General features: G+C 51.9%; 8 protein-coding genes and 3 long non-coding RNA genes across 13 annotated transcripts; 6 read left to right on the top strand and 5 right to left on the bottom strand.

Moving 5' to 3' along the window:
* Positions 1 to 12,351: 12,351 nt before the first annotated feature.
* NUDT9 (nudix hydrolase 9) lies at positions 12,352 to 26,463 on the top strand. Its single transcript, XM_078873856.1, has 8 exons — positions 12,352 to 12,462; positions 16,452 to 16,766; positions 17,441 to 17,542; positions 20,382 to 20,468; positions 21,553 to 21,655; positions 22,114 to 22,257; positions 23,888 to 23,972; positions 25,082 to 26,463. The coding sequence occupies exons 1-8, from the start codon at positions 12,383 to 12,385 to the stop codon at positions 25,225 to 25,227; spliced, it is 1,062 nt and encodes a 353-aa protein (XP_078729982.1). The 5' UTR covers positions 12,352 to 12,382; the 3' UTR covers positions 25,228 to 26,463.
* A 2,984-nt stretch (positions 26,464 to 29,447) lies between these two features.
* SMG8 (SMG8 nonsense mediated mRNA decay factor) lies at positions 29,448 to 41,578 on the bottom strand. Of its 2 annotated transcripts, none has more exons than XM_078873858.1 (11): positions 41,416 to 41,578; positions 38,610 to 39,110; positions 37,794 to 38,197; positions 36,598 to 37,006; positions 36,064 to 36,239; positions 35,206 to 35,357; positions 34,621 to 34,766; positions 32,886 to 33,615; positions 32,304 to 32,421; positions 31,459 to 31,708; positions 29,448 to 30,981 (listed from the first exon to the last, which is right to left on the bottom strand). In XM_078873858.1, exons 2-11 carry the CDS (start codon positions 39,102 to 39,104, stop codon positions 30,787 to 30,789), a joined length of 3,075 nt encoding a protein of 1,024 aa, XP_078729984.1. In that variant the 5' UTR covers positions 39,105 to 39,110; positions 41,416 to 41,578; the 3' UTR covers positions 29,448 to 30,786. The 2 variants fall into 2 exon arrangements, with proteins under 2 accessions (XP_078729984.1, XP_078729983.1); XM_078873857.1 differs by having other exon boundaries at positions 38,610 to 39,177.
* A 906-nt stretch (positions 41,579 to 42,484) lies between these two features.
* Positions 42,485 to 52,790, bottom strand: PRR11 (proline rich 11). The gene is made up of 10 exons (XM_078873881.1): positions 52,764 to 52,790; positions 52,121 to 52,231; positions 50,526 to 50,667; positions 49,089 to 49,211; positions 47,774 to 48,004; positions 47,301 to 47,399; positions 45,841 to 45,956; positions 45,194 to 45,256; positions 44,926 to 45,022; positions 42,485 to 44,137 (listed from the first exon to the last, which is right to left on the bottom strand). The coding sequence occupies exons 2-10, from the start codon at positions 52,219 to 52,221 to the stop codon at positions 44,060 to 44,062; spliced, it is 1,050 nt and encodes a 349-aa protein (XP_078730007.1). The 5' UTR covers positions 52,222 to 52,231; positions 52,764 to 52,790; the 3' UTR covers positions 42,485 to 44,059.
* An 8,354-nt stretch (positions 52,791 to 61,144) lies between these two features.
* Positions 61,145 to 62,538, top strand: LOC144945441 (uncharacterized). The gene is made up of 3 exons (XR_013639661.1): positions 61,145 to 61,161; positions 61,987 to 62,047; positions 62,420 to 62,538. It is a non-coding gene; the product is annotated as an uncharacterized LOC144945441 (long non-coding RNA).
* A 1,549-nt stretch (positions 62,539 to 64,087) lies between these two features.
* LOC144945440 (uncharacterized) lies at positions 64,088 to 66,158 on the top strand. The gene is made up of 3 exons (XR_013639660.1): positions 64,088 to 64,165; positions 64,968 to 65,102; positions 66,075 to 66,158. It is a non-coding gene; the product is annotated as an uncharacterized LOC144945440 (long non-coding RNA).
* On the top strand, positions 66,159 to 72,433 carry LOC144945439 (uncharacterized). The gene is made up of 6 exons (XR_013639659.1): positions 66,159 to 66,210; positions 67,241 to 67,322; positions 68,737 to 68,906; positions 69,872 to 69,932; positions 71,068 to 71,185; positions 72,182 to 72,433. It is a non-coding gene; the product is annotated as an uncharacterized LOC144945439 (long non-coding RNA).
* Positions 72,434 to 77,064: 4,631 nt separating this feature from the next.
* LOC144945442 (large neutral amino acids transporter small subunit 4-like) lies at positions 77,065 to 94,732 on the bottom strand. The gene is made up of 13 exons (XM_078873959.1): positions 94,567 to 94,732; positions 93,465 to 93,681; positions 90,627 to 90,682; positions 89,919 to 89,995; positions 89,164 to 89,256; positions 88,316 to 88,449; positions 87,709 to 87,860; positions 87,024 to 87,155; positions 85,888 to 86,014; positions 81,276 to 81,402; positions 80,954 to 81,027; positions 78,501 to 78,627; positions 77,065 to 78,079 (listed from the first exon to the last, which is right to left on the bottom strand). Exons 1-13 carry the CDS (start codon positions 94,730 to 94,732, stop codon positions 77,927 to 77,929), a joined length of 1,635 nt encoding a protein of 544 aa, XP_078730085.1. The 3' UTR covers positions 77,065 to 77,926.
* Positions 94,733 to 104,794: 10,062 nt separating this feature from the next.
* On the bottom strand, positions 104,795 to 115,630 carry METTL27 (methyltransferase like 27). 2 transcript variants are annotated; one of them, XM_078873860.1, is made up of 7 exons: positions 115,528 to 115,630; positions 115,153 to 115,256; positions 113,084 to 113,231; positions 110,344 to 110,475; positions 109,173 to 109,308; positions 108,257 to 108,349; positions 104,795 to 105,006 (listed from the first exon to the last, which is right to left on the bottom strand). In XM_078873860.1, the coding sequence occupies exons 2-7, from the start codon at positions 115,242 to 115,244 to the stop codon at positions 104,795 to 104,797; spliced, it is 813 nt and encodes a 270-aa protein (XP_078729986.1). In that variant the 5' UTR covers positions 115,245 to 115,256; positions 115,528 to 115,630. The 2 variants fall into 2 exon arrangements, with proteins under 2 accessions (XP_078729986.1, XP_078729987.1); XM_078873861.1 differs by lacking the exons at positions 115,153 to 115,256; positions 115,528 to 115,630 and adding an exon at positions 113,725 to 113,749.
* A 389-nt stretch (positions 115,631 to 116,019) lies between these two features.
* RNFT1 (ring finger protein, transmembrane 1) lies at positions 116,020 to 125,933 on the top strand. The gene is made up of 9 exons (XM_078873859.1): positions 116,020 to 116,338; positions 118,677 to 119,041; positions 119,320 to 119,396; positions 120,166 to 120,266; positions 121,211 to 121,364; positions 122,147 to 122,299; positions 123,873 to 123,938; positions 124,601 to 124,702; positions 125,576 to 125,933. Exons 1-9 carry the CDS (start codon positions 116,283 to 116,285, stop codon positions 125,708 to 125,710), a joined length of 1,209 nt encoding a protein of 402 aa, XP_078729985.1. The 5' UTR covers positions 116,020 to 116,282; the 3' UTR covers positions 125,711 to 125,933.
* Positions 125,934 to 128,673: 2,740 nt separating this feature from the next.
* TUBD1 (tubulin delta 1) lies at positions 128,674 to 137,147 on the bottom strand. The gene is given in 11 exon segments (XM_078873960.1): positions 128,674 to 128,826; positions 129,371 to 129,554; positions 131,119 to 131,193; positions 131,527 to 131,670; positions 132,429 to 132,681; positions 133,395 to 133,611; positions 134,293 to 134,443; positions 135,020 to 135,200; positions 135,202 to 135,260; positions 136,879 to 136,970; positions 136,972 to 137,147. Coding segments are annotated over 11 exon segments (1,635 nt in total). The 3' UTR covers positions 128,674 to 128,723.
* Positions 137,148 to 146,325: 9,178 nt separating this feature from the next.
* On the top strand, positions 146,326 to 226,973 carry LOC144945373 (mediator of RNA polymerase II transcription subunit 13-like). Its single transcript, XM_078873862.1, is given in 35 exon segments — positions 146,326 to 146,831; positions 149,136 to 149,370; positions 193,136 to 193,220; positions 193,988 to 194,071; positions 195,623 to 195,768; positions 196,765 to 197,028; positions 198,679 to 198,834; positions 201,712 to 201,940; positions 202,721 to 202,825; positions 203,382 to 204,638; positions 205,731 to 205,959; positions 207,358 to 207,445; positions 208,744 to 208,871; positions 210,193 to 210,307; positions 211,290 to 211,510; positions 212,528 to 212,724; positions 213,020 to 213,482; positions 214,325 to 214,913; positions 215,689 to 215,868; positions 216,251 to 216,474; positions 216,741 to 216,942; positions 217,809 to 218,212; positions 218,569 to 218,706; positions 219,738 to 219,835; positions 220,241 to 220,499; positions 221,672 to 221,863; positions 222,141 to 222,364; positions 223,247 to 223,389; positions 223,511 to 223,669; positions 224,194 to 224,370; positions 225,055 to 225,095; positions 225,097 to 225,228; positions 225,755 to 225,928; positions 226,127 to 226,227; positions 226,701 to 226,973. Coding segments are annotated over 35 exon segments (7,641 nt in total). The 5' UTR covers positions 146,326 to 146,762; the 3' UTR covers positions 226,834 to 226,973.
* The last annotated feature ends 24,713 nt before the right edge of the window (positions 226,974 to 251,686 follow it).

Raw genomic sequence — 251,686 nt, forward strand, 5'->3', positions numbered from 1 at the left:
AGGGGAGTGGAGTGAGATGAGAGGGGACAGGTTGGAGAGTCCATTGCAGGATCTTCCGACGTTTGGAGATGTGGGGACTTGTGGAGGCTGTAGAGGAGAGAGTTGAGCCAGGGTGTGTTCAAGTCGGAGGTGTCTCGCGGAATTCTGTTGCAAGGTTTGAGCCAAGGTCAGCCAATACAAATGATAAACTAAATTCCATTAATGAGCCGCACTACGTACGAATGAATTAAACGCAAATTGGTTGTTTCATATGACCGCGGGCCACCTGAGTGCAATACCCAGCCACGGCTACCATCAGTGGCGAATTACAGGCAGTCATCGACCTACGAACGCCCGACTTACGAACCAGCTTCCGGACAACAAAAATATCGACTTAAAACGCGAACTCGCACTTACAAACTGAACCGCTGAACATTTCACGACACTGATCGTATGGCCATTTAAATACAGTGCGTTGTGTTCCCACCTACGAACCGTTCGACTTACGAACGGGTCTCGGGAACGAATTCGGTTCGTAACGTGAGGACTGCCCGTAAAATTGGAAACAAGTCCCGGCAGGCGAAACCCATTTCCCCACACCCCCTTCACCAACCTGCACTGACCCATGGGAGAGAGGTCAAACCCACCCTCCCCCATCCCGTGCCTGCGATGGCATGCGGAGGTCTTCTTCTAGCAGCGGCTGACTAAGGGCTGTAAAGAATAATGATTATCGTCGTTATTTAACACCGGAGACCCGAGGGTGGCAGTGACGTGTCGCATCTGTGCATGTGTACGTGTGTGGCTGATCAATGCCCGGGTGCGGTCAAGGGATGGCTCCCTATTGCTCAACCATGTTATGTATGCCCGATGACCTGGTAATTGTGGCTCACTCAGAGGAGGAGTTGGAGGCGCTGCTGCTGAGACTGGAGCGTGCCACTAAGAGGTGGGGCCTTACCATCAGCCCCACCAAAATGAAGCACCTGAATGGGTATTTTGTACCATCGGGCACTCCACCCCCACAACTCCCAATCGGTGATGGGGCAGTTGTGGAGAGAGTGGAGAGTTTCCCATACCTGTGCAGTGTGCTCATGACCGGAACCGGTTTAACAGCAGAGGTCTTACTCCGAATCATTCGAGCGGCATTATCTTTTCATCGGTTGCGTAATGCTGTGTGGAAGCTACCTTGTCTGTCGCTCCACACGAAGCTTCAGGTCTTCTCGGCCACGGTCATTCCCTCCCTTCTCTACGCTTGCGAAACGTGGACCCCCCTAATGAAGCATCTTCGCCGGTTGGAAACATTTAGGCTGGCCTGCCTACGATCCATCCTGGGTTTAACCAGGCTGGATTGTGTGAGGAGCTCACAAATCCTTGAAAGATCTGGGAAAAGTCCCATCGGTGAGCTCCTCCGGCAGGCAAGGCTGCGTTGGCTGGGTCATGTAGCCCGCATGCCCAGCCACCGCATGCCTAAACAGCTTTTGTTCAGCCGGATCGAGGGGGCTAAACGGGCGCGGCATGGGCTAGAGAAGAGATGGAGTGATGTGGTACAGGAGGACGTGGAGCTGAGTGACTTGCCGATGACTGGTACCAGCGGTGTCAAGATCGGCCTCTGTGGAGGAGGCTCGTGAAGGACGCTACTGGGTAGTTGGAGGCAGTCGCCCTCCAACAACAACGGAGGGCGGAGGAGCGACGCTCACAATGCCAGTGAGTGGAACGCGGTTTGAAAGTCGCCGTAAACGTGAACACAATAAGTTAAGATCCGAAATGGTTTATTACGTCCTTCCAATGATTGCTGAGCCAGAATCCATCTTCTCGGTCAAGAGGAATTTAGCATATTTGTGGGAAATGCAGATATGCGATTAGTACTACTTGTGAAATGCGTAGGAGGTTTGGCAGGGGTTTAAAGTAATTTCCTGCCGCGTGAGTCAGTGTGCATTAGCAGAAGCTGTGTGCAAAACAGCATTATAAAGCTCAATCGTATTGCTTAACACATATCCGTTAAATTATCTTGTCTCTAGCCAAATCGCGGTGGCTAGGAGATGTTGACTACCTCGCCTGGTGTACAGGAGGTCGTGAGTTCCATCCCGACCCTGACACCTGCTGCTGTATATTTGGAGTTTGCGTCTCTCTCTCATCATCATCACGGTGGCTAGGAGATGTTAACTACCTCGCCTGATGTGCAGGAGGTCGTGGGTTCCATCCCGACCCTGACGCCTGCTGCTGTACATTTGGAGTTTGCGTCTCTCTCATCATCATCACGGTGGCTAGGAGATGTTGACTACCTCGCCTGGTATACAGGAGGTCGTGGGTTCCATCCCGACCCTGACGCCTGCTACTGTATATTTGGAGTTTGCGTGTCTCTCTCTCTCCCCGTGGTCGCGTGGATTTTTCTCCGGGTCCTTTGGTTTTGCCCATCCACATTTTGAAACATGCGTTTATATTATTTGGCTGCTAATTATTTCCACGTGATAAGCCACTTCGTTGAGCTATCATTTGTGATAGCCAGGTCACTTCTGGAAAAAAACATCTACATAGCTCAGTGGGCCTTGCCTGGTAAAATAAAATAAATTGTCTTGAATCGTAAATAGTGTACATGCCCACATGCACTATTTGCCCACATACTTCCACTCCTGTGATCTACCCACGCTTGGGTAAATCATCGACGTTGTTTGGCCATACACGCTGGTCAGTGCTGGTTGGTGAAGGTGGGGGAGCATACTACAGAAGAACAATTTTATATTCTTAGGTTTTTTCGGTAAAGTTACGTAGGTAAAAAATTTAAATTAATAAAAGTAAAATAAAAATAAAATAAAAATCACGACGTTTCGGAGGCAACACAAGCTTCCGTCTTCAGGTGGAACTGTCACAGCACGATAGCTGTATCAAGTGACTCACTTGATACGCCAAGCAGTTGGGTTGACCACACAAGGTACTGTGGGGACAAGTGACTCACTTGATACAGACTCACTTGATACAGCTGTCGTGCTGTGACAGTTCCACCTGAAGACGGAAGCTTGCGTTGCCTCCGAAACGTCGTGATTTTTTATTTATTTTTATTTTACTTTTATTCATTTTAATTTTTTACCTACGTGACTTTCCCGAAAAAACCTAAGAATATGAATCCTTGCAGTCACGAAAGCTTCAAATCTAGAACAATTATATATGTTTGCCGCACTGTTCCCCCTTTGCTGTCTATCGCACAGTCCCGCAGTTGTATAGTACAGCCTGCCGTGTGCATGGTGGTCACCCATCCAAGCACTATCCAGGCTCAAACGAGGTAGTTAACATCTCATAGCCACCGTGATGATGATGATGATGAGAGAGACAAGCAAACTCCAAATATACAGCAGCAGCAGGTGTCAGGGTCGGGATCGAACCCACGACCTCCTGTATACCAGGCGAGGTAGTTAACATCTCCTAGCCACCGTGATGATGATGAGAGAGAGAGACACGCAAACTCCAAATATACAGCAGCAGGCGTCAGGGTCGGGATCGAACCGATGCCCTCCGTGTATACCGGGCGAGGTAGTCAACATCTCCTAGCCACATGCACACACAAAAACTCAACAACTGATCCAACTCAAGCCCACTTCGGCTTTGCACGCAGCGAGCCATCTGAAATCCCTCGGCTAACCGCACACTGCAGTGTAAACAAGCTGGGCAGCTCCACAATTTGTTGATCGGTGGCTTGTGGGGCGAAGCGGTTTTACCGACCCCTGCCACGTACCCTCAACAAATACGCCCAGCAGTTGGGTTGACCACACAAGGTGCTGTGGGGACAAAGCCACTTACATCCGTGCAGATAGGTCGTTTTACTGGTAGGAACCTCCTGGTTACACCAGCCCACAGGGGATTATTGTGTCCGTCTGTCGTGCAGGGAGGGGCTGGGTGGGGAGAGAGGGGCTGGGTGGGGTGGGGAGGGGCTGGGTGGGGAGGGTGAGGCTGGGTGGGGAGGGGAGGGTGGAGAGGGGCTGGGTGGGGAGTGGCTGGGTGCGGAGGGTGGGGCTGGGTGGGGAGGGGCTGGGTGGGAAGGGTGGGGAGGGGCTGGGTGGGGAGGGGCTGGGTGGGGAGGGTGGGGCTGGGTGGGGGGTGGGAGGGGTGGGGCTGGGTGGGGAGGGGCTGGTCACCCCATGGTGCCCTTATAAAACTCAACGTTTAACCTACTCACGCCGGCTTGTGCCCGCCCTCACAGTCGGGCATATTTGCGGAATACACCACGCCGCCGTTGACCCTGGCCATTGACCGAGCAACCCAACGTTCCTACCAGCTCCCTCCGCAGGAATAGGGACCGGTTTCGTAGAAGACAATTTTTTCACGGACCCGGGGGGGGGGGGGGCAGTTCATCATTGGGTCTTTCCCCCTTTTCATCGAAGCTCTCCAGCGACGTTTTTTAAAAACTAATTCTGGCCAGGGTTAGCAGCTTGTGGGCTTACCAAAACCGGGAGTGCTAAATAAAATCATGGGGGTGGGCCACGTGCGCACTCACCGCTCACCTCCTGCTGCTGTGTGGCCCGGTTCCTAACAGGCCACGGACCGGTACCCTGCTCCAGAGAACGCGGACAACAATCCCAGACCCTCAAAGCCCCGTGCCGAGTGTCGTGGAAACGGGTTGGGGAGCGGTGGTGCAGCGGTTAGCGCTGCGCTACGAACCCGGCGACCCGAGTTCGTTTCCCGCTCGCGGGCCAACACCGGCGACGATTATCTGAACAGGTTCCCAGGCCTCCTCTAGGTCGACTCAGCCTCAAATGAGTGCCTGGTGCGGTGTGTAAACATCGCGACTGGGGGGGGGAGACAAAGGTAGCCGGGCGTGGTGCTCGCTGACAGCACTTGCCCACCCAACAGTCCGTCAAGGCTATACGGAGGGGGGGGAGGGGGCTGTCTTTTGTGGCGCATTGCGCTGTGAACACACAGGGCACCTGAGTTCAACTCCACGCCCACGCCAAACAAAAGTGACGAATGATATAACTCATCCGGTGTTGGGGAAACTGCCACCCCACTCCCTCCTGCCCCACGCCACTAACCCTCGCGGTGAAGTATGGTCAAACAGCCCCCATCGGACGCCAACTGCGTGGGCAGGCATTCGTGCAGCAGTGGATTTGGACAAAGGTCCGGGTGGAGTGAATCGTGAGTGGTTTGCCGGTGCACGCCAGCGTGGGTGTTAAGCGGGTCTGGGCACATGCCAGTGTTATCTGCAGTGCGTGCAGGTGTTGTATGCGGACATGCGGGTGTGTGTGTGTTACTGGGCCTCTCCTAGGTCGACTCAGCCTCAAATGAGAACCCGGTGCGGTGTGTAGTAAACATCGCCAGTCGGGGAGACAAAGGCGGCCGGGCGTGGTGCTGGCCACCCACCTCCTCGTGTGCCGTGCCGGCCCTCATGGGTGCTCGCTAACAGCACTTGTCCCAACAGTCAGTTAAGGCTATACGGGGGATCTTTGTCTTGTTTTATGTTATCCTACATAGGGGTTACGACCGTGTCCACTGTACACAATACCTGTACGTATTTCCTAGTTAGCTTAGGTCGATGACAAACAAAAGAAAACCTGTGCAGTGAACTATTATTATAATTAACACAATAATACCACCAGACCGCTGTTTAAAACCAATTACTGAACATATACCAATTTTGCAAACTGCTCCGGTCAAAACCGCACGGTCACTCTGCCTCCATTCTCCACCTCCCCGTGTGGCATGGGGAGCAGGGTGCGTGGGACATTGGAGAGAGAGAGAGAAAGAGAGAGGTAGGGACCGGAATTTCGTTTTTAACAAAAGAGTATTATATATAGTAGATGTTTTGAATGGATGTAAACATATTGGCAACCCCTAAAAGCCTGAGTGCTTATTTGGCCCGGCGGGGTCAATCAATGCTCGTCCTGAGTCTGCTCTGTTTAAATAAATATGCTGCTTGATATTGTTGGGTTTGGAAAGGCAATAGGCTGATGAACTTAAAAACAATATTGTTTTTATGTGGAGACGAAGGGAGTTCTTATACACTCTATATATGATAGCGCCCACAATGTCCTACAGCAATGGAATTGGTGCTACTTTCCCCACAGATACGATGGAAAGAAATCAAATCTCTGGCACAGTTACCGTTCCCACAACAACAACAACAAATCAACACGTTTGTCAACAACACTGCCATAGATAAGAAATGACAGGCGACGTTTCGGGCAAGGGCCCTTCTTCATAGCACCCATTTATGATGTTTTGTGTAAGGATCCTTTTTTAAACGTTCCTCTACACCCACCAGTGGTTGGATGGCATCGGGCCCTAGTGTACGGCATTAAATGCCCCCCCCACCTCATGGCGTGGCGTGTGGGCCCCTTCTGGTCCACAGGCCCTGGGCGCAGTTGCACCGCCTGCACACTCCGTAGCCAGGACACTGTTGTGGCCTAAAACAAAAACATTCATAGCATTGCAGGGGTGGCAGCGGGTCGTGCTGGTGCTGGTGGGCCCACCCCACCGTACCCCACCCTGCACATGCTACCCGCGTCTTTTGTTGAACTGTGACCTCCCCCGCAGCCGCGTGTTTGACCTCCCACCGTGAAAACTGGACGGACCGGTGGGGCTTGGCAACAACTGGATCCAGGAACATCACCCACCGGTCGGCCACAAACGCACGCGGCTTCGCTGTGCACGCCGCTCGGTGCTGTGATCCCGGCTCCTGTGTGAAAACAATTGGGAGTCGATAAACAAGGCAACAAACACAAATTCTAGATTTGAAGCTTTCGTGACTGCAAGGATTCATATTCTTAGGTTTTTTCGGTAAAGTCACGTAGGTAAAACATTAAAATTAATGAAAGTAAAATAAAATAAAAATCACGACGTTTCGGAGGCAACACAAGTCTCCGTCATCAGGTGGGACCGTCACAGCCAGATTTGCTGCATCAAGTGATGCAGCTAATCCACTTGATGCAGCTAATCTGGCTGTGACGGTCCCACCTGATGACGGAGACTTGTGTTGCCTCCGAAACGTCGTGATTTGTATTTTATTTTACTTTCATTAATTTTAATGTTTTACCTACGTGACTTTACCGAAAAAACATAAGGCAACAAACACAAAGTTATCCAGTCGCTTCATCGCCAACGATGCCCCGAAAGAGAACACTATGCAGACGAGTACAACTTCTGGACAGTGGCGCGTCAAAGCAATGCTCATTCTTCCTGTTGTAGACAAATTGGCCGCATCAGAACTGGTAATGACTGTACTTGAAACGTGATCCTCCTGCTGTATATGCTTTAAAAAGTCCGTATATTTTCAACCCACTGCTGAATGGAGGTTTCCCCCCAAGTCGTAGTATCTTGGTCACGGAGGGGGTCGAGGATTCTTTAGCATGCTGGTGATTAGTCTGGGGCCAGACGGAACTGGTGCAGGTATCACTCGCCACCCATGTTATTCGTGAACAGGAATTTAATTCAGGCCGCTAGATTCAGAGTACAATGCGCTAGACCACCGTACCACCATATCAGTCCGGACTTACTGTATTGTGTACAATCCAATGACACTGCCTTAAAAGACAAAAATATATCATAGGCGACGTTTCGGGAAATGTGCCTTCTTCATAGCACACGTTGGGGTATTGCCCGAAATGTCACCATAGGATGTGACGAAGGGTATTTGAATCACAGACAGTGCCTTCGACTGCGCAGACTACCAAGGCAGACGCGTTCCGCATTGAACCGCATCTGAACACCGCACTGGACGAGAATGCGGCCACGTGTTATACCGGTGGGCGATGAAAGCAGCCCTCGCATTGCGACTGTGGCCTTGCCCTTGTTGAAAACAGGGCAGGAATTTGTGTACTCATACAATTATTCTTATTATTCTTTCGTATGGCATGTCAACAACAGTTTATATCGATGATGATCAATGTTCAGGTCCTTTAACCAATCCAAGGCGGCAGTAGTCGATGCTGTATGGATTGTATAGATGATGTCATTGTTGAATGTTAAGGTTTTTTAATCAATCCATACTGCATGGATTGCAACGATATTGCCAGGGTGTGTGGCATGGCGTGTTCGTAACCGCTCCTCCCTTCAGACCATCGATTGCCGGTGGCTTCATGAAATTTATACTCTTAGGTTTTTTCGGTAAAGTCACGTAGGTAAAAAATAATATAATTAAAATTAATAAAAAAAAATCGTGATTTCTTATTTTATTTGTATTATTACTTTTATTAATTTTAATTTTAACATTTTTTACCTACGTGACTTTACCGACAAAACCTAGGAGTATGAATCCTTGCAGTCACGAAAGCTTCAAATCTAGAATTTATGAAATTTCTACTTATTATATTTTTAGTAAGTTAACTTTCCTATACTTTGCACTCCTATCGGTGTTTGTGTTGTTTGGCCATCTGTGAGAGAGAAAAAATAGCTTCATGGCTCATCAGATTCCTCCTGCAGTCTCAATAAAGATTCCGATTAAGAAATTCCCCCATCGCTCATTGGCGGGCAGTCGCTCCTCTCGCCTGGCTCACCACACCTCCTCCACATCAACGTCCAACATTACTCATCACCCAGCCATACGAAATCAGAACTTGCCAACCAACGAAAACCAAATAGGTACCATGCAGGAACGCCCCCTTCCCCGAATCTGCTCAATTGAATCGCATCATAATAGGTGCTGGGGCCATCCGCTATCAGCAGCAGCCCAGCAAACGGTGAACACTTTTGGCCCACGTTGATCCAACACGTGTATCCACATTCCGAAATTGACTCAACGATAGCATGTTAACTGGGAGTTAATCTTTGGCAATTGCTCCATGCTTGTTTACCGAGGGCGGGGTAACCACTACACAGTAGGTTGGTACCAGTTAAGACCAGCCGCCTTTGCGAAATTATTCTCTCTCATGCGAAGCGTTATACGGGTAGGAACCTCCTGGTTACACCAGCCCACAGGGGATTATTGTGTCCGTCCGTCCGTCGTGCAGGGAGGGGCTGGGTGGGGAGGGTGGGGAGGGGCTGGGTGGGGAGGGTGGGGAGGGGCTGGGTGGGGAGGGTGGGCTGGGTGGGGGGTGGGAGGGGTGGGGCTGGGTGGGGAGGGGCTGCTCACCCCGTGGTGCCCTTATAAAACTCAACGTTTAACCTACTCACGCCGGGTTGTGCCCGCCCTTACAGTCGGCCATATTTGCGGAATACACCACGCCGCCGTTGACCCTGGCCATTGACCGAGCAACCCAACGTTCCTACCAGCTCCCTCCGCAGGAATGTGTTAGCTCATCGGATGGTGAGATGTTGGCTACCTCGCCTGGTGTGCAGGAGGTCGAGGGTTCGATCCCGAACCTGACGCCTGCTGCTGCTGTATATTTGGAGTTTGTGTTGTCTCTTTCATCATCATCACGGTGGCTAGGAGATGTTGACGACCTCGCCTGGTGTTCAGGAGGTCGTGGGTTCGATCCCGACCCTGACACCTGCTGCTGTATATTTGGAGTCTGCGTGTCTCTCTCCCCGTGTTATTTTTTTCTCCGGGTCTTCCGGTTTTTCCTTCCACATTTAGAATCACGCGTTTAGACTATTTAGATAATTTTGCTGCTTTTAATGTCCAAATGATGGGCCACTTTGTCGAGCTATCATTTGTGGCCAGGTCGCTTTTGTAAACTAAGTGAACACCCCAGTGAGCTTTGCCTGCGAGGATGGGGATGGTTTGGTTGTATTTGTTTGTGTAATTTGTTTATCTTGCTTGTACTTTTCACTGCTATAATTTTTTTTGTCCTCTCTGTTGTTGTAATATTCTTGAAAAAGAGCTTAATAGCTCATCGGATTCCTCCGGTATAAATAGATAGTATGATTTATGCTGTAGGCTAAATAAATATTATGATTCTGAATGTACAGGGCTTTGAGATCCCTGATGAAAAGCGCTATTTCAGTGGACCTATTATTAATTGGTATTATGTGTGTTGTGAGATGTGAAGGCTTTTCCCACGCCATGCTCATTGCGAGCTGAGTTATAAATGTCATGTTTATTTAAGTTAAATGTGCTTACACCGCCCCCTGCTGAAAGCTCTCCGAACAGACACAACGACATTGCATTAGAGGCAACATGGGACCTATCTTTGCCAGTGTCAAATTATGGAAAAAAAACAAGAACAGGTTTTACCCTTTCTGGCAATAAAACTGGTGCCAAGATGTTCAAACACACATTGTCCCTTGTGAAAAGGTTTCAATTTGGCGTTTTAACGTCTTAACACATGTTTTTATTGCCGGAAAGGGTATAACCTATTCTTATTTTTTCAAGCTAAGGGCCACTTTTACACGACACATTACTGTACTTTAACTCAATGTTGCAGCGAATTTTGTCAATCCGCTGGTGGGTGAAAGCCTGCCAACACCGTGTCACTCACTGGGGCTGTCTGACCATACTTCACCAGGCTCGTCAGCGAGTGAGTGATGGTGTTGACGGGCAGAATTAAAAGTCGAATGTCTTCATCGGTTCGGGCAGTGGTCTTTATCTGGTGGTGGCCTTTGATGCGGCCCCCGACGCCAAGAGGCTAACCCCCCTTTTTCCTGATGACGACCGCTTGTGTTGCGATCGAAACGTCGTGGTTTTTGTTTTTATTTTATTCAGGTTAGAACCAGGCGACATTCTACATTATAGACTTCCAGTAGACTCACTCAGCATAAAAAAAACAGGCTACAGTCTACATTATAGACTGCCAGTACACTCACCCAGATTAATATCCATTGCTACAGTCTACATTATAGACTGCCAGTAGACTCACCCAGCTTAATAACCATTGCTACAGTCTACATTATAGACTGCCAGTACACTCACCAAACTTAATAACCAGGCTACAATCTACATCATAGACTGCCAGTACACTCACCCAGCTTAATAACCAGGCTACAGTCTACATTATAAAGTCGGTGAGTGGGGTGGTGAGTGTGGTGGTGAGTGGGGTGGTGAGTGAGTTGGTGAGTGGGGTGGTGAGTGGGGTGGTGAGTGGGGTGGTGAGTGTGGTGGTGAGTGGGGTGGTGAGTGAGTTGGTGAGTGGGGTGGTGAGTGGGGTGGTGAGTGAGTTGGTGAGTGGGGTGGTGAGTGAGTTGGTGAGTGGGGTGGTGAGTGGGGTGGTGAGTGAGTTGGTGAGTGTGGTGGTGAGTGTGGTGGTGAGTGGGGTGGTGAGTGTGGTGGTGAGTGGGGTGGTGAGTGGGGTGGAAATTGACGGGTTTGGCAGGAACGATGTAAGTTGTGGCACAAGCACAAGACTCATGAAGGTCGTTGTGGAGACGAGTACACAGTGAATAACAAATAAAGTTTGAGTAAAACAAACTTAGCACTTCGTCAATAACACCACGGCGTTTAAAGGGGGGAGGGGGAGAGAACAACACGTGTATAATAGGCGACGTTTCGCGCAATGGCCCTTCTTCAAAGCACAATATCTCAAACTGCATATTAGAATATTTATTTAGACTGCAGGAGGAATCCGATGAGCTATGAAGCTATTTTTAAACAGATGTCCAAAAATATCCCCCAACTTTAATTGGATAATATTGGTCGCGAAAGTCTACTACGACTACTAACTACTGCAGTAATAGGTTTTTACCCTCATAGTGTAAATACTAACTACAGTACTGTGTTTTAAACTTAACGTTACCGGCAAAAAAGTAGTCCCATTAATACCCCACCCCGCAGCCCCCCCCCCCCCCTTGTTGACATCCCCCAACCAATCAGCGAGGCGGAAACACTCCGCGCCGAAGATAGGTCGATTCACCGCCGCGGTGGCAAGTGGGGGGAGTGGGGGTGGGGCAGCGAGAAGTTCCCGTCGACCAATGGGAGGTCGCGTCGTGGGTGTGGCGCGAGGCGTTGCCCGTGGCGACAGGAAGCCTGGGGGCTTTGACCGGGGGAAACCGAGGGGAGGGGGAAGACCGAAGGAGGGGGAGAACCGAGGGGGGGGGTAAGACCGAGGAGGGGAGGAGGAATACGGGGGGGGGGGAGACCGAGGGGGGGAGGGGAGATACCGGGGGGGAGACCGAGGGGGGGAGACTGAGGGGTAAGACCGAAAGGGGCGGAACTGAGTGGGGGAGAAGACCGAGGAAGGGAGGGGGGATTCCGAGGGGGGGGGGGAGACCGAGGTGGGGGAGACCGAGGGGGGGTGAGGGGGAGACCGAGGAGGGGAGGAGGGGAGACCGAGGGGGGGGGGGTGAAGGGGGATACCGAGGGGGGAGGAGACCGAGGGGGGTGGGCCGAGGGGGGTGAGGGGGGGATACCGAGGGGTGGGGGATATTCAGAGGGGGGGAGAGGGGATACCGAGAGGAGGGGCGACCGTGGGGGGGGGGAGGGGCGACCGTGGGGGGGGGGAGGGGCGACCGAGGGGGAAGACCGAAGGGGGGAGGAGTTCGAGGGGGGAGGGTCCGAGGGGCGGGGCGAGTCCGAGGGGGGAGGGGTCCGAGGGGCGCTGTGGGCGCCATGCGGAAGCGGCTGCTCGTTGTGGTGGCGGCGCGCCCTCTCCTGCAGCTCCACGCGCTCTCCGCTCTCTCCGCCTGCAGGTAGTGGAGGCGCTCACTCCGCTCTCGTGTGTCGCTGTGTGGGTGTTGGGTGATGGTGTGGGGGGAGCGGTGGCACAGCTGTGTGGGTTATAGCCGACGCGTCTGTCAGTCGTCGCAGTCAGTCAACCCATGGCACCTGGGTCTGTCCCGTGACTTGCCAGCAGCGAGCCACCGACATTGAACGTGCACCTAGCCTGGCACAGACGCGCTGTGGTTGATGTCACCGTAGCTTCGTGGCGGGTATCGGTGCGTGTGTGTGGGGAGCGGTGGCGCAGCGGTTAGCGCAGCGCGCTACCAACCCCGGCCACCCGAGTTCGATTCCCGTTCACGGCCAACACCGGTGACGATTATCTGAACCGGTCCTGGGTCTCCCCTAGGTCGACTCGGTCTCAAACGAGTACCTGGTGCTGTGTAAATATTCCCATTGTGGGGAGACAAAGGCGGTCGTGTGTGGTGCTGGCCACCCACCCCCTCGTGTGCCGCGCCGGCCTTAAGAGGTGCTCGCTAACAGCACTTGCCCCCACAGTCTGTTAAGGCTATATGGGGGTGGGGGGGATCTTTGTCTTTGTGCAATATTTAAAGTGCACCTAGCCTGGCACCAGTGCCGTGGTGACGTCAGACAATGGTTCTGATACAGATGAAGTGGATTTAGCTGGGGACCCGAGGCTGATTGTAATCTTCGTAATCGATTTCAGTCTTCGCTGTCATCTCTCGGGACCTGATGAAGGGAGAGGAGCTGTTTGCAAACTCATCGCGTTTGAGTTCCACTCCTTATTTTCGCAGTCTCTTATTCAAGTCAACTCTTGTCAATTGTGTGCCACCGATGCAAAGCCGTAGCCATGGAGTCAACATTGGGGGGGGGTCAAATTTTCCAGGGGGTCCAGGGCCCCCCCCCCCGAAAAAAATCTAAATTTTAAAGATAATTTCCTGCCTAAAATATTTTAAAAATGCACTAACACATAGGATGGACTATAATTTATTTTTTACAATAATATCTAATAGTGTATTGTATTACATTGCTCTGTTTTATCTCTTTTTACCTTTTCTTGTTTCATTGTATGTAATTCACAGAGATTAGGGATTAATAAAGTACACCCATAACCACAATCATATTAAAAGAAATCTATTTTATAACGATATATTGGGAGGGGGGGTCATTTTGAGCATTTATTTATATTGGGGGGGATGTGCCCCCCCCCCCCCCCAATTTATTTTATTATTATTATTACGGCCTTGCACTGATGTGTACAACGTGGCTTTTCTGACGACCGTGCATCATTCACCGTAAGATTGTACCCCTTGAGATTTCAGAAGAGCAATGTCACTTTCAGTTCCCCTTTCGAGGAGAGAAAGGATAACAAAGGATAAAGAGTTCGGATGAATAACATCGTCTGAATGGGTCCGCATTCTCGCCACAAAGTGCGACGGTAATTTCAGCGAAGAGAGGTCAACAAACATGTTGAAAACTTCGTTAGCACCGTACGTTGGGGATGTGTTTGGTGCTTGCAGTGGCAATGAAAACACTTCCAGCTTGTAACGCGTCTAGCAGTGTGTTCTGTCACTCGATGAGAGAGATAGCGAAGGGAAAGCACAGACGAGGGGGATGGCAGCAGCCAAATTAAACTAAAAAATATAATTTTACCAGGTAAGGCCCCACTGAGCGATGTAGCTAATTATTTTTTACACTTTTATTCAACTCACTCCGTCTGTTGTCTTATCCTCAAAAAAAATATTGTAATTCAATTTTTACCCACTTCCCAATGTGCTATCGACTGCAAACTTGGTATATTTATGTCATACTGATGACAAGACTATATTCTATAATTAACATTTAAACATATATCTATTTTTAAACATTTTACACGCTTTTATTTAACTCACTCTGTAGTATCCTCAAATCTTGTAACCCAATCTCAACCGTCTTCCCAATGTCGTATCGACTGCAAACTTGGTATAGGTGTGTCATACTGATGACAATACTATATTCTATCATTGAAAATAATAAATATATATATTTAAATAATCTTGTTTACGGCTCTAATTGTCCACGCTCAACTCACGTTGCCTGTAAATCACCACGTGGTCCCTGACGTCACGGCAAGCCTCGGGGAGCCACGCCCAGGGGCGGGGGATGTGGAAGGAGGGGAGGGGCGATGGGGGAAGGGGGCAGGGGGAGGGGCAGCTCGGACAGTACATTTCATTAAAGCGTGTTTTTAAAAAAAAGTATTAAAAAATATTTTTTAGGAGAGACCTGGCAAGTGGTAACTTCAACAAAGTGGCCTGTCGTGTGGGAATTTATAGCAGCAAAATACTCTTAAACGCGTGGTGTTGAGTCAAGATGTTGAGGGAAAAACCAGAGGATCCGGAGAAAAATCCACGCACCCACGGAGCGAGAGATACACGCAAACTCCAAATATACAGGGGTCAGGGTCGGGATGGAATCCACAACCTCCTGTATATCAGGCGAGGTAGTTAACATTTCGCCACCGTAACTTTGTCCCTTACCCGCCCAAACCATGTGATCCTCTAGATATGAAAGTGTAACGGAATAATCAATGGGGGTTTACATGTGGGAGGAAACCCTCACGCGTGTGTGAGCGGGGACACGGCTCTTAAACAGATAGTGTGGTGGACACCTTACGTATAAGAGGAACCAGCCGCTCGTTCATTGATGGGGAGTAGCGCTGGGCCAGGTGTTTAGGAAAGTTATCTTTGAACCCGGTGGTCACCTGAGTTCAAGTTTCCAGCTACGGCTATCATCAGTGGTGAGTGATGTCTCAATGGATTTATAGATGCCTCGCCTCCCCCCCCCCCGTACGTCCTTCAAACCGAACTGAACAGCGGGGTAGAGTGTGGTCACCTCCGATCAGCAACTATTGGCTACGTAGGGTGCGAATGAAGTTCAATGTACGTACGTACACGCGAACCCCACGACGAACACGGCGTGGGGAGGCATTCATCCAGCAGTGAATCGGCAGTTGGGTGTAAAATATTGCTGATTAGTCGCTTTACAAGCAGAGGAAAAGTCAAAAGAGGCGAGCGTCTGCTTCTTCTAAACAATTGAGAGGGAGTCAGCAGTGGAGATTACCATGGGCAATGGAGTTGCAGGCAGTGGGGCAACAGAAGAGAAGGTGCGACCACCCATTGGGCAGAACTTGTAAGTTCGTAGACAAGTTGTCCCCCCCCTCCCGCCCCCTCTTCTAGTGTTAATTTAGTCAACATTTTAAAGTTTTACCGTTGTCGACTAAATACTTTGACAGGTCTTACTTAAATTTTGATTCAAAGCTTTCGTGACTGCAGGGATTCATATTCTTGGTTCTTTCGGTAAAGTGACGTAGAAGGGAAACAATAAAATAATAAAAAATATTGTTTTATATTTGTATTATTTTATTGTTTCCCTTCTACGTGACTTTACCGAAAGAACCAAGAATATAGGTCTTACTTAGTTTGTGAATTAAGTCTAGTCATTCTCTTCGTCTCGTCAGATAATTCGATCAGCCAATTGGCTAATTCGGCAAATAGTTTTGTATACGCTTATAGCCAATTACACTTTTTGGTCTTTCTTAAAACGTTGCTGAATTGTCTCAGTCTGCTTCTTCATTCATACGAGTCTCAATTTGTCTAGTCATAGGAAGTGATGCTTCGACATTTGGTGTGCAGTCATTGAAATGCTTAATGATATTTATTCACCCGTAGTAGTCTTTGTTGACCAAAATTAAAATGCAATTCGTTGACGAATATTTTCGTCACTAGCGCAGTCAACAAATGAACCGTTGTTAGGCCACGGTTTTTGCCCTCCGACTGGTACGAGGGATGGCCAGGATGGCCCTAGCGTAGCTTCAATCGGGGAAGCGCTTTGGACTTCACTTCTAGACGGCAAATGGCACGATTACCATTGAGCGACCATTGGATCGGTCCACCCCTGGCATGCCTCGCATGTCGCTAACAGGAGGATCGCGTTGCCTTTGTGTTCCCCCTCTCACGTGCAGGGTTGACGCGAGCGTGGGATCCTTCCTCTCGGGCCAGTGGTGCAGCTCGTCAACCGCCCGCGGAGCGATGGCTGCGGCACCGCCGCCGCCGCCGCGATCGTGCAGTGCCGCGGGCCGCGACGCCTTGGCGGCCGGAGGCTGCGCCCCCCTCAACGTGAAGTGCCGCGGGGGGCTCTACTCTGGCTCGACGGTGAAGCGCTTCCCCGTGCCTGACGACCACGTGGCCTGGGGGGCGGCCCTCCCCGAGTACGCGCCCAAGGAGTACACGGCGCCTGCCGTGCTCGCGGGACCCGTGTGGGCCGACCCGCAGCACACGTGAGCGATGCCAACCCGTGTTGCTGCTGCTGATGCTCTTGCTGGTACTACTGTTGTTGGTCCTGCTATTGCTTCTGCTGTTGCCTTTCCTGTCGCTGCTGCTACTGTACTGCTGCCGCTGCTGCTGCTGATTTTGACGTTGCTTCTGTTGTTGGTATTGCGATTGTTCGTGCTGCTGCTGATGCTACTGTTTCTACCGTCAGCACAGTTTATTGCTTTTGCTCCGTTTTGTTCGATTGTGCTACTCGTGATCATTTGAAGGCAGTAGAGAGAGAGACTGCCCTACCTTAGCTTTTAGATTGGGGTGGGGGTCCAGACTAATGACGTTCCTCTCTGGGCCCTCTCAGCAACCTGACGTAGGCTGCTCATCACCCCCAACTCAACATCGATCCCAGACGCCTGTTAACGACGGCGAAATGTATCCACGTCACTTTCTGTGTGCTGCCAAAAGCAGCGGCATAGCGGGGTTGGCATGGGCTGTTGGGGTGACTCCCTGTCCCAATGTCTTGCCTCTTCGTAGCCCGGGGGACCTGAGACCCTCTGGTCAGTGGCCCCGAGTGCAGTTGCACCACCTGCACGCTCGACGGCCCAAAGCTTAATGGAACAAGACTTGCCAGCCTAAATACTGTGCGGTATTCTTCATTAATTATTTTTTTCCGACTTTAATCGGGCAGGGAAGACTGGGGTGGGCGACCTCCTAAGTTCAATGAATTGGACGGGAAGATTGACCGCAGGAGCCACATGGGACGCTACGAGGTGATCGATGGACTCTCCAGGTGAGTTATTTACACTCGGTCTCACTCGGACTCTCTCCAGGTGAGTTCTTTACACTTGGTCTCACACTCGGACTCTCTCCAGGTGAGTTCTTTACACTCGGTCTCACTCGGAGCGGTCGCTTGCTCGCCTTCATCTCGCGCGACACAGCACGTCTCAGGCGCAGTATTCTTTGGTGGTGTTCGTAAACAAAGAGTGGAGTAGCACGGTGAGCGATTCGTACTTTGCGGTCCAGAGTTCGCTCGTTGTTCACGAACTCGCTAGCTGCGATTTTGGCTATCCGCGAATCGCATCTGGAACTCTACACGACTGCATAGAGAGAGAGAGAGAAAGAAAGTGATGAGATAAAATGTGATGAAAGAGAAAGTGATGAAAGATAAAGTTGTGAGATCATGTTCACGTATTGAATAGCTTATTTACGTATTTACTTGCATTCCCGAGCATTTCTGGCACGTATCCCTCGAGAATAACGAGAGCGAATACTGTATACACCCGGTGGCCATGAGTGTTCTACCCACCTTCGCCAGCCCCCCACTGACCCAGCTGATCGTGTACGGTCAGACAACCCCCACGACTGATGGGGAGGTCTTCATCTAGCAGTGGATTGACAAGGAGATGTAAATGGTTCTAAACAAACTTCCTGGGTGGCGGTGCGTTTAGAGCAGCACATTGTTCGACACTGGGAGGCGGCGATTTGAAATCCCAATCGTGAGGATCGACTAAGCCAATCATCATCATCCCTCCAGGGTCAATAAAATGTGTAATTCTTTGTTGAGAAGCCAACAGTGGTTGTCTTGAGGAGTGACTGCCTACCGTCATAGGAATGTGAAGTTTTCCACACCGCAGTGGTTGTTCATTCTGAAACTGTTGATTTAACTTCTGTTTTTGCCAAGTACGATTTGTATACACCAGCTTTTATTTGGCTCATTGTGTGTTAGCCAGCCAGCCCTTTATAGGTGATTTGTTGCCTACAATCATCATCTCTCCACTCGGTGAGTCATTATTATCAACGTCACAATTGCACGTGTGCTCTGTGCTTTGCCCGTTGTTGGGGATTTATTTTTCCGTTCTTCTTTGTGCGGCTTTAGCAGGCCTGCTCAAACAAGCCGCTTTGTTTGCGGTTGTTGCTCAAAAGCGGCAGCGGTTGTGATTGAGCAAAGCAGTACGTGTGTGGGTGGGCTTTAGATAATGGCAAATGCCTTGCACACTGTGCCCAGCTCACAAATAGACCTCACCTGGTAAACCTGAATGGTGAATGGGGACACAGGACGTGTGCATGGCAAACCTTTGCCGATTGTTGAACGCATATTTGGCTTGTCTTTCGTCGATTTCGTTTTTTGTTTCATCTTGTTTGATGAAAAAAAGTAGCTGACAAAACTAAAATAGATTGCTTTATTACCATTTTAAGCATTTGGGTCACTGTTTGTGGAACACATCTTCAAGCTACAATTTATATATTTTTTAAAAATTACATTCAAAATGCAGCATGCGGAGGGAGGAGGGTGCAGTGGCGATGCAATGGTGAGTGCACTGCACTTTGAACCTGTGTGGCGAATGATATCCCCCCTTTACCAACCCACAGTGGCCAGCGTAGTGAAGTATGGTCAAACATATCCCCCATGACCGACATGGTGTGTGGTAAGGCCTTCATCTCGCCCTGGATTTACAAAGGGCTGTGATTTTTATCATCATTATTATTATTACGATTTGCGTAGCGCAGTTTGGATTACAAAAAGCATCTAAACACAAACCTGCTCTCTCTCAAGACACTTCAAATACGTGTGAAGGCTGAGGTTTACCGGACGCAGAAGGCTGCAGAGATGTCCAGATGGGCTTCTTGAAGCATTCTTTAACATCTCAATTTATGTGCAATGAATGTGTGAGAAAAAACCCGAGATGGAAAGCACTAACAGAGCACGTGGCTTCCATGGCAACACGTTGCTGAATTCCGTACAACGCATAAGAACAGTACATGCGTATAGCTTTAGAATTGCTAGCACACATTTGCGCGCAGTCACCTACTGTGTACAGCTTGGTTAGCACATTTGACACGTTGGTTTTTTTGACCAATATGATTTGTAAGAGATTTTTGGTACAGATTGCGTGAGTAAAATGTGCGTCCTAAAACCCTCCTTCATCCAACGCAGCCAGTTAATAAATAAACTTTCCAAATGATACTGCTTCCGCATTAGCACACAAACAGTATTTGGGGTACATAAAAAAAAATCCTTATTTATTTCGGTAAGCGCACCCTGAATTCAGGCTTACTCGAGTCTTATTGTGAGTCTACTCTCATGCTATCTGTCAGCGAGACTGCCGGTCACAATTGCAATTGTATCATTCATAATTTATTTGGAACTGCATTGTAATTTCAACCCACAATGCTCCTGTCACACAGTTACAATTGTGTTCTTCATAATGCATTGCAGTCACAATGTAATTGCACTTTTAGCCAACAATGCTGCTGTATATGTAATGATAATTGGCCAAAGGTCTGCTTGTATGTTGAACTTCTTTCGCACCGTACGTAGCCAACCGTGCTAATCGGAGGTGCAGGGGAAAGACAACAAACTAAACACAAAAACTGTTCTAAAGAAATTATTTTTCAATCTAGATGATTTAAAAGTGCATAGTTACGGTGGCTTCCTAATATCGGAAGGAAGAGTGGTACGGACGGCCGCAGAAGCACATCTGAAAGCGCCGCGCGATGCAGTGACCCTCTTTGTTCGATGCCTAGCCAAAAGCTGTTGCTGCCGCGAGGATGACCAAAGTTCGTGTGTGGTTGACGAGATCCGCCATGATGGTTATGATGGTCATAACGATGACGATTGTTCCTTGCAGAAACCCGATTGGCAGGACTGGGATTAAGGGCAGAGGGCTCCTGGGCAGGTGGGGCCCTAACCACGCTGCAGACCCCATCGTGACGAGGTGAGGAGAGCCCCCCCCCCCCCCCCCCACATCTGCTCTGTGCCCTCCTCACTCGGACGCTGCATTTTTTTTTTATAAACAGAAGACCCAACACCCCACCAAAAAAAAAAAAATTGGTGCTGTTATAATTATCACAACAGGGGGTCCCTCCATGGTGATGCGGCAGTTGCATTCTGCTTCTAGAAATAAGATGGAGCCTATTCGGTGATGTAGTGCGAGCTTCACGGCACCAGGGTTTTGTGCCGTAATTCGCACATTTTAAAATTGCCCTCCTCGTGCTGCAGTGGCCGCTGTCGCGAGCCTCGCTGCGTTCCCGACGTAGCCGAGATCCCCGGGGGCTCCACCACGTGGGCGGAGGTGAAGGGACTCCCAACTCAGCTGGTGCACCACTACGGGGTGGCTTAATGGTGAAGGCGATGGGAGCGTAATACAGAACAACAATGATTGATTTACCGCACTGTTTCCCCTCCGCTGCCTATCAGTCCCGCAGTTCTATAGCAGCCTGCTGTTGTGCATGGTGCTCATCCATCCAAGCACTATCCTGGCTGAAACGTGGTTAGCTTTGAAGCTTTATTGCGATCAAGTGCATTTCTAGGTGAAGTAAAACTATAAACTAAACGAGTTTTATTTGACCAGATAAGGTCCACCCAAGCTGTGTAGCTCTTCTTCAAAAGCGATCTGGCTGCCAAAAATGATAGCCCAGCAAAGTGTCATGTGGAAATTCATAGCAGCCAAATAATCTAAATGCATGTTGATGCTCAATGTGGAGGGGAAAACCGGAGCACCCGGAGAAAAATCCACGTGACCACGGGGAGAACATGCAAACTCCAAATATACGGGCGTCAGGGTCGGGATCGAACCCACGACCTCCTGTATACCATGCAAGGTAATTAACATCTCATAGCCACCGTAGCACCCTGGGCTATGGAAGAAGAGCGGTGTTATTATTGCACCTGACGGCGATGACCATTGATATCGCTTCAAACTCGTGTTGCACAGCCCAGGATGCAGAGCCAAACATGCAACTGCTACAAGATAAGAGATTCATTTTAGTTTTTTTCCATCGATTGGTCTTGTTTCCTAGGTGGAAGCGCGTCGGGGGCGTGGTGGAGAAGAAGGATGGGAAACCCATCCTGCAGTTCGTGGCCATCAAGCGCAAGGACAACAATGAGTGGGCAATTCCTGGGGTGAGCAGCCTGTGCGTGTCCTCCCGACACCGGATCGACCTCACGGCACCTCATTGAGAGCTCCTCGTCAAACCAGCCGAGACGGAAGCGAAGGTTGCAATGAGAAACTTCGAACTATTAAGTTGAACTCAACGCAGGAGAAAATTAACGTTTTCGTTCTATCGATTGTAGTCGACTACCTATGTGGTGGTCGATTGCTCGGTTTTCGCTTAGAATTGGTGGCCGCCGAGACATCCTGCCTCCCGAAGGTGGGAGACCCTCAACAAGCCACGGCCAGCGTGACGCGGCTGATGATGTCTTGACAGCAAGGCCCGGGTTAGCCGCCCAAATGCTAAGCGGGCTGATCGCCCTGCTTAGCGTCTGAGATCTGACAAAATTGGGGCGTGTTTGTGGCAGTTTTTGCCACGTGCTCACGTGTGTTTCTGTGTGTTTGTGCGTGCGCCACATGCTTTCCCAAGGGCATGGTGGATGCTGGGGAGAAGGTCTCTCTCACGTTGCGTCGAGAGTTTGGGGAGGAGGCCCTCAACTCCATGCAGCTCGGTGGTGCCGACAGGAAGCACCTCCAGGAGCAAATCAACAAGCTCTTCTCTGCCGGGGAGATGGTGAAGGGATAAGCACACTTTTAATTTTGTGAACGTTTCACTAAACGGTTGAGTGCGTGTGTGTGTGTGTGAGACACGTCCAAATGATGTGGCCATCGGTTCAAAGGTCAGAACGTTAAGCTGGCACTGATGAGATGCCAGGTTTTAATCCAGGCAGCTGCCTGTGTTAATGGTCTTAGCCCGATCACTGCACAAATAAGCATCACTTTTTTGTTTTTAGCATAAACAAGGCAAAATTCCAGCTCTTGAGAATGAAAAAAACATCAGTTTGAATGTCATGCGCCTCTTGGTGACAGGGCAGGTGGGAAAGTGTATACCCTCTGTTGTGTGCACCAGAGGTCACGTGAAGGTAACTCGAGAGGGTCGCTATGTGATATCAGCAGGCCATTCTCTAAGCTTAACGGGAATTTGCACTGCTCCGGGAGATTTCTGAATGGGCTCTTGAAACTTGACGCCATGTCCTGCGGACCGCGACCACATGGGGCCCCACCATTTTAAAACGATGATAAAATCATATTTTAGCCGCACTCATCATGCACCGGAGGTGGGGGGGGAGATATCTTTTTAATTTCAGTGGGCTAAGTCACTTGTGTCACTGCAAGAGCGTCTTGTAGTGACAGTAATGACTATGGTATGTGTTCATGTGTGGCCTGCGTGGCCTGCCAAAGATACTTTAAAGTCCTACGAGCAGCCCATATCAGTCTCTCCCAGCCAGCCAGCAGTACTTTTATTCTCATATAGAGCCATCTCTCTCCACCATTCTCTTGCCTGCTCTGTACTCTATATCACAATTCATCTCAATTTCTCGCAATGTCTCTGTTCCTTAATTCCTTTCCCCCCTCCTCCTCTGCGTCTCCCCCACTTCCCCCCCCCCATCTCCCCATTTCCCTTTCCCACCTCTCACCCTCACTCGCCTCATTCCCACCTCTCCATTTTCCATCTCAACCTCTCCCACCTCTCCCTGATCCTCTCACCCACTGCTTGTCACGTCCCCTCGCTGTTACATTCCATTTTGTTCTCGCTCTTTTTCTCTCCGCTTCATCCCCTTTCATTCTCTCCCCGCCCCTTCTCCTCTCCATCTTTTACTCCCTTCTCTAACTGCCTCCCTCACCACCCTCCTCTGTCTCCCTCCCCTATCACATTTGTGTGGAGCGTGGGGGCGGCGGCATGGGAGGCGGTGACGTCAGAGCCACGCACGAACCCCCGCTCAACTATGTGGGATTTGGGTGACGTCATCGCGCGCATTTGCACGCGATGACGAGCGTGCTTAGGGGCGTGGCATCCAGTCTGGATTCCACCCAGGTTAATCATCATCGACGCACTTTTAAATCTAGATTGCAAACTCATTTCTGTCCGAACTGCTTTTTTTTGTGTTTGTTGTCTGTCCCCCGATTAGCATGGTTGGCTACGTGTACGGTGCCAAAGAAGTTAAACATACATTCGTACAGAACACTTGTTCCTAGTATAGTATGACTCAACCCTCGCTAAGGTAAAAGGTTCCCCTCCCATGTATTAAAACAACAGACCTGACAGGTGCGCAAACCTTTGCTTTCTGCGTTACCCTGCTACCCTTTGCATTCAAGTGCGGGATAAGTCGTGCGTCTCACGTAAGGCTGGCTTTGTCTGACAGGTCTACAAGGGCTACGTGGATGACCCACGCAATACCGACAACGCCTGGATGGAGACCGTGGCTGTTACCTTCCACGATGATAACGGTATGACGGGCAAACGCGAAGCATCTCCACGAGAGTGGAGACGCAGCGAAGAGATGCCAAGGGTAGTAAACCGGTCTCACCGAGGGTCGTGTAACGTAAAGAAAGGCGGTTTTAGATCGAGATTTAAAAGTGCCGTAGCTCCCAGTGCCTTCCGAACTAAGGAGGCGCTCCTGCAATGACCGCACATTGGGATGTTGGGACGATCCCTTTCCCTCGAGCCTTTTAAGATGCGGGAGAGAGGCAGAGTGCCCGGGGAAAACCAACTCGTGCTGAGGGAAAAACACTCGAAGGTGCAGGCAAGTGGGCTCACTCACCCCAGCACGCTTTGCTTCCGTCCCTCCTCACCATCTCGCAGCCCAGCAGGTCGGGGAGTTTCACATCTCCCTGTGAGAACTTTGTGATACGGCGTCGCAGTTTTATTTAAGACTGTAATTTTACACTATGAGATCTCCTTTACCAGTGGCAAAATATAGTAATAGGTTTTTACCCTTTTAACTGGTACAAAATCTGACACCTTTATACAAGGCATCATGTTTGCAATAACCTCAACACAAGAAGTCAAAATGCAAACAAAAAGAAACAACTCTGATGATGATAATGATATGCAGTCTCGCTTGTATTGACGAATGTTGCGTCTTTTATGCAGTTTAGTTTGTTCCATTAACCTAAACACAACAGTAGAGTAGCGTCCTGTACATATGCAGCCCTTTGTCGATGAACGTCAGTATCTATGAACAATTGAACTGTTTTTAATTTGGCCAGGTAAGGCCCACCAAAGGCCTCCCCATGTATGAAGGCCCCCCCCACGCTGTGTGGGTTACGGGGTGCATGTGACCATACTGCAGCGCGCTGGTCAGCGCAGATTGGTGAAATCCTGCGCATCCATGCGGGGGGACATCAGTGTATTTTGCCGCATTGCGATATGCTGCCCGCAGCGTGGGCTCACCACATCGGCATATCGCGCGCGCATAAATGCCGTGAATAGTAGCGAATCGTTCGCCCCGCGCACGATTAATTACCCGTTGATCGCGGACTTGAGACTCGATCTCGGGTCTACGAATCGACGCTTCGTTGCCTGAAAACCTGGCCACCTCGTGCCGTTTTCCCAGGGGAGAACGTGGGCAGGCTGCCCTTCCAGGCCGGGGACGACGCCGTGGGCGTGAAGTGGGTGGACGCGCACTCGGCGATCAAGCTCTACGCCAGCCACACGCTCTTCCTGCAGAAGACGGCCAAGCTGAGGCACGCACACTGGTAGTGCGGCAGCGTGGTAGTGCGGCAGCGTGGTAGTGCGGCAGCGTGGTAGTGCGGCAGCGCGGTAGTGCGGCAGCGCGGTAGTGCGGCAGCGCGGTAGTGCGGCAGCGCGGTAGTGCGGCAGCGTGGTAGTGCGGCAGCGTGGTAGTGTGGCAGGGGTGCCGTACCATCTCCCACCCACCCACCACCCTCACCGCCTGTGCGTCACCGCCCGCTGGGGCTTGTGGTGGGGGAGGTGGGGGGCTTTCCTCGTAGAGGCTGTGCACAACACTGCAGATTATTTCCTTCCAACGAGCCCCCCCCGCCCACCTGCCAGTCACAAAAAAACATCACTTGGGACTACACCTAAAATAGGCAAGGCTATTTAGGGTGCCGTTGTGTATGTCGGGATGTGCATAGCTTCAAAGCAGTAAGAACCATTTGAGGTATTTAATTGTAAGAATTAAATGGTCACCATCTCCCTGCTCAAACAAGCGTGGTGGTGGTGGTGGTGAGGGATACTCATGTTCAATGGGATCTCTGAGTCAGCAGTTCGAATTCGGCATTGTTGTGGTGAGAAGGAGGCGGGCAGCTTCTCCATAGAACAAGGCTTGTGTTATTCTCGTCAGTGAGGAGTGGTGGGCGTAGTGGTTAGCTCACCGTGCTAACTTGGGTTCGATTCCCCGTCAGGCACGCCAAGCTTGTCTCGAATATCCCCGCCGGATTGTGCGTGGGCACCGCGGTTGTGCCAGTCCACTGCTGGATGAGGGCCTCGTGGTATGGCTACTGGCCGTGGGGTTGTTATGTTAGTTTCACCGTACTTCACCATAATGCAGGGAGCATAGACGTGCGGGGACAACACAATTCCAACAATGCAACTTTGCTGCCCACATACCACAACCCCCCTAAGTTGACTTGGCCTTAAATGATTATTACCTGGTGCAGTGTGTAAGCATCAGCACTGGGTGGGGGGGGTTGGTTGTACGTGGTGCTCCACACACCACCTATCCGCTGTCGTCCTTTACGCTCAACGCAACCGCTACGCCATCGGACCTCCACGAGTGAAACGCTGCAGTGCCAAAACCACACGTGCAGCTTGCGCATATCTCCTGTACAACGGTGTGCTCGACTTTATTAGAATTGTATCACTATGGGAACCTCATTTGCCAGTAAAAATATGATAATTGGTTTTTTACCCTTCTATCTGGCAAAAAAACTGACACCTTTTTACAAGGAGTCATGTTTGCATAGACCGCAATACCTGCAGTCATAATAACAAACAAAAGACATAACTCTGATAATGTGCACTGTCCTTGAAGTTGATTGGTCCACACCCAAGACAGCTTTCCTTAGAGCCTAGTCTCACATGGGTTGAACCAACGTCATCTGGTTCAACCCATGTGAGACTAGGCTCTAAGGAAAGCTGTCTTGGGTGTGGACCAATCAACTTCAAGGACAGTGCACATTATCAGAGTTATGTCTTTTGTTTGCATTATGGCTGCAGGTATTGCGGTCTATGCAAACATGACTCCTTGTAAAAAGGTGTCAGTTTTGTTGCCAGATAGAAGGGTAAAAAAACAATTATTATAGAATTGTATCGGCTGTGCATGTTGTGGGGCGAGCAGTCTTGGTTGATTTTCGCCGTAAAGGCATCAGAATAAACATAGCCTTTGCCCAGTCATGCGTCAATACATTTTTTTTTGCGACTAATATACGTGCTCAAATACTATTATCCGAATGCAAGAGGCCCAGGCTGCATGACAACCGAGGCAACATTTAATAGGTATCGTCCATGAGCACAAGCCAGATATTTGCCTCGTCAAAACCACTGGCATCATTTGAGCAGTTTCCATACTCTTCGTGGCCGAGTAAGAGTGAATGTGCTGACGACTGCAAGCGAGTGGCGCTGTTAACTAATTCACTCATATTCGCGATTGTAAATAATTTGTCACTGCTCGGGTTTTGCTTTGCTACATCTTAGGTGGGATACATTTCTGCTCTGGCCCGTGGAAAAGTAGGTGGTTGGTTGTGACAAGTTGGGAATGCAGCAACATTACCGAATACAATCACCCAGAAATGTCTGTCCGTCACGTGTGTGACGTCACTCCACGAGGCCCACCCCCCCACGTGACGTCACTCCACATGAGGCCCACCCCCCTAATTAATATTTATGAGTGGGTGGATTTTTACACTAACGCAGAAGGTCGAGCTGAATTAAATATTTTATTACGCAAAGTCGCTTCAAATACGACGCTTCTTTACAGAAAGTGACGGCAAAAAATAAATCTACGCATCACAGTGCTGAATCCGTGCGTGACGTCACTGCAAAAGAGCCCCCTCCCCTTCATTAATATTCATGCCCGCGTGGAAATTTACACTAATGCACAACAAGGTTGTGCACTCCACATGCCGCACCCCTCCCCCTCATTAATAATCATGAGCGGGTGACGTCACTCCACATGCCGCACCCCTCCACAATAACCAGTAGCGGGTGACGTCACTCCACATGGGGCAACCCCCCCCCCCCCCTCATTAATAATCATAAGCTGAACAATTTTTCTATTGAATAGTTCAAATTTTCTGCAATATGCACTGTCCTTGGACGGGCAAAAAAGCTAGTGTCTACTATCGTTTTTTGTGGGTACCCCTTCCCCCTATACTTATTAGGTGATAATTGTTTTTATTTAATTGTAGCTGCCATACAGCTGTTTTTATATGTTGGTGACCGCAGAGGAAAAAAAAAAGACTGGTACAAAAGGGAGCTGAAATACAGTACAGGCGATGAGATCCATGTATGTAAACCCCACTGATTTCTCACCGCCCTGACCTCGTGCGTTTGCGTTTTTGGTTGCAAGATACGATTGCGAGTTGGCCCGTGTCAAGGTGGAACAATGACGTGGCCCCCTTCGCCCGACATAACCCCCCGGTGGATGTTGTTTCGTGGGGGGCGGTCGCATCAAGGATCGTTGGCGCGTGAACGCGACAAAACCACGCCGGCTATCAACGTCGGACGTTGCAAAGGAAATCACACCGGCCACGTCAGACTGTATAGCAGTAGAGTCCCTTAATATTTAACAGAGTGTATTGATCTTGATTTGAATCTTTCGTGACTGCAGGAATCTATAGTCTTTGGTTCTTTCGGTAAAGTCACGTGGGTAGAAATAAAACCAAATAAATCATGTTTTGGACGCAACACAAGCGCCCGTTTACAGGTGAAAATCGCGATAGCTGCTGCCTTGTGTATTGAGGCGACCGGAGTCTTTGAACTAAAATACTTTGTTATTTTAGTGGCATATCTACAAATGGATGATCCCGTAGACGGTTTGCAGGACGGGACAAAATGACCGAGGCTAGCCTCGACGGCTACAGTTGACCTTCCACCTCCAGCTAAGCACATGACCCAATAGCCCACGAGGCTTATTACGCTCACTTCTTTATGACCCTTGGGCTACACCCATTTAAAACCTTTAAAAACAGTCTGCCTCAGCAGCAGACCATGCTTTCCCACCTGATGATGGACGCTTGTGTTGCGCCCGAAACGTCGTGAGAATTGTATTTAATTGTTTTATTTTTATTATTTTATTATTTACCTTCTACGTGACTTTACCGAAAGAACCAAGAAGATGAATCCCTGCAGTCACGAAAGCTTTAAATCGAAATTTAACCGTGTCTTGTTTATTGCCATTTGACAATCCTTATACTTAATAGTAATTTATGCAGTCCATGTATTTCACCTTGTCTGTTTACATGGCAGTATGCTTCTGATAATTAGATGTTAATAATTTACAAATGCCTATCAATAAAAATGCCTTAAATTCATTGTTCACAATTGAGCCAAGTTTTATTTGTTTGTCAAATAACCCGTCTCCTCAAAGGCTGCATATAAACTGAGAAATGTTACGGTACCTACTGCAAGCCTTGGTTAACCTCGATGTTGTGTGAACCTGTATCTGTAATTATGTCATGGCGACTTTCCTGAGCAGAGTACCGTACAGCTTTGCTAGGTTCACCTATTTTTTCCAGATGAACTGTTCTTGTTTTGCACGATTGAGAAAAACTGTAAGAGTCAAGTGTTCATGGGTTAGATCTATGCGTGTTGAACTCCAATTCGCACCAGACGTAGCCAATGACGTGCATCGGAGGTGCGGACCAGCTAAACACAAAAAGCAGTTACATTGCACGGCTTGGATTTGCATCCGTCTCGAAAGACACACTGACCACTTGTAACGTGTGCAATGGGTCTGTGAAGGAAATGTGATAATCCAAGAAATAACCGAGATAGGACATGAAATTTATTGTTCCAAAACCACAATGCATTTTATAGCCACTTGTACCCAATGCAATCAACGCTTGTATACACTCGCACTCACATGCCGAGCACATTTGCCACAAACACCATTGTACACCACACAATTCACATTAAATTACAGTGGCTAATGCAAGGGGGGTGTTTATTTACATGAGCAGGTCCTTTCTCATAATGAAAGATTAAACACCGACGAAGAAATTATTGATACAGTGAAGCTATTTGGAGCTTGCGTCGCCTTTCACCGAATCGCCCGCAATGTGGCCACGCAAGTGAAATCCTGAGCTTTAAAAAACCACGTACACACACGCACGTGTGTCGTTTTTATGACATGCGCTGTTTTTTTTTATTCTGTTACGACGGCTTTTTGTTGTCATTTCTCAGATTTGAACACCAAGTAGGCTTTTGCAACCAATATCATCCATAATGTAGTTTTGTTTGGTTAAATCGCGTAAATATAAGTGTGTAGGTACAAGAACAATCGGCATGCATAATGTGCATGCAATAATGTACATTGATAACCATATGAATAACCCAACCGGCAATGGATAACCCATTGTAATTTATATGCATTAATCCCCCCCTTCTGACTAAGGGTTCACAAGTGACGTCATCACATCCGTCTGATGAAGCTCGTCATAATTACAGGCGAAACGTCGTACCCAGATTGTAAATTTTCTCTCCAACACACCGGTGTGCAGTACTAGTAAGGAATTGGCACGTTTACGTGACAACCCTTACTAGTTGGCTGTGTCGAGTGCTGGCGGATTTAACGACACATTTATATTTACGCGATCTAACCCAAAAAAAACTATTTAAAATAGGCTTTAAATAGGCTGCTGTGGAGGAGGGGGGGGTGCAGAGGGGGTAATGTTGTTGGCAGCGGAGGGCTTTGCATCACAATCTATTTCATGCCTATGCTCCCAGCCTTCACGCTTCCTGCACAAACCATCCTGGTGAAAAATTATCGAATAGCCACCACGCCAGGAGCCCCCGCCAAAATGTTTCATCTTGGGCACTGCTCCACGCAAGCGCTTCATCATCATCATCATCGTCATCGGTGCGACGAGTGCGGCTGCAGTGCAAAGCCAGTGGATGCTGGTCACGTGACCTGCAGCGTGCGGCCAGAATGTTGACTAAGAAGTCACGTGACCCGCAGAGCGAGACGCTGCCGTCGAGATGGTGCAGTTGGCGCGGCACCGCCGTGCCATCGGCGCCCGCTGCCCGCCCCGTTCTCTTGCTGTGCATGGCACTCCCCTCGAACGATTTTGTTCCACCCTAAGTCTCCACCCGGAGCACGCCACGTAGGAGGCGGTAGGCGGACAGGCCCTGCGTGTCACGCGGCGGCAGGCAGGGGCCGCGCTCGCTGCCGTACGCCATGGGCAGGCGAAGCACCCACAGGCCGTCCGTGGGCAGCGTCACCTCGCGCTGCTCCGGAACGAAGATCGGGCACGGCGCCGAGCCGGGCTGCACCTGACGGGCGCGGGGGGAGGACACGCGGTGGAATAAGTTGCACAGTGCAGCAGCACTGGCCATTTTGGCTTTTCTCCCGATGTAAAAATTTAAATTGCGATGGTGGCGACACAAATGAATGAGTGCCCGCGTTATGGTGTGTGCATGTGTGCGTGAACGTGTACGTAGCCAACCTTGGTACTCGAAGGTGCAGGGAAGGACAAACCAAACACAAAAAGCAGCTCTAAAGAAATTAGTTATGGATGTAGAACTTTTTTCACACCGTAAATGCGTGCATGAGTACATGTGCGAGCATGAATGGGCACACGAGTGCGTGCGCGAGTGTTGTAGAGCCGTACTTTATCCAACTCGCACGACGTGGGAGTCGATGCGTGCGCAAAGCTGCACCACGTGTCGGTGTGAGCGGACGCACTCGCACGCTGGGCACGATGCCTGCAAGAGTGCGTGTAAGCACACACGCGGGCGGGCGCACAGTACCTGCGGTGCGAGCAGCAGGCGCACGGACGCGTCGGGCACCACGACGTAGAGGCGCATGAGCTGAGCGAGCGCCGGCTTTGGCCCGCGGCTCTGCCCCGAGGCGGCCACGTAGAGCGGCATGTCGGCCGCGAGCGCGCGGCTCGCAAAGTCGCGGTAGCCGCTGCCCGGCGCCACCTTCATCACTTTCTCCGGCGCAGAGCACATGAAGCGCCGGCCCCGCGAGTCCTCGTACTCGTAGCCGACGTACGCCCTGGCGGAAAGCGGCGACGGGCAAGCGAGTGGCGATTCTGCCGCAACTTGGGGTACACGTGTGAATGTCGAACTGCTTTTTGCACCGCACGTAGCCAACCGTGCCAACTGAGAGGCGCGGGAATTAATATCAATAATGATGATTAATAATAATATTAATAATTATAATTGCACTGCGTGATTCGTACGGCCTCGCACTGTCCCGGCTCAACTCCACTTTGCGTCCGACATCTGACAAGCTGGGGTGCTTTCTGGGTGATTTGGTGGAGTGGGTTAGAAGGGGGAAGGGATCACTTTGATTGAGCGGGAGTGTAGCGGCTAGCGCACTGCGCTACAAACCCGGCGACCCGAGTTCGATTCCCGTTCACGGCCATCACCAGTGACAATTATCTGAACTGGTCCTGCGCCTCCCCTAGGTGGACTCAGCCTCAAATGAGTACCTGGTGCAGTGTGTAAACATCACCACTGGGGAGACAAATGCGGCTGGGCGTGGTGTTGGCCACCCACCCCCTCGTGCGCCGTGCCGGCCTTCATAGGTGCTCGCTAACAGCACTTGCCCCGCATTCCCGTGCTGAGACCAAAGGGAGGTTCCACACCTGGCAGTGTTGTCCCCGCGTCTCCAGGTACGCGTTGGGGCAAACCCCCTCCAGGACTCCCCCTCCGCACGCTCCGCTCCCTCCGTGCGGATCGCTGGCCACGCCTCCTCCTCCTCTCCTGCAGCACGAATAACGAGGGGATGCACAAAACTATGAACTATTTTGTATTTCACCAGGTAAGGGCCCGCTGCTGAACAGCGTAGCTCTTTTTCAGAAGCGACCTGGCCACAAATGATAGCTGAACTAAGTGGCTTTTTACGTGGTAATTTACAGCAGCCAAAAACTCTAAACACGTGATTTTTATTCTACATTTGGAGGGGACACAACCGGAGGACCTGGGAGAAAAATATATGCAACCACGGGGAGAGAACATGCAGACTCCAAATATACAGGTGTCAGGGTCGTGATCGAATCCATGACCTCCTGCGTACCAGGCGAGGTAGTTAACATCTTGGCGCAGAAGCAAAGATGCCGATCGGAAAGTTACAGCGTCTTTTCCCCTCCTCCAACGAGCGTTGCGCAGGGCTCAACGGGGGCCTTACCTGGTGATATAAAACACCATTCACAACTCAGTTGACTTGCCTTCGTTGGAGCGCCGCGTGCTGGACAGCGGCACGTCCCACGGCATCAGGAAGTGGGTCCCCGGCACGAACCCCGGCATGTCGGCGAGCCCCTGCGAGGGTACGTAGGCCTTGGCGGGTCCCAGCCGCACCAGCGACCACGACGAGAAGGAGGGCAGCCGCCCCGCCACCACCCCTCCCAGGTGCACCATTCCCCCCAGCGGCTGCTGCTGCTGCTGTCGGTCCTGGTCATCCTGAAGCGGGGACTTCTCCTCCAGGTTGGCTGCCGGCCTCTCTCCGGGCTCGAGCTCCCCACCCTCGTCGTGGGGCGTCGGTCCGGACTGGGAGCGGGCGCGGCAGGGGCGAGCGTCGTTCTGGTCCCCGTGCGTGGCCGGCGCCGGCTGGGAGTGCGCGTGCGCCGGTTGGGAGGTGGCGGCGGGTGGCTGGGAGTGGACGTGGCCCAGCCCGGGCTGCGACCGCGCCGGGCCGGCCGCGGCGGCGGTGCCGGCCTGCGGCTCGGCGAGCAGCCCCGCGGGCGTGCCGGCCGCCTGGCCCAGGCCGTGCGGGAGGTCCGGGCTGCACTCGGTGCCACCCGTGGCTTCGGGGGCGTCTTTGTAGAGGGCGTCCTCTGTGGGCACGGGAGCTGGGGCCGCGTTGGCATCGAGCGAGTTCTTGCGGCTGACTCCCGCGTCGCGCTCGAACGTGGGGAAGGCAAAGTGTTCCAGCTTGCCGCAGTATTTGTCCTCCATCATCTGCACGGGGTGATTCGCGGGGGAAGAGCAGATGAGCACAGTGACCCGAACCAAACTGGCGCCACGCCTTTTAAACACTCTGAAACGTTTGTCGATTAAAGCAACATTTTTTTTTTATCTCACACCTAGAACGTTTCCAAAATGGGAAACATTGCTTTTAACGTGATCGTGTTTTGTGAGCAAGTTTCAACCATCAAACTCACCACACTTGAGAATCTGGCTGCATAAAAAGTTGCTAAAGTTCATCACACGGGATTCTCAACACCTCTGGAATGCTCCACGCCCTACGTACCAGCGATGTAGCTAGCAAGTGGATTTTCCTCCGGATCCTCCTGTTTTTCCCCTCCACATTTCAAAACATGGCATTTGCAGTGTTTGGCTGCTATAAATGTCCACATGATGAGCCACTTCGTTGAGCTATTATTTGTGGCCACGTCGATTCTGAAAACGAGTTGTGGGCCTTACCTGGTCAAATAAAAAATAGTTTAATTGTACACTGGGACAGAGGGGTCCAGGTGCCAGAAAGGGGGCCCCCATTTCACTCCTTGCAATACTGCTCACGTGAACCACACCACACCACTGACACTACGCCGCCGCTGCTGCCATTCGAACGTATTTGCGCTATACCTGCGGGGTGGTGGTGGTGCGTCAAAATCAGTTCTCGTGATGTCGAAGCGGTCGGAAGACCAAACACGAAGCTTCACAGTCTGTTGCCGAATAGCAGCACCCAGCCCTGTTGACGATTGGCTGGCTCCGTGTTTTGACTTGTGCCCGAGACAGCTTTGATTTTTGCAAGTCTCCGTAGACTGAAGAAACCTTCGAATCGCGTCGAACTTGGCGACAGGGTCAATTAAAGACTGAAAAAACAGACTTGCCGATTAAAGTTTTGCTCTCAGACTGTTTTGTGAGGACCGGTGTGTTATGCTGCACCGGTGTACCGCCAATACAGCCAACATATCGAAAGCGAAGAACCTTCAGCCGGCCCACTCCACACCCAACACGTGCCTCGAAGAAGGTGAAGTTGGCAGCGCGCAGGGTGAAGGGGTCCTCGCGAGTGCCCTGGTGAGAGCCGCAGTTGCAGGTGCTGGTGGCGCGGGAACGGCTGCAATGGGGGACAACTGGTGGCACTTGGTCTGGGTCTGCAAGCTCTCCTGAACGCACACACATACATACACACACACATGCATATACACACACACATGCATATACCTACACACGCATATACACACACATATATATACATACATACACATAAATACACACACATGCATATACATATACACAAGCAAATGCATATACATACATACATATACATACGTAGAGTAATAGCGCTGGCTGCTGACTGAAAGTGGTAACTACAGTGTGCGGCAGTAAGCGCGTCAGCAGGCGACAGGACACACGGGGGGAAGACAACGAGGGCAGAAACAAAAGCGGCCGGGTTTGGTGCTGGCTACCCACGCCTTCGTGTGCCGTGCCAAGCCTTTGTAGGTGCTCGCTAACAGCACTTGCCCCTACAGTCAGTTACAGGCTATACGGGGGATCTTTGTCTTTGTGTGTGCGCGTGTCACCGCGTGTGCGCGAGTCCATTACCCGCTTTGGGCAGCAGGTGGTACTTGTGGATGCAGTGCTGGTCCGTGAGGCTTCTCTCCTCACACAGCTGGTGGCCGGCCTGCCAGAAGCTGTGGCAGTCCTCCTGCAGCTTGAGGAGGTATGCCTGGTAGGCCGGCCCACGAGCATGCTGCCTGCAGAGAACAGACACACAGATGACAACACGCACCTCATGTTTGAACCCTCATCTTCAATATCTATTTCTGTAAAACAATGTTTATTTTTTATTTTACCAGGTAAGACCCACTCAGCTATGTAATTATTTTTCCGAAGGGAACTGGCATTCATAAATAATAGCTCAACCAAGTGGGTTATCGCGTCGGAATTTACAGCAGCCAAATAACCCTCTAAAACGCGTGATGTTCCTTCTAAATGTGGAGAGAAAAATCGGAGGACCTGGAGAAAAATTCACAAGATCACGGCGAGAACACGCAAACCCCAAATATACAGCAGGCGGCAGGGTCGGGATCGAACCCATGGCCACCTGCATACCAGGCGAGGTAGTTAACATCTCCTAGCCATCATGATGATGATGACAGAGAGACACGCAAACCCCAAATATACAGCAGGCGGCAGGGTCGGGATCGAACCCATGCCCACCTGCATACCAGGTGAGGTAGTTAACATCTCCTAGCCACCGTGATGATGATGATGACAGAGAGACACGCAGACTCTAAATATACAGCAGGCGTCGGGTAGGGATCGAACCCATGACCACCTGCATACCAGGTGAGGTAGTTAACACCTCGCCTCCGTGGCATTGCCAGGCTCTTTGTAGCATTCCACAGTGGCGGAGGTGCACTACGTCGGATCCGCTGTGCAACTTCCTGGCGCGCGCACCTGTAGATGGAGAGTGCGTGCGCGAGCTGACTCCGGTGGTAGGCGCTCGTGTAGTGGTGCGGCAGGCCCGCCTGGTACGCGCTGTGCGCCAGCGGCAGCGCCTTCTGGCAGCGGCTCTCGGAGAAGCGAGTGTCGGCGTCCAGGAAGCCCTCCAAGCACTTCAGCTGACTCTGAACCTGTGCCGGTGTTGCCACGGGGGGGGTGCTGTTAACACGTGGGACCGCGGGCGGCAGTGGAAGAGAGCGGCTATTCCGTGTGTGGGGAAACCTTTTTCCCTTCCCAGGGGTTGAATATGACTTTAAAATACCTTTGAGCAGGGAGACATTTAACTTCTGTCGTTACTGTTGCGTGTGGTGCATACGAGATGGGAGTGCTTAATAACGTCACGAAGCGGTCCTGAAGCATGCGGCTCCGTAGCCGTGCGTTGCCGACCCCTTGACATGGCCAACACAAGAGGAAGATTCACGCCATCCATAGCATGGGCCGCCCTCGAACTACAATACGCCCGTGAGTCTAGCGGAACGAGGGGCAGACCTTGGCATGGACGCTGACTGGATCAGCCGGCGTCTTCCCATCCACACCGTCGTCGCCGCCGCCACCGTCCTCCTCCTCGTCGTCCTCATCCTCGTCGTCGTCCTCTCCGTCCGAGACCTCGGCGACGTCCCCCCACCCGCCGCTCGCCGTGCCGAGCAGCGCGCCGCTCAGCCGCCCGGCCACCACGGCCCAGTTGGCGAGCGTGGGCAGCTCGAAGTGCGCGGGCTGCGGGTTGCGGCCGACGCTGTCCTCAAATCCGCGGCGCGCGAACACCAGCTCGGCGTGCTGCCACACAAACTCGCGCAGCGTGGGGTCGGCCGGGAGGGAGCCGCTCGACTGGGACTCCAGCGCCGGGGGCGGGGCAGGGGGCAGCGCCGACGGCCGCGCAGAACGCCGCATCAGCTGGTACCTGTGAAGGGCGCGGGGCCGTGCGCCGGGGTGTCGGTGTTACACTTGGTGAAGCAGGGATTCCGGCACCGACATTTTACCGAGTGCCAAGGCCACCCTCGCCACCGATGCCATCTTCATCACGACCGCCATTACCATCGCCGCCATTATCATCACACCACCACCACATCGTAAGGACACCGCCGCTACTTCTATCCCTACCACCGGGATTATCATCACCACTCTTACCAATAAACCACCACCAATGTCATCACGAATGTCATTAGCTGCTTGGGCATGCGGTGGCTGGGCATGCGGGATACATGACCCAACCAACGCAGTCATACCTGCCGGAGAAGCTCACTGATGGAACTATGTTCAACTCTTTCAAGGATCTGTGAGCTCCTCACACAATCCATTCTGGTTAAACCCAGGATGGATCATAGGCAGGCCAGCCTGAATGTTTCAAAACGGCACAGATGTTCCTTTAAAGGGGTCCACGTTTAGCAAGCGTAGAGAAGAGTGGGCATAACTGTGGCTGCAAAGACCTGGAGCATTTTATGGAGCGTTAAGCCAAGTAGTTTCCGCGCAACGTTACGCAGCTGATGAAAAGACAATGCCACTCGACTGATTCGGAGCGAGACCTCCGCTGCCAAACCGGAGCCGGCCATAAGCACACTGCCCAGGTATGGACATTTCTCCACTCTCTTCGCAACTGCCCCATCACCAATGGGGGAGTGGAGGGGGTTGGAGTGTGATATGATATACCCAAATACCACACCACCACCACGACCGTCGCAGCACCACACCTTCGTGGTCCGGCGGTTTGGCCATCGCCCTCCTTGAGGCTGCAGTTGCTGCGGAGGCAACGGATGAGCGAGCCAACGGGGTCGTCGGGCGGCTCGGCCATCACGTACACGAAGGCCTGGTTGGCCGGCACGGTGAAGAGGCAGTTCACGCTCTGGTTGGTGAGCAAGCGGCTCTTGCGGAACACGTGGTAGATCTGATCCTCGAGCGCGTGCTGCAGGCGCCGCTTGGGCGAGTGGCGCTTGAGTTTGGTCGCAGCGCCGGCGGCGGCGGCGGCGGGGGAGTCGCCCTCGCGCCACAGCCCGGCATCCGAGGCTCGCAGCGCCCCGTTGAGCTGGAAGATGAAGAGGAGGCGCGGAGGGCAGGGCCGGCAGTTCAGCTGCCACTCCTTGCCCACCGGGCAGTCCTGAGTGTGGGAGAGCGGGAGGCGACATTGTGACCACGCGTGCGGTCTTTGTTGCACTGCAGTAGGAATTCTTGTTTCTTAAGAGTTAAGAAAAAAATGATTTGCCACGTAGCGCTCGGTTGTTTATGGACCTAAACCGTGGACGTCACTCTGTAGGCCTATCAGCGACTCCTGCAATGTTCATAGATCATATCATAAGATTTGTCATTTAGATCTTACATTTTTTAAATAGCTGTACGTTGTTGTTTTTTGTTGATCAACATCTCGTTTCTTTATCGTTAAAACGCAAAAAATTGACAACGAGACGTCAGAGTGTAAGAACCAGGCCAGACAATGAAGTGAGGGACCCACGATTGCATGCCGTGGTGGGTGACCCCGTGCCCCCCGTGACACGGCGTTGCCGTCCCCGTACCTGCAGCAGCGCCCTGAGTTGCGGCTGCAGCTTCTGCCGGAGCTGGTCGAGGCCACGGAAGAGGCGGTCGTAGGTGATGTCGAAGGTGCAGGTCGGGTGCTGCAGCAGCACCACGTGGCTCACCGACAGCACGAACAGCATGGCCAGGCAATGCTGCTTCTCGGCGCGGCGCCAAGCCGCGTGCGTCTCGGCGTGCCGGTCCCCGGCGGTGACGCTGGCGCGCAGGAGCCCGGCGGGGCTGGCGGACGACACCACGAGGTAGACGGTGCGGTTCTCCCGGTCGTAGTGCGCCTCCACCGGCGCGGCGACGCCGGCGGCGGCGGAGTCGTGCCACGCGGGGAAGACGAGGCGGTCGGTGAGGATGTTGACGATTGTGTGGCCGTAGTTGGTGCGCGAGGGGGAGGCGAGGCCGCACACCCCGATGACGCAAACCTCGTCGCCGGCGTCGTCGGCGCCCGCCGCGGCGAGCAGAGACTCGAGCGACGGGGGATGCATCGTGAGCTGTGGCGACATGAATTCGCTCACGTGACCCTCACTGTTTACAATGCTGCAGCCAGCCCCACGTTGCCTGTAATAAGACCATAGAACCGGAAGCACAATGTAATAAGCATCATGGTAATAACACTGAGGTTCTCCATCCAGGGAAGCCCCATTTGTCTAGTTTTTTCCACGTACAAAATAGAAACGTATACATGCACGTCGTTTCTCATATAAAATATTTTACATCTACAGCCCTGTGGAAATCCGCCACTGTATGGGGGCCACCCCAAGCGGTGTGGGTCGTGTGGATTGTTTGACCTTAAATTCGACCACGATGGTCAATGCAGGATGATGAATGGGAACATAGACGTGGCAGCACAGTACTGTACAACGCGATGTCTTCTTCCACATTCCCGTGTGGAATTTCCACCGGCCACTTTGGGCTCAGGGGCCTCCAAGAGACGAGGCACCGCCCCCCAAATACTTGCAGGGAGACATTTGACTTTTGGGGCCGTCCATAAATGACGCCACGCGTTTTTGGACGATTTTTGACCCCCCCCCCTCGTCACACGGCGTCACAAAAAGTCAGACCCCCCCTCAAATATGACGTCACAAAGCTCTGCCCCCCCAAAAAAACATATTTCCATTTTGAAAATAAAACATGCTTAAATGAAACTATTGTCATTGTAGTGCGTATTTAATGTGGCGCTGCACTCTGATGTTGTAGGAGAAAACATTTATTAAAAAGTCTATTTAATTAATTAGAACGTGTTGTCTATATTTATTTAAAGTTGCGCATTTTGATGTGACGTCATATTTCTCAACCCCCCCCCCCATCGTCACAAATGTCTGACCCCCCCCCCTAGGTGCGTGACGTCATTTATGGACGGCTACTTTGTAATAACAATGACGAGTTACTGAACATGAATGAATGGTACAAAAAATAAATTAAGACTCAGTAAGGTTATCGTGGACAAAGCACAGTATTGCTATTATTACCCTATTACACTTCCATCGATGACATTATGCTTATGACAAAGTACCAATAACACAAAAAAAATCCCGTTTTCGATCCACTGCTGGATGAACACCGAACCACGCCGTGTCGGTGGTGGCGGGTTTTCTGACGCGATTTCACGGGTTGGTGCCAGGTATAATAAAGGGGGCCCAGGACCGGTTCAGATATCATTCGCCACTGATGTTAGCCGTGAGAACAGGAGTGATTGAAGAACTCCGGAGAGCCAGGTTCGTAACCAACCAGCTGACACATTCAGGAGCCAGGATTTAATCTCAATCTTTCCTGGCTAAAGCACAACGTGTGGATGACTAATCTAGATTTGAAGTTTTCGTGATTGCAGTGATCCATACTCTTTGGTTCTTTCGGTAAAGTCAATAAATAAATTACATTAAATCACGACGTTTCGATTGCAACACAAGCAATCGTCATCAGGTGGTGTTGATGATGATTGCTTGTGTTGCGATCGAAACGTCGTGATTTATTTTGACTTTACCGAAATAACCAAGCAGCCGTCCTCAGGTGAAGACCAGGTCTGTCTCCCCGACAGACCTGGTCTTCACCTGAGGACGGCTGCTTGCGTTGTGGCCGAAACGTCGTGAGAATTATTTTATAATGTTTTATTTTATTATTTCCATTCTACGTGACTTTACCGAAAGAACCAAGAAGATGAATCCCTGCAGTCACGAAAGCTTTAAATCGAGAAATAACCAAAGTTTGTGCGAGTATGACTCTCCATCACCACCACCATCATCATCCACTGCTGGATGAATTCCTCCCAATCCACCTCAGCGCTGCTCCATCTCCTGGTTATCGTGCCCCCTATAAAGCTGCTGCTGCTGTTGTTGCTAACGTTGGTGGTGTGAATGTCCACGTTCGCATGGCGGGACCGAGTACATCCTTAGGCGTGGGGGGGTGCTGGCAACGACGCCGGGTTAAGGCCGCTGCACTTCGCACGCCGCGGCTTCAACTGCGCAGAGTTCACATTCACACTGTACGAGGCGCACTGTACCACCACCCCCCGTAGTGCGATCATTGCACTGTACAGGCGATACAGTGCAACTATCGCACTGTACCCCCACCCACAGCGCGATAGTTGCACTGTACGCGTAGTACAGTGCACTGCACGCGTAGTAGTGCGGCGCGGAACTGTACGCGAATACAGTACAGCGGCGCACTGTACCCATGCGCACTGTATGCGAGTACAGTGCAACTATCGCGCTGCGCAGTGCGATAGTCGCACTGTACCGGAGTACAGTGCGACGCTGCACTGTACATAGTGTTCGGCTGCGGTGCTTTGCGCCAACTCACCGCCTTTAACGAGGAGGCTGATGATGATATTTTTGATGATATCGATGATGATGTTATCGATGATGCTGATATCGACGCAGGCGATTACAGAGGGAGGCTTCGCGATGGGAATTACCACGTTCCAGGCCGCCGACCCGCCGTGGGTGACGTCACGGGGTCTCGGTGACATGACGTCACGCGGTCTCGGTGACATGACGTCACGGGATCTCGGTTGGATAATCGTGTCAACCCATGGTTTAACCTCGGTGGTATTCTTGTACGCAGAACATGAGTTTTCAGGTCCATACGGCGTACAGCCCGTTTCCATGTGGGCAAAACTAAATGTCGATTTAAAGCTTTCGTGACTGCAGGGATTGATCTTCTTGGTTTTTTCGGTAAAGTCACGTAGAAGGGAAATAAAAAAATAAAACATAATAACATAATAAAAATTAAACATAATAAAATAAAAACATAATAAAAATAAAACCAAAAAATTATAAAACATAAAATTATTAAAATAAAACACAAGATAAATTCTCACTACGTTTCGGCCACAACGCAAGCAGCCGTCCTCAGGTGAAGAAACAGAGCTGTCGGAAACGTGAGAATCTTTATTTTATTGGTTTATTTTTTAATTATTCCCCTTCTACGTGACTTTACCGAAAGAACCAAGAAGATGAAAACTAAATGTGTTTCTCTCCTTGTGATGGGACTTTGTAGGATAAACGTTGAGATGTATAAGGGGGCACGTGGTGACCGATAAGGTCTGAGTTGGTCTCTAACAAGGTAGGGCACTGATAAGGCTTTGACAGCTATGAAGTTGCATGTTCAGGAATAAAAAATGTCACTACAGGGTGGCGCGGATGTCTTGTGACCCCACAATTTTGAGACCCGTAACATGTTTTTTTTCGCCATTTGCATATTCATTTATGTTTTAAATAAACCTAAGTGTGGAAGCTACACACAATCTGCACATCATGGTAATGCAATTGTCAATAAATAACAATGGAACAACACTACACGTACAGCACTGTGTTTACAAGTGAAAATTAATTAAACTCACAAGGTGTAAGCAAAAAAAAACGTTTATTTGTTACAAGCATTAAAGACCGTTTTGGTAATGAGCTGCAGCGGATACCCGATTGTTAAATGACCACGAAAGCGTCTGCTAACCAGCAACAGAGCACTTTTTCTTCGTGCAAAAACAAAAAAAAAACCCCAACCACAGTAACCAGGTGTCCACAAACCGCTGACAGCCGTCATGATATTTAGGACAAAGGTAAAAATTCAAAGTTTTGCCCACCAGTCGCTCGACCTAATAAGACTTAATCGAGGGGATCGATATCTTGGGATGCACGATGGGCGTTGGGGGAAGACCATAAGAACTAAAATAATGGTCATCACAAGACATTACATTAGTTTACCCGTAAATCTTCCGACAAACTGCAGTAAAAACACCGTTCACGCAGTTGGCGACGAAGCTTTTATCAGCGACTCCCCAAGCGTGGGGGGGGGAGGGGGGTGCATTGTTTAAATGATCGATTGAAACCCTCTCCCATTCATTTACATTTTCGAATATTCTAAAATAATTAAGAGCCCCACGCCATGTCTGCCATGCAGATTGCTTGATGGTAACATCACCACGCTGTCCAATGCGGGTTGATCGTGTGGGTGGGTGGGGGGGGGTCCCAGGACCCATGCTCGATGATAACACCTGGAGAGAAATTGACCTAAATGCCCAGTTCACCGAGCAGCGTGACCACGAGTGACATAAACCCGATGGGTTTAGGTCGCCGAGAGGAAAGGGACCCAGACTTCAAGGTGGATAAACAAAAGTTATCATTTTACAGACCTGGGCACATGATACACGATTATAATTAGTAGAAAAAAAGTAGTATGGCTTGACCGGTGTTAGTACAAATGCATTCAACACAATACCAATACAACCATATAGAATTGTGCATAACATAGACAACATCAGAAATGGAAAGTAAACATTCGCTGTATTAGTAGACAAAAATGCAACCATTTATGTAGCTATATCCCACTGGAATTGTTCCCATTCCAGCGCCGAGCATGAACACTCCATTCAGTGGAGTGGTAAAATGTTACTTAATTAAAACACTCTCACTTTGTGCTGCAGCACCTTGGCGAATAGGCCACGGCCAAGACGTTGCCGCCGGGAGAGGTTTTGCCCGCATCTATGGCAGCGATCCTCCACAGAACCCACATGCCTAAAGCTCTGCTCGTTTTCACTGCGCTCGGACGCTGGCGTGCAGCAAGTGGCCGATGCAGTCGTGGTCCACGTGTCTTACACTGGAGGGGGCTGTAGATTGACACAATGTGCAAAGCGGAGCGTACGCAGCGTATGGGACGAAGAAAATGGACAGCAGCATTCCAGAACAACCAAAAGCAATGTATTGCTGTCCATCAACACGAATAGCTCAACCATGAAAAATAAAATTATCTGCCGCTGCTGGAAATTCCACATTCCCATGACGAGGGCCAGTGTCCACGTTTAGCAAAGACACTGAACACAAGAGAGAACTCGTCCGCTGTGGATGTCGAAAGCGTTTCAAAACTTGGCGTCTTCCGTCCGTGCGCGTGCGCGCGTGGCGGCACCGATGTCCTGCCGGCGCCGTGAGCCGCGGCGCAAGGTGGTCCCCTACTGCATGAGGTCTTCAAAGCTGTTGTTGGGGGAATACTTCCCGGCAGGCGAGGGGCTGCGATCCGGGTGCAGCGACTGTGAAGTGGCCAAGACTCCGTTAAAGCAAGGCGACCATCTGCCTGGCAACGGTGATCTTGTACAACATGGATTGGCTCATTATCCCCAGGTGGCTAAGCTACAAACCCATTTTTTCTCCCCTCAAGTAAACCATGTTAAAAAAGAGAGAAGAGGTAGAGATGCTGAAAAGTCTAAAGGGTGCAATTCACAAGTTGGTGGATGATCATTTAAGCTTGATGGATCACACCGTCTGCACCAAAATATCATGGCCTCCCTCGCATTAAACACTCAACAGAAAGTGTTTCGTAAACATCCCCAGGCAGATGTATTCTATGAATAACATAAAATTCCCACGAAATAATACATTTCAAATTAATGTGCATTTCAAATGAACACGTTCTTTTCACAACGATGGGCTATAACCAAGCCGTGAAACCCACCATTTGAATTCACAAATAACACAAAGATGTGCAGAGTAAATTTATCGTGCAATTTGTGCGAGCGAGAACTCTTTGTGACGCTCTATTACCCCCCCCCACCCTCCCAGTCCCTGATTGACACATTTAGACAAGCCCCTCCCCCCTCCCCTTAACTAGTATTTAAGATCTCGTCTTTTGGATTTCTTTCCACTTGATACAGTAAATTTAGCTGTGACGGTCCCACCTGAAGACGGAGACTTGTGTTGCCTCCGAAACGTCGCGATTTATTTTTATTTCATTATTATTATTTTTTACCTACGTGACTTTACCGAAAAAACCTAAGAGTATGAATCCTTGCAGTCACGAAAGCTTCAAATCTAGAATTACCTTAAACTTCTTGCGTAAAGCTTGCGTCATGACCGGGGTGAGGCCCGTTCCGGTCTCCCGGTTCTCCTTGTCATACATGGGGGTGCCTCCAGGGCTCCTGCACGTCAAACACAACAAATAGTACGTCTCGTACACAAAGATCTATGGACGTATGTATGTAGAGAACTTCTTTCGCACCGTACATATCCAACCGTGCTAATCGGAGGTGTGGGGAAGGACCACACAAACTGCAACTTTGTATGCAGCAAATGTGAAGGAAAGATCTCACCTGATTATGTCCACACGTTTGAGAAGTCCCCGTAAGTTGTACGGCGTTTTGTTTGGCGTTTGCCTACAACGTGAAGAAATAGTACATGGCGTTAAAAATACATAACACGATAAACAAAGACTTGTCTATTATCGACTAACAACAGAGCAGACGCAAGCCCAGTTGAAGGCAATTTTGTTGAACCAGTTGAGAACTCGAGGACAGACGGTCTCATTCGCAAGTAACTTGGGTCACCACAATGATAATAACATAAACACACGCGTACAACGATGACGTATAAATCAGATTGAAAAAAATAACCAAATAGAAGTTAGGGCAAGACTGGTCATAAAGAAAACAAAAAACACTGAACGTAAAAAACATTTTAAATATATTTGTTGCTAAAGGTTATCATGAGCAAAAGCTTTAAAAACACAGATCCCTCCCCAATCAGCACAACTGTGGTGGTCTATGACAGATCGCTGCGGCTTAAATACACGCGCAATTAGGACTGAACACGAAAGTTGAATTGCACAAGAGCGGGGCATTATTTTTGTCCATCCTGATCGGGGGACGAGCGCGGAAACATTTCACTACAAAGAGCAGCCTGCCGGTGCGAGCACGAGGACAGAGCGTGAAGGAGGCGCGCACGCGAGGACCCGGCTCACCGGCAACTCCTTGGAGAGAGCATCGATTGCGCGCACGACTCGGACACGGTGCGCCGCAGGCTCACAGCCTGCAGGTCCCTCACGGTGACGAGCGCCTTCTTCCACTCGCTCGCATCCTACCCCGGGGAGGTGGGGGAGGGGGCAACAGAGCACGCGCAGAACCTCGGTGTGCGCCGGTGCCACGATTCGCGCCCTCGCACGAGCCCGCGAGCCCACGCCGTTTCATCGAGGGATGACTACTGTGTGCGTTATCAGAATCGGAATATTTATTTGTACTGGGAGGGAATCCGATGAGCATTAAAGCTCTTTGTTTTCCACAGATGTCCAGTATCTTGGTGTGGTCTGGGACTGTTTTTTGTTGTTGTTTTTTTGCTACCTTGCCCAATCTTGATAAAAACAAGTTAAAATATGTATTTATATTAAGTGACTCGCTCAACATTTTCTCTATTTTGTACTCCTATCGTGTTTTTGTTTCGTTTGCTGTTGTAACTTTGCTGACCCCACCCATACTGGACATCTGTGAAAAAGAGCTTTATAGTGCATCGGATTACCTCCCCCTGCTGCAGCCTAAATAAAGATTCCGATTCTGGAGTTGTCACAATGACCGGGGTTCACCAATCAGGGTCTCAATTCCTTCCCCTTTTCTTCCACTGGTGCATGCTCATTCAACAGCGGTGGGTAACATATCTAGGATCTGCAGTGGCGCCAATCGGTATAATCTACGGTGGCATGAATGTGTCAAGGAGAGCCGACACAAGGTTACAGGGTGTTCGTCTTTTATTGCTTCCCCCAGTTCACACTCATCCCCAGCCTTCTCGATACGTTTCCTGCCAATTCTCCCCCTTTTTCCCACCCGTTCTCTCTTATATCTCCTCACCTGCTCCTCCCCCTTCCCCTGTCACCGTCCCACTCCCCCTTCCTTTTGGTGGGGATCCTTCCCCGGACATCCCTGACAAATGTATACAAATGAGTGAAATACAGCCCTTTGTTAATCCACGGCTGGACGAGGGACTCCCCCACGTGGTGTCAGCCGTGGGGGTTATTTAAGGACACGTCATCACGCTGGTCGGTATGGGTTGGATGAAGACAGGCAGCATAGATGTGAGAGCATAGAAACACAGTACTGTACAATGGACTGATGCAACGACCTCTAATCATGCACAACGCCTATTGGACTATTTAAAAAAATGACAATTCATAGGAATTGAAAAGGATTCGTTGTTATGCACACAGTGCGACACGTACATCGTGAGCATCAGAATACATTTAAATGGTTTGTATCAGAGCATTGCCACACGACCGATGTGCTTACACTTCTGTTCCACGCTGTGAAAGCGAATAACAATTTAAGTGGCAATCACATCGTGGCTTAAAAATGGAATGATACATGGAAGTGACAATTCGGACGCGGTTCAATTACAATGTTGAACAACACCCGAGTCGTGAACGCCGCCTCTTACCCGCTTCTCATCCTCAACCTCGGTGGAGGTTTTGCGCAGCTTCACCCGCAGAAGATCTTTCACGGTTACCACCGGCGTGCAGTCCCTCTGGGTTGGCTGCTACGCAGACAAACGCGCACGCAAGGGGATTTAAATTTTAAAAAATCGCGGTACACGCTCCACGAACACAACGATGGACTCCTGTTAAGAGTGCAGCGGTGGTGGTGCGGTGGTTTGTGCACACCAAGCTATGAATTCAGTGACCACCCCCCCCCCCCCAGCTAAATTCCTAGCGATATCCAGCTATGATTAGCATCAGTGACGAGCGATATCCTAACCAGCCCTGGCACCCCCTCTTTACCAACCCAGGTTAGCATCCCCCATTAGCACGGTTGCTTAGAAGAAGTTCAACATACAGCACGTAAGCTGACTAAGCAATGGCTAGACAGCGAGGCTCGCAAGGTCCTCTTCCCCCCCCCCCCCATGGAACGTGCCTGCACGGCCGCCTTCCTCTTCAGCACGAGCTTGGGCTTAGCTGTAGGGGGTGGAGGCAGCGGAGGTGGAGGAGGAGGCGGAGGAGGTGGAGGCGGAGGAGGCGGAGGAGGGACTTGCGGAGGTGGAGAGGACGAGACGAGGGGTGGAACAGCGCAGACAGGCGGCGGGCACGGCACGCACACGCCTGCGCACTTGGGGCACAGGCCCTCGCAGGCCTGGTGCGTACCATCCTGCGGGTCAGGGCCAGTTAGCTCTCGACAGACTTGATGAACATTGAATGTCATTGAAGGCACCACAATGTAAATACTGTCACAAACTGCGAGTCAAATTAAATATTCGACACCACATTCTCCCATCGTTGCAAGTTCTCGTCTTCAAAAATTATTCCTCTTGACTGCTTACGTTTCTGTTACAAGTCAATGTTAGCGACAAGTGCCGAGATTGTTTTTGTTCTGTGCAAATAGAAAATGGGAAATTGCACACTTTATATGAACGTGCAATACAATTCGAGACGTCATGCACATCATACGACATATATACCAATGGCTGCACAATTCACCCAACTTTATGCATAATTCATTTTGTCTTCAAACTAAACGCGTAGCGTTGCTTAAACGGCAGAGAGGGGGGGGGGGCGCCTGCAGTAAACTCAAGAATCTACTGGGCCACTACAATTATGAATGCAAAACAAGCATATACATGCAATTTATCCTGGAAAGCCTCACTAAGCCAAGACTTTTATTGAGATGTTCGGTTAAGGAGTGTTATATCTACGGAAACCTTTTTTTCATTATTATGGAGTATCTGTTTTTACGTGGGTAGAGAAGGAATATCTCACAAAGTGCCTGCTGTACTTCACACCTCTTGGCCACCTTCACAGCCTCACCTCTAACGTGCTGGGTTAAAGAAGTGCGCCCCACTCCACACCCAGCGTTGTTGAAAATAATAACGGACAGCACTCTGCTAGTCCACTTCTTGCTTATACACCGGCATGCGTGCGTGTCTTATCGGGAGCAGGAGTGTCGTGCTTAGCAGACTGCGCTACGAACCTGGCTAACCAAGTTCGATTCCCGCTCATGGCCAACACCAGTGACGATTATCTCAACCAGTCATGGTCGACTCAAATGAGTACCTGGTGCGGTGTGTAAACATCGCCACTGAAGAGACAAAGGCGGCCGGGCGTGGTGTTGGTCACCCACCCCCTCGTGTGCCGTGCCTGCCTTCATAGGTGCTACTCGCTAACAGCACTTGCGCCAACAGTCTAGTTAAGGCGACACGGGGGAATCTTTGTTTGTTGTATGCAGTTGGGCTCACTCGAGTGATGCGCTTCAGAGCCTGCAGTTCGGCCTCCAGGCTCGTCAGGCGCCGCAGCGTCTGCTGAAAATCCCTCCGGTAGGCGAGCTCTGGCGTGAGCCAGTCTTTGGCCAGCACCACTCCCTGTCATGCACGGAGGGCACAACGCAGGTGTTCAGCTCCCCGATTGACGTCGACATGACATCACTCGCACGCAAAGACACGACAAACAGTCTCCCTGCACCGACCACTGTAAAAAACACCCCTACACCTGTCAAACATGTAAAATAACAAATGTGAAACGCGTTGTTTGCCATTACAGCAACAGGGATATGGATGGGCCAACAGTTCTTATTCTTTCGTACAGCAACAGGATGGATGGGGAGTGGGTATTTGATCATACTTTGGTAAAGGCTAGCCAGTGCGGGTTGGTAAAAGGCAGAACGTGTAGATGCAAGAGCATAGAACAATTGATTTTTGAATTTTGTTTTACTGCCCTCAACGTACCCCTGAAGCTTATGTAAACTAAAACTATTTTGTATTTCACGGGTAAGGCCCACTGAGCTACATAGCTATTTTCAGAAACGACCTGGCCACAGAGGATCACTCAACAAAGTGGCTTATCACGTGGAAATTGATCGCAGCCAAATACCCTAAAAACACACGTTGCTAAAATGTAGAGGGAAAAACCAGGAGGACACTGAGAAAAATCCACACGAACACGAGAAGAGCATGTAAACTCCAAATACACAGGCGTCAGGGTTGGGATCGAACCCACGACCGCCCCGTATACCAAGCGAGGTAGTTTACATCTCATCACCATGGCATCTGTCCTATGCAAGGTGGTCATCCAGCTCCGCATTACCCATTCTCACCCCTGCTCATGCCTTTGAGATCCAACAATATATGGGGCACATGCCACGTTATGTGCTCCGGGTCTTCCGCTTTATCCCTCCGCCAATTTAGAATCGACATCACGAGTTCGGAGTTATTTGGCCGCGATACATTTTCACGTGATAAGCCACTTCGTCAAGCAATCATTTTTGGCAAGGTCGCTTCTGAAAAAGAGCTACATAGCGCAGGTGGCCCTTAGCTGGTAAAAGAAAGATACACATCAAATACTGCTTATTCACCTGCAAGATGCCACAAACGAACATCCTTGATAGAGCAAAAGCCTGAAATTAACGCACCTCATATAAACAGTTCTGATATAAGCAACACATGCTTACATTGCACTGGCGGTGGGGGAAGGGAAACTTCTGATAAAAGCACACGACTTCGGATTTAAATCCCAGTCTTTTCACGACGGCGATGTATCCTTAACCACACGTACATCCGCTCCCTTCTCCAGCACAGCGAAGCGTTCCTTTCACACATTCTGAGAGCAGTTTGCGGCTTCACGTCTGCCCAGCGCTCTATTCGTTGTGCAAATAAATAGCAGACGCCCCGCTCAATCACCTGCAAGATGCCGCTGCTGCACCAGTGGTAGACGTGAGACACGGTGCCCACCAGCGAGCGGACGGCACGAGACAGCCCTGACACAGCGCCTCCCTGGCACGGCTCTCCCTCCACATGGGCCCTGCCGTCACACTCTAGGGACCTGGGGCCAGTGCCACGCGCAAGGCAAACACAATCGGAAATATTATTTACACCCCTGTCAATCATCGTGTTTCTCAGTGTGGATTTGTGAACACACTTTGTAAACAGTACATAAAATAGTACGCCTTTTCAATGCGCTGTTCATATTGTAACAAGCGTTTATACCAATGTTACTCTACAGAGTCGTGGGTCGCCGCTCCTCTTATCCGCATTGATACGAGCAGTATGTGGGGACGATGGCTTAACTGCATAAAAAAAGCGATCTGCACAGATGCATACGAACAAGAGAAGTATTATAATCAAACAGGAGGAATTAATGGTGCAACGCATCTCATCTGTTAAATATCTGCAGGTAATAGGATCGTCACCGATTGATCCTGGCTGCAGACATTGTTAAGTCACAAATAATAATGGAGATAAGAGAGCAGTTTCACCGTATTATGCATACCGTGGTGACAAATAAAGGACTTAAGTCGTTGTAGGCAGTTTGAGCAGCTTTGGATAAGAATTATGAGCCTACCCATACCCGAGCATGGAGTGCATTCGCTTGTTCAGCTCTTGTGCGCATTCGTCCTCGCTGCTGCTGCTGCGCTTGGACACGACACGACAACAGAATGATCCGTGCCAGGCGGGTCGCGGCGTTTATGTGCGCGGTGGGACGGAGTTGTCAAAAATAAATTAATTAATTACGATTTATCTGGCTGTCGCCTGATGATGCTCGTTGTAACTGCTGGCAAAACGTCGTACTCGCATGGTAAACGTTGTGGTTGTTGTTTACTCTCCAACACACCGGTGTGCTGTACTAGCAACGAATTGCCACGTTCTGTTTCCGTGACAAACTTTACTAATTGGCCGTTTCGGCTGGTGACGGGTTTCACGACACATTTACATTCCGCGCGATCCAACCCCCAAAGAAAACCTCTCTCCATGACGGGAAAAAACGATGAATGAGAAACAAAACAAAAACGTGCACTAATAGGGTTTTCCCCTTTTTTTTGGCAACAAAACTGACACCTTTTGCAAGGAATCATGTTAACATTAACCACAATACTTTCAGTCAAATGCAAACAAAAAACAATACTCTGATAATGTATGCATTGTGCTTGAAACTGATTGGTCCACACCAGAGACAGATTTCTTTAGAGCCTAGTCTCGTATGGTGTTCGCCCAGATGACGCCAAAAGGCGCACAGTTCAAAGACAACGCACTGCCAGAGTAATGAGAGCTCGGGGTGAGCAGATACATCATGGGACCTCCTTTGCCAGTAGCAAAATATACTAATAGGGGTTTTCGCCTTCTTTCTGGCAACAAAACTGACACCTTTTGCAAGGAATCATGTTTACATTAACCACAATACTTGCAGTCAAATGCAAACAAAAACACGTGCACCTTAGCACCGGAGAAGTTCAAGGTACCCGAAATGTGTCCCAGTATGAAGGAGGCTGCCCCGTTACCTGAGGGCCGGGGTCTCACGTAGCCGCCTGGTCGTGGCTCGTCCCAGCGGCCTTCCGCGGGCGTGCTCGGCCTTCCACCTCCGCCTTCTGCTTTTAGACATATTCTTTCGCCTAGGACGAGGAGAGGAAGAGTGGAGGAGGAGGGGGGGGGGCATTTGTAGCAGTGCAGTTGTCACGGGAGGAAGGGGGGGGGGAGAGCATTCTTAATACAGTACTGCGTTACCATTGAATGCAAACAAGAACACAGTTTTCTTTGAATTGCCAGGTTGTGATTGGTTTCATTGGGACGATGCAGTTGCAAGTATGCACCCTCCCCCGTTGTGTCTTTCCACGGATGGCTTACGTACGGTGCGAAAGAAGTTCAACATACAAAGGCATAAAGCACGCAGTGACACAAAACACAGTGCTACACAAAACACAGTGACACAACACACAGTGCTACATAACACAGTGGCACACAACACAGTAACACACAAAACAGTGACACACAAAACACAGTGCTACACAAGAGTGACACACAATGCCACACAACACAAAACACACTGACACAACACACAGTGGACACACAACACAGTGCTACACAACACAAAACAGTGCTACACAACACAATGCTACATAAAACAGTGACACACAACGCTCTCACCACTGTACACACCACGCCTCTGGCTGCCTCGATTCAAACTGCGCCTTTAAAAGTCGCCCCCAACCAACCAACCAAGCACCCCCCCCCACGCCGCTGTAGCCAATGAGCGGTCGCCTTTCATTCGCTGCCCCTCCCCCCGCCCTGCGATCGCTCTCTTCTCCGCCAATCGACGTCGTCCTTACGTGCGACGACCAACCGTCCGGGTAACACCCCCCCCCCCCCCAGTAAGAGCTTCTAGCCAATCAACGAGCCGCTTACATCGCGCGTGGCTGGGCCGGTCCTAAGAGAGAGAGGGGGGTGAGTGGTGGGCGGATCCCCCCCTTCCCTCCCCCCCCAAAAAACCCATTTCGCGCTTTCCCATTGGCGCAGCGCTGACGGGGCGTGGCCCAGCTTCCGGGGCTCGTCCAATGGGCGGGCGGCTTTCGTCGCGCGCGGCCAGATGCCGATTAGCCCCGCTCGGCCAATGGGAGTCGCGCTTACATCGCAAGAAGCCTCGCGCTGATTACACGCAGGAATGTAAACTATTCAACATGGCCGCCGCGATGGCCAGCCGAGGCAGTGGTAAGGCGCAAATAAATTTATTGTTTGGTTAAGTGCAGTTAAATTTTAGAGATTTGTGCGCGAAAGTGGGTGGGGAAGCCTTGGACACAAGTAAAAAATATCGGAAAAATAGTTGTCATTCTCGTGTACGCGTTACTTCGGTGCAAAACCGAGGCAGGGCTGAGCGATAAATGGCGACTAGGCCGAGAGGCAGCGTCGCCTCAGACGCCGTTGACAGCTGGCGCGGGGTGGGCGTGACATAGACGCGCATTAACATAATGTATGCGGCGCGGTGGTTGTTGCGTTTATTATGTTAATTATAAAGAAGGCGTGGTCTGATCCGCGCATAAATCTAACCCTTAAATTAACAATCTATGCACCACTGGTTGCATAAATGATGATGAACTTGCCTTGCTGCACGTGAATGCGCGGAGCGTGTGGTATCGGGTGGTCGGCGATTCGGTGTATCTCTGTCATTTTTTTTTCAGTTAATTTTATTGTCTGAATAAGCGATGGGGGGATTTTTTTTAAATAAAAAAATATTGCAAACGTGTTCAGGATTGTAGTAGAATTGTACGTGCAAAAAAACCGTATGATACGACCAATATTACAATTATACTTGAAATTGCAATCATTTACTCGAGTTAAAATAAATGTACCCTCTCTCGAGCTCGCTCTGGTGGAAACCCTGAAGGCCTGCAGTGGCGTGGCAAGAGACATTTCAGGGCTACAGATTTCGCTTGCAATCTGTTTCCAATGAGTGCATTGATGCCCCAGCGAACAGACCATAATTCAGTCACAGCTCCAGTCGTAAAGAAGCTACGGTGAACACACGCGTGCATGGCGGGGTGCTAACGCCAGTGGCTCTCCACGGATTTTGCGACGTCCACAATCCGTCCGCGTGTCGCTCCGTTCGCGATACTTTTGTCCCCATTGTGTTCTGATTGGGCTCCCACTCCTTCGTTGTTGGTCTTACCTTCAACCTAACATGTGCAGAGGTCGCTGGTCAATCGGAGAGGGCAACGGGACCAGTAGCCACATCCTTTGATGTTTGTTGTGTGTCAGGTGTGTGGATAATTTTCGCGTTGTCGACCTGGTAAAAATAAACCTTGCTGATTTTGATAACGAATATCAGAATATCCCAAAGAGTGTGTGGGCAAGGTCGGAGATTACAAAAAAATGTGAGGCCCTTGAAATAATGCAGAATACTTGTGTTTCATAAGTATGTGCTGATGTGATTAGTAGAAAAATAATATTGCAATTTTTCAGACTTGGATATCCAGTAATATATATTTTTTAATAAAAAAATAATTCAACATAGAACATGCAGCATATCCATGCTATTTGGGTCTGCGTATTTATCACGGAGTAATGTATCCAGTCGTCACGTGCCTGTACTTTTTTTTGCAAACGTGAAGGAATTATTCCCTTGAACTCCGTGCTGTATTAACCGCTGCAGGGGTCACTGAATTATAATTTGCTTAAAATATACAAGAAGGTGACAAACGCAAGAGCTGTGCTCATGCCCTTTCTCGCGTATGCACTAACAACACAGACAAGCATGTGTGACGTTGACAACGGTGGAAGAAATAATGAAAACAAATTAACCGGTTTATTTTGTTGTTCTCGTTGCAGATCTGGATCATTGGTCATCATCGCGACTTCACGACGCCTTCCTGCCATTCCTCCCTGACAAAGCACCTCCCATTAATTTACAATTATGCCATAATCACATAAAATAAACGTTACAATTGTACTTATATATCATGAGGAGGTTTAAATACAATGTTATAGCAGCTTCTCATGTTTCGAGAAAATATTGCAATCGTCCGTTAATTTTACCATAATTTCCTTATTTAAGTGCGGCTGTTACGAATGACTAACATTTCCAATGGGAATGGCATTTTAATGGCTTACAATAAGCATTCTGTTATTTCATGACAAATGTGTGTCACATAAAGAGGAGAGATCTTTGGTGGGGTCACATAGGAACCACATTCAAGGGTACAATTCATTTTAATAAAACAAACATTGTAGTAAGTATCCGTTAGGATTGACGTTTTCCTTATCTCTGATGGGTTCTCAGAGGTTGCCCTGGATGTTGTTTGCCGTGACGTCCAAAGTTGTTGCTGCACGTGCCGCGAGATTCTGCAGGCAACCGAGTTTGAGTTCGTGAAGAATTTCCCAGCACGAAGAGAGCAAAAATGCCAACAATGCTGAACAACACGCGGCACAACCCTGAAACGCTTCAGAGAGGGCAACTGTGACACCTATAATGTTACTTGTCTTGGGCCGAAAGTCAGATTCTTCAACAGGAGATTTCACAGTGTATTTCGTATTATCATTACAACACTGTCACTTCTTCGACGGAAGCTCAGCGTCTCCTCGCTGTCCTTTTTATATTGTGCTACTGTGTGCTCTGCGAAGTAGTGCAATGTGAAAAGGGCATTGGGGAGTCGCGCCTTTCGCCTGGACTCATCCACTGCTGCCTTGGTCGTGTGGCAACTTGCAAGCCCCTGCTGGAAGCTCTGACACCATTGCACTACTGTACGCAATGGTGAGCAGTGCAATTGTATTGTCAAAGCTTCCGTCGGTGAGCCCATGTGAGATTCCATTGGAAGCTATCATCGCTCGCCTTGGTCGATCCACTGCTGGATGAAGGCCTTCTGCAGCTATCACCATCCTTCACGATCCTGCCATGCAACAATCTCCTTGAAATGTGCGCACGAGCTGATGTCATTACCCCAATCTCGAATGATGTTTTCTTGGACACACTCCTCTCCTTGGCGGTCACTCGCGTTATTTTTGACCATCTGCCATCATGCCTTCATGGTCAACGCGCTTTTACCATGCCCCCCCTGAAAGCTAAACTTTTACATAATGTTTTGCGCAGCTTTGCTGTGTTTGTGGCCACCTCTTGCTTTTACAATTTCTGATTAGTAGGCCATAATCCTGCTGATTAGACTCAATAGTCAAAATGAAGCAAATTTTGTGTAAACGAAAGCTTTTGGATAACTGGCCTAGAAGGCACGATGGTTGATTGATGAAGACCCTACCCTACTGATTGTTAATATAACAGAGTAGTTGTTTCACATTTTCCATGGTGATAATGTTATGGTACAAAGATGAGCATATATCATGATGACGTGCATAATTATTGCCACCGGTAAGGCAAATTTGATCTGTTATAATGCAGAAAAAACCTGATGAGGTGGAGAGAATGAAACCACAGTAAAAGTAGTCTATAATACTCCCATACAATGCGAACATCTTGTCGAGCATGTGAGTATATTTCATCCCGTATTAAAACTTGTAAAAGGCATCGTATTTGCAGTTCTGAGTGATTATTTTCCCATCCCTTGCACGAAGGCAGACAACTCGCACACGTGGGCGATGTTACAATATCAGCTGCCATGTCACCAAGTGTGACATCAACACTGCCAGGCGAGGTGTAATAGCGAAAGTTTACTGGATGGTGATGGGACAGGCCTTTAAGTGGTACAAAAGATGTATTACCGAAGCTATCAACAGAAGGGGTGTACAGGATTAACTGCACCTGTGGAAAAAGTTATGTTGAGCGATTTCGAAAGGTTTTTTGGTTTGGCCATGTTTGTTGTAGTACGGAGTTAGACTGATGGCCTTAATCTAAGTTGTCTTGTGCTTGTTGTTGTTTGACTTGCATCCCACTGGGATTTTTGCACAGCGTTGGTGTACGGTGCTTTTTTCTGGAATTTTTGCAGTTTTTTTCCCCTGGATTTTCTGATAGTACTTAGTCACATAGTAACTTTAAGATGTTTTCTTGTTCATGTTTTTGGTTTTTGTTTGTTGCGGTTGCACCCGATTCAAGAGCCGAATGGCTCACAGGGCTATACCTAATAAATTAACTTGAACTTGAACCTGAGTTCGATTCCCACTCAAAACCATCACCAATGTGCCGTGCCGGCCTTTATAGGTGCCCGCTAACACTTTTCCCACCAAATTGTTTTGGTTATACGGGGGACATTTGTTTGTATTATAGTTGGTAGTTGCAGTGCTGGTGGTAAACCAGATGAGGGTAATTACAATTGTTGGGATGCTCGTGATAGCTTTCGTGTGCTTACAATGATTGGGGTGGAGATCGCTATTGTGATGATAGTGAGGTTAGTGACGATGGCGATAGTTGAGGTGATGATCGCGATGGTGATGATGATGGTCCTGGTGGCAAAGGTGACGGTGGTGACGGTGGAAATGACCCTAGACATAACGATAAATGGGCCGTCCATAAATGACGTTAGGCACCTAGGGGGGGGGGGGGGTCAGACATTTGTGACGATGTGTGACGAGGTGGGGGGTTGAGAAATGTGACGTCACATCATAAGGCGCAAGTTTAAATAAATATAGACAACACGTTCTATTTAATCAAATAGACTTTTTGATAAATGTTTTCTCCCACAACATCAGAGTGCAGCGCCATATTAAATACGCACGTCAATGACAATAGTTTAAAGCTATTTGAAGCATATTTTTACAAAAAATTGGGGGGGGGGGGGCAGAGCTTTGTGACGTCATATTTGAGGGGGGGGGGGGGTCTGACTTTTTGTGACGCCGTGTGACGAGGGGGGGGGGTCAAAAATCGTCAAAAATCGCGTGACGTCATTTATGGACGGCCCCAAAGGGAGTATGACATCTATGCTGAAGGTGGTGGTACTCGTGACGTTGATACTAGAGGAAAGAGTGATGGTGATCTTTGCAATGGTAGTGATTGTGGTGATAGTGGAGGTGATGGTAGTTGATGGTCATGGTAACGGTGATGATATAGGACACCAATGCTCTCATGCACTGCAACCCTGGGTACTTCCCGCTAGTCCCTAATGAACTTGAAAGGGGACAGCGATCATGTTTGGGATGCGGTGCTGCACGACACTGGTGACCTCTTGTGGAGGTTTAAGGGCATAACAGTGATTGACATCACGACCCAACAACTGGGGCATCTCCATTCACATTCACTTATACCGGAGTTTTCTGAGCTCCACAGAATGATTGGTCAATGTCCCTAAGCTATCAAAGTTGACGAGCGTAATGTGATTTTTGATGCTACAATGTTTTCGTGGAAGATTAGCGGAAGTAGAGACTCTCAACTTTGTACAATAATCATTATGAGTGATATGAATAATATTGGCCGCGAAAGCCGAGGTGTTAAACTGACCATCAACTCTGTTGTCATGACAAACCCCTAGGCCTACTTGGGGGCCGTCCATAAATGACGTCACGCACCTAGGTGGGGGGGGGGGTCAGACATTTGTGACGATGTGTGACGAGGGGGGGGGGGTTTGAGAAATGTGACGTCACATCAAAATGCGCAACTTTAAATAAATATAGATAACACGTTCTACTTAATTAAATAGACTTTTTAATAAATGTTTTATCTTACATCAGAGTGCAGCGCCACATTTAATACGCACTACAATGACAATAGTTTAAAGCGATTTGAAGCATGTTTTATATTTTTTGGGGGGGGGGGGGGCGCAGAGCTTTGTGACGTCATATTTGAGGGGGGGGTCTCACTTTTTGTGACGCCGTGTGACGATGAGGGGGGGGGGGCAAATATCGTCCAAAATCGCGTGACGTCATTTATGGACGGCCCCCAAGCCACTGCGTTGAACTATCATTTGTGGCCAGGTCGCTTCTGAAAAAGTGCTACATAGCTCAGTGAGCCTTACCTGGTAAAATATTTGTTTAAAAAAATCTATAGTTTAGTTTATAAAGAGTTTTAGTTTGAATGCAATCCAATGCAGTGTCCATTTTCTTGGTTCTTTCGGTAAAGTCACATAGAAGGGAAATAATACAATAATAAAAATTAAACATAATAAAATAAAATTCTCACGACGTTTCGGCCACAACGCAAGCAGCCGTCCTCAGGTGAAGAACAGCGTCCGAATGTCTTTCCGAAAGCCCTGTTCTTCACCTGAGGACGGCTGCTTGCGTTGTGGCCGAAACGTCGTGAGAATTGTATTTTATTATATTTTATTATTTTATGATTTCCCTTCTACGTGACTTTACCGAAAGAACCAAGAAGATGAATCCCTGCAGTCACGAAAGCTTTAAATCGCAGTGTCCATTGTCTGTTACGTCACAATGTTAACCGGGCTTAGAGCACGTGGTCACTTTCTCGCTGTGCGTCACCATGACGTCACACGGCGTAATCACTCCGGGCCCCACCTAGTGGCGAGCAGGCGCGCGCTCCGAAGCTCGTCACACATTTACTTTTTATTTAACATTTTCACGTAATATTTGACGAATTTTTTTTATTTTCGTATTCTCGTCAAGCAAGTGTGGGTTTTACTCACAATTTCGGAAGGAAAGCAGGACGATTTTGTGAAAAGTATCCGAGTTTCTGAGGTGAGTGATAATTTGCGTTCTGAGGCAGGCAGAAGGATATAAAATATAACTACAAAATAATGTATATTTGATTTAAAACGTATTTTAAAACAAAGTACACATTTTCATGGTCTCTATAGGAGCCTTGGGGTACAATGCTCACTTACAAACCCGACGACCCGAGTTCGATTTCCTTTGGGGTCGTCCATAAATGACGTCACGCGATTTTGGACGATTTTTGACCCCCCCCCCTCGTCACACGGCGTCACAAAAAGTCAGCCCCCCCCCCCTAAAATATGACGTCACAAAACTGTCCCCCCTCAAATATGACGTCACAAAGCTCTGCCCCCCCCCCTCCCCAAAAAAATGCTTCAAATCGCTTTAAACTATTGTCATTGTAGTGCGTATTTAATGTGGCGCTGCACTCTGATGTTGTAGGAGAAAACATTTATGAATTTAATTAAGTAGAACGTGTTGTCTATATTTATTTAAAGTTGCGCATTTTGATGTGACGTCACATTTCTCAAACCCCCCCCCTCGTCACACATCGTCACAAATGTCTGACCCCCTCCCCCATAGGTGCGTGACGTCATTTATGGACGGCCCCTTTGACGGCCACCAACAGCAGTGACGATTTTCTGAACCTGTCCCGGGCCTCCCCTAGGTCGACTCAGCCTCAATTGAGTACCTGGTGCAGTGTGTAGTAAACATCGCCACTGGGGAGACAAAGGCGGCCGGGCGTGGTGCTGGCCACCCACCCCCTCGGGTGCCGTGCCAGCCTTCAAAGGTGCGACTCGCTAACAGCACTTGCCCCAACAGTCTGTTAAGGCTACACGGGGGATCTTTGTCTTTTGGTATAATTGGTCGGGGTAGTGTTGGTGGTAAAGGAGATGATGAGGGTGATTACAATCATGGGGGCGCTAGTAATAGGTAGCCTATAATGATGGTCATGCTAATAGGTCACTGGTGCTATACTGCACTGATGCTCTTGTTGTTGTACTGTGTTGACACAATTAGTACACTTTTTTGTTGCCTGTGAAGTTAATAGTGGTCACCCTATTACATTCTGAACCCGCCAAAGGAATGTGGAATTTATATTCAAAGGACATCCACTCCTAAGCTTTTCTATGACGTGGTTTTTTATCAGCCCTGAAAGATAATGGGCTTAGATGACTGTCAATTGAGATTTGATCAAACTAAATGTTAATTGTGACTTAAACTTCATGCGATAGCAAAACCTGTCCGAGATCTCTCCTTTGCTGACGAGTCTCAGTCGGCTCTCAGCTGGGTAAATAGTGGATATTGCACCTCCGATTATCACGGTTGGCGACTTGCGGTGCGAAAGAAGTTCAACATACATACAGTACATATTGAAATGGGTTGGGATTTGGGATACTGTGCTTATTTGGATGAGGGAACGCTCTGACATAATGTGTGTGCTGTTTTGACAGACCAATCCGTGGTTATGTCTGAAAACAAAGATACGAGTGTGCCTGTGCAGGTAAGTGTTCATACCTGACACCTGCTCAGCTGATAGTGCAATGCTACAAACTCACATCTCAATACAATGACACAAACCCAATTGATAGCATGGACACCAATAGATCACATCACAGTATACACACACAGATACCCGGTCACTTCAAAGTAATGTACAATGACACAAGCTCTCTGCACAGTACAGACACGATTACAATCTCCACAATAGAAACATTTGTTCCAAGGCCAATGGATGGCCACATAAAACACCTTAAGTGATCACCTGCCCTCTTAGCTCATACCAATTTAGATTACGAACGAAGGGAAATGCAACCTAAGTGTTTAAGCTGTCCACTTATAAAAGTTAAATCTTGATTTGATAAAAAGTTATTTCTTACGTTTGTTTGCCCAGGTAAGGATCACCTTAGTCTCACGACTCTTCGACAAGAGAGCCTTGTCATCATTTTCCCAGGAGGATGGTGGGGGGAAGATTGCTTCCTATATTGCAGTTGTGTAATTTCATCGATTTGGAGCACAACGCCAGCGTCCAGTGGCCTACTCCTGCGAATGGCAGCGCGGGATCTAGACGTCCACTCTGAAGCAGACGCATATTTGTCCCATAAATTATATCAGGGCGGCCGCTGGAATTGAATCGTCAACCTCTTCTGCAACAAGCGACGAACGCACGGCCACCAGGCTACGTTGCCGCGCCGGAGGTTGATCCTCCAGGCTTGATGGCCCACAGGCCACAACGCACGCTCGTGTGCGTCGCGTTGTGCGTGACGAAGGTGTTATTCATATATCTGTGCGTTTGTGTTTCCACGTGTAATTCGTGTGCGACGAACAGGCATCGCCAATGGATGAAACTATCGTCTTCGCAGAGGCAGGGATATGCTGCACGCCTGCCGGTACTACTCCACTCACTACATTATAATCTTAGCGCCCGATTCACTGCTAAATATGTGCATTTAACACACCTTCCAAAACCATCACCATGACCTCACGAACCTGTGATGTGACAAACCGAGTATCTGCACACGGGCTGATTTCATTGCTCCATTTTACATGAGGAATACTGTACGTTCCCAGATGTGTTGCTTCCACTCCATCGATATTCTCAACCGTCCGGCATAAGACTTAATCACCTCAATGATTCTATACCTTTATAAAGAACACAGTATAAGAGGTTAGGCTGAGCTCTTGTAGGTGATGCTTCCGTCCTTGATGCGTGCTCCCCTTTACAAGTGTGCACGTGTGCCTGTACGTGCGTGCGCGCGCAGATGTCCTCGTGAAATTCCAAGAGAAGATGACGGAATTTGAGTGTGACGAGATCCTTACATACAAATGGATATATTATTTCAAGATGCGTAGTGCGACAGAAGGTGCCTCCAATATCGGCTACGATGATGAAAATAACCACTACATACCGGTACTGCCCTTCAACATGCCCCACGTGCTTTCTAACCAGTTCTCATCTCAATGCAAATGCGACAACCCTTACACACAACGCGCTTAATGCCGTTGCTAATGCTTGTCAGAGTGTTGAATCCTGGAACGGTATAATGCCAATTGAGTCATTTATGGGTATTTTTGTAAATTTGGCAACTTTGGACCCTGACACCTTCCCTATGCGAATGACATCGTTCACTGTGAACCTGACACAGCACGTGTAAAAAAAATGGTTACTGTACCAGCAGTAACAATCGCGACAACCTCAGTAATATTCAGGAAAAACAGATGATGAAGGTGACGTCAATCGTGATCCTCTGTGACATGTGGCGAATGCGCTTCCACCAGGCCATGCCACCACCCTGAATGTGTCCATTGAGGTGCGAGGTGGCTTTGATAAATCATGTCTGTCAATGCACTTAGCCAGAATCTGTAAGGTCTTCGGTTTGAAACCAGGGAAGTCGTCTGTGATAAAACTAGATTCTTGTATATAGCAGGCTTGATGGCCTCAGCTGGTCAGCAATGAATGCTGAATATGTGCTGTTTTTTTCACTTTAGCCTTGCTCAGCTTGCAGGGCAAACAATGATAATCATACGATTCATAATTGATTGATTTGGGTGTATAAATGTGTGTCGTAAACCCTCCAGCCCACACAACGAATTCATAAAAGTGTCACGTGATTAAACTGCGCCAAATACAGTTTCGTGATTAAATATTTTTATTACGTTTCGTGATTTTAAACTATCATTTGTATTATAACATTTTAATTATTTATATTTGCACGATATTCTCTCTGTTATCCCCTTTACACTTTCGCATTAATATAATGGATGGCTGCTGCAATTCTACAGACCAATTGTGTTTTTTTAACCTCAACCTTAAATCACAATGCGTATTTTGGGGTGTTCAAAATAAAAACAAACTAAAATCGTAGTTTTTGGATTGTTATCATCATACGGAATTACTGGGGGCTTTATGCCAAGGTCATTCACATTTCCCCCATTTCAGGTGGCCCTAATGGCCGCAGTTTCTTTCAAGGTGACAAATCTTTCTGCGCAACACTCGGGATCTTTTATGTAGCCTGAAAAATGTTTATATATATGTCCCATCAAGTTTGGTTAAGGATTAAAGCTGCTACAGTGCTGATAGACAGATGGGCAAACAGAAATAGTGGTTCCAAAACCATTCATGGATTTAATTGGCAATATAAACGTGAGCAGTGATTGAGCTCTGGTTAAATGAGTGCTAATTTTGATTTGAAGCTTTCGTGACTGCAGGAATCCATACTCTGGTTCTTTCGGTAAAGTCACGTAGGTCACATAGGTGACTTTACCGTGACTTTACCGAAAGAACCAAAGAGTATGAGTGCTAATTTGTTATTAAACTGACCGAACGATTGAACCGTGTGTCAACCAAACTCTTCTGTAATCTTGTTGCAGGTCATGGATGAGCATCTGGCATATAGGTACCAAGTACTGAAGGTACTTGGAATGGGAGGTTATGGCCAGGTGCTCCAGTGCCTGGATCATAAAACGAAACAGCAAGTGGCTCTGAAAATGTTCAAGCATGAATCAAGGTGAGTTTGGACAACAGCTACACCTATATCTGGATTTGTGAAAAGAAAAGTAACTTCTGAGAATACTAACTTGCGTTGTGTAGACTGTATGTAGCATAGGCAATGCTGTATCATATCAATCGGTGGTTCTTAACCTTTACTGCAGCCTTGCACTCATTTGAGTCTCAATCGTGAAAAAATATATAATGCTAATAGATACATAGGCTTGATGAAACAAAGTAGTTGTACTTACATGCCTGTGCTTAATTTGTGTATCGACGATTTACCTTCTAAAAACATCTGGCATGTCCTGCACCCCCAGAAAGGGCATCTCGCAACCCTAGAGGGTGCGTTTACCCCCAGCTTAAGAGCCACTGATCTAAATAGTGATCAGAAGCTGATGTTCCCTCTCCGAATAGAATTATAGCTCAAACATCATTAGAAACTGTTTGTATTATGCGACCACCTTTTATATCTGTGGTACCTGTAATTTTTTGGGAATTTCGATCTGAGGGCCCCCCCCCGATGGGTATGAGTGCTGCCCAATTGGTAGTTTGAGCGGATACAGCGTTTTGACTTGGAGTCGCTGATCCGATAGCGTAACTGCCACCTTGCCGTGATGATGGGGCACTCGGTCACTCTCTCGTGTAACAACAAACTGACAACGTCTCTGCCAAACGACGTTAACCGGGATTGAGCGCTCACAGCCTTGACCGATGCTCGATTGACTGAGCCATATCGGGCCTTCACGTGTCACTCTGCCTTTTTTTAATGTGCGAGCGCTAAGAATGTGGTGAGACTCATTCGTGCTTTCTCTCCACAGCATCGTGCATAATACGTACAACTCGGAAAGGGAAATCCTAAATGTCTTGAAGTCGGTGGACGGCAATAACATCATCAGACTCCTTCAAACCTTCAGATTCAGGGGCCACTATAATATGGTTCTTGAACTTGTCTTGTGAGTAGAATTGCATCCGTTTAGGCAGTTGCATTCGTGTGATTGTGTGCACTGGTCGCTTCATCTCAATGCTTTATTGTTACTTTTGGTATCTCATGTAATATAAAACAATACACATGCAGCTCCTTCTTTGCACGTAACTATTTTTGGCACTTTTTTGCTTGACTAGATGCCTTTGAGCTGCGTGGGCTTTTTAAAATATAGCAAAATAAAAAAAAAACCTCTAAAGTTTCCCCCGCCCCATATTTCCCCACACCAGTGAGCGTGGTTTGAACGGATTGTTGTTGTGGTTGTTGTGTTTAGTTTGTTGTCCTTCCCCCGCACCTCTGATTAGCACGGTTGGCTACGTACGATGCGAGAGAAGTTCAACATACAATATTGAGTTGGTTACAGCACATTAATACAAGGAATCTGCCTTTATTATCATTTATACTTACGGTCAATGGTAGCACTTGTTCGCTGTAAATGAAGTTGCTGCCCACCACTGGGCCATCTGTGTGTGGAATATTTGTTAAGAGCCTCATTTTAAGGGGCACCACGGTGGCGAGATGTTTACTACCTCGCGTGATATACACGAGCTCGTGGGTTCGATCCCGACCTTGACGCCTGCTGCTGTATATTTGGAGTTTGGATGTTGTACCCGCGGTCGTGTGAATTTTTCCCCAGGTCCTCCGGTTTTTCTCTCCACATTTAGAAACACGATGATAAGTCACTTGTTTGCACTATCGTTTGTGGCCAGGTCGCGTCTGAAAAAGAGCTATATAGCTCAGTGGGCCTTACCTGGTAAAATAAAAAATTAGTTTTTTTGGTTAGCCAAGATCATATTCCCCTGGGAGAGATTACAATTAGATTTGGTATCGGGAAAATCCCGAGCCGCAGTCAAACCGCGAGTCCTGTACATGGAGCCAACCCTACGCAGTGGCCATGAAGAAGAAGAAGGGATGTAACCGTTGATATTGTGCTGTCTTGCAGAGGAGGAAACCTGAAAGAGGAACTCTCAATCACCTGCAAGGTTGATTTACCCAAAATCAGGCTCTACATGAGGTCCATTCTGAGGGCCCTGGTGAAACTCAAGCGTGAGGCGATCATTCACGGAGATCTGAAGCCAGTAAGTAGAATATCAACATCCTCCTGCTTCGTTCATGCGTTCATTGATTTGTCTGTTTGTATTGCCTATGAGGCAGTTGATGCCAAATACGACTCCCTCGTGATTGAATGATAAAGTAACACATTCCTGCGGTGGGAGCTGGTAGGAACGTTGGGTTGCTCGGTCAATGGCCAGGGTCAACGGCGGCGTGGTGTATTCCGCAAATATGCCCGACTGTGATGGCGGGCACAAGCCGGCGTGAGTAGGTTAAACGTTGCGTTTTATAAGGGCACCACGGGGTGACCAGCCCCTCCCCACCCAGCCCCTCCCCTCCCCACCCTCCCCACCCAGCCCCTCCCCACCCTCCCCTCCCCACCAAGCCCCTCCCTCCCCACCCAGCCCCTCCCTGCACGACGGACACAATAATCCCCTGTGGGCTGGTGTAACCAGGAGGTTCCTACCAGTATTAAAACGCTTTATCTATGAGCCATGTCATTAAGTCAAGAGGCAGCAACTGAAAGTGCCATTGCAGAATGCTAACACTTGTTTACAACAATCATGAACGTACACAAACATAAATATATATATATATTTAAACATATGCTTTTGAAATCCAAGAGTTGCTTTAATCTAGGATTTTATGTACATCTACTTGCTATAAACATTGGGATTATTGGAAGTTGCATTACAATGACAATGCTCAAAGCAATAACTCATAAAGGTTTTTGGGTTATATCACATGAATATAAATGTCGTTAACCCACCTCCTCCAGACAGCCAATTAGTGATGTTTGTCACATGAACAAAACGTGCCAATTAGTTACTACTTCAGCACACCGGTGAATATTAGTTTGCGAAAGCCTACGTGTTAAATTGAAGCAAAACTGTGACTTGCAATGTTAAACAAAGTGTTGAATTGAGCAAAACAAATTCACGATAAAAAAAAGTAAAAGCTCGTTATTAAACGCATTACCGATTGGTGTGAGCACTGAAGTAGAGTGGCACACCCAGGACTGATTTTTAATGAGCACTCCTCCTTTGTCTTCTCCAGGAAAACATCCTCGTCAAAGACCATGACACCGGCGATGTCAGACTCGCCGATTTTGGCCTCAGCGTTCGAGAGCGTCCCCGTTGTAAGTGAGCTCGCCTGTGGGTGTGCACTTGTTTTACGTGTGTGTGTGTGGCACAGGTGGTGCATTGCCAGTCATCTCAGTCAGTCAACCCATGGCACCTGCAGGGTCTGTCCCGTGACCTGCTGCCAACGGGCGTTTGACACTTGACGTGGCCTTAAAGTGTACATAGCCTGGCACAAGCGCCGTGGTGATGTCACCGCCACTAAGTAGCTAATGGCGGTTGTTGTTGTGCTTATTTGAGTGTGGGGGGGGATAGTGGTGGAACAGTGATTTGAACTAGACCTAACTTCCAGTCGTCCAGGTCATTTCTTTGCTATGCACAACACTCGCAGTTGGTATTGAATAGGTCTGACCTAAGTAAACTTGGAACAGTAGCTGCTACAGTTCTGTGTGCTACACAATAGGTGCTCACATACAACATTTGTTCTAACAGTCAAAGTAAGTTTTAAATATATATTTTTCTATGTTCTGTTGTTTTGTTCGAGTTTATGTATTATTGTTTAATTTATCTACGCACATTTCTCTGCACGGAAAATTTCTGCCATTGCTGATCAGCTTTGGGCTGGACACGTGTGTTGAAGGGCTTCATCGCTCATCAGATTCCTTAGGCTTAAATCATTCGTCTATGTCTCAACATGAGGTGGCACTCAAGTTCAAGTTTCAAGTTTCAAGTTCATTTATTAGGTGTAGCCCTGTGAGCCATTCGGCTCTTGAATTGGGTGCAACCGCAACAAACAAAAAACAAAAACATGAACAAAAAACATCTTAAAGTGAATATGTGACTGAGTGCAAACAGAAAATCCAAGAAGAGACAGCAAAATATTGCAGAAAAAACACTGTACACCAACGCTGTGCAAAAATCCCAGTGGGATGCAAGTCAAACAACAACAACCACAAAACAACTTAGATTAAGGCCATCAGTCTAACTCTGTACTACAACAAAAACAAACAAGGCTAAACCAATACAATTTTCGAAATCACAATAAATGGCATAAACAACATGTACTATCAAAACCCTGCAGCCATAGCTGGCTGCATGAGTCACTCCACAACAGCAGGAGCATCATGCCCGTTGTTGGTTCTGAGCCAATGGTGGAAATTCTACGTGCACGTTGATGTGGGTGTCTATTGCAATTGTAGCGGCGCAATGTACGACTCCGAGGCAGGTTCCGTCAGGGGCTCACGCCAAGTTTATTGAGGGCTTACGCCGAACCAAACTCCCCTAGCCTATAACTCCCCAGGGGACTGTGATGCCTACACCCCGGCTAACTCGGCTCTCATCCCTGCCCCGGGCCTCTAAAACCCACCTCAGACGCCGTGCTGACCGTAATAGGTGCTCGCTAACAGCGGCTAACCCACCAGTCTGTTAAAGCTATCCGGAAGATGAACCTTTTTGTTTGTGTGTGGCGAGCAGTCTTTATGCACCGCGGCACCAAGGGTTACATGGCCCCGGAGATGTACCTCCATCTCCCGGTCACGTGCTCAGTGGACATGTGGTCTCTGGGTTGCATCGCAGCAGAGCTGGCCACGGGGAAACGACTATTCAGGAAAAAGCAAATATTTCACGTTGGGCGCATCATACAGGTACGTGAAGAACAGGATAACAAAAAACCTCAGCATGGACAAATAGATATCATTTAGAGATCTAACCAACCATAAACCCTGCAATCAACGAGAGCATTGTTTTAGTTGATGGTGGGCGATGGCACGTTTAACAGTAGGAATGGCAAACACATTTCTGCGCAATTAAGTGTACGGTTGTAATCTTGCAGAGTCCCAACGTCGTTCTGCGCGATGGTCCAAATTTTCCAAAGTTGAAAAATTACCCACAAATCACTACATTTTTTAAGTTGTACATAACAACCATCGTCTCCTGCCGAAAACTTGCAGGGACCTCCCGTGAACTAGTCAAGAGACTGAGGCTTTTTTGGGTAAACAAATGTCATATCATTAATTATAATATTCCTTTTAATTATAATAATTATTGTTCTCTGGGTTAGGGTTACCTTTGGGCTCGTGGGTTTTGTGAGTTGCAAAATCATGCATTTATGTAGTACGCATCTCATCCATCGGGTTTCATGATATATATTTTTATTATACGTCCCAATTTTTTGCACCTCCAGAGGTGACAACCTTACACCGGGCTAATTCCCCTGGTAAATACGTCCTGCTTCTGCTCGTACACAGGTGCAGAATTGACATCGTTATCGCGTGGCCAGATGTCAGTAGAATTGGGATTAGGGCTCATTATTTCCAGACTCACACACACACCCTGAGCAGTCATAGGGTTCAGGTTATATTGATGCACTACGCTGTAATATACACCACGTAGACCCGCAACCACCTGCAACAATCTTGTCTGTGTAGTGGTCACCCTATCCAAGCACTATCCAGGCTAAACCCGGCTGCATTTCTGAGATCTGATGATAGTGAACGTTTCAGGGGTGATTTGGTCGTAGGCAACCGGATGTATGTAATCACGTGTTTATTTACATCTGATCCCACCCACGTCAACTCATCGCCACTGTGGTGTGTGTGTGTATATACAGGTCCTGGGGCTTCCGCCAATGAACATCATAACAGCCTTGAAAGTCAAGATTATTCACATTGGTGAGTGGAGGTGTCAGTTTTGTTGCCAGATAAAAGGGTAAAAAAACAATTATCATATTTTGCTACTGGCAAATGAGGTTCCAATGGTGAGTGGAGGGGAGTTGCTACTTCTGCTGTCACTTTTCATCGAGCTATGGCCATGCAGCCAGCGATATTATGCTCTGTGTTAATCTGGGTTTTTTTTGGCCCATGAGTCTCCAAATGCAAGTGCATCTTGATTTTGAGATTTTAAAAAATTAGCACGTTTAGATAGCACAGTGTATGGGAAAAAGCCATAGTTAGGTGCCATCTAACAGCGCTAAATATGCGCATTACATCGATTTACAGACATTAGTCTTTCAAACATATAAACGTGGCCTCGTTGAATATTATTGCCAATAAAGTAAATGCCAAATGTGTGTCAGGTGTATGCTTATCAGCGGTTATCAGTAGAGCCGGCCATGCTATCTTACATGACAACTGTGTTATGGAAATACTCCTTGTCACACCTTTGATTAAGCGAGGTTATCTGCAAATATCAATGCAAAGCTTCTTGGTTTTTTCGGTAAAGTCACGTAGAAGAACAGGGCTGTCGGAAAGACAGCGTCCGAATGACGTCTTTCCGACAGCCCTGTTCTTCACCTGAGGACAGCTGCTTGCGTTGTGGCCGAAACGTCGTGAGAATTGTATTTTATTATGTTTTATTTTTATTATTTTATTATTTCCCTTCTACGTGACTTTACCGAAAGAACCAAGAAGATGAATCCCTGCAGTCACGAAAACTTTAAATCGAAATTCAATGCAAAGCGTCTGCTGCTGTTCGAATGAGGATCGGGGAGTGCTCCTCTCCGTTGGTAGTCCCCAAGCCAATCGTGGGACGTCCAACATGAAACTATCGCGGGCGCCAAGCTTTCCACAGGACAACCCACTGATGACCTGCCACGGTAGGATGCTCCTCTCTGTTCAGCCTCGAGGGATGTTGAGCTGAGTCAACTGGAGCCCGGGATTTGGATTTGCGCCATTCAGTTTGTGCGTGAAGTACGACTCTTTCGCACCGTACGTAGCTGACCGTGATAATCAGAGGTATTGTAGTCTGCTTCACCAGTACTAATTCCCCTGTTGCTTCTCTTTCTCTCTCTCTTCTCTCTGAAAACAGATGATGAAGGTGGCGTTTATTCCAACGGCAAGAAAACCACCCCTGGCAGTGACCCCCTCGACAAACTGCTTGGGATCGAAAATATTCATTTCCTCCACTTTGTCAAAAGATGCCTTGAGTAAGAGACAAATCACTGACTGCGCATCATCTCTTTTGGGTAGCCATCAAACGAAGATGGTCACCGCATCACTCTTACCTTCCGCTATTAGGAAGCCAATGGAGCCTTTGAATCTAGATTTAAAACGAATCTCCTCCGACTAGCACGGTTGGCTACGTACGGTGCGAAATAAATTCAACATACATATGTCCAGGGGCGGTTTCTTCATTAGGGCGATTGGGCGACGCACCACCAATGTCATTCAATCACAGAGTCACGCTAGCCGTCACTGTGCCTCTGGATATAGTCCAATCAGCGTCATGCTACGTTCTGTGGAGTACCGCCTCTTTTTGGGCGATTTCCCTCCAGCTGAGAATCGCCCCGTGTGGTCCCATAGACTTACATTCAAAGATGTTTTTTTTCGAACGGGGGCGCTGCAATGCATTCTCTATGGCTTCCGGGAGGGCTCGCCCTAACGTGTTTACGTCATCATACGTAAGCACGTTTCATCCAACAATATAATTTGTCGCCACCTAGTGGAATCTTTAATAAAAGAAACTTGAGTGGTTTGTTTTAATAGTGAGTATAGAAACAAACAAGATGTATTGTAAGAGTCACTTTATTTTTCATTAATATTAAAGAAGTGAAGTTGCCTTTACATGCTTAAGCTGTTAATTTATCCATTGCATGGGTGGACCTTATCCTTATCAATCATCCAGACATTTGCCCCCCCTGAGAGATTTTGCAGGAAGCCGCCACTGCATATATCTGAGTAAATCATTAAAATTCAGATTTCTTATTGACACTCGCTGGAAAAAAGTGCGCTCACCTGGTTGAGCTTGGCCAGCTTTATACCTTTTCAGGGAAAAATGTATCTTCCTTGCACCTCCTTAAATTGAATACAAGATTTGCTTTGGCAGAGGGTAAAGATAGCTCACACCCACTCCAGATTTGAAAAAGAATTTAGAAATGTTGCCGGCCTTATATTTTTTCCCTTGGTTTTTATTCGCTTGCCAGATGGGATCCTATTCGGCGGCTCACACCCCAACAGGCCCTGGATCATCAGTGGATACGTGACACCTCACCCGACCCGGCTGTGGAGCCTCAGTCGGTGTTGACGAGCCCATCCCTAGACCCAACAGCACCAGCGCCTTCTGACGCACACGAGACAACTTATCTCACTCCTGGCAATTGCGGAACGATTTCTGGACCATCCGATCCGGTACCCGTCCAGTCTCTACTGGCGTCCACCAACACATGGAAGTCGTACATGACTGCTCTAGAGTCAAATTGTGAGCAAACGAACGTGATCTCCTTATCACTACCAACATCAATCCACGCCCAGGGGCAACGTGACGAGAGGTCGAGCGGCACTCAGGAGGGCCTCCTTGAAAACGTCGGCGGTGAAGAAATTGAGTCGACCACGAGCCGACAGTGAGTCTCTGTGTGCAAGTGCACCTTTGGTGAAAGTGTTGGGCTGGCTGGGTTATTCAGTGAAAGTCTCCCTTCAACTGGCGTAGGGAAATTTACATCTCCAATGCGGGGACACTGAGAAATTATAGTTGATTGTAGACGGCGCCTGTCTGTACTACAACTGTTGTAGACTCCCACAGAGCGGTACTGATTTATGATCGATAGGAAATAAATGGAAACTGTTGAGCCATATTAAGATAACCTCAAAGAGATAATGGTTCTGTATTCGATGAGATTACTATTTTGTATTTGAAGAGATTAGGTTTCTGTTTTGAATGAGACATCTACGTTGACTTAAATTGAACTGTTCCATTGACATGACTTAAACACACATAAATGTCCCCAAGCCACTGATGGATATAATCCCTCATCTCCTAACATCCTCTGAGCCAACCTCCAGCCAATTGCAGTTATGCCCATGATAAATACAAACTTATTCAACTGTATCCCACTGAGAGCTTATGAGTTAAATAACCGTTCACGTGTCAACAGTCCCCATCATCCCTTTGGGGTATCGTAAAATGAACAAAGCTTGGCCCTGCCATAGCACTGTAGAATCTCCGCCGCTTTCCTCAGGTTGCCAATGGAGATGAGTACCGGACTCAAGAGCGTAACGATGGGACGCCTTGTTTCTGTGCCAGGTGGGAGCCCGTTCCTTGCCCCAGCGAGGATCATCGCGATGAGGGGAAGGAAGATGCCGTCACCTTCCCCAGGGCGACGCAAGCGAAGGGGTCCCGGCGGAGATTTCCACTTGTGAAGAAGGGCTTCCGGGCACTTCTTTGCTTCATCCGGACGTACTGCTGCTGCGGTGTGGGCCGAGGAGACTGAAGGCCCAGGCAGTGAAGTACAGGGTAGTGAGTGTGGGGGCCGGGGTGGGGGGGGGGGAATTAACCCCATGCCTTGCGAATTTGTTGTTCCCCTAGCAGCTGCTACGTGACATGGATCCCAGCGGCAGGAGAGGCGATGGCACGGCAGGAGAGGCGATGGCGGAGACGCTGAGGACTCGTCACGCACTCGGGGAATCGTCCGGTGCCGGCAGTGCGCGGAGAAGACCGTGCGAGCCAAGAGGAGTGGAAGATTGCTGCCCATCATCACACACCGCACACGCAGGGGACTAGCCCTGATCAATGGCCCCTCACAATCGGACCTCTCCCCTGAGGTTTTCTTCCCAGGCGGCCAAATGTGCGAACTCAGCCAAGGGTTTCCCAGAGGGGAGGAGATTTGGCCAAAGTCTGATGTGAGTTGGGAGCCCCGGCCCCTGTGACGAGAGTGAGTTTGCCACGAGACCACCTCCAGGAGAGTCCGGATGACAGCAAATGGACGCATGATAACCGTGTTGTATGCTAAGAAACACACGGCACCTAGTGTTTTTCGTGGTTAGTTGCCACCGGAGCCTTTAGTAGGTTAGCTAATATTGCATTCTCTCACCCGTCCGTGTCTATGTCGAGACCCGGTCGTGACTCGTGTGCATTTGAGATGCAATCTTAGTGGTATCCTGAAACAAGTTAGAGGCTCGTGTTGACCGTGCGTTCCATTGGCATATTGTGTAACCCGAAAGTTTCTGATTTAATACAAATCATGAACAGTGTATCCACGACCAGTGTCTTCTGAGCGGGTGTTGTAAGAAGAGTGTTGGGTAGGATGGCGTAGCGTGGCCAAGGCGCGACAGGCACAGGCGACAGCGCGCCAGTTTAATTCTCCCCAACAGCGAGTGGCGAGTGGCCTGTGCGGCGTCGGGGAACCTCTTGCCGACTTGCATTGTGGGTCGCACGGTGTTCAGCGAGCGGAGGAGGAGGTGGGAGTGAGTGTGTTTGCGAATTTGGGTGCCGCTGCGCCCGCCGTCTTTGGGACTCGCGGTCATGGGTGGAGCGTGAAGATTTCGAGCTGCCTGAGCGGGTCGAGCCGCATGGTTGAAGCAGTCGTGAAACACTGGGAGTAAAACGTGCCTACTGAGGATATGCGAGAGAGGGGGCAGAGACTTCCATTGTGCACCACCGTGATATGTGCACCACCATGCGCCACCGCACACCAGCGTCAATGTGTACCACCGCCACCGTGTACCACCGCCACCGTGCACCACCGCCAATGTACACCACCGTCAATGTGCACCGTCACCACCGTGCGCCACCGCCACCGTGCACCACCATCAATGTGCACCACCACCAACGCAGCAGCATCACCAAAAAAATCAATTCCACATCGGTTTTGACAATTTTACTACGATAAAATGATGGTTTAACACATCTTAACATAGCAATGAGCCATAGTTCAACACCTGACGACAAAACACAGACTGTACAGCAAAAGGATAATAACTTCTAAGACGACGCGCGCATAAGCGGCTACAACAATTGTGCATGCGGAATGAGGAGCGACAAGTTTAAATCACAGCGGCCCGGGTGGCGAGCTCACTCTCCCATCCTGCTTTAAACCCAGGGGCACAGAGTTCGGAACTGAGGTCCGCCGAGTTTCTTGCAGAGGTGTGGACTCGAGTCATGTGACTTGGACTCGAGTCAGACTCGAGTCATGAATTTGATGACTTGCGACTCGACTTGGACTTGCATAACAATGACTTTGTCCCACCTCTGGTTTCTTGTACACCCACCCCCCCCCACTCGCGTCGCAGTTTGTGCTCAGTACCGGGCTCCTGTTGAACTCTAATAAGAAACTAAAATATTAACAAAAACTAAACATATCACAGCAGCCCGTGTGAGAGTTCCATTGCTACAAAAGCAAGAGGCAGAATGGGTTTAACACGCAGGAGGATTTCGCTACCAATATTATCCATAAGAGGTTTTGGGTTAGATCGTGTGCTGCATTAGTAACAAATTGGCATGTTTTGTTTCCGTGACAAACCTCACTAATTAGCTGTTTCGGGTGGTGTTGGGTTTAACGACACATTTATATTTTCGTGATCTAACCCAAAACCCTAGGTTATCGGCAGAATGGTGTTTGACAGATTTCAGATCTGCCTGTAAAACACACCGGATGCAATAGAACTCGTCTTGCATGAAAACCCGAGTCCTATCATGGAAAAGAAGAAGAGTAATAATCTAAACTATTAAACTATGTTTTTTTTTTACCAGGTAAGACCCCACTGAGTTATGTAGCTATTTTTCAGAAGCGACCTGGCAATCACAACTGACAGCTCAACGAAGTGGGTTTATCATCTACGTCACTGTCGCGTGGAAATTTATAGCAGCAGCCGAATACACTAAACGCGTGACGTTGATTATAAACGTCGAGGGAAAAACCGGAGGACCCGGAGAAAATTACACACGACCACGGGGAGAAAACGCAAACTCCAAATATACAGCAGCTGGTATCATGGTCGGAATCGAACCCACGACCTCCTGTATACCAGGCGAGGGAGATAACATCGCCTAGCCACCGTGGCGCCCCAAGAATATCTCACGAAACCAGACGAGGGGAGAACTGCGCATAAACGCATCATCTCCAGTGGTTTATTGTTACGCAACTGACACAAAACCCGGACATTTCAGGGGAAAAATAATATCTCTATAAATGCCCACGGAAGACTTACAGATTTCCCAGGAACGCTACCCCAATAAGAGAGCATCCTGGAAAAAATACTAGGGCAGGTAGCGACGCTGGCGTACAGCCCTTGAGCTAATCCACTCAATGGATGAGGCCCCCGCCCCACCATTCGGTGTGGGCCATGACCAAACTTGAGAGGGGTTCCACAATCGTGGATTATAATCCACTCTCCAGGTCTCGCCAGGACGTGTAGGCCACCCCGATTGCGGAAACACTGCGCTGTTGCTAAGGTGGGGGGCTGTGGGTTTTACTGGCGAGGCTGAGATATTACAGACCGGGTCTCGATTCGCGTTCTCGCAGATTGTTTGGCAGGCAACAGCCGAGTTTGTCGTTTGTTTTCAGCCACGGTCGGCGGACTACCTTTTCACCACGAAATAAAATCGGCCTTAGATTTTGTCTCCATCGATGTTTGGACATTTCAAAGTGTCGGTGAGAGTGCAGAGAAAACATCGAGATGGAAAATCTCGTGGGAGCCACCCATCAATATACGCAGAGTTTAGAGCTCACCCTTCGATCAGTCCAGGGCTGAGCACTGAAAAATACTTGTCCATTCCTCCATCGCTGTTCGGGGAGGTGGGGGGTGGAAGTGGATCTGGGGATTTGGGGGACCACGGGAAATATACCATGAGGAATCAAACCCTGATTCCTTGGAGGAATCAAACCCTGATTCCTTAGAAAACAGTTATTCGCCGTTCTTACCGCACTTCTTTTAAAACCAAAAGGTTCCAAAATAAATTTCAAAAAGCGGCAAGTAATAAAAATGTGTTAGTTTGACCCACACATTCCTGAGTGTTCAACACCTTGAGGAAGCCCTGCGTTTGTAGGTTTGAAAAACTCTTTAAGAATTTTTTTTTCATTTCTGGGACAAATCCTATGCATGCAAGTTTGCTCCGTGTGAACCGCAGCATGTCCCCAACATACTGTGGGCAGATACTCCGCGTGAAGCATATAGGCAGGAAACAGCCAAGCCCAGCATGGCGCGGGTTCACGCGACACTCCGCTCATTTTCACAGCAGCAGCGGCGGCGGCTGTTGGCTCGGCCATCAAACAAAGACGGAGTTCACCGCATCGCGCCGCTTTCAGATGCGCTTCTGCGGCCGTCTGGAGCGCTCTTCCTTCCGATATTAGGAAGAAGCCACTAGAGCTATACAATTTTAAATATACATTGAAAACCCATTTCTTTAGAACCGCTTTTTGTGTTTTGTTGTATGTCCTTCCGCAGCACCTCCGATTAGCACGGTTGGCTACGTATGGTGCGAAAGAAGTTCAACACACGTGCATATAATGCCAATAGCATCACCGATCTCCGCCCATCATCTCCCATCCAGCGGCATATGTGGCGTGCAGAGTTTTAATTATTTAAACTTTTTTCCCCACGACTACCTTGATGTCAATCGATTCGTTTAAAAGTCGAACCGATAATCAGTGTAATAATACTCGGAAACGCAGCACTAATTTTAACCCGATCGCAATATCAAGGACTCAATATATTATGGGGATCACTCACCATCTGTTTGCCGGAGCCGCGCAGACCATTGCGTATCCCGGCGGACATTAACTTCAGAATTCAGGTTCATCATCACACGCAGCTCTCGCGGCTAAGAGAAATAAAAAATATTGCTCCAAAATTCGGGCCATGCCTCCCTCCCAATTCATTTCAGGACGTGTCAACCTGTCGCCTTGTCCATCCCTCACCGCCACCCCCTGGGGCTTTCTCTCCCCCCCAAACCTCTACTTGGTTGAATGGGCCTCTTCCGGCAAGGTCGGCTGACTGCAAACGGCCGAATTTTCTCCGAGCTCCTTCGCCAGCCGCCGCTGGTAAAAGAAGAGGTGGAAGGGCAGGCCGAGGCTCAGCACCGAGACCGCCAGCAGAAGGCCGTTCACCTGTTGCAAAGACAAAGATCCCCCCTGTAGCCTTGACCGACTGTTGGGGCAAGTGCCGTTAGCGAGCAGCACCTGCGAAGGCCGGCACTGCGCATGAGGGGGTGGGTGGCCAGCACCACGCCGGGCCGCCTTTGTCTCCCCAGTGGCGATGTTTACACACTGCACGAGGCACAAATTTTAGGTTGAGTCGACCCAGGGGAGGTCCATGACCGGTTCAGGTAATCGTCACTGGTGTTGGCCGTGAGCGCGTATTGAACTCGGACCGCTTGGTTCGTAGCGCAGCGCTCTAACCGCTACACTACCGCTCCGCATAGATACCACGCACACACAGACACACACACACAGATACACACACACACAGATACACACACACACAGATACACACACACACAGATACACACACACAGACACGCGCACGTACCCAGAGGGCGCTGTCCTCCAGAGTGTTGTCCACCAGGACGAGGTGCAGTGGGTGTTGCAGCAGCGTCATCAGCGCACTGGTAAGGAACTGCACTCCGTTCAGGTACCCAAAGTGCGACTCGGGGAACCTGCACACAGAGAGAGAGAAGGCATGTACACACACACACACAGAAGGCATGTACCCACACACACACACAGAAGGCATGTACCCACACACACGCACAGAAGACATGTACCCACACACACACACACAGAAGGCATGTACACACACACACACAGAAGGCATGTACACACACACAGAAGGCATGTACCCACACACACACACACAGAAGGCATGTACACACACACACAGAGAAGGCATGTACCCACACACACACACACAGAAGGCCTGTACCCACACACACACACAGAAGGCATGTACACACACACACACAGAGAAGGCCTGTACCCACACACACACACACAGAAGGCCTGTACCCACACACACACACAGAAGGCATGTACCCACACACACACACACAGAAGGCCTGTACCCACACACACACAGAGAAGGCATGTACCCACACACACACACACAGAAGGCCTGTACCCACACACACACACAGAAGGCATGTACCCACACACACACACACAGAAGGCCTGTACCCACACACACACACAGAAGGCATGTACCCACACACACACAGAAGGCCTGTACCCACACACACACACAGAAGGCATGTACCCACACACACACACACAGAAGGCCTGTACCCACACACACACACAGAAGGCATGTACCCACACACACACAGAAGGCCTGTACCCACACACACACACACAGAAGGCCTGTACCCACACACACACACAGAAGGCATGTACCCACACACACACACACAGAAGGCCTGTACCCACACACACACACACAGAAGGCATGTACCCACACACACACACAGAAGGCATGTACACACACACACACACAGAAGACATGTACCCACACACACACACAGAAGACATGTACCCACACACACGCACAGAAGACATGTACCCACACACACACGCAGAAGGCATGTACCCACACACACACACAGAAGGCATGTACCCACACACACACACACAGAAGACATGTACCCACACACACACACAGAAGGCATGTACCCACACACACACACACAGAAGACATGTACCCACACACACACACAGAAGGCCTGTACCCACACACACACACAGAAGGCATGTACCCACACACACACACACAGAAGGCATGTACCCACACACACACACAGAAGGCATGTACCCACACACACACACACAGAAGGCATGTACCCACACACACACACACAGAAGGCATGTACCCACACACACGCACAGAAGACATGTACCCACACACACACACAGAAGACATGTACCCACACACACACACAGAAGGCATGTACCCACACACACACACACAGAAGGCATGTACCCACACACACACACACAGAAGGCATGTACCCCCACACACACACGCACAGAAGACATGTATCCACACTTCCAGCCAACGCAAATCGTCTCCTGTTGAGTATCAATGCGTTCTGTCGTCACAAACGCCCCCCCCCCACACCTCCGATGAGCACGGTTGGCTAACGTACGGTGCGAAAAAAGTTCGACATCCTGTACGTACAAACGTACAGACGTCCTTCCACCCCCCGCCCCCTGACGCACTTTCTCAAATGTTCCTGCACGGTATCCATGCCACAGCCTGTATCCTTCCCCCCACCCTCAAAGGCTTTCGCGCGACCTCCCGCCCCCCCCAGCGTGGGCTCGTTATTTACTTATCTATCTACAACATTCACATAAACACCTATAGAAAAGAAAATATATAAACATCTATATTTTTACAGCATTGGAACCTCATTTGCCAGTCGAAAAATATGATAATTGGTTTTTTACCCTTTTATCTGGCAACAAAACTGACACCTTTTTTATACAAGGAGTCATGTTTGCATAGACCACAATACCTGCAGTCGTAATGCAAACAAAAACACAACTCTGATAATGTATGCACTGTCTTTGAAGTTGATTGGTCCACACCCGAGACAGCTTTCCTTAGAGCGCCTTTTGGCGTCATCTGGTCCAACACCATGTGAGACTAGGCTCTAAAGAAAGCTGTCTCGGGTGTGGACCGATCAACTTCAAGGACAGTGCATACATGATCAGAGTTGTGTTTTTTGTTTGCATTACGACCGCAGGTATTGTGGTCTATGCAAACATGACTCCTCGTAAAAAAAAGGTGTCAGTTTTGTTGCCAGATAAAAGGGTAAAAAAACAATTATCATCTATATTTTTACGCCCGTCACGTTCCATAACCGCGGGGTTCCCCTGAGCGGGCGAGCGGCGGTGGCGTCTTGGCGCCAAAGACTCCGGCGGCGAGAAGGGGGCCCCCCCCGACCCCACCCCAAACACCCCCACCCCCCCATCCGGCGTGCGACTTACACCGCCGTGTAGAGCTCGTTGCACGCCATGGCCACGGCCGCGCGGTCCACGGTGTGCAGGATGAACGTGGCGATCTGAAACCCACGGGAGAGGACGCGGTCACGGTGGCGGGCGAGGCCTCGCGAATCCACGAGGACACTTGAGAACGACACAATCGTGATGCCAAGTCTCATCGAAAACCCGTCCGGATTCGTGTCGGAAAGATGCGTCGTAAATCGATCCACGGTGGCATTGTACGAACGTCGTGAATATCTTTGCTATCATTCGCGTTGTGCCCATGCTGCCGGGCAGGCGTTGCCGTGAGGCAAGGTGTGGGTGAGACCTGCAGGTGAAGGTTGGGCACCAGGCTCGTGATGCCGAACGCCAGCAGCAGCACGCTGGTCGTGAAGAAGACGCACATCGCTCTGCGCACCTTGGTGATCTTCCTCGACAGATCCCGCTCCTCCTCACTGCAACGACACCGTTACCGCCTCCGTTAGCGGTCTCTCCGCGTGGCCGGGGTGGTGGCACGGGGCAGTGACATGGGGCGGTGGCACTGGGGGGGTGACACTGGGGGGTGACACTGGGGGGTGACGCTGGGGGGTGACACTGGGGGGGTGACACTGGGGGGTGACACTGGGGGGGTGACACTGGGGGGGGTGACACTGGGGCGGTGGCACTGGGGGTGACACTGGGGGGGTGGCACTGGGGGGTGACGCTGGGGGGTGACACTGGGGGGGTGACACTGGGGGGTGACACTGGGGGGGTGACACTGGGGGGTGACACTGGGGGTGACACTGGGGGGGTGGCACTGGGGGGTGACACTGGGGGGGTGACACTGGGGGTGACACTGGGGGGGTGACACTGGGGGGTGACACTGGGGGGGGTGACACTGGGGGGTGACACTGGGGGGTGACACTGGGGGGGGTGACACTGGGGCGGTGGCACTGGGGGGGTGACACTGGGGGGGTGACACTGGGGGGGTGACACTGGGGGGTGACACTGGGGGGGTGACACTGGGGGGTGACACTGGGGGGGGTGACACTGGGGGGTGACACTGGGGGGGTGACACTGGGGGGTGACACTGGGGGGGGTGACACTGGGGGGTGACACTGGGGGGTGACACTGGGGGGGGTGACACTGGGGGGGTGACACTGGGGGGTGACACTGGGGGGGTGACACTGGGGGGTGACACTGGGGGGGTGACACTGGGGGGTGACACTGGGGGGGGGTGACACTGGGGGGGTGACACTGGGGGGGTGACACTGGGGGGTGACACTGGGGGGGGTGACACTGGGGGGTGACACTGGGGGGTGACACTGGGGGGGTGACACTGGGGGGTGACACTGGGGGGGTGACACTGGGGGGTGACACTGGGGGGGGTGACACTGGGGGGGTGACACTGGGGGGGTGACACTGGGGGGTGACACTGGGGGGGGTGACACTGGGGGGTGACACTGGGGGGTGACACTGGGGGGGGGTGACACTGGGGGGTGACACTGGGGGGGTGACGCTGGGGGGTGACACTGGGGGGGTGACACTGGGGGGTGACACTGGGGGGGTGACACTGGGGGGTGACACTGGGGGTGACACTGGGGGGGTGGCACTGGGGGGTGACACTGGGGGGGTGACACTGGGGGTGACACTGGGGGGGTGACACTGGGGGGTGACACTGGGGGGGGTGACACTGGGGGGTGACACTGGGGGGTGACACTGGGGGGGGTGACACTGGGGCGGTGGCACTGGGGGGGTGACACTGGGGGGGTGACACTGGGGGGGTGACACTGGGGGGTGACACTGGGAGGGTGACACTGGGGGGTGACACTGGGGGGGTGACACTGGGGGGTGACACTGGGGGGGGTGACACTGGGGGGTGACACTGGGGGGGTGACACTGGGGGGTGACATTGGGGGGGGTGACACTGGGGGGTGACACTGGGGGGGTGACACTGGGGGGGGTGACACTGGGGGGGTGACACTGGGGGGTGACACTGGGGGGGTGACACTGGGGGGTGACACTGGGGGGGTGACACTGGGGGGTGACACTGGGGGGGGTGACACTGGGGGGGTGACACTGGGGGGGTGACACTGGGGGGTGACACTGGGGGGGGTGACACTGGGGGGTGACACTGGGGGGTGACACTGGGGGGGTGACACTGGGGGGTGACACTGGGGGGGTGACACTGGGGGGTGACACTGGGGGGGTGACACTGGGGAGGTGACACTGGGGGGTGACACTGGGGGGGGTGACACTGGGGGGTGACACTGGGGGGTGACACTGGGGGGGGTGACACTGGGGGGGGTGACACTGGGGGGGTGACACTGGGGGGGTGACACTGGGAGGTGACACTGGGGGGGTGACACTGGGGGGTGACACTGGGGGGGTGACACTGGGGTGTGACACTGGGGGGGTGACACTGGGGGGGGTGACACTGGGGGGGTGACACTGGGGGAGTGACACTGGGGGGTGACACTGGGGGGGTGACACTGGGGGGTGACACTGGGGGGGTGACACTGGGGGGTGACACTGGGGGGGGTGACACTGGGGGGGTGACACTGGGGGGTGACACTGGGGGGTGACACTGGGGGGTGACACTGGGGGGGTGACACTGGAGGGTGACACTGGGGGGGTGACACTGGGGGGGTGACACTGGGGGGGTGACACTGGGGGGTGACACTGGGGGGTGACACTGGGGGGGTGACACTGGGGGGGTGACACTGGGGGTTGACACTGGGGGGGTGACACTGGGGGGTGACACTGGGGGGGTGACACTGGGGGGTGACACTGGGGGGGGTGACACTGGGGGGTGACACTGGGGGGGTGACACTGGGGGGTGACACTGGGGGGGGTGACACTGGGGGGTGACACTGGGGGGTGACACTGGGGGGGGTGACACTGGGGGGGTGACACTGGGGGGTGACACTGGGGGGGTGACACTGGGGGGTGACACTGGGGGGGTGACACTGGGGGGTGACACTGGGGGGGGTGACACTGGGGGGGTGACACTGGGGGGGTGACACTGGGGGGTGACACTGGGGGGGGTGACACTGGGGGGTGACACTGGGGGGTGACACTGGGGGGGTGACACTGGGGGGTGACACTGGGGGGGTGACACTGGGGGGTGACACTGGGGGGGGTGACACTGGGGGGGTGACACTGGGGGGGTGACACTGGGGGGTGACACTGGGGGGGGTGACACTGGGGGGTGACACTGGGGGGTGACACTGGGGGGGGTGACACTGGGGGGTGACACTGGGGGGGTGACACTGGGGGGGTGACACTGGGGGGGTGACACTGGGGGGTGACACTGGGGGGGTGACACTGGGGGGTGACACTGGGGGGGTGACACTGGGGGGGGTGACACTGGGGGGGTGACACTGGGGGAGTGACACTGGGGGGTGACACTGGGGGGGTGACACTGGGGGGTGACACTGGGGGGGTGACACTGGGGGGTGACACTGGGGGGGGTGACACTGGGGGAGTGACACTGGGGGGTGACACTGGGGGGTGACACTGGGGGGTGACACTGGGGGGGTGACACTGGGGGGTGACACTGGGGGGGTGACACTGGGGGGGTGACACTGGGGGGGTGACACTGGGGGGTGACACTGGGGGTGACACTGGGGGGGTGACACTGGGGGGGTGACACTGGGGGGGGTGACACTGGGGGGGGGGTGACACTGGGGGGGTGACACTGGGGGGTGACACTGGGGGGGTGACACTGGGGGGTGACACTGGGGGGGTGACACTGGGGGGGGTGACACTGGGGGGGGGTGACACTGGGGGGTGACACTGGGGGGGTGACACTGGGGGGGTGACACTGGGGGGGGATGACACTGGGGGGGTGACACTGGGGGGTGACACTGGGGGGGGGTGACACTGGGGGGTGACACTGGGGGGGTGACACTGGAGGGGGTGACACTGGGGGGGTGACACTGGGGGGTGACACTGGGGGGGTGACACTGGGGGGGGTGACACTGGGGGGGTGACACTGGGGGGTGACACTGGGGGGGTGACACTGGGGGGTGGCACTGGGGGGTGACACTGGGGGGTGACACTGGGGGGTGACACTGGGGGGTGGCACTGGGGGGGTGACACTGGGGGGTGACACTGGTGGGTGACACTGGGGGGTGACACTGGGGGGTGACACTGGTGGGTGACACTGGGGGGTGACACTGGGGGGTGACACTGGGGGGTGACACTGGGGGGTGGCACTGGGGGGTGACACTGGGGGGTGACACTGGGGGGTGACACTGGGGGGTGGCACTGGGGGGGTGACACTGGGGGGTGACACTGGGGGGTGGCACTGGGGGGGTGACACTGGGGGGTGACACTGGTGGGTGACACTGGGGGGTGACACTGGGGCGGTGGCACTGGGGGGGTGACACTGGGGGGGTGACACTGGGGGGTGACACTGGGGGATGACACTGGGGGGGGGAGGTGACACTGGGGGGGGTGACACTAGGGGGTGACACTGGGGGGTGACACTGGGGGGGGGTGACACTGGGGGGTGACACTCGGGGGGTTGACACTGGGGGGTGACACTGAGGCGGTGGCATGGGGCGGTGACACTGGGGGGTGACACTGGGGGGGGGGGGTGACACTGGGGCGGTGGCACTGGGGGGTGATACTGGGGGGTGACACTGGGGGGGTGACACTGGGGGGTGACACTGGGGGGGTGACACTGGGGGGTGACACTGGGGGGGGGAGGTGACACTGGGGGGGGTGACACTAGGGGGTGACACTGGGGGGTGACACTGGGGGGGGGTGACACTGGGGGGTGACACTCCGGGGGTTGACACTGGGGGGTGACACTGGGGCGGTGGCACGGGGCGGTGACACTGGGGGGTGACACGGGGGGGGGGGTGACACTGGGGCGGTGGCACTGGGGGGGTGACACTTGGGGGGGGGGGGTGACACTGGGGGGGGTGGCACTGGGGGCGAACCGACCCTACCTTTGAGCGACGGCCGGGTCGGCCCTGGCGGCGGCCGTCTCCCGCATGAGCATGTGGCCCAGCAGGGGGCACACGAGCAGGCACAGCGGCTGCAGCAGCCCAAACACCGTCACGTACAACTCCGTGTCTGCGCGCGGCCACGACGCACCACAAAGACAAAATCCCACCGCCACCAGGATAGCCTTCAACGGACTGCCAGGGCAAGTGCCGTTAGCGAGCACCGATTACCTTACTACTACTATTTTTATTTTACCAAGTAAGGCCCACTGATTTATGTAGCTCTCTTTCAGAAGCGACCTGGCCATCACTAATGACAGCTCAACGAAGTGGGCTTATCATCATCATCGTCACGTGCACATTTATAGCAGCTAAATGCTCCAAATGGGTGACGTTGATTCTAAATGTGGAGGGGAAAACCCAGAAGACCATCACGGGGGGAGAGACACGCAAACTCCAAATATACAGCAGTAGGCATTGTTAGGTTTGGGCTCGAACCCACGACCTCCTGCACACCAGGCGAGGTGGTAAACATCTCCTATCCACCGTGATGACGATGAGAGAGAGACACACAAACTCCAAATATACATCAGCAGGCGTCAGGGTAGAACCCACGACCTCCTGCACACCAGGCGAGGTAGTCAACATCTCCTAGCCACCTCGGCTCGAAATTCTCAGACTTCGCTACCTCAAGAAAACACTCCTGCTGGTTTTGTTTTTGTATTGCTTCTTGTAACTTGCTGACCCGCCCCTACAGGACATCTGTGAAAAAGAGCTTCATAGCTCATCGGATTTCTCCTGCGATCTAGATAAAGATTCTGCTTCTGGGAGGGGGAGGGGGGGGGGGGAGTTAAAATTCCTAATATATAAAAAGTGTATTGGGTCCCACGAATACATTGCTTGTGGATTTTCCCCGAAATGCAACGTTCCAGCAACGTATTGTCATTTTTATTTCAGTAAAAATGAGTTTATTCGGAAGTAATAAACTCATTCATCTCAACCGCGGTTGAGACATATTTGTCACCGATGTTGGCCGTGAGCGCTAATCGAACTCGGAGGGCCGCCGACTTTGTAGGGCGGCAGCGCTAACCGCTGCGCCACCGCTCCCCGGCACGCTCGGCGTCACGCGGCTCTCTCACCCGCGGGTCCCCCGGGCAGGAGGCTGCCCAGCGAGCCCAGGTAGAAGGTCAGGTGGAGCTGGGTCACGGCCATCGTGACCATGCTCCACAGCATCACGGGGGTGAAGATGCTCCTCATGAACGCCAGGCTGCCTGCGGACGCACGACAAAGACAAAGATCCCCCGTGGAGCCTTACAACAGACTGTTGGGGCAAGTGCTGTTAGCGAGTAGCAGTGCCCATGAAGGCCGCCACGGCACACGAGGGGGTGGGTGGCCAGCACCACGCCCGGCCGCCTTTGTCTCTCCAGTGGTGATGTTTACCACACACCGCACCGGGTACTCATTTGAGGCTGAGTCGACGTAGGGGAGGCCCAGGAGCGGTTTAGACAATCGTCACCGGTGTTGGGGGCCGTGAGCGGGAATCAAACTCGGGTGGCCGGGTTCGTAGCTACATGTACACAACGCCTGGGCACGTGAACATGTAGCTTCTGAAAGAGAGCCACGTAGCCCAGTGGAAGTTGGTAAAAGAAAAAGAAAATACTTTAGAGAGAATCACCCCTGCCAGAGGAATGAGGAATTTCCACCAGCGGCTCCGGGGGGGGGGGGGGTGTTGGCTGTTAAACCGGAGATCACTTTGACTGAATAAAAAAAAAAGGTTTTGATATCTTCGTGAACGCGACAATCATTCGCGAGCGAGCAACGTACGCTCGGTGGAGGCGCGGTCAGCGGGCTGCAGCAGGGAGTGCTGCTCGCGCAGGTCGGGCCGCAGGCGGTAGCCCATGGCGGCCATCTGAGCGTAGAACTCCTTGCCCTGCGTGCCGCGCTGCGAGCCGCGGAAACTCAGCTTCAGCCGGATGCTGCACGCGGGGGCAGCACGCGCACACACGGGTACAAAACAAAGACAAAGATCCCCCGTGTAACCTGTAACAGACTGTAGGGGCAAGTGCTGTTGGCGAGTAGCACCTATGAAGGCCGGCACGGCACACGAGGGGGTGGGTGGCCAGCACCACGCCTTTGTCAGCAGCGTCCTGCTACATTTAAAACTCACACGAGCGAGGGGGAAACACTCTATCCCCGTACCAATGGAAACAGGTGGCAATTAGTCCGCTCGCTGGACGGGGAAGCCAGGGGTTCGGCTCCACCTCGATGAACCACGGGGACATTCACGCGGTGATCCACCAACCCTCGCTGCCTCCGCAGCGCTGGATTACAGGCCATTTGCGTGGCGTAGCGCAACCGCCGGCCACTGGCTGGCCGCCGTTTGTTATTGTTGTTGTTGTTTGTTGTTGACGATGGACGCGGGTCTACTCACGAGTGGTTCATGTGCGCGGGGCCCGTCATGGCTTCCTCGGGCCAGCCGAACATGGCGTTGAGGAAGATGACCACGGCCAGCAAGGCCCAGCCCAGGCAGATGTAGATGAAGGGGACTCCGGCCTCGTACATCACCTGCGGCGGGAGCAACGCGGCCGACTCTCGTCACCCTCTCTGCCTCTCCTCTCCCCGGACGTGCCGAGAGGCTCAACGGAACTGGCCCAACGTTCCGGAGCGCGACCCTCCTGGAATGAATGCGTCTTCGGCCGGGCCATCGGACAAAGACGGCGGTCGCCGCATCGCGCGGCGCTTTCCGATGCGCTTTTGTGGCCGTCTGGAACGAGCTCTTCCTTCCGATATTAGGAAGGCACCTGAGCTATGCACTTTTAAATCATCATCGTCCAGATTGACAAAGTCATTTCTTTGCAACTGCTTTTTGTGTGTTAGTTTGTTGTCCTTCCCCCACACGTCCGATTATCACGGTTGGCTAGGTAGGGTGCGAAAGAAGTTCAACATACAGTAGATGCTTCCATGCGCAGTGACCGGGACATCCGTGGGATCGGAACCGCGAACCTCTGCGACAAGCGCGCGGACGTGCCGCCGACATGGCCGGCGTGCCACCCACCACGTGACGAGATCTCACGATGTGCCACCCACCACGTGACGAGATCTCAGGGCGTGCCACCCACCACGTGACGAGATCTCACGATGTGCCACCCACCACGTGACGAGATCTCAGGGCGTGCCACCGACCACGTGACGAGATCTCAGGGCGTGCCACCCACCACGTGACGAGATCTCAGGGCGTGCCACCGACCACGTGACGAGATCTCAGGGCGTGCCACCCACCTTGAGGATGGTCATGGTGAAGGCTGCCGAGCAGAAGGAACCCAGCAGCAGGGCGGAGAACACGTTGGATATCGTCTGGAACATTTCAGCAAGCTGGGGAGGGGGCACACAGTCACACACACACGGTCACACACACACAGTCACACACACACACAATCACACGAACACACACACACGGTTACACACACACACGGTCACACACACACACAGTCACACACACAGTCACACACACACACGGTTACGCACACACACGGTCACACAAACACACACGGTTATACAAAAATACAAATATCCCCCGTATAGCCTTAACAGACTGTTGGGGCAAGCAGGGAATCGACCTCGGGTCGCCGGGTTCGTAGCGCAGCACGCTACCCGCTACACTCCCGTACACACACGGGTACACGCACACACATATGGATACACACACACAGGTACACACGCTATCATTTGTGATAGCCAGGTCGCTTCTGTAAAAAGAACTCGATAGCTACTCGGTAAAATACCAAATAGCGTGTTGAGTTTTTAGTTTTATAGTTTAGAGGCGGCGGATACGAGAAAGGACGGAGGACTCCGTCGGGGACGTGAGAGCGGCTCGAGGCGACGGTAATCGCGTCGCGGAGTTCACAAAGCGACGGCGCGCCGTGACCCCCAGGTCAGCCGATTCTCGCGTTCCCAAATCCCCCCCCGCCCCATCGACGTGACGGGTTGCGGACGCGCGCGACGCAGCGACGCAGCGACAACGATCGCCCGCTCACCATCTGGCCCGAGACGTTGATGCACATCCCTCCGAATCCGTTGAGCGACACGGCGACGAACACGAGCGTGGAGAGACCTGCACGCACGCACGCACACACGCACACACGCACGCACGCACGCACACACGCACACACGCACGCACGTGACCGCGCGCCCCGCTGGTCCGTGCCCGTCGCGCGCCGCGTGCAGTCAACGCCGTCGCGTGACATCGTCGTCCGTCGTGAGTTGGCCGAATCGCCTCTGGAAGCGAGCCGCGTGGCTCAGAGCGCGTAGGCTCGGCGGGGCGGCGAGCCCGCTCTCCGCCCCGCTTCCAAGCCGGATCTCCGGGACTGAGGTCCCGCGGATGTTCTGTTTGTTGTTGTTGTTGTTTGTTGTGTTTGAGCACCACTGCCAACGCAGAAGCGGCAGCAGCGGCGGCGGCGGCGACGCCACCAAGGAATTTGTTCGTGAAAAAATAATCGAGCGGGGACTTGGCCGACTGGAGAAGAATTATCGATCAGACGGTTTCCCAAATCCGGGCCCCCCCAGCATGAAAAGCGATTATTTTGAACAACACAGCAACGCATATAGGCAGCTTCAGCTAATTCAATACCTCTGGACAAAAACAAATTTGAATTTAAAACGGGATATTTTTTTTATCCCAAACTTGTTGCGTTTCGGGAGGTATGGAGGAGTTTGCGTGAATCGGGGCGGTGAGCGTCACTCACTGCCCGGGTTGGCCGCCGTGTAGGAGAAGAAGATGCAGGAGAGGCAGAACGCAGCGCTGAGGAGAAACAGACAAACAAACTACTTGTTATTTGTCCAGGCAAGGCCCACTTACATGCATGTTGAACTTCTTTCGTGGGAACGACAACAGACTAAACACAAAAAGCAGTTCTAAAGAAATTAGTTTATCAATCTAGATTAGATTTTTTAAAAGTGCATCGCTGCAGTGGCTTCCTAATATCTGGAGGAAGAACGTTCCAGACGGACGCAGAAGCAAGCGATGCGGTGACCACCGCCTTCATCCAATGGCGAGCAAAAAGCCGCTGCGAGGATGACGGGAGTCTGCGTGATGGTTTATGCTGTGCAGCTCTTTTTCAGAAGCGACCTGGCCACAACGAAGTGGCTTGTCACGTGGGAATGTGTAGTAGCAGCCAAATACTCTAAACGCGTGGTGACGTTGATTCTAAATGTGGGCGGGAAAAACCGGGAGGGCTCTGAGAAAAATCCACGCGACCACGGGGAGAGAGAGAAAGAGAGATGCAAACTCCACATATACAGCAGGCGTCAGGGTCGGGTTTGAACCCACGACCTCCTGCACACCAGGCGAGATAGTCAACATCTTCTAGCCACCGTGATGATGATGAGAGAGAGAGAGACGCAAACTCAAAATATACAGCAGCAGCAGGCGTCAGGGTCGGGTTTCAACCCACGACCTCCTGCACACCAGGCGAGGTAGTCAACATCTCCTAGCCACCCCTCCGTGAGCCTACACAACTCTCGGCACAGTCGCTAGCAGAACGAACCGATCGATACCCAATCGCGGCTGTTATCGCCACCACCTACTCCCCTGACCTCTCTGCGTGCCACCGCTACGCACCGGGCTGAACACCACCACCGCCAATCCACTGGAAATCAGATTCCCAATTAAATTTCTGCTCTACACCCTCCCTGCCTTCTCCCTACCCAACCCTCCCCCTCCGCTCTACCGACAACCAATATCTTGACAACCAATATCTTGACAACGGAATGTTTCGTCAACAGAGCATGCCTCCTATTTTTTGTTTTTGCAGCAACATGCACATACGTGCGCACACAAACACAGCTGCACAGTCCACGGGAGGAGAGCCTTTCGTGATTCACAACCCGACTCAGATGCACTCGAGGTGTCCCCAGAGTGAGCGCCTTTCCATCATATATCGACGTACGCGTGTGTACGTCGATCTTCTGTAGCGCTGCACGTAGCTAGCCAACGGGAAATATTTAGGCGTTAGCAATTTGCACGGGCTATGTTACGCGACGACTAAGTACTGGGACCGCCTGCTTTGTTAATCCACTGCCGCTGTCGTGGGCACCGCAGAGACGGTGGCGAGGAGATGTTGACTACCTCGCCTGGTGTGCAGGAGGTCGTGGGTTCGATCCCGACCCTGACGCCTGCTGCTGTATATTTTGAGTTTGCGTCTCTCTCTCTCTCATCATCACGGTGGCTAGGAGATGTTGACTACCTCGCCTGGTGTGCAGGAGGTCGTGGGTTCGATCCCGACCCTGACGCCTGCTGCTGTATATTTGGAGTTTGCGTGTCTCTCTCTCATCATCATCACGGTGGATAGGAGATGTTGACTACCTCGCCTGGTGTGCAGGAGGTCGTGAGTTCAAACCCGACCCTGACGCCTGCTGCTGTATATTTTGAGTTTGCGTCTCTCTCTCTCTCATCATCACGGTGGCTAGGAGATGTTGACTACCTCGCCTGGTGTACAGGAGGTCGTGGGTTCGATCCCGAACCTGACGTCTGCTGCTGTATATTTGGAGTTTGCGTCTCTCTCTCTCATCATCATCACGGTGGCTAGGAGATGTTGACTACCTCGCCTGGTGTGCAGGAGGTCGTGGATTCGAACGTGACCCTGACGCCTGCTGCTGTATATTTGGAGTCTGCGTGCCTCTCTCTCCCTGTCGTCGCGTGGATTTTTATCCGGGTCCTCTATTTTCTCCCTCCACGTGTAAAAACAACGCGTTTCGAGTATTTGGCCAATAAAAAAATGTCCACGTGACAAGCCACTTCGTCGAGCTATCATTTGTGGCCAGGTCGCTTCTGAAAAGGAAGCTCATAGCTCAGTGGGCTTCAGCTGGTAAAATAAAAATAGAAACTCATATTTGTTGTGCTACGTTTACCAACCCTACACTCTACACTCCGATCGTGTGTTTTGCACTGTTAGTTGTTGTCGCCCCGTGCCCCTACTGGACATCTGCGGAAAAAAGAGCTTTTACAGCTCATCGGATTTCTCCTGCGGTCTAAATACATATTCTGATTCAGTCACTGCCCTTTTCTTGTTGTTGTGTTAGTTTGTTGTCCTTCCCCCGCACCTCCCGTTATCGCGCTTGGCTACGTACGGTGCGAAAGAAGTTCAACGTACAGCACACACACGCCCCGACCTCGCTTCTATAACTCCCACGGGGTGTCCGACGTTTCGCCCCACGCGCCCGAGAGTTCCTACACGGTGGGCAGCCGGGGGAGGGGAAGTGGTTTTGTTGAACTTGCTCGCTCCGACGGCTGCACTGCACGCGGAAACCAAACTTGGACGGTGACGGCAGGAAACGAGTGGCCTCGACTCTGTTTCAAATATCGCCACGGTGACGCCAACAACCGCCGTGATCCGGTGGAGGCCTTTCCTGGCTACCTGGCTACCTGGCTACCCAGCGGGTGCCGTACCTGGCCATCTGGCTACCCGGTGGAGGCCTTACCTGCCTACCTGGCTGCCAAGTGGATGCGCTACCTGTCTATCCAGCGAAGGCCGTACCTCACCACCCACTGAATGCCGAGCGTGGCTACCCGGTGGAGGCCGTACCTGCCGATCTGGCGGAGGCGGCGAGCCCCGTAGCGGTCCATGAGCACCCCCAGGGGCAGCACGGTGGCTGCCTGCACGAAGGCGCCCACGGTGAAGGCGACGTGCAGCCGCGTCTCCTGCCTGGGGCACGACGCGTAGCCGCCGGCCTCACGCAACGCCACGACGCCGGAGACGTTGTCCGGCAGATCGGAGGGTGCGGCCGTTGCGTTCAGCCCCTCTGCGTGCAGAGAGGGCAAGGGAGGGGGGGGTGTGAGGGCGAACGCGATATCAATTGTCAAGACACCGGGTGCCGTGTGATTTGTTTTTTTATGGTGCGACGGTTTATTGCGATTTTTTTTTTTACGTTTCACTAGGACATAAACCATTCCCAATTGAAACAAACGACGCTAATCACGCATGCGACGGTAGCTTTAAAACAACGGACGGGGGCTATGTATTATTGTTAGTTAGTATCGTGAACCTCTTCCACAAGTAGATGAACTCGACTCCTCTTGCATACCAACGCGGGGTGGTCATTCACATCTCGCCACCTCGGCGCCCACCTCGATGTTGTCCAGATTCCAATGCCCAATACACATTCGCACCTCCGATGAGCACGCTTGGCTACGTACGGTGCGAAAGAAGTCTATGCATTCAACGCACATACCACTAGGGCCATGTCACCCATCCCGTGGAAGTTGACACCAAAAGTAAGGTTCAGGCTCAGGATGAGGTGACATATGTATCACCGTGTGAGCTTCCACCGATTAAAAACGAATTTCTGTAGATCTGCTTCTTGTTGCTGTGCTGAGCTCGTTGCGCTAAGCCACGATCAGCGCGGTTGGCTTACGCACGGCCTCGAAAGAAGAAGTTGAATGTGCGTACAGATGTGCACTGCTCTCGCTCTCTCTCTCTTTTTTACGATCAGTGGAAACAAGAAGATGCTCGGTGTATTCGGCACTTTGCTTCGTTCATCATTTCATAATTTTTTTTAAAAATTAAATTAACATTTTTAAACTCTGCTTTATGTAAAGCCCCACCTCTCGCTCACTCTCTCGCTCGCTCTCTCTCGCTCGCTCTCTCTCGCTCGCTCTCTCTCGCTCGCTCTCTCTCGCTCTCTCACCGTCCGGCTGGGCGCAGAGTCCCGAGAAGACGCCCTCGGCCATGAGGACGGGCAGCAGGGAGCTCCATCCCAGCAGCGCCCCCGAGGTGACGAGGCTCTCCAGCAGTGCCGTGCTGGCCAGCCACCAGCGACGCGCCAGCGACCAGCCCTTGCCAGCGCCGCGCATGTCTGCAAACTCGCCTGCCACAGCCGCAGGCAAGCCACCACCATCGGGTTCCAGTTCAAACCGAACTGCTAAAAACACGTTTTTGTTTTCTTGGTTCTTTCGGTAAAGTCACGTAGAATGGAAATAATAAAATAATACAAATAAAACATAATGAAATAATTCTCATGACGTTTCGGCCACAACGCAAGCAGCCGTCCTCAGGTGGAGAGCAGGTCTGTCGAGTAGACCGAGTGGAGAGCAGGTCTGTCTACTCGACAGACCTGCTCTCCACCTGAGGACGGCTGCTTACGTTGTGGCCGAAACGTCGTGAGAATTATTTTATTGTTTTATTTTCATTATTTTATTATTTCCTTTCTACGTGACTTTACCAAAAGAACCAAGAAGATGAATCCCTGCAGTCACGAAAGCTTTAAATCGAAATGTTTTTATTTTTTTACCAGGTTAGGTCCCACCGAGCTATGTAGCTTATTTTGTTTTTGCAGAAGTGATCTGGCTATCACAATAATAGCTCAACGGGAGTGGCTTCTCATCATCATCATCACGTGGACAGTGGTAGCAGCAGCCAAAACATGTTCCTTCGGAGTGGGCAGATAGGAACTTGGTTGGACAGCGAATTCGTGCACGACAGACAAATAATCCCCGGTGGGCAGTGTGGAACCTGTTATTCCTACCTGTATAAAGCTAAACGCGTGATGTTGATTCTAAAATGTGGAGGGAGAAAAAAAAACAGAAGGTCGTGGGTTCGAAACCGACCCTGACGCCTGCTGCTGTGTATTTTGAGTCTGCGTCTTTCTATCTCTCATCATCATCACGGTGGCTAGGAGATGTTAAATACCTCGCCTGGTATGTAGGAGGCCGTGGGTTCAAACCCGACCATGACGCCTGCTGCTGTATATTTTGAGTTTGCGTCTCTCTCTCGCCGTGGTCGCGTGGATTTTTCTCAGAGCCCTCCCGGTTTTCCCCCTCCACGTTTAGAAACCGACACCACGCGTTTCGGCTATGTGGCTCAAATATGCAATCGAAACATCGTGAGAATTTAATTGTTTTATTTTTATTATTTTATTATTTCCCTTCTACGTGACTTTACCGAAAGAACCAAGAAGATGAATCCCTGCAGTCACGAAAGCTTTAAATCGAAATTTAACGTCTGCGTTGTCTTTGAAACTGATTGGCTTACACCAGCAATAATAACAACAACAACCATCGCCAGCAACAACAACCAACAACCAAAACGACAACCAACAGAATATTTTGATTTGAAGCTTTGGTTCTTTCGGAGTGGCGGCCAAAGAATGCCACGCGTCCGTGGGCCTCCGTCCCCCGGGAGAGACGGAGCGAAGTTCTAAGGCGGATCAGAACGTCGCAGGAACGTTTGAGGAGGTCGCGACGGGTTCCAATGGACGGCGGGGTAGGAGAGGAACTTCGCGATGACGACCTGAAGGATCTCCTCGTTTTAATCGATTGCTGCGAAGGGATAATCGATGATGACACGTGGATGTCCGCTGATGTTGTTGTCCATCATTCGCTTCTGTCACGTTGTCGTCTCAAAGCCCTTTGATCGCACCGGGGGGGGTGATTATTATTGGTTAACGCGGCAGGATTAGGCTCCTTCAATACGCGTGATCACTGTCTGTCGATATAAATAGCCCGCGCGTGTAATTGTGCTATTGTTCTTGGCTAACACAGAGGCCTCGGCTCCGTTAGGATGCATTGCGTCTGTGGCTATAAATAGACCGCGCGTGTAATTGTGCTATTGTTCTTGGCTAACACAGATGTCGAGGCTCCGTTAGGATGCATTGCGTCTGTGGCTATAAATAGACCGCGTGTGTAATTGTCCCATTGATCTTGGCTAACACAGAGGCCTCCAATCCGTTAAGATGCATTGCGTCTGTGGCTATAAATAGACCGCGTGTGTAGTCGTGGTAGCGATAGGGAAATGCATTTTGGAAGTCATTAAGGGCGAAATCCGCTCTCCCCCCCCCCTGCAAGCGAAACGCCGTTGCGTTGCGGTCAATCTACAATGGGTCGTAGGAGCGGTGGTGCAGTGGTTGGGGCACTACGAACCGCAACTCGCCCGATTCGACGTCCAGGCCACGGCTAACATCAGTGGCGAGAGATACCAGAGCCGCTCCCTGCCGAGCCAACCGCGCTTATCGGAGGTGCCGGGGGGGGGGGAACAACAAACTAAACACACGAGAAGCACTTCTACACAAATGAGTTTGTCCATCCAGACGATCATTTAGAAGCCAGTCGCTCCAGTTGGCTTTCTGATGTCGGAAAGAAGAGCGTTCCAGACGGCCGTAGAAACTCATCATCGACGACGACGATGATGACGACGATGATGACGATGATGATGATGACGACGATGATGATGAGGATGATGATGACGACGATGATGATGACGACGATGATGATGACGACGACGATGATGAAGATGATGACGACAATGATGATGACGACGACGATGATGATGACGATGATGACGACGACGACGATGATGATGACGACGATGATGACGCTGATGATGACGATGATGATGACGACGATGATGACGACGATAATGATGACGATGCGATGACCGCCACCGTCTTTGTTCGACGGCTTAGCAGCCAGAAGCCCCCGTCGCTGCTGCCGCTGCTGCTGCTACGAGGGTGACGTGCGGAGCGTCGCGTGACGCTGCCGGTTCACGACGCTCCTGGACGAGATTGGCAGCGCTGTGTCCAGTGCCGGACTAAGCTAGTGCGAGGCCTGTAGCATATGTTATAAAGGGGCCCTAATTATTTTTAACACAAATATTAAAACACAATTTTTTACTTGCATAGTAATTTTATTTTTCATTTGCTATACGGCCAGATAATATGACAAATCGCTAACCTTAAACACCCAGTCGTTCATAAAAGTCGAAGGCGGTATAGTACTATAGTAATAGAGCAAGTGCGGAATCACTGAACCGGAATTGATAGCTTGAAAGCGTTTAGCGCGGGGCCCTTGAAAGTGCGGGGCCCGGGGCATTTGTAGCTACTGCTGCTACTGTGATCATCCGGCACTGGTGGTGTTGTGGTTCATTCTGTGGCGAGCACTTTGCGTGTGCCGAGTGCGACCTTGACGCTTGCCGGCTTGCTGGCTTGCTGGCTGGCGGGCGGCCGTGTTAATATTGCAAGTTCATGCTGAAGCGTCGCGATTTTATCGCTGTGCTTCGACTGCCATGGTCAGCCCTTCCCTGAACTTTGATGAGCACGGTCAGGCGACGTACGGGGCGAAAGAAGTTCAACACACGCACGAACTTCACCCCATCTGCCGCCCGTGTTGAGTACTCGGGTCCACACCGGACGCTGTTTCATCTCATCCACGCCGTGCTCAACAAAGACAAAGATCCCCCGTGTAGCCTTTAGCAGACTATAGGGGCAAGTGCTGCTAGCGAGCACATATGAAGGCCGGAACGGTACACGAGGGGGATGGGTGGGCAACACCATGCCCGACCGCCTTTGTCTCCCCAGTAGCGATGATTACCGCAACCAGGTACTCATTTAAGGCTGAGTCGACCCAAGGGAGGCCCAATACCGGTTCAGATCATTTTCACTGGTGTTGGCCGTGAGCGCGAATCGAACTAAGGTCGCCAGGTCTGAGTTGTTGTGTTCAACAACCACCACCACACTCACAACAACAACAACCAATTCACCGACTGATTTACTCACTCACCCACTAATTCACCCACTCACCCAATCATTCACTCGCCCACTCATTCACCCACTCACCCATTCACTCACCCACTCACTTTTACCCAATCATTCACTCACCCACTCACTTTTACCCACTCATTCACTCGCCCACTCATTCACCCACTCACCCACTAATTCACCCACTCACTTACCCAATCATTCACTCACCCACTCACTTTTACCCAATCATTCACTCACCCACTCACTTTTACCCAATCATTCACTCACCCATTCACTCACCCACTCACTTTTACCCAATCATTCACTCGCCCACTCATTCACCCACTCACCCATTCACTCACCCACTCACTTTTACCCAATCATTCACTCACCCATTCACTCACCCACTCACATACCCAATCATTAACTCACCCACTCATTCACTCACCCACTCACCTACTCGCACACCACATCACCCACTCACCCACTCATTCACTCACTCACTTACCCAATCATTCACTCGCCCACTCATTCACCCACTCACCCACTAATTCACCCACTCACTTACCCAATCATTCACTCGCCCACTCATTCACCCACTCACCCATTCACTCACCCACTCACTTTTACCCAATCATTCACTCACCCATTCACTCACCCACTCACATACCCAATCATTAACTCACCCACTCATTCACTTACCCACTCACCTACTCGCACACCACATCACCCACTCACCCACTCATTCACTCACTCACTCACCCACTCTGCATGTACCACTTCTATCACTCAAATCAGTTCTGTAACTGTCGAGAAACCCCATCATGGTGACAAGGTCACATTGCCCCATCAATACACTCATCACATTACCCCATGTTTAACATGCATGTTAGTTTATGTTTTATACAATGTATGATTTATGCTTAATATGCATGCTGCCAACAGTTACATATCCCGCAGCAGCGCAGTAAACCCCATAGCAGCGTCAAGGCGATGCCGGCGAGGATGTTAATAATTAGTTTAGAACGTGACACAATTTAAAACATCGGGGCTACGGTCAAACAATGTGCGCGACCGACGTTTTTGTGTGCGCCCATAGAGTACGAGAGCACAGACCAATCCACTTAGAGAAGACCCCCTCCGATGGAGAACGCACCAACTTCTCAACAGCCCAGCGAACACTGTGATAGCGAGTGCGGGGCCTGTAGCGTGTGATGTTATAAGCGGGGCCCTAAATAAAAAAAAACACAAATATTAAAACACTAATTTTTAACCTTCTTGGTTCTTTCGGTAAAGTCGCGTATAATGGCAATAATAAAATAATAAAAATAAAACATAATAAAATAATTCTCACGATGTTTCGGCCACAACGCAAGCAGCTGTCCTCAGGTGAGAACAGGTCTGTCGATAAGACAGAGTCGTGAGAATTATTTTATTATGTTTTATTTTTATTATTTTATTGTTTCCCTTCTACGTGACTTTACCGAAAGAACCAAGAAGATGAATCCCTGCTGCAGTCACGAAAGCAGCTTTAACTCGAGATGATCATTGTTGGAGTATTGCGTACGGGATGCGCTACGTCGATTTGAGATGTTTTTTTTCTCTTTCTGGGAGACTTGCGGAGCCTTTGGAAGGCGACGTCAATGTCGGCAAGGAGGTTCAGGCGCAGCCCTGAAACGACTTGCTCACTCCACTGCTGGTGGCGGAAAGCACTCCACCAACGGGTTCCTCTCGGGAGTGCTTGGCCTACTCTTCCCTAAACGCTGCTGTGCCCGCGTGGAGTATGGATAATCCGCGTAAGGCACTACAACTAAGAGTACACGGTGTGGCTATCCGTAACGATCCTATATTATTGTAACCAAATACTATGAACAGGTATTGGAAGAGGTGGGGGTTACTGTACCCCCCCAAGTTTTAATGCGGATATCTATAAAGTAACTATTTTTATTTTATTTTACCAGGTAAGGCCCACTGAGCTATGTAGCTTTTTTAAATAAGCGATCTTGGCTTATCATCATGTGGACATTTATAGCAGCAGCACAAATGCCCTAAACGCGTGGTGATTCTAAATATGGAGGGAAAACTCGGTGGACCCGGAGAAAAATCCACGCGACCACAGGGAGACGGAAAGAGAGACACGCAAACTCCAAATATACAGCAGCAGGCGTTGTCAGGGTCAGGATCGAACCCACGACCTCCTTTATACCAGGCGAAGTAGTTAACATCTCCGAGCCAATGTGATGATGATGATGAGAGAGACGCAGACTCCACATAGACAACAGCAGCAGGCATCGTCAGGGTTCGGGATCGAACCCACGACGTCTTGCACATCAGGCAAGGTAGTTAACATCTCATAGCCACCGTGATGATGATGAAAGAGACGCAGACTCCACATACACAACAGCAGCAGGCATCGTCAGGGGTCGGGATCGAACCCACGATCATCTTGCACACCAGGCGAGGTAGTTAACGTCTCATAGCCACCGCGGTGGCCCAAGCGCATCGCCCCGTGTTCGAAGAAGCATCAGGTGCGATGACTTCTTACCTTTTTGCGTGACGCAGGGAGCAGGTTAAATGACACCGCGATTTTAGATTCTCTCTCGAGGGTCCTCTTGCAATGTTCTTCAAGGCGTCTTGCACGCAATCACAGGAGGCGGGGTCTAGGTGGGTATGTAAGTGTGTAAGTGCGTTCTCTTGCGTGAGTAGGTGTGTTCTTCACGAAACAGCTTCTGGCTTAAAGTGGCGTGCTTGTGGCTTAAAGTGGTTGAAAGTGGTCGGCAGCGGCAGTGAGCAGGAGATGTCTCCCGTGTCAGCAATGGTGTTAATTTCTGTTTACGCAGAAACACCCACAGACCTCGGCCGTCTCCGGCAGAGACTGACTGCGCCTTACGTAGCTGCCCCTTATCAGCTCGGCCGTGAGCGCGTGCGTGCGCGCGCGTGCGCTCCCCGTGTGTGTGGGTGGGTGTGTGGCCTCAAGGTGCACATAGCCTGGCACAAGGGTCGTGGTGACGTCACCGCCACTTAGTGACGAATGTCGGTTGCTGTTGTTATTGTGGATGTGTGTGGGTGTGTGGGTGAGTGTGTGGGTGTGTGTGTGTGAGTGTGTGCGTGTGTAGGTGTGTGCGTGAGTGTGTGTGTGTGCGTGAGTGTGTGTGTGAGTGTGTGTGTAGGTGTGTGTGTGTGGGTGAGTGTGTGTGAGTGTGTGTGTATGTGTGGGTGTGTGTGAGTGTTTGTGGGTGAGTGTGTGAGTGTGTGTGTAGGTGTGTGAGTGTAGGTGTGTGTGAGTGTGCGTGAGTGTGTAGGTGTGTGAGTGTAGGTGTGTGTGAGTGTGCGTGAGTGTGTAGGTGTGTGAGTGTAGGTGTGTGTGAGTGTGCGTGAGTGTGTAGGTGTGTGAGTGTAGGTGTGTGTGTGAGTGTGCGTGAGTGTGTAGGTGTGTGAGTGTAGGTGTGTGTGTGAGTGTGCGTGAGTGTGTAGGTGTGTGAGTGTAGGTGTGTGTGTGAGTGTGCGTGAGTGTGTAGGTGTGTGAGTGTAGGTGTGTGTGTGAGTGTGCGTGAGTGTGTAGGTGTGTGAGTGTAGGTGTGTGTGTGAGTGTGCGTGAGTGTGTAGGTGTGTGTGGGTGCGTCGGAGTTGTGTGGGCGACACGTTCACGCCGCGTGGACCCTACAGGTGGATGAGCCGCGCTCGCCTCCGATGTGGATCTTCCCCCGAGGCGGCTCCGCGCGGCGTGGCCTCGTCTCGGAGGGGATTGAACCGCGCGGGTCTCCAATCTACCGTCCCCGTAGACACAACAGCTCGGCCCGAGCCATTCGTACTTTGATACTCGCATTGTCGTTCTCTGGTCTGGAACTGGCGGTGAGACGAGGCCACAAAGACAATCCGTGCATGATCATCGCCCTCCTGCACACCAGGCGAGGTAGTCAACATCTCCTAGCCACCGTGATGATGATGAGAGAGACACACAAACTCCAAATGTACAGCAGCAGCAGGCGTCAGGGTCGGGATCGAACCCACCACCTCCTGCACACCAGGCGAGGTAGTCAACATCTCCTAGCCACCGTGATGATGATGAGAGAGACACACAAACTCCAAATGTACAGCAGCAGCAGGCGTCAGGGTCGGGATCGAACCCACGACCTCCTGCACACCAGGCGAGGTAGTCAACATCTCTTAGCCACCGTGATCATGAGAGAGAGACACGCAAACTCCAAATGTACAGCAGCAGCAGGCGTCAGGGTCGGGATCGAACCCACGACCTCCTGCACACCAGGCGAGGTAGTCAACATCTCCTAGCCACCGTGATGATGATGAGAGAGACACACAAACTCCAAATGTACAGCAGCAGCAGGCGTCAGGGTCGGGATCGAACCCACGACCTCCTGCACACCAGGCGAGGTAGTCAACATCTCCGAGCCGCCCCAAAAAACTGCCTCAATAGGAAAAACTAAAAATCACCGCCGGCGACGTTTCGGTGCAAGGGCCCTCGCTATCTGTGCACCGCCGCCGCAGCACCGGCAAGGCGACGGGGCGACTTTGCCCGCGGCGAGGTGCGAGCCCTGGGCTGGTCCCAAGGGCAACGAGGCAGACGGAGGTCGCTGGTCGACCCCGCGGCAGTCGGCGCCGGTGGCGGCAGAGGGGGTCGGGGCGGGCGCGGTGCGGAGCCCTCGAGCCCCGGGCGGGTTTGGTGCGGCAGAGAGCGGGGAGGTCGCGGTTGGAGGCAGAGGGAGGTGTGTGTGTCGTGTGTGTGTGTCGTGTGTGTGTATCTGTGTGTTGTGTGTCGTGTGTGTCTGTGTGTGTGTCGTGTGTGTGTGTCTGTGTGTGTGTCATGTGTGTGTTGTGTGTGTTGTGTGTGTCTGTGTGTTGTGTGTCGTGTGTGTGTCTGTGTGTGTGTGTCGTGTGTGTTGTGTGTGTTGTGTCTGTGTGTGTTGTGTGTGTGTCGTGTATGTGTCGTGTGTGTTGTGTGTCTGTGTGTGTTGTGTGTCTGTGTGTGTCGTGTATGTGTCGTGTGTGTCTGTGTGCGTGTTGTGTGTGTCGTGTGTGTGTCGTGTGTGTTGTGTGTGTGTTGTGTGTCTGTGTGTGTATATATGTTGTGGGGAGCGGTGGTGTAGCGGTTAGCGCTACGCTGCGCTGACGAACCCGGCGACCCGAGTTCGGTTCCCGCTCACGGCCAACGCCGGTGACGATTATCTGAACCGGTACTGGGCCTCCCCTAGTTCGACTCGGCCTTAAATGAGTACCTGGTGCGGTGTGTAGTAAACATCGCCACTGGGGAGACAAAGGCGACCGGGCGTGGTGTTGGCCACCCACTCCCTCGTTTGCCGTGCCGGCCTTCATAGGTGCTGCTCGCTAACGACACGTGCCCCTACAGTCTGTTGAAGGCCATATTGGGGGGGGGGGGGGGTGAGACCCTTGGCTTGTACCTATGGGCACTTGCACACGAATCGATGTGCGTGCTGTCGTATCGATGATGCGCTCGCTACCCCGTGTCCGCCGTGCCCTCCTCTCGGTGCAGGATGAGTTCAGTCCGGCTTGCACCACCTGCGCTTGAGGTGGGTCCCCCGCCCCTCCACCGCCTTACCTGGATGGGCCACCCTAGCCCCCACCGGGACAACACGCTCAGCACACCTGTGTTTGCCGAGCACCCCGACTAACAAACGCCGAGCGCTCAGTGTCCTACTGGAGCCGGAACAGTCCGGAAGACCCTCTTCCAGTGATTACTTTTGGGCACCCTGGCACATTCATTTCGTCCCATTCATTGATTTAGTTTAGTCCCAGTGGTTTTGTTTACCACGTTCATGTGGTTATATTACGTAGTGTGAGGTTGTCACGGTGGCTAGGAGATGTTAACTACTTCGCCTGGTGTACAGGAGGTCGTGAGTTCGATCCCGACCCCGACGCCTGCTGCTGTATATTTGGAATTTGTGTGTGTCTCTCTCTCTCATCATCATCACGGTGGCTAGGAGATGTCAACTACCTCTCCTAGTGTGCAGGAGGTCGTGGCTTCGATTCCAACACTGACGCCTGCTGCTGCTGCTGCTGTATATTTGGAGTCTGCGTCTCTCTCTGTCATCATCATCACGGTGGCTAGGAGATGTTGATTACCTCGCCTGGTACACAGGAGGTCGTGGCTTCGATCTCGACCCTGACGCCTGCTGCTGCTGCTGCTGTACATTTGGAGTCTGCATCTCTCTCTCTCCCCGTGGTCGCGTCGATTTTTTTTCTCCTGCTCCTCCGCTTTTCCCCTCCCACATTTAGAATCGACGCCGTGCGTTTCGGAGTATTTGCCCGCGATACATTTTCTCCGCGTGACAAAGCCGCTCCGTTGGGCTACCCACGTGTCAGCCGGGGTCGCTTCTAAAAAAAAAAAAGAACCCCCCACACAACAAAAGCAAAATATTGATGTTTATTAGTCGAGCTTGCGGTAGAGGTACACGACTCCCGGGACGTACGACGGCGTGGCCGTGCCCGCGACGACGTCTCGCTCCCAGCGCGCCTCCTCCTGCCGCGCCTCGAGCCGCCAGGCGCCCGCGCCGCTCAGCTCCCACATGCGGCCCTCCAGCTGGAGCAGGAAGTCCGCGTTCTGCGCACTCGAGCGCGTCGTCAGGCACAGCGGCGCCCCTGTGACGACACAGCGGCACCCGTGACGACACAGCGGCGCCCCTGTGACGACACAGCGGCGCCCCTGTGACGACACAGCGGCGCCCCTGTGACGACACAGCGGCACCCCTGTGACGACACAGCGGCGCCCCTGTGACGACACAGCGGCGGTAGCGGAGTCGGTGACAAGAGGGGTGGAGGCGCTACGTGTGGTTAGGAGATGTTGACTACCTCGTCTGGTGTGCAGGAGGTCGTGGGTCCGGTCCCAACCCTGAGGCCTGCTGCTGTATATTTGGAGTCTGCGTGTCTCTCTCTCATCATCACCACGGTGGCTAGGAGATGTTAACTACCTCGCCTGGTATACAGGAGGTCGTGGGTTCGATCCCGACCCTGACGCCTTCTTGCTGCTGCTGTATATTTGGAGTTTGTGTGTCTCTCTCTCGTCATCACCACGGTGGCTAGGAGATGTTAACTACCTCGCCTGGTATACAGGAGGTCGTGGGTTCGATCCCGACCCTGACGCCTTCTTGCTGCTGCTGTATATTTGGAGTTTGTGTGTCTCTCTCTCATCATCACCACGGTGGCTAGGAGATGTTAACTACCTCGCCTTGTATATAGGAGGTCGTGGGTTCGATTCCGACCCTGACGCCTGCTGCTGTATATTTGGAGTCTGCGCGTCTCTCTCTCTCATCATCATCACGGTGGCTAGGAGATGTTGACTACCTCACTTGGTGTACAGGAGGTCGTGGGTTCGATGGTGGGATGGTCATGTGGGATGATCAGGGCGCTGGGCTCCTAACGCGGGACGTTGCCAGTTCGCCAATTGAGGACCGTTTCTCAAAACCCACCGCACCTGCCCACCCAGCCGTGCGCCGCAGTTAGTCGCGTGTGGTCGGGTGACAATGTGGGTGACAATGTGGGTGACAATGTGGGTGACAATGTGGTGACAATGTGGGTGACAATGTGGGTAACAATGTTGGACATCTGTGAAAAAAGAGCTCGATCGCTCATCGGATTCCTCCAGCGTAAACAAACATTTTGATTCTGATTGTGGCTTACGCCCACCTCTTCTAGACACGTCTGGTCACACGTGGAAGAGTAGGCCAATTACTGCCCTCCCCCTCCCGGCCGGACGGAGTTTGCTCGAGCCAGCAGTGGCGTGAGCAACAACTTCGCGCTCTCCGCTTGCCCCCTGGACGTTAAAGATACCCGTGGCGTCGTTCGCAAGACGAGGCCACCGCGTGCCTGCGTCGTGGTACACATTGCTCAACATTTGATAAAGTCACGTAGAAGGGAAATAATAAAATAAATTAAACATAATAAAATAATATAAAAAAATAAAACATAATAAAATAATATTATAAAATATTTTATTATGTTTATTTTTATTATTTTATTATTTCCCTTCTACGTGACTTTACCGAAAGAACCAAGAAGATGCATCCCTGCAGTCACGAAAGCTTTAAATCGAAATTTAACATTTGATAAATCACCTTCGTGTTCAATTCCCAGGAGAGGTTTTTGTTGGGTGAGATCTCAACGTGTCGTTAACCCCGCCAACCAAACGACACTGCCAATTAGGAAGCTTTGTCGCGTAAGCAAAATCGTGCCACTTCGTCGCTGTGTCAGCAGCACACCGGCGGTGTTGCAGAGCAAACCCCACAGCGTCGAACAATTAGAGTACCACGCGACGTTTTCGCCCGGTGACTACAAGCAGCCCCACCATCGTGCGATGTTGCCGGAATTTGGTGCACACTCAGTGGTAACAGCGGTCACCCAAAATGTCACCGTGGTTGTTTGTGTAAGGACGGGCTGCTGCAGCCACAGCAGCCGCAGCAGCAGCAGCACAAGAAAGAAAAAAACACATTCTGGTCGGTGCCGGAAAGTCCTGGGTTTTAACGAGCAAAGTCAGTGGAGCGGAGAGCCACACTCTGCAGCAGCCGGCTCGGGGGGGAGGTGGGGGTCCCGCGCATTTGCGCACGTGAATGATTAATTATAGTCGAGCGTTCACGTGGGGGGTGGGGGGAGGATGGTGCAGTGACATGTGGAACGCTCTTCATTCCGATATCAGGAAGCCACTGCGGATGTGCACTTTTTCATCTTGGCTGGGAACTCATTCATTGTAGAACTGCTTTTTGTGTTCAGTTTCCATTGTTTTGGGTTAGATTGCGTAAATATAAATGCGTCGTTAAACCCGGCACCACACGACACAGCCAATTAGTGAGGTTTAGTGTCACGTCAACAGAACGTGGCCAATTCGTTACTGATGATGCCGCTTGTAATTACTGGCGAAACGTCGAACTCGGATTGTAAATGTTGTGGCTTGGCTCTCCAACACACCGGCGTGCTGTACTAGTGACGAATTGGCCACGTTCTGTTTACATGGCAAACCTGACTCGTTGGCTGTGTCGGGCGGTGGCGGGTTTAACGACACATTTATATATTTACGCGATCTAACACCAAAAAAACCCCTCTGTTTATGGATGACATTCGTCGCCAAAGCTTACGTGTTCAACTGTTTAGTTTGTTGTCCTCCCCCCGCACCTCCGGTTCGCACGGTCGTCTACGTGCCGTGCACCATCTCCAGCGGAGTCCAGGACCTTGTTTAGATGATGCAACCTCGGCGCGAGTGCGTGGGGTGGTGGCAGTGCGATGAGGAAGGGAAGGGTGGGGAGGGGGATACATGGGTGGCTAAGCTGCAAACTAAAATATTGTTTTTATTTCACCAGGTAAGGCCCACTGAGCTGTACAGCGCTTTGTCAGAAGCGACCTGGCCACGAATGACACCTAAACGAAGTGGCTTACTGTGTGGACATTTATAGCAGCCAAATACTCGCAACGCATGTTTTGAAATGTGGAGGGAATAGCTGGAGGACGTGGAGAAAAAAAGAATCCACGTGACCATGCGGAGAACACGCAAACTCCAAATATATAACAGGCGTCAGGGTCGGGATGGAACCCACGACCTCCTGCACACCAGGCGAGGTAGTTCACATCTCCTAGCCACCGTGATGATGATGAGAGAGAGACACGCAAACTCCAAATATACAGCAGCAGCAGGCGTCAGGGTCGGGATTGAACCCACGACCTCCTGCACACCAGGCGAGGTAGTTAACATCTCCTAGCCACCACGGCGCCCTGAGCGTGTGCTGTGCCAGCTTCATAGGCGCTCGTCCGTCGTGACATTCCATCCGTGGCTGTAAGAACGAGGAACCTTCGTGTGCACTGCGAGTTTGACGGACAACGAGTGAAGGGTGCAACGTTACCCCACCTGGTTTGGCGACTCGGACCAACTCGGGAAGGATGGCATGGGGGACCTGCCCGTCGCTGAGCGCTCCGACAATTATCACCGCGTCAAACGCATCTGGGGAGAGAGAGGGCAGCTGTCGGGCTCTGCAATGTGTAACGACGCTTACCTTCACCATTGGAACCTCCTTTGCCAGTAGCAAAATATGATAATTGTTTTTTTACCCTTTTATTTGGAAACAAAACTGACACCTTTTTTTACGAGGAGTCATGTTTGCATTGACCACAATACCTGCGGTCGGAATGCAAACAAAAACCACAACTCTGATAATGTATGCACTGTCCTTGAAATTGATTGGTCCACACAAGAGACAGCTTTTCTTAGAGCCTAGTCTCACATGGTGTTGGACCAGATGACGCCAAAAGGCGCACAACTCAAAGACAATGCACCATCAGAGTATGAGAGCTCGGGGTAAGCATTTACACCATTGGAACCTCCTTTGCCAGTAGCAAAATATGATCATTAGTGTTTTACCCTTTTATCTGGCAACAAAACCAACACCATGTGAGACTAGGCTCTAAGAAAAGCTGTCTCGGGTGTGGACCAATCAATTTCAGGGACAGCGCATACATGATCAGAGTTGTGTATTTTGTTTGAATTCCGACCGCAGGCATTGTGGTCAATGCAAACATGACTCCTTGTAAAAAAAGGTGTCAGTTTTGTTGCCAGATAAAAGGGTAAAAAACCGACGCTTACCTATTTGTTATTATTATTATTATTTTCTTTTTAAATTAAAATGACAGCGGAGTGGGCCGTTCCCGTCTCTCGGCCGCCACGAGCCAACGACCCCGCCGTTGAAATCGTTCGAGGCACCCAAGACCTCGCATTGACAGCGGTAAACATCATCCGTCTTTCATCACGAAATAAAAAAAAAACTCACCGGACTCGAGAGGTAAGGGATCGTCCCCCAAGACGCAGCGCCGCGTGCTCTCGTAAACGCCTTTCGTCGCGGCCACGTCCAACATCTCCGCGCTTCCGTCAATTCCGCGGATCCGTCGAAAGCCCAGCCGCTGCAGCTGACGGGAGCGAAGCGCCGGCAAATGAGAACAGCGCGTCGCGCCGGTGGGGTTTGTTGAAATCGTCGAGTTTGAAGTCCGGCCGGCCGAAAGGATTTGTTATTTATTTTTGCAGCGCTGTTTTTGAAATTTGCATTTGCCATGACGACGCCGGTGAGGCATCCATGCCGTGCATTTGAACTCTTCTTCACCTTAATCTCACTCACTATACGTCAAGCTGGGTGTCGGGCGGCCGCAGGACAATACGCTGCCTTCATACACATCCAGAATATCAGCGGTCCCCAACCCCCGGGACGCGGACCGCTACCGGTCCGTGGCCTGTTAGGAACCGGGCCGCACAGCAGCAGCAGCAGGAGGTGAGAGCGGTGAGTCCGTGCGTGGGCCGCCCCCATTATTTAATTATTTACCACTTCCATCCGTGCCTCTTTCCCGCACTTGTCACGGTGTTGGCGAGCCCACAAGCTCTAACCCCTAGTAGCCAAAATGAGTAAAAAACTAACGTGGCTGGAGAGCTTCTTTGAAAAGGGGGAAAGACCCAATGATGACCCCCCCCCTCCACCCCGGTCCGTGAAAAAAATTGTCTTCCACGAACCCGTCCCTGGTGCCAAAACAAGGTTGGGGAGCGCTGCAGAATATGAACAGCTGCAGCCAACTCGTAAGCAATTGCTGCTGCTGCTGCTGCTGTGGTGGTGGTGGTGATGGTGGTGGTGATGGTGATAGTGATGGTGGTGGTGATGGTGGTGGTGGTGATGGTGGTGGTGGTGATGGTGGTGGTGGTGATGGTGGTGGTGGTGGAGTACTTGGGGAACTCTTGATTGTTGTTTTCACGGTGCACGGTGCAAGGGCGGAGGGGAGTGCTTCTTTGCGCGTCGCTGTGTGCTAGTTTGAAGCTTGGGGAGGGGGGGGGGTCACGTCAGCTCCTCGCTCAACGCGGGGGCGGTGGGGTAGGGGAAGACGTGGGAGTGGGATTTGGGTGGGTAGAGTTGTAACTGTATGTGTTGAACTTCTTTCGCACCGTACGTAGTCAACCCTGACCTGCTGAGCCACGAGTCCGGTCCCGCACGCCACGTCCAGCACGGAGGCGCTCGCCCGCTCGCCCGCCGGCACGCGGGACGCCAGCATCTCGGCCGCGAGGAACGGCGCACGGTACTCTAGCACGTGCACGTCCTGCGGGGACGCACGCACCAACACGCGCCAACACGCACCAACACGCACCAACACGCACCAACACGCACCAACACGCACCAACACCACGCGCCAACACGCACCAACACACACCAACACGCACCAACACGCACCAACACGCACCAACACGCACCAACACGCACCAACACGCACCAACACGCGCCAACACGCGCCAACACGCGCCAACACGCGCCAACACGCACCAACACGCGCCAACACGCACCAACACGCACCAACATGCACCAACACACACCAACACGCACCAACACGCACCAACACACACCAACATGCACCAACACGCACCAACACGCACCAACACGCACCAACATGCACCAACACACACCAACACGCACCAACACGCACCAACACACACCATCACACACCAACACGCACCAACACACACCAACACGCACCAACATGCACCAACACACACCAACACGCACCAACACGCACCAACACACACCAACACACACCAACACGCACCAACACACACCATCACACACCAACACGCACCAACACGCACCAACACGCACCAACACGCACCAACACGCACCAACACACACCAACATGCACCAACACGCACCAACACGCACCAACACGCACCAACACGCACCAACATGCACCAACACTCACCAACACACACCAACACGCACCAACACACACCATCACACACCAACACGCACCAACACGCACAAACACGCACCAACACGCACCAACACGCACCAACACACACCAACACGCACCAACACGCACCAACACACACCAACATGCACCAACACGCACCAACACGCACCAACACGCACCAACACGCACCAACATGCACCAACACACACCAACACGCACCAACACGCACCAACACACACCATCACACACCAACACGCACCAACACACACCAACACGCACCAACATGCACCAACACGCACCAACACGCACCAACACACACCATCACACACCAACACGCACCAACACACACCAACACGCACCATCACACACCAACACGCACCATCACACACCAACACGCACCAACACGCACCAACACACACCAACACGCACCAACACACACCAACACGCACCAACACACACCAACACGCACCAACATGCACCAACACGCACCAACACGCACCAACACACACCAACACACACCAACACACACCAACACGTGCCATCACGCAGTTGTTTTAGACTAATTTCAGGGTGCTGATTCCAAATATGATCTCAGATTTGCTCTATTACATCTCATTTAGGATAGTGTGTCTATAATATAATTTTATGTAGATATCCACATTTATTTAATATTTTTCTTCCGCAGTTTTTATTTAAAATGCAATATTTGATATCTCAAAAACCTGATGTGATAGACAAAAACTGAGGCCAGATTTGGAATCAGCACCCCAAAATTACCTTAAAGCCGTTGGAATACCTGATGCCAGAAAGAGTGTGTTGACCTGTGTAATGTAATCACAGTAAACCGAGTCGCGGCGGTTATTTGACCGCGTATTGGCAGCGCCGGGCAGTGCTGCTTGGCAAGGTGGAGACAGCGAGACAGCGTTGGAGGCGTGGAATCGGAGTCAAGTACTCAGACAGGAGACGCTCTTTGAAACGGACAATGGGATGAGAATGCAATTTCGCAGGTCGTAGATGGGAATGAATGAATGAAATCTCACAGAAGACAAGAGAATGAATGCCAGATCAGATCATAGAGATGAATTGTTGAAATACAGAATCAGAAAGTGTATTTATATTGGAGGAATTCGATGAGCTATAAAGCGTGGGGTAAGAATGTTACTACAACAGACTGTACAATAACACGGTAGGGAGAGCAAAGTACAAGAAAGATAAAAAAAAAATCACCCAAATACAAACAAATAAAACGAAACCATCCCCATCCTTCCAGGCTAAGCCCACTGAGGTATCAACTTATTTTTCAGGAGCGACCTGGCCACCACAAACGATAGCTCAACAAAGTGGCCCAGCATTTGGAAATTTAGAGCAGGAAAATAATCTAAACAATCTCAATGCATGTTTCTAAATGTGGAGGGAAAAACAGGAGGATCCGGACCAAACAATCCACGCAACCACGGGGAGAGAGAGACACACGCAAACTCCAAATATACAGCAGGCATCGGGGCCAAGATCGAACCCACGACTTCCTGTATACCAGGCGAGGTCGTTAACATATAGCCACCGTGATGATGAGAGAAAGAGACACGCAAACCCCAAATATTCAACAGGCATCGGGGCCGAGATCGAACCCACGACCTCCTGTATACCAGGCGAGGTAGTCAACATCTCCTAGCCACCGTGATGATGAGAGAAAGAGACACGCAAACCCCAAATATTCAACAGGCATCGGGGCCGAGATCGAACCCACGACCTCCTGTATACCAGGCGAGGTAGTCAACATCTCCTAGCCACCGTGATGATGATGAGAGAGAGACACGCAAACTCCAAATATACAGCAGCAGGCGTCAGGGTCGGGATCGAACCCACGACCTCCTGCGTACCAGGCGAGGTAGTTAACTACATCACACCGCAGACAAGAGAGGTGAGGGCAATCTCACAGGGAACGACTGACTGAATGAAACCTCACCGCATCGTAATCCTTTGCCCACTGCTCGTAAAAGCGAAGCTTCTCCGTGGCCGAGGAGGCTCTGTGTGCAGCCGCAACCATCTCCTTGACTTGCGGAAAGGTTCGAGGGGGCCCCTCCGCCATGGTCTGCGGACCTTGACTCATCAATCTGCGTAGACATTCACCAAACGACAGTCGCCACCATCATCAGCATCATCATCATCAGCAGCAGCAGCCAGGGTCAATCCACCGCTGGATGAAAAGCGTCCCGCAAGCTGCCGAGGGTTGTGCGATTCGCAGATGTCGCCTGCGCTGATTGCATCGCTCCATCTCCCCGTTTTTTTTTATTCCATAATCGAAACCATCTCTCTCCCTGTTTCATTCACCAACCCGCACTGACCGGCGTGGTGAAGTGTGGAAGAACCCCCCCTCCCCCCCCCCCCCAGACATACGAAGAAGACAACTTTAGTGGGTATATTGTACTACAGCAGCATATCCATCAATAAACACCACTTTAAAAACACGCAAATCCTGTAATTCCCACGACACAATATATTTCGTTCAGCCACAGCGAATTTTTTTTTCACGAACTTGCACCGCAAATCTACGAACAAATACAAACATATACATTTTATACTTTAAATATGTATTTTAAACGTTACTTTACACGTTACTTTACAGGACCGGGGTCACGATGATGGGCTCGTTCGCCTGGCGGGGTTACAGTGTCCGTGCTCTCTGTGACATAATTGCTCGGTGTTTAGTTAAAAGCTGAAAGGCCAAAGAGTAGAGTGCTGTCCAGTCGTCACTTTCACGTCACGCCCCTTGGGGGGGGGGGGGTCAGACATTTGTGACGATGTGTGACGAGGGGGGTGGGGTTTGAGAAATGTGACGTCACGTCAAAATGCGCAACTTTCAATAAATATAGACGACACGTTCTACTTAGTTAAATAGACTTTTTAATAAATGTTTTCTCCTACAACATCAGAGTGCAGCGCCACATTAAATACGCACTACAATGACAATAGTTTAAAGCGATTTGAAGCATGTTGTATTTTCAAAATGGAAATATGGTTTTGGGGGGTGGGGGCAGAGCTTTGTGACGTCATATTTGTGGGGGGGGGGGGGTCTGACTTTTTGTGACGCCGTGCGACGAGGGGGGAGGCGGTCAAAAATCGTCCAAAATCACGTGACGTCATTTATGGGCGGCCCCTTTGGCCCCTTGCATGCAGAGTGTTGGGGGGGGCGTTATTGGTCGCGTTCCAGTACACCCTGCCAAGATATATTATTAGTACACTGCGCGTGTGAGTCTGTGGCGGAGGAGGCTCGTGAAGGACGCTGCTACTGGGCAGTTGGAGGCAGTCGCCCTCCAGCAACAACAACGGAGGGCAGAGGAGCGACGCTCACAACAACGAGCGGAGCGCCGGGCGGATAAAATACAGCAAGTTGGTACAGCTGAGGGGTAGAGCTGGTGGTGCATCTGCCGGTCATCTCAGTCAGCCAATCCATGGCACCTGCAGGGTCTGTCCCGAGACCTCCTGCACCTAGCCTGGCACAGTAGGGGGGTACAGCTGGTGGTGCATCTGCCAGTCATCTCGGTCAGTCAACCCATGGCACCTGCTGGTTCTGTCCCGAGACCTCCTGCACCTAGCCTGGCACAGTAGGGGGTACAGCAGGTGGTGCATCTGCCGGTCATCTCAGTCAGTCAACCCATGGCACCTGCAGGGTCTGTCCCGAGACCTCCTGCACCTAGCCTGGCACAGTAGGGGGTACAGCTGGTGGTGCATCTGCCAGTCATCTCGGTCAGCCAACCCATGGCACCTGCAGGGTCTGTCCCGACACCTCCTGTCAGCAGCGAGCCTTCGACACTCCACGTGGCCTCGAAGTGGACCTAGCCTGGCACAGGAGCCGTGGTGACGTCACCGTCACTTAGTAGCCAATGGCCGAGTGTCGGTATTGGGTGTGTGTGTGTCCTGTGGGTGTTGGTAGGAGGAGCGGTGGCGCAGTGGTTAGCGCGCTACACTACGAGCCCCGCGACCCGAGTGACGGTCCTGGGCCTCCCTGAGATCGATTGAGCAGTAAACGAGTACCTGGTGCGGGGTGTAGTCAACGTCACTAGGGGAGACAAAGGCGGCCGGACGTGGTGCCGGCCACTAATCTCATAGCCACCGTGGCGCCCCATGGAAGGCCGGCCCTGCACGGCACAACACGCGTACACACACCAACACACCCACACCAACACCAACACACACACCCACACACACCAACACACACACCAACACACACACACACACCCACACACACACACCCACACCAACACCCACACCAACACACCCACACCAACACACCCACGCGCACACACACGCGCACACGCACACACACGCACACACGCGTTGTTCAATCGCTGCGCATGAAACAGAACCGACGTCTGCGCTTTCACACCCCAAGATGTTTAAAGACGTCACCTGCTGCTCTTCTTCAACGAGTAGCGCACTGACGTGGGTGGATGGGTGGGTGGGTGTGTCCTGGGTGGGTGGGTGTGTTCCTAGTGGGTGTGTCCTGTGTGAGTGGGTGTGTCCTGTATGAGTGGGTGTGTCCTGGGTGGGTGGGTGTGTTCCTAGTGGGCGTGTCCTGGGTGGGTGTGTCCTGGGTGGGTGGGTGTGTCCTGGGTGGGTGGGTGTGTCCTGGGTGGGTGTGTCCTGTGTGAGTGGGCGTGTCCTTAGTGGGTGTGTAGGTGTGTCCTTAGTGGGTGTGTCCTTAGTGGGTGTGTGGGCGTGTCCTTAGTGGGTGTGTCCTGTGTGAGTGGGCGTGTCCTTAGTGGGTGTGTCCTGTGTGAGTGGGCGTGTCCTGTGTGAGTGGGCGTGTCCGTAGTGGGTGTGTCCTGTGTGAGTGGGCGTGTCCTGTGTGAGTGGGCGTGTCCGTAGTGGGTGTGTCCTGTGTGAGTGGGCGTGTCCTGTGTGAGTGGGCGTGTCCGTAGTGGGTGTGTGGGTGTGTCCTGGCTGTTTGCCTGTCACGTCACGACCTGCGATTCGCTCGTGGAGCCTGGGAGTGAGGAAGTGATGACGGTGGTGGTGGTGCGGTGTGACAGTTAGTGGTTGTTGTTGGTGATGCTGTGTGATTAGTTGTTGTTGTTGGTGGTGGTGATGCTGTGTGACTGTTAGTTGTTGTTGGGCGGGGGGGGGGTGACAAAGAGGGCGCCATGCGGACGCGGTGAGCCGCGATGCAGAGGCGGCGTGGCTCCGAGAGCCTCCAGCAGGACGGTGACCTCGACTCGAGGTGAGCCACCGCCACCACCAACATCACTAACACCACCACCATCACCACCACCACCACCACCTTCACCACCACCATCACCACCTCCACCACCACCATCACCACCTCCACCACCACCTTCACCACCTCCACCATCACCACCATCACCACCACCGCCACCATCACCATCATCGCCACCACCACCAACACCGTCACCACCATCACCACCACCACCACCGCCACCACCATCGCCACCACCACTAACACCGCCACCACCATCGCCACCACCACTAACACCGCCACCACCATCGCCACCACCACCATCACCACCATCGCCACCACCACCAACACCGCCACCACCATCGCCACCACCACCAACACCGCCACCACCATCGCCACCACCACTAACACCGCCACCACCATCGCCACCACCACCAACACCGCCACCACCAACACCGCCACCACCATCGCCACCACCACCATCGCCACCATCACCACCAACACCGCCACCACCATCGCCACCACCACCATCACCACCATCGCCACCACCATCACCGCCACCACCATCACCACCACCACCACCACCATCGCCACCACCACCATCACCACCATCGCCACCACCACCATCACCACCACCACCAACACCGCCACCACCATCGCCACCACCACCATCACCACCATCGCCACCACCATCACCACCGCCACCACCATCGCCACCGCCATCACCACCGCCACCACCATCACCACCGCCACCACCACCATCACCACCACCATCGCCACCACCACCACCAACACCGCCGCCACCACCATCGCCACCACCACCATCACCACCATCGCCACCACCACCACCGCCACCACCATCGCCACCGCCACCACCATCGCCACCACCACCATCACCACCATCGCCACCACCATCACCACCACCACCAACACCGCCACCACCACCACCATCGCCACCACCACCATCACCACCACCATCACCACCACCACCATCACCACCAACACCGCCACCACCATCGCCACCACCACCATCACCACCATCGCCACCGCCATCACCACCGCCACCACCATCGCCACCACCATCGCCACCACCATCACCACCGCCACCACCATCACCACCGCCACCACCATCGCCACCACCATCGCCACCACCACCACCACCAACACCGCCACCGCCACCATCGCCACCACCACCATCACCACCATCGCCACCACCATCGCCACCACCATCACCACCGCCACCACCATCGCCACCACCACCATCACCACCATCGCCACCACCACCATCACCACCACCACCAACACCGCCACCACCATCACCACCATCGCCACCGCCATCACCACCGCCACCACCATCGCCACCACCACCACCACCATCGCCACCACCACCATCACCACCACCACCATCACCACCACCACCATCACCACCAACACCGCCACCACCATCGCCACCGCCATCACCACCGCCACCACCATCACCACCGCCACCACCATCGCCACCACCATCGCCACCACCATCACCACCACCACCACCGCTTCACCGCGGCCTCCAGCGAGGGCCCTGGGAGGGGGGGGGGGCAGGAGGGGGGGGGGCAGGTGGAGGGGGGGCAGGAAAAAATAAAAAAATCAGTTTGGAACTGCTTTTTAAATACTTGTGATATTGCTTAATAATACTGTGTCATTTTAAAGTAAACAAATTAGTTTTGAAGATAAATTTCACGGGTCACGGGGCCTCAACGCCTGCATGAAGCTCAACCTCACCACGTATGAACCAGACTACAAGGCCATCAGCAAAACCATGCAGCGCCAGAAGTCGCATTAAAAGTAAGACATTTAATTTATTATACGTTACAAATACTATATGGCTCTCAATGAAATATATTTAGAAATATTTGGCTTTTATGGCTCTCCCAGTCAAAAAGGTTCCCGACCCCTGATTTAGAATCAACATCACGCGTTTATAGGCATGTGGCTGTCATAGATAATTCCAGACGGTGATGACAAGCCACTCCATTGAGCGATCATTTGCGATAGGCCAGGTCGCTTCTGAAAAAAAATGTTTCTATTTTGTTGCTCATTGGGGCCTTACCTGGAAAAGCAAACAAAAATCCACGCATTCCTCCTCCTGCTGCCTCGCAGCGTGACCCCAGAGCGTGCATCTCTCCAATGCTTTCTCTTGCACACTTTTTAACTTTATACTTACGCGATCTAACCCAACAACCTTGGTGGAGCCTCACCCGGCAAACTCAAACCTCAGTTTTAGTTTCAATTCCTGAACTCGCTTCCCTCCTCCAAAAGGCCCCGACCTCAAACTCCGTTGCCTTCCCACCCCCTTCTCCCCCTCCGCCGTGCCCCCCGGCAGCATGGCGGGCCTCGCGGTGGGCACGGCCGGCTTCTCCACGTCCTCCGCGGGCGACGTGGTGCTGCAGATGGTGGCACGCCACGACGGAGCCGGCGGCGGCTCCTCGGGGGTCCCGCCGGGCGACGCGTCCGGGCCCGCCCACCGGCACCTGCTGTCGGCCTACGCGCCCGCGCAGCCGTCGGCGCCAGCCAGGGGTGACGGCGGAGGTGGAGGTGGAGGAGGTGGAGACGCTGGGGACCCCGGCGGCGAGGCCGGGAATCCCACGGCGGCGTTCGCGGAGATGAGGCCGCTGCTCGGCTGGCTGCAGCGGGGGCTGCCCTTCCTGCTGCTGCTGCTCACTCGGCTCGGCTACCAGCACCGGCTCGGTGAGCGGTGAGGCCAGCGGCCGTGCGGCAACGTGGCCGCACACTCACGCGGCCACACACTTACGCGGCCACACACTCGCACGGCCACAAACTCACACGGCCACACACTCACACACTCACACGGCCACACACTCACACACTCACGCGGCCACACACTCACATGGCCACACGGCTGCACTGACAACGACCTGAGCTCACGTGCACACTACACGAGCAACTCACCTCCGGGGATCGCTGATTGACGGGCGCCCGTCCGTGTGTCCCGATGGTTTCGTCAGGGCTGGCCGTGCTGGCCGGACTGTTCCTCACCTTCTTTTACGCCAACCGCACTCTCAAGACGCAGGTGACGCTCCGGGTGAGTTTGTTCGTCCGGACCGCCGGACCGCCAGACGGGCGGCCATCTCGGGTTTCGAGGTTCATAATTCACGCGCGACATTTTTTACGTGAATAAAAATGCCATACTTGATGATAAAGCCCCTTCCGTTGAGCTACCATTTGTGATAGCCAGGTCGCTGCTGAAAGAAAGTTACTTAGCTCAGTGGCGCCTTATCTATAGTTTAGCTTACTTCCACCAGGGCCCATGCCAGCCACGCTATGCCACTGCTTGACGACGGCCTTCCCCCCTGCACACCTGCTCTCCACCCGCTGCAACGTCTTCCCGATTGTCAGCGATGACTTCTCGCCGCCGTCTTCTTCCGAGTCTCCCAGCTCCTCGCCCCGTTCTGCTGTGAAGTCACGTGCGCCTTCCGCACGCACAGACTCACTCGGAAAATCCTTTTCTGTCGATTCGGAAACGGCGCGGTTAACTTGTGAAGGCTGCAAATTCCAAATATACAGCAGCAGGCGTGAAAGTCGGAGTCGAGCCCACGACCGCCTGTATGCCGCCGTTATCCTTGACCCAGCGGCCGTCACCGCTTGGGGCGAGGCGCCCTGCAACCAAGGACCGCCCTTGCCGTCGTCCGGCACGGTCGGACCGGCGTCCCTAGAACTGCGCTTCGGTCTCGCTCGTGTGCCTTCCGTTGGCCGCGTGGTCCGTGTGTGTGCGTGCGTTGCGTGCGCGCGTTGCGTGCGCGCGTTGCGTGTGCGTGCGTTGAACACCTTTGCCCGTGCACGTGCGGCTGCAGGAGCGGAGGTCGTGCGTGAAGACGCTGTGGCTCGTCGCGTTCCTGGCGGGGAACGTCGCCTTCCTCTACTACACCTTCCGCACGCAGAGGCTGCATTACAGGTAGCAAAACTAAATTTGTAATACATTTTAAAATTTATATTGTTAACTTTTTACCAGGTAAGGCTCACTGAGCAATGTAGCAAATGCGTAGTGGCAGCCTAATACTCGGAAGGCGTGTGGCGTTGATTCGAAATGTGGAGGGGAAAAAAGCGGAGGACCAGGAGAAAAATCCACGCGACCACGGAGAGAGAGAGAGAGCAAGAGACACGCAAACTGCAAACCTACAGCAGGCGTCAGGGTTGGGATCGAATCCACGACCTCCTGTACACCAGGCGAGGTAGTCAACATCTCCTAGCCACCGTGGTGCCCCATTGGGGCAGGGCAGCTTTACTGCCCCTTCACTGTTCCATTGCTACCTCATGCTGCCATTTACCCTCCCGCTCTGCCCTTCCACTGACCGTGGGCACTGAGCTCTGCTGGTACGCGGTGATTGGAGTTGCCACCTTTGTATGTGTGTATGATGTATGATGCATGTATGTTGTATGTTGAACTTCTTTCGCAACCGTACGTAGCCAATCGTGCTAATCGGAGGTGCAGGGGAAGGACAACAAACTACCGCACCAAAAGCAGCTCTCAATGTAGATTTAAAAGTGGCGTAGCTCCAGTGGCTTCTTATTATCGGAAAGAAGAGCGTTCCAGACGGCCGCAGAAGCGCAACTGAAAGCGGGGCGCGATCCGGCCACCGTCTTTGTTCGATGGCTTAGCCAAAAGACGCTGCTGCTGCTGCGAGGATGACCGGAGTTCACACGATGATGATTTACGCTCCTTGACGAGATCAGGGAGAGCGTTGCGGTTCATTTGTGGCGAGGCGCGCAATGCCGCAGGGCGGTCGTTCGTCCCCCGTCGTCGCCGTTGAGCTCACGAGAGGGGAGAGAATGACGAATCCCGACCCCTGACTGGGTTCGCTCGCTCACCTCGCTCTGCACTTTTCACGACCTGCGCAGCCTCATGCTGGCTTCTCCCTCGCTGCTGCCCGTGGAGCTGTGGGATCTGCTGTGGATCGTCGGCATCGGAGACTTTGTGGGGAAGTTCATCTCTATCGGCCTCAAGTGCCTCCTGGTGGCTCTGCCTTCCGCGGTGCTGCCGTTCGGTTCACGGGTAGGTCACGCAACATCACGCAACGTCACGCAACGTCACGCAACGTCACGCAACGTCACACGCGCTGCAGCCACTTTTTTTTTTTTACACACACCAGGTTAAGTCCCCAATGATCTATGTAGTTTTTCAGAAGCGACCCGGCTGTCAAGGACGGTAGCTCAACAAAGTGGCTCATCACCATCGTCGTCGTCACGTGGAAATTTATAGCGGCAGCCAAATGCTCTCGAAGCGTGACATTCATTTTTAAACGTGGAGGGAAAAACCGGAGGGCCCGGAGAAAAGTCCACGTGACTACGGGGAGAGAGAGAGACGCAGACTCCAAATACACAGCAGCAGGCGTCAGAGTCTGGATGGAGCCCACGACTTCCTGCATACCAGGCGAGAGAGTTAATATCTCGCCACTGCAGCGCCCCTTGCGACCGATGAGAGGACCTACGCAGGTTACAGACTGTTACTGGACGTAAGTGGGCTTGGGTGGCATGCGTTTCTTGAAGAGATGATGGCCGTTGCGGATGAGAGTTATCGCCGGGTGGCAGTCACGTCCTCCACGGAGATGGAGCGGCGAGATCGGCTCGCGTGCAGGTGCTGGGTGGCTCGTTGCATTGCGGAGCCGTGAGAGGTGGCGGCGACGGCTTTGTGGGGGGGGGGGTGGGGGTGGGGTGAGGCCCTTCAGCCCTTCAGCCCTTCAGCCATCAGCGGATTGATCACGGCTACCGGTGACGATGCCTCGAAACTTTCCTACTTAGATTCTGTGTGCGGGGTGGGGGGGATTTCTCCTGCAGGGGCGATGGTACGTGTTGGTGGAGGAGGGCAGTCAGCTGTACCGCTACTTGCTCCCCGCGCTGCCGTGGTTCCACTTCCTCATGGGCACCAGGAGGCTCGGCGAGGCGAGGCTCTTCCACATGCTGCTTGCCCTCCTGTACTTCTGCGCGAAGGTGAGCGGGCCGGCGGTGAGCGCATGACCTCACGGCAGGTCCTCAAGGCCAGTGAAGCAGAGGTCGCAACCGGGTACCCGATACCCGTACCCTACCCGATACCCGGCTACCCGTACCCGGCCGGGTACAGGTACGGGTACCCGTTTGCGACTCTGGTGCGGCCGGGTACGGGTACGGGTAGGCCGTGAGTCATTGGTGAGTAACTGTTTGTCACTCATTTCCCAACGTCTTGTCTCTTCTCACAATTCAAGTTCCTAGAATCAACCCACCCATGCCTGCAACATGGCTTCATCCCAGAGGTCGCAATCAGGTACCCGATGCCCGATACCCTACCTGTACCCGGCCGGGTACGGGTAGGGTACGGGTACAGCCGGGTACGGGTACGGGTACCCGTTTGCGACCCTGGTGCGGCCAGGTACGGGTACGGGTAAGGAATCAAAACCCGTTTGCGACCTCTGCAGTGAAGCACTCTGTCCAGACCTCCGTTTGACCAGCCTGGGTGGGAGCTAGGCACGTGACCAGCGCTGGAGGGGGGCGGGGGGTTGGTGGTTCGCCCCGTGAATGTCGTGGGCGTCGAGGATGTGCCGTGCCGTGGCTCGCCCGGAGGTGGTACAGCGAGCGGACTAATCGCCATCTGTTTCCTGTCTGTACTAACTAGAATTAACTCACTGTTTTTTTTTATCAGTTAAGGCCCACTGGGCTTTGTAGCTGACCTGGACACAAATGATAGGTCAACGAAGTGGCTTATCGCGTGGAAATTTATTGCAGCCAAATAACCCTAAACGTGTGTTTTTGATTCTAAATATGGAGGAAAAAACCGGAGGACCCGGAAAACAATCGTCACGACCACGGAGAGAGAGAGACGCAAACTCCAAATATACAACAGGCGTCAGGGTCGGGATCGATCCCTCGACCGTCAGTATAGCAAGCGAGGTAGTTAACATCTCGCCACCGTGTATGGGGATCGAGTGTGGCCCCCTTGCACTCGTGGCTTTCTCCAGGTGCTCAGCCTTAAGTGTCCGTGGTTTCAGGGTGGCTTTCCTGGATAAATAGGTCACCATTATTTTTTACCTCTTACAGTATTAAATGAGTCGGCATTTTTTATTTGAGTCGTAGCCTCGGCAAGTCGACGACAACCTGTGGAATTTCATCGAAACACCACGCCCGGCCGCCTTTGTCTCCCCAGTGGTGATGTTTCCACATCACACCAGGTACCCATTTGAGGCCGAGTCGACCCAGGGAAGGCCCAGGAACGGTTAAAATACGCGCCACTGTTATTGGCGCATATAACTGGGGTCATCGGGGTCGTGGCACAGTGCGCTCACCGCGACCCCACCGCTTCCAATACCAGCCATCCGTCGCGCACGCGCGCACACTCGCACACTCGCGTACACACACGCACACCTATCAATACCACGCACCCAGCGCTCCAGATGAGCTCCAGCAACCCGCACGCTGCCCGGCGTGGCGAAGCGTAGTCCAAGTAAGGAGAGCGAGAGAGCGAGAGAGAGAGAGGCCTCCGCAGGCTGCCCGCTGCTGCGACCGTCAAGAGCTGTCGCCCTTTCTCCCGCAGTGCCTGGGCCTGTACAGCAACGTCACCGCGCTGAGGAAGTCGTGCGCCATGGCGTGCGCCCAGCAGGTGCGTCGGAAGCGTCGCACGCTTACACGAAACCCCGGCGACCCGAGTTCGATTCCCGCTCACCGCCGCCAACGCCTGCGGCGATTATCTGAACCAGTCCTGAGCCATTCCCTAGGTCGATTCGGCTTCAAATGAGTACCCGGTGCGGTGTGTAAACATCGCCACTGGGGAGACAAAGGCGGACGGGCGTGGTGCTGGCCGCCCACCCCGTCGTGTGCTGTTCCGGCCTTCAAAGGTACTCGCTTAACAGCACTTGCCCCAACAGTCTCTTAGGGCTACACGGGAGGTCTTTGTCTTTGTTCCCAAGTGGGGAGCGGCGGCGCATTGGTTAGCGCCGCCGCACTACGACCCCAGCGACCCACCTGAGTTTGATTCCCGCTCACGACCACAAGACTGCGGTGAATGTTTGAACCGGGCCTGGGCCTCGCCTAGACCGACCCGTCCTTGTACGAGTTCCTGGTGCGGCGGCGTGCAAGCATCAGCACTGGGGAGACAAAGGCGGACGGGCGTGGTTGGCTTGGCCACCCCACCCCCCTCCTGTGCCACGGTGCCGGCCTTCATAGGCGCTGCTGCCGCTCGCTAAGAGCACTTGCCTCCAACGGTCTGTGAAGGCTACGCGTGGTGGTGGCGTGGTGTGGCGGGATCTCTGTGTTTGTTCCCAGGTGTACGGCGTGCCGGCCAGCAAGCAGCAGTGCGTGGAGGCCGGCGACATCTGCCCCATCTGCCAGGCCGCCTTCGCCCAGCCGCTGATGCTCGTGTGCAGAGTAAGCGTCCCCCCCGCCCCGATGGTTCCATACAGACCCCTGGCTCCATCCGCGAGCCGCAGTCTCCATGTGTTTATTTATGCAGTAGAACCCCTTCCTCTGAACGACGGTGATTGGTTCCACGAGTGATTTTGGTGGTTAGTGTGCTGCTGCTACCAACCTGGCGACCCGAGTTCGATTCCCGCTCACTGCCAACGACGATTATCTAAACCAGTTCTGGGCCTCCCCTAGGTCGACTCAGCCTCAAATGAGTAGCTGTTGCAGTGTCTAAACATCGCCACTAGGGAGACAAAGGCGACCGGGCGTGGTGTTGGCCACCCACCCCCTCGTGTGCCGTTCCGGCCTTCATAGGTGCTCCTCGCTAACAGCACTTGCACCAACAGTCTGGCAAGGCTATACGGGGGATCTTTGTCTTTGTGTGATTGTGTGTATGCGTGTTGCATGCTGTGTGTTTGTTGACCGCGTGTGTGTTAAAAAAGGGGAGCAAAATCTTCTAGGGGAGTGTCATTGTATCAATATGCGTGGAATGCCAGGCTGCCGCCGTGCGTGCTATGCCAGGCTGCGTGCCGTGTCTGTGCCGTCCTCGCGTCCCGTGCTAACTCCGCGTGTGGCGTGCTGCGTGTGTTGTGCTGCGTGTGGCGTGCTGCGTGTGTTGTGCTGCGTGTGTTGTGCTGCGTGTGGCGTGCTGCGTGTGGCGTGCTGCGTGTGTTGTGCTGCGTGTGGCGTGCTGCGTGTGGCGTGCTGCGTGTGGCGTGCTGCGTGTGGCGTGCTGCGTGTGGCGTGCTGCGTGTGGCGTGCTGCGTGTGGCGTGCTGCGTGTGGCGTGCTGCGTGTGGCGTGCTGCGTGTGGCGTGCTGCGTGTGGCGTGCTGCAGCACGTGCTGTGCGCGGAGTGCATGGCGCTGTGGTGCGACCGCGAGCGCGCCTGCCCCCTGTGCCGCGTCCTCATCAGCCCCTGCGCCCCTCGCTGGCGCGACGGGTCCACGTCCGCCCACCTGCAGCTCTACTAGGCGCCCGCCGGCTGCAGCTCCACCGCGGCCCGTGCCACCACCGGATTGGAGCCACGGTGGCCGACGTGCGGTGCGAAAGTAGTCCCGGCACGCACACGGACGAGGCGGCCGCCGGCGACGCTGCCGCAGCGACGGCTCCTCCGTTTACCGGACGTCTCCGATCGCAGTTTTTAGCCTGGGTGGGGATCCCACCCAGGACCCCACCCGGGGTGGGGACCCCACCCGGGGGTGGGGTCCCCACCCGGGGTGGGGACCCCACCCCCGGGTGGGGTCCCCACCCCGGGTGATGCTCCTGGAGCCACCGGTATATATAAAAAAAAAACACACAAAGGCGGCAATCAGCCGCCGGCCGTGCAGGTTAAAGGCGCAGCCCTGCAACCGCCTGTTCAGGCAACTGCCGGCGGAATAAATGGCTTCCGCTCGAGGAAGCTCGAGAGAGCGCCCTTCCGCGCGGTATTTGGCCTACTCTTCCATGCTGGCCCAGACGTCTTGTAAGAGGCGGTTTTCAGATGTTTCTGCTGCTAGGCGGACGGAGGTGTGGGGGGATTGAACCGGAGATGTCCGGATTCTCTGCTGTTCATTGGATGTTTAAAACCCGGTCACATTCTTCACATGGTGGTGTCAGTCCAAACCCTACTTTGAAAAATATAACAAGATGACCGCACGTTGTTAGGAAGCATACAATAGCCATCTCCGTATAGCTCGAGGTTTTGAATGTCGCGTCCCATGTGAGAGAGGTCGTGAGTTTCCAGTTGTGCCGTCACGTGGACAAATCTAAGTGAGCGCGTTTCTGTTTTGTAAAGTTTCGATTCAGTCCCCTCCGACTGCGACTCCTCATCGTAACTGCCGTTCGAGTGATAAAAGAAATACACTTTTAAGAAGAGTCATTGGTGCTCCGATGCACTTGCCATTCACATGAGGTGGATTCTTCAATAGGGGGGGAGGTCGGATATTGAACTTCTTTCGCACCGTACGTAGCCGACCGTGGCTCAACGGAGGTGCGGGGGAAGGACAAACTAAACAACAAAGCAGTTCTAATTAGTTTTCAATCTACATTTAAAAGTGAATAGTTCCAGTGGCTTCCTCACATTGGGAAGGAAAAACGTTGCAGGCGGCCGCAGAAGCGCATCTCTGTTCGACGGCCACCGTCCGCTGCTGCGACGGTGCTTCACGCTCCTCGACGAATTCAGCGAGGTTATTGTGGGCTCGTTTGTGGCCAGCACTTTGTGTGTGTGTGTCTAATGAGTGTGATCTTGTAACGGGGGGCTGTGCCAGGCGGTCGGCCCCCACCGATGCCCACTTGGATGACGTCTTCATTCGCCACGCGTAACAGCATTCGCTAAATAAAGTTTTACGAAGTGACGGTCAATGCCAAGAGTGTCGGTCTCTTTATACGCCCGTTGCCAGAAGCCGCACCCTTTTCGGGCACGAAGAAAACGTGCCGCTAAAAATCGGGCAGTCCGCGAGCATTGGTTCAAGGAAGCTCGACTGCCGATGAGACGCTGCACGTCGAAACCCGTCCACGGTTTGCATCGAAGCAACGCTGCTGACAAAATGCACTCCCAGAAGGCCTTGCAGCCAAGGCCTTCTGAGATAAGGAGGCGTACGGTGTGAAGGATTATTTTGCACATTACTACGTACTCCGATACAACAAAGCCGCAATGTGTGTTGCCTTTGACGCAGACTGCGGGGAGACGTCCCGAAACACGAATTGGCATCAATATCTGCCGCTCTGCTCCCCGCCACGCGCTTTATCACAGCCTCCGCTCAACCTTTGCTCGGTGGAAGGTCCGCTCATCATCAACGGAGAGTGTTTTTTCTAATTAATGTATACACTTGCACAGGCATTTAACACAATTTATTTTATTGTGATGTCACCGATTACGTCTCTAGCGGTTCATAATTCGTTGCTTTTGGGTTAGATCGTGGAGGTCTGATGTCAATTTTGTAGCTATAACCTTTCACTACCCGACAGCCAATCAAATGAGGTTGTCATGTGGGGAAATGTGCCACTCGACTTGGCTTTGCAGCCAACTGGACTGTTGACAACCAAGCAAAACGATGACAATTTTGTTACTTGAATTTGAGAGATCACTGAATACCCACACGGTGCAACCCAAAAGAAACAGATGTAATCACATCGGTCGCATAAGCTTTAAGTGTTCAATAAATAATTACATCTCTTCAAATATGTAAAAAACATTTTTACAAATTCACTTCACAGGATTCTATTAACTTTTTATGTTTATCAGGTAAGGCCCCACTGAGCTATGGAGCTCTTTTTCAGAAATGATAGCTCAACGAAGTGGCTTATCATCGTGTGGAAATGCATAGCGGATAATTACTCTCTAAACGCGTGGTGATGTTGATTCTAAATGTGGTGGGAAAAAGCGGAGGACCTGGAGAAAAATCCACGTGACCACGGGGAGAGAGAATTCAAACTCCAAATATACAGGTGTCAGGGTCATGATCGAACCAACGAACTCCTATAAAGCGGGCGAGGTAGTTAACATCTCGCCAACGTGGCCAGGTTCGGCAAATGTGTTCAATGGAATGCTCGAGTTTCAGAGCTACACAAACGAATGCATGGTGTTTGGATGTATGTTCAACTTCTTTCGCACCTTACGTAGCCAACTGTGCTAATCGGAGGTGTGGGGGAAGGGCAACATTAAACTCCAAACAGAGTTCAACGGAAATTCCGACGACTGCCGCATTTGCACGGCCCAGTGGGAGTCGAACCGCCCTTGGTTCATGAATTGAGCAACGAGGTTCGGTTCGAAGAGCATCGCGCCGAGCCGGTACAACACCGGGAGGGAGCCAGGGTGGGCAGGCGACAGCGCTCTGGCGGATTTCCCCGCTTGCGTGCGACGCCTGTGGCCGGAACACGTGGATCGCAGATCCGAAGCGCCGTCGACGAGATCCGCCGTGTCGACGGCTCAGCCCCTCTGCTCCCCCCCCCCTCCATAACGGCCACGTCTCAGCTGCAGCTGCCGGTAACTCAGCCGCGTCCCAGCTACAGCTGCCGGTAGCTGGCTATGACCTGCTCCAGCAGGGTGAAGCTGTCGAGGAAGTCCTCCTCCGACACGCCGTGGTGCGTGTACTGGTGGACGTACGCCCTGCAAAGATGGTTCACATTGTTAAACGCACTTCACGACAATTACCACACAAACACGGGTATTTATGTTTGTTTGTTTGTACGTATGTTGAACGGTGCTGATCAGGGGTGCGGGGGAAGGACAACAAACTAAACAAAAAGGTGTTCTAAAGAAATTAGTTCTCAAGGGAGTATGGGACGCCTCGTCAAGACGCGTGCGGGTGACGCGTGCGGGTGACGCGTGCGGTTGACGCGTGCGGGTGACGCGTGCGGGTGACGCGTGCGGGTGACGCGTGCGGGTGACGCGTGCGGGTGACGCGTGCGGGTGACGCGTGCGGGTGACGCGTGTGGGTGACGCGTGTGGGAGACGCGCGCCGCCGTGCCTTACACGCGTACGGCACGCGTGTCCCCGAGAGCCAGACACAGATGCCGTCTTGTGAGGCCAGGGCAGACCGGCCTCGATTCTGGCTCCGCAAAACGGCAACAGAAAACGCCGCTAGGATGTGCGAGCGGAAATTCGGTACGGTTGCTTTTGCCGTTGCGGCCAGGAAGCCGATGCGGTTTACCTGGACACGAACATGCGCCAGGCCTTGGAGACGGCGTGCTCGACGGGGGAGATCACGGCCGTGTCGTTGGCGAGCAGCGTGGCCGACTTGCCGTAGCCGGTGGGCGCGCGCCGCTCGCTCCACACCGTCAACGCCGCCTCAGGTGGCACCCAGCGGCACAGCGAGCCGCCTGCCGCCAGCTCGCCTAGCGCCACGCAGCGCCGGCAGAATCGCAAATGTGTGTTTGTACTGCAGGAGGAATCCGATGAGCTGTAAAGCTCTTTTTCACAGGTGTCCAGTAGGCGCAGGTCAGAACGTTACAACAACAATCAGTACAGAACACGATAGGGGTGCGAAGTATAAGACAGATAAACGAGTTGTGTGTGTGTGTATACTTCATTACAAAGAACTAGCGTATAGCCTTAAAAGATTGTTGGGGCAAGTGCTGTTCGCGAGTAGAACCTATGAAGGCCGACACGGCACACGAGGGGGTGGGTGGCCAACATCACGCCTGGCCACGATGTTTACATAACCGCACAAGGTACTCATTTGAGGCTGAGTCGACCTAGGGGAGGCCCAGGACCAGTTGAGATAATCGTCACTGGTGTTGGCCGTGAGTGGGAATCGAACTCGGGTCGCCCGGTTCGTAGCACAGCGTGATAATCGCTACCACTACCGCTCCCTAATGTACACACACACAAACACACTTGTATATGACACCTATATACAGATAGTTCCCGAGTTACGATGCTCCGACTTACGATATTTCGATCTTACGATACGACAAAATTGTTAAATATTTAAAATTTCGCGCGGCAGGCAAACGCAGCAGCGTATGAGGTACGATACTGTACGTTGGGACGCTGCCGGGATGTTACGCATCTCCCGCCTTGTGTGAAGTTGCAGTTCATATAGGTAGGCTAAGAATTTACCTTGTTTTTTTTACTTTATATTTTACTGTGCAATACAGTATTGTAATTAATAAACACATACAGTATGAAGTTTATACAGTACGGTACTGTAAATTGCTCTGTTTTGCTAAATTATCACCATTCTTTAAGACTCCTGGGTAGGCTAGGCCATCTTCGACTATTTTTGACTTACGATGAGGTCGTCGTAACGCATCTCCATCGTAAGTAGAGGACTACCTGTACACGTTGCTTTGTGGAGACAGGGCTCAGCACGGCTCGGGACAGGCCCAGCATGGCTGGGGCCACAGTACGGCACTGGGCCCAAGTACAGATCCTCGTGGAAACGCAGTGGACGTTGGGAGAGGTTTTGTTAAATGCCTGTACGTACGGGACCGTGTACGTACGGGACCGTGTACGTACGGGACCGTGTACGTACGGGACCGTGTACGAGCTCTCCAGGGAAGACGCTGCAGTGGTGGTTAACAAGCGAAGTTCGTGGGGTGGTTTGCGGCCGTGTGTTGCACGGCTCGCCAGCATGTGCCAGAACAACAACAAACTCCACACACTTGTCATCAACACTGTGGCCTTAGAGGTACAAACGCAATAGAAATCGCCGGCGGCGTGACGTTTTAGGAATCGGCCCTATTTCATGTAAGCACGTCAACAGAGAGGCCAGAGACAAAGCGTTAACGGGGGTTGGAGACAGCGTGTAACAACACCACGGGGCATGATGTTAATTAAATGTAATGAACTTTTTCTGATGAGCAGTGGCTCAATGGGCACACGAATAGTTGAGTATCACAGTAGCTCTTGAGCAACAGACAAACCCTTCTGTAACCGAGCACCAAAAGAACTCACCAAGCGGCGCAGAGTGAGCATCTGGCCCTCTCAGCACCAGCAGACGGGCAAGAGAGGTCGGCGGTGGGGCAGGGCCTGCAACGCAGCAGAGGACTCGGTGAGTCAACTACAAAGATCACCCATATAACCTTTAATAGGCTTGTAGGGACAAGTGCTGTTAGCGAGCACCTATGAAGGCTGGCACGGCACATGAAGGGGCGGGTGGCCAGCACCACGCCCGGCACACGTAGCACCAGGTACTCATTTGAGGCTGTGTCGATCTAGGGGAGGCCCATGACCTGTCCAGATAATCGTCACTGGTGGTGTTGGCCGTGAGCGGAAATCGAACTCGGGTCGTCCGGGTTCGTGCGCGTTACGTACACGCGCCTACACGCACGCGCCTACACGCAGGCGGAGTTGAGACTTTACTCTGGGTCTCTCTGTGCAGCTCCGAGAGAAGGCCCTTCCAATCGTAGCGCGTGAAGTCGCGCGAGGACTCGGGCAGCTGGGGAACCGCGTGCAGGGACAGCAGCTTCAGCTCCGGGTGCGGCACCAACGCCTGCAGCAGCTCGCCTGAGAGACACGAAAGACAAAGATGCGCCGTGTAGCCTCTGACAGGCTGTTGGGGCATGTCCCGGCCACCTCTGTCTCCCCAGTGCTGATCGCACCAGGTACTCCGTTTGAGGCAGAGTTGACCCAGGAAAGGCTCAGGACCGGTTCAGATAATCGTCACTGTTATTGGTCACGAGCGGGAATCGAACTCGCGTCGCCAGGTCCGTAGCTCAACACACTGACCGCTAACGCTGCAGCTCCACCAATGGTACAAATGATAACCGCAGAGGGCGACACAAAAGAGGGAAGACATGACAGGCACCCGAACACGCAACCTCCGTGCGTCCGCAAATGTATGTATGTTGAACTTCTTTGGCAGCGTACCAAGGTGCGGGAAAATCGGAGATGCGGGTGCCTGTAACCTGGCTGAAGTAAAGCCCTGGGCTCCACCACGCCGCTCGCAACAAATCGCACGCACACAAGCACTCACGTACGCACTCACACACTCGCGCAATCACTCACTCAATCACACATTCACTCACGCACGCATTCACTCACGCACGCATTCACTCACGCACTCATGCACGCATTCACTCACACACTCGCGCAATCACTCACTCAATCACGCATTCACTCACTTGCGCAATCACTCACTCAATCACGCATTCACTCACTCATTCACTCACTCACTCACGCATTCACTCACTCATGCACTCACTCACTCACGCACGCTTCGCCTGATTCGCCTGCGTCGCCCTCCTCCCTGCGTCCTGCCTCACCGAGCTGGTCGTGGAGGTAGGCGCCGGCCGCGGGCCCACCGGCGGGAGGGCCCCGGCGGACGCGTGCGGGCAGCAGGGCACCCGCCAGCTGAGCGGCCACCACCGCGTTGAGGTGCGAGAAGGAGACGGCCGGCCGGTGCAGGAGCTGTGCGCAGACGCGGTGCGTGCGGTCGTTCTGCTGCACGAGCAGCGCGTCCGAGCAGCCGTGCAGGTGGGCCAGAGTCAGCACCGCGTTGTAGTTCTGCACAATCACCTGTCGGGGGCGGGGGGAGGGGGGGAGAGGGAGGAGGTGAAGAGGTCAAGAAGCAGTCTGACGAACGCTTGCTCAGGCCACTCCTGGCACAAGTTTTAAGTTTCAAGTTCATGTATTAGGTATAGCCCTGTGAGCCATTCGGCTCTTGAATCGGGTGCAACCGCAACAAACAAAAAACAAAAACATGAACAAAAAAACATCTTAAAGTGAATATGTGACTGAGTGCAAACAGAAAATCCAAGAAAAGACGGCAACATATTGCAGAAAAAACACCGTACACCAACGCTGTGTGCAAAAATCCCAGTGGGATGCAAGTGAAACAACAATAACAAGACAACTTAGATTAAGGCCATCAGTCTAACTCTGTACTACATTTATATTTCACCGTAGTGAAATATAAATGTAAAGAGTACACTTTTTTAATTCTAGATTTGAAGCTTTCGTGACTGCAAGTATTCATATTCTTAGGTTTTTTCGGTAAAGTCACGTAGGTAAAAAATTAAAATTAATAAAAGTTAAATAAAAATAAAATAAAAATCACGACGTTTCGGAGGCAACACAAGCTTCCGTATTGGCTAAACCAATACACTTTTCGAAATCACCAAAATAAAGCCATGAAAGCAATGAAACAGTGATCACAAGGAGGTGCGGTGGGGGGGGGGGGGGCAACAATAAACAGGCAGCTGTGGCCACGCTGTGCGCCGCGGCCCGACCTCCCCGGTGCTGTACGGCCAGGTGAGGTGGTTGAGGAGGCCGGCCTTGGGGTAGGCGTCGCGCAGCCGAATGCACAGCCTCGTGCCCAGGCCCGAGCCCGTGCCGCCCGCGACGCTCATCATCGCCAGGAAGCCCGAGAGGCGGTCACAGCGCTCCACCTGCGCCCGCACGCTCTCCATTGCCTCCGACAGGCAGTGCTCGCCCGGCCCTGCAAAGCTGCACACAATGCAGACAACAGTGTGTGTGTTTGTTTACACAGCAAACCCTTGTGCATCGGTGGGGAGGAAGGGGGGGGGATTGTGTTCTTGAGAATACCCCCCATCGGCAAATACGCAATACGCAATCTGAAATGGGTTCAGTTCACGGTTTGTAATATGACATCCCCCTCCTTTTGTTACACGTTACCCTACGTCAAGCCAAACGCCAAACAGGAAGTGATTTGAATATAAAATGTTATTAATACTTTCTCGTGTTAAATATAACTTGTACGGTAAATGTATCGAATGAAAATAATAATAATGTAACATATCCGTGTACAGTACATAAATTCCTGCTATCCCAATAGAAGTCCCATGATGAGTGAGAAGCAGCGAATCATTAAACCGGTGTGGTGTAGATAGACTTAATTATTTTTGTCACAAGCACGGTCAATCCGCATTTAGGACGCTCTGCTGATGGACAATCGAGTGGTCAACTGTGTAGGTGATTGAGCATTAGACGCACAACGGGAAGGACACACACAATGCGACAACATTCACCTAAGACACCGGCTTGGAACTCGACGCGACCTACAGCGCTGCCACCATCCGAGTAGATGCAACGGCCTCCGTCGACATTCTGATAATGACGATAATGATGATGATGAAGCGTGTAAAACAGGGCCACCATCTCACTCACCCGTACGCCCAGTTGTTGGCGGAGCCGCTGGTCCGGCAAACGGCTGCCCCGTCGGCGTAGCGCCACTCTCCCGAACGTGCCGCCATGGCCACGCTGCGTGCCACCACCTTCCTCTCCATGTCCACCAGCACGGCCCGTGCCTCGGGGAGTCCTGCGAGTGGCAGGACGCCCCACTTCGCTTCAAAAACATCAACTGTTAACGCAGTCAATTGCTAAACTAAAAACTATTTTTTATATTTTAACAGGTAAGTGACCTGGCCACAGATGATAGTTCAACAAAGTGGCGTCTCATCATGTGGACATTTATAGCAGCCAAATAATCTAAACGTGTGATGTTGATTCTAAATGTGGAGGGAAAAACAACGGAGGACCTGGAGAAAAGTTGATGCGACCACAGGGAGACGGAGAGAGAGAGACACGCAAGCTCCAAATATACAACAGGCATCGTCAGGGTCGGCATGGAACCCACGACCTCCTTCATACCAGGCGAGGTAGTTAACATCTCCTAGCCACCGTGATGATGATGAGAGAGAGACACGCAAACTCCAAATATACAACAGGCATCGTCAGGGTCGGGATGGAACCCACGACCTCCTTCATACCAGGCGAAGTAGTTAACATCTCCTAGCCACCGTGGCGAGATGTATCCAGACCAACTCTTTAAAAAACTGGGGCCCACGACCCAGGGGGGGGAGGGAAGGTGTCAAGCTCCCAAGGGACTGGGTACCGGATCCGGCTGGGCTGTGGAAGTATCGCTCCAACGCCGCCTCCCGGTAGCACGCATCGTCGTTTCTCGGCGGCCCCGGAGCGGGGCGCACGTCATGAATCAGTGCATCGAACCACGTGCTGCCCAGCTGGTTCCCGCACTGGCCCAGCTGTAGGGCGACCACCGACATTGGCCCTCTTGAGGTTGCGGGGCCAGAGGCAGCCCTGAGAAATTTGCAGGCTGATATGTGGATCCGCCGCACCTAGGGGCAGGGGGATGAGGAAAAGGGAAGCGAGAGTGACGTGGAAATGCAAGAGGACGCACAGATTGATAGAATGGTGGCGGGGAGATGTTAACTACCTCGCCTGATATACAGGAGGTCGTGGGTTCGATACCGACCCTGACCCCTGATAATTTTGAGTTTGCGTGTTCTCTCCGTGGATGCTTAAGCTGCATCCAATTCATCTAAAAAGAGACATAGGAATAGGAATTATTTGACAGCCTCAAGGAATCGTTAACACAATCTCCATTCGTGTCAATGGCGATTGCTGCATCTGCATTCAAACGAATTGGATTCTAGCGATGATCCCACGATCGTCACAATATGGCATACTAACCCTGGTAACAGTAACTCGGCAATGTCTCCTTCACATACGTCCATAAAAAATGTCAATGTAATTTTACAAACCTTAAATCTGCGACAATGCACTGAGTGCATAATTGCAGCAGCGTTACTTTGAGGACTCCTCTTTGCCGCGATTTGTGTTTCGCGGATAAGTGGAGTCACGTGGCAGATAACCCCGCAGATTAATAGTATCCGCGATATTGGTCACCCATATCACCGCGGATAAGTGGAGTCCTATGATAGCGCTGACTGCCGACGAGCGAGTGCGAGTTGTGACGGGAACACATCTGGCTTGCCATGTGGTGCGAGTTTGACTCCCGAATCCAAACCCGTCAACCCATACGGTTTACTCCATATTCTTGTCCAGGGAAATTGAGTTTTCAGGTCCCTACGGAGTACGGCCGCTTCAATACGGACACATTTTTTTAGTTTTTGGTCTATTTGTTTGTGTTTCTCCCTTGCGATGGGACTTTGAAGGATGAAATGTTATATATATAAGGGCACGGGGTGACCAATAAAGTCTGAGCTGGTCTGTAATAAGGTAGGGCACTGATAAGGGGTTGACAGGTATGCGAATTAGTGTGGGGGTGGTGTATGCTTACAGAAGCCATGGCTCACTACCAAACGCTGTGTTCTTATTCACTGCGAGACCTGCGGGCCACTGGCGGCCCCTGGCGGCTTTTTAGTGCGGCCCCTGGTGGCCTTTAATGTGGTCCCTGGTGGCCTTTAGTGCGGCCCCTGGTGGCCTTTAGTGGGGCCTCTGGTGGCCTTTAGTGTGGCCCCTGGTGACCTTTAGTGGGGCCTCTGGTGGCCTTTAGTGTGGCCCCTGGTGACCTTTAGTGGGGCCTCTGGTGACCTTTAGTGGGGCCTCTGGTGGCCTTTAGTGTGGCCCCTGGTGACCTTTAGTGTGGCCCCTGGTGACCTTTAGTGTGGCCCCTGGTGACCTTTAGTGTGGCCCCTGGTGACCTTTAGTGGGGCCTCTGGTAGCCTTTAGTGTGGTCCCTGGTGGCCTTTAGTGTGGCCCCTGGTGGCCTTGAGTGCGACCCCTGGTGACCTTTAGTGCTGTCACCCCCCCACCCCGCTCCACCACAAGTTTCAAACGGAGTGGCGGCCCCCCTCACACCGACGATGTCTTCTTATCGACGACAGTCCCCCCCCCTCTCACCCCTGCACGTGAGTGAAAATCATCGATCGAAGCGATCACGATTTGGAGCGGTGGGGGGTGGTGAGGCAGTGGTCAGCTCAATAAACTTACGAAGCTTACGAAGCCGGCGAGACGGCGCCTTTGGAGTCTTTGGCCGCGGCTGTCGGGTCAGCGACGAGCGGCGTCCATCCGAGGAGCCGGTCACACCATGGGGGCGCGCGTGACCAGCGTGGTGAAGTATGGTCAAACGAGCCTCCGGCGTAAGGGCCCTGGCATTCAAAGTCGAATCGACAAAGTTTGCGCAGACAATGAATGAAAGCAAACACTGCCGCCTCGAGAACAACTTTCTCACAGAACTGCGCGTAAAACAAAAGTGTCATCGCGGTAAGAGACGCAACCACTGTTGCTATGCAGTACTGTAGTACAGTACTGCATAGCAACCAGCGCTGATGCTTGTGTGCAACGGTGCATTAGCGGCGGGTTTGCAATGCGCCTTTACGAGTCTCACCTGGTCGCTGTTTGCGAGATGCGCGACCCACACCCGACGCTGCCTCATCCAGCAGTGGAGTGACAAACGAAGGCACTGTACGCGTACAGTAGTTACCGCCACCTCAATTCAAAGCGCGCCACGACACGCCCCGCGCGTGACATGACGTCACTACGCAAGCGCGCCATAACCCCTCCGCGCGTGACATGACGTAATTACACAAGCGCGCCATGACCCCCCCCCGCTCGCGTAACATGATGTCACTACGCAAGCGCGCCTTAACCCTCCCCCCGCCGCGGGTGACGTCACTACACAAGGTCTCCTTAGTGGTGATGTCACCGTTCTGGCAACGAGCAGGTGACGTCATCGTGTATAATGACGTCACTGCCCACTACTACTAAACCACTACTACTACACTACTACTACACTACCTCCACTACTACTACACTACTACTATACTACTGACGCGGTTGTTACCTGGGCTTGACCACCTCAATGTGAGATTGTAGTTGTTGGCGTCTCTGCATCTACATCAGCAGCCGTAAGAAAAAAGAAGTCTATAAATTCGGAATTTCAGAGTTGACCTCTCTCTCCCAACACCAACATTCCTTTTTGCCCAGTGTGTGAAGAATTCGAGTGAAGCTGCATGGGCAGCATCGCTTCCAGAACTCGCCACGTGGGGGCAGTAACGCGCTCTCTCTTCGGAGGTCTCCGAAAATCGTTCATCTCAGATACTTCTAACTGCTCAAGCCGAGCTAAAGATGCCCTCTGATAAGTTGAATTGGCCTTTGTACTGTTAATAAAACTAGTTCGAATGTACAACGTGCCCTTAAGCCATATTTATTAGGGCGCCTTTTGGAAAGGCTGTGTCTCTGGTGGAGGCCAATCCGTTTCAAAGACAACGCGTAAATTATTATCAGTGCCATGTGTTTGTTCGCATGTTCAACACAAGTACCGTGGTTAATGCGGACCATCATTCCTTGCAAAAGGTTTATGTTTGGTGTTCAAACATCTTCACACCTATGTTATTGCTAGAAAGGGTAATAAAGCGATTCTTATTTTTCATACATTAATCTCACGCAGATTTCCAGTGTATCATCTTATCTAAATTTAGACAGAGAATTAACTATGTGTACAGCAGAGTAGTGTGACGATGAGATGAGTTTATGATGGCAGTGCGTGATGAATATGATGATGTTTGAATTGAACGATGATGAGCGTGACAATGAGTGGTCAATGATGAGTGAGTGTGATGAATGGCTATGCATGCGTGCATGTTGAACTTCTTTTGCACCATACGTAGCCCAACCGTGCTAATCGGAGGTGCGGGAAGTTTGTAAAGAGGGGGCGTATTCATAATAAAGTTGTTTTTGGGGTTCCATTGCGTAAATACAAATGTGTCGTTCACCCACCACCACCCGACACGGCCAATTAGTAAGGTTTGTCACAAGTCACAAACAAAACGCGCCAATTCAGCACACCGGTGTGCTGGAGAGTAATCCCCACAACATGTACAATTAGAGCCCTGTCCGACGTTTCGCTGGTAATTACAATGAGCTTCATCGGGCAATTTTTTTTGTGTCAAAATTGTGGCGGTGGGTGAACAACACGTTTATATTTACGCGATCTACCCCCCCCCCCAAAAAAAAACCTTTCTTACGAATTACATTGATCGCGAAAGCCCACGACGCGTTAAAGAGGGATGCAGTTAGTGATGGGGAAGGGAGGAGGAGGAGTTGGGGTGAGCAAGAGAAAATAAGTGAGAGGCTTAACGGGAAACACGAAAAATGTAGAGTGAGGCTGAATGTGTTGACATGCAGAGGAAGTTTGTTCCAGGTGTAACCTTGCCCCCCCCCACCACTCCCCCCCCCCGGTTTTGTCGTCACTTAACAGATAAAAAAAATATTGTTGCAAATTGGCGAGTTTTTGGCTCTGCGTAAGGTATATAAAGTGGGCTGCCTTCGCGTGAGGCTCCCAGAGGTGGACTTGGCATTGGTGACTGTGTTGTACTGATGAGTCCTAATATGGACGAAGCCGTCCACAGCTGTCTCGCTGCTGCTGCCTGTTGCTTCGTCGCATTTGCTCAATTTATTGACGGTGTCTTGAGGCTCGATGACGACACATGGCAGTTCTTCAGGAATTGCTGGCTTCGCTTATTGCTTCGGGCTGATGAGTGTTTCGCACGCAGAATGCGCATTTCGTTGTCGATGCGTCGAAAACCGATATGGCAGACCGCTGAGAAGCCTCGTCAGTGCCTCGCCACCCTTCGATTGGCGCTGCAACAGTTACTGCTCCTGTGAACTTCCTTCATTTATTCCGACACTCGCATAGAGGACTATCTGCACCGGACACGCAGCAGGTCAAAATCACTGCTGCTCAACTTTATATTTCCCTGCGACCGTCTCTTTCTCCACATGCACACACACGTTATTCTATTCAAGAAACGTAATGACTCACATCTGTTGCACCTTCACTCGGAATGTTTGTTGCTGGGCATTCGGGCCTGTGTTCATCAACCATGATTTTTAAAAAATTGTGTAGTGCTCACTTGGATGAACTGAAAAGTGCAGGAATGATCTGTGCGGCAGATGTTTTGGGTCCAGAATGTTTGTTTGTCTTGTATAAGAATCTGAGATTTAAAAAAAAATCCACTTTGCAATACGCGTTTTTTTACATACCAAGGTTCAGCCAAGTGGAGTTTATGCCAAATGTAAAATAGCTTCACTGAATTGTTTTCGCTGTTCATGCAAGCACGGCACAACATTCAAGCGTGCCTTTTGGGACTGTCTGGATATTCTCAAATGAATGGATGTGGTCCTGCATCACTTCAACGGTGCATGGAAAAATCGTGCTCCCATCGGTTCTGGAGCTAAACACTCTTGGGCATTAGCAAATGATTTAAGCATAAGTTTCAGTTCGAAATTTTATATGTACAGTGTGGCCCAAAAGTCAGGACACATAGGGTTATGATATTTCAACAAATCGCATCGGGTTACTTCATTTATGATAACAAATGTTCAAATTGACTACCATTAGCATTAATACATGGGTGCATTAGCTTAAATTTAGGACTTAAAACTATATATTACAGGTGTGATCTTTCAATAATCATAAAAAAAAACATGTTTGTCTCAATTCATTCACATAGTTCTTGGTCGGGTTTTGTAAACAACGGATTTGAGGTGTACCCACAGGAAGAAGAAACATATAAATAAAAAAAACTATTTTATTTTACCAGGTAAAGCTCCATGACACTATATAGTTCTTTGTCAGAAGCGACCTGGTTATTGCAAATGATAGCTCAACGAAGTGGCTTATCACGTGGACATCTATAGCAGCCAAATACCCTAAATGAATGTTAATAAATGTGGAGGGAAAAACCGGTGAAGCCCGAGAAAAATCCACGCGATCATGGGGGAGAACGTGGAAACACCAAACATACAGACGTCGGGGTCGGGATCGATCCCACGACCTCCTGTCTACCAGGCGAGGGTGATAACATCTCCTAGCCACCGTAGTGAAATATAAATGTAAAGAGTACACTTTTAAAATTCTAGATTTGAAGCTTTCGTGACTGCAAGGATTCATACTCTTAGATTTTTTCGGTAAAGTCACGTAGGTAAAAATAAATAATAAAAATAATATTAGAAATCAAATAATAAATCACGACGTTTCGGAGGCAACACAAGTCTCCGTCATCAGGTGGGACTTTTTTATGCCAGTGTTAAACTATATGAGATAACCCGATGTGTGCCTGGCTTTTGGGGCCACCCTGTATATACGACTCGACTGTTGGTAAACTACTCTTTGGTTCTTTCGGTAAAGTCACGTTTCAAGAGAAAATAATAAATTAAATACTAGCATACGACGTTTCGATTGCAACACAAGCAATCGTCATCAGGTATAAATGAAATAGAAACACAAATCTAGTATACTTAAAAATGTAATGTAATACAACAGAGAGTCGGATAACATAACAGTCAACACCCTTATCCGACTCTCTGTTGTATTACATTACATTTCTAAGTATACTAGATATGTGTTTCTATTTCATTTATACCTGATGATGATTGCTTGTGTTGCAATCGAAACGTCATATGCTAGTATTTAATTGATTATTTTCTCTTGATACGTGACTTTACCGAAAGAACCAAAGAGTAATTCCTGCAGTCACGAAAGCTCCAAATTAAGTATGTTGGTAAAATGTCGAGGTGCAGCCATGAAACTTTTTGCTCACTAACCCTGATGGCGGAAGGGCGTCCCGCCAGAGTTAGCTCCAGAGATCGAAGCGGGACCTCTAGAGATCTATCTGCGGGGTACATGGCCTAACTCATCGGAGTACTGCACCCACACTTCACTCCACCTTACGCGGCCTGCCCATTGACTTACTGTGGTGGTTGCCCATTCGTACTCCTGAGTGGACAGTGGTCTTGGGGGGAGATTTTAAAGAAACTTGTCCAATTGTCTCAAACTGCCGTGCCCGGAGATTGAATCGTAGTCTGCTAAATTGACACGTTCCAGACTGATAGAAACCGCACGACACCACACAAAATCGCGTTCTTCATTTTGTTCCTCTCACGATGCTTATTATCTCTCACTCCCATTGCCTCTCTCATGCCGAATATCTCACAATCTTAAACGATTATCTCCCTCCATACGTCTCCGTGTGCTTCTCTGCTATTCTCACTGAGAATATTTATTCATACTGGAGGAATCCGATAAGCTATGAAGCTTGTTTCACAGATGCCCATACATTGATGCACTTTTTTGTATATTACCAGGTGAGGTCCCCTGAGCTTTATATAGCTGTTTTTCAGAAGCCACCTGACCACAAATGATAGCTCAACGAAGTGGCTCATCATGTCGAAATGCATTCCAGCAAATACTCGTTTCTGCATGTGGAAGAGAGAACACGCACACTCCTGATATACAGCAGCAGGCGTCCGGGTTCGGGATCGAACCCACGACCTCCGGTATACCAGGCAAGGTAGTTCTCCCCGTGGTCGCGTGGATTTTTCTCCAGGTCCTCCGGTTTTCCCCTGCACATTTAGGATCAACATCACGCGTTTATAGTATTTTGTTTCTTTGTTCAGCCATCAATTGTGTTTCAACGCATAACAATGGCAAAAGTAGGACTCTAGGCCGAGCCATGCGATATACATTGCTTTGGAATTTTATTTGGTACACCACATTTCATTTATTGGTTTTCTCTTCTTTTCCAGTTTAGTGTTTTTAACATAACGATTTGTTATATTTCAGAAAGCACAGCCTGAGTGTATGGAAACTCTGTAACTTGACCTTGTTTAAAGGGGGGCAAGGGGCTGTGGGGGGGAGGGGGCGTGAGGGGCGGGGGCGAGGGGCTGGGGGGCGTGAGGGGTGGGGAGCGAGGGGCGGGGCGAGGGGCGGGGGGTGGTAAAGGGTGGGGGCGAGGGGCGGGGCTGGGGGCAATTCAAAGACTGATAATCTCGCCACACCAATCTCTTTTCTTCTGATGATTTTAAAACATTTGCATTTCCTCCCCTAATAAAATATCGTGCCACTTGCTCAGGGTTTTACTTAAATGCTCAGGGTTTTACTTAATGGGGGGTAGAGGGGGCTGGGGGGTGGTCAATACAACAACGACAACACAAACACTTCTGGAGTGGGAATTGGGGGGGGTGCATGAGACAGTCAATGTTAAACAGGCTTGAAACAAATGCTGAGCAAAGGAATTCACGTGGCTGTTTGGATCTCGGACCCCACGGCTCGCTGGATTTCAAGTTGGGTTCGAGTTTATGATTTTTTTTATCTCTGTTACACAGGCGATCCCGTTTCGCCAGTTGCCCGGATATTTTTTTTTAGACGACAGATCCGTGGTGCCACGTGGTGCCACGTGACCACAGCAGCAGCAACAATAAACAAAACAAAGACACAAACATCAACATTGCACAGAACGGACACTGGGTCCTTAAGGAAATGTTGCACAACAAACAGACGTTGTTGGTATTTGGTGCTAATAAACGAAACACACGCGAATCAAAGAGTCAATGCGAACGTGACGTGAGCCTATGATGCGGCAGGAAAAGTTGGGTATTTGTGCAAGTAAGCTCTGTATTATTGTCCATCAGTGAAAAAATAGTCGTACATCGAAAAGGAAAAAAATGCTACAGGCCACGCACTTTCAAGGGCCCCGCGCTAAATGCTTCCAAGATATCAATTCCGGTTCAGTGATTCTGCACTTGCTCTATTACTATAGTACTATACCGCCTTCAACTTTTATCAACGACTGGGTGTTTAAGGTTCGCGATTTGTCGTATTATCTGGCTGTATAGCAAATGATAAAATAGTTACTTTACTATGCAAGTGAAATTTTTTTTAAATATTTGTGTTTTTTGTTTATGGCTCCTTTATAACATGTGCTACGGGCCCGCACTAGCTTAATCCGGCACTGCTTGTCACCGAGGAACCTCGTCTTACACTGGCTTGACCCAAGCCGAAATATAACATATTAAAAAAGAATGTTTAAAAATATATAAAAAAAATGTATGATACAATATAGTATTTTCATCAGTATGACATAAGTGTCCCACGTTTGCAGTCGATACCACATTGGGAAGTGTGTTAAATTTGAGTTACAAGATTTGAGGATACAACAACGACAACCACAGAGTGAGTTAAAAGAAAGCGTGTAAAAAAAACAATTATGAATCAGTGTGCGTTGCTGTACGTACAGCTCGAGCAATAATGTAGCAGTGGTTTTCATGAGCCCTCTTGCAAATGATTAAATGGGGGGGGGGCTGCCCCCTCAAGAACGTGGGCCTCATCGCAGTTGCACCGCCTGCACACTCCACAGCTACACTAAGGCAGGCTTCCACGTTATTCTATGGGTGCAATACTATGAAGTTATTCTTGTGTTTTTTTTATCCGGGAAAACCTCACCGAATCTCACGACTGTTTTTTTTAGAAGGCAGGAGGGGGCTAAAAAGGAAAATGTGTGTGTATTTTTTTCTGGAATAATTAATTTGGGGGCACCACGGTGGCGAGATGTTAACTACCTCGCCTGGTATGCAACGGAGTTTGTGGGTTCGAACCCAATCTTTGACGCCTGCTCTAAATGTGAAGTTGGCGGTGTCTCTCTCTCTCTCTCTTCCCGTGGTCGCGTGGGGGTTTTTTCCCCCATCACCCCACACATTTAGAATCAACATCACCACGCGTTTAATTGAGTATTTATTTTACTGCTATAAATTCCCCGCGACGATATAAGCCGCCAACTTCGCCGAGTTTGTTATTTGCGACCGCCAGGTGGCTTCTGAAAAAGAGCTTTAACTGGTATAAAATAAAAAGACACAATAGTCAAACAGAAAGTCTTACGTAAGTCTATAAGTGTCCTCCTATATGTCCTGCATGTTCTATGTTAGTTTATGGGTCTCGGCAGTGTAAGCTATACTGACTGGCAGGGCTTAGGTGCAGTTACACCGAGACTCTGCACTCCAGGTAGCTAACGAGACAACCACACGGTGAACATCTCTAGAAAGCAGCAGCAGTAACACCACAGACACTTCGGCATGTGTTTGAGAGAGAGAGACAGAGGAGACAGAGGAGAGAGAGGAAAAAAACCTCCCCAAGACCTTAGGAAGGCGAATTACGAAATCGTGGTGTGCGATTGGTCGGAGTGGCGCGGTAGGCGCACACGCACAGACACACGCACACACAGACAGACACACAGACACACGCACACAGCCACACACACACAGACACACACGCACACAGACAGACACACGCACACAGACACACAGACAGAGACAGACACACACACAACAGAGACAGACACACACACAGACACGCACACAGACACAGACTCAGACACACACAGACAGACACACACACAGACACACACAGACACACACACACAGACGCACACAAACACACGCACACAGACACACACACAGACAGACACACACAGACAGACACACACACAGACATACACACACACAGCCACACAGACTCACACACAGACACAGACCATACACACAGACACACACAGACACACACACACAGACCATACACACAGACACACACACAACTCACTACCCCGTAGCCACCCCACCAGCAGCAACTCTGGGAGACCATTCGCTGCCCCCCCCCCAAAAAAAAAAAACTCAGTTTTTTTACTAAAAACTGATTGCTTCACTTGCCCATCATTCAGGGATTTTCATTCCCCAGGCAATGTCCTTCCCGCAGTAGCACCGCCTGCACACTCAAACCATGCCGACAACCAATACGCTTCTTTTTTTTATTGACAAGGACATGTTGTAAATTGTAACAAATCAAAGTATTGCATTCATGCGTAAGTTTAAATTTCACGTTCCTTCATTGTCCTTTTGTAGCTCTGTGGTCTTTTTATTTCTCGCTCTCTCCCTCTCTCTCTGGGCCTAAATAAATATAGGTCTAAGCTCGGTATTGACGTAGTGTGTAAAATGTATCTGTGTGTTTACGAGCTTTCAATTTCATATTTATAACCAAAAAGGTATCTCCCCACACAGCCCCCCCCCCTCACATTCCCTTTCGCCCCCACCCCCGCTCCCTCTATTCCCCCGCCTCCATTTCCGCTCTCCCTCCCCTCTATTTCCGCCGTACCCCTCCCCTCAAACCCCCCCGCCCGCCCGCCCCAATTCCCACCCCACTTCTATTTCCGGTCTCCATCTCCCTTCCCGTTCTCAAATCCCCCTCCTTCATTTCCGGTGGCCCACACCTTCCCCCCCCTCCGCCCGCCGTACACTGCCATTACGGCACGCGCGCGCGCGCCCGTTGGGAGGGGCGGGGCTCGGATTGGGTTGTGGAGCTGAGGGGAGGGGGGGAGGGTCCAACCACCCCCCTTTTTAGCCCCCCCCACCCCCACAAGGCTGCTCGCGTGCCCCCTCAGCCGTCACGCGACTACGAACCCGCCAATAGCGGCGCGCGGACACAGGAGCTGAGGGGAGGAGACTTCGGCATGCGGGGGACGGGGGAGGGGGTGTGCCGGGGGATGAGGGGGCGGGGGTTCTGGAGGGTTGGTTGAGGGGGGGGAGGGGCTACGAGGGGGAGGGGGGGGATGGGGGGGAGGGGCCCGCCTCATTATTGTCGCCATTACAGCGCGAGTCGTGGGCGCTGTGGCAGGGACGGCCGCGCCAGGCGCCTTCACCACCGATCCCCCCCGCGTCTCTCTCGCTCGCTCGTTCGCTCTCACGCGAATAGCGACGGCGACTCGCGAGGGTGACCACAGCGAGTCGCCATCAAAACGGCGGCGGCGGTGGCGGCGGAGTTGAGAGGAAATTGATCTCGCCTCTCTCTTTTTTTTATTACCCGTCCGTGCTAAACCTTTCGCTTGTCGAATAAACACACAGCCGTAGTAGTAGTAGTAAACCAGTAAGTACTAACTAGTAGCAGCAGCGGCGGTGGTGGTTGGTTGTTGGCGGTAAAGACTGGTGGACTGCTAAAAGCGAGGAGAACCAAGAATTCCTGCCGCGGGGCCCAGAGTCATGCACGGAGCATGACCGCCGCAAGCTGGGTGGCAAACGGCGCCAGTTTGGAAGACTGCCACTCCAACCTCTTCTCCCTGGTAAGCGAGCCGGGGCGGCCGTGAGCGAGCGAGCGAGAGAGGAGAGCGACAAGGCGAGCGAAGCCACCCGGGCGAGCGAACGAGCGAGCGCCGTGCCCACACGCGCAGAGCCGCCGCCGCCGCCGAGCGAGCTCGGAGCTCAGAGAACGCCGCAGGACGGAGAAGCGGCGGGGAGGGGAAGGTTTTGGTGGTGGTGGTGGGGTGGGGGTGGTGGTAGAGAGAGAGAGAGACGACAACGACGTCGAAGGACGGCGGTAGACGAGAGAGACGGACGGACGGCGGGAGAGTCCGCGCCGCTAGAATTACCGCCCCGCTTCTAGAATCATTACAGCGGCCATTTTCTTGCGAGTGATAATTTATTTTATTATCGTCATCATTATGTTAATTTTTGTGCGTTAACATCTTTTTTTTAACACCTATTGTTGCGACGTTCGCTCCGTCGTGCGAGGCTTTACTCAGTGGGGGTGGTGGTTTTATCCCCCACCCATCTATCAAACCCCCCGGCGAGGTGGAGCTCGCTCGTGAGGGTTCGCGTTGTTTTTCTCGGGGATTCTCACCCCCCCCCCCCCTACGACCTCCCCGCTCTTGCCTGGATGCGCTGCCGCCTTGCCGTTGAGGCCTCCCCGCGGGACGTGTAGGCCCTACCGCCTCGAAACCGATGAGAGGGCCTCGTCTCGCCACAGGCCGGAGAGGGTGGCCCACGGCCGGCCCTCCCCCCGTACCCAACTCTCTCCAAATCCACTCCTCCTGCATTTAAAACTATCGCAGTTTTAGTTTTGTGTTTCGTGAAAGCTCTCCGTCAATGGTTTAGAGCTTTTGTGCATCGGTTCACTTCGTCTGGCCATTTGTCTGAAACGGCGGGGAGACACGATAACTCGAGTAAAGGTGATCCAGTATGAATGGAACTTTCGTGTAAAGTTGCCATGATATTTAAAGACTTTGCCTATCAAAAAGCGACCAGATTGGTCAAATCATTGATTACAACTATGGAGTTACAAAGCAGAGCTAAAATGACAAATTGCAAATATGCTCGACTATTTGGTTTCCATACTTTTAATTTAATACTTCCGAGAATAAAACTCGCGTACATGCAGAGCGTCACAATCCATTCCAACTATCCTAACTCCGACTTATTATTTCGGGGATTGTATCGGCCCTTTTATACTTCGTTACTACGGCGGCCCCAGTCTTGTGGTCGTGTTTGCAAACGAAGTGCTGTGGGTACGCGTACGTGCCATCTACCAATTATCGACTATCTTTGCCTTGTGTCCTGTGGTGTGCAGAAGTGTCGGTGTGACAGCAGCACACGTCATTGGTGTACGCAAGCCGTGGGTTGCACATGCGTGTTCTTACGTTAGTTATGTTCGCATGTACACGCGCGCATTTGTGTATTCTCAACACAAAACTCGCTTGCCCGAGTCTTCGCCAGACTTAAACGAGTGCGCGTGGATGTACTGTCTAGGTAATGTCTGCCAGTGCTTGTGTCTTGAGCGTACATATGTGCATTTGAATATGCATGGGATGTGATGTGCTCACAGTGCATGTGTGTATTCACGTGTGGAGAGTGTGAATGAGTGGCCCTGTGTGCTCCTGTTGTGAGTGTTCAAGTCTCTTAATGGTGTCCGTGAGTACAGTAGCTTCATCCGTCGTTCGTACGTAATGCGTGTTTGAACTTATTTCGCACCGTACGTCGCCAACCGTGCTAATCAGAGGTGTAGAAGTACCCCCGGTCGTGCACTCGTTTACATGGATAGGTATACGTATGTGTCGGCGTGTCTTCTGTGTATGTACCCGTGTACCTATACGCGAATGTGCAAAGTGCACGTCATCTGACGTGCGTGCACTTTTACCAACCAAGATGTGTACACGTTTGGCTACCTACGTGTGTTGTGCATTCCTGCACGTGTGCACCGTACGTGCACATGTTGATATTGTTGGTTCATACATCTATGATGATGTTCTCATTTCTACACGTGTCTACGTAGCAGCATTGGCAAGTTTGCATTCTTTCACCTTAAGTTTTTCAGTGACGGTTTAATATGAATGCCGACATGCATCTATGTACAGTGTGCAGCACACGCATGTGTCCTGCTGCTCATGTCAGTCTGCGTTCGTGTAGAAATGCATTTACCACGCACACACACAGGCACTCGCACGTGGTGGATGAAGGAATTCTCATCTGCACTTCTGTATGGTTCACATGCCTTGTGTCCTATGCGTGAGTCTGCATGATTTTCAGTGTTGCCTTTCCCCCCTCCCTCTCCCTCCCAACTTGTACCACCCACCCCAACCACCACCTTACAGGCTGACCTGACCGGCATCAAATGGCGTAGGTACACCTGTGGCCTTGGGGCCTCGGGGCCTGTGATTGCTGCGCCCGCGCAGGAAGACCCCATCCTGCACAGCTTCGTGCGCTCGCTGCAGACCAACCTCCTGGCCGTGTGGCGCCGCAATGGCAGTCCGGGCCTCAAGGAGCTGTGGGTTTACTGGTGGGGTGATCAGCCCAACCTCGGGGACGTCATTCATCCTGAACTTAGAGGTGAATGCACAGGGCTCGTAGCCCTTGTCCAGATGGCGAGCCATGCGAGTCGATCTATCCCAGAGTATCTCGTGTGCACGTGCATGCGTTCACAAGTACACAATCCAATGCACACCTATTGCACCCCTTGCAGTGCACACACCACCTCGGTGTCTATCTGCGCACATTCATCTACGATGACCTATCTGACTGCTCTGTGCTCGCCGAGGGAGTGCGATTATCATTGGACAGACAGCCTCGAACAGATTGAATGCACAGGTGAACTGGCATTGACAAGTGCGAGAACCGTTCGCATGAAGTAAACTGAACATATTTATTTCAACAAATGTATTAAATTACGAATTTAGAAGTAAGAAAAAAAAGGTATCCTCAAGTCGAAGCATTTTCTTCGAAATATTTACGCTAACTGAAATAGGATACATTCATACAGTACTTTCAGAAGCTATAAGGGGCACATTCTGCCTTGTCAAATGAAGTACTGTGTGCTCACACAGACGCACATGTAATAACACACAATGATAACTACAGAGGTGCAAAAGTGTTGGCACAAAGCAGGCTTATATATGCATACAGATAAAGAGGCACGTAAAAAACAGTTATTCTGCTGTCACCTGGGTGAACTCGTAATGACATCCCAAAATCCCTCACACAGCTGTAGAGAAAAGCAGATTCACATACTGACACATGCCGGGACATGCAAACCTAACTGACACTGTCAGATGCAGTATTTAGAGAGGAATATATATATGCCAAGAAGACTGACATATGTATTTGGACACACAGATTGAGAGAGAGAGAGCGGCTTGTGCACACAGTCTCACATTGAGGCATCCGTGCACATCGCACACCCGTAAACTGATAAAGGCCAAATGGCATGACAAACTGACACGGGACGACACATGGACGAACTGATAGATAAACATACCGCTAAACAACCTGGCCAGTACATTACTCTGACTGGCGCCTTGACCGATGGATACAGGTGCTCATAAACTGGTGTTGCGTGCATCTCACAGACACTCACCGATACGTCCACACGTAAAAAGTATACACTAAACATCTGTGTTTCACTGTATACAAATTTCAATAATTGTTATCATGCCGAGCTTTCTGAATCAGAGTTTTCCACCGTCCATATTTGTTTTTTTTATTTAAATGGGAAAAAAATAGACCTGGTTCGACTTTTGGAGTGTCATCAGCAGTGTGGCGAGTGAAAACAAACAGCATTAAGCTCATTTTGGCAAAAGCCTTTGCATACCATGGGACTCATTCGGTGCAGTAAATTAAAATTGTACAAAATGTTATGCATGGGTGTGATGGATTTATTTTTCAACTTAATTACTCCATCTGCCATTGGGTTGAATTTTTAGCTTTCAACTGTTCATATTTGTTTTCATTCTCCTAGTTCCTATTTATGTTGAACTTCTTTCGCACCTTGCGTAGCTAACTGCTAATCGGAGGTGCTGGGGAAGGACAACAAACTAAACTCGGAGCACTTCTAAAGAAATTAGTTTTCAATCTAAATGATTAAAAGTGCATGGCTCCGGTGGCTTCCTAATGTCAGAAGGAAGAGCGTTCCAGATGGCCGCAGAAGCGCATCTGAAAGCGGTGCTATGCAGTAAATGTCTTTTGTTAGATGGTTTAGCCAAATCCCTCTGCGAGGATGACCAATGTAATTTCCATGTCACTTCAGGTCTTCACAGAATCCACCCATCTTTGGTCTGTTCTCCCTCTGATTTGTTCTCTCACTTCCTGTTTTTCAAAGCACTTTGTTTCATAATATAACAAGTTTGTTCTGACCACATCCACAGTCTCACCTCTTATTATCTTGCCCTGAACTAAAGCAACTTCTGCTAATGTCTCTTTATTTGCGAGATGTTCTTGAAGACCGTGTTTGCAGAATATTCTGCAGGAACTTCATTGCTGTGGTTACCATATTTCCTTCATGGGAATTGTTTTACCTGTGTGTGGTCCATGTTTTCTATACCATCAAGAGGGTTGGTCACACTACCATCTTGTTAACATACTGTATAGTGTTTTGGGATTTTGAATCCAACAATGGTGTTTTTTTATCGCATGAAGATAAAAATAGTAGGCATCCCTACAGCGTTGGTTTAACCGGCTGCACTTTGCTAATGGGGATTGAGAATGTAAAAGCTGGTCCATCCAGATTTGCCTGCCGAAACGAACGCGGCTGAAAAAAGAGTGAACCAACAACGTTGGTGCGTCAAAAGCCAATGAATCGCCAATGTATTGTTAATTTTACTTGGTGAAAACAAAAAAATGACCCTCTTTATTCTCCTGAATTACACGCAATTCACCACCACAACGGCTTACGGTAAACTTGTGCGTGGTCGTGACGTTTTGCTTTGAGGAGGCACCACGGTGTCTGTTGGGGGGGGGGAGGGCTCTTGCCCACATGGCATCGGGCAAGCCCCGCTATCGATGAGACCAAGGAAGTCATCTGCTGCTGGCCGCTTAAGAAAAGTCCACAGGACCGATGGGATGAACATTTTTATTATTTCAATACACAAATCCACTACGCAAGGGGCGTAGTGCGTGTTATGCATCAAGACTAACTTGCATTTGTTGCCAGTCAAAGGCATGTGCTGTAGGGGGAGGGGTGCCACTCGATACGCAATTTCTGGATAAGTGACGTTTGAGTTTATTGGATTACACCCTCCACTCGATTTGTTACTTTTTGGTGCTGGCAGTCAACTGTTGAAAGTGTCCTTCTAATCAATTAATATGTACAGGTTGCTAAGGGTCCCCTCTTCTTTACATATACTCAATGTTTCCATACTATGACTATTGACTGGATTGCATTGTTCAACTCTGTATGTTGAACTTCTACGAACAGTTCTTTCGCACTGTTCGTAGCCAACCGTGCTAATCGGAGGTTGAGCAAGTTGTAAATGTTGAGGGGCTAACTTAACGTGCAGTGCTTAAGTTTAACAGGTCAACGAGCAAAGGCAGGAGTGTGTGACCTTGAAAATAGTGAACTTGCTTTTTTATTTCATATTTACATTATGTTTATGAATGAGAAAATATCATGCATAGCAGATGTACAGTATATATATGCATAAAGTGACAATTTAAGTGCACAAAAACTAGACCTTATTATGACAATGCCATATATTATTTATCCAGGCAAGCATTATCTTGTCACAACAGTTTGAAAGAGGATTCTGCATTGCCACTTTGGTCTTTTTTTCCTTATAAAATAAGTGCCGTTTTAACTAAAGGCGATAAAAGCTCCTTAACTACTTTTAGGGTTCCGTGTTAATGTCCAAGGCAAGTCGAACTAGACCACAAGGTACCTTTAGGGTTCGGTGATAATCTTCATGGTTCAGAGAACTAGGCTACAAGGCTTCTTTTAGAGCTTTCTGGTGCATGGTTATTCCCCGAGGCTCCGAGTCAAGACTAAAGCAATGTCACTTCTTAGGGTAAAACAGAAATCCCTGAAACTAAGAAATCTAGTTTCAGTAGTATCCTAGTCATAGGGACCATCTATATATACACACACATAGTGATACGTGTCTAGCGTGAAACTCTTATCTGAGCAATCTGTCACCAATTAAGTAATTAACACTTAAAAGAAAGGCCAACAGGTTGGCCCGTTTAGTTGAAAAGTCCTCACTTTGTGCCACTGCCAGACCTGTTGCCAGCTTCACCAGCCAGCCAGACTTTTAATCCAGACATCCTACTCTATAAAGACATCCAAAAGAGCCCGCGGGCCCTTTCAACTGTACGGACAATGGGCTGCTATGTTTTCACACCCAGTCTATCCAGAGCTAGACGGGGTAGTCGGGACGCACGGCCCGGTCAGCTGGACAGCCAATGGTGCCAGGCCCGCCTCTGGAGTAAGATGGAGGAGGGTGAGCGAGGGCAGGCAGCAGCAGGCAAGTCAGTTGACTGACGCTCGCCAAGGAAATGTGATCCGCGGTTTGGTCTGCTTGTTCTCGGCTGCTGGATTCCTCCCGCCTTTGCTCAGCCCAGCACAATCACCACCTCCCACCCCCACCCCCCACCCTGAACTAGCTGTGTACTCCCCAAGGGCAAGCTGTGTGGCTTTTTTTTCTTGCTGCGGTGGTAGTTTGTGTTTGGTCACTTGCATGCACCGCTTGCTTTTGTAGTGGCTGACCTGCTGTGTGATGCACCAAGTAGCTGAGATATGGGATGCGCTGGATTTGTCTATAGCAGTTGTGAACCATGGACACACGCTGGGCAGGTAGAGTGGATGATCAACTGTAGGATAACGTGGCTGATAATACCGATAAGCCAATAGTATGTGAACATTCACCAAAATACTTCCTGGTTTGCTTTAGTGCTGCTTAGGCCAATTCACTGCACGCGCCTCGGACGCTCTCTTGCGCGCCACAGTCTTTGTAGCGACACCACAAATGTGTGTTGTGGCATCGCCGTGGCTGCAGCAGCAGTAGCAGCTGCTACTGCTGCACTCACTGATGAGGGTTCTGTGTCGGTGTGACGACGCCTTCGTCCTCTATAACAACAACACGTGTGGGTAATGCTTAATGGATAGCAAATGACTTGAGGTGCGAGTCAACACACACTTAGGGTCTGTCAAATGCACCTCTGGATAAGAGCTATAGTTGTTTACTCTATCAGGAACGGTACATTACTGACAAGGACGCATGTGGATTGTTAACAATATGGTGTGAAGGTTGCCTTACAGACAAGAGCTACTGTAGCACGTGACTTTAATGCAAGCACAATGTTGTTTCCTGCCCCGAGTTGAGTCGTGCATTCTCTGGTAGAAGGCCATGGATTTTATTGAACTGCCTTCCCGGTGGCAATGGAAGTGCTTCGACAAGTTCACGTCGTGGAAAGAATTTGGCTTTTTTGAGGTTTTGAGAGCTCGTGTGTGGTGTGTTAAAAGAAATAGAAAATCTACACCCTTCACATGTTGACCTACAGCAGCTCCTTTGTGTGTGTGTTGTGAGAAGCGGACTTCTTCTCACCTGATGGATCGTACGCGCCGCTTGATGGGCTGTGATAAATGAGCGTGCACGCTACATCCTCGCGGGCTTTTTCCCTCCCTCCCCACTCCTCCCTCCCCACTCCTCCCTCCCCACTCCTCCCTCCCCACTCCTCCCTCCCCACTCCTCCCTCCCCACTCCCCTCCCTCGACTCCCACCAACAATCATCAAATGCTGTGTCACGTTATCGGGTTGCCACCGCCCGCCCCACTCTCTTGTTACGTTATGTCACTTTTTTTAATCCTTGATCATCTGGGAGCAGTAACCCCATAGTCTTCGGGAGCTAAAGCAAGTCATTGATTCGATGCGTTTCCTGGAGCTTTATTAAACTAACGACCGACCCCCCCACCCACTAAACTTGTTTACTACAATGGTGTCTTCCAGTACACGTGCTTTTCGAGCCGTGGCGCGAAGCCATGCCCGATTGGTTGCCAAACAGGGCACAGGAGCGAGCAGAATTGTTTGTATGATAAATAGATGCGGCCACCGGCTCTTGCATGTGTAATTATTTAGAACCGATTAGTCGTTTTGAATCTTGAGCAGCGACGACTCCCGGTTTTGTTTATTGAAAGTAAAAAAAGCGGGTTTAAGAGTGCTCATTCTGGTCATGAATTGTGCGGGGAAACGGAAGCTTGCGCGTTTCACGTTGGGGGTTGGGGGGGGATCGAAAGACGCGGAAGAGAGGGGGGGGGCGACTTCAGTGTGCATCCTTCACCTTGGTGGTCCTTGTTGCCAAATAAAGAACCTGTTTTTAATGTGGTGTTCTTGTGCTGGATTAGCGGATGGGTCCGCAAGCGATGGTACTGCACATGACACGTGCGTTTGGCTACTGATCCATCCATTCAGTTGATTCTTGTAGTTCAAAAAATGCATTTTAGTAATAAGCACATCACTTTTTTCCTCTCGACTATTAAGGGCTTAGCGGCAAAATCCATTCTAGTTCTTTGCCCCCCCCCCACGTTCGTCAGCTTTTCATTGACCAGCGTGGTGAAGTATGGTCAAATAAGCCTCGTGACCCAACGCAGCTCTGAAGCATTGGTTCGGCAATCGGTCGGTGTGCTGTACAGTCTCGGTATCCAGCATAAACCCAGTAATAAATGGACCAGCAATCCCCGGTTTAGCTCTCTTGCTTCAAGGTTCCGTGTGTTTGTGCAGTTGTACTCCAATGTGCCGTCATTAGTACTCGTCGCGCCTAGCAGGCGAACGTGTCTGCACGCTGAGTAACGGTGTGTGGTGTGGAACATGCGTCTCCTTATGTAAGGTTATGTAATCGGGAAGAGTTTCCTTTCTCTGCTTTTGGCTCTGTAAATTTGCAGTGCGGATTAATCAGATCTCTTGATAGATGAAAGCCCCTTACCCCTAGGCGAGACACACAATGGGGCCTTTAAAGATAAATGGATATCAGTCTGGGGTGATTTTGTATAAAGTGGTCTATTAGTTAGCGCTCTTCGTCAATTGATATTAATATTAGTAAAACAATTTTGTTTCTTTTTGTGGTGTCCCGATAGTTGGCAAGCGAGGTCAGGAGATGGCGGCGGCGGGGGGGTATGTAATGGTGTTTGGATAATGATGTGTTGTGTGCAGGTATTCTGTCAGCTTTGCGAGAGAAACCTATTGTGTCATGAATCTTTTGGAAGGAGACTTGGGAGTGCAGGGAAGACGTATAGGGGTGAGAAGTCATGGCTATACAATCTGTACAATACAGATGCCAAACGGGCAGGGAAACAGTTAATATATGTGGACCTTCTAGGATTTCATAAATAAAAAATAAATATGCAATAACTTGAATCTTTTTTTTAAATCTCTGGTTACAGCTGTGCTGTTGGTGTCGTATAATAAGGAAAAGCTCTTTTTGGAGCAACTCACGATCATTAGGGCAACGCAGTTGTGCAAGTTACGCTCATCTAAAAGTGTCCAATGTAGGTCGAGTTACAAGAGTGAAGCAGCATTGACGAGCCCTTTTTCTTTATCGTCGTCGTCATATTTCGGATGATACAATCTCGAGGGGATCGGTCTGAACAGTGTCGTGTAATTGTGACTTGCAGACGCGTCGATCGCACGGCTATCAAGGCTCGGCTGCTTGCCCCGAGCGTGGCGTTGCCCGCTGCGACGAAGCCGCGGCGAGTGCCCGGTGGTGGATAAGGTCGCAAACATTGTGAAATGAATCGTTGCGCGTGCCCATTTTTTTTCCTTCCCCGAACGTGTGTTCACAACAGAAACGGTTAGCAACCAGTAAGCAGGTTTGAAGTTGGCCAGTTGTTGGTGGATAAACTGGTTCCATTGGTGTCCTCTCTTTTGGCTACCCCCCTCCCCCCTTTCGAAAGCCCCGAGGCTGTTTTAGTGCACGAGCGAGGTTCCCTAGCGACAGACGATGAACTCAAGTTCCTTAGCGATACAGAATGGCGCTGGGGCTTTCGTTTTGCATCCTGTAAACAAGATGCAGTTGTTTTTATACCAAGTCTGTCCACATTGGAACGGAGCTGGTCATTACTGACACTTTGTATGAATGCAGCTTAAAGGAGGGGGGGGGTGGCGGGCGGGCGCAATGGAATGTAGTTGCCCAAACCGGCCCCACGGGCGAATCCCATTCTGTCAGTCTAATCACATGGCTACCTGTGTAACCAATCGTGGGTACGGAGGGTGCTACTGGTGGTGTAAGATGGCGTTGCTCTTCCTAAACCTCACGTGAAGCCCGGCATAATGGGAGAGGCAGGGGGCCATGTGCCTTCGCACGGGATTGGACGGGGCTTAAAAAAAAAAGGTCACCCTTTAATTTGGTGAACGTAGGATGCTGGGCTCACTCGTGTGATTTCTTAAAGCACTGGTCATTCGCACCCATATGCATGGAGCGCTTTGAGCATAAACGAATCGGATTGTCTTGAATCCATGCATTCCAGGAATGCAAGTGCATTTTCCCCCCCCAATGTTGGTGCGTTGTGGATTTTAACTTAAAAAAACACAGTGATTGCCACCGCCTTCCATCAACGACGGCTACCGACGGCCACCATTCATTGTTCGCAAGTCTGAAATTTTGTCTGGTCAGTGCTTTTAAATACCCTTTGTCAATCATGCAGTGACCTTTACCCCACGTGCTCCGTTAAATTGTCATTGTTTGCACAAGTACAGATTTTTTATTTATATACTAGACTTTTGCCCGTCCTAGGACGGAAGCTGTAATATTTACGAAACAATTGAGCAGAGTATAATTGTATCTTGTATAAATTTAATGGCAGTGAATCTTGCACAAAACGAAGTCCTAAAACACTTCACTGCAGTTCACTGTAGCACTTAATGGCAGTGAATCTTGCACAAAACTATGCCCTAAAACACCTGACTTCATGTCACTGTAGCACTGTATATAACTGACCTTCAATTTGTTCAAATTCACTGCTCTGATACTTTATTCTCTTCTGCTTTCGGTCGCTAAGGTGGAAATTAATTGGAATTCGATACAATATCTGGAAAATCACGGAGAAATGTATTTTACCATAATGTAGAAGTATAAATTAGACTTACCTTTTGTCTCAAGTGCTGAAGAAATAAATAAAGACACCAAATCCACTTTGTCACTTTCAATAAAGAAACGTCAAACTTAAAGCGAATTTGCGAAAAAATATGTCTTTCCTCTCAACCGTCGGCGTGTTTGTAAAAATCCACCCGCTCATAAATATTAATGACGGGGCGGGGGGGGGCATGTGGAGTGACGTCACGCGCGGGACTCGCAGACATTCTTGGCTCATTATAGTAGTAACTAGCATTTTGCCCGTCCAAGGACGGGAGTATTGCAGCAAATGTAAAACTTGCAAGTGAAAAGCAGACCGCGACGTGATATTCATTGCATCCATTCGTGTGCAATTTGTAAGGCCGCGGTGACAGACTTATTTCATTTAAAGGTTATAATCCCTTGTTTATCATGACGTCCTTTTTCATTCGATGTCTCAATAGCGTTACGGAGGTCGCGTGACGTAGTGAGGGTTGTCAGTTGATGCCGAGGGGGGGGAGGAGGCACCTCGTCCCCCCCCCCCATTTGGAGTGACGTCACCCGCTAATTATTATTCATGCGGGGGGGGGTGTCCGTTTGGTGGACGTCACCTGTTCATAATTATTAATGAGGGGGGCTGTTCGATGTGGAGTGACATCACGAGCGGGACACACAGACATTCTTGGCTCATCGTAAATGATCTCCTGGACTATGAAAACGGTTTCTTTTATGTCTGTCTCGTAAACCCAAATCGGGGCCTTCTCCAAGGTGAATTCTTAATTTCCAGGTATTTATTTTTTACCCAAACCTGGGTTTTGCCGCTTGCTTTATAGCTGTGTTTGTTACAGCATAACACCGTGGATTAAGCACGATGGTCCTTCGCGTAATTTATTGAAAGCAAATGTGTATAATGCTGTTTACGGTTTAAAAACGGATGCTTGCTGAATTGCGCGCTCTTTTGCCGCTCTGCGTAGGTTACGAGTTCAAATCCCAGTTGGGGGTCGATTGGGCCCATCGTTCATCTGGGGCCATTAGAATACGCACTGCTTTGTGGTTAAGTCGGCAAACAAGTGGACAGAGAATCGTGTTATGGACGGGGAGAGTCGTGCGTGAACGTGGAATTTCCACAGCTGGCTCCTGGCGGCCCAGTGGGGGGCAAGCTTTTCCACAGTGCTCTTTTGAGCAGGAACACTTTAGCAGTTTATTTAATAGTGTTCTTTGTTTATTTAACTAGGTGAGGTAATACGCATGTTTTTTGTAGGTGTGACCTGGTGGGTGTAAATACTAGGGATTCGTGTAGAACTTGGCCCAATTTAATGTTTGGCGGGAATATGGTTTTGTCTCAAGTGTTCTGTTTGGCTGGAATGAATGGCCATAAACTGACTCTGGTGTTGGTGTTGCAGCAAGGGAGAAAAGGGGTGGAGAAGTGGGAGGCGTGTGGGTGTGTGTGGTGGGAGCGTGCTCTGTTGGGGGTAGGGAGTGGGGGGATGGGAAGGGGTGAGCGGAACAACGACTCGCAGACTACAATTGTAAGTGTGTGTCCATCTACTGTCTGTTTTCTTCATCGGTGCTTGCGAATAGCACTTGCCCCAAAAGTCTGTTCAGGCTATACCGGGTGTAGAGGGGGGGGGAGGATAATTGTCGTACTATGTGATCTCTGTAAACAAGCAGTTGCTTAAAAGTGCACTTAGCCTGGCACAGTACTGTGATGTTACTGGTGTGCCTGTTTTTTCCCCCCAGCCATCTGTGTTGGTACGTATTTGGTTGTATACAACGTTTGTAAACACGGTAGTAATTTTTTTTTTAGATACATGGACAAATTACCATATTGAAGAAAGGCTATTGTAATGTCATTTATGATAATGGCATATTATGAGCCTCGTCTTTCAAAACTAGCTCGTGGCATTTTGAAATACACACAGCATTTTTGGCAATTCCCTGTTTGGTAAAGAGGAGGCTGCAACGAGGTGTTCCGAAAACTTTTTTGGCCGCAAGTGAGAAAAGTGCCCTGCGATTCAGCCGCCACAGTCCAGGTGCTCGCTGCGTTTCGTGTTCTCACTTTTAGCGTTCTCTCACTCCCTCCTTCGTGTCTGATCGGAAATATCCAGCCTGGAGCCATTTGCATGCAGTCAAAGAGGGCCTGGAATGCCAAACGGCATTATCCTGGCCAAGTACACAATGGGGGCCAAGTGGATTGCATAAATAATGTCTCTTATGATCTTGGCTTCCATTGTGGATGATCCCGGGGAAGGTCCTTTTGCTTTTTGCATCGGACAAAACATGAATCAAAACGGGTGAAGTGGGGTTGCGTGGAATGCACGATGAGGTCAATGGAAAAGCTGATTTCAAATAAATAAAAACCAAGGGGGGGGATTGTACGCACCACTGTGGCGAGATGTTAACTACTGATGTTAGCCTGCTATGGAGGAGTGCGTGGGTTCGATCCTGACCCTGACGCCTGCTGTTGTAATTTGGAGTTTGCATGTGTCTCGCACTCCCCTTGGTCGCGTGGATTTTTCTCCGGGTCCTCCTTTTTTTTCCCTCCACACGTTTAGAAACACGCGTGAAGAGAATTCGGTTACAGCTAGAAATTTCCGCGTGATAAGCCACTTCATTGAGCTATAATTTGTGATAGCCAGGGCTATTCTGAAAAAGAGCTACATAGCTCAGTAGGCCTTACTGATGATACAATACAAACATAGTTTAGTACAGGCAGCCAGATTTGCCTCATGCTCGTGTGCATTTCAGGTCTTGTGACCTGTTACTGTTGCAGCAGCAGACGATCTGCTTTCCAACCAAAACACGGGGGCCTGAGCAACACCCCCTTGGCATTTCCGCCTACAGCTGAACGTGCCGGCCACCGCTGGTGGCTGCTGCTGCTGCGGGCGCCCCGTGGAAAGCGACGTCTCCCTCCCAGTGGTCTCCAGAATCTTGCAATTTTTCGATCGTGCACACTTGCAGAATGCGGATTTGCGCTCGGTAATTTTTTTACACGTTGCGGAATTTATATTTTTTGTGTTCGCGTCTCTCTCCTGCAACTTGGAAAGCAAGCGTGCTTTTTTGGGACGAATGCAACCAACTTAGACTTAATTACTTGGTCTTGCCAAGTGCATACTTTAACCTTGTTTGCTTTAGGCAAAATAGACCTTTGCAGCTATTGTTGAGCTATGGAATTTCAGATTTTTTTTTGACGGCTAAGTTTTGTGGTAAATCTGGACATTTTTGGTTATGGCCTATGATGTGGAGATACACTGACTCGAGATGGCAAGCGATAGCATCCCAGAACCACTAACAAGTGGCGAGCTTGCCTTTGCAATAACCACTCTCACACCGTCACCTGTGGGGTGTGCTGAGAATTTAACCCTAGGATTACAATATTCGCTTCAGTTGGCGATCGCACAAACTGCACCGTTCACGTGAATTGTTGCCGCGACGTGCCGGATTGTTTCATCGGTGGGCGCATCTTTGTTGCAAACTACTTTCCTTGGGTGTTAAGTGGTGAATTTCTCAAAAGCACATGCTGGTGTTGACAACCCACATGGGGGTGGGGGGTGGCGGGCTGTAAATTGATAGGCCCGGGTGGTAAAATAGTCCATAGTTCAGGTGGATGGCACCATTCGTTCTCGTTGCCTTGGTTGTTCATGGTGCCGCAAGAACAAAACATCTGTTTTGAATCCTGCACCCGCTCGTTAGCTTTTGCCGCGACAATGAGGGATTTTAAAAAGGTGGGGGGGGGGGGGGGGGCCGTTCGATGCACGCGGCGTAACGAGTGAAGTACCGCGTAGAGTTTTGCACCAATAACGCCCGTGTGCGAGCGAGCCCGCGTGCGAGCGAGCCCGCGTGCGCACGCACTGCCAAGGGCTACTGCAATTTACGGTACCGTGCCATGTTATGAGAGAGGCATTGACTACTGAGCAATGTAGCTGTTGGTAATTTGCTGCCAAGTTGAATGACATAATCGCAGCATTTCTCCCCCCCCCCCTGGCCCCCTCTCCCTACAATCCCTTGCCCCCTACCACGCCAAACAGATTCGGCAGCCGGTACGAAAATGGATTAGGACATAAATAACGGCTTTACAAGGCTTTGTTCCATGGTATTTATTCTGAAATAAATTTTGTAGCGCCATTGATGTCCACCGTGTCGGCCGCACACACTCGTTTGCAGCCGAGCGTTAATGTCACAGGCGTTGCATGTAGACGTCAGGATCGGAGTATTTGGAGGAATACTGGAGGAATCCGATGAGCTATTACAGCTCTTTTTCACAGATGTCCAGTCGGGGCGGGTCCAAATGTTACAACAACGAACACTACAAAAAGACGATAGGAGTGAAACATTTAGGGAAGGTAAGCAAATCACATCAAATATATAAAACAAAACTAAACTACTTTTATTTTACCAGGTGAAGCCCACTGAGCTATTAGCTTAATTTTCAGAAGCGACCTGGCCACAAATGATAGCTCAACGAAGCGGCTTATTGTGTGGAAATTTATATCAACCAAAAACTCTAATCTAAACGCTTTGAAAGTGGCGAAGGTGGCTCACGGTTGACAAGTGGTGCCACGGTTGAAATTTTAAGTCCATTTAAAGTGAGCGTTGTTTGCTTTTTGTCGTCTTGATGGGGCGATGTGATGCCTCCTTAATTCTATTGTTGTTGGACACGATTTAAAAGTAAGAGCGGGGAATCAAGTCGGGTTTTTCGCGATCGCTGACGGGGCAGGTCTTTTTCCTTGCCGCGGATAAGCAGCAAACTTGCCACGTCCGCAACGAAATGCTCGTTCCCAAGCAATTCTGTGTGCGTACCTGTTAAGCCCTTGACACTGCTGACAAATGGCAGCTGCTGCCCGTTTCTGGGTTTTTGCTTTGTGCTTTTCATCTTCTGCCGTGTTCAGTCCACTGCTGAATTAAGCCCTCGCCAGGCCTCGCCCCTATCACACTTCCACAATCCTCCCGACGTAACAACCCGTCAAGCATCTGCACAGGAACATGAGTTCATCGCTTCGTCTCCTCGGTGGCTTCGCTCTCGGATGCGCTTCATTCTTTGGCCGCCACTCCGTTATAATCAGAATTTTTTTTTCAGAATCTTTATTTATCCAGGAGAAATCCGATGAGCTGTGAGGCTCTTTTTCACAGATGGCCAGTCGGGCCGGGTGAGAAAGTGACTACAACAATAATAAACAATACAAAAGTGCAAAGCATAGCGAAAGGTAAGCAAGTCACAAAAAATAAAAGTACAAGTTCAAATTTTATAAGTACAAAGCCAATTATTGATAAATACCAATAGTGCCCATTAGTTTATCGTGCCTTTTCAATGAGCGTAAGTAAATCGTGTGGAATTCTGTCACTTTTTCCTCCGATGCACTGCTGGTGTTACGTGATGACACGCGCCACTTTATTAGCACACGCAGTGCTGCCGCTGCTGCTGCTGCTGCAGATGAATGGTGGGCGGCGTACGCGTTGTCGACCTGTAAACATGCAACGCCATGTCCCGACCGTCGGCCCTCGCTGCGACTCTTAATTTAGAACCTCCGACACGCTCGACACCAACATTAATGCTAATTCTTAGCCCTGCATACTAACCCCTAACCCCCTAACCTTTAACCCTAACCCTTAAAAAAAATCAATGCCTCTGCTCAAACAAAGCGAGGGGGGTAATCCTCATCTCTTGGCAGCCTTTAAGCAAGAGGTGTAAATGCCACATTCTTGCGGGAGGGACTCGCGTTTACTTAAAGTAAGCATGGTAATATTTAACACTCGTTAATAATATTTAGCCATGATATCCACCTCGTACTTAATTTAAATGGATCGAACCTGAAACTAAAACTCATCCATTCCAAAACTCTTAAAGTTTACACTTAACCACAACCCCCATGCACAACCCCCAATCCCCTAACCTTTGTGCATTGCTTTAATTAAATTGCACTTCAATCGGTTTTGTATGTTTTTTTTGGTAAAGCCCTCATGCTGTGATTTCTCATGGCCATCGGTGCCCCATGTGACAAACGAGATAAAATATTTGCGGTAAGACGGTCCTTTTTAGCCTTGACTTTAGCACGATCCCTGAACGTAGTCGTGCCTGGTATCCCTTGTTTTTTTCTTTTCGTTGAAGTATCTCGTGCTGGCGGTTCACAGCCATGCGTCGTGGTGCCCGAAACGAAAAACCGAGAGGCACAAACATTTGCGATGGGACAGGGGGCGCTGCTGTGCAGTCTGTCGTGAAAGTTCTTAATCACAGATGCCGCCCCTCTCACCCCCCCCCCCCGCAAGACTTGCTTTGTGGTTCTCACTGTGAGTGCGACGTGCATTGTAAGCGCAAACTGCTTGGACCTGAATGGGGCCCTCTTTCTCTCTCTCTCTACTCTGTTGAACTTCTTTCGCACAATACGTAGCCCAACCGTGATAATCGGAGGTGCGGGAAGTTTGTAAAGAGGGGGGCGTATTCATAATGAAGTTGGTTTTTGGGGTTAGATTGCGTAAATACAAATGTGTTGTTAACCCACCACCACCCGACACGGCCAATTAGTAAGTAAGGTTTGTCCCTGCGAGTCTGTGTCTGTATGTACATATGTTGAACTTCTTTCGCACCGTACGTAGCCCAACTGTGCTAAGCGTAGGGAAGGACGACAAACTAAACGCAAAAAAAAACTGTTCTAAAGAAATTAGTTTTCAATCGAGATTAACAAATGCATCCCCTCCAGTGGCTTCCTCCTATCGGATGGGAGAGTTCGAGACTGCCGCAAAAGCGCATCTGAAAGCGGTGCGATGCGGTGACCACCGCCTTTGGTCGATGGCCGGCTAACAAGCCGCCGCTGTTGCGAGGATGACCGGAGTTCGCATGCGTACGACTTGAGCAGCAACCATAAATTGACGTCCCCAAGTTATTGAATCGGGCTGATGGCTCCGGAGGACACAGTGCACAACATCGCCCCCCCCCCTCTTCCCGAACCTCGGAGGAACACTCGGAGTGAACCCGAGTTCATGGCGTGCCATCGACTGCGGGGAGTGCACGCGGCAACGCCAGCCTGAGTTGCGTTGCTAATAAAGCGGTTGTCATTTGGGAAGGCGGAGGAGAGCGGCATTTTAAATACAATCAATATGACCGGTAATCATTGACAATGGTGCGGTTTAAAAAAAAATTGTTTACCAGCTTCATTGGGGCGCACACCTTGAGGATGCTTAGGCATCGAGCTTAATGTTGGAGGCTCATAGTTCCGGAATTGGGGTCCCACCTGGGTTTTGTGCGGTGTATTGTTAATTCTTGAAGCTTAGCGAGCAGACGCATCTTTGGCAGCATTGGGGCTCTGTGTTCATGTTTGCGTTCCTCTCCTTTCCCTTCCCCCATGAACAATTGCACCACCGTGGTCGCCACGGTGGCAGGATGTTAACTACCTCGCCTGGTACACAGGAGGTCGTGGGTTCGATCCCAACCCTGACGCCTGTATATTTTTTCATGATCTCCCCGTGGTCGCGTGGTTTTTTCTCCGGGTCCTCCGGTTTTTCCCCTCTGCATTTAGAATCAATGTCACACTTTTAGAGTATTTGTCTGGTATAATTTTCTGCTCGATTTGGCCACTTCGTTGAGCTGTCACTTGTGAAAAAGAGCCGTGTAGCTCAGTGGGGCCTAACTTGGTAAAATAAAAAAATAGTTTAGTTTTGGTAATCGCCACTCTTAATCCCCTGCCCTACTCCCCCCCCGGCTGTCGTGTCCCTGTCTCGCAAAGACATTCTTTGTCACGACATCGCTCAGCCACTCCGCGCGGTTTAAACGTTTGGTAATGAGTTCCAAACATGTTTTACCGTTTCTTGTGTCGTTACTCTCGTGTAACAATACAAAAATTAATCGATGTGATAATTGATTTAAACGCCCATGAAACTGCGTGGTGAAAATTCATTATTCTCCTCTGTACCATACTTTGCACCTAATTTGTTTTAAGTGACAATCCACCGCAGGCAGGTGCCATCGTCGCAGTCCTAGCTAGCTTTTACATTCCACTTCTCTTCTCTGAAACGCAGCTTCTTGACCTCCGTATCCTGCCGAACAAAGGTGCGGCGTCTTCCCCCCCTCCCCGCACACCCCGTTCCTGTCAACCCCCGGGGGCAGACTCAAGACTGTAGCGAGTGGGGAGTAGTTTATAGTGGCGAAAGAGGGGAGATGGGTGGGGGGACAACAGGAGATGGGGCTGCGTGCTTTTTTTTTTGTACAGACATTGCTCGGCATGGTGCAGGCACAGGCTTGGACTTAAACGTGCCTCGAGGTGGGTAATACGTGTTTGTATAAACATAAAAACACTGTTATTGATGTTGGTTGCGAAAGCCTACGTGTTAAACCTATTTATTTTATTGTACTGTATTTTCGTGGACGTTGAACTTCTTTTGCACCTTACCGAGCCAACTGTGCTTTATCGACGGTGCGGTGGGGGGGGGCTACAACAAACTAAACCCACAGTCAATTGGTTGATGACATCGTTAATAATATATTGAGGACTGCAGACACTGGGCAGTTGTTCGTGCCGGGTTTCTGTGGTTCCTGCGAATGTGAGATTCCATTATGCATGACGACGCTGCATTAAACGTTAGTAATTCCTATTGTTATTGTTGCCTGGCCTTCTTACAACGCCTCAACAGCCGAGTAAACTTGGCTGTCCTTTATCTCAGGCCTGTTGAGCTAGAATTTAAGGACCAATATTATTGCGAGACGGTTATTATTAACTTAGTGCTATTATTACGTTGAGCGCTAATCGTGGAAGCATTTTTCAGTGTTTTTTTTTAGAGCGACTTGCCCCATTCAAGCGCCAAACTTAATGTTGAACGTAACGCCACCGCCTACACCTGGTGGTGCTGTTGTGTTTTTGCAAGTGTCGATGTTGTACCGCTGTTGATGCGCTCGAGGATTAGTGGAAACAAAAATGAAACTGGAAATGCCACTTTTTTATCCAGGTACGGAGTTGCTTGTCGTGTTTTTAAAAATTGTTTTGTAAATCCTGCAGTTTTGTTTATGGGTGTTGATTTAACAGAAGCGTCGGTTCCGTTACATTGCTGCGATTTTTAAGTCTCCAAGGGACATTAGGGGGAATGCACTTTTGGCACTTTCACAGAGGAGCGAAACACAAAGAAATGCAAGTGGAAATAAGTCTGGCCATTTTTCTTAGAAAGCAATTTTTTTATACCATCCTTCCTTAACCCTTATCCAAACCAGCAACTCGTGCAGCCTTTCATCGCGCACGGTCTTCTAATCCACTCCCAAGCCCGGTGGCGCACACACCCCCTATCTAATCCCCTCCCGTCCACAGTGTTCCAGGATTTTGCAGCTTTCTCCTGGCTTGTGGCTTGCGACGTCACTCGATTTGCGCGCGACAAGCCAAGGGGAAAGCTTCCCCTCATGTGCGGGCTTTGAACACCCCGTGTGTGTGTCCTCCCCCCCAGAATCTTTTTAATCACAATCTTTATTTAAGACCGGAGGAATCCGATGAGCTGTGAAGCTCCTTCACAGATGGATGTTGCCCCCCACCCCCCTCTCGTAGCGGGGCCCCGCGCCTCGCCGAAATCTGCGCACCACTCATTTTTACGTCCACTGCAACATGACATCATCCGCAGAGTAAATTGGGAGTGCCCCTAAGCTGCTAGGTATGCACCCTGTGGAGTGCAGCACGGCGCTCCGCGCGATGCGACACACACACACACGTGGGGCCCCGTCCAGTAGGCGGGAGGCAAAATAAAATGTAACCCCCCCCCCTCTCCCAACCTTCCCACCCTGCTCCTTTGTGAGACGGGGACTGTCACGGCCCATTTGCAACCGCGGCCAAGCAGGTTACCGCCGACCCACATTGCAAATGCGCGTACAGTGTAGACATAATGTAGCCAGGCCAGACTCCGCCAGCTCGCTAAGGCAAAGGGGGATCGTGGTTTGCGGCTCCGATCTGGTGTCTGCGCAGAAGATGGGAGATTACAAGGGCTTTAGGGGTCAAACCCTACAACGAGGTGTCTCCTTAGGGGGGCTTGCGAGCTCTCTCGGGGCATGCGTTAGGGTTGATTCGGCAAGCCCTTGGACTGGGTTTGTCTTTGTGACCTGATGCTCCGACTTGTCACGGCAGTTTAGGTATGCGAGGCTCTTTCGGGGATTCAAACCATGGATCCGTCACTCGTAGTACGTAATGTCTGTCGAGGTTGTGAATGTTGCGGCCGATGGTTGTGCTGAAAAATCGTACATTGTGATGTCAGATTGGTTGTATCGTGTCGGATTAGTGTGGGACCAAATGGTGATTGTTAAAGTTTGCGATTCGATCCCAGAATCGATTCTTTTGTAACATCGCGGTGAGTGATAGTGTGCCTCTCATGCGTGCAGATGCGACCTAAACCCATTTACCTACGAGTCAAGCAGCATTGCCTCCAACGCTTGGTGATGCAGTGTGCTCCTGGTGACATTAATACCGATAACTATCGATTCGTCAGTCCATCCCAACTTGTATTTTAAAGAGAAGGTTAAGGGTTTGCGTCTTTTCGGATAGGTGTGCGTGAGTTAGCGCGCTGCACTATGATCTCGGCGACCCGAGTTCGATTCCCGCCCATGGCCAACACCACTGGCGATTATCTGTATCGATCCTGGACCTCCCCTAGGTCGACTCTGCCACACATGAGTACCTGGTGCGGTGTGTAGTAAACATCGCCACTGGGTAGACAAAGGCGGCCGGGCGTGCTGCCGGCTACCCACCCCGTCGTGTGCCGTGCCGGCCTTCATAGGTGCTACTCGCTAACAACACTTGCCCCTACAGTCTTTTAAGGTTATACGGGGGATCTTTATCTTTTGTGAAACTGTGGTACCTGGCACAAGTTTGTGGTGTCTTACTTTCCAGAGTGTATTTTAATATGGAGAATATGGAACCCCCCCCCCCCCCCCGTATTAATAAAAGAATGCACAATAGATTTTCTTGCTAAAGGCAGGAGAGAGTGCATTCCGTTACGGTATCATGCTGTCTAAATGTTGTTGAACAAAATCGCGTGCCATTTACCAATGTGGGTACTGGGAAATTCAACGTGATTCAACCTCTTCCCAAAAATGTCACGATCCTGTGTTCTCTAGTCAGGAGCGTTTATTCGTAGTACTTCTGGCATGGTACCCACATTCTTCCAAAATGAGGCTGTCATTGGTATCCATATAGTTGATTTTTTTTGGTGTGTGGTCAAAGCAAGTAGATTTTAAAAACATTCTGGCGAGTGTCACGACTCCAAAAATAAGTGGCGGGGAATGCTCTTGATTTCTAAAATGTTGATTGCTTTCCACGGAGGCAATTCGATGTGGAAAAGGACTAATGATCATACAACGACAGATCCCAGTAGTACCTAATGAAGGCCAGCACTCTACACGAGGTGGTGGTCGTCCGGCACCCACGCCTGACCACCTTTGTCTCCCTGTCGTGTACTCATTTGAGGCCCAGTCGAACTAGACGAGGCCCAGAACTTTTTCTGACAATCCATCACTGGTGTTGGTGGCCGTGAGCACGCACAGAACAACTCGGATTGCCGGGTTCCTTGTGCAGCGTGCTAACCGCTGCACCACCGCTCCACACGTGCGCGCGCACACGCATTGATGGGGGAAACTGGATAGTCCAATGCTACAGAGGTGGGGGGGGGGTGGAAAGTTGAGATTGAATTGTTGGCATTGGATGTCCAAAATAATAATCGTTATGAATAATGACATGTAGTGGTAGCGGTGAGAAAATGTTTGCGTGGCGTGGTGATGAAGTGGCTTTTGGTATTGATAGTGACTCGAGAAAAAATTAATATACTTTGTGACTTGGTTTTGCACTGCCGTGTGAGAGTCGGACCCTTGCTATTATGGTATGGGGGGATAATTAAGTGAAAGGTATTTGTTGTATACACATTCATAATTGCATTGTCTGCCTTTGTCCTAACACCACCCCCCCTCTTTCGTAAAGGGAAGTGGTAGGTTCCTTGCCTAAGTGATGCAACTGTCACTGCACGCTTGTGTGATCAACCTGTATGAAGCAGAGTGCAGCAATTGCAATCGTACAATATAACATTTGTATAATATAACAATTGCGGTTGTTGCAAATGCAGCGGTTGCATTTTTTTGTACACCCCCTCGCCCCCCCAGTCGTGTGTCACTCGCGAAACGTTGGCGCGACCGCACTTAATTTCATTAGATATCCGTATTAAACTACATCGTTAAAACGACTTGAGCTAAAGTAAGTTTGGCTCGTCGGGGAAGATCCTGGGATAACTTGGCGAGGGTGGGAGGGGGTGGTGGCCGACGGTTCAAGAGGTAACAATTGAAAGATGACATCGGAGTTGGTACCGAGGTCTCTGGGTGGATTGCATCGCAGGATCGTGAGCAATTGATGTCGGGGGGGGGGGGCAGCTTTCGGGGGAGGCCTTCATCCGGCAGTGGAATGGCCGTGGGGTAATGATGGTAAGCAATATTTATTTTAAGTAGTGTCATTGTTTACTTTCCAATACCGATACTGCATGATGAAAACCTGCTTACACCACAACACGTTTTTGTCACGCTAATTTGTAAATGACCAATTAATGTGTTCAGTAATTAATGGCATTGGAATTTCTGATTTGTTATTATGATGATAAACTAATATTGTTTTGAAAGCCTTTAAAAATAAATTGAGGTACGTAGTAATCTAAAATGATTTCACCATTGATTTTATTTCTAGTGATAACAGTAAAATTAACAGCTGCTGTGAGAACCGCGAGCGCGCGACTGTTAAATCGCGCACGGTCGTGCTCCGACATACGTACCGATGAAACTTTCGGCTTGCCCGGCTTGGTGGAGTGGGTGTTGACTGCGTGGCTTTGTGTGCGCCCATGCATTTACTCGTGTCCCTCCGCTCTGCGTGCGTGCGTGCGTGCGTGCGTCCGTCCGTCTGTCGGCTTGGCCTACGTGATTCCGCGCGAGTGCTCTTCTCTTCCATCGCTCTCTGTGGCTGTGTCGCTGCTCGAGTGCGCGTGTCTCCGTTTGTCCGTGGACGCGTTTGCGTCCTTTTCCATGCTTACGTTCGTGCATTTTGTGTAAATTTGTGTGCGACGGTGGGTAACCCCGCTGCGCGCGTGTCCGTGTTAAATGTGTCGCACCAGTTTTCTTGACCGCCTGCCAGGGAGCCTTCGACATTCCACATTGCCTCGGTGCACCTAGCCTGGCATCATAAGCTCCATGGTGACGGCAATGCCACCTGGTGGTGAATTTGCAGTTGTCTGCTGGAGCCAACGTGCGTCATCTTGTTTAGCTGTTCACTGCAGATTAAAGTCAAAGTGTTGTGTAAAATGAGCTTTCGAGTTGGTGCTAATCTCCTTGCTTACAGCGCTGAGCCAGTGGTGGAAATTCCACTTTCCCATGGTGGGGGTGAGTATGCATAGAAGCAACCCCTTCGCTTCACCACAAAGTGGTAGCAATTTTAGCGACCCCGGAGGGCTGATGGGCCAAGTCAACCCCCGACCAGGATTTAAATTCACAACCTTCCAATTGTGGGTTATTCACTCTGCCGCAGAAGCCACCTTGCCCGGATGCCTTCTATAATTGCCTTATCTTAAATTGCCCTGGACACAGCTCATTCGTTAATTTACCCCACTCACCCACTCTCGCTGTTCCTTGACGGTGACACCAAAAATGGTAATGAAACGCTTTGTATCAGTGCTGGTTGAGCCCTGTAGATGCGTAATGCTATGGCGGTGAGCGGGATAATGAATCTCCCTTTGTGCCTAACATTCCCAGCCTTCAGATGTGTTCTGCTCACCTGTCTTAAGCTTTTGAAGCACTTTATGAATAGTTGATGATTGTGGGTGCATGGACTACAAATTCCCTCACACCCTCGGTGTTCACGTCCGTCTCCTTGCCATCAGGCAAGCGACTTTATGAAATGATGTCCGTCTTTCCACCTTAAAAACAATGCAGCCTATTCTACTTTTGAATATCCTGCTATCCAGCAGCATTTGTTCGAGTAAAAAAAAACAGCTCAACTGGGCGGCCGACTCTGTCCGTCGAGGTGCGATGGTCGAAGGCCGTTTTCCGACTGCGTCGGCCTTCAACAACGATGTTGCTGGATCGCCGACGGTTAGCAGAAGCACTGCGCCTCGACTGTTCGCCGCCTTTCGTGATAGATAGGCAGAGGCCCTTGCATTCACTTGCAAGGGCCCTCTGTAGTTTTACTTGCAGAGGACAGCTGACTGGCACACGTCCAGGAGCTTTTCGTCCGGTATGGGAAAGCCGTATGGGGAGTTGCGGCCTTCAGGATTATGAGTTGGCCAAGAGGCCTCCGCCAAAGGGCTTTTAAGGGCCCATTACGCCAGGGTGGTTGTAACCTCCTGGGCCGTCCAACATCCCGTTGGAAATGTTATGCCGGGCGGTGACCTGGAAGCCATCCCGTGCAATCGCCAGGCACTAGAGGCTGGGGGATACCCTTGCCTCTCAAGGCTCCTGTGGGGGAGGGCGGTCTTGTCGATGGTCAAATAAGGGGTGACCTGTCCATAGTCCAAGTCGCCTGTTGTGGTACTGTTGCTGATGTCGTACTCCCAGCATCGTCCAGAGGGTGGAAACAAAGATAGTCAAAATGTAGGTTTTGGTGCCGGGGTAGAAACGTGTTTTTGATTGTGGGTGGTGCCACTCACGGGACATGCTTCTAAGAGTGTTCCAGGCTTCTTTAAGATTATTCTTCCCCCCCCTCCCTTGTCATCATTGACCGGCTACTTTTTTTTATCGTGTAAGCTGTGATGCGGCGCGTCCTCTGTAGCACTAGGGGAGGTGGCCAGGAGGCAGGGGGGGCGGAGGCATCCCAGTGCCACGCCCCCCCCAAAGACATTTTTGCCGTCTGGATGGGCCCTGCCGGAAATTGCTAACGTTGTTATTACCGGCATCGTCCAGTGGGTAGCGACACCGACGGGAAAAAATAAATCTAGTTTATTTATTTATTTACGTGTTTGTCCCTCGTGCTTGTCCCGGTTGCCGATGCGTTCCAGCGTTTTGAAGGCTGAGTCGGGAAGTGTGCGTGAGTTTTTGACGGAACGGGTACGACTGTAATATTTAGCTTGTCCACCAACATCTGTAAACTATATTAATAATTAACTCCTTTTTTTCCTCTTTTACGTCAGTTTAGTTTCGATGTGGAGGGAGAATGGAAACAATAAGTTAACTTAAATATACAAAATGACTACAAGACTGTGGATTTAGTTTTGGTAAAGGAAGCTGCATTTCTGAGACTGAGACGCAGTTGAATACATGTTTGCAAGCTTAATTCAGAAGTGCGTGTGTGTTTTAGTGTATAGTGTGTGTGGTGCGCACTGTATACATGTCTGTGAATTGTGTGAGAGTTCGTTGCGTTCCCTTCCCCCCCCTAGTGCCGTGCAACAGAAGTTGGTGCTGGGTGATGGGCGGGGAGTGGATTTCATGTGGGCAGGAAATTCCTGCCGCGCTGTAATGGGTTCCATTCAGTGCGCGAGGCAGGAGTCGTGCGTGTTGCCAGCTGGACCTTGCTCGGCCGCGCTGGTATTTTTGACCATTCCCCGAGTTCAATTGCACGTGTGCCCCTCCCCCACCCACCCACCCCCATATCTGCGCTGCTGCGTATGTGTGGCGAGCGGTGGTGCAGCACTTAAGAGACAAAGGCGGCTGGGCGTGGTGTTTGGGCACCTTTACCCCCCCCTCCTCCCTTGTGTTGTGCGCCTGCATCGGTGTTCATTAAAAGCAATTGCCCCCCCCCCCCCCCAAAAAAAAGACAGTTGAAGTAAAGTCACGTAGGTATAGAATAAAATAAATCACGACGTTTCGGGCGCAACACAAGCGTCCATCATCGAAAGAACCAAAGAGTATGGATTCCTGCAGTCACGAAAGCTTCGAATGAAGACTGTGTTGAAGGTTATACAGGGGGAGCTTTTATGAGTTTAAATATTTCGTGAGTTTATTTTTTAGTTGGTTTGAAGCTGTTTTTAGTCGGTGTCAGTCTATTGTTTGTAAGGAGACTCGCGTAAAAACAATCGAGTCGTACAGTTGTGTTGGGTGTGTAAGCGGAGCCTGATTTTGTGATGTCAGAGCGGAGGATTTAAAAAGGATGAACACTGCATTAAGGAACAATGCGGCACTTCCCCCTTGCCCTTCGCTAGTCTTAGACAGCTCGTGAAGCTTTTTGTTCGCTTCTGACAAACAGGGTGGCCCGAGTTGACAAAAGAGCCGTCGTGAAATGAATGTTTTGGCCAAATGTGTATCCTGACCGCTTTTATGAGGCATGGGACTGCCTTTCTTCCGTTTTTAGTTTCTCCACAAGGTAGATAATCACTATTGTGAAACCCACGTGTGACCAGAGCATCGGTGATTCTTGTTAAATTGTGGGGTTTTTCTGAGATTTGCAAATTTGTTGGGTGACAGGAGAGTAAAAACCCAGTTAATTTACAGCCTCGAGCATGTCACTGCCTCTCCCCGTTGCTGAAATAGAGGGTTGTTGTGGTGGGGGGGGTAGGGTCTGTGGTCAAGTGAACAATGTGATGGGCCCAAGATGCAGAGAGAGATACCGTCATTAACATTGGAATGGCTTGTGACATTGCATGGCTTTACTGGTGCTTCTCCAGCGAGAGACTATGTGGGCCCTCATGCCCGATCACAAGACGAGGAGGAGGGGTGGGTGGGGGGCGGGCGGCGCCCTTTGCTTCATTTTATTCGCGCGCAAAACAAGCTGGCAGGCCAGTCGATTAGCAGAGCCTCCGTTCCGTGGCAGCAGGGATGGGCAACCCGTGGGCTCTTTCCAGGATGCTTCGTGATGTTCGCACGCGTGTGCGTGGCGGCTCTTGAAATTTAGCGGGGCGTATTTTTTTTTTACTCGCCGAATAAAAAAAAAACTAATAATACTCCCTCCAGTTATTTCGGTTGCCGACCCATGTGTTGAAGAGGATTGGACCGTACTAAAGAAGAAACGTGGGCTTGGAAGCGTGTGGAAACGCGGTCCAACGGTACGCACGCGGGTCGTTTACGACCGCCCGCCCACCAAGCACACCCACACTTAACACCCACGTGTGCAACTTCTAATAATTGATTCGCTTACAGCCACTCTCACCCCCTCGCGCACACGTTCACACCCGAGCATGCGCAGCCACGCGTGTTTACACCCGGTTATTCGCTGGTGGGGGGGGGGGCTTTATATTTCAAGCAGGTGAGAGACGAGTTGCTTTTTGTGTTTTTACTTTGTCGTTATCCCCCTCCAACGCACCTCTGATATTTTTTGCACGGTTGGCTACGTGCGGTGCTAAAGAAGTTCTGCGTGCGTACAATTGAGGTTGAAGTCTTGAGTTGGCAAAAGGCATTCCGCACTGCAACACAAGTGGTAGTTTATGATGTGTAAAATGTGCCCCTTGCACAATGATTGCATCGTTGTTGTCGGTTGCTGAGAGGCGAACTGTATGACGTGCATTGAGCACTTCCGATAGCTCACTTCAACATGCTTGGATTATTTTTAGATTGTTTACAATACTTTTATCAGTTGCATAAAACAACCTAAATTGCACAATTTCCGATAGCTGCTAGATCACGAGTACAGGAGATTTTCACTTCAGTTGTTTCTTGCAACTGACTACGGGCTTATTGCTTTGAAGAATTTCATGTAACAGTGGTGCGAGTTGATGTTTGCCTGTATTCAACTTCATATATTTTTTTCACGAAGTGCTGAAGGAGCCGAGGTTATAGAGAGAAGTGTTTTGCGTCTGGGCGACTGCTCGTGTTTTTATCGCGCACATCTCCGCAGCCCAGAAGCGGAAGACGAGCGGCATCGGTCGGGGTTCCCGCGCTGGGCAGCCATCTTCCATCACGACAAACACACAAAGACAAAGTTCCCCCCCCTATTGCCGTACGACTGTTGGGGCAAGTGCTGTTAGCGAGCACCTAATGAAGGTCTGCACGGTACGTGGGAGCTGGTGGCCAGCACCACGCCCGGCCACCTTTTTCTCCCCCCACAGTGGCGATTGTTTCCACATTGCACCAGGTACTCATTTGAGGCTGAGTCGACCTAGGAGAGCCCCTGGACCGGTTCAAGATAATCCCCGCTTGAACTCGGGTAGCCAGGGTCGTAACACAGCGAAGCTAACCATTGCACTACACACACAGAATACACAGAACACACACGCATTCTTTAATCCTGGACAACTTCAGGACCGTGCAGCACCAAGCACACCTTCTCACCCACGCCGACATCCACCCACCCACACGTGCGCGCCTGCTAACACGGCGTGTTCGTGGTGCCCGCATTCTCTCCTCCTAACGCGCGCGTGCTAATCGCGCTGGTATGCGGCATAACGTTGCATTTTCATGAACATTTTTTTTACCAACCACCTTCAAAATCTTTGCCAAAAATGACAGATCACGCCCATTGGTGTTTGTAAGCTGTGCTACATTCTGTGGCCAATGGTGTCGTCGAAAAAGTCAAGTTATTTCCTTCTCAAATGAGCACGGGCAGTGCCTCTCATCCCGCTCACAGCCATGAGCCACTGACTAAATTCCACGTTCCAATGGCAGATGTGAGTCTGCCCAAGAGACATGACCACTGCCGACTCCCCCACTAAGTGGTCCCCATCTTATCGACCCCCGCAGGGGCGATTTGGCCGAGGCCATCCCCAACCGGGGATTGAACCCGTGGCCCCTCCGAGTGCGAAGCCCGTACTCTCTTCTTTACCGCTCGGGCCACCGCGCCGTTTGCCGCTTTTTCTCTTCACCCTTGGAAAACACGGGGAGCCTTTTTGAATGACACCGAGCGGCGGGGGCGTGCGTCCGTGGGACCCGGAACTCGCTCTGCAGGCATGGCTGCCTCCTGCGGTCCCGTCCGTTTTCTTTTCCATTCCGATCGGGTGAGCGATGAGGTGTGGCCGATTTTTTGTTTTCTCACACCAGAGCGACTGTTTGCCGGACCGCCCGGGCTCGTAGATCCCAACAACCCTCCCTGCTTAACAGCATGGTCCACTGCTTAATAGCGTGCTGCGGTGGCAAGCATGTTAACTACCTCTCTGTGTTTACAGGAGGTTGTCGGTGCGGTCCCGACTCTTGACGCCTGCTGTATATTTGAGTTTGCGTGTCTCTCTCCCCGTGGTCGCGTGGATTTTTCTCCGGGTCCTCCCGGTTTTTCCCTCCACGATTAGAATCGACATTGCACATTTATTAATTTACACTTGATCATGAGCACATTTGAGCTACAACTTGTGATAGCCTGGTCACTTGTGAAACCGAGCTATACAGCTCAGTGGGGCCTTACCTGGTGAAATAAACTTTCTTTAATTTAATAACAGTGGCTTCTGCAGAGAAGAGATAACAACGGCGGTGAGGTCACGTGACATGAGGAGGGGGGGGGGCCTTCTACTGGCGGAGTGGCCGAGTGTTTTGCGTCGACCTCTGAGGACCAGAACACGACCGGCTCTCACGTGTCGCTCCCCCCCCCCCTCCCACGGACTGGAATCAAATTTAAGTTTCTGGCTACGCGGGGCAGCGCGCCGACGACCGCACCGTCGCCGCGGCTCCCCCGCTTCTGTAGCGTTGCGTATTTACGAACAGTCCTATGGGGCAGCAGCAGGCACGGTGCAAGTTGCGAGGTCAAATTCCAACTGCGTAGCGTCTATTCTCCTACAACAGCGATCGTTGTAGCAGCATTGTCCTGAAGAACACCGCGCTCTGGAAAAATCACGTAATAAATAATATATGATATGGGGGTAAAGCACAGTCCGCGATGACGCGTGAGATGCATACGCAGGCTCGGCAAAGACCTGAGGTGCGTGTGGGTAGCTTCTTGAAGCATCCAGCTCCAATCCCGTCTTGCGTGATGCTTCTCCGATGAAGCCGTACGACCGCTTATTCCTACTCGCGCGACGTTGTACCGTTCACTCGATGGCGTTGTGTATCCAATTCACATTCACGTTATAAAAAATGCGTTCCCAATACATTAATCAGCGCATTGTATTCAATTCGCATTATGAAAACAACACACGTCGTAGGAGAACAGACTGTTCGTGTTATCCGATTTTTAGTCGGGTAATGGAATCGCTAATGGGTTACCTTTATAATTGGTCATCCTAGCTCCGGTAAAACATTATAACGAATCTCTTGGAAATGCGCACCGCTCATTAACATTTAAATTCAAGCGATGCGCAAACAGTGTTGGCTTGATTATCGGACCGGCCAGCCCCAAGGAGTTTGGTCTAAACAGGCAGCTAATTGACATCATATTGTGAGAGATGGATGTATGTAGCCTGTTGGGTTTTCCTGTAATTAAAGTTCATGGAGCAGAGTAGAATGGCGTATGTGGATCGTTACATTTGTTTCACCGTGTATTTCATATTGACAAGTGACGTGCTCTCTCATACGTGAGCATATGAGAACTTGTGATGTTTTATTAAATGGATACATTTAATTAAAATGCGTGAATTATTTAGTGATTATGATGGATGTGATATTAGTCCAATGGTAAAATGTATTTGATATTCAATTCATGGATAGTGTCCTTTAGTTAATTGTTCTTTTCTTCATTATCCACGGTCAAACTTGAGTGAATTATCTTCCGCAAGGGAGAACCTTGATTCGTGTAGTTTACAATTGGTATTGTGCATGTGCTGTGTTTTTATTGTAGACGATATTTAAACCTGTGCAAGTAGCTCCGCTGGTATAATGGACTCCCTTTGTGAATTGATAGTGTTTTCAGAGTACTTGGTGATATTAGGTGTCACCAAGGAAATTGCCATATAGTTGTGAGAATTGCGATGCCTCCCTACATCTGAGAGTAAACAGTCTTAATGATTCACACCACCAGAGAATTGGCACGAGGAATTAGCATTTTTTTGTTGCACGGGGAAAAGAACCCATCTGCCGCACGCACGCACGCAGACACACACAGGAATTTCCAATAAATAAATGGGTACGCCAACAATGGTTTTAAGCAATCTGCAGCAGTTTGCGTGCAGTGGGGTAAGGTGTGGGTATGACCTGATCGGCGTGCAGAAGTAGATGAAATGCCCTCTCTAGCACTCCCCTCTGTTAGAGGCACTTCCCATGGTGTGTGCATTTTATAATGGAGCGCGTTGTTAGGGGGGTGGGGGCGTGCTATCCGCGTTGTAAGGGGGGGGCGTTATTGTGTGAACACGCGTTAAGTGAGGACTTGCCGTAATCACTATCCAGCCGACGATATGAAAGCACTAGGTAGACATTAGAGTGGGCAGGCAGTGTTCAGCGACCCAACACAAGGTGGTGGGAGATTCATTTGAGTGCTGCTCTGACCTTGCGTGCAGATTGTACGGCAGTTACGCAATTTTTTTTTCAAGTTTTTAGGGCAGTTATTGATGAATGCGAGAATATGATATATGTTTTTAGCAGGATGGAAGATGGTAATGTTGAGGCTTGGGAGCATGAACTGAATAGGTTGCGAATAAATGTTGATTACCTTTGTAAATGTTTAATAATTGATTGCCATGTTAATTCCACTTGTGGTTATGATGTATGGGCACATCTGTCACGGTGGAGCCCGACTATAATCCAGCGCACAGTCACCTGTGTTATTGGATCGCACACAAATGTAATGTTTACGCATCTGCCGACCTACGAGGTGGCCACGAGATAACAGTGCAAGGAGGTCGCTAGCTTGAACATTTTCTTATCATTTCAGTTGTACAGCAGCGTTGTTTTACGCCGCTCCTTCGTCATTCGGTCACGGGCAATCCCCTTGCTGGATGAAGGCTGCCATCGCCACCTCTCGTCCTCCCGCAACGTAGCAATCCGCTCTTAATCGGCCGTGGCGTTCGCTATTGCGGCAAGCCCTCCTCGCCTTAACGCATTTGCACACGACGCACAAAAACGCGGTTCTTCTACGAGGGAACACTTTGCAAACAACGCGTAGTGCGGTCTGTCATAACGCGCTTTCTGAGCTGTCGACGGCCAGCCACAGGCGCAGCACTTGAGCCGGCTGAGCTGTGTGGGAATTCTGGGCGTACGCGCGGAATGATCACGTACGTGGTGGCGTACCCACATCTCGGCTCTTTGTCCCGTCATCTCACTTGTACGTACATCGTGTGTTGCACCCCCCCCCCCCCGCCTTTTACTTATAATTTCTCATGGGGAAATCGTTTTCGCTAAATGCGTTTTTCGCTTAACGCGGCGCTTCTCGGGAAGGCGGCATCTGTCGCGTGAAACGAGGGATTGCTGTTTTTTTCCACCGACTGAAATTTGGGATAATGCAAAGTTGTGCAAGTTAGGTTGTCGCGACGCAAGCTCTGTCTTAGCATTCTGCTTTGAGGCTCGGTGACGAAGAGGCGATTTGGATGGGGCCTCATGTGCGTGCAGGTGTCATTTAATGTAGTCAGAACTTTGGGTGCCGCGGTGGCTAGGAGATGTTAACTACCTCACCTGGTATACAGGAGCTCGTGGGTTCGATCCCAACCCTGACGCCTCTGCTTTATATTTGCCGTTTGCATGTTCTCCCCGTGGTCACTTTGTGGTGACCAAGTCGCTTCTCAAAAAGAGCTACATGGCTCGGTGGGCCTTTACCCGTTAAAATAAAAATAGTTTATGCATTGGGGTAATGAGATGAACGATGCAGGAGGTTGTGAAAAGGACGCTGAGAAACGCATTGCGTCGGAGAGCAGCGGTGTGGCCACCCATCGTGGATAGGCAGCACACTTCTTTGCTGTTGTGGTTGGCATGGCACGAGCGTGACCGGAGGGTGAAGTGGCATCACTGGAGGCTATGGTAGCATTCACCAGGGTTATACATGGCGGTATTGTGCTGTGTATAATTTTATGTACTTGTTGTTTCCTGTGCAACTGCAGTGGGCTGACCTAAAGGGCCCAAAATTAATTGAGCATCGGCACGGCTACGTATGGGGCATGGTAGGGTCATCTACACGTACCATGTCACTTTTTCCCCCATTAAATGCAGCTGTTTATAAACCACAGACCAGGGACTCGTATTGAGGCGAAACAACTTGCGGGATAGACCCTTGGTACAGGTACCACATTTCCGCCGTGTTGTGTTAAGGAATTGGCACTGTGGAATAAGTGCTGTGCTCTCCAGCACAACACCCCTCTGTAACCTTTCCTTACCGTGCCAGTTGTACTTATGGGTGTCTGTACGTAGCAATCTGCGCACCGAGAGATTGACGCACGCATGCAGAGTTCGTTCAGTTTTGCAGCCCTTGAAATCTTGACGTTTTTTTAAAACACAAACAAACCCCAAGGAAAGTGCATTGGACAGTTTGTTGGATTGTGTAACCTCCGGAGAGAGATTGGTGCCTGATTGCGCTAAGCTGTTTTACATGCCAGGATAGTGTTCGGGCTCACCAAACCAGCTGGGTAAACCATGCCCACCAAACCAGCTGTGTAAACCATGCCCACCAAACCAACTCGACCTGGCCAGCAAGCACACTTCCTGCCTCGCACAGACATCCGGCAGTGTGTACAGGATGTAATATACGACATACCTAAAACAATCCGTTAAGTATTCTTAGGTTTTTTCGGTAAAGTCACGTAGGTAAAACATCAAAATTAATGAAAATAAAATAAAATAAAAACAAAAATCACGACGTTTCGGAGGCAACACAAGTCTCCGTCATCAGGTGGGACCGTCACAGCCGAATTAGCTGCATCTAATTTCATTAATTTTGATGTTTTACCTTCGTGACTTTACCGAAAAAACCTAAGAATATGATTCCTTGCAGTCACGAAAGCTTCAAATCTAGAATCCGTTAAGTCATTCCTATGATTTTTTGATTCATAATTGGTTTCTTTTCGGTTGGGCCGTAGAAAAATGTGTTAACCCTCCGCCACTTGGCACAGCCGATTTATGAATCATAATATTAGTTGTGAAAGCCTGTGTAATAAAATGGTATAATTTATGTTTGGTTTTGTGTGTGTTTATATTAGATTTTATGATATTGCTTTGTATTCGTTTTATCAACAGTTTTTCACATTTATTATTTATTTCATTCTTTGCAGAGGGCTTAGGTTTCTCCACTGAATATATTGCGGATAGACTGCAGTAGGGGTCACATGACCTGCAGCCAATAGCGTAAGCTATACTGGATGTGGTGTACCGGGTCGCCGACACGGACAGACGGGAGAAGAAAGCCATGCTTTGTTGTTATTAGTATCATCACCAACATTATTGTCAACAGCAGCCTCGGGTGTGCCCTTTTCAAACCTACCACGGCCGCCCCGAGCCTGCCACACACGTGGGCCCGCGTGATGTCACCGACACTTGCCAGCCTGGCAGCATCGTTCATGCCACTCGTAGAGCGTGCTCACCACGTGGCCACGGGGTCTTGTCAAGTGGGGCAGCTTAGCAGGCGTGGCACCCACTGCCTTCCCCCACGTTAGCCTGCAATGGTTCTTTATGGACGCTGGGGGGCAGTGTAAACAGCCTACCGATGCAAAAAAAAACCTAATAACTCCGACCAAGCTGGCCAAAATTTCAGAGCCGACTTGTTCTAATAATACCAGATGGTGGAGGGGGTACCGTTAGGGGTACATCTTGAAGGTCGCGCGCCAACTGCAGCAGCAGCTGCTCCAGGTTCCGCCAGCGGGTTGAGAAGCGTTGTGTTGGCGCAAGGGTGTGTGGTGGAAACGGCGACTTCCTGATCCGTAATATTTTAGTGACCTAAGCCACGTTTATTGGCTCGTAAGCGCGGTGGGGGGGTGCCCCATTGGAAAATCTAAACGACGAGCCCTCGTAATATGACTGAATGTGAACAAGTGCGTACGTGACGGTATGTACGTTGACGTTCTTTCGCACCGTACGTAGAGCCAGCCGTGCTTACCGTAGGTACCAATTACTAAATATGGCACACCGAATGGCCACGGTGCTTTTGCGTAGATGTGGTTTCCATTGGACTTTTGGTCCGTTTGTGCACGATCGGGTGTGAGGCCCGTTGAGCGGTGTGTATGTTGAACTTCTTGGGCGCCGGACATAGCCTGCCATGCTGAGCTGAGGTGCGGGAAAGAAGCTCGTCTTGAATGGCGACCCCTGGCCAAAACGGCCGCGCCATGTCGTCGTTGTTACGGTGGGAGAGGAGGGGGGTGGTTTTTACAGGGGTTGTGTAGCAAGTCCGTGTCTGATACGACTATCGCGAGCATGTTGCATCGGGTAAGGGGTGGGGGGAGAGGGTTTTCAGGGGCTGCATTAGAACATTTTCTAAACGTGACCTAATAAATAATAAGAATGGTAATAAAACAATAAACAAGCAGCACTATGTTGCAGCGGAAATCTGAGGCAATCCAAAATAACCACGCCGTGCACGACGCCGGTGAGAGGAACCCCGCGGTATTTAAAATGGCATCCGTAGTAGCGAGGACCACGATTGCGTTTTCCTACTTGGAAATTGAGGCTTTCCAAAAATCGTACGCAAAACTTAGTCGCCCCCAATGGCTTTTCTCATGGCGATCGCAAGTGTGTGGCAGTGTCGCGTCCTGATCAAGGCGGCAATAATTCCGTCAATGCAGGGAGAGATGGTAAGCCACTCTGGACTGAGAGGTTCAACGTTATGGCCTATACTGTGAATAATCGCACTCAAGTTTTGTTTATGTTGATGTTTTGTCAAAATCCGCATTAAATGTTTTCCATTTAGCTTATAAACTAACGTGGATTGATGCCTTGGTGGGGGGTGGGAGGCAAAGGGATGTCATGGCAGCTGTGACCCCTGGATGACCCCTCCCTCCCCATTCCCCCGGCTGTTTCCAGTGTTGTGTTGAGAACATGGCAGCACATGGCCGAAAATGTGCTTCTATTCGGGAAGTAGCAGCAGGTTCTTAGGCTGGCACGAGTCTAGCAATTTAAAACAAAAATTGTGGAGGCAGCTCGCAGGTACAGCCGAAAAAAATTGTTTGGAGGTTAATTTTTTGTTGCGTTTTTTATTGTAGAAACGGGACAGTCGTCTTCTTTCGTATAAATAGCTCGATGTAGGTAGAGCAAACGACTAGAATTTCACAACTGTTACGACACGGTGGGGCAGTAGTGCTGCTGCGTATGAAACCGGCGCCGTCCCACGCTGCTATAAAGTTATTTTTCACCGTGGTTCGTGTGGGCCCCCGTGGCGTGCCGAGACCTGACCGCACGGCCGATCCAACCTGGCAGCGTCCGCTGTTGTTCGAGTGACCCAACATTTGATCGTGTAATTATTTTATACCACAGCTCGCCGTGATGTATGCGCTCCCTATGAAAACCGCTTGATGAATACCGCTTGATGAATAATTAAGTTGGTGGTGTGGGCTCTGCTGTCTGTGGCCATATCAATAAATCCCCGTTGTCTGCCTGTTGCCCAGTGTTCGTGGCTGTGCATTATGCGGCTGCTTCTGTTCTTGAAATGAGCCCCCCCCCCCAGCCAGCTGTTATCAGTCGCAGGGCCGCACAGCCACTTGTTGTTTTGCTTGTTGAGCCGCTCCCGCCCGCCCAGTAATCACGGCGAAAGCCCCTTGCTGCTGCTGCTCGCGGAACGCGGGCCGGAATCTCTGCGCGAGCCATGTTGCGTGCGCGCGCCCCCATCGCGTTTACCCGTGAATCCAGTCGTGTGGCAGCTGCCTGACATGGCGCGCGCGTGTGCTTAATGGTGCGCGTGTTTAATGGTGCTGCTGGGCTGAGGTTGGGGTGGGGGGGAGGTGTGGTGAGGCTGCCTGTTTGCCGATTGGCCCTCGGCTCCGAATCTGACAGCATGCCTCGGAGAATTAATCCTGCTCGGCTCGCTCTCTCTCGTCTTACTCTCGCCGCCCTGCACGCTAGGGTCGTTGTGCCTTGGCGTTCCTCTCAATCCCCGGGCCTCTCTCCTGTGTGGTTTCATTCTGTGCTCTCTCTCGCACTGTCATGCTCCCTATAGCTCGTGCTCTTTCCTCCTGCGTAGTGTCGCCCTCTCTTCTCTCTCACGCTTGCTCGCACCGTTTCTTTTTGTGCCTTTCTCTCCGCTCGGTGCCGAAAGCAGTCTGCAGAGATGTGGGGTAATATTTAGATGCCTTGAATCAGCTTAATGGGTAATCGGATAAAGTGTTATGTAAATGTGTGTTTTTTCTCTCACTCCAAATTAATATTAAAGCGACACCGAGAAACATTCGAGTTCAGATTACATTAACTGGCAGATTCTTCCTGTTCCGAACATAAATCTCCATCTGGCAACATTAGCATGAGCACGTTGACAGAGCTCCAGTTTTTGGCACCCTGTGGCTGAGCGGTGGCATTGGCTGTAACCCAATACTCGGGAGAGCGGTTTGGGGGGAGGAATTCAGATATCATGTGCATGACTCATCCCTAATGTAGACCCGCCAGGTGACCCGGACCGGATTGCGTAAAACAACTTGGAAGTGAAAAACGTGCGTCTTCCTTAACATTTCATTCGGATTGTAAACTATGTGAATGTTTCACTGACTGTTGTTTATTTTTACGCAACTCTATGCTATTTTCTATCAATTACTCAGTGCATGAGGACTTTACTATAATTGCGGCGAGGGGGGGGGGCAATTTTGCATTTACGCTACTTACGGTAAGGCTGTGTGCTCCGGCAAGGCCGTGCTGCTGCTGCTGCAGCAACAACGGGGGTTTCTCTCCTCCTTCTGAGGGGTCGCCTGCGTCCTGCAGTGTTGTGCGATAAACAACCAGGTGACCTTTATTCTCTCGGCCGCCCCGGTAGTTTCTCCCGAGCGCTGCCATTTCCTGTTGCTAGCGTGGGCTCAAACATCCCCAAGCACAAATGACCCCCCCCTCGGACCCCGTTCTCCCGTGTCCCACGGGTTAACTGTGGGTCCTCATCCCCGTGTCCGATTTTAACTTTAGTGTCTTGAATTGTACGTGTTAGAGCTGTTTGGGCTTCGGCAATGAGTAGCGGCCGCGGAGGCTGTGACGGGTTGTGGCTCACGCCGTCCGCCTCGTGCTGCGGGCTTTCACGCCATCGCTGTCCTCGGCTTATCGAGCACTCCTTTGCCAAACCAAAGTTGCGTTGTGGTGACTTTCACTGGGTCACGTGGAGCTCACTTTTTTATTAATTACCCGATCTCTGGCATAGGCGTCAACAACCGTGCAGCGTTTGAAAGGCGCTGTTGCACTGGCGCGCTCGCTGACCAGAAAGTATCCTCATCGGCCCAAGTGGTCTCTACAAAACACAACGATCAAAGATCCCCCGTATAGCCTTAACAGACTGTTGGGGCAAGTGCTGTTAGCGAGCACCTATAAAGGCCGACACGGCACACGAGAGGGGTAGGTGGCCAACACTACGCCTGGCCGCCTTTGCCTCGCTCGTGGCTATGTTTACACACCGCACCAGGTACTCATTTGAGGCCGAGTCGACCTAGGGGAAGCCCAGGACCGGTTCAGATACTCGTCACTGGTGTTGACTGAGCGGGAATCGAATCCGGGTCGTCAGGTTTGTAGCGCAGCATGCTTACCGCTACACTACCGCTCCTCAAAACACACAGTCAAAGATCCCCCGTATAGCCTTAACAGACAAGAACTGTTAGCACACACGTGCGCACACAATGTTTGCCACTCCAGATAAAACAAACTGCTCCAACCGGTATGGTGACATAGAACGGAGGCTTGGAACTGCCTTCCCCATGCAATGCAGCATCCCTGATGGCAGGAGGACTTTGCACTGAAATAAGCCGGTGTGGTGTGTGGCGGTGGGGGGTGTGTAGGGCGGCTAAACTGCAGCAAGTTGGCAGTCAGGGGTACAGCTGGTGGTGCATCTTCCAGTCATCTCAGTCAGCCAACCCACAGCACCTCGGTCTGTCCCGAGACCTGTCAGCGAGCCTTCGACACGTCACGTGGCCTCAAAGTGCACCTGGCCTGGCACAGGCGCCGTGGTGACGTCACCGTCACTTCGTGGCGATTGGCCCGGTGTTGGTTTAGGAGTGGCGAGGGTAGGGGCCCCCAGAGTCGAGTTTGCAAAGCATTCAGGTTCCCCCCCCCCCCCCTTACATATCACGAACACCGAGAGCCAATGGAAATACAGGAGAGGGACCTGGGAATAATAAAGCGTCGCTGAAGCGGTATATCATGACATTAGCTCAACTTCTTGGTTCTTTCGGTAAAGTCACGTAGAAGGGAAATAATAATAATAAAAATATTATTTAATAATAATAAAAATATTATTTTATTTCCCTTCTACGTGACTTTACCGAAAGAACCAAGAAGATGAATCCCTGCAGTCACGAAAGCTTTAAATCGAAATGACATTAGCTTTGTGGTAAAGTGTAAAGAAAAAAACATTAAAACGATTTGAAAAATTGAGAGAATGACCGAACTCGGCGGGTTGACACTTGGAACCCACGCTCGTGTCCATTCGGTCTCACAGTACGCGTATGAAGCCAGTTTAAAAAGCGGTCAATAACGAGCCCACTTTGAAACGAATATGATCGCGCGAGGTAAAGTCTTTGTGTTTTTCGGTGAGCTTGCGCTCGTTACAGGCGGTGCGCCTGGCTTGCGTCGTCGTCGCCGTGCGGCAGCGCGCCTCGCGTAGAGCCGCGCCGCGCGACCCACTAAACATTTACAGGACCCAATAACTCCCCCCCCACCGCCCGCCGTGTTAGACCCCCCCCCTTGTTCACGATGCCACTGTTGTGCGTGGTGCTGGTGGGACGTGTCCGGTAGCTTGAATACTGCTGTTGCGTCGGTTTAACATGTAGGCTTTCACGACCAATATCCATAATACAGGTTTTTTTGGGTTGGGGAAACCTGTATGAAAAAAAATTACCTGTGATTATGGGTACTGTTTCATCGTCTGGCGATACTGACCTCATACACCGTCCCGCGACAGTTGTATCCTCTAACGTTTTGCGAAATGTAGTTTTGCGTCGTTATTAATGGTATTCAATTAAAGTAGTTTGTGCTTTGCCGAAATACCTAGGAAAAACTCATCTCACGTGAGTTTTTAAAAGTAATAAACAATTGTTGAACTGCAACGTGTTTTTTGGAGACGTAATTAACGGTACGGTCGTTGTGGCATCAAGGTTATAGTTAGTCAAATTATTAAATTGCTCCTTGCGTAACGGACGGTGCATGCTAAAGTTCATGAAGTTGCAATGAAAGAGACTGATACGTTGAGTGATCGATCGCCTGTTGAACGTTTAAGTAATCTTTATTTGTACTGGAAGTGCGGCAAAAGGACAACCTATTAAATACAAATGCCGCGTTCATTTGCAAAGTCGTGGGATAATGCTACCGTTATGAACATCGCATCATGAAAACTTACATCGGATTACGTCATGAAATATTACGTCACGAAACCAATATTGTGCCAGTCGCCCTAGAAACACCTGGGAGGCATTTCTGCACCCAGTGCCAACAGCTGGTTTTTGTCACGGGTAGTGCTTGGTGCCCGTTTTGGCCCCTCTTGCCGAATCCTCCGTTTGCAGTTTCTCTCGGCGCTAGAGAAATCGACGAGCTGGAAAGCCAGTCTGAAGAGCCTGCGTCTTGCTGATCTCGCGAAGAAGCGTAGACCATCGCGCAAACTTCGCTCCTCCTCACGGCAGCGGCTTCTGGCTAACCATCGAACAAACGCATCGCCCGCTTCCAGATGCGCTTCTGCGCCCGTCCGGAATGCTCTTCCATCCGATTTTTAGGTAGCAACAAAAAATAATCTAGATTGAAAACTAATTTCTTTAGACCTGCTTTTTGTGTGTTTAGTTTTGTTGTCCTTCCCCGCGCCTACGATCAGCACGGCTGGCTACGTACGGTGCGGAAGAAGTTGAACACGATACAAACATACGTCTTGTTCACGCACTCGACTGCGGAACGAAATGCACGCGTGCGAAAGCAACACTAGCACCGATCCGGAGTGGCGCAAGGCGTGCGAGCTCGCACCCGCACGCTCGTCTTGTTCTAACGCACGTGCGCAAATTGTGAGTACGTGGCACAACTTAGCGTTTTAAAATATATAATACAAATGCTTTTTCCCCCCTAGTATGTTGCAGCCAATCTTTCCAAAAACTACACACTTCGGAAATGTTAATGTTGCATTTCGGTAATGATGCTGTCGACTGCGCAATCCCATTCGTGCGATGCGTTTCCTAATCGGTGTTTGCCAACTATGTAATTTCAACCGAACAGGAGAAGGACTCGGGGTAGTGGTGTAAGGAATTCCAAGAGGACTTTAACCGCTGCTTAATAGACCTTATCATGCCCTATTATACCATTTAAGAAGTCGGAGCTTTGGGTTGTTCTATTCGCCCTTTGGGGCCCCAAGACCCCTGCTCCTCACTATCATTATTACGCGCGCCTCTCCTGAGCGTGGGCAGCCGCCGTTACCGCCGCCATAGTAGTCGGGAGCCGTTCCCCGAGCACCTGGAGGTGCATTTATGGGTGTCCTCTGGCACCTATACTTCTGTTTAATGGCTTCTGTAACTGTCATTTGAGGGGAGCCTTCCGTGGCGTTACCCATTGTATTTCCATATGGCATGGGGTACTACAATAGGAAGGTGCTGATAAGTGCCCTGGGGATAAAATGAAAATGTTGGCTCCCTGCCTGTAAACCGTCGATCACCCGGCGCTGCCCGTTCTTCGAAACAAGCGACATGTTTTGCTGATAAATCTGGAGTCCCGCCGCTTAACGTGGTGGAACCTGAATATGTAAACCTTGACGAACAGAATACCGTACCTGCCAGGCTACTCTGTCTCTGACAACACCACCCCTCCCTTCCTCCCTCTTTGATGGAGGAGGAGGATGTGAATTAGTGGTCACGTCGGTTTCTCTATTTAACAACAACAATAACACCACCACTGACAACAAAGACAAAAATCCATCCTCGCACCAGGTGCCAAGCTGCTGAGAACTGCAGGCGATCGTGGCTGGCTCTTTTTGGCAGAGGTCTCATTCTGAATTGGACGAGTGGCATGGCGAACGCCGTTTATCGACCTTGTTGCGCTCTTGTGGCAAGCGCCGTGGATTTGGGCTGTCATTCCACAATCTCCTGGTGTTTCCGGACACAATCGTACCATCTGTTGTTATCTGATCTTGTAAGGAGTGGATCTCCTTGTAAGGAAGCACCTGCATTGGCACATTCATGCTGCCCTGTCTGTGATCTGTTATCGGATTGTCTTCATTTGATTGAGGAACTAGCAGATTACTTGTTAAATGCCGGCATACGTTTCCCATCATTCGACTCCACCGGCAGATGTGAGGATACTTCGGCCGAATCGAGCCCGGTTGCATGTGCTGCCTCGCTGCATGCCCGAGCAACTCCTGTTTGGCTGGGTAGTGGCTAGAGGGAGCTGAATGGGTCAAGTAGAGACTGTTAAAAAGTATACTGTGGGCCAGTAGATGTGGTGCAGGGCAGGAGACGTGTTTTGATGAGATCCCTGAGAGAGCCAGACCGGTATTTCACTCGGACCCTCTGGATACTTGCTAAACCACCAATAGCTCGGCCCAAATAAACTTTTCCACCGTCTCCGCACTTTTCCTTTGTGGATCAGCACTTCATCCTTCATCTTTGTCGGGATGGGCCTTTGCCCGATTTAAATCAAGGCTCAACCCAGGTCCTTGTGAAGACGAGACTTGACACGTTTTTTTGATAGTTTTATTTTATAGCGTGTAATAAATTGACAGATGTAACTTTAGTAGTTTGGAAACTGATAGTGCGCGGCCGGGGGGGGGGGGTCTGTGTACGCGTGCTGGAATATTATTACATGTGTTAATTCACATACTAAAGTAAACTGAAGGGGAGAACAAACAAACGATCTCGAAAGGAAATGAAATAAAATTGTGCATGATATTGGATGTTGTGTTAACCCCACCACCCACTCTGTCTGAAAAGGCTGTGCTGGACCTTTGGAGTGTAAGGGATACTGCCTTGGTGTTGGCGGTGTGCCTTGGTGTAATGGTTAGAACACTGCCGATCCGGTTGGATCTTATCTTATGTAGGTTTATATAACGTCTTACTCCAAGGCCCTTTACAGCAATTACACAATTGTACATTAGATAGTGATTGCGATTTAAAGAGTGGGGTTATAAAGATGGTGGTGGAGTTATGGTGACAGGAGAACGGGTGGGAGTGGTTAAGGAGGGTGGTAGTGGTAAGGGGTAGGGTTTGGGGTAGTGACAGTGATTGGGGTGGTGGTAGGCCTGATCGTAGCTGGTAGCGGTAGTGGTAGGGGTAGTGGTAGGCCTGATCGTAGCTGGTAGGGGTGGTGGTATGCCTGATCGTAGCTGGAGTGACACGAAGTGGCTCTTTAAGGAGCTGCTTTGTGACCGTTATTTATTAAGGAGCCCACCGTGAGTCTCGTCTTCACCACGTGCATTGCCGCTCTTGGAAAAAAAATTAGTTTAATAATTTTTTACGGAATTCAAAAAAATGTGCTCCTTTTGTTGTTTTGGTGGTTGCCGACCCGTGGGCTCGGGAGAAGAGAGATGGGTTGTGGGGTTAAGTCGCGGCACTGCAAACAACGGTGCAAGTTCCTTAAATCCCACCCACTGCTTCTGTTCCACACGGCAGTAAAAACGGGAACACCACATTTTGTAGCTTGCGTGTGGGGGGGAGGGGGGGGGAGGGGTGGGAGGAGTAAATGGTCGGGTAAAGCATCGCTTTAAACACAGTTTAACACGGAGGCTTTCGCGACCAATATTATTTTTGGGTTTTTAATGTCTTTAAGCCCGCCACCACCCGACACAGCCAGTTGGTAAGGTTTGTCACGTAAAAAACACATTCGCTAATTGGCTGTGGCGGGTTTAACGATCTAACCCAAAACTAAATTCTCTATTCCAACCCAAAAACCTCAACACATCCACTCAACCTGGATGCCGTGGGCCAAACTACCAAGGCGCACCCCCTCCGTATAGGCGCTTGCTCTGGAGCTGCCTCTAGTGGAGAGGCCCTTCTGCCAGCAGCGGTGTGCGTAAGCAGTTGCAGGGCTTTGCCTTTAACGTTCTGCAATGGATTTCCCATCTTTGAATAAGGAAACTTTTTAGTTCAAGAAAATGGCCAACTGCCTGTATACATAACAAAAAAAATCCTAGCCCAGATGTGAGTTAATATTTACATATGCAGCTGTTGATTGACACGTGCCCATGCCCGTGTTGCAAGTAAATTGGCCATATGTTATCGTTAGCACGGTTGGCTACGTACGCTGCGAAAGACGTTCTGCACACATACATTGGTTAAGAGAGAGGTCTGTTGAGGTTTCTCCTTGCGTAACTGCGTGCCATCATCTAGTCCAGAGTCTTTTTTTTTTAATGCTTGCATGTGAATCTCCCAGGTGTCTGGAATAATTCCAGGCGGGGACATCGCTTTGCTTCGGGACACGATAAAAGCACGAATTTTGGTGTGTAATTAGAGGTTAGAAGCCAGCCAATAACCGCAACAAATTGTATCCAGCGAGAAACCTCTTATTAGAGTGGCACAATGGAGGGGAACTTTTCGCCGGGCAGCAAGTCTGGTTTGTTTATAGTCCATTTGCCGCTGGTCACACGAGCGTTGCTAATCCTAGTCCGGAATTTTTTTTTTAATGCTTCCATGTGAATCGCAACCTGTAGCTGCCTGCCGCCTGATGAGGCTGGTTGTGATTGCCAGCGAAACATCACGGTACTCAAATTGTAAAAGTAATGGGTTTACTCCCCAACACGACCAGTGCGCTGCTGAACTAGCAACGAATTGGCACGTTTTGCGTTACCCGACACAAACCCTTAACTAATTGGCTGTGTCGGGGCGGTGACGGGTTTAACGACGCATATTTACGCGATCTCACCCAGAATTGCCTCTAATGGATAATAATGGGCGCGAAAGCTTAGCGTGTGTTTCAACTCGCAGGAGTTCTTCTCTATGGTTGACGTCAGTGTACCTGTCGCAGGGCCACGGGCATGGGCAGAGTACTCCTTTTGACTGGCCACTTGTGCGCCTGCCCCATACCGCCTGAATAACCCCTCCTCTCTACTACCCACAATGCCTCGCTTCCTTCTCGGCACCACGAGAGGGCGCAGCGTGTGGGCAAAGTCGCCGCCGTGGCCTTAATCGTCGAATATTGCTCCATGAACAAGCAAAGAGGAGAGGGGTTACAATCATTCCTGTACCTGTAATCTGTTTTCCATCCTTCCTTTCTGCTGTCTGTTCAACTTTGAAGCACTGTTTTAAGCGTTCGTCTGAAATATAAATAAGTAATAACCACGTGGCAGCTTGTCGCTTGAAGCTGTGTGCTGTGTCAATTTAGGGAGCCTAGACCCACACCACTCCACATTCCCCTTCACTCGTGCAAGATGCTTTTACTTGTTTGAGGAGGAAGTCCGTGTTTGTTGTGACCTTTCTACGTCGGTGAACTAATCGTACGTGTGCATGTCGCACATTCACCCCTCTTGTGCAGGTGAAGAAGAAGGCTCCTGGGATAATGGACTCACGTACGAATGTCGCACGCTGCTCTTCAAAGCCATCCACAACCTGCTTGAGAGGTGAGCGCGTACTCTCCGCGCACACGCGTGGGCGCGTACGCATGGGACAACCGCGTAGACGTGTGCACGTGAACGTCTGCGCAGACGTCTTGACAAGGCCGCAAGACTTGGGGGGGATGCGTGTGGGATCCGTTTAATTGAAAGAACCTTTTGTGACTGGCGTCACGTTTCTTTGCGGGCATCGGCAAACGCCCACAAGCCACTATTAGAATTTACCAAATTTTAGGTCGTAGGCTGCTCGGGACAACATTAAATTGAACTTTTTATTTTGCCAGGTAAGGCCCACTGAGCTGTATAGTTCTCTTTCAGAAGCAGCATGGCCAACACAAATGATAGCTCAGCGAAGTGACGACTCTATAAACGCGTGTGATGTTGATTCTAAATGTGGAGGGAGAAAACCGGTGGACCACAGGCGTCGGGATTAAACCCACAACCTCCTGCGTACAAGGCGAGGTCAAATTAAAGCAACTCCGGTTTCTTCCCATGCACTATTTATTCTCTGCGTTTGAGAAGAAAAAATCTATTCACTTCCTGGATGCAAACCTCTGCCCACTCCTGAATCTCAAAATTTTATCGAAAGGTCTTTTAAATGTGCGGTTGAATCCTCTGTGTGTGCGCAGCCCATCTTTAGCATGAGCGGTAAATTAGTTTTATGGTTTGTAAAAAAAATATATACTTAACTGCTTATTAGTTTAATAAAAATGGTTACACGAAATGAACAATGTTACGGCTGAGGTCCTAATTGCGTGTTTCATTCGGCCCTCCAGGTGTTTGTTCAACAAGAGCTTTGTTCGCATTGGCAAGTGGTTTGTGAAGCCGTACGAGAGGGATGAGAAGCCGGTGCAGAAGAGGTGAGAGTCCATCGCTTTACGCTGCTGTGTGTACCGCCTCTGGTTTGGCCTGCACGGTGTACAGCTGTGCTCTCTCCTGTGTTCTGCACAGCTCGCTGGCCAGACTACTTTGGGTATAGCCCGTTATCCGACCTCCTGTGTATATACCCTGCTGTCCCAACCGGCTGTGTGTACACCCCGTTGTCCGACCGGCTGTGTGTGTCGCCCGCTGTCTGGCCGGCTGTGTGTATAGCCCGTGAAGCGTCTGCTGGTTCGGTCGCAATTGGCCATGTGGTTCTGGGCATCTCCGTGCTCTCGCTTGGTAGCCACGTGGGCAGGGAGAAATTCTCTCCCTCATAACTGTGTAGCCCCTGGCCCCCCCAAGACCTTAATAAGTAAATACTAGGATTTTTTTTTTACTTGCCAGGTAAGCCCCCCACTGAGCGATGTAGCTCTTTTTCGTTAAGCGACCTGGCCACCACAAATTATAGCCCCAATAAAGGACGTGGCATATCATGTGGACACTTGCCCCATGCCAAATAGTCTAAATGCATGTTTCTAAATGCGAAGGAAAAAATCCACATGACCACGGGGAGAGAGAGACTTGCAAACTCCAAATATTATACAGGCGTCGGGGTCTGGATCGAACCCACGACCTCCTGGAAACGTGGCGAGCTAGTTAACATCTCCCAGCCACCGCGGCGAGCATTTCCCCTGTTGTTTTTCCCCGATTGGTTCAGAACCAGAACTGAAATATTTATTATTTATTTATACTGGAGGAATCATCCCGTTTATCTTGCGATAAAAGTGGAGCTTTGGCAACCGTGGATACAGCGCTAGGAACCCACACACCGCACTACTATTGGTGGCGAGTGATATCTGAACCAATCCTTCGGTGGCATAACAAAATATCAGTTTTACATCGGTCCTTATTAAGTTATATTATTGTTCCTTAAGAGTGGGTGAGGGTGGCGGTGAATCGTGCCGCTAACTCCCTCCGAAAACCCGAGCTCTAGCGAGCTGACGTATCCTTTATTGTTATTTCAGCAGCTGCCAGGTCTCGATAACTTTGCAAACCTGGATTGTGGCAGCAGCGAACGAAGCACAACAATAACACGGCGTTCCCTTCCATCATAAGTTGCCAACTTACGCCCGGGGGGACGTGTGTACTATCAATAGCTCGGGCTCACCTCGAATACCCTCAGAACGCTACGGATTTCCGACTCCCCCTCCCCCCGGTGCCTGGAGATGTTTGTATCTCTGCACCAGAGCGCGCAGTGAAAGTGATATCTTCATGGGCATCTTCATCAGCACGCTAAATACAACGGTTTAGACGGGGAAGAAGTGCTGCACTGGTGGTACGTGGAGTGCAGCTTGCTTTGCCAGCGCCGCGTGTTCACCGCTGACTCGCCGAGCGTTGTCGCGTTCCGCCCGGCGCTACGAGGGTAGAAGCAGAGTCTCGTTGCCGCCCCGTCCCCTCCTCCGGGCTCGCAACTCACCGTCGGTCGTGGCTTCCACTCTCTGCTCCCTCGCCCCGCCCCCCTCGTCCCCGCCTTGTCTCCGTGGTTGCAGCGAGCATCTCTCCTGCTCGTTCTCCTTCTTCCTGCACGGGGACAGCAACGTGTGCACGAGCGTGGAGATCTGCCAGCATGCGCCGCTCTACCGCCTGGACGTGGACCTGCTCGACCTGGCCAGCGCTTCGAGCTCGCCCCTCAACGGTAAGGAGACGCGCGCTCACCCCCCGTCGTGTCCGGCAGCGGCGGCGGTGGTAATCGGTGTTCAACAAAAGTATTAAAACGATCAACTAAACTATATAAACTACTTGGAGAGAAAGACACGCAAACTCAATTTCCAGCAGGCGTCTGGGTCTGGATGGAACCCGCGACGTCCTGTATACCAGCCTGCTGCGCCAACAATGAGAATCAGTGTAGATCAATATAATAAAATCCTAAACGGCTCTATAAATCGCACACAGGTAAATATAGTAACACTTTAAACATCTCCATAAATCATTACAAACACGTGTTACGTGGAGTGAAAGGATATTTTTACTGGATGCTTTTTAACACGATGTAATGATATAAACAAATTGGTACTGTACGGGCATGCACGTCTGCACTGTACACACGGGCTGCGTTGATGTTTGTTTTTGCTGCCTTGCCCAATCTTGACTCGCGTAACGCAAACATTTATTACTGTTTAGTGACTTGCTTGACGGTGTTCTCTCTCGCACTCCCGATTGTGTTTTTGCAATTGTAGTCTGACCCCGTCCATACCGCGACATCTGTTTAAATAGAAAAAAGAGATTCATAGCTGATCTGATTCTTTGTACAGTCTAAATGAGGATGATCCTAATTGTGATGTCTGAGGGAAGTTAAAAAACGGACGTTGGACGCTGACAAAACACTGTAGCGAAGGAACGTGGGAGAGAGGCGCCTTTAGAGAGACGGGGCTGGGGTGGGTGGAAAACGCGTGGAGATGACGACACTTCCGGCGCCACCTACCGGGCGCGAGCGCGAATTTCAGCTCTGGGTGTGGGGCCTAGAGAAGGGAGGCTGGTGAGAAATGATTCCAAACATTTAGCTGACGTGGTCGAGGTACATGCGAAAGTACGGCCAGCCGAGGTTATTATTTTAAACTTAAACCTGGAGTATTTGGTAATAGCGGCGAAGGGCGGTGGAGTGTGAGATCCTTCTTCGACTTTTGTCTCGCAGTGATCCTGAGCCCGTACGGCCTGAACGCCGTGCTCACGGGTCAGGCGTACAAGCGCAGCGACGCCAGCACGCGCAAGCTCATCGAGGAGTGGCAGCAGTTCTACCCCGTGGTGGCCACCAGCACCGTGGGGCCCGGCAGCAGCTCCGGCTGGGACGGCATGATGGGCGCCGGCGCGGCCTCGGCGGCGCCGGGGGGCGGAGAGGACGGAGCCTCGGAGCCCATGCAGGATGAGGACGCGCCCGTCGCGGTGGAAGTCCTCGTCGGTGAGTGGGGCCCTCCCTCGCCCCACATCGTCACATCCCCCCCGTGGCGGTCTGCCGCCTCTCTTTAGCTGCCTTGGTGAACGCTGCCTTGGTGCATAATGCACGGGCATAATATGACTTTGAAACCCCCCCGCCCACCTCCTACGCATTTCACAAGTAGTACTAATCACATACCTGCATTTCCCATAAATATGCTAAATTTTTCTTGATATGCAAATTTGTTGGTCAAGGCGCCCTTCCCCCCCTTCCAACCCAGCTTAAATATACGCTCCAAGCGTGGTGGTGTTTCATTCAGACTCTGTCTCCCCGACAGACCTGGTCTTCATCTGAGGACGGCTGCTTGCGTTGTGGCCGAAACGTCGTGATAATTATTTTATTATGTTTTATTTTTATTATTTTATTACTTCTCTTCTACGTGACTTTACCGAAAGAACCAAGAAGATGAATCCCTGCAGTCACGAAAGCTTTAAATCGAAATTTAGCTGCCTTGGTTTTCTGTGTCTCGTGCGGCTGAATACGTCTCTCTCCACAGAGTCTCCAGTGAACCCCGTGAAGGGTCATAGTGTGAACGTAGCAACAAGTCGCTATTGCAAAGGTCCAGTTGTCTGTAGAATACGTTTCTCTCGGTGAAAATAGCCCCGAATTGATTTTAAATAGGAGATGAGGGATATGTTCCAGTTAAATTGATTCGCGCGTCTGACCGCTGGCTTTAAGCTGTGCCCATCGATGCTTTTTTTTTCAGAAGGCTCCTTACATCCTAGGTGCAATCTCTGGTCAGAATATATTATTTGGCAGGCTTGCTGCTGTTCGGCTCTAGTGAGGTGTTGCGTTATAGCACCGACACTTCTCAAAGTTGTTACAATGCCCGAGTTCTTTCTTTCAGCTTCTTTATGCTTATTTCGGTAAGGGCCATATAGCCAACGAGCCTTTCTTATCTCCTTCCAATGCCTTGCGTCTCGTGCACATTTTGATGCCGTTCTAATGGCAGTTGTCGTTGTTGTTGTGTAGCGAGCCCCAGCACTGGTTGGAAATGATGCTTCACGGCGGAGCCGCAGCGTGTCCCTGGTGATGCCTGTGAACGCCGCTGCTGCTGCCGCCGCTGCTGCTGCGCGTAATGACGAAATCCCCCTTTTCAACCATCGCGTTAACGCGCCGCGCAATTAATCCCGTGGACAGAGTTCGATTACTGCTCACGGCCAACATTGGTGACGAAAATAACTGAACCCGGTCTTGGGCCCTCCCCTAGGTCGACTCGGCCTTGGATTTAGTTCCTGGTGCATTGTGTAGACAGCGCTGAGGAGACACGGAGGCAGCAGGGGGTGATGCTGGCCACCACCCCCCCCTTAATGGATGCTCGCCAACAGCACGTGCGCTGGCAGTCTGCTCATGGCTATATGTCGCGTGCTTTCGGATGCGCTTCTGCGGCTGTGTTCAATGCTTTTCCTTCCGATGTTAGGAAGCCACTGGAGCTACACACTTTTAAATCGTCTAGATTGAACAGCTTATTTCTTTCGAATTACTTTTTGTGTTTAGTTTGTTCCCCCTCCCCCCCACACCTCCGATGAGCACTGTTGACTACGTACGGCGCGAAAGAAGGCCTACATACCGTTACGTACTTACGTGTGAGACCTCCGTTGCGCTCTGCTGCAGGCGGCGTGCGCATGGTGTTCCCGGCGGCGCTGGTGCTCGTGCCGCAGAGCGAGGCGCTGCTGCTCGCCCCGCTCTACCCGCCCGGGGGCGCACGGGACCCCACGTCGTGCGGCACGCTCACGCCACCCACGTCGCCCCCGCACGCCCTGCTCGCCGGTACGCACGGCCACGCGCACTCGGCCCGTAACCCGCTTCGGTCCGCCTCGACCCATCCCTCGCGCCCTTCCCCCTTCCTGCAGGCCCGCTGCTGCTTCCCGTGTCCTCGGCAACTCCCCCCTCCCCACGACGTTTGTACCTCGATCTACATAAACCCTCCTGCGGTACTGTACCTCCATTCGCCATTGGTAGAATAATCAACCTCCCTACTCCCGGTGATTAAATTAATTGGTGCGATTTGGGGGTCACGGTTACATTTTAAGAATCCCATTTTTTTCCCCACATCGCTGTGAATGACCTCCTCCCAGTAGGTGTTCCGTGAAACCGTTTTAGTTGTATAAGTGCAGAGGAACATTGATTCCTGCACGCTCAATTTGATGCATTTGTTGCACGCTGAAGAATCCATGTTTCACGAATGGTTGCCGTTGAATTCCCATATAATTTCCCCATTCCATGTCTTTTTCCTCCTCTTTGCTGGTTAGTCTACCGGTTGCTCGTTGGCCTTAACTAGTAGCGGTTTGCCGTTCGTGCCACGGAATGTGATGCCGGAGAGTTTTGAGGTGGGACACAAAGTGCCCGGCCCACTACCCCTATCGGCCATCTGAGCTAAAAAAAAAAAGTATTTTAAGTGAATTAAAACCCCGGGCACAAGCAAGAAACTTGCACGGAACATCCTCATGCAGTCTCTTCGCCCCTAAGTGCGTTGCTTTGCCTATCACTATCGTTAAATAATTTCCTTTTCCCCACACACGATAGAGATGGCAAAAGAACTACTAGATACTCAACTGTCTCTCCGAGCCCCCCCCGTGTTCCTCCCCGTGACTCTCAGCTCCATCCTCGGTCTCCTCAAGCGCACCCCTGTCCTCCGCGTGTCGCCGTAGCTCCGTGCGTGCTCCTTCCTCCTCCTGGCTCCGTGTGCCCCCAACCACAACCCCCCCGTGTCGTCACCACATTGATCTGCCGTACAGACCTGTGTGCTGTTTGTGTTGGTTGTGGGGTCCTACCCTAGGTTTTTGTAATCGCAACTCGGCGTGTTCACGAACCGCCAGCGTCGTACAACCCCGCGCGTGCGCTCTTTTACTCATGCTACGTCGTTGCCGCCTTCCCTCTGTGCACCAACAAACTTTGCTTTTTTGCTCTGATAATTTCTAAACGAACCGAGGGCGTTGTTGTCGATGCCCGTCTTTCATTCTTGAAGTTAGAAATCCGATGATCTCCTGTATCATATGCTTTTGATGAAGCGATGAAGACGCGTCAAGGTATTTACCACCTTGTCCAAAAAGCCGTAGAGTTTTCTTAACTCAAGCTGCAGTGGCTAATAATGTGGCAATGTGGCCTGGCTGAAAACGTGATGGGATTTGGCTAGAGGAGGAATCGTGCCGCTTGAGAAGTGGAGTAGTTTTTCTACGACTATTTCCAGCACTCGGGACAATATGGTGCAGATAAGATATTTTATTTGTTGTCTGCTTGAGCTTTTAAGTACCGGACAGACACGTGGCAATATATGAAATTGAGAGATAAAAAAACAAACATCACTGACTGGAACCACAGTGCAACTCTTTGCCAGTTTTGAGCGATTTAATGGAATGTAATGGGCCCATTTAAATATATTTTCTGAAGTAAACTGTGGGAGGTGCGCGATGAATCGGAAACCCCACGGGACGGCGGGGTGGGGGGGGGCGGGAGATCACGTGTTGGCAAAAGGGAAGTACGATGAGAAGACGCCGCTGCTGGCAAAGGCATTCCCCCACCAACGCCAGTTGGCAATCGGGGAAATCTCTCGCAGTGTTCTGCTTACGCATGGTGTGACCTCACTCATTTTGCCATTTACCAAGAGGACCGACCGTACCGTCAGAGAATTCGACGACGCGTTAACTTGAGCGCAAATTCGATAGCCGGTGACCGAAAAACCTCTTTCTGATAATTTTCTTCTAAAATGTTTTTGAGTTGGCATTCGGGTTCTGTTTTTGCCTAAAAGTGCCTCGAGTCCTTGGGCTGTCCGCAATGATTTGGGTTGGAGGCACGATGAACTGGAGTGACAAACGGCAAAAATAAAGCGACACTTTTGTTGCTAATTTTCCACTCTCAGTGACGGAAAACCACCGGCCCCTATCGGCCGCGCATCGTGGAGACTTCTAACTCAACATCCAATGTGGGGGCGGGGGGGGGGGTGGGCCGGTTGTGCGGCCAGCGGCACCGTCTACAACCTGCTTGTGTTTGCCTTCCTTGTGCGCTCGCGTTGACCACATTGGCGCTGTACCTACCGATGTTTACTTTAGGCCAAGTCTACTCCTCGGGAGAAGCTCCCAGGGGAACATTCGCAATTTTTTCGCTGTTGATTGTGGCACCGAGTCAAACCGCCGTTGGCACGGTTTCCTCTCCGGCTCCCGCTCCCATTTTACGTGCGGGGAGAAAGAAAAAAACTTCACTCGTCCATCTCCCCTTCACCACAAATCATAGAAACTATTTATGTTTTATTTTACCAGATACGGTTCACTGAGCTATACAGCTCTTTTTCAGAAGTGACCTGGCTATCGCAGATGATAGCTGAACGGAAGTGGCTTATCACGTGCAAATGTACAGGAGCCAGATACGCTGTACGCGTGATGTTGAAGGGAAAAATCCACATGACCACGGGAGGAGAGAGACGCGCAAACTCCACAAATACAGCAGGCGTCAGGGTCGCGATCGAACCCACGAACACCAGTATACCAGGAGAGGTAGTTAACATCTCGGCACGGTGCCGAGATCATATCCAGAGTCATTTCTTGAGCCGCCCCAACTAGAAGCCACCTGTAAAAAAAAAAAAGACCTTCGTAGCCTTATCGGATGTATCTAGGATATAATAAACAATTCTGATTGCGAATGTTCCCGCAGACTACTGCGTGACCATGCCGATGTCGCGGTCGGGAGGGCCCGGCGGCGCGGCGCCACCGGACGTGCCAGGAGGGATCCCGTCGGCCGCGGCCATTGCCGCGGCCGCGGCGGCGGCTCTGGCCGCCGGAGGCAGCAGCCCGGGGCACGCTGGCGAGAGCGCGCACAAGTGGGCCAACTGGATGGTGGAGCACTCGTGGGAAGAGTACAACCAGGACAGGACGCCTCTCAAGTGAGTGTGGCAGCATCGTGTGCCGGCAACGACGACTGCTGCGCTCTCTCGCGCGTTGCCAATCTGCCTGCCGCGCTCTCTACGGCGGCGTTCTTCACCGTTAGAGGTTGTTCTTTTGGGGGGTTGGCTCGCGCAAATATCAACGTGTCGTTAAAACCGCCACCACCACTCGACACGGCCCATTAGCGAGTGAGGTTCGTCACGTAAAAAAACGTGCCCCACTTGGTTACTGGTTCAGCACGCTGGTATGTTGGAGAGTAAACCCACAACATTTACAAGACCCTCGCGGGCCACTGGGTTTACACCGGGTGTACTGAACGAGGGCGATTGGCACATTTTGTTTACGTGACAAACCGTACTAATTGCACTGTGTTGGGTTTAACGACGTATTTGTATTTACGCAATCTATCCCGAAAAAACCTTTATTGGCTAATATTTGTTGCGAAAGCCTACGTGTTAAACTGAGTTCTTCACTAATTGTCAGAGGGAGGTGGGGGGTGGGGAGACACTTGCTGACAAGACCTCATCATTGTGAGGGCCGCCACATTTGAAACCATTATGGGGTGTGACAGCATCGCGACGATGATGGGGGGTGGTGGGGGTGTTCTCACGCTGTGTCTTGTCGGGAGCCGCACCTTGGGGCCGCACTAAAGGCCACCAGGGGCCACCAGTGGCACCGCGGGGCCTTGCAACGAAGAGCTCTGCTCTACGGGTGGTTCTCGTGACGTGCAAAGGGTGTGATTTTTCAAGTGCGCTGGTGCCTTGCGGTCGGTGTCGCAGGCGTACCCGCGCGATGGCGGGTTCGGACGACGACGCTGCGTCGAGCAAACTCACGTCCTGGGACTTCCTGGAGCCGTCGAACCGTACGCCATGCTGCTGCTCAAGGTGCTGCACATGACCGCTGAGCTGCAACAGCGGAGCTACACTTTACCTGCACACTTGCTATGCATGTCCCTCAATAGAACGCACGCTGCACTCGTAATTTTACGTACGTTAAGCCAGGGAAGACTGCGAGCTAAGTTTGCACAAGCCATTTTAGCAATTGGATGCAACTGCGAGGAGCATCTCTTGCGATGTTCTTCAGTTAATATCATGGACGAGATTGAAGGGAATGATGCCATGATCGCCGATGTGTTTGAGAAAGGACCTGGCTCGGAGAGAGTTGCTTACAAGGCAGTTCAATCATGGGTCTACTCTATAAACAACTCTTAAGAATTCTTTGTTTCTTTCGCATTCCACTCGGACAGTATCGTTTAACCTTCAGTAGAAGCCATTATTTAGGCTCGTGCCACAGCAATGTTGCCACCACACTGTCCCTTGGATGGCCACTGTGTTGAACCCTTCAGAGTCGTTGAAACCTACGGGCGGCGGTGAGGCCCTTTCCCAGGTTTTCTGTTGTGCCGAACGTCCCCGACGGACCCTTTGACTCCGACCCCAACAGGCACAAGGTGCAGAGGCAGCGTAGCGGCGGTGGGCAGCTGAGCGCACGCCCCGCTCCCCTCTCGGGACCCTCCGGACTCGGCGGCGGCGGCGGCGGCGGGAGCTCGGGGCCGTTTGGCTCGCTGTCGCAAGGCCCCGGCGGTGGCTCCTCTTCCCTCCCCACCTCCTCGAGCTCCACCTCTTCGTCGTCCGGCTCCGCCCTCCCCTCGTCCAAGCACAAGCCCTGCATGGAGAAGGGCGACAAGGGGGGCGGGGGCGGCGGGGGCGAGCGAGGGACCCCCAAGGCGGCGCGTCCCTTCACGCCTTTCCACCACCGGGCCGAGGAGAACGCCGCGGCCGGCGGCGCCGGTGGCGCCGCGGGCGCCGGCGGTGGTCCCGGCGCCGGCTCGGCGGGTCTCTTGCTGCCCGAGCTCGAGGCCATCGGGGGTGGCACCCCGAGGACCGCACACCATCACCACCACCACCACACCGGCAAGGCCGACAAGCTGTGGTCAGCCGGGCAGGCGGGCGGCAAGGCTGCCGACGGCGGCGCCGGAGGCTCCGGCGGCGGGCCTCCGTCGGCCGCCGAGGTGGTTCAGTCGCCGTCCCCCCTGCCCCCCACGCTCAGCCCGCATCCCAGGTTAGGCCGAGACCTCGACGGCGTCGACGGCGTCGACGGCGTCATGCAGGGTGGAGGCGGTGGCGGCGGTGGCGCCGCCTGTTCCGGGGTGGGAAACGCCGGTTGCGTGCCCGCCGCGGTGTTCTACCCGCCCGGCGGTCCTGCGCACGCGACCCCCGTTTTCCACGGCGGCGAAGACTCCTCCTCCCTCAAGGCCGGCCTAGCGGCGACGGCGGCGTCAGGGCAGCAGCAGTCACAGCCGCCGCTGCACCACCCTCACCACCCTCACCACCACCACCACCAGCAGCAGCAGCACAGCGGGTGCCACCTTGCGCTGCCACCGGGCCAGGAGCTGGGAGAGACGGCGCTCTACGCGGGGCTGTGCGCCCCGCAGTCGCCCGCCTTTGCCGACACGCGGTCAATCGCGGCAGGGGCGACGGTGCCGGCGTGGTCCGTGTACCAGCTGCCCTACGACTGCGGGCCGGGATTTGGGCCGCCCGGCTTGCCCAGCGGCAGGAGCAGGGAGCGGTGCGATGGTGGCGCCGGCGAGGACGGGGAGGGGGGCGACTGCCTCCTCCTCCTCGGAGGCGGCGACGACGACGATGAGGACTACGCGCAGGCGGATGAGGCGGAGGCGCAGACCAGCATGTTGCTCACAGCGTACGTAGCACTGTACTTAAACTATTTCAACTATTTTAGATTTTGCCAGGTAAGTCCCACTGAGATGTATAGCTCGCTTGCAGAAGCGACCTGGCCACAAACGAAGTGGCTTATTGCGTGGAAATCTACGGCAGCCAAATTCTCTAAACTCGTGATGTTGTTGATTCTAAATGTGGAAGGAAAAACCGGAGGAGCCGGAGAATAATCCACTGGGGGACGGAGAGAGACAAGCAAACTCCAAATATAAAGCAGGCGTCCGGGTCGGGATCGAACCCCCCCACGATCTCCTGCCACCACTTGCTCGGCCTTCGCTGAACAAACTTGCACGACGTAGCCCGCTACTTGAGCCGGTGCCAAACCGGGACTGGCGGAAAAAGGCAAAATCCCTTAGAAATATGTTAGCGGCTTGTGATGTATTTTCGGCTCGTGTCGGTGGTGTTTAGAGTGACTTCATTTTGGAAGGTTGAAATTTCAAACCCCAGTTGAGAGGCGGCGGGGATGGGGAGTGGTTGTCGGCTCCCTCGTGCCTCGACGATGGGCGTCGCACAGAGTGGCTACTCATAGTACTACTACTCTAGTTCCCTGCGTAAGGAATGGGGAATTGCCTCCAACTGGCCCAGGCCTGTAAGCCGAGAGACGAGAAACGGCCCGTTGCTTAAGCAGCTAAATACATTTTCGCCCATTTTCGACGTATGTGCGTACGTGCGCATGTTGAACTTCTTTCGCGCCATACGTAGCCAACCGTGCTAATCGTGAGGTGCTGGAGCAGCACAAGAACAACAACAACCGCCGTTCGTTAACGCTCGCTGCGTTCGTACAGACGCTCGTAAAGTAAGCGGCGTTTTGTGACTGTCCGGGGGAGCGTCGGGGGGCGGGGTAGTGCCACCTCTTCCGACACGTCTGGTCGGACACCGTGCGGAGCGCCTACGAAGCGGGAGGACCCATCCACTCGCGGCAGCGTTGAGCAGAGCAAGCGGCCCCGTTAGAAACCACCACACCGTTAACCCCGCTCTCTTGTCTCCCGTGCCCTTGGACTTGTTCGACGTTTCTGTCGGTGGCGGCGGTGGGGGGCGATTGGTCCGACGACCTCAGGCTGCTCTTGCAGCCAAGCAAGCGGCTGAAGGTTTGCGAGGAGCGGCTGCAGATGCACCGGCAGATGCACTCGCGCGGCGCCCACTCGCGGCACGGCGGCGCCGCCGACGCCACGGCTGACCCGTACGCCTTCAACGACGTCGACGACCAGATCAGCATCGGGCCCGGCAAGAAGGAGCGGCCGGGAGGCGAGCGCTCGGCCAGCAAGAGGGCGCACCCCGACCACCGGGTGGGTGAGGTGGCTTGCGGTGGCCACGCGTGCGTAGTGGGCGCGTGCGTGTGTAGATGGATAGAAAGCAATACCGTATTCTCCATAATATAAGACGCTCTTTCCCCCTGCAATTTTCAGCAATTGTTGGTGGGGGATTTGGTGTTAGGAGGGGTGGCGCAACGGTTGGCGCGCCGCACTACGAACCCAGCAACCCGAGTTCGATTCCCTGCTCATGGCCGACACCTCTGGCGATATATCTCAACCGGTCCTGGGCCTCCCCTAAGTCGACTCGGTCTCAAATGAGTACCTGGTGCGGTGTGTAGTAAACATCGCCACTGGGGAGACAAAGGCGGCCGGGCGTGGTGCAGGCCACCCACCCCCTCGTGTGCCGTCCCGGCCTTAATCGGTGTTTTCTAACGGCACTTGGCCCAACAGTCTGCGAAAGCTACATGTGGATCTTTGTCTTTTGTGTGGAAAGCCAGTTGGTACAGTAGGGGGGCACAGGTGGTGTATCTGCCAGTCATCTCAGTCAACCCATGGCACCTGTGTCTGTCCCTGCTGTGACATTTCACGTGGCCTTTAAGTGCACAGCCTGGCACAAACGCCATGGTGATGGTTGTAGCGTGGGAAGCGGTCGTGTAGTTGTCTAATACTCTGCGCTACATCATTGACGTACCCGTCCCCGAAAGTTGTGCAGTGCAGTAATATTCGCACTGCAGTTCCTTGTTTTTTTTATTCCGCGCTCCTTTACTCATGAAGCGAATCCGAATATTTATTTGTCCTGGAGAAATCCGATGAGCTATGAAGCGTTTTTTCCCACCGATGTCGAGTTGGGGCACAGTGTCAGAAAGTTACAAGAACAAACGATACCAAAAAAGTACATACGGTAAAGGTAAGAAAATCACAGAAAAAAAATTAGTAAAATATATTAAGTACATAAGTTTAAACTGCATGAGTACATCGATTCCAAAGCTTCGGCAAGGCAGCAACGCAACATCAAAGGCAGTCTCGGACCACAACACAGACAACCACACACGGTAGTTCCTCTGTGAAATTGCACATTAACATTGAACTATCGATCAACGGTAGCTAAGCAAGCGTCTGAAAGGATCAACGTTACAAAGCCCATTTTTGCAAATGCAGTTGTCTCCAGCACTAATCTTCTGCTGCTTCCAATCCCTTTCTCCGGTGGTGTCCTCTGCACTTTACACACTACAAACAATTTGCATCACTTCTCGCCAATCCCAGTCGAGAGGTTTTTTGTTGTTGCGTGTACACGCACGCGCGTGTCTTATCATTACCGCGGGAACGTTTTGTTCGCGAGCGGGCTGCGTGCTTCGTGTTTGTTAGCTTGCGAGTTGGGTTTTCCGCGTTGACGTTTGTGCGTTTGCTTGTTTTTGTGTTGTGTGTTCACAGACGGAAGGTCATGGTCTAGCGCCTGTGATGAACTCCTGCCTGGATAGCAAAGACGCCATGTCCATATTTAGCCCCGCTCCCAAGTCCGGTACGGTGCCCATGTGTGCGTGTGTGGTGTATGTGTGTGTGGGGTGCGTGTGGGGTGCGTGAGAGGTGTATGTGTATGTGTAGTTTGTGTATGGTGTACGTGGGGTGTGTGTAGTTTGTGTATGTGTGGTGCTTGTGGTGTGAGTGTGTGGAAGGGTGTATGTATGGGATGGAGTGAAGTATTGCGCGTAGGAGTGTGTGGGCTGTTGTGGGTGTATAATGCGTGTGTGGCAATGTGTGCGTTTGTGTGGAGAGCAGTAGTGTAGTGGTTAGCGTGTTGCGCTACGAACCTGGCAACCGGGGTTCGATTCCCGCTCGCGGCCAACACCAGTGATGATTATTTTAGCCAGTCCTGGACCCCTCCCCTTGATCGACTCGGCCTCAAATGAGTAGCTGGTGCGATGTGTAAACATCGCCACTAGGGAGACAAAGGCGGCCGGGCGTCGTGTTGGCCACCGTCCTTCATATGTGCTCGTTTAACAGCACATGCCCCAACAGTCTGTTAAGGCTGTATGAAGGGTCTTTGTCTTTGTTTTGTATGTTTGTGTTATTGCTGCGGCCCATACCCACAAGGCAACATCTTTAGCATTCATACTGCAACGCGTCTTGAATAATACATTCCTGCGGAGGGAGCTGGTAGGAACGTTGGGTTGCTCGGTCAATGGCCAGGGTCAACGGCGGCGTGGTGTATTCCGCACATATGTCCGACTGTGAGGGCGGGCACAAGCCGGCGTGAGTAGGTTAAACGTTGAGTTTTATAAGGGCACCATGGGGTGACCAGCCCCAACTGAGTGGTCTGGCTCTGCACATGACGTGATGACCGTGCATCATAACGGACCGTTATTATAGTGCACCGATACATTTTTTGGTGTTGGAATTAATCTGATTTGCTCTGTGGCGCGATATTCAGGCGTGGTCGCTGTTCGAAATGTCCGAGCTGTTTTTGGCTATCGGTGTATAAGCAACAAGCAGGAACATCAATTTGAGTACCATCTAAACACACTCGGGTGCTGCTAACGATCATACCACGGCGGCCATCGCCTTTACGTGCCACGGCAAAATAAAAATAAAAACCCGTGCCTGCTTCACCACACTTGGCTCGAACGATCTCCCTCAAGGTGAAGAAACGTTGAACTTTGGCGTGCGTGTTTGTGTGTGCGCGTCTGTGTGCGCGTCTGTGTGCGCGTCTGTGTGCGCGTCTGTGTGCGCGTCTGTGTGCGCGTCTGTGTGCGCGTCTGTGTGCGCGTCTGTGTGCGCGTCTGTGTGCGCGTCTGTGTGCGCGTCTGTGTGTGCGTACAGCAGACACGAGGCCCCGCAGCAGCTCGACGAGCCTCATGAGGGAGGTGGACCTGCGAGTGTCCTTTGAGGACCTTGAAAATCTCTTTGACAACTCCTCGGATGACGACATGGGGGTAAGGGACGCACGGGTAAGGGACGCACGGGGGGGGGGCACGCACGGATTAAATAGAGATTCGATTGGCTGCTGCAAATATTATGTTACTGTTATTCATAATGCAGGTTGTTTTGGGTTAGATCGCGTAAATATAAATGTATATTATTGGTTCTTTCGGTAAAGTCACGTAGAAGGGAGATAATAAAATAATATAAAACAATAAAAATTCTCACGACGTTTCGACTGCAACACAAGCAATCATCATCAGGTGTGAAATCCACAGCAAGAATGTTTTGTTTGTTTTATATTTAAATTATTTTATTATTTCCCTTCTACGTGACTTTACCGAAAGAACCAAGAATATGAATCCCTGCAGTCACGAAAGCTTTAAATCAAAATATAAATGTGTCAAACCCGCCACCACTCGAAAGACAATTTTGTAAGGTTTGTCACGTAAACAGAACATGCCAATTCGTTGCTAGTACAACACGCCGGTGTGTTGGGAGAGCAAATCCACAAGATTTTCAATGGGAGTACGACGTTTCGCCAGTGATTACAGCTAGCATCATCAGGCAACAGCCAGACTTTCTATCGTTATTGTTTGCCGGGGAAAGCCTCGCTGAGTCTCTGTACTTTTTCAGGTGGGTCCTGCTAAGTTCACGCAGCGAGGGTGGTGTGACGGACTAGCGCGCACCGCGTGTCCTATCAGCGAGAATACAGTGGTCCCTCTGTTAACTGTTACATCGGTTGACGTGGTGCTGAGCCGTGCTCTCAGCCAATCAGTGATGCCCTTTTTATGAGAGTTTAAACCTCAACTGCCTTTGTTTACATTATAACGTTTTTTGTTTTTGCAGTGGAAACAGCCATTTTTTTTTTTTATAACTTACAAGTGAATTCGATTCGTGGTTATTTCGGTTTGTAGGAGTTTTCATGGAACGGATTAAAAACGTTAACCGAGTGACTCCTGTAATTTGCGAGTCAATTGGGCGATCTTACGGACCCGGGACGCCGACTCACGCGGCCTCTGCTCTCGTTCCGCGTAACGTCCCGAGACCGTTAATGCCCGCCACTACAAAGCGGACGGCTGTGCTGGAGCGCCACAATTTTTTCAAACGAGTGCCGCTACCGCCGGTGCCTTGTCGCATGAGCCATTGGCTCATTGGTCAAGCCCCAGTGCACACGAGCCGAGCTTGTTTTTTTGTTTTTCGGCCGCCTTCACCGTTCGTCTTGTGTGCTCGTCTGTTGCGACTGTCCTCGTCTCTGCTCGTCTGCGTCGCGACTGTTCCCGTTGCTGCCACCTGCTCGCTCACTCACGCGTGTTGCGCTCGCTCCCTGTGTGTGTGTGCGCTCTGCAGGGCCCATTGCCAGCAAAGGCGGCGCCCCCTGGTGGTGGAGGCGAGGAGAGGCACGCGTCGCGAGAGGGTCGAATGCCTCCAGCGCCTGCCCCTGCCATGCCTCCCTGTACACTGAGTGAGTAGCGCCCTCTGCCTGCTCAAGTCGCACACACCATGGGCTTCCAGTGGGCCGAACTAATGGGTTTATCGGGTCTCACTCATTGCACAAAGCGATTGCCACAAATTAACCACGGAACCTTTTGTTGATTTCGTCAAGGAGCGTAAACCAGCATCACGCGAACTCCGGTCATCCTCGCAGGAGTAGCTTCTGGCTAGCGCTTCCAGATGCGCTTCTTGCGGCCGTCTGGAACGCTCTTCCTTCCGATATGAGGAAGCCACTGGAGCTGTGCACTTTTAAATAGATGATGAACTATCAGAATCGGAATATTTAAATTTTTTATTGATGCTGGAGAAATCCGATGAGCATGTTAAGCTCTTTTATACAGATGTCCAGTCGGGGCATGGTAAGAACGTTACAACAACAAAAAAATTGAAAAATATGAAAGATAAGCAAATAAAAACAAATAAAACGAAACTTTTTTGTTTTACTAGGTAAGGCCCACTCAGCTATTAGCTTCAGAAGCAACTTGGCTATCGCAGTTGATAGCTCACGTGAACATTTATAGCATATAAATTTACAGCAACTAAACAGTCATATAAAGTTGTTTTACCTTCGGTGCGTTGAGGGGGGGTGGTGGGCTCGCCGTGTATAAAATGGGCCCATTTGATGGAAAGGCCGTCGAAACCACGGAGACGCCACTCGCTAACCGGCTGCTCGGAGGAGCCACCTCGACGCGCCGTCCTCGCTATCAGAGGAGCGGCGCCCTCTCCGGCCGCGCCGCTTGCCGAGCAGCCCCCCGTCGCTTTTCCCCCGCAGCCTTCGGACAGGCGCACGGCCGTGACCGCTGCCGTTCTCACGGCCTGCCTCACAAAGTCCATCCGATTTGACAAACTCACGTCGGAACACGTCAGAATCCACGCGCGTGTATTCTTTTTTTTTCCCCGTTGTGCTTTATTTTGTGTGTTAATACCGGACCGTTTTGCTTTCCTTCGCGAAGGCTCGGCCGACCTGCAGCGAATGTTCCCCACGCCGCCGTCCCTGGAGCAGCACCCGGCCTTCTCGCCCGTCAACCCGAGCTGCAAGGACTACCTGAACCCGGACTCGGCGCCCGGGCAGACGCTGCTCGACCCTCACGGTCCTCCCGTGGCTGCCCAGCCGGCGCCCTTCCGGCCGGAGATTGAGGACGACATGGGCAGCCCCAAACCCGAGGAGCTGAAGGTAAACTTCCCCCCACCCACCCCTCCCTGGTGTGGTGGAGACTTTGATTGATCCCACTGTCGCCTGGTATTACCTGAGGTCGTGGGTTCGTCGATCTTGACCCTGACGCCTGCTGCTGTATATTTGGAGTTTGCGGTGTCTCTCCCCCTGTGGTCGCGTGGATTTTTCTCCGGTTCCTCCAGTTTTTCCCTCCACATTTTAGACATCGTGCGTTGAGAGTATTTGGCTGCTATAAATTTCCACGTGATAAACAACTTCTTTGAGCTGTGTATAGCTCAGCTCAGTTTAGTTTACATTATAGAGTGGGTGGGTCTCCTCAACGTTGACTCCATTGCCAACCAAGGTTTAGATCGCAGGTCTCACACCACTGCCAATGCAGTGTCTCAAACAAAAAAAAACTACAAAACCTTTTCCCCTGAAAACGACCGCCCACATGCTGTGAAGGAGGACCATTGCCCTAAACGTCGCCTCCCGTGGGTTTTTATTCCGGCGTTCAGTCGCTCCGATTGTGACTACGTCGGACGCAGCCTGTCGGTGACCAAAGACTGCCGGGTTTAACGTCCAATCCCAAACCCATTTTATTTTTAACGTTCAGGGGCCGGCGCTGTTGACAACCGTGCGGTTTGTGTGACGGTGGTGGTGACGGTGGTGGTGACGGTGGTGGTGACGGTGGTGGTGACGGTGGTGGTGACGGTGGTGGTGACGGTGGTGGTGACGGTGGTGGTGACGGTGGTGGTGACGGTGGTGGTGACGGTGGTGGTGACGGTGGTGGTGACGGTGGTGGTGACGGTGGTGGTGACGGTGGTGGTGACGGTGGTGGTGACGGTGGTGGTGACGGTGGTGGTGACGGTGGTGGTGACGGTGGTGGTGACGGTGGTGGTGACGGTGGTGGTGACGGTGGTGGTGACGGTGGTGGTGACGGTGGTGGTGACGGTGGTGGTGACGGTGGTGGTGACGGTGGTGGTGACGGTGGTGGTGACGATGTCCGCTCGCTCGTCCCCCCCTCCCCCCCGGCAGGACTTCTCGTTCGTGTTCCGCACCTCGAGGCTGCAGCCCTTCGTGGGCTCCTCCATGTTCGCGCCGCTCAAGGCGCTGCCCAGCGGGTGCCTGCCTCCCGTGCGCGTGCCTGACAGCGCCATCTACCGGCCCAGCTGGACGCTCGGCAAACTGGACCCGGCCATGCACGCGCTCGCCGCTCCCTACATACGAGACGTGTAAATACCTCACCCCCCCCTGCCCCCCGCTTTCAACTGTCGTCCGTTCAACTGGCTCCGTGTTTTGTGAAAAGTGTAACAACCGGACCGAGGCGTGTTTTTTTTATATCCGTGTGTGTGTGCGAGTGTGTGTGTGTGCGAGTGTGTGTGTGTGTGTGCGAGTGTGTGTGTGTCGTCCCCCTCGGCTGTAAAGTATCGCACGGCTGCACCTCGCAAACGCTTGGTCCACACTCTGCAGACCCGATGCAAAAAAAGCGTCACGAACCCTCCCCCCCTCCCCCCACGCTTTCTGCAGCAACCTTCCGAGCGTGGGCAGCCTGGGCGACCAGGACTACCTGCAGATGAGCACGCCGCAGACGGGCACCCCGCTGGGCGGCGCAGGCGGCGGCGGCAGCAACGGCGGCGGTGGAGGCGGCGGAGGAGGCGGCGTGCTGCCCTCGCCGGCGACGCCGCGCTTCTCGACGCCGAACCCGCGCACGCCGCGCACGCCACGCACCCCGCGCGGCCCCGGCGGCCCCGCCAGCATCCCCAGCTCCACCAACTACAACTCGGCGGGCGACCTCTACTCGCCGGCCGCGTCCACCCCCTCCACCTTCCGGCCCGTCAACTCGGTGGAGCCGCCCGCCACGACGGGGCAGGCGCTGCCTGAGGCGCACAGCCTCTACGTGACGCTCATCCTCTCCGACACGGTGCTCAACCTCTTCCGCGACCGCAACTTCGACTCGTGCTGCCTGTGCGCGTGCAACATGAACATCAAGGTGTGATTAATAAAAAAGATTTATATTATTCGTGGAACTGCGGTATCGGTGCATACTAAAGTTGAAGAGGTTCCTGCCATCTGTGCGAGTTTTTTTTTTATATATACAGGGACTTCTTTATTTCCTAACATTCGACTTATTAACTTTCAGAGATGAAGAAACCTGTCCGTAAGTTCAACCGCCGTGCAATAGATGGCGGTGGTGGCATCTACATCTGCAGAACGTGAAGCGCCAGTCGCATCGACAGGAGATCATACAACTTTTAAAGCCATTCTCCGTGTTTAGTGTACATGCCGTACAACATGTTTGGAATTGACGGGAGTAAAGTTGCACTTACGAACAAATCCACTTACAAACAGACCTCTGGAACCTAACTCGTTCATAAGTCGAAGAGTCCCTGTGTAGGTTTTTAAAATAAATAGTTATTATAAAGCGAACCAGGATGTTCTGCACGCCAGAGTTCCCCGGTGTAAAAGCGAATTGTCTTTAAAGTTGCCACCCCGAGCTCTACAAGTACTGCCTCCCATACGCGCCCCTCCTAACCCTCCATGTTAACGGAAGGCATCGCCTAAGTCTCGCCAAATTCAAGGTCTATCCATACGGGTTTTTTTTTTGGGGGTTAGATCGTGTAAATGTAAATGTGTCGTTAAACCCGCCACCACCCGACACGGCCAATTGGTGAGGTTTGTCACGTAAATAAAACGTGTCAATTCGTTACTGCTTGAGTACACCGGTGTGTTGGAGACTAAACCCACAATATTTGCAATTTGAGCGCTGTGACGTTTCACCGGTAATAACAACGCCCCCCACCCCTCCCCCCCCACCCCCCATCCACCACCAAGGGAGCGGATGTCGGCCTCTACCTTCCGGACCCCGGCCTGGAGATCCAGCGCCGCTGCTCCTGCGGCTTCAGCGCCGTGGTGAACCGCCGGCTGGGCCCCAACGCGGGCCTCTTCCTGGAGGACGAGCTCGACATCGTGGGCGGCCCCCTCACCGAGTTCGGCCGCGCCGCCCAGCGGCGCCTCGAGTGCTGCGGCCAGACGGACGCCGATGGTGGCCTGCGCCTGGGGGCGCCCGACATCCTGGACTCGGCCTCGCAGGACACGGCCACCCTGGTGTCGCTGCTCGAGGACAGCTGCAACAACCCCTTCCCGCCGCTCGGCCTGGTCGCGTCGCCCTCGCCGCCGCCTCTCCCTCCGCCGCCGCTGCCGGGATTGCCGGCCCTGCCGGGCCTGCCGGGCCTGTCGGCGTTGCCGGGCCCCGCAGCGGGGCCCGGCGCCGACGCCCTGCGACTCGACCTGAGCGACGGCAGCAGCGAGTGCGTGATGGCGCTGGAGGCCGGGCGGCAGTACGTGGACAACCCGTCGGGAGGGCGCATGGAGGAGACGGCCGTCAAGGGGACGCTGCTGCACCACTGGCCCGAGCGGCCCGGTGAGTTACGAGGGGCCGTGCGGTTAGGGGGGGTGGGGGGCAGGTGGATGTACGTACGTCCGTTGAACTTCTTTCGCACCGTACGTAACCGGAGGTGCTCGGACCGTGCTGATTGGCTGGGTGGGTGACACACGACTGCAGGTGGCTGGTGTGGGGAGTGGGGTTCGGGATGGTTGATGGTCTGCGGTTATCGTGGTGAAAGCAGCGTTGTAAGCTTGAGCGTTTGCATTCCCGGGTCATAATTTGAATGCCTCGTCAACTCGGAGCAAGCTTGCTCTCACCTCAACCATTCCATTGCCTTGCTTCGGCCTCGCCAAGGGACCCCCCCCCCCGCCCAGTGGCAGCTGTCCCTGCGCACCACGACGTGAAACGAAGCGACGACCTGGAAGTGGGCGTCTAGTCTGCCTGCATGTAGCAGGGCAATGTTGCTCGTTGACGATAAAAATTAGACCATATTTGGTACCGTGGCTTCCTGCAGCGGCACAAGCGCTCCCGCCTCCCCGCCTCTCTATCGAATTGCGTCGCGCCAATCGCTCGTGGTGGTGAACGCCCCCGGACGGAGGCGCTCGGACCGCGAAACCTCCGCAACAAAGCCGGGCAATCGCGCTCCCCGGCTCGACCGCGTTTTAAACCATCATGTTGACGACTTTCGGTGGTCGCGGTGCGCCGTCGACGTGGGGACGAGTCGGCGGAATTGGCTCGCGCTTGTTGTTCGATTCTCCGCTTGACCTGCTCGCGTTTTCCCTGCTCCCGTCCTCGCGCCCTGCACGTCCAGCGGTGGAGGTGTCGTCGCTGTCGAGCCAGGACGTGGTGCGGCTGCTGGGCTCTCTGCAGCCCGTGCTGCAGGACGCCATCCAGAAGAAGCGCACGGGCCGGTCCTGGGAGAACGTGCAGCACGTGCAGGGCCCGCTCACCTGGCAGCAGTTCCACAAGATGGCTGGCCGGGGCTCTTATGGTGAGGATACTGGGGCATGTAAGCACCACATAAATTAAAATCCTTATGGGTGGGGGCCAAACTTTGTCCTTGCACCTGAATCTGTACTCCACCAGGACCAACCACCACCCCCCCCCCCATTGGTCTTAGATCATGGATCCTGGGCCCCAGCCCTGGTATGAGCATTTCGTGAAAACCTCACCACGACGCGCCCCGTCGTCACGCTGACAAATTGGATGCGAGAGCAAACGCGCGAGGATTTCCGAGGGGTGCCCCATTCGATGGTCCCGAGCTATTTCACCCCTCCGACAAGGCCACGCGGGTCGCGGTCTCGCATCGGCCGCCGCCGCCGCCGCGATTGCGCTGCTCGTCGCGTCACGCCCCAACTCCACCCGTCGTGCAGGAACAGAGGAGTCTCCGGAGCCGCTGCCCATCCCGCACCTGCTCGTGGGCTACGACCGCGACTGCCTCATGGTGTCGCCGTTCTCGCTGCCCTTCTGGGACAAGCTCCTGCTGGAGCCGTTTGGGTCCCCGCGCGACATCGCCTACGTCGTGGTGTGCCCCGAGAACGACGCTCTGCTGCACGGAGCCCGCAACTTCTTCCGCGACCTCAGCACCGTGTACGAGGTGAGGGTTGGTATCCCGGCATCTTCGCCTCCTCCCGCCCCCCCCCCCTCCACCTGCACCGCCCCGGTGGCAGCAGCCAAGCCGGTGCCACCTCTGCAATGATTGTGCGTCGTAAACGTCGCTACAAGGGAGACAAATGCGGTCGGGCGTGGTGCTGGCCACCCGCCCCCATCGTGTGCCGTGCCGGCCGTCGTAGGCGCCGGCTACTCGCTCATGGCGCTGGCCTATAAAAGAGGGGATCTTCGTCTCGTTTTGTGATTGCGCAGAACTGTCGCCTGGGCCTCCACCGGCCCATCACCAAGGTGCTGCGCGACGGCATCATGCGCGTGGGCCGCTCGGCCGCCCAGAAGGTGTCGGAGCAGCCGGTGGACGAGTGGTTCTCGCAGAACGTGGGCCCGCCCGGCAGCGCCGCTCACGAGGCCTTCTCCAAGCTACGGCTGTTCGCGCAAGTGTGCAGGCATCGCCTGGGTACGGGAGGAGAGAGAGAGAGAGCGTACTTCTCGCACGGCACGATGCAACGGCGTTCCTTCGCACTCGGCACGATCCACACTCGCGTGCGCGCGTCCCTGTCGTCCGGTCCCTCCCCGGTGGTTCACGACGGTAATGGTTGCAATGGGAGTTGTTACAAGATGCTCGTGAACAGAGCGCCTCCCTCGTTGCGTAGACGACGACGCAGGAAAAAATCCCCCCGGCTTCGATCTTCCACCCCCAATCTCGTGGGGCCACAACCCCCTGAACCGCATCTTCACAAAACGTGGCAGCAGCAGCAGCTACGGATACTTAAAACGCGTGCATGGAAAATTTAAAGATCGTCGGTGTGCGATGAATGTGGGTCGCCCGGTACAGAACTGTGGAACGTATAAGCGACATTTTCCTTTTCTCGCGTGACGAAGTTGTTTTTGACTTCCAATTGCTTCGTTCTCTACACTTTTTTTTAATTTCTCTTTGCCACTTTGGTGACCCAAGCTCTCACTCCTGCAAACATATAGGACTCACCCTGGCCTCTCTTGAATTCCCAACATTGTTGAATAAAATAAATAAACGAAAATCAAATTAAACATGTGGGCAGATCTTGGTTGTCGTCCCCCCCCCCACTTGGCCCAGTTGTTCCCATCATTTTAACGGTCATCCCTTCGGTTTACTGTTCACTGTTTTTATTTTACCAAGCAAGGCCCACTCAGCTATATAGTTACTTTTCAGTAGCGACCTGGCCACAAATGACGCACGTTTCTAAATTTACAGCAGGCATCAGGGTCTGGATCGAACCCACGACCTCCTGCATACCAGGCGAGGTATTTGACATCTCGCCACCGCGGCGCTCATTCTGCCTGCAGGCCCTCACCTTGCGACGCAACAGCTCGACAGCTCCCTGCTGGCGCAGTCGTCGAGCCAGCGAGCCCCTCCGCCGCAGCAGCAGCAGCAGCAGCCTGGCGCTTCGGCGGGGGCGGCCGCCGCCCCCGCCTCCTCCGCCGCAGCCACGGGCCCGAGCGGCGCCCAGGGCCCCGCGCAGGCCGACGCGAGCGGCGGCGCCGGGACCGCGGGCGGTGCTGGCGGTTGTGGAGCCGGTGCCGCCGGCGGTCCCGCTGGCGGCGGTGGTGGCGGGCCCAACGGCGGCGGTCCCAACGGTGGCGGCTCGGCGGTGTTCCCCGGGTCGTCGGCCATGCCCGGCGGGCAGCAGCAGCAGCAGGCTTCGTCACAAGCGTCCGGAGCAGGCGCCTGCTCCCAGCCAGCGTCCGGGGTAAGTGGCCCTGCCGTCTTCGTATTGACGCCTCTGCAGTTTCGTCTCGAGTTGGCCGGGAGGTTTCCGGAGGGGTCGGACTGCTCCGGAGCTTGACGACTGCTGAGAAATCCTGGGTTTGGTAGTGCTCCGGGTTCACTCAAACTAGAAACGTATTTCCTTTCAGCGAGGATAACATGCCTGCAAGCGGGTAAGTAAGTAACGCTTGCGGGGTCGTTTCAAGGTGGGTAGGCCCCTCATGTGGCTGCGATCCTTGATAAAATAAAATAAAAATGCGGGGCCGTGAGCTCTTCCCCCACCCTGTGTGAGGAAGAGAGCGAGGGAATGACGGCACTTGTTTTGTTTCTTCCTCTCAGCAGCCAACCGGCATGCCGTCGCTGTCGCAAGGCATGATGGGAAGCCAGTCTTCCTTGCAGCCTCCCCAAAACTTCCTTGGTCAGGGGTCGACTGGAGTAACGCAAGGCATGATGGGAGCCACGGCAAGCCACCACCAGGTGCTCGTTTGCCCCCACCTCACCGCGCCACCGACGCGGCCGTTTCGGTTCGCACGTCGTTCCGGGTCTCGTCCCGAGTCGTCATCCTCCTCGTCCACGGGGCCTTGTTGTCGCTCGCGTAGCCGAGGACTTGAAGCCGCCTGCACACGAGCAGATTTTTCACCGCTCCGGTATCTTTTGACGGCGTCCTCGGATCTGTTCCTCGGCTGCCACTCCCCTCAGGATTCTTGACCCGTCGGCCATCAAGCCCCCACTTCTATCAACCCCCCCCCCCCCCCCCGCTTACTTTGCTTAACAGTTGAAAAGTTAGCGGAGTTGACAGTTTTATCATTCGGTTGCATTGATGTGTGTGGGTGCTTTGGCACTGTATTTTAAGCTTAGAGCTGCAGTGTTGACTGTACTAAACTATTACAAAACTATATATTTTATTTTACTACCCAAAGCCAATTGAGCTGTGTAGCTCTTTCTAGAAGCGACCTGAGCCACAAATGATAGGTCAACAAAGTGGCTGATCACGTGGATATTTTCGCAGTAGCCAAATCATTTAACTGCGTGATGTTGATTCTAAACAGACGGGGGAAAAAGTTTAATTAAAAATGTTGCAGGTAAGGACTTTTTTCCCAGGTAAGGCCCAACTGAGCTCCTATATGGCTCTTTTTTCAATAACGTTTCAAGGTGGTAGGCCCAGAAAAACACATTGATTCTAAACGTGGAGGAAAAAATCCGGAGAAAAATCCACGCGACCACGGGGAGAGAGAGAGAGACACGCAAACTCCAAATATACGGCAGCAGGCATCAGGGTCTGGATCAAACCCCCACGACGACCCTCTTGCTAAACCGGGCGAGGTAGTTAACATCTCCTAGCGACGTTGGCGTACTTAAGCCAAGACGTTGAGAGGTTTGCATTTCGCCTGCTCCTGCGCAGCGAGTGCTCGCTCACTGTGGCGTTGTTTTTACTGTTACTCGTTGCTCTCAAGCAATGGTGGCTAATTTCATTGTGGCCGTTTTACCTCCCCTTTCAATTGCTGCAGGGCATGATGGGAAGTCATCAAGGTCAGAGCCAGTCCGGAGGCGGCGTGGAGGTGGACGGTAGCTCGGCCACGTCACAACCGATGGACGTCCCCGACAGGTAAACCACTGCTCCATGGAGCTGCTGTCCACTTAACAACTCGGCTTGAAAGCAATTTCACGTGAAGCTTCGTGTTCGCACCTCGGATTAGCGCGGTTGGCTACGTACGGTGCGAAAGAAGTTCAACATACACACTAATCAACGATACAGCCGCCGAACTTAAATAAGTTTTGGCGGCTTAAATAAGTTTGGTGGCTGTATCGTTGTTTAGTTTTGTATTTGTGTATGTCGAACTTTCGCACCGTACGTAGCCAACCGCAACCGTGCTATGTATATATGTTGAGCTTCTATCGCACCCTACGTCACCAACAGTGCTAATCGGGAGATGCGGGGTCGGTGGAAGGACAAATGAAGCAAATGGAATCGCCGAGTTGAAATGTTTTGTCGGGCTTTGCGGTTGCGCAGCACCGGCACGGAACGCGAGCGCGAGCGGATCGGCGTGCCCACGGAGGGCGGCTCGCTGGAGGTGCCGGTGCCGCCGGCCGTCGTGGTCTACATCGTCGACCCGTTCACCAGCGACGAGGGCGACGATGCGGGGGCGGGCGGCGGGGGGCCGGACGACCCCGCGCTCAGCGCGTCCATGTGGACGCTCGGCCTCCTGCGCTGCTACCTGGGCATGGTGAAGCACCTGCCCAAGCACATGCGCGACGCCATGTGTGTGCAGGTGAGGCACGGTTGGGGGCGACGGGACGCCTGAATAACAAGGAATGATGGGTGACGTTTGGGGCAGTGGGCCCTCTTTCACAGGACGTGTGGACGATCATCTTCTGGGGGGGGGGGGCGGTGGTGGGGAGAGGTTTTGCAGTCGTCTGCAAATTTTTTTTTAAACGCCACCATAATAAAGATTCTTTTTAGTGTTGGATCGTGTAAATATTAACGCATTGTTGAACCCGACACGGCCAATTAGCAAAGTATGTCGCGTAAACAAAATGTGCCAATTAGTTGCTATTTCAGCAGCACGGCGGTGTGTTGGAGAGTAAACTCACTACAACAGTTACATTTCGAGTCCGACGTTTCGCCGGTGATTACAACAACCAGCATCAGCAGGCGATGGCCAGAATTGTGAAGAAGTCCTCCTGTTTTGTGCTGACAGAGGGGTAAAGGTGATGCCGTCACTGAGTGTGTCAGCTGTGACGACCAGAGGGGGGTTAATGTAGTCCTAGAAGTTACAATTGATCATGTCCATCTGAGAAAATACGCAGCACCTATGGTTGGGAGGGTTATTCAGACTGCGTTGACTGTGATGTGGACTGGCAATCCTCGCCTTGTTTGGCATAAAGTTCAACGTTGAGTCGACCCACGCCCTATCAAGTAAATTAAACTAAACTTTTTTGTATTTTACCAGGTAAAGCCCGCTGAGCTTTTTAGTTCTTCAGAAACGGACCTGGCTGTCACAAATGTTAGCTCGCCGAAGTGGCTCATCATCACGTGGAAATTGATCAGCCAAATAATCTAAACGCGTGACGTTTATTTAAAAAATGTGGAGGGGGGTGGAATAATCGGAGAGGACCTGGAGAAAAATCGACACGACCACTTGGAAAGAAAACGTAACGAGCTCTCGCCGTGTGGACCGCTGCCTTGCCGCCTCTCGTCTGTGGTTCCTTCGAGTCGTCCTTTCCTCCGCTCGAGAGCGAGTGAGCGCCCCGTGGCGTGGCGGCGGCGGTGGCAGCGACGGTGCATTGTTACGAGTTCACCGTTGCGACTTCAGCAATTCCCCCGCGGTCAAACGTCGCGCGGAGCTTGGCAGAGCGATGGCGTGCCGACGGGTGCGCACGGGAATCGTCGCGCCGCACGCCGGGAAGGACCTCCTCGCCTCTTACCGCCGTCTCCCCGCAGGTGGTGCCGAGCCGCTACCTGCTGCAGCCGGTGCGCCTGGAGGAGCACCCGCTGCATGTGCAGCACCTCAAGTCGCTGGCGTTCAGCGTGTACGCGCAGTGCCGCCGCCCGCTGCCGCACCCCGTCAGCATCCGCACGCTCACGGGCTTCGGGCCCGCCGCCGCCATGGTGTCCACGTTACGCGAGCTCGAGGTGAGGGGTGGCGCGGCCCCCCGCGGTGGGGAGGTGGGGAGGGGTGAGTGGTGGTGGGGGTGGGTGGTTCCCTGCAGGTGGTGATGGGGGGTTAGAGCTACCGCCTCTTGTGTGCCGTGCCGGCCTTCGGAGGCGCCCGCTTATCAGCACTTGCCCCAACAGTCTGTTCAGGCTATCCGAGGAGGGGGGGATCTTCGTCTTTGTTTTGCGCGAGCTCGATTCTCCGCCAGGCTTTTTGTCATTTCACGAATTGTTGCCCCCTTTGTGTCACGCGCAGCGTCCGGAGCGCCTCCAGATCTACTCGCCGCCGTTCATCCTCGCGCCCGTCAAGGACAAGCAGACGGAGCTGGGCGAGACGTTTGGCGAGGCGGGCCAGAAGCACAACGTGCTCTTCGTGGGCTACTGTCTGTCCCACGACCAGCGCTGGCTGCTGGCGGCCTGCACCGACCTGCACGGAGAGCTGCTCGAGACCGCCATCATCAACATCCACGTGCCCAACCGGTGCGCGCACGCTCACGCACGCTCACGCACGCTCACGCACGCTCACGCACGCTCACGCACGCTCACCCTCGCTCACCCTCGCTCACCCTCGCTCACCCTCGCTCACCCTCGCTCACGCACGCTCACGCACGCTCACCCTCGCTCACGCTCTCTCGAGCCCCGGGGGTTGGCAATATTTCTAAGAAGAAGAGCCGTTCAGTTTTTGTCTTTGACCAAAATAGTTTGAGAGGCGCGTCACACGCAGAACGAGCTACTTGTACGCAAACACAGCAGCAGGTATTTGGTAGGTGGTAAACTTTGACTGTTGGACATTTTGCTATTACCAAGACACTCCACAGTGACCCCATTCCCTGCTATATTTAATCAATTAAATTACGTTGAAGATTGAAGATTTTTTTTTTTTAAGAATGACTGGCCGCAAGGGGGCAGCCCGTAGAGCCGGATGCTGTTCCGGAGCCGCAGGCTGCCTGACCCCTGACCTAGCCTCCTCGTAGTCTATATGAAACAAATGATAGATGTATATAAAGCTAATATGAAATGGTGTTCCATGTTACGAGCGCGGATTGCGTTTGTATTTATATTTATTTTAAAATCTATCCTCTCCAACCTTTTTGAGGGTTCAACCCCCCCCCCCCCCCCAAAGCCGTCACACGCAGGACCACGATGACTTTGCCATCGCCACGTAGCCTTCCGCGTTCACGGCTACGTACGGCTCGCGAAAGAAGTTCCACGTGCATGCAGCGCAGCCTTCGCAAAGACAAAGATCCCTCCCACATAATCTTTAACAGACCGATGGGGAAAGAACATACACTGCCGCTGTGCACTCGCCCGTCGGACTGACATCCCCCCCCCCTCCCCCACCGCCTCGTTTGCCCGCGACAGCTCGCGGAGAGGCAAGGTCGCGTGCCGCCGCTTCGGCCTCAACAAGCTGTGGGAGTGGTGCCTGGGCGTGATGCAGCTCACCTCCATCCCCTGGCGGGTGGTCATCGGGCGGCTGGGCCGCGTGGGCCACGGCGAGCTCAAGGGTGAGTCGGCAAGCCGTGTGCCTTCACCCTTCGCTCGCACTCACCGGAGGGGCGGCTTCGTAGCCCTTCACCCCCGCGATCGCTCCTCTAACCGCGTGGCTTCTTCTTGTTGTTGGGGCAGACTGGCACATCCTGCTGGGACGGCGCGCGCTGCAGTCGAGCTCGCGCAAGCTGAAGGAGACGTGCCGCATGTGCGGCATCTCCGCGGCCGACTCGCCCTCCATCCTGTCCGCGTGCCTCGTGGCCATCGAGCCGCAGGGATCCTTCTTCATCATGCCCGGTAAGAGCGGCCATCTCTCTCTCTCGCCTGTCTCTCTCGTGTGCCCGTCTCACTCTCGCGTGCCCGCTCCCCACTCTGAGTTCCTGCGTTATCACTTTCGTTGCGATATACGATCCCCCGTGCGCCAACGTTTCGCAAAACAAAACTCGTAACAAGCAACCGTTCACACGGACCCGCTTCATCCCCCCCTCACCCCATAGCCTTTTGCGGGACCCCCAGCGGCCCGTGGGCCACGGCTTGGGAGGAGGCCACCCTTGTCAGGGCCACAGCTTGAGAGGGCCCCCCCCCCCCTTAGTGGATATACCCTTCTGCCAGATGGCGGCATGAACCAGCCACTTGCTGCAGGGGCTTTCACCTTCGCCCGGCGCCTCCTGCGTGTTCCGATTGTGCAGCCTTGGCGCTTGTTTTCGCTTGGCTCTCGCGCCCGTGTTTGTCGCGCGCTCGACGTGTCGCCCGGCGGCGCTAACGACCCTGCGTCCCCACCCCCCCCCGACCACACCACCACCGCCCGACCCACCTCGCAGACTCGGTGTCGACGGGCTCGGTGTTTGGCCGCAGCACGACGCTCAACCTGCAGACGTCGCAGCTGAGCACCCCGCAGGACGCGTCGTGCACTCACATCCTCGTCTTCCCCACCTCGGCCGCCATGGTGCCCACGCCCAACTTCAACCCCGAGCACCTCGACTTCAACTCCAACAATGGTTTGTGCCCCCCCCCCACCTCCCCCCGTGGTTTTGGAGCCCTTTTTCACAGGTGCTCACGACCGCAAACTGTACGGAGCCAGCCGTGCTAATCGGAGGTGCGGGGGAGGGCCAACAAACTTATCGCTAAAAACAGTTCTAAAGGAATGACTTGTCAATGTAGTATAGTGATATAGTAGTGTATAATAGTGTCGTGTTTAGTGATGTAGTGTGTACGTGTGTTGAACTTCTTTCGCACCGTGCGTAGCCACCCGTGCTAGTCGGAGGTGCGGGAATGTTTATCTTGCCGATGTCATCGAGGAGCGTAAACCATCATCGGGTGAACTCAAGTCATCCTCGCGGTCACAGCGCCGACTTGTGGCTGGCCGTCAAAGACGGTGGTCACCGCGTCGCACGCTTTCGGATGCGCTTCAGTGGCCGTCTGGAACGCTCTTCCCTCCGATGTTAGGAAGCCACCGGAGCCCTAGCTGTTCACGAGTAGCACCTGTGAAAGCCGGCGCAGACATTTAACCAGTTCATTCGCAAATGCAAGACAGAACTGTTTAATAGAGCTTACAATGTATGAACGGTGGAGCAGAGGAGGGGGGGGGGCGGTGGAGCAAAAGTGCAGGAGCGACGGAGCTTTCCGCCGTTGTGCTTATCCGCGTTGACGGTCGCGTCCGTGTCTCCCCCACCGCTCCGTAGAAGTGATGGACATCTTGGAGGAAGACATCTTCCGACCTGAGCAGCGTGGACCCCGAGCTGTCGCAGCTCATCAACCTGCACCCTTCTCCCACCGCCTCGCCCGGCTCCCCGTCGGGGTCTCCCTCGGGCCCCCACGGGGACGCCCCCTACCAGCACGGCCAGGGGGCCGGCAAGGTGACGCCCGCCACGCCGCTACGTCCTCGCCGGCTCCTCGGCCGCCCCCCGTTCTTTCTCGTCCGGTTCCCGTCGTTCACCTCGCTCCGTTCCTCTCTTGAAAGCGTCGCCTCTTCCCCGTCGCCCATTCTCTTCCTCTTCCGACCCTCCATTTTTTCCCTCGCCTCTCCTGCCCTTCCCTAACCCCCCCCGCCCCCCCCCCGACGCACCCCTCTATCGCGGTCACTCATTCCGCATCCCTTGCATGCCCCTGCCGTTTAAATAATTCTTGGTTATACCGTTTCTTTGTTATTGTAAATGTGATTTATATAAATATATCCGTTTAAGAGAGTAAAAAATGGGGGTGGGGGGGGTCACATGACATCCGGACCACCGTGTACAACAGCAGTCATCGCCAGGGTCTGGAATCGAACCTGCGACCTCCTCGCGCACCGGGCGAGGGAGGAGGCGGCTAACGCCTCGCCGTGATGACGAACGCGCCGCGCGTGCCCCCCCCCCCCCCCCCATCCTGTGCCGGCGACCGCAGCACCAGGGCGGCGAGCGGCTGCTGTCGGCCGAGTCCCACGAGGAGGTGACGAACCTCCTGCAGCAGCCGCTGGCGCTGGGCTACTACGTGTCGACGGCGCCCGCCGCCCCGCTGCCCCAGTCCTTCTGGGCTTCCTGCCCCCAGGCCCAGCAGCACTGCCCCCTCTTCCTCAAGGTAGCTACCCCCCCCTCCCCTCTCTCCGTCTCCCTCCCCCCCCCTCTCTCCTCCCCCCCTCCTCTCTCCGTCCCCCTCCCCCTCTCTCCGTCTCCCCCCACCTCACTGTTTACCCCCCCCTCCTCCTCACTCCCCCCACAATGCCACTCACATTTTGTTGTCTCTCCCCCCCCCCCACCTCCCTCCGTTCACCCGCAGGCGTCGCTGCATCTGCACGTGACCTCCGTGCAGTCGGACGAGCTCCTGCTGTCGAAGCTGTCGCACCCCCTGGACTCGAGCCGCACCTCCGACGTGCTGAGGTGAGGAAGGCGGTGGGGGGGGGGGGGGGGCTGGGGGCCGTGGGGTGGTCGAGGGTTTGGGGGTAAGCTCAGCCGGTGGTGGTCTGGGATCTCGGCTTTTGGCTCGGTCGCCGAACAAAAGGGCTTCTGCGGCCGTCTGGAACGCTCTTCCTTCCGATATTAGGAAGCCACTGGAGCTATGCACTTTTAAAGCCTCATTATCTAGGTCGACAAACTCATTTCTTTAGAACTGCTTTTTGTGCGTTGTCCTTCTCCCGCACCTCCGATTAACACGGTTGGCTATGTACGGCGTGAAAGAACTTCGACGCGCACACCTGATAATTTCTCCCGACCTATTGGCATCTGTTGACGACCACCACTTAACGACGGTCGCCCCGACCCAGTTGGCATCATCTTGTGACACTTGTTGGCGTGCGTGTGCACGCGTGTGCCCCCCCCTCCCTCCACCCGCCGCTGGTTTTGCGCGCGTGCAGGTTTGTGCTGGAGCACTACAACGCGCTGTCGTGGTTGTCGTGCGATCCGGCCACCCAGGACCGCCGCTCCTGCCTGCCTGTGCACCTCGTGGTGCTCACACAGCTCTACAACACCTTCCGCACGCTGCTGTAGCAGCACCCCCTCCGCTCGCCCGCCCGCCCCATGGAACTCCACGAGACCCCCGGGAGGAGTGGGTGTGGGGTGGGAGTGGGTGGCAGGGGCGTTCGCGTCGCTCTGCCCACCGCTCCTCCGCTGCTTGGCGCCCGCCCGACGCCGGACGTGAGCCCGACGCCGGCCGGCGACGAGAGGAGGAGAGGGACACAAAAGAAACAAACGGGGACCTCTGCCGACAGAATTGTGCGCGCGTGGATGATGTCGGGTGAAGATGAAGAAGATGGGTGGTGATGATGATGAGGACCGCGTTGACGATGATGACCGCGATGATGAGAAAAATCGGTGGAAGTGGGGGGCGTTGATGAAGTACGATGTGTCCCCCCCCCCCCCCCCCCCGATTTCCGATCGGACATGATGGCGGGAGTGGGGGTGTGGGCGGTGGGGTGGTGTTGGTTTGTGAGCATCAGTGCAACGGGAAGAAAGAGATGCTGGAATTTTTTGCGTCATCCTCTCTCCCGACCGCCCGCCCGCAAGATCTTTGTCCCCCTCGCAAGCCAATCAAAACAGCCAGCCGTTGAGGACCCCAGCGATGTGCCAAGACTGCTTTACCTACACAAGTGTTAAACAAACAAACAAAAACCGTCTGTTGTTCCCTTGGCCGTTCACTCCCTCGCCCAGTCGCCCTCGTGGGGTGGGAAACAAAAACTAAAAATGATGACAAACGAGAATGCAAATTCTTCAGCTCGTCTCCCTCTTTTTACTCTTCACTCAGCTCACCGTTGTCCGTTTGCGTGACGCTAAAGCTAGAAAAATTATGATGACGATCGTTTAGCGATTCTCCGGTCGTTGGTGTCCACGGTGACGATCCGGTGGAAAAATTGGACAAAACCGCGATTGCGATTTTGTCCAATTCCACACACCCCCTCTTCCTCGCTTACGTTTTGTACAAAGCGCTGTTCAATGGCTCTCTATTACGCGACGCTAACAAACAAAACTGCCTTTTGGGTTTCGAGGTCCGCTTCTTAAGTGGACCTACGTTTAAATGGTCTGTTTCGTTGGCATTAAAATAAATGAATTCCTTTAAAGGGTTACTTTTAAATCGGCGAATGAGTGGAGTTTCTCCCGATGAGCGAGGAGTACATTGGAACCGGTCTCTCCTGCGGGTTTGTACAAAAGCGTCGGCACGTTATAGGCCTCTTATTTTTTAAGACTTCTTCAAACTTAAAAGAAAATTAGGCGGCTTTTCATGAAAAATAATAATGATTTATTATTGATTTCTTTGCCCGTAAAGTTTTTGATTGCTGTGCGAGCTGAGCTTTTAAGTGGAGGGGGGGGGGGGCGAGATTGAAGCAAAATGACAAGGAGAGAAAGAGGAGAGGGGGGAAGATGATGGGGTTGGGTGCACGAGGGAGTGATGGCGATGGGGGACCCCCCCAATCTTTACCCCACGGCCCCCTCTTGGAAGACGGAAGTGGCAGTGGTCCTTGCCATGAGCACCCCCACACACACTCACATGCACACCCACACGCACACCCACACGCACACCCACACGCACACTCACATGCACACCCACACGCACACCCACACGCACACTCACATGCACACCCACACGCACACCCACACGCACACCCACACGCACACTCACATGCACACCCACACGCACACCCACACTCGCTCACACCGCTCAGTATTGTCGCGCGGCCCACCGGATGAAGGCGGCCATCTTTGTAATTAGTACTGTACAGTGTATACAGATCAGATGACTTAACGGGACAATGATGATGATGATGTGTTTTTTTTTGTGGGGTGATAATGGATTGTGAAAGAGTGATGGCTTTGGGGGATGTTTGGGGGGTGGGGGGGTATGTGCTTGGGTGGGGAGATGGGATATGGAAGGGGGGTGGGAATGGGGGGGGGGGTGTGGGTAATTATTAAAAAAACTCAAGTGAAATTAAAAAATAGGAGAAGAAAAATATACAAAAAACTTTTAATTTACTGGACTATTTTCGTAAGCAGATTTTAAAAAAAAGATACAAATTTGACATATGCTTTTTTCTCAAATATATTAAAGAAAAGTTTTAAAAAATGTAAAATTGTATACAATGTTTAAAACTTTTAGTGTTTTTTCATACGACTCTGTAACAATTTTCATCCTTTTTTGTAGCCCTCGATTGGGGGGTGGGGGTGGTGGTGGGCGTCTGGCCCACGATGGCTCTGCTCAGAGACCCCCGCGGATCCTCCTGCTCCTCGTTCCTCCTCTCATTTTTAATCAACTTGCGCCCCCCCCCCTTTTGACGTCTCTTACTTTTCCTTTGAAGCAAAATGAAATCGAGAGAGAGAGAGGGGGGGGAGGGGAGGGAAGACATTTATTATTTAAACGTTTTAAGTTAAAAAAAAAACAAAAAAGTTTTTTTTTTGGTCGGAATATTTATAGAAAAAAATGTGTGTTCTTAACCTATTGAAAAAGGTAAAAAAAAAGAAGCTTATATTCTCTAAATGACTACGAATCTTGAGCCAGAGAGCGAGCGAGCTTCAAGGCAGTACGCCGTGAAGAGCTAGAAAAGGGGGGGCGTGGGGCGGGGGGATCTCCCCTTTTTTGGGGGGGAGGGGGGGGCAGCAGCAGCGGGGGGTTTGGGGGGTGTGAAGGCGTCCGCAGTAAGATTGGGGTGGGGGGCGGTTGGCCACGTTGGGGGGGGGGGGGGGTGGCGGGGGGGGGTGTCGGTGACCCAGCGACTGGGTGCGGAGGTTTGGCGAAGAACCGCGGCCCCCCCCCGCTCTGAGGCAGCGATCATCCCCCTGGGGTGTGCCACCGCCACTGCCGACTCTTCCCCGCCCCCCCCCCCCCCCAGTCTCTTACCACCCCCCCCCCCCACTGTCAAGGACAGCCCCCTGCCATTCCGACTCCCATGCCAAGCCAGCCTAGACTAAGCATTTGCATGATGAGTGTACATTTCAGACTTTTTAACGAAAACGCTGTATAATTTATGCTGTTCTTAATGATTTCCCTTCCCTCCCTCCCCCCCCCCTCTTAAGCATTACACTGTGGGCTTTTATATGACAATAAACCACGTTTTCATCTGTAACTGAGTGCGGCTCCCTGCCAGTGATCGTCGCTCTAATATTAATAACGCCAAAGTTTTTTGTTAACAAGCTTTTGACAATCCGATGTAAGCAGTCCTCGATTTACGAACGCACGAACTTACGAACTAGCGTCCGTGACATTTTCAATGTAAAAAAATTTACCCGTAAAAACAAAGTTTTTCACTATAAATCCTTTATATGCGGGGCGGCTAGAGTCCTCGTTCTCTGGCTTGAGATGGCTGCCACCTATGGGTCAGATGATTGTCTGCCACCATTAAGCAATTGGTAATTAATTTTTTTTTCCCTAAACAGTAAAATTTTGGAAAAAAAATTTCACGAAGATAAATTGTCACGCACAACGAGTCTGTGTGCAAAATGTCAGCTCGATTGGATCATGGGAAGTGGGTTAAAAAACGACCGAAAGATTTGCACGGTCGTAAGCAAGCAAGCACGCAAGCAAGCAAGTGAACTTAATATAAAGGATTTAATTACATTGACTTAAAATACGAACTCGCACTTGCAAACTGCGCCGCGTAACTATGTGATGAGTCTGCCTCGTGCTAGGAGTTGGTGTGTGTGCCCATGCGCACGTGTATGTGAGTGGAATTGAATGCGCGCGTGTGCTCCCTGCACGACCAACCCAGCGAACCGAGTTCGATTCCCGCTCACGGCCGACACCAGTGACGATTATCTGCATGGGTCCTGGGCTTGTCTAGGTCGACTCGGCCTCAAATGAGTACCTGGTTCGGTGTGTAAACGTCGCCACTGGATGGGTCTCGTGGTCAATTGTGGTCGGGCTTGGTGCCGTGCCGGCCTTCATAGGCGCGCTGTTCTCCAACAGTCTGAAGGCTCGGTGGGGGATCGTTGTCGGTGGAGTGTGCTTGCCCCTGTGTGTGTCTTGTGTGTGTGCCCCGTGGGGATGACCCTGCTGAGGCTGCCGTGCCTCAAATATTGGAGGAAGTCACCCCCTGTGAGTGGCTGGCTGAGATGACATCTGTTGAAGTACTGAAGGCTATCCAGAGTCTGAGACCAGGAAAGGCACCAGGCAGAGATGATCTCCCAAGCGACCACAAGGAGAGAGACACGCAAACTCCAAATATACAGCAGCAGGCGTCGGGGTCGTGATCGAACCCACGACCTCCTGCACACCAGGCGAGGTAGTCAACATTTCATAGCCACCGTGATGATGAGAGAGAGAGAGAGACGCAAACTCCAAATATACAGCAGCAGGCAGGCGTCGGGGTCGTGATCGAACCCACGACCTCCTGCACACCAGGCGAGGTAGTCAACATTTAGCCACCGTGATGATAATGAGAGAGACGCAGACTACAAATGTACCGCAGCAGGCGTGGTCGAACCGACACAACATCCCGCATACCAGGCGAGGTAGTTAACATCTCTGATGATAACATGGGGAGGCGGGAGAAGAGAGGATTCTAGATTTGAAGCTTTCGTGACTGCAAGGATTCATATTCTTAGGTTTTTTTTACCTACGTGACTTTACCGAAAAAACCTAAGAATAAGAAGAGAGGATGATGGTGGTGATGATGGTGATGATGGTGGTGATGATGATGGTGATGATGGTAGTGATGGTGATGATGGTGATGATGATGATGGGAGAAAGAGGTATTCCTATGTCCAAGCAGCACGAGCCGAGGATCGGAACTAGCAGCGATTTGTCCGTCACGGTGCAGGGCAGGAGATCTTTCGTGACATTCTGGGGGGGGGGGGGGGGGGAACTGCGGTTTAAAATTCAGCGCAGGACGCCCTGCTGATGGCGATGGGGTGGAGGTGTTTGTGTGTGCGCAGTCGTTTGTGTGACCGGGCAGAAGCACCGTCATCATCAACTCGCTTTTAAAATCACAAGCGGCTGACACCCGGTTTGGAACTCCGGGGATTCACTCTCAGCGAGGTTGGCGACTTCCCCGCGCGAGACGCCGGCTCCGCCTGCGACTCGGCAGCAGGGGGCGGACTTGGCACGGAGCGAGGGGGGTAGGGGGGGGGCGAGGGGGTAGGGGGGGGGGGCGAGGGGGGTAGGGGGGAGGGCGAGGGGGGTAGGGGGGGTAGGGGGGGTAGGGGGGGGGTCGAGGTCGGGGGCATTGGCGCCCAGCTCATCTGGAGACCGCGGGCCCACCACCACCCCACCACTTCTTCACCCCCACCACTTAACCACCACAACCACCCCCACCACTAAACCACCACCACCACCCCCATCACCACCACCCCCATCACCACCACCCCACCACCCCCCACCACCACCACCACCCCCACCACTTCCCCACCCCCACCACTAAACCACCACCACCCCCTACCACTCCCCCACCACCATCGCCACCACCACCACCACCCCCACCACCACCTCCCACCACTCCCCCACCACCACAACCACCACCCCCATCACCCCCACCACCACCACCCCCACCACCCCCCACCACTCCCCCACCCCCCTCCCACCACCCCCACCAGCACACCCACTTCCCCCCACCACCACCCCCACCACCCCCCCACCCCACCGTCCCACCCCACCACATCTTCGATTCCCGCTCACGGCCACCAACACCGGTGACGATTATCTGAACCGTCCCTGGGCTTCCTCTAGGTCGACTCGGCCTCAAATGAGTACCTGGTGCGATGTGTAAACATCGCCACAGGGGAGACAAAGGCGGCCAGGCGTGGTGCTGGCCACCCATCCTCTCGTGTGCCGTGCCGGCCTTCGTAGGCGCGGCTTGCGAACGGCAATTGCCCCAACAGTCTGTTACAGGCTACACGGGGGATCTTTGCCTCTGTGGCGTCAGCACCGCCCGTGCGAGGCTCCTCTGGAGTGAGTTTGTGATCCTTGGGGAGGATGGGAGGATGGGGGCGGCATTCTGAAGCGACCTGGCTGCCAAAAATGAGAACTCGACGAGGTGAGATTATCATCGTCGCGTGGATAGCGGTAGTCGAATGATCTCAACGCGTGGATGTTGTTGATGTTTTAAATGCGAAGGGGGAAATAACCGGAGGACCCGGAGAAAACTCCACGCGAAGCACGGGCAGAGAGAGACACGCAAACTCCAAATATACAGCAGCAGCAGGCATCAGGATCGAATATACGACCTCCTGCATACCAGGCGAGGTAGTCAACATCTCCTAGCCACCGTGATGATGATGAGAGAGAGAGACACGCAAACTCCAAATATACAGCAGCAGGCGTCAGGATCGGGATCGAAGATACGACCTCCTGTACACCAGGCGAGGTAGTCAACATCTCCTAGCCACCGTGATGATGAGAGAGAGAGAGACACTCAAACTCCAAATATACAGCAGCAGGCGTCAGGGTCGGGATCGAACGCACGACCTCCTGCGTACCGGGCGAGGTAGTCAACATTAACGAGAGGGCTCTGGCTCTCTGCTGAACGCGTAAACACCTGGGGGGGGGGGGGTGGGGGGGGGATGATAATCGTGGGCTCGAGTCGTGGTTTCGCGTCTAAGAGACAGAAGAATTACGTTCGGACTTACGGCTTTAGAGTCTTACGGGATATATGGGGGGTTTAGTCGCATTAGGGATTAGGGGCTTGACTCGGGCGAGTCGCCAAGGGGCGACGTTTCATCACCTGCGGGAAGTCCCTGGCCAGGTGGGTCGGAGGCCGGGAGAGCGGCAACCGCAGGTTACGAGTTCAATCCCCCGGTCGAAGGGGTGGAGGGTTGACTACAACGCATCATTACTCCGCGGCCGATAAAAATGAGAACCACTTTGTGCGAACGTCAAACAATGGTTGTCTTATGGATAGACTCGCTCCCATCCACCCTCCCCCGCCATAGGAATGTGGAATTTCCACCACTGGCTCCGCAGGGCTGTACACGGGAGATGACCACCAATGATGAATCAATGCTCGTTTGAGCCACGACATTGTGTTTACCCTTCGCCATTTAGAGAACCTGTCGACAGCACAATGACAACTCGCTTGGGACTGAGATGTACAGTGACACAATGACAACTCGCTTGGGACTGAGATGTACAGTGACACAATGACAACTCGCTTGGGACTGAGATGTACAGTGACACAATGACAACTCGCTTGGGACTGAGATGTACAGTGACACAATGACAACTCGCTTGGGACTGAGATGTACAGTGACACAATGACAACTCGCTTGGGACTGAGATGTACAGGCGGATGTGTGAACATTGTTGTACGTAATCGGATGTGTGTTGAACTTCTTTCGCACCCTACGTAGACGACGGGGTGATGGAATTCCAAAGTGGAGCAATGCGCGTGGGGAAGCGAGGAATAGAGAGAGAGTCGGGACCTGGGTGATGGTTGATGGAACCACTGGAGGATGTTATTGATGGTTGTGGATGTGGTTGATGGATGTGGTTGATGGTTGTGGTTGTGGTTGATGGATGTGGTTGATGGTTGTGGTTGATGGATGTGGTTAATGGATGTGGTTGTGGTTGGTGGATGTGGTTGATGGATGTGGTTGATGGATGTGGTTAATGGATGTGGTTGTGGTTGATGGATGTGGTTGATGGATGTGGATGTGGTTGATGGTTGTGGTTGATGGTTGTGGTTGATGGATGTGGATGTGGTTGATGGATGTGGTTGATGGTTGTGGTTGATGGATGTGGTTGTGGTTGATGGTTGTGGTTGATGGTTGTGGTTGATGGTTGTGGTTGATGGTTGTGGTTAATGGATGTGGTTGTGGTTGATGGATGTGGTTGTGGTTGATGGTTGTGGTTGATGGATGTGGTTGATGGTTGTGGTTGATGGATGTGGTTAATGGATGTGGTTGTGGTTGATGGATGTGGATGTGGTTGTGGTTGATGGTTGTGGTTGATGGATGTGGATGTGGTTGATGGATGTGGTTGATGGTTGTGGTTGATGGATGTGGATGTGGTTGATGGTTGTGGTTGATGGTTGTGGTTGATGGATGTGGATGTGGTTGATGGATGTGGTTGATGGTTGTGGTTGATGGATGTGGATGTGGTTGATGGATGTGGTTGATGGTTGTGGTTGTGGTTGATGGTCGAAGCGAGAGAGTGAGAGAGAGAGGAGGAGTCGGGACGAGGTTGATGGGACCAATGGTGGCCTAGCCCGGTGCAAGTCTTTAGCTCTGTCAACTAAGTCGCGTTAGTGAGTTAAGCTGCTTTTTTAAAACTTTATTATCCAACTGTGACCCCTTCGCCCCCCCCCCCAGTCCCAAGCCCCCCCCCCATCCCCCCCCCCCCCGGAGAGAGGTCTCGGCAGTGAAACGGCAAAAGTCATTATCTCAATTAGCGGAGCAATGACTCTGACACCGCGGGGGGGGGGGGGGTGCGAGGGGGGGGGCATGGTATGTGTGGGGGTGTGGTGGGGGAGCGGTGGCGCAGCGGTTAGCGCTATGCTGCGCTACGAACCCGGCGAATCCCGAGTTCGATTCCCGCTCACGACCAATGTCGACCTGGCACCAGCAGAGAGACAAACAGAGAGACAGAGAGATAGACACAGAGAGAGAGACAGACAGAGAGAGACAGCGAGACAGAGAGAGAGACAGAGAGAGACAGAGAGACAGAGAGAGAGAGAGAGACAGAGAGACAGAGAGAGACAGGGAGACAGACAGAGATAGACAGAGAGAGATACAAAGGGAGACAGTTCGTGTCATGTCGCTGCTCCTCATCCGTTCGAGTAGCGCAGAGCACACTGGGTTTACTGTACGGGTCTCTATGAGTTTCTATGAGTCTCTGTATATGCCAATGTGTCTCTATGTGTCTCTATGCATCTCTGGATATCTGTGTATCTCTATGGGTCTCCATGTATCTCCATGGGTCTTTATGAGCCTCTATGTATCTGGATCTGTCTCCATGGGTGTCTATGGGTCTCTATGCGACTCTATGGGTCTCTATGTGTCTCTATGGGTGTCAATGCATCTCTGTGTGTCTCTGTGCATCTCTATGAGTCTATGTTTCTCTATGGGTATCTATGTTTCTCTATGGGTCTCTATGTGACTCTATGGGTCTCTATGTGTCTCTATGGGTTTCTATGCATCTTTGTATGTATCTGTGTATCTCTATGAGTCTATGTTTCTATATGGGTCTCTATGTGTCTCTATGGGTTTCTATGCATCTATAAATGTCTCTGTGTATCTCTATGAGTCTATGTTTCTCTATGGGTCCCTATGTGTCTATGGGTTTCTATGCATCTCTAAATGTCTCTGTGTATCTCTATGAGTCTATGTTTTTCTATGGGTCTCTATGCATCTCTGTGGGTCTCTATGCATCTCTGTGGGTCTCTATGCATCTCTATGCATCTCTATGGATGACTCCAACAGGAGCGCGTTCAGAAGATCCACAGCCAACGTCGAGTGCAGCCGTCGCGACGAGAGGAAGTCGGCAGGGAGAGAGAGACATTTCGTGTCGTGTCGCCGTTCCTCTGTGCTCACGACCACACTCATTCTGGCTCGTCTTTAACTCATCTCCATGGGTCTCTATGAGCCCACATGCATGTCGGTGGGTCTCTACGAGTCTCTGTGGGTTTACTGTACGCGCCCGTGTCTTCGAGGTGGAGGGGTGGACGCCAGGAGGGGGGGGGAGGGGGGGTTGAGCTGTTTGGGGTCTCGAACGGAGCTGTCGAGTCTGAACTCCTCCTGGGAGAGGAGCTGGCGACCTTCATGGAGCCCCTCCCCCCTCACCCCCCCCCCCGCACCCCCCCCAGCACCCCCCCCCGCATCCCCCCCGCACTCCCGCACCCCCCCCCGCACCCCCCCCCCCGCACCCTCCCCGCATCCCCTCCCCCCGCACCCCCTCCCCCAGCACCCCCCCAGCACCCCCCCCAGCACCCCCCCCCGCACCCCCCCCCCCGCACCCCCTCCCCCAGCACCCCCCCCCCCGCACCCCCCCCCCCGCACCCCCCCCCCCGCACCCCCCCCGCATCCCCTCCCCCCGCACCCCCTCCCCCAGCACCCCCCCAGCACCCCCCCCAGCACCCCCCCCCCGCACCCCCCCCCCGCACCCCCTCCCCCAGCACCCCCCCCCGCACCCACCTTCATTTACGACTCATTCTTAGGATTCCGTCAGCGCGTGTGTGAGAGTTGATACTCTAACATACAACCCCCCCCACCCCCTCCCCCCAACTCCTCATCTCAACACCCTCATCGTCATCTCCTCTTCCTCCTCTCCATCATCTCCTCCTTCTCGCCCCAACAAAATCTCCTCCAACATTGAGCAGCTCTGCATCGTAGACTCCGCACTGCACCATAGACTCAACACTGCCCATAGACTCAGCACTGCACCATAGACTCAGCACTGCACCATAGACTCAACACTGCATCATAGACTCAACACTGCACCATAGACTCAGCTCTGCACCGTAGACTCAACACTGCACCATAGACTCAGCACTGCCCATAGACTCAACATTGCCCCATAGACTCAACACTGCACCATAGACTCAGCACTGCACCATAGACTCAGCACTGCCCATAGACTCAGCACTGCACCATAGACTCAACACTGCATCATAGACTCAACACTGCACCATAGACTCAGCTCTGCACCGTAGACTCAACACTGCACCATAGACTCAGCACTGCACCATAGACTCAGCACTGCCCATAGACTCAACACTGCACCATAGACTCAGCACTGCCCATAGACTCAACACTGCCCCATAGACTCAACACTGCACCATAGACTCAGCACTGCACCATAGACTCAGCACTGCCCATAGACTCAGCACTGCACCATAGACTCAGCTCTGCACCGTAGACTCAACACTGCACCATAGACTCAGCACTGCACCATAGACTCAGCACTGCCCATAGACTCAACACTGCATCATAGACTCAACACTGCACCATAGACTCAGCTCTGCACCGTAGACTCAACACTGCACCATAGACTCAGCACTGCACCATAGACTCACACTGCCCACAGACTCAACACTGCACCATAGACTCAACACTGCACCATAGACTCAACACTGCATCATAGACTCAACACTGCACCATAGACTCAGCTCTGCACCGTAGACTCAACACTGCACCATAGACTCAGCACTGCACCATAGACTCACACTGCCCACAGACTCAACACTGCACCATAGACTCAACACTGCCCCATAGACTCAGCACTGCACCATAGACTCAGCACTGCCTATAGACTCAACACTGCCCATAGACTCAGCTCTGCCCATAGACTCAGCACTGCCCACAATAACCCGACGTGCGCTGACTTTCTTGGGGCCACCCTGGGCAAATCTCACATACGGCCGAGCTCGGCGTAACGCAAGCCGGCTCTCGTTTCTCTACGCGGGAAGTTCGTGCGATTCGTTAACTCCGCCCGTGGCGCTGGGGGGCGCGCGAGGCCTTGACGCGTGGGCCGTGAGTCGTCTGGGGAGCCCCACGCGGCTGGCGTGGCCCAGACACGCAGCAGGTCAGAGGACCGCAGCACTGAGCCGAGACTTCGGATCCGAGTCAGAGGTCTCCCATAGGCTCAGCGTCGCTCATAGACTCAACTCTATACCATAGACTCAGCACTGCACCATAGACTCACACTGCCTATAGATTCAGCACTGCACCACAGACTCAACACTGCACCATCGACTCAGCACTGCACCATCGACTCAGCACTGCACCACAGACTCAACACTGCACCATAGACTCAGCACTGCACCATAGACTCAGCACTGCCCATAGACTCAGCACTGCCCATAGACTCAGCACTGCCCATAGACTCAACACTGCACCATAGACTCAACACTGCCCATACACTCAACACCGCCCATAGACTCAGCACTGCCCATAGACTCAGCACTGCACCATAGACTCAACACTGCTCATACACTCAACACCGCCCATAGACTCAGCACTGCACCATAGACTCAACACTGCTCATACACTCAATACCGCCCATACACTCAACACCGCCCATAGACTCAGCACTGCCCATAGACTCAGCACTGCACCATAGACTCAACACTGCTCATACACTCAACACCGCCCATAGACTCAGCACTGCCCATAGACTCAGCACTGCACCATAGACTCAACACTGCCCATAGACTCAACACTGCCCATAGACTCAGCACTGCACCATACACTCAACACTGCTCATACACTCAACACTGCCCATAGACTCAGCACTGCCCATAGACTCAGCACTGCACCATAGACTCAACACTGCTCATACACTCAACACCGCCCATAGACTCAGCACTGCCCATAGACTCAGCACTGCACCATAGACTCAACACTGCTCATACACTCAACACCGCCCATAGACTCAGCACTGCCCATAGACTCAGCACTGCACCATAGACTCAACACTGCCCATAGACTCAACACTGCACCATAGACTCAACACTGCCCATAGACTCAACACTGCACCATAGACTCAACACTGCCCATAGACTCAACACTGCCCATAGACTCAGCACTGCCCATAGACTCAGCACTGCACCATACACTCAACACTGCCCATAGACTCAGCACTGCCCATAGACTCAGCACTGCCCATAGACTCAGCACTGCACCATAGACTCAGCACTGCACCATAGACTCAACACTGCCCATAGACTCAACACTGCACCATAGACTCAACACTGCCCATAGACTCAACACTGCTCATAGACTCAGCACTGCCCATAGACTCAGCACTGCCCACAGACTCAACACTGCCCATAGACTCAACACTGCTCCATAGACTCAACACTGCCCATAGACTCAACACTGCTCATAGACTCAGCACTGCCCATAGACTCAGCACTGCCCACAGACTCAACACCGCCCATAGACTCCGCACTGCCCATAGACTCAGCACTGCCCATAGACTCAGCACTGCTCCATAGACTCAGCACTGCCCATAGACTCAGCACTGCCCATAGACTCAGCACTGCCCATAGACTCAGCACTGCCCATAGACTCAGCACTGCCCATACACTCAACATTGCCCATACACTCAGCACTGCCCATAGACTCAGCACTGCCCATAGACTCAGCACTGCCCATACACTCAACACTGCCCATACACTCAGCACTGCCCATAGACTCAGCACTGCCCATAGACTCAGCACTGCCCATACACTCAACACTGCCCATACACTCAGCACTGCCCATAGACTCAGCACTGCCCATAGACTCAGCACTGCCCATACACTCAACACTGCCCATACACTCAGCACTGCCCATAGACTCAGCACTGCCCATAGACTCAGCACTGCCATACACTCAACACTGCCCATACACTCAGCACTGCCCATAGACTCAGCACTGCCCATAGACTCAGCACTGCCCATAGACTCAGCACTGCCCATACACTCAACACTGCCCATACACCTCAGCACTGCCCATAGACTCAGCACTGCCCATAGACTCAGCACTGCCCATACACTCAACACTGCCCATACACTCAGCACTGCCCATAGACTCAGCACTGCCCATAGACTCAGCACTGCCCATACACTCAACACTGCCCATACACTCAACACTGCCCATACACTCAGCACTGCCCATAAACTCAGCACTGCCCATAGACTCAGCACTGCCCATACACGCAACACTGCCCATACACTCAGCACTGCCCATAGACTCAGCACTGCCCATAGACTCAGCACTGCCCATACACTCAACACTGCCCATAGACTCAGCACTGCCCATAGACTCAGCACTGCCCATAGACTCAGCACTGCCCATAGACTCAACACTGCCCATACACTCAGCACTGCCCATAGACTCAGCACTGCCCATAGACTCAGCACTGCCCATACACTCAACACTGCCCATACACTCAGCACTGCCCATAGACTCAGCACTGCCCATAGACTCAGCACTGCCCATACACTCAACACTGCCCATACACTCAGCACTGCCCATAGACTCAGCACTGCCCATAGACTCAGCACTGCACCATAGACACGGAGGTGATCCGTGCGGCTGTGGAGGAGAAAGGCCCCTGCGGAGAATGGAGAGTGGGTGGGTGATTGTGTGGGGTGGGTGGTTGATTGGGTGGGTGGTTGTGTGGGTGGGTGATTGTGTGGGTGGGTGGTTGATTGGGTGGGTGATTGTGTGGGTGGGTGGTTGTGTGGGTGGGTGATTGTGTGGGTGGGTGGTTGATTGGGTGGTGGGTGATTGTGTGGGTGGGTGATTGTGTGGGTGGGTGGTTGATTGGGTGGGTGATTGTGTGGGTGGGTGGTTGATTGGGTGGGTGTATGATTGTGTGGGTGGGTGATTGATTGGGTGGGTGATTGTGTGGGTGGGTGGTTGATTGGGTGGATGGTTGATTGGGTGGGTGTATGATTGTGTGGGTGGGTGATTGATTGGGTGGGTGGTTGATTGGGTGGGTGGTTGATTGGGTGGGTGTATGATTGTGTGGGTGGGTGATTGATTGGGTGGGTGGTTGAGTGGGTGGGTGGGTGATTGGGTGGGTGGGTGGTTGATTGGATGGGTGGTTGAGTGGGTGGGTGATTGAGTGGGTGGGTGGTTGAGTGGGTGGGTGGGTGGGTGATTGAGTGGGTGGGTGGGTGGGTGGGTGATTGAGTGGGTGGGTGATTGAGTGGGTGGGTGATTGAGTGGGTGGGTGGTTGAGTGGGTGGGTGGGTGATTGAGTGGGTGGGTGGGTGGGTGATTGAGTGGGTGGGTGATTGAGTGGGTGGGAGGGCGGTTGATTGGGTGGGTGGGTGATTGTGTGGGTGGGTGATTGAGTGGGTGGGTGGTTGAGTGGGTGGGTGATTGAGTGGGTGGGTGGTTGAGTGGGTGGGTGGGTGATTGAGTGGGTGGGAGGGCGGTTGATTGGGTGGGTGGGTGATTGTGTGGGTGGGTGATTGTGTGGGTGGGTGGTTGAGTGGGTGGGTGATTGAGTGGGTGGGTGGGTGATTGAGTGGGTGGGTGATTGTGTGGGTGGGTGGTTGAGTGGGTGGGTGATTGAGTGGGTGGGTGGGTGATTGAGTGGGTGGGTGGGTGATTGAGTGAGGGGGGAGATGGGGGGGGGGAGATGGGGGGGGAGGGTTAGAGGCGAGGGGGCGGACGGGAGAGCGGAGGAGGATGGTAGGGAACCTGATGAGGTGGACGAGAGGTGCGCGGAGTGGTGACTAGGAGATGTTAACTACCTCGCCTGGTTTGCAGGAGGTCGTGGGTTTGATCCCGACCCTGCTGCTGTATATTTGGAGTCTGCGTGTCTCTCTGTTTCCCCGTGGTCGCGTGGATTTTTCTCCGGCTCCTCCGGTTTTGCCCATCAACATTTAGAACAAACATCAACACACGCGTTCAGAGTTATTTCGCCGCTGGCTCTACATGTCCACGTGGTGATGATGATGATGATCAGCCGCCACTTGGTCCAGCAGCTGTCACCAGTGGTGGCGAGGTCGCTTCTGAGAAAACAGCTACGTAGCAGCTCAGTGGGGCATTTCCTGGTAACATAAAAAGAAAAAAACGTAAATTTTGTAAATCTTGACTTGATGCTTTCGTGACTGCAGGAATTCTTATTCTTGGGTCTTTCGGTAAAGTCACGTAGATGGGTTCAAAGAAAATAACAAAATATGACAAAAAAACCCACGACGTTTCGACCGCTTGTGTTGCGATCGAAACTTCGTAGTTTTTTTTGTAATTTTCTTTGAACTTAAATATTTTAGTTTATAGATGGACGGTGACTCAGATGGCGGGAGAGGGGAGTGGGTTAGATTGGGGGGGAGGGGTGAGGTGAGGAGGGGTGAGGAGGAGGAGTGAGGAGGAAGAGGGGTGAGGGTTGAGGAGGGGTGAGGAGGAGGAGGGGTGAGGAGGGGTGAGGAGGGGTGAGGAGGAGGAAGAGGGGTGACGAGGTGAGGAGGGGTGAGGAGGAGGGGTGAGGAGGAGGGGTGAGGAGGAGGAGGGGTGAGGAGGAGGAGGAGGGGCGAGGAGGAGGAGGGGCGAGGAGGAGGAAAGGCTGTAGGTGAGTTGCTGCAGGAGGGACACGCGGGGAGCTTGGAGGGGTCCCGCGCGTGAAACTCGATTCGCGAGGCTCCACGCGCCGTCAGCGGCGTCCCATCCATCACCATCACGCGCCGCCTCTCCCCCCTCCCCCCGCCCCTCCCCCCTCCCCCCTCCCCTCGCTTCTCTCTCGCCCCCCGCCCCCTCGGCCCACGGCGCTGCTGCTCGGCAGGGCCCCCAGGCACGCGCCACCGGTGACCGCGCATCTCGGGGGTTGCCGCGGTGGCCAGGAGATGTTGACTACCTCGCCTGGTGTGCAGGAGGTCGTGGGTTCGATCCAGACCCTGACACCTGCTGCTGTCTATGTCATCATCACGGTGGCCAGGAGATGTTGACTACCTCGCCTGGTGTGCAGGAGGTCGTGGGTTCGATCCCGACCCTGACGCCTGCTGCTGTATATTTTGAGTTTGCGTGTCTCTCCCTCTCTCTCATCATCATCACGGTGGCCAGGAGATGTTGACTACCTCGCCTGGTGTGCAGGAGGTCGTGGGTTCGATCCAGACCCTGACCCCTGCTGCTGCTGTATATTTGGAGTTTGCGTCGCTCTCTCTCTCTCCCCGTGGTCGTGAAGATTTTTCTCCGCGTCCTCCGGTTTCTCCCTCCACATTTAGAATCAACATCGCCTACCGCGATACATTTCCACGCGACGGTGATGGTGATGGTGGTGATGATGACGAGCTGTCATTCGTTGGCAGCCAGGTTGCTTGTGAACAAGAGCCACATAGTTCAGTGGGGCCTTGCCTGGCGAAATAAAACGTATGCTCTCATTTAATTCACTTTTCTTTCTACGTGACTTTACCGAAAGAACCAAAGTGAAATAAAAGAGAAGTAATAAAATAAAACATAATAAAATAAAATAATATATTTTATTATGTTTTATTTTTATGACTTTATTACTTCCCTTCTACGTGACTTTTCCGAAAGAACCAAGAAGATGAATCCCTGTAGTCACGAAAGCTTTAAATCGAAAAATGAAATAAAAGAGTCTGAGCTTCGTGCCGGGCTCGTTCACCCTGCGTCTCTTTCAGCAGCTGCCTTGCGACGTTATTTGTTTATGAACGAAGGAGTCGTCTCGTGTCCACCACTTTCCGCAGTTCTCGACATGCTGAGATTTTTTTTTGGACCGAATTCGAAAACAATTGGCGCTGCTTGTTATCAGAATCTGTATTTGCACTGCAGGAGGAATCCGATCAGCTATAAAGATCGTTGATTTCACAGACGTGCAGAAGTTACTTTAGTTGGTCACCTTCGCCCGAGGCGATCTCCATAATCTACATTTTTGGTCCATCCTGCATCTCTCTCTGGGCACCCTCGTGTTCACCTTCTGAAGCGCTCGCTCGTCACCGTGGCGTGCGCGATGACCACCACCACCACCACCACCACGTGGCTTTTCTTTCGTGTTGTGCGCGGCGCATTTAGCGCCACAGCGCGTGGATTTACAGCGTTTGTTTATTTGTTTGCTGGTGACTTTGTGTAGTTTATGTCGGAATCGCCTCCAGTGCTGTTGCTGCTGGCGGCAATAAAAGTTGTTTAAAAGTCAAGACGACATCTCCTCGTTCTTAATTTTGGAGCTTTCGTGACTGCAGGAATTATTATTTGGTTATTTCGGTAAAGTCACGTATAAAGAAATGGTTTTATTTAATTTATTATTTTATCTTTATACGTGACTTTACCGAAAGAACCAAAGAATGACATCTCCTCGTGTCGACCTCTCGCCCCATCTCCCGCAAGAATCTCTCCCCGGCTCTCCCTTCCCACGATGCGCTCCATCTCCCCTCGCCTCTTCCCACCACGCCACTCTCGCTCCGCTCTCTCTCCGTGTTCCCGTGTCAACCCCTCCCTGCCCCCCACCATCCATTTACCTTGACGCTCACCCCCCTCTCCTCTCTCTCTCTAATCTCTCTCCACCTGCCTCTTTCGCTCTCTCTTCGCTGCCCGTTTTCCCCACTCACTCTCTCGCCATTTTTCTCTCTCCGTGACAGTGATAGCCCCCCCCCCCAAAACCTCCCCCTTCACCCCCACCACCTTCTCAACCCTGACCCCTCCCTCCCCCCCTCCCCCTCCCTCCCACCTCATCGTCGTCTTCACGTTCCGCTCGTTCGAGGCGGCTGCTGGTGCTGCTGCTTCCATTAGCGACGGAGCTCGCCGCCGCCGCCGCCAGGAATGCGACGGATCCTCGCGAGAGCGTTGACGTGGAGAGGCAGGCGACGCTCCGTCGAGGGGGAGCGAGAGACTTGGGTTTCACATGGACGGGACCCCCGGGACCTCTGTGTGTGCGTGTGTCACTGTGTGTGTGTCTCTGTGTGTGTGTGTCTCTGTGTTGTGTGTCTCTGTGTTGTGTGTGTCACTGTGTGTGTGTCACTGTGTGTGTGTGTCACTGTGTGTGTGTGTCTCTCTGTGTTGTGTGTCTCTGTGTTGTGTGTGTCACTGTGTGTGTGTGTCTGTGTTGTGTGTCTGTGTTGTGTGTCTCTGTGTCTCTATGTTGTGTGTCTGTGTTGTGTGTCTCTGTGTTGTGTGTGTCACTGTGTGTTTGTCTCTGTGCTGTGTGTGTTACTGTGTGTGTGTCACTGTGTGTGTGTGTCACTGTGTGTGTGTCACTGTGTGTGTGTGTGTCTCTGTGTTGTGTGTGTCTCTGTGTGTGTGCCTCTGTGTTGTGTGTGTCACTGTGTGTGTGTCACTGTGTGTGTGTATGCCAATGTGTGTGTGTGTCTCTGTGTGTGTGTCTCTGTGTTGTGTGTGTCACTGTGTGTTTGTCTCTGTGTTGTGTGTGTCACTGTGTGTGTGTCACTGTGTGTGTGTATGCCAATGTGTGTGTGTGTCTCTGTGTGTGTGTCTCTGTGTTGTGTGTGTCACTGTGTGTGTGTCACTGTGTGTGTGTATGCCAATGTGTGTGTGTGTCTCTGTGTGTGTGTCTCTGTGTTGTGTGTGTCACTGTGTGTGTGTCACTGTGTGTGTGTATGCCAATGTGTGTGTGTGTCTCTGTGTGTGTGTCTCTGTGTTGTGTGTGTCACTGTGTGTGTGTCTCTGTGTGTGTGTATGCCAATGTGTGTGTGTGTCTCTGTGTGTGTGTCTCTGTGTTGTGTGTGTCACTGTGTGTGTGTCACTGTGTGTGTGTATGCCAATGTGTGTGTGTGTCTCTGTGTGTGTGTCTCTGTTGTGTGTGTCACTGTGTGTGTGTCACTGTGTGTGTGTATGCCAATGTGTGTGTGTGTCTCTGTGTGTGTGTCTCTGTGTTGTGTGTGTCACTGTGTGTGTGTCACTGTGTGTGTGTATGCCAATGTGTGTGTGTGTCTCTGTGTGTGTGTCTCTGTGTTGTGTGTGTCACTGTGTGTGTGTCACTGTGTGTGTGTCACTGGGGAGCGGTAGTGTAGCGGTTAGCGCGCTGCGCTATGAACTTGGCGACCCGGCTTCGATTCCCGCTCACGGCTAACACCAGTGACGATTATCTTAACCGGTCCTAGGCCTCCCCTAGGTCGACTCAGCCTTAAACGAGTACCTGGTGCGGTGTGTAAACATCGCCACTGGGGAGACAAAGGCGATCGGGCGTGGTGCTGGCCACCCACCCCCTCGTGTACCGTTCCGGCCTTCATAGGTGCTCGCTAACAGCACTTGCCCCTACAGTCTGTTAAGGCTATACGGGGGATATTTGTCTTTATCTTTGTGTCACTGTGTTGTGTGTGTTACTGTGTGTGTGTCTCTGTGTTGTGTGTCTGTGTTGTGTGTCTCTGTGTTGTGTGTGTCACTGTGTGTGTATGTCACTGTGTGTGTGTGTCTCTGTGTTGTGTAAGGTGCTCGCTAGCAGCACTTGCCCAAACAGTCTGTTAAGGCTATACGGGCGATCTTTGTCTTTGTGCATGTGTGTGTGTGTTCCTGCGTATGTGTGTGTGTCTGTGCAGGTCGACTCAGCCTCAAATAAGTACCTGGTGCGATGTGTAAACATGTCACTAGGGAGACAAAGGCGGCCGGGCGTGGTGTTGGCCACCCACCCCCTCGTGTGCCGTGCCGGCCTTCATAGGTGCTCGCTAACAGCACTTGCCCCTACAGTCTGTTAAGGCTAAATGGCGGATCTTTGTATGGGGAGCTGTCGTGTAGTGGTGCACTGCGAACCCGGCGACTCGAGTTCGATTCCCGCTCACGGCTAACACCAGTGACGATTATCGGTTCTGGGCCTCGCCTAGGTCAACTCAGCCGCAAAAGAGCACCTGGTGTGGGATTTAAACATCACCGCTGGGGAGACAAAGGCGGCCGGGCGTGGTGCTGGCCACCCACCCCATCGTGTGCCGTGCCGACTTTTCTCGGTGCTGCTCGCTACAAAAACTTGCCCCAACAGTCTGTGAAGGCTACACGGGGGATCTTTGTCTTTGTTATGGGGGGGGATGTTGACAGGTTCACAGTCACGTGGGGTTGGTGGGACTGAGTATGACGCTGATGCACACGTGACGTTGCCTCCCCCCTCCACTACTGCCCCACGTTGGTGCCATTCTCTGGATCTGCTGCCCGCTGCTGCCTGGGTCACGATGCTCCCCCCAGATCTCTGTGTGGTGCTGATGACGTGGCGATGTCAGAATCTAAAGATGTATTAATACTGCAGGAGGAATCCGATGAGTTATAAAGCTATTTTTGTTTTCACAGATGTCCAATACAGAAAAGGCAAGCAACTCACTTAAACAAACATTAACTAATAAAGATAAACAATTTATTTCTTTTTTTAGCTAACCAGGTAAAGCCCATCTTCTTGGTTCTTTCGGTAAAGTCACGTAGAAGGGAAATAATAAAATAATAAAAAGAAAACATAATAAAATACAATTCTCACGACATTCGGCCACAACGCAAGCAGCCGTCCTCAGGTGAAAAACAGGTCTGTCGGAAAGACAGCGTCCGAATGAACACCACCAAGCTTTGTCAAGGCGCTCTCCTCCTCTAACCCAGCTTAAATATACGCTGCCAAGCTTGGTGGTGCTCATTCGGACGCTGTCTTTCCGACAGACCTGTTCTTCACCTGAGGACGGCTGCTTGCGTTGTGGCCGAAACGTCGTGAGAATTGTATTTTATTATGTTTTATTTTTATTATTTTATTATTTCCCTTCTTCATGACTTTACCTAAAGAACCAAGAAGATGAATCCCTGCAGTCACGTTAGCCTTAAACCAGGTAAAGCCCACTGAGCTATTCACTTATTTTTCAGGAGCCGAGGTCTCCACCGTTACGAGGTCGCCAGCAATGGTCTTCCCCCACCTCCTTCCCCACCCCACCCCAGTCAACAACAACAACTCATCACTGAGTCTCAAGACTCCCGTTCAGGAGGATCATGACACCATTGGCCGTGGGATTATTTTTTTTTATTTCTTCCCAAGTATGCAAAATAATCAACAGCGTTGTTAAGATACTTTAAATATTAAAATGCGTTTTTATGAACTATAAGTTATTAATAGTAACGTATTATACACGTGTGTGTGTGTGTTATATATGTCGTGGTGGTCGTGACTTCACCACGACCCCCGCTCAACGTTGCGGGACGAGGGTGACGTCACCGCACGCCAGTCAGCCAGCCAGCCAGCAAACCTTAACCAAAGTTTACATCCAAAGTTTGTGTTATTGATATTATTTGTGTCTCTTTCTTTCTCTCTCCATAGTCTGTACACATTCCTCCTGCCACCACTCTCTTTTCTCTCTCTCGTACTCATCCCTTTTGCCCCGTAGCTATTATCTCTCTCTGTCTCTCTGTCTGTCTGTCGTGTTATCCATCTCCGTGTCTGTCTGCTGCGCGCCTCTCTATCGCTCTCGCCATCTCCAGCGAACCTCATCCCTGGGGCCTCTCTCCTCCGTCTCCTCCCTCTCTCCTCCCTCTCCTCCCTCTCTCCTCTCTCTCCTCCCTCTCCTTTTTTTTACGATCAGTGGAAACAAGAAGATGCTCAGTGTATTCGGCGCTTTGTTTCGTTCATCATTTCGTAATTTTTTAAAATTTAAATTACAAAAATTTAAACTTTGCTTTATGTAAACCCCCCACCTCTCGCTCACTCTTTCGCTCACTCTCTCGCTCACACCTCCCTCTCCTCCCTCTCTCCTCCCTCTCTCCTCTCCTCCCTCTCCTCTCTCGTGCGTGGAGCAGGTTCGAGAAGAGGTGAGAGACGCGGCACTTTAAGCCCTCTGAACGCTGCGGGGGAAGGGCGGGGCCGTGGTGGTGTTAGGGGGGGGGCTGAGTTGTAAATCCCCCCCTCCCCCCACTCCCCCCCCCCCGTGCCCCCCTCCCCTGCCCCCCTCTCTTGCCCCCCCCCCCATCGCTCAGCCCCGCCCCGGCGCAACCCGCAGCGACCCCCGGGGTCGACCCCGCACGGCGAAGCCTCCGAGCCCCGCCCTCAGAGAGAGGGGACGACTCAGAGTTGAGTCGTCCCCTCTCTCTGAGTAGACCTCTCTCTGCTGCAGCAGCATCATTCCAATAAAATATAAATATTGTAAGATCCATAAAAACCGGGACAGGCGATACCCCATGCATCACCACCACGGTGGCTAGGAGATGTTAACGACCTCGCCTGGTATACGGGAGGTCGTGGGTTCGATCCCGACCCTGACGAATTTGCGTCTCTCTCTATCACTCTCTGCACGTGGTCGCGTGGATTTTCCTCCGGGGTTTTCCCCCCTCCCACATTTGGAATCAACATCACCACGCGTTTAGAGTGGAGTTTCAAGAGGAGTGTAGAGACTTTAGAGAGGTGTTTAGAGCGGCGACGTTTAGAGCGGCGACGTTTGGCTGCCGCTTTCAGCTGTCCACGCGACGAGGACAGCATGTCCACCTCCTGTCGAGTTGTCGTTCAGTGGCAGCCGGTGTCGCGTCTGAAAGGAGAGAGAAGCTGCACAGAGCGGCTCAGTGGCGCCTTATTACCTGCGAACAATCTAAACAGAGAGAGATTGAGAGATAGAGAGAGGCTTTTGACTTTTAAACAACTTTTATTGCCGCCAGCAGCAACAGCACTGGAGGCGATTCTGATACGAAAAACACAAATTCCCTAGCAGCAAACAAATAAACAAACGCTTTTCCACGCGTTGTGGCGCTAAATGCACCGCGCACAACACGAAAGAAAAGTCACGTGGTGGTGGTCATCGCGCACGCCACGGTGACGAGCGAGCGCTTCAGAAGGTGAACACCACGAGGGTGCCGTGCACGCTGGTGCAGAGAGGGGCTTGTCCGGCTCCCCGGCGAGAGTTATGCAAGTGCGCGTTGCGTGAGGATGCCACCAGCCGTCGCCTCTGGCCCCTGACGACGGCGGCTTAAAGAGCTCCACGGGCAGCCGAAATCCTCTGAGCGGTTCAGAGGTTGACACTAAACGGCAACCCCGGACCGCGTGCTTAGCACAAAGCTGCCGTGGTTTAACTCTCACACCCCCCCCCACCCACCACCCAGGCACCCACCCCCATCACCACCCCCATCACCACCCCCATCACCACCACCCAGGCACCCACCCACTCACCACCACCATCACCACCACCCCCATCACCCAGACACCCACTCACCACCATCACCCCCCCCCACCACCACCCAGGCACCCACCCACTCACCACCCCCATCACCACCCCCTCACCACCACCACCCAGGCACCCACCCACCACCCCCATCACCACCCCCCACCACCACCACCCAGGCACCCACCCACTCACCACCCCCATCACCACCCCCCCACCACCACCACCCAGGCACCCACCCACCACCCCCATCACCACCCCCCACCACCACCACCCAGGCACCCACCCACTCACCACCCCCATCACCACCCCCATCACCACCACCTAGGCACCCACCAACTCACCACCATCACCACCCCCCCACCACCACCACCCAGGCACCCACCCACCACCCCCATCACCACCCCCCACCACCACCACCCAGGTACCCACCCACTCATCACCACCATCACCACTCCCATCACCACCACCCAGGCACCCACCCACCCACTCACCACCACCACCATCACTACCACCATCACCACCCCCATCACCACCCCCCACCACCACCACCCAGGCACCCACCCCACCCACCCACTCACCACCACCACCATCACCACCACCATCACCACCCCCATCACCACCCCCCACCACCACCACCCAGGCACCCACCCACCCACCCACTCACCACCACCATCACCACCACCATCACCACCCCCCATCACCACCACCCAGGCACCCACCCACTCACCACCACCATCACCACCACCATCACCACCCCCCCCCACCACCACCCAGGCACCCACCCACTCACCACCACCATCACCACCCCCACCACCACCGAGTCGCGTCTGCTGTCGGCACGTGTGTGATGTGTGTACGAGGAACTTATTTCGCACTCGACACGGGATCAGATGTTAACGACCTCGCCTGGTGTGCATGAGGTCGTGGGTTCGATCTCCGACCCTGACGCCTGCTGCTGTATACAGTGGTACCCCGGAGATGAAACGTAATTCGTTCCAGAAGGCCATTCGAACACCGAATTAATTTTCCCCATAAGAACGAGTGTAAATGGCATTAATTGGTTCCAGACACGATACATCTCTCTTTAGAAAGCATTTTTACACGAAGTTTACAGTAATTACATGCATAAAATCAAACAAAAGAACAAGAAACACAATTGTAGCGTTTATTTTGATTTGTTTGCTGGTGACTTTATGTATTTCATATCGAAATCGCCTCCAGTGCTGTTGCTGCTGGCGGCAATAAAAGTTGTTTAGAAGTCAAAAGTGTCTCTCTCCGTGCTCGCGAGGATTTTTCTCCAGGTTCGTCCGCTTTTTCTCCTCCACAGTTAAGATGGACATCACCACGCGTCCAGAGTTGTTTGGTTTCTGCTCGACATTTCCACTTGACGATGGGCCCGCTTCTCTGTGACAGCC

The sequence above is a fragment of the Lampetra fluviatilis genome, chromosome 37, assembly GCF_964198595.1.
Source record: "Lampetra fluviatilis chromosome 37, kcLamFluv1.1, whole genome shotgun sequence".
NCBI classification, from domain to species: Eukaryota; Metazoa; Chordata; class Hyperoartia; order Petromyzontiformes; family Petromyzontidae; genus Lampetra; species Lampetra fluviatilis.

Excerpts from the sequence above, each read along its gene's own strand:
- NUDT9 (XM_078873856.1), top strand. The coding sequence starts at position 12,383 with ATGCGGAAGCGGCTGCTCGTTGTGGTGGCGGCGCGCCCTCTCCTGCAG. Across the intron at positions 17,543-20,381 it reads GTGATCGATGGACTCTCCAG|AAACCCGATTGGCAGGACTG; the intron begins GTGAGTTATTTA and ends TGTTCCTTGCAG. Across the intron at positions 23,973-25,081 it reads TACCTTCCACGATGATAACG|GGGAGAACGTGGGCAGGCTG; the intron begins GTATGACGGGCA and ends CCGTTTTCCCAG.
- SMG8 (XM_078873857.1), bottom strand. The coding sequence starts at position 39,122 with ATGTCGCCACAGCTCACGATGCATCCCCCGTCGCTCGAGTCTCTGCTC. Across the intron at positions 36,240-36,597 it reads CAGTCAGCGTCCATGCCAAG|GTTCAGAGTCAGCTGAAGTG; the intron begins GTCTGCCCCTCG and ends ACACCGGCACAG. Across the intron at positions 35,358-36,063 it reads CACGCACTCTCCATCTACAG|GCAGCATGCTCGTGGGCCGG; the intron begins GTGCGCGCGCCA and ends TGTTCTCTGCAG.
- PRR11 (XM_078873881.1), bottom strand. The coding sequence starts at position 52,221 with ATGTCTAAAAGCAGAAGGCGGAGGTGGAAGGCCGAGCACGCCCGCGGA. Across the intron at positions 50,668-52,120 it reads CGTGAGACCCCGGCCCTCAG|GTCCCTAGAGTGTGACGGCA; the intron begins GTAACGGGGCAG and ends CACTGGCCCCAG. Across the intron at positions 49,212-50,525 it reads GCAGCAGCGGCATCTTGCAG|GGAGTGGTGCTGGCCAAAGA; the intron begins GTGATTGAGCGG and ends CGTGCATGACAG.
- LOC144945442 (XM_078873959.1), bottom strand. The coding sequence starts at position 94,732 with ATGCGCGGCGCTGGCAAGGGCTGGTCGCTGGCGCGTCGCTGGTGGCTG. Across the intron at positions 93,682-94,566 it reads ACTCTGCGCCCAGCCGGACG|AGGGGCTGAACGCAACGGCC; the intron begins GTGAGAGAGCGA and ends CTCTGCACGCAG. Across the intron at positions 81,403-85,887 it reads GACCCGGCCGTCGCTCAAAG|TGAGGAGGAGCGGGATCTGT; the intron begins GTAGGGTCGGTT and ends GTGTCGTTGCAG.
- METTL27 (XM_078873860.1), bottom strand. The coding sequence starts at position 115,244 with ATGGGGCGCCACGGTGGCTATGAGATTAGTGGCCGGCACCACGTCCGG. Across the intron at positions 108,350-109,172 it reads TCCCTTACCTCTCGAGTCCG|ATGCGTTTGACGCGGTGATA; the intron begins GTGAGTTTTTTT and ends CTCTCTCCCCAG. Across the intron at positions 105,007-108,256 it reads GGTCCGAGTCGCCAAACCAG|GGGCGCCGCTGTGCCTGACG; the intron begins GTGGGGTAACGT and ends GTGTCGTCACAG.
- RNFT1 (XM_078873859.1), top strand. The coding sequence starts at position 116,283 with ATGCAGAGGCGGCGTGGCTCCGAGAGCCTCCAGCAGGACGGTGACCTC. Across the intron at positions 119,397-120,165 it reads AGACGCAGGTGACGCTCCGG|GAGCGGAGGTCGTGCGTGAA; the intron begins GTGAGTTTGTTC and ends GTGCGGCTGCAG. Across the intron at positions 121,365-122,146 it reads TGCTGCCGTTCGGTTCACGG|GGGCGATGGTACGTGTTGGT; the intron begins GTAGGTCACGCA and ends TTTCTCCTGCAG.